At 43.7% G+C, this 259,824-nt stretch overlaps 6 protein-coding genes, 1 long non-coding RNA gene and 2 other non-coding genes across 13 annotated transcripts; 5 read left to right on the forward strand and 4 right to left on the reverse strand.

Moving 5' to 3' along the window:
* Nucleotides 1–22,331: 22,331 nt before the first annotated feature.
* On the reverse strand, nucleotides 22,332–125,422 carry LOC129146976 (uncharacterized). The gene is made up of 3 exons (XR_008554406.1): nucleotides 125,312–125,422; nucleotides 104,321–104,479; nucleotides 22,332–24,249 (listed from the first exon to the last, which is right to left on the reverse strand). It is a non-coding gene; the product is annotated as an uncharacterized LOC129146976 (long non-coding RNA).
* On the forward strand, nucleotides 58,524–65,461 carry IL1B (interleukin 1 beta). 2 transcript variants are annotated; one of them, XM_037527812.2, is made up of 7 exons: nucleotides 58,524–58,607; nucleotides 59,339–59,397; nucleotides 59,923–59,974; nucleotides 61,404–61,608; nucleotides 62,482–62,643; nucleotides 63,868–63,998; nucleotides 64,755–65,461. In XM_037527812.2, exons 2-7 carry the CDS (start codon nucleotides 59,354–59,356, stop codon nucleotides 64,965–64,967), a joined length of 807 nt encoding a protein of 268 aa, XP_037383709.1. In that variant the 5' UTR covers nucleotides 58,524–58,607; nucleotides 59,339–59,353; the 3' UTR covers nucleotides 64,968–65,461. The 2 variants fall into 2 exon arrangements, with proteins under 2 accessions (XP_037383709.1, XP_037383710.1); XM_037527813.2 differs by having other exon boundaries at nucleotides 59,926–59,974.
* On the forward strand, nucleotides 67,559–85,261 carry LOC119259186 (interleukin-1 alpha-like). 2 transcript variants are annotated; one of them, XM_037527810.2, is made up of 7 exons: nucleotides 67,559–67,716; nucleotides 71,160–71,312; nucleotides 75,919–75,967; nucleotides 77,481–77,712; nucleotides 81,278–81,433; nucleotides 82,337–82,458; nucleotides 84,942–85,239. In XM_037527810.2, the coding sequence occupies exons 2-7, from the start codon at nucleotides 71,239–71,241 to the stop codon at nucleotides 85,140–85,142; spliced, it is 834 nt and encodes a 277-aa protein (XP_037383707.1). In that variant the 5' UTR covers nucleotides 67,559–67,716; nucleotides 71,160–71,238; the 3' UTR covers nucleotides 85,143–85,239. The 2 variants fall into 2 exon arrangements, with proteins under 2 accessions (XP_037383707.1, XP_037383706.1); XM_037527809.2 differs by having other exon boundaries at nucleotides 67,671–67,716; nucleotides 81,257–81,433; nucleotides 84,942–85,261.
* On the forward strand, nucleotides 109,909–125,308 carry LOC119259187 (interleukin-1 alpha-like). Of its 3 annotated transcripts, XM_054701843.1 has the most exons (10): nucleotides 109,909–110,012; nucleotides 110,657–110,711; nucleotides 111,599–111,647; nucleotides 112,825–113,056; nucleotides 114,996–115,172; nucleotides 116,082–116,203; nucleotides 118,734–118,905; nucleotides 124,575–124,733; nucleotides 124,849–125,043; nucleotides 125,293–125,308. In XM_054701843.1, exons 2-9 carry the CDS (start codon nucleotides 110,665–110,667, stop codon nucleotides 124,992–124,994), a joined length of 1,104 nt encoding a protein of 367 aa, XP_054557818.1. In that variant the 5' UTR covers nucleotides 109,909–110,012; nucleotides 110,657–110,664; the 3' UTR covers nucleotides 124,995–125,043; nucleotides 125,293–125,308. The 3 variants fall into 3 exon arrangements, with proteins under 3 accessions (XP_054557818.1, XP_054557819.1, XP_037383708.2); XM_054701844.1 differs by lacking the exon at nucleotides 125,293–125,308 and having other exon boundaries at nucleotides 124,575–124,729; nucleotides 124,849–124,953; XM_037527811.2 differs by lacking the exons at nucleotides 124,849–125,043; nucleotides 125,293–125,308 and adding an exon at nucleotides 124,302–124,475 and having other exon boundaries at nucleotides 124,575–124,614.
* LOC119259984 (U6 spliceosomal RNA) lies at nucleotides 122,178–122,284 on the forward strand. Its single transcript, XR_005128630.1, has one exon. It is a non-coding gene; the product is annotated as a U6 spliceosomal RNA (small nuclear RNA).
* Nucleotides 125,423–125,501: 79 nt separating the features above from the next.
* CKAP2L (cytoskeleton associated protein 2 like) lies at nucleotides 125,502–147,184 on the forward strand. Its single transcript, XM_037527808.2, has 9 exons — nucleotides 125,502–125,573; nucleotides 127,305–127,371; nucleotides 128,955–129,003; nucleotides 132,810–134,065; nucleotides 137,226–137,433; nucleotides 139,897–140,052; nucleotides 142,842–142,905; nucleotides 144,295–144,484; nucleotides 146,006–147,184. The coding sequence occupies exons 1-9, from the start codon at nucleotides 125,543–125,545 to the stop codon at nucleotides 146,229–146,231; spliced, it is 2,247 nt and encodes a 748-aa protein (XP_037383705.1). The 5' UTR covers nucleotides 125,502–125,542; the 3' UTR covers nucleotides 146,232–147,184.
* A 4,851-nt stretch (nucleotides 147,185–152,035) lies between these two features.
* NT5DC4 (5'-nucleotidase domain containing 4) lies at nucleotides 152,036–163,027 on the reverse strand. The gene is given in 18 exon segments (XM_054687751.1): nucleotides 152,036–152,089; nucleotides 155,993–156,193; nucleotides 157,252–157,312; nucleotides 157,688–157,739; nucleotides 158,808–158,978; nucleotides 159,094–159,160; nucleotides 159,368–159,475; nucleotides 160,177–160,209; nucleotides 160,520–160,603; nucleotides 160,864–160,932; nucleotides 161,156–161,216; nucleotides 161,555–161,612; nucleotides 161,722–161,831; nucleotides 162,032–162,127; nucleotides 162,221–162,257; nucleotides 162,260–162,337; nucleotides 162,426–162,499; nucleotides 162,936–163,027. Coding segments are annotated over 18 exon segments (1,506 nt in total).
* Nucleotides 153,945–154,051, reverse strand: LOC119259979 (U6 spliceosomal RNA). Its single transcript, XR_005128626.1, has one exon. It is a non-coding gene; the product is annotated as a U6 spliceosomal RNA (small nuclear RNA).
* Nucleotides 163,028–212,486: 49,459 nt separating the features above from the next.
* On the reverse strand, nucleotides 212,487–227,720 carry LOC119259191 (sodium-dependent phosphate transporter 1). Its single transcript, XM_037527815.2, has 11 exons — nucleotides 227,582–227,720; nucleotides 226,524–227,136; nucleotides 226,241–226,381; nucleotides 225,970–226,055; nucleotides 221,003–221,099; nucleotides 218,533–218,652; nucleotides 216,234–216,503; nucleotides 215,555–216,113; nucleotides 214,907–215,092; nucleotides 214,295–214,379; nucleotides 212,487–213,419 (listed from the first exon to the last, which is right to left on the reverse strand). The coding sequence occupies exons 2-11, from the start codon at nucleotides 226,867–226,869 to the stop codon at nucleotides 213,267–213,269; spliced, it is 2,043 nt and encodes a 680-aa protein (XP_037383712.1). The 5' UTR covers nucleotides 226,870–227,136; nucleotides 227,582–227,720; the 3' UTR covers nucleotides 212,487–213,266.
* Between the last annotated feature and the right edge of the window lie 32,104 nt (nucleotides 227,721–259,824).

The raw sequence follows: 259,824 nt of genomic DNA on the forward strand, positions 1-259,824 counted from the left end.
CTCGAAGTCTTCTATTATATCTTTCAATAAAGGTAGAATTCTTCCATAAAGATTTCTTCTTGCTAACCTATAAAGGGTTATTGTTAATGTGTATGATATCTTTTTATTTTTTTTTTAATAAAATTTTATTGTTATATTTCCCCATACAATTGCAGCCCCCCATTCTGACCCCAATCCCTCCCCTCCCCCCAGCCCCCCTAAAAGTGTCTCTGGTTCATAGTTTTTTGTTGATTTTGATTTTCACTTTCTTATAGTTATTCATTTTTCCTGGTCCCTTATTTAAGTTTTCTAGATTCCTGCTATGAGTGAGACCATCCGGTATTTTTTCTTTTCTTTTGGCTTATTTCGCTGAGCATGATCCCTTCCAGCGCCATCCATGTTGCTTGCAAATTGCATGTGTTTATCTTTTTTGAATGCTGAGTAATATTCCATGGTATATATGTACCACATCTTCTTGATCCAGTCATCTATTTTTGGCATTTGGGTTGTTTCAAAGCTTAGCTATTGTAAACAGTGCTGCTATAAACATAGGGTGCAGGTGTTCTTTGGAATTGATGTTTCTGTGTCCTTTGGGTAAATCCTAGGAGTGGAATTGCTGGATCATATGGAAGCTCTATGTTTAGTAGGTCCAGAAATCTCCATACAGCTTTCCACAGTGGTTGGACCAGTTTGCACTCCCACCAACAGTGCAGAAGAGTTCCTTTTTCTCCACACCCTCGCCAACATTTGTTGTTGCTAGTTTTTTTAATATGTGCCATTCTCACTGGTGTAAGATGGTATCTCATGGTAGTTTTGATTTGCATTTCCCTGATGACAAGTGATGTTGAACATTTTTTCATATGCCTGTTGGCCATTTGCATTTCCTCTTCAGAGAAGTTTCTTTTAAGCTCTTCTGCCCATTTTTTGACTGGATTATTTCTTTTGTTGTTGTTGAGTCTCATCAGCTCTTTGCAGATTTTTGTGATCAGTCCTTTATCATTAGTGTTGGGTGCAAAAATGTTCTCCCAGTTGGTGGGGTTTCTCTTTGTTTTTGTTATTGTCTCTTTTGCTGTGCAAAAGCTCTTTAATTTGATGTAGTCCCAGCTGTTTATCTTTGCCTTCACTATCACTGCTTTGGGTGATGTGTCTGTAAAGATGTCTTTGATGTGCAAATCACGTAGTGTTTCGCCTATATTTCTTCTATATTTTTATGGTTTCAGGTCTTATGTCTAGTTCTTTAATCCATTTTGAGTTGATTTTTGTGTATGGTGTGAGGTGGTGGTCAAGCTTCATTCTTTTGCATGTAGCGACCCAGTTTTCCCAGCACCATTTATTGAACAAACTTTCTTTGCTCCAATGCATTTCTTTGCTCCTTTGTCAAAGATTAGTTGACCATAAATCTGTGGGTTTATTTCTGGATTTTCTATTCGATTCCATTGGTCTGTATGTCTGTTCTTGTTCCAATACCATGCAGTTTTGATGATATGGCTTTGTAGTATAGTTTGAAGTCTGGGAGTCTGATGCCTCCATCCCTTCTTTTTTTTTCAGGAGAGCTTTGGCTATTCGGGGTTTTTTGGTGATTCCATATGAATTTCATCAATAATTGTTCTATTTCTTTGAAGAATGACATTGAAATTTTGATTGGAATAGCATTGAATCTGTATATTGCTTTTGGTGGATGGCCATTTTAATAATGTTTATTCTTCCAATCCATGAGCAGGGGATGTCTCTCCATTTCTTTGTGTCTTCTTCTATTTCTTTAACAGTGTTTTATAGTTTTCTTTGTATAGGTCCTTTACCTCTTTGGTTAGATTTATTCCCAAATATTTGATTTTTTTTGTTTCAATAACAAAAGGGATGGTCTTTTGATTTCTTCTTCTTCAGATTTATTGTTTGTGTATAGGAAGGCTACTGACTTTTGCGTGTTGATTTTGTATCCTGCCACTTTACTGAACTGATTGATGAGTTGAATTAGCTTTTCTGTGGAGTTTTTGGGTTCTCTATGTATAATATCATATCGTCTGCAAATAGTGATAGTTTGACTTCTTCTTTTCCTATTTGGATTCCTTGGATGTCTTTCTCTTGTCTTATTGCCCTGGCTAGGACTTCCAGTATTATATTGAAAAGCAATGGTGAGAGTGGACATCCTTGTCTTGTTCCAGATCTTAATGGAATTGCTTTCAGCTTTTCACCATTGAGAATGATACTGGCTGTTGGCTTGTCATAGATGGCCTTTATGATGTTGAGGTATGTTCCTTGTATCCCCAGAATTTCAAGGGCTTTTATCATGAATGGGTGTTGCACTTTGTCGAAAGCTTTCTCAGCATCTATTGATATTATCATATGGTTTTTATATTTCTTTTTGTTGATGTGTTGGATAACGTTGATTGATTTTCGGATGTTAAACCATCCTTGTGCCCCTGGAATGAATCCAACTTGGTCGTGGTGAATTATCTTATGGATACATTGTTGGATTCTGATAGCTAAAATTTTATTGAGGATTTTTGCATCAGTGTTCATTAGGGAGATTGGCCTGTAGTTTTCCTTTTTTGTGTTGTCCTTGTTCGGTTTTGGTATTAGTGTAATGTTGGCTTCATAAAACGTGTTTGGTATTGTCCCTTCCTTCTCAATTTTTGGAAGAGTTTGTGAAGGATAGGCACTAATTCGTCTCTGAATGTTTGGTAGAATTCATTTGTAAATCCATCAGGTCCTGGGCTTTTGTTTTGGGGAGGTTTTTTTATTACCATTTCAATTTCGCTAATTGTAATTGGTCTGTTAGGTGTTCTATTTCTTCTTTATCTAGCTTTGGGTGATTGTAGAGTTGTAGGAATTTGTCCATCTCCTCTAGATTGTTAAACTTGTTTCCATATAACTGTTCATAGTAGTTACTGATTATTCTTTGATTTCTGCTGTGTCCGTTGTGATTTCTCCTCTTTCATTGATGATCCTGTTTATTTGTGCTTTCTCCCTTTTTTCCTTTGTGAGCCTGGCTAGGGGTTTGTCTATTTTATTGATTTTTTCAAAAAACCAGCTCTTGGTTTCATTGATCTTTTGGATTGTTTTTTTAGTTTCAATTTCATTTATTTCTGCTTTGGTTTTATTATTTCTTTTCTTCTACTGGTTTTGGGGTTTTTTTGTTGTTCTTTTTCTAGATCTTTGAGCTTCGAGATGAGGTTGTTTCTTTGCGTTCTTTCTTGTTTCTTGATGTGAGCTTCTATTGCTATATATTTTCCTCTTATTACTGCTTTTGCTGCATCCCATACATTTAGGATATTAGTGTCCTCCTTGTCGTTCAATTCAAAAAATTTTTTAATTTCTTCTTTGATCTCCTCATTAGTCCAATGGTCTTCCAGTAGTGTGGTTTTTAATCTCCATGAGGTAGGAAAGTTCCTTGCCTTCTTTTTATGGTTTATTTCTAGTTTGATGCCTTCATGGTCAGAAAAGATGGTTGATATGATTTCAATCTTGGTGTATCTGTTGATGTTTGTCTTGTGCCCCAGTATGTGATCGATCCTGGAGAATGATCCGTGTGCGCTTGAGAAAATGTGTACTCCGTTTTTTTGGGGTTTAGTGTTCTATAGATGTCTGTTAAGCCTAATTGCTCTAGGTCCTTATTTAGAGCTTTGGTTTCTTTACTTATTTTTTGTCTTGTTGATCTATCCATTGTTGATAGTGGTGTGTTGAAGTCTCCCACTACGTATGTGTTTTCTCTGATGTCTGTTTTCAGAGAGGACAACAGTTGTCTGATATATTTTGGTGCTCCTTCGTTTGGTGAGTATATGTTAATGAGTGTTATTTCTTCTTGAAGTATTGTCCCCTTGATCATAATGTAGTGACCATTGGAGTCTCTTTTTATCTTTTTGAGTTTGAAATCTGTTTTATCTGATATAAGTATAGCTGTTCCTGCTTTCTTTTTTGGTCCATTTGCTTGTAGGATTGTTTTCCATCCTTTAACTTTGAGCCTATTTTTATCTTTTGTAGCTAAATGTGTTTCCTGGAGACAGCAAAAGGTTGGGTTTTGTTTCTTAATCCAGGCTGCCACTCTGTGTCTTTTTATTGAAGAGTTTAGTCCATTTACATTTAGAGTTAATATTGATATGTTAACATCTGTATTTGCCATTGTGTTTGTCTTTCCTTTGATTTTATTTATTTATTCTTTTAATAACTTTTTTTTTTTTTTTTGGCCTTCTTTCATTGTTATTCGTCCCTCTGAGGTTCTGGCTTTAGGACTCCTTGTAGTATTTTTTGGAGTGGGGGTTTAGTTGCAATGAAATTCCGGAGTTTCTGTTTGTCTGGGAAGGTCCATATTCTTTCTTCAAAGAGGAAGGAGAGCTTTGCGGGATAGAGTATTCTTGGTTGGCATCTGTTTTCTTGGAGTCTGTTGACTATGTCCCTCCACTCTCTCCTTGCCCGTAGTGTTTCTTCGGAGAAGTCTGATGTCAGCCTGATTGGTTTTCCTTTGAATGTTATCTGTTTCTTCCTCTTGCCAGCTTCATTATTTTTTCCTTGTCCTGGATTCTTGGGAGCTTTACTATTATGTGTCTTGCTGTATTTTTCCTTTCGTCGTGGAAGTTTGGTGTTCTTCTTGCTTCTTGTATATCAATTTTCAGCTCCTTCTTCACATTTGGGAAGTTCTCTTCAATTATCTCTTTGAATATTTTCTCTGTTCCTACATCTCTCTCCTCTCCTTCTGGAATTCCTATAACTCTTATATTTCCTTTCCTCATGGAGTCAGATAGTTCCCGAAGTCTTTCTTCGTTCTTTTTCCTTCGTACTTCTCTTTCCTTTTCTGTTTTGGTTCTTTTTATTTCTGTGTCTTCAAGATTACTTATTCGTTCTTCCATTTCATCTATTCTGCTTTCATTGCTTTTCCCAGAATTCTTTAGTTCTTCCATTAATTCTTTGATCTCCTGCATTTCTTTTACTTCCCTCTTTAGGGACTCAATTTCTTTCTTCTGACCATTGTTTTCCCTCTCTAGGGACTCAATTGCATTCTTCTGATCGTTGATTATTTTTCCCTTATCATTGTTTTCCTTTATGACTTCTGTCAGTTTTTTTAATCACGGCAATTTTAAATTCTCTTTCTGGAAGGCTCAGAAATTCTTCCAAGTTATTGTCTTTGCAATCTGGGGGCTGGCTTTCTTTTTGTGGTGTGCTTTTTCTCTGGAGAGTTGCTAGGTTGCGTGTGGTTCTTCTCCTCCCTACTGTCTGTTTTCTAATTTGCCGTATGCGTTGGGACACTGTGTTGTTGGGACTGGCCGGCATCTTGGGTGGGCTTCTCTGTTCCCTCTGGTTCTCCAGGAGTCATCTGTCAGTTTCAAGCAGCCTTTAATGGAGAAAGGTCCCTGTTCTAAAATGCCGATGTGGGGACACACTCCCCTGTGCGCCTGGTCTGCCCCGGCGGTGGGTTCCTGCTCCCTCTGGGCTTGGACTGCAGGCCAGAGGGGGTCTGGCGTGGGCAAACTTCCCCCGCTCACCTCTGGCTCCTGAGGAAGCCTTCTGCAGGTAGTCTTTACTGAAGAAATGTCCCTGTTCTAAAATGGTGATGTGGGACACACTCCCTGCGCGTCTGGTCTCAGGCACACTCTTCTGCGCGCCTGGTCTGCCCCGGCTGTGGGTGCTCGCTCTCCCTGTGGGCTCAGACTACTTGTTCGGAAGGAGCCAGGTGTGGGCTAACTCCCCAGCTGGCCACTAGCTCCTTCAGTAGCCTGTGCTGGGGTCAAGTCGCTAGGTGGCGCCAGAGATCTCTCCTAGAGCCCTTGGGGAGCTGATTTTCCACCCCGTGGAACAGGGAGCAGAGCGGGGATGGTAGGGTACACCTCAACGGCTTTGGGGTGCTGTGTCTGCCTTGTGCCCCACCGTCGTGGGGAACCCACGCCCCTAATTTCGTGCCCCGGGTCTCAGTTCCAAAGCCCTCACTTCCAGGACGCGGGCTGTAGCCCAGATCAGTGGCGCGGGAATGGCGCCTTTTGAATCCCGCTCCCCTGCCTGGGCACCTTGTTCCTGCTCACTCAGGGAGGGCCTCCGCCGTCTCCCCGCAAGCCTAGGTCGCAGGCGCGGGGACCTGGGCAGCTGCGATCCGGTCTGGATCCGCGCCACTTTCGGCGCAAGCTTACTGGCGGCCGGGGCTGTGTGCTGGGGCTGGTCTCCTCCTGGGGGGCGGGGCTCTCTTTAATGGCGCCTGGAGCTCACCTCCGCGGCGGATCCTGCAGGGTTCGCCTCAGCTCCCGTTCACGGGGTGTGGTGGCTGCAATAGTTCCTTTCCACTCACAGTCCCGCTTGCTGTGTCCGTTTTTCTTGTTGGCCGTTTTGGTTTGTTGTTTTCCTCCTCTCTGCCGGGCGGAGAGTGCCGCCTCTGTGGGCGGGGGAGGGGAGCAGGGTTCTGCGCTTCCCTCCTTCTAGTCCTCTTTTATGGCCACTTTCTTCTTCGGGTAGTTTGCTGGAGTCGTCCGTTTATCTTTCCGTGTCCCAGTTCTCACTGGGACCTGCCGCTTTTCCTCCCTATTAACTTTTTTTAATGGGAGATCTTACTCGCAGCGTCTCCTCGCCGCCATGTTGCTCCGCCCACCCTATGATATCTTTTTTAAACTAATTTTCCAGGGACTCCTATGGTGGCGCAGCGGTTGAGCTCTGCAGTGCCAGTTCGATCCCCGGCTGCTGGCGAGGGTCCCACATGGCGCGCAGACCTCTCCTGCCGCCCGCTGCTCCCCTCAGCAGTGTACTTCGGTCCTTCTGCCTGTTCTGCTCCCCACTCTGGCTCTGGTAAAATCTCTCACCCTCCCGCGCTTCTGATTGTACCCAGTGATTGTATAAATAAATAAATAAATAAATCTTTAAAAAAAAAACAAACTAATTTTTCAATAGCTTTAGCTGATGTTCACAATTGATTTTTGTATATTTGAGTGTGTTCCCAGCAAAATCGTCATTTCTTGACTTAGCTTCATTAGTTGGTGTGTACTGAGTTCTCTCTGTAGATAATTTTGTCCTTAAATAATGAAGGTTTTGTTTTTTTTCCCTTACCAATTCTAAAGTATAGGAGTACTTTTATTTCTAGGGTTTCCTTATAAAGTCTCACCTCAATACCCCCTCAAAACATTTGACAATCCCTACCCAAACTGATGCACAAGGGGATGCTGTTTGTTTGCTTTTCTGTTTATTTAGGAGAGGTTGAAGAAGAGGACAGGGACAGCCAATTTGTGTGTCAATACAGAGGTACTATTATTTAACTAGACCCCAGTTTTGAAACTGGGTTTACATTTTTACACTATTCTATACAATGATGTGCTAAATATGCAGAGCTAAAGGACATATATTTTTTACTTTATATACCTTCATTTTGCATCTTACAGTGATTTTTTTTTTAAACAGAGATTGACTTTTTCTTTTTTTTTTTTTTTTTTTTTTAAGATTTATTTATTTATTTATACAATCATTGGGTACAGTCAGAAGTGCGGGAAGGTAAGAGGATTCACCAGAGCCAGAGCAGGGAGCAGAACAGGCAGACCGACGAAATACACTGCTGAGGGGAGCAGCGGGTGGCAGGAGAGGTCTGCACACCATGTGGGACCTTCACCCAGCGGCCGGGGATCTAACCAGCGCTGCAGAGGCTGCAGGCAGCTTCGCAACCCAGTGCTCAACAGCTGCGCCACCGGGGAGGCCCCTTACAGTGATTTTTAAGGACTCTATTAAGTGTTTTGTTTTGTTTTGATTTATCTAAGCACTCACTACAGAGGCAGTCACCATTCAGACTTTTTGACAGGCTGTTTTTTCTTGTGTGTGTGTTTGCTACATTTACTTTCTGAGTGTATCAGGGTGTATATATATTTTAGGTATATATGTTTTGTGTGCATGTATGTTTTCTTGGAGTATGTGTGGTCTTTCATGTGTATGTTTTGTTTGTTGGTCTTGTGCACATAATTGTGAGCTGTGTGTATCTTGTGGCTTTATGTGTTTGTGCAGGTGTTGTGGTGGTATGGTTATGCATGTGTAGTGTGCATTGTGGATATTGTGCATGGGTTGCATTTGGGCACATATGTTTGTGTGTGGCTTTGTGTATAGTGTGTGGGTGTGTATGTTGTACGGGAGGTACCTTTGCTTCCTTTGGATCTTTGCAGCAGGACAGGGAGGGCTCTGCATGACCAGCTGTTCTTGGTTGATTTATATATAAGGTGTCCCCTACATTGGGCCAAAATGGAAAGGGAAGCAGGATTACATGCTCCATTCAAACTAGCCTCCCATGGCTCTGGTGCCAGCAGGGCAGAGACATCTACCGGTCGTTTTATAGAATTATGGAATAGCCCTATCGCACGACACTGACCGTTGTCACTGCCACTTTTGATATCTCTGAAATGATCAGATCTTGTGGAGGAATCCGCTTATAAAAGTGATCACTGGTTCCTCGGCAGACACATGTTGGTAACGCAACAAGTTACCAAGTTCTGTCTGCTGGCAGACAGAAGACACTGCTGAGTGTCCTTGCCAGGTGCTGCCTTGTCAGTGGCAGGCCGGGTTCTGGTCACTGTGGGTCAGGGACTGTTCCTTAGTGATTCAGCAAAGAGGGAGAATCTCCTGGGTCACAGCCACCCTTGTTGACACGGGACACTTTGGCATTTGGGTCCTCCCTACCCCATATACACCTTTAGCTTCTGGCAACTCTGGAGGCTCTGTTCTTTCATCTACAAGTTGATTTCAGGAACTTCCTCCCAGTTTTTTCATTTATTATTTGTGCCATAAGATGTGCGTATTTAACAGAGAGGAGGAAAAAACTTTGAAAAGTACATGTAAGAATTTCTTTTCCTGGGAATTCTAAGAGCACTGCTTTCCCATCTCCCCAATCCCCCAACTCTAACTGCATTTTTAAAAGGCTTCCTGTTGTGCCTGCTGTCCTAATTGCCCCACCACCTCCAGTGGCTTGGTCATGGAAGCCTGGGCTGGTGGCATTTCTGTTGGCAATGGGCCACAGTCACTGTCCCGAAGCAAGGTGCATTTCAGTCCTGGGTCTGCCAGGAGATCAAGAGCAGCACAGTTTGATACAAAAAGGAGGAGGAAGTAGCCCCAGAACAAATGTTAAAAAATAAAAAAAAGAGAGAAAACAAGGGAGTCATTACAGGAAATAAGACTAACAGATAGTTGGTTAATTGAAAGAAAATAGAAGAGAGTAAAAGAAGAAAATGGAAGAGACAACTGGAAAACAGATGCCAAAACGGTACACTTAAATCCAACCACATTTGTTAATTACAGTAAATGTATTCAAATGTTCGAAACCTGGATAATCAGTATGTGGTGTAAATAGACAACAGAATGTTACTGACATGAACAAGGCACAGAAACACTCCACTAAGTGAAACAAAAGGCTATACATGTGCAAGTCCATTCATAGAAATATTAAGAACAAGCAAAATTAATCTGTATTGATGGAAGTCAAATCAGAAGCTAGCCAGCATGGAGAAAAGGAGAGGCTGATTGTAAAGGGGTAAAAGAAAATTTCTGGGAAGGTGGAAATGTTCTAGATCTCGATGGAAGTATGACTTACACTGATTCATATATTTTTCAAAATGTGCCAAGTTGTACATCTAAAATGAGCACATTTATTATATGTAAATCATACCCCAAAACGGATGTTTTAAATATAAAAGTACTCTAGCAGACAAGAATGTTTAAAGAATGTTGCTTTAAAAATTGCATCTTATGAGTCATGCTTCTTTAATCCAGATTCCAAAATTGGTTTGGTCATGAGACATTTTAATTTTAATGTGCCCTTTGTGTTGGGCAGAATGAAAAAAAAAAATGAAGAAAAAATTTAATAGATTATTCCTAGGTCAAGCCTCCTGACATTGAATGATAAATTCCTCTTGCATGAGTTAACTGCACTAGCTCTGAATCCAGTATTGGCCAGAATTCCCTGAGTTCCTCGCAACAACTCAGGAGAGTGGCTACACAGGGCAAATGCACTGGGGCTGGGGATGATGAAACAGAGAAGAAGGGAGACTCTTCCTTTACAGAAACAGGTAGATTGTACTTATCTGGTCACTGGTACAAAGAAAGGAAAGTTTTGAGGCTGGGAACCTTCTAGATATTTCTCTTCACTAATGCCAGTTAGTAGGCAATGCTGACCTCACAGAACCTATGAAAACCAGAAACCTGGCCAGCAGGGGGCGCACAGGAAAACCACACCAGTGAGGGCCACGCAGCCTGGGCTCAGCCAGAGGCTTGCTCACAGGCTACCAGGTGAACCTCACCATAGCTCCAGGAGGAAACTGTTAATGTCACCATTTTTCAGGGACCAGAGGTGAGGAGGAGAGGGAGACTACCTGCCCCAGGTGACACAAGTAGTAAGCGACGGATGCTAGAAGCTTAAGGCACTGTAACATCTGTTTGCCCAAGTTAAGTCCAAGGCTTCTGTGACCACCCTCTGCACAGGACAGGTGAAGAGGCCTCAGGGTGCAGGTTAGTGTGTGACCACCAGGCCTCTTTCCTCACTGTAAAAGGCAGTGAGCGCTAAATGGGATGAGGAGCACACAAAGCCTGGAAAGCGCAGCCTCTCTGCACTTCTAGCACTATTCCTGCTGCCAATGTTGCTGTTGCTCCTGCTGTTGTTTGAGAAGTCACTCCCTAGAGAAAATAACATCAGAGCCCTCAAAATACTTGCACCTCTGGCATGGCCTAGGAAATCAGTACTGTTGAGGCAGCACACTAGTTAGAGGGTGCTGCAGCAGTGAGCATGAGGGTGAGATGATGTGAGCCAAGTTAGGTGTGAGAGGAGGGAGATGGAAGAAGAAAGAAGGGACAGATTTAAGAGGTATTTAAAAGGCTTAAAAGAAGCGGGGGTTGTGGGATGGTAATACTAGAAATGAGCATTTACAGCTGTCAGGACATGAGCAGGCCACCAGGCCTGTGCTGAGGGATGCGTGCAGAGGGCTGTAGCAGCCCACGAAGGAAGCCATCCCATGGTCAGGGTGCTCAGAGGGCTTCAGGGAGGAGCCTGAGAGACTGGCCCCTGCCTGTGCTTATCACTGAGAAGAGAATGAGACCTCGCAGTGCATCCCTACAATGTAATTGTCACCATAGATAATTCTACTATAGCATCACGCAGCGCGTGCTTACAGTGCTGTCACAGTGGACATTTTACAACTACTTATCCATGACATCACTGGCCCACGTGTGGCTCCTGCCTGCCATCAAACACGTGTCAGGGCTCCTCACTGAGGGCCGTGTCATCTGCACCAGCAGAGCCCCAGCAGGGAAAGTCCCATGTCACCCACCTGTGGGCAGGACAGGCCTGGCTGCATCTCCAGGAGCCATGCCCTGGGGAACCCCCGGCCACTGTTGTTGTGGCTGGTCCTGCCTGTGCAAGGAGCTCCCTCCAGGTCAACCCCTGTGGGTGTTCAAAGGCGCCCCCGCAATGACAGCTCCGCCTTCCATGATGCTGGGCTCCTGGGTGCTTCTTGTCTCGGTTTCAACCATCCCCAGCTCTTCCTCTGTCCCTCAGTGGGTGTCACCGTGAGTGGATCTGTTCCCACCCCAGGCATTGCTTGTGGCATGAGGAGGTAGGGGAGGTAGGGGACTGAGTGTTAATACTACAACAGCATTAACATACAATTTGTTGATATTGTCTTAGTGGTCTAAGCACCTTTCTAAAAACTGGTAACTTTTAAAATTCTCAAAGCCATCTATTTGTAGGCCCTACTACAATCCTGATTTCATGGTAAGAAAACTGGGTCTTGGAAGAAGTTAGAATATTGCTCCAGGTCCTGCAGTTTGACAGGGGCAGGAACACTTGACACATTCTTCCATGCTCAAGGTGAAAAGCTATGCTCTGGTCATAATGTTAGGGGGAAAAGGATGTCCTGAGCTAATTCCATACAGGCTTTGTGGACCCCACCCCCACCCCAGGCCAAAGCCAAAGACACTGGGAACTCCAAATCCCATCACCACCAAAGGGAAGGTGGCTGGGACCTGAGGGTGGGGTTAAGCAGCCAGGTGGATATAAAAGGCAGACACGTGGGTTTTGGGGGATCCCCATTTTGGCTCTCCGCCAGCTTGCAGCGTCCGGCCAGTTCTGAGAGTGACTTTGGGTTTCCAGGTCATCGGATCGGGTAGGACGCATTAAAGACTTTATTTCCCTATTTTCTCCCTGAGTCGTACATTTTCCTTATTTCCTTTTCTCTTGTAAATAAACCTTTTATTAACCTTTTGTGTGTGCCTGTAGTAGAGTATTCTTAAGTCCCTTTAAAGCGCGCGGGTGAGGACCCACAACCAGGAACCCGTTTAATATCGGGGTTGCTCTATAACAATAAGGATCCGGATTCAAATGAAAATCAAAAGCCAATAAAATTCAGTGTTTGTGTCATGTTCCAGATGCCCCTGGTCCTGGACAGCAGGATATTTCGAAGACATTTTGCAAACAACCAGAGAAGCCCAGATGATGCCTGTCCTGCCCTGCCTGCCCCCTGCCGCGCCAGCTTTCTGTCTCCTGCTTCCTGCAGGTCAGTGAGTACCTTTTCTGGGCTTCCAGAACCCACAGGTGGTTGGCAACATGAGGAAATCCCCAGGAGCCTTTAGAAATTAGGTAAAAGCACCTGGAAAATCCCGTTTCTGAGAGTCATTAGGAAGGAATTAAGTCGTTTTTTGGAATTAAGGAGGAGTCAGAAACTGGGCCCCTTGATATGATGTGATGAACATGACACTTTGCCTCATGATCTTCCCCCCAAAACATGAAACTTCAGTCTAATCATAAGGAAAATATGAGGCAAATCCCAACTGAGGGAAAATCCACAAAATACCTCACAATCGTCAGTCAATAAAATAAGAAAGACTGAGAAATATTCGCAATCAAGAGGAACCTGAGGAGATATGATGACTGATATAAGATCCTGGAACAGTAAATGTGATACAGAGCAACCCGTTTACCCCTAACAAAATGACTTGAGGTAAAAACTAACAAAATCTGAACAAATTATGTACTTTAATAGTTTATCAATAGCAGTGTGTTCCTTGTGATGGAAGATATTAACAAAAAGGAAGTCTGGTGTGAGGTATATGGGAATTCTCTGTACTCTCTTCATAACTGCTATGCAAACCTAAAACTATTCAAAAGTAAAATGTTTAGTTTTTAAAAAAAACTTACACTTTGGATGGCCATGCTTAAAAAGCTATATCTTTTTTAAAGACAGTTTCAGTAAATATAAATTCTCAGTAACATGCCCTCAGATTCTGATTTAGCAGATCTAGAGATAAGCTCAGAAATATACATTTTTACAAAGATCCCCAAGTGAATCTGGTGCAGGTAGTTTCAGATCACACTTTGAGGAACATTCCCTCTTCCTCATGTTTTATTTGAAAGAACAACAATGTGCACGACATAGTTAAGATCCATTTGGTGTGGTTGGACCCCCACAATATGCACTAACAATGTTTAGTCCATCAAATACAGACCATAATCAGCACCTGCTGCAATAAAGGGGGAAAAACATGACATGACCCTGCATGGGCAAAACAGCATCAGGGAGGATTGAATCTCTTTTTTTAAAAAAAAAAAAAAAAAAAAGCTCTGGATCACTGTCTCAGCACTGCTAACTGGTTCATTCATTTCTGAAGATTTCTTTTCATGATGAGCCCCTGGAGATCGCTGCATCCTCATATCTGGCAGGTTAACATGTCTCACATACCCCTTGGGGTGGGAGGGCAGTAATAGAAGAAATTTCCCCCCACTCCTCTATATTCTTCTCAGGCTAGACTAGCAAACAAATTAACATCAGACAGACTGGTAGGAGAAAAAGGCAATTCAATTACATATTATGGGGAATCCACAAAGATGTGAATTCCAAGGTCAGTGACGAGAAATGAGGGTATATATCCTGAGCTAAGGAGTGGAAGCCTGGAGCTTCAAGGAGGAAGGAGGGGGACTCACGGGACAGGGAAAGGGTGACTCATAATGAAGACCAGATCTCTGTAACTAGATGTTTGCCCTGCCAATTGCTAGGTTTCTCCAATAGAAAATAATAAAAACCCTAATTCTGGGTCCTTCCCCCAATTTTCATTCTTCTAGATAGTTAAAGGAGTGGTAAAAGTGTCTCATGAGCCTGCAAGGCCCTTGATTTGCCTCAGCTCAAAATAATCCCCATGCCAAAGTGATCCATCTTGAGGAGGCCTATTCTTCAGCCTCATCCAAAGAGCCCGAGGTATCCATCTTTCCTCTACTCCACTCCATCCTCAGACATCCATAAAACCAGTTTTCTAGCAAGAAATGAAATAAATTTTTTTTTTTTTTTTTTTTTTAAAAACAACAGAAATTTATTGTCTCATGGTTCTTAGGACTAGAAGTCTGAAATCAAGGTGTTGACAGGGTTGTCAGTCCTCTAAAATTTTAAGGGCAATGACCCCTCCTTGCCTCTTTCCAGCTTCTGGTGTTGCCAGTGAACTTTTGCTTTTCCTTGGCTTGCAGCTGCAGTATTTTTTTTTTTTTTTTAATCTTAAATTTTATTTTTATATTCCCCCATACAATTGCAAACACCCCATTCTGACCCCAATCCTTCCCCTCCCGCCCCCCACCCCCCAAAAAGTGTCTCTGGTTCATAGTTTTTTGTTGATTTTGATTTTCACTTTCTTATATTCATTTTCCTGGTCCCTTATTTAAGTTTTCTAGATTCCTGCTATGAGTGAGACCATCCGGTATTTTTCTTTTTCTTTTTGGCTTATTTCGCTGAGCATGATCCCTTCCAGCGCCATCCATGTTGCTGCAAATTGCATGTGTTTATCTTTTTTGAATGCTGAGTAATATTCCATGGTATATATGTACCACATCTTCTTGATCCAGTCATCTACTTTTGGGCATTTGGGTTGTTTCCAAAGCTTAGCTATTGTAAATAGTGCTGCTATAAACATAGGGGTGCAGGTGCTCTTTGGAATTGATGTTTCTGTGTCCTTTGGGTAAATACCTAGGAGTGGAATTGCTGGATCCTATGGAAGCTCTATCTTTAGTAGGTTGAGGAATCTCCACACAGCTCTCCATAGTGGTTGGACCAGTTTGCACTCCCACCAACAGTGCAGAAGAGTTCCTTTTTCTCCACATCCTCGCCAACATTTGTTGTTGCTAGTTTTTTTAATATGTGCCATTCTCACTGGTGTGAGATGGTATCTCATGGTAGTTTTGATTTGCATGAAATAAATTTTTGTGAAGGTCTATATATAACTAAAATTGCAGCTGTATTCAGGATAGTCTATTACTCAGAACATATTCCCTGGAAGTTGGGAAATTAAGCTGATTTCTGGTTCAGGCCAGGGCCTGTCTGCTCCCCAGATAATGGCCATCCCCATTTCTACACCATTCTCATCTGCAAAGAACACTAAAAGCATAAGGTTTCTTATCCTCCTCTCTCAGATATCCATGAGTTGTGTTCAGCCCGAGACCCACCAAGGCCAGAGCTGCAAGGGAGGGGAGTTGTGAGCTCTTCTCGGCATTTCAAAATGTCAGGGGAAACTACCTATTTAACCAATGTTTAGTTTACCCAAGTTTGGGTCTTTCTGCTTTTAGGGGTGTATATTTCTGTGCTCTGGTCTAATGACCTTGTACTGAGAGAAGCTGCAACTGATAGTAATGTGGTTTTGACACATGTTTTTGTTGGGGCCCTAGGTACACAGCTCCAAGATGTGCCAGCTCATGCGGATTATTTTATTTTATTTTTGTAGTTGTGTTCAGGTCCAGATTTTTTATTTTTTATTTTTTTGGGTGAGGTGATGTTGAGGTGATGTTGCCTTACATCATTGTTTTTATTTTGGGAGTAGAGGGTCTCCCCTTCATGTGTGCACTCTCCACAAAGCATTGTAGTCCACTGCCTTAGTCCATTGTTTTAAATTGGAGATTGAGAAACAGCAGATCCAAGAATGATGTTTTGCCTAATTATCTGTGATATAATTATCTCTCTAAAAACAGGAAATAACTGTGTTCTCCTGTACCTGGAGGTGAGAGACAGCCTTATCACCACAGCCTAGGGTTTTGCAAAGTCTATTTTCCATGCATATGTAATTAACCCTGCAAAATTCCTTCTTTTAAATTTCAGAGTTCTTTGATTTGTCTTTCTCTCCCATGTTTTATCACAGCCACTACGGCACAAGTTCGATCGCTGGCCAGGGAGATATCCACATGGCTCAGCAGACCTCTCCTGACTCACCTGCTGCTCCCCTCAGCAGTGTATTTCAGTCACTCTGCCTGTTCTGTTCCCCACTCTGTCTCTCGTGAATCCTTTCACCCCCCCACACAACTCTGGCCTGTACCCCAGTTCTTGTATGCATAAATAAATAAATCTTTTTTTAAAAATCCACTTTGAGGTTAGAGGGATGAAAGCATAATGAAAGAGTTTCTCAATAGTGCAAAGACTGGAAACACTAATGTGAACATTTTGTACACTGTTTTGTAAACACCACTGTCAGCCCCCTTCCCTGGTCTAGCTGCAAAAAAGGGCAAAACTACCTGCACAGACTTGAAGGGAAGAAGTTATGCAAATATCTGCTGGTACTAACCTGTCAACTCCCAGGAAAATCAGAGTTGAATAAAAAAGATTTAAACAATGATTGCTTAGGCTTTGCATCTCCACAGTGTCTTTCTTTAGAAAGCAGGGAAATGATTTAAAACCCCAGTAAGTTGCTTTCCTGTCCATTTAGAATGCATTGACATATGTTTAGATCAACTGAGGACCAGACACCCCCTCCCTGTCCCCCTCAAGAATAACAATATCAAATAAACTGCTCTTATAACTAATGTCAATGACATCAAAATTTTTCCTATCAATGAAACTCAAACTTGTGATTGTTGGAACAGTGCTCACAGAGTAAACTGTATTGGGTGCCTTCCCAGGTTTGACTCATCCCTTTGATGATTTAATAAACTCATTGTTTTCACTATCATGGAGACTTTTATTCTAGTTAACATAGAAATAGACAGCAGAGAGAATTGGTTTAGAATCCTGGCTCCATCTGTCCCAGCTCTGTGAACTTGCTCACTTCAGGTTTTTTGATCCAAATTTCTCCTCTTGTAAAGTGAGATCATATCAGCCTTAGTTGTAAGTGAAGATGATAGTGGCATTGATGGTGGTGTTACGGAGCAGCACCGATATAAAAAACGGGTTGCCTGGCTGTGGGTCCTCACCCCCGCGCTTAAAGGGGACTTATTTATACTCCACTACAGGCACACACAAAAGGTTAATAAAAGGTTTATTTACAAGGGAAAGGGAAATGAGGAAATGTATAACTCAGGGAGAAAATAGGGAAATAAAGTCTTTAAATGTGTCCTACCCGATCCGTCCACCTGGAAATCCAAAGGTGCTCCAAGAGCTGGCCAAGCGCTGCGAGCTGGCGGAGAGCCAAAAAAAAAAAAGGGAACATCCCCCCCCCACCCCACCCCCCCACCGCAAAGCCCATGTGTCTGGTTTTATACCAAACCTGGCTGCTTAACCCCACCCTCAGGTTCCAGCAACCTTCCCTTTGCTAGTGAAGGGATTTATCTCTCCCAATGTCTTTTGGCTTTGGTCTGGAGTGGGGGTGGAGTCCACAAAGCCTGTATGGAATTAGCTTTAGGTCATCCTTTTCCCCCTAACAGTGGTGACCATAAAGACTTCCCATTCACAGATGCTGGCTCAATAAACTTCCCCAATAACTAATGTCCAGCCAGGGTTGACAACCATTACCCTCAGCCAACAGTGGTCAAACTCCTTGATTTCCTTTATACTCTTGAAAAATATTGAGGGCCCCAAACAAGTTTGCTTTATGAACAATTTTAAAACACAAAAACAAAAATATACATCTTTCATTAGCCCATCAGGACAATGGTATCCCTATATGTCATGTAGCTTCTGAAAATTCCACTGGACGGATTAAAAAATGAGAGGGGGAAAAGGGCAAATAATGTCCTGTATTGTTACAAAACATAGTTTTGACTTCGTGGATCTGCTGATGTTGCCTTAGACTAAGTTTTCCACACCAAGGTATTGTTACAGGGCAGGGAGAGGGGCAGCCCAAACCCTGCAAACCTGCCTATTCTAAATGGGTTCTGCCATCCACCGCATCAACACAAAACATACGAGACTTTAATGGGAAGGAACTTTAATAAAACTAGGAAACAATACAGGTAAGGCAAAGAGTCTAGTTTCTAAATGAAGCACCCAAAGTTACCCGTCCCCTCGTGGGTAAAACTCCATCCAAATGGGATTGGCCCAGAGCAAGGCCCCAAAGTCTGCCACAAGTCTAAAGCACCTTCCAGTGGGGACCCACAGAAAAGGGTCAGAAACAACCAGACAAGCCCCAAAGGAAAAGAGCAAAATCAAAATCAAGATAAAAGCTGCCATTGTCACCTCCCAGCGGGTCTCACCCACATCTGTGTCACCCAGTCCACGACCAAAAGACAAGCGCAGTGTCTTCACGTGTCTCTAGGCTCCATGTGCCTCCTCCAGGGCTCCTTCTGGCTCCATCCTGCTTCCTTCCTCAGTCTCCTCTGCAGCTTCTTCTCTCCCTGCTCAGCTCCACCCTCCATTTGGGTGGGGCAGGAAACCTGGAACCTCCACCTTTCCTGGGGACCACCCTGTTACAGTATTGCCCTTTATTCCCTTCTCTCTCTCTCTCTCTCTCTCTCTCTCTCTCACACACACACACACACACACACAGTCAGCCTCCCTCCCCAGCAAGTCTATCACACCTAAATGAGTAATCTCCCATTAGCTCTCAGCCAAATAAGACAGTCAAATCCCATGGAACCTGATAGGATGAGTGATGATTAAGAAAAAGTGGGCTAAAGCTGGCTTGACTCTGGCAGCTTAAAACTAACAAGAAAAGTAAGTAAATAATGTAGATAAGATTGCAAAATCTGCATAGGCAAGTAAACTTATGTACCCTCGGGCCCTTTGAAAACATGAGACACAGAGAAATTAATTGCAAGGGTTAATCACATAATACCTTCATGCCTGGCAAGGACAAAACACTCCTGGATGACCCAATTGACTGCCAGATATTATAAATTGGCCAATCTTGGAAAGGATTAGTGCCACAGACTAATTCATTTGGCCCATACAGTGTTACTTTAAAGTACTAATTTGTTCCAAACATTGAAAACCAGGAGATTTCACATTAAAATCTGTTTTTGTTTTTCCTTTAAAGGTGAAAATCTGGCAATACTGGGGTCGTCTTTCTGTTGTAGAGCAACCCCGATACAAAACGGGGTGCCTGACTGTGGGTCCTCACCCGCGCGCTTAAAAGGTCATTTCCCCCTAACATTTCCACAGCGGACAGGAACACAGTGGTAAGCGCCCCCTTCAGATGGGTTTGGATTTCCTTTCTTACTCCAAACTATTTCTCTCATTTATATTACCTGTCATGCCTACCAGGTGTTATATCTCTCTTGGAACTAACACTACCACCTTTGTTTAAGATTGAAAACCTCTCATTTTCTTTAAACCATATTGTAAAGGTTAGGCTCACTCCATTTATCTAGAGGTCAGGTTTACAATTGTTAGGGGGAAAAGGATGTCCTAAAGCTAATTCCATACAGGCTTTGTGGACTCCATCCCCACCCCAGGCCAAAGCCAAAGACACTGGGAACTCCAAATCCCATCACCACCAAAGGGAAGGTGGCTGGGACCTGAGGGTGGGGTTAAGCAGCCAGGTGTGGTATAAAGCCAGACACGTGGGCTTTGGAGGGGATCCCCCATTTTGGCTCCCCGCCAGCTCCCAGCTTTTGGCCAGCTCGGAGAGTACCTTTGGGTTTCCAAGTCGGCGGATTGGGTAGGACGCATTAAAGACTTTATTTCCCTATTTTTTCCCTGAGTTGTACATTTCCTTAATTCCCTTTCCCTTGTAAATAAACCTTTTATTAACCTTTTGTGTGTGCCTGTAGTGGAGTATTAATAAGTCCTTTCTAAGAGCGCTGGTGAGGACCCACAGCCAGGCAACCCGTTTTATTTTATATCAGAGTTGCCCTATAACACTATGACCTCTCCTAGCCAAAAGCTCCTCTATGATCTGATAAGCATCAACTCTCTGAGAAGCCAAGAGAGTGGGCATAAAGTTCTTGCAACTTTCTCTGGGTAAAGACATCACACTTGCCTAACTTATTTCTATTTCACATACAATTATCAAAGTTTTTTTTTCAAATTAGATTTTCCAGTCCAAGAGGAAAATAATTACAGCCCCCCCCAAAAAAAATGCAGCTTACAAACATCAGGGGGCACCCATAATCCTGCCCCTTCCGAAAAACAAAACTGCAGTAGGAGGCATTTTAAAATCAAGATTAATGGTGAAAATAGGAGGAAACACCCTTCCCAATGTTAAGAACTACTATATAGCTATGTGAAAGAAAATCCACAAGTTTTGGGCAAAGGAAAAGGACTTGCAGCGGTAGGTGTCAGCAGAACAAAGAGAATCGCTGTGCCTGTGCTCTGCCGACAGCCTGGTCCGTGGACACAGATCAAAAGAAATAACCACCTGGAAGCCTGCAGTCTCCTGAACTTGTCTGGCCAAACAGGCATTTCTTTATGATAAAATCTTTTATCTCCTAGGTGCTTTCCTTTCTCACATGCAAATTATGCCTGCCGGAGAGAATGAATGACGACAGGCAAGACACCCTGCCTGGAAATTAACATACGAACTGGAAAAAAAAAATGATGCCCACAGAAAACAACTTCTTTTGTTTGTGCCCTGTGCTTATTTCAAAAGTAACCCCTTTTTCCTGAGAAACCTCCTCTATCTCAAAGTTATATAAGTCAAACCCTGTAGAAAGGTAAGGGAGCCAAACAAGCAGCTGGTGGGGACACCTCTCCCACCACCTTTCCCCCAACTTAATCCTCATTGTTGTTGTCTGTTTGTTTTTCTTGCAAGAAGAAACCTTTTTCCCTCTCTACGTGGTGGTTATTATTTATTGCTTTTTAGCTACAACAATCAAGACAATGTGGTATTGTCTTGATACAAAGAGAAGTGGTAGGAATAGACAACACAGAAATAGACCACACAAGTGTGCCCAATTAATTTTTGACAAAGGAGTAAAAACATTTCAATGGAGAAGAGATACTCTTTTTGTTATAGGACAGGGAGAGGGGCAGCCCAAACCCCACAAACCTGCCTATTCTAAATGGGTTCTGGCATCCGCCGCATCAACACAAAACATAGGAGACTTTAATGGGAAGGAACTTTAATAAAACTAGGAAACAATACAGGAAAGGCAAAGAATCTAGTTTCTAAATGAAGCACCCAAAGTTACCCATCCTCTCGTGGGTAAAAGTCCATCCACATGGGATTGGCCCAGAACAAGGCCCCAAAGCCTGCCACAAGTCTAAAGCACCTTCCAGTGGGGACCCACAGAAAAAAGGTCAGAAACAACCAGACAAGCCCGGAAGGAAAAGAGCAAAATCAACATCAAGATAAAAGCTGCCATGGTCACCTCCCCACGGGTCTCACCCACATCTGTGTCACCCAGTCCACGACCAAAAGACAAGCACAGTTTCTTCACGTGTCTCTAGGCTCCATGCGCCTCCTCCAGGGCTCCTGGCTCCATCCTGCTTCCTTCCTCAGTCTCTTCTGCAGCTTCTCCTCTCCCTGCTCAGCTCCACCCTCCCTTGGGTGGGGCAGGGAAACTCCCCCTTTCCTGGGGACCACCCTGTTATATTTTCAATAAATTATATTGGACAATTAGACATGTATAGGCAAAAAGAAAAAAAAATCACTTGAATATAGACCTCAAACTGTTAGGGGGAAATGATGTCCTGAGCTAATCCCATACAGGCTTTGTAGACTCCACCCCCACTCCAGACTAAAGCCATCAAGACATTGGGAAAGATAAATCCTGTCACCACCAAAGGGAGGGTGGCTGGGACCTGAGGGTGGAGTTAAGCAGCCAGGTTGGATATAAAAACCAAACACGTGGGCCTTGGGGGTCTCGCTGTCACTCGCCTCCTGGCTTCAAGGCTTCTGGCTTGCAGCCAGCTCTCAGAGTGCCATTTGGGATTCCAGATCAGCGGATTGGGTAGGACGCATTTAAAACTTTGTCTCCCATTTTTCTCCCTGAGCTGTACATTTCCTCATTTCCCCTTCCCTTGTAAATAAACCTTTTATTAACCTTTCGTGTGTGCCTGCAGTAGAGCATTGATAAGTCCTTTTAAGCACACGGGTGAGGACCCACAGTCAGGCACCCCGTTTTGTATCGGGGCTGCTCTATAACAAAACCATATATAAAAATCAACACAAAATGGATCATGGACTCAAATGTAAACAATAAACGTAGCGAAAAAAATGGAGAAAATCTTTGGTACCAAGAACTACGCAAAGCATTTTTTTTTTAATTTTTTTTTTAGTTTTTTTAATTTAAATTAATTTTTGCATTTTTTTTTACATCATTGTTCATTTTTAAACAAAATTTGCTTCCCCCTACCCCCCTCAGGTGTAGTCCCCATAGTTTCCTTCACCAATGCACCCTTGCACCATCACATTGTTACAGGGCAGCCCCGATATTGAACGGGTTGCCTGTCTGTCGGTCCTCACCCGCGTGCATAAAAGGGACTTATTAGTACTCCACTACAGGCACACACAAAAGATTAATAAAAGGTTTATTTACAAGGGAAAAGGAAATAAGGAAAATGTACAACTCAGGGAGAAAATAGGGAAATAAAGTCTTTAATGAGTCCTACCCGATCCGACGACCTGGTAACCCAAAAAGCACTCTTCGAACTGGCCGATGCTGCGAGCTGGCGGGGAGCCAAAATGGGGGACCCCTCCAAAGCCCATGTGTCTGGCTTTATAGCAACCTGGTTGCTTAACCCCACCCTCAGGTCCCAGCCACCTTCCCTTTGGTGGTGATGGGATTTGGAGTTCCCAGTGGCTTTGGCTTTGGCCTGGGGTGGGGGTGGAGTCCACAAAGCCTGTATGGAATTAGCTCAGGACATCCTTTTCCCCCTAACAACATCAGTCCCCTGTGCTCCTCCCTCCCTTCCTCTGATCCCTCTCCCTCCTCCTCCCCTGCAGTATGCCTCTGATTTATTATAATTGTCTGTTTTTGTTTTTGCTTTGTTGTGTTTTGTAATGTTGTTATTTTTTTGCACTGATGTCTTACTTGGCTCCCCTATATTCCTACTATAAGCGAAACCATCCGATACTTTTCTTTTTCCTTCTGGCTTATTTCAGTGAGCATAATTCCTTCTAGCTCCATCTACCTTGCTGTAAATGGCAAGAGTTTACCTTTTTTGATTGCTGAATAATATTCTGTTGTATATATATATATATATATATATATATATATATATATATACCACATCTTCTTGATCCAGTCATCTATTTTTGGGCATCTGGGTTGTTTCCAGGTTTTACCTATTGTAAATAGTGCTGCAATAAACATAGGGGTACAGGTGTTCTTTTGAATCAATGTGTTTGTGTCCTTTGGGTAGATCCCTAGGAGTGGAATTGCCAGATCGTATGGTAGCTCCTTTTTTATTAGACTGAGGAACCTCCAGACAGCTTTCCATAGTGGTTGGACCAGTTTGTACTCCCACCAGCAATGTAGGAGAGTTCCTTTTTCACCGCATCCTCGCCAACATTTGTTGTTGCTTGTTTTTTTGATATGTGACATTCTTACTGGTATAAGGTGGTATCTCAATGTGATTTTGATTTGCATTTCCCTGATGATAAGGGATGTTGAACATTTTTTCATGTGCCTGTTGGCCATTGGCATTTCTTCTTTGGAGAAATGTCCTTTAGGTTCTTCTGCCCATTTCTTGACTGGATTGTTTATTTTGTTTTTGTTGAGTCATGCGAGTTCTCTGTATATCTTTGTGATCAGTCCCTTATCAGTTGAATGGAGTGCAAGGATTTTTTTCCCAATCAGCGGGGTGTCTCTCTGTTTTGATTAATGACTCTTTTGCTGTATAGAAGCTTTTCAGTTTGATGTAATCCCAGGTGTTTATCTTTTCCTTGACTATCTTTGCTTTGGGTGATGAGTCTTTAAAGAAGTTATTGCAATGTATGTCTTGTAGTGTTTTACCTATATTTTCTTCTATATATTTTATGTTTTCATGTCTTATGCCCAGTTCTCTTATCCATTTTGAGTTGATTTTTGTGCAAAGTGAGAGGTAGTGGTCTAGCTTCATTTTTTTGTACCTGGTGGTGCAGTTTTCCCAGCACCTTTTATTGAACAAACTGTCCATGTTCCATTGCATGTTCTTTACTCAAAACATTCTTTATCCATAAAGGAAAAAGTGACATTTGGACAACATCAACATGAAGACTTTTTTTCTGCAAAAGATCCTGTTAAAAAGGATGAAATAAAGAAATTATACTGGGAGAAAATATTTTAAATCATATATCTGACAAAAAACATGTATTAGAATATAATGAAACTTCAAACTCAACATTTAGGTAACAAAAAAGATAATTAGAATATGGGCAAAACACATGCACAGACATTTCACCAAAGATGACACACAGATGACAAATAATCACATGAGACGATGTTCAACATGATTAGTCATTAGACAAATGCAAATTAAAACCACAATGAGAGATCACTACATACTTTCAAAAATGACTAAAATGAAAAAAATAGTGATGACACCAAATGTGAGCAAAGATTTGGAGAAACCAAATCACTCATACAATGTGGTGGAAAGATAAAATGGCATAGGCACTCTGGAAGACAGTTTGGAGCTCTTTTTTTTTTTTTTTTTAAAGATTTATTTATTTATGCATACAAGAGCTAGAGTACAGGCCAGAGATGCAGGGAGTGAGAGGATTCACCAGAGACAAAGTGGGGAACAGAACAGGCAGACTGGCTGAAATACACTGCTGAGGGGAGCAGCAGATGAGACAGGAGAGGTCTGCTGAGCCATGCGGGTAGCTCCCTGGCTGGGGATCAAACTCGTGCTGCAGAGGCTGCAGATTTCTTTCATAGTGTGGTGCTTAACCCCCTGCACCATGGAGCCCTTTTTAAAACTAAAATTGAACTTACCATATGACCCAACAATTATACGCTTGAGACTATAACCTAGAGAATTAAAGATTTTTTTTTTACACAAAAACCTAAACATGAGTGTTTCATGGTTGATTCATTCATAATAATCCCAAACTGAATATTACCTAAATTTCTTTCAATAGATGAATAATTAAATAAACTGTGGTACATCCTTTCCAGAAATACTACTCGGCAATAAAAGGGAAAGAACTATTGATAACACCCAACAACTTGGATGAATCTCAAGGAAATTATATTGAATGAAGAAAAGTAAATTTCATAAAGATACTTTATGATTCCATTTATATAATATTTCTTATAGAGACGGAGAACAGAATTGTATTCAGAGCTGGTTACATGAAGCTACACATGTAATAAAATATCACAGAGTTACACATACAAACAGTACATACATAACAAGTTAAATCTGAATAAGCTCTGTGGAGGATACCCATGTCAATTTCCAGTTTTGAAATGTAGGATAATAATGCAAGGTGTTAACAATGGGAGAAGCTGGGTGAAGAGTGTCCAGGAACTCTCTGTATTTTCCTCAGTACCTTCCTGCAAATCTATAAGTGCTTAAAAATGCAAGTTTTTTTTAAGGTTATAAATTTTAATTTTAAAAGACCCCTTTTACTACTGGAACTCACATTTCTACATAATGATGAAGATACAGCACTAATGGTCCCTGGTCTCCAGGAATTCATGGCTTCTACTGGTTTTGTAACCCTGGCCAAGTGACTTCTCTTCTCTGAACCTCAATTACCCCCCTCAAAATGAAAACTGAATGTTAAAAATGCTTGCAATTCTTGAGATAAGGAGCCCCAAGTGGCCTGGGGAGGATACCATGCAGCATAACCACACGTCTTTTACTCAGTCAACCATATAAGATGAAGAGTAAACAAAAGGACATGAGAGCGAAGGAGGAGGAGAGCTACATGGGGTGAAGATACTTGAAGAAGGGACACTTGGAGGAGACAAATGGAGCACAGTTTTGGAGAAGAGATACTTGGGCATGAGGAGTGGAGAAGCTGCTCCTGGGACTTCCACATTAGGGCAGAGACAATGGCAGATGTCATCTTGACCTCATGGTGGACTGGATGGTATATTTTGAATTTTGAGTCTACTTTTGGCCCAGTTCTCTGGGACCTGTCTAGCTCCTTCTTGTGGCTCCCCACCAGAAAGTGCCTTAAACTTGTGCAAGCTTTTGGGCCTCCCCTATCCTGCTTAGGATCAAGTCTGTTTGACTGAGCATTTGCACAGAAAAAGATGGGCAATTTTCAGAATTTGCTTCTACTTGAAATTCTATCTTCTCTTTTCCCCCCTCCTCTTCCTCTTCCTTCCTTCTCCCTCTCCCTCTCCCTCTCCCTCCTTTTCTGCTTTCCTCCCCCTGCCCCTGCCCCTCCCACTCTCCTCCACATCAATTAAAGACCTCTCACACTAAGAGTATGCTTTATTTGCCATTGTGTGTGCAGATGGCCAAACCCTTAACAATTAGGGATCCCTGGGTACCCCTTGGTCATGCACTTAGAGTAGCAAGAGTAGAAAGTCAACATGAGAAATCTAGAGGTTTCTACAAGTTGCTCTTTCATCACACTACTTGTAGGTTGACCTGGCCTCCTCCACCTACTGTCATAAAAATCTTTCTCTGCTCCCCTTGCCAGGGGCATGAGAACTGCCTGCAGGAATAAGTACAGGAAGTGCTTCCTTCTCGTACCTCCACCCAGTGATGAGGGGCGTTGCTGGTTAAGGGAGGTTAAGGCTGCTTGTCTGCTAACTCATCCTTGGGTTTCACTTGGGAAACCTAACCCCATCACTGGCCTTTTTCTAAACATCGCCTTACTCATTTCCTTATTCCCTTATGAGGTATCTCACCTCTGATCAGTCGCTTGCCGCAAGGCCCAATTCAAGTGTTACTAAAAAGGATTCTTTTGTAAAATTGTTCAATATGATTTTTAAATTTTTCATAATTGACTTTAATAAGAACACTTAAATGAAGATGATTTCATCTAAGAAATTTTAAAGTTCAAAGACATGACCTGTTAAAATGGCTGGAAGTATAAAGTAAGACAACTGGCTAAAAATACATACAAATTTTAGAAAAATAACACTGGCTACTTTTGAAAGTGGGGTTAATAATAATTTTCTCCCATTTTTCCATACTTTCCAGTTCTCTGCAAAAGTTTTTTTTTTTTTTTTTCAATTATGCTTATTGGGGTAACACTGATTTACAACACTATATAGGTTCTAGGGGTATAAGCTCACACCTCTGTGTAGGTACATTACCACACTGCAAAGATCTCATATTACTTTGGCAGCTTCTGATAACCTGCCCTACCAAGTACAGACTGGTCAATTATCGGGGAAGTCAACTCAATGAAAGATGAACCCAGGCTGCAACTGAGAGAAACCAAGCAAGACACATACCCCTGCCAACTGCTGGGGTCCAGGCCTGGGTTTCTCTGAGTATAGGAGGAACGGGGAGGAGGTGGCAGGTGGCGGAGGGGAAGAGAGAACCTCTAGGACCCGAGAGATCCAGCAAGAGGGCCAGAGCCTGGCAACCCAGAGTGCTGAATGCAGTTGGTCACCACTACCGGGCTGCGGAGCTGGGGTCTCTGTGGCAAAGATCTGCAGAAAATCACCTCTAACCCCGCTGCTAGAGGGGACAGTGCCTGTGACCTGAGCCACCTGCCCCTCTGTGGGCCACTCCCAGCTCATTCATCATTAACACACAGCAGACTCTGAGCTGGAGCTTGAGATACATCGGGGAATTGGTCCACAAAGGTACCACCTTCACAGCATTCAGTTTAGGGAGAGCCAGCAAGAAGAATGGGAGAGAAGGGCATTTTCAACAGAAAAAGTAGCAAAGACAAGGTTCAGGGGCAAGGAGAAGTTTGCCTGATCTGAGCTCAGTCTGTCTGGTTAGGCCTCAGCTTGGGGTTGGGTTGGAGGTGAGGCTAAGAAGGAGGCCCAGAACATTCTGGGCACAGGCACCATACAGAGTTCCTCGAGTTCATGGTGCTTCAGGCAAGGGAGTATACTTCAAGTTTTTTGTTTTATAATCTCCCCTTTCACAGCAGAGTGAATGGTGGATCTTGTCTGAGAAGGGCTGAGCTGAGGTCAAGGAAAATGGGGGACACTGGAACCCTGGTGTAGGTGCTGGGTGACAAGCAGGCACCTTCCTGAGGTTTTGAGGAGGTAGATTGGAGGCTGGTGCAGATCTTTCCTTACCTCTGGACTGGAACAAGCCATCAGCCCAAAAAGCAGGAGGAAGACAAAACAAGACAGAGACAGACCTGAGACCAAACCAAGAGGCATGTGGAGCTGGGAGCAGACACATGCACTGAGCACAGCCACAAACAGCATAAACCTTACACCAGCATAACACACAGTGCTTTACTGAGTAAGGGAAATATAATAAGCCAGCATCTTAAATTCATTGCATTCACTACTAGGTTCTAGTTTTTTTATTTGATTATCAATGAGCAAAACAATGACCAAATAAAAAAATTAACAGAGAGGTAAAAAAAGGGGGTGGCGGGGGGCAGAAATCTGACCAAAATATTTTGGAGGCCAAAAACCCCCACCTTGTTAGACATGTAATGTGTCTTCAATGGTTCTCCATTGTAAATGCAAGCACCAGCTCTGTGGGGGTTAATACATCTTACAGGCTTTGGGGAGCTTTTCTGCAGCCTGTCTCTGAGGATTGACAGACCAAATCCAAATCCTTAAAACACTAACACTCACACAAATGCAATTCAGACCACAAAAGACTTTAAAAGGCCCAAAAAGAATACTTTACAAGAAAAGAAAATAAGGATCTAGGGGAGATGGGAATATTTTCCCTCTATGTTCTACTTCCAAAGCCTCTCAATGAATCTTACATTGTTTTTAAGATAGGAGAATAAATAAACATTTCATGTAAGAAAAATCAGGTCATGAAGAAGAGGAGAAGTCTTCAAGATATGTTGTGAGGCGTTTCACTTCCATTAATTTATATGAACAAAAGATGCAGCAATAAGATCAGCAAAATTGCAAAATCAAGGAAACATGCTTGACACCACCTCCTCGCTTCCCCAGCCAGTGTCACAACCAAAAACAAAAACAGAGTTGCGGTTGAATTGTGTGTCACAAATTAGAATGACAAGGTAAGAAAAGACAAACAAGACACCCACTGGTTAACTAATGGCAGCCAGCACGAACAGTGGCTCCACTGTCCTGGGCTGTAGAAGTCTGAAAGAAGCGGACAGCGTGTGGGACTACAACAGGAAGGACCTGACATCCTTAATGAATAACATTTAAATTAGGTTCCTCCATTTGCAAAGCATTTTCCCACTCATTATTTAATCTGACTAGTCCTGTGAGGAAGCAAGACAGATATCATTATCTGACAAAGGACTTGTATACAAAATAGATTAAGAATAAAAAATAAATATGGAGCTCTTCCAACACAGTCAAACCACCACCACATTTTCTAAATGGGCAAGAGATAGGAAGAGAAATTTCACAAAAGAAGATATGTGGGTGATCAGTAAACACATGAAAAGATGTTCAATGTCATTAGTCATCAGGGAAAAGAAAAGAAAACCACAACAAGATGCCTCTATCTACACATTTTGACATCTAACATTAAATAACACAGAAAGTACTGTCAAGGATGGAGCAACTGGAACTCTCACACATTGCTGGAGGGAATACAAAATGGCCTAACCATTACAAGAACTCTTTGGCAGTTTCTTTCAAAACTCAACATAGGCCTATCCTATGACCCAGCAAGTCAGTTCCTAGCCTTTTAACCAAGAGAAATAAGTCCTCTCCAAGTCTGGTAGAATGCTCATAACTCTATTCATAGTTGCCCCAAACTGGAAACAAATCAAATGCCTATCAGCAGTCAATGGATATACAAATTGTGGTATATCCAATCCATGGAAAACGACTCAGCAACAAAAAATAAATGTTGATAAACACAAACACATGGGCTCATCTCTGGACAGATCACTGTTAGGAAAATGTTACACTGAGCAAAAGAAGCCAGACACAGAAGGTGACACAATGAATGTTCCCATGTATGTGAAATTATGGAAGGGCTGACAGAAGCTGCAGGGACAGAAAGTAGATCAGTGGTTGCCTGGGGGAGGGGTGGCAGATTGGCTATAAAGGGGTATAGGAGAACTTTTTTGGGTGTCATGGAAATATTTTATAACTCAGTTGGGGTATTAATTTCACAAGTTGTTTGTCAAAACTCATCAAGCTAGACATTTAAAATGGATATTTTATTGTACATAAATTATAACACGGTGACATTGATTTTAAAAGAAGAATGTGGCTAAGTGTGAAATATAGAGAGAATATATATACACATACGGAAATATATTGATAGAGTGTTTAAGTATGTGTGTGTACATGCAAAGAAAAGGATTTAACCCAGAAGGACATCAAGCAACAGCATTGTTATCTTGAGATGGGGGCAGGCATTCAAGAGTGAGCAGAAGTATATGAGGCACTTGGACCTTTTCTTCTACAATTCTGTGTTGTGTGAATATTGTAAAAAAAAAAAAAAAGATAACTAGACTACTTAGAAAGAGGAGGACATGGAGGAGGAGGAGGAAGAGATGAAACACGAGTGACCTGTCCAGGGAAGACCAGAGGCAGACGGGATTCTGATCCAAAGCTTTTTGTTTGTGGGAGTGACCCAAGTCCCAAGATGGAGCTCAAAAGGCAGAAGTTCTCCATCATCCATGGCTCACGTCAGCCGCGTGCAAACCATGTCCACAAGTCAACTCCCGTTGTAGAAAATATCGTGGAAGGTCCATGGGAGCACTGACACTGAGTTTCCCAGTTCAGTTGTTAAATAAATAGTTGCGTCATTTTTACCATGAACGCCTCAAGAATAGAAAGAGCTGTCTTTCTTGCTTCTGTAGTGTCTTGTCGCTTTGGCGTGTACGTGCTCACAGCCTCACCTGTCTTAATGTTCATCAATAAGTCCCCTTGCCCCGAGGTGGCAACTTAGCCTTTTCTAGCCCCACCGAGACTAGTTCTTTGAGTATTCGAGAATGCTACAACCTAGGCCTCAAAAAAATACTGCATCTTACACTCCAGAATATGAATCATAGCAAATTTCATGTCAATCATTTTTTAATGCCCACAGACTGGCCATGTCTCAAAATGTATGCTCTGTTTTAGAATAGTGTCTGGCACTATTTATGGAAACTATGAATAGTCGTGGAACTGAAACATCTTTAAAAAAATCCCAAATTTCATTAATTTTCCTATTTCTTGACCGAGGTTAGCTTTGTTTGCTACAGTCTCTAATAGGCCCTGGACAGGTGAACTTACCACCCGGCGGCTCCCCTGAAATGTGGGCACACGGCCACTAGGTAGCAGGAGAGAGTTTTGTCTGGAGCGTAAACAGTCCCTCTGCCGGGGAGTGAGGTGAAGGGTTCTGGCCTTCTGAACCCTAACTCCCAAATAAATGTAGGATCTGTTTGTTAAAGCCTCTAGAATATGTCTATACTTCAACAGTACACATTCACAGCAAACTCACTTTTAAAGATTTTTGTAGACATTTTCAGGCAAAGCCTCAGGAACCTTGCTTTCCATTGCTTGCACACTCACCATTCCTGAATCAGACTAGACTGAGGACAACATCTAACTCCCCTTTTAATCACTGTGAACGCTGTGTCTCTCGCTTTGCTCCCTATTGGCTCATCTCTTTATGGGGAGAAAAAGTGATACAGTGGTAATCAATAGCCCAAATAGGAACCAGGAGAAGGCAAACCTGGGAGGTAAAATCTGAGGCTTTAACTAAGGATTGCCTCCCTCGCATCCCACTTATTTTTGCCCTTTCTCAACTACTCTCTACAAGCCACTGCACCTCCATTATCATGGAACTGTGCCCCAGGGAAAACTGGTTTGAATTCTAAAGGAGAGCCATGTGATAGTGTCAGCAGGACAGCCATGTAAGGAGTTTCTAAAGGTGACTCGAAACCCTTATGATATTTGCCTTTCTCTAACCTTCACCCTCAAAACTGAGGACAATGTAACAAAGTCAGACAACCCTTCCTGCTAGACTAGAATATCTGTGGACAGAGGGGAAAGGGTCTAGGAGGAAGAAGAGGATCCAGGGGGAGCCTGGCCTACAAACCCCTCTTGCTCCAGGCTGAGCCCTATGATGACAATGACAAACCCAGGTCTCTTTCGACATCTCAGGGAGCCCAAGGAAGCCGTGATCCTGACAGAAATGACAAAACAATAGCAAGTACAGTCTGGACAGAAGTGCCCTATGAGGACACAGACACATTCTGCTCTCTGCTTAGAGTCTTCAACCAGAAGACCCTGAAACTGCCCTTACCCCCCACTTCCACAGTGAGAGGCCCATGGGCCTGAAGGTGATTTAACTTTAAAGGTGATTGGGACAAAGGGGGGCACAGCATCCCACAGTGACAACCATAGGAGCAAAGTCCATGACCAGAGGCCAGGTGAGTCCAGACACAGCTCAGCAGTTCCCAGGGGCCAGCACAGACTTGTCGCCCTCGAGGGAGGAAGAGGGGCGTGGGTAGAACCCTGGCTAGACTGAGTTTCAGCCTAAATTGATGATAAACTTATGAAACTGCCTGAGTTTACCTAAAAGAAACAAAAAAATGAGGTCTTCAGTCAGAGATTACAGTGAGTTACAGAAACATGGGGCAATTTCTACTGTGCATGTGGCCTGTGAAACAGGCCCACTACACGGCAAATGAGCTCTGACCTGATGAGATGAAGCCTCGCTTGTTTCTGGACCTTACACAGCGAGCAGGGCAATCAGTTTTTGGACACTGGCTGCAAAGTTTAAAAGAAAAGAAGTGAGTCCTAGAAATGAGCTTGGTGACCACAGTATTTTCTAAGTTGACATGTCTGTGACACAGGGGGTGTGTTCCCATTTTGTCAATGAGGAAACGAGCTCAAAGGGGTTAAAGGACTCTCCCGAGTTCATGGCAGGTGGGGAATGGACTCAAGTGTGAATGCAGCAACTCTGCACCTTTCCTTACATCTCACCTCTCATTCAATGTTTGAAATGTTTAACTTCCTTAAATCAAAAAATAATAATTTAGGCATAAAAACCACTACCCCATCTTGCTCCTTGCTGATTGTTTCAATACCCCATGCCTATGTAAATTTCAACTCCTTAAGAGTTAGCCAAGGCATTACATTCAGCAAGATCCCTCCAGAAAAATTTGTTTGATTTCTTTAGCCACCTGCAGTATCCAGTCTTATAACTACTGACCAAAAGTGGCTCTTGAGCACTTGAATTGTAGAGTATAAACTATAGCAAATTTCAAAAATGTAGCTTGAAATAAAGAATGTAAAATAGCTTGAGGGCCTCCCTGGTGGCACAAGGGGTTCAGACGCAGCACTGTGAAGCTGTCCATAGCCACTGCAGCACGAGTTCGATCCCCAGCCAGGGAGCTGACCCACATGGCGCAGGAGACCTCTCCTGTCTAGCCCACCACTCCTCTCAGCAGTGTATTCAGTGTATTTCAGTCATTCTGCCTGTTCTGTCTCTGGTGAGTTCTCTGGCCAGTACCCCAGTTCTTGTATGCATAAAATAAATAAATCTTTTTTTGAAAAATCTCGATAATTTCTGTGTTGATAAGCTCAAATGATAACATTTTGGATATGGTGGGTTAAGTAAAATATGTTAACATTAACTTCACCCATTTCTTTTTACCTTTTAATGTGGGTATTGCAAAATTTCTAATTACACATGTGGCAGACATCTGCAACTTACAATTAAATTTCTACCAATAGCACAGCTCTACAAGTTTGATGCCTATTTTTATATGACCCCCCTCAATGATTATTTTCCAAGGGCAGTGACTCAACAGAAAAACAAAAGATTCCTAATAGAAAGGAAGATTTATTTTAGCTAATTTTTTGCGTGTGGTATTTTTCCCTTGTGCTTTTGTGTATATGTGCCCCAGGGTTGGGAACACTGGCTGTGAGGTGTTCGAAAAGTCAAAGCTTGAGTGAGAAAGAACCATGGTTGTGCAGAAGTTTTGAAGATGTTAGATCCCTTGCCAAATCCTTACTGTTATTACTTCCTGGTTACCAGAACTTGGGCAAGTTCCTAAACAAGTTGAAACCTGTGAAAGGGAAGAACAATGGTACCCAACATTGTAGGGAGACAATGAAATAGTAAATATGAAGTGATTGGTAGCTACTTTTCTTCTTTCCAAGGCCTTCCGCACGGCCCTCATCTCATTTAAATCTGTGAAAAATTCACATCGGGGGCCTCCCCGGTGGCGCAGCAGTTGAGCGCTGGGTTGCGAAGCTGCCCGCAGCCTCTGCGGCGCCGGTTCGATCCCCGGCTGCTTCCCGGCCACCGGAGGAGGGTCCCACATGGCGCGCAGACCTCTCCTGCCGCCCGCTGCTCCCCTCAGCAGTGTACTTCGGTCCTTCTGCCTGCTCTGCTCCCCGCTCTGGCTCTGGTGAATTCTCTCACGCTCCCCCACTTCTGACTGTACCCAGTGCTTGTATAAATAAATAAATAAATCTTTGAAAAAAATTTAAAAAAAATTCACATCGGAATTTCCATATTTATCTAAAGAAATTTGAAAAATTTCTTTTTTTCAGTTGGAAAAAAAGTACAAAATTGTGGTTAGAGAAGTGAACTTCTTCCTGGCTTGGGAAAGTACAGGCATTTGTTTGTCTCTCTGAGTTTCCTCATTGGATAAAGTCACATGGCAGTCACATTTGGAGACCCACGGGGGGACCTGCCTTGGGCATGCAGGTCCCAGGGCCTGTGGTGGTAGACGGGAGTGGACATTGCGAAAGCCCCTCCCTGGGCTGGGTTCATGACAGGGCAGTTGCTTTAACTGGGTTTCTCTCACTGCTTTCCAGGTGGAAAAAAACAAGAGACTCAGTAGCAACTTTGTTTTGAATACATAAGGTGGTGGTTTTCCTTGAATTTTCCCTTAGTCAGTGCTGCCGCTTCATGGACACCCCGACATCCGTAGTCCCACCAGGTCCCTCTTGGGTCTCTACTTCCACTGTTCATGCAGTTCTGGCTGGAAATGAACTGAGGTTCATCAAGAAACCTGTTTGGCAAATCCTGGTGCGCAAGTGGTCATGTGTGTCCTCTAGAGGTCCCTGAACAGGACACGCACCCCCAGGTCGGACACGCCTCCCTTCTGCTCCCCAGACCTTCCCAGCAGGCCCTGCTGAGTGCAGCGAGGCCAAGGCTGTGATGCTAAGATCGGCACAGTCCACGGGAAAGCATTCTCTGCCCAGAACTAGAGTCCTCGCTGTCAGCTCTGCAAATACATCCCAGTGCTGGTGTCTGGCTCACATTTCTAGAACAGACAAGATACAGAATAAAGTGCAGCCTCCCCCTCTGGCACAGCTACTGGGTCAAGTCTCAGTTCTGGTGTCAGCGTGGTCCCTCAGCTTGGATCATCAGCACAAATCTCTCTTGCCTAATTTGCACAAACTGAAAGTAATAAACCCCTGTCATAGGAAAGAGGTGTTCGTAAGCTATAATGGAAAAGCAATCCAATGCAAGGGTCTAACACACAGGTTGTGAGTCAAGGCCAGGAGCTGTTTGGCCTCTCCTCCTCCATGGCATGTCCAGTTTTGGGAACACGTTCAGCAAAGCAGGATGAGGGTCAGATGACATGAAGACCCTCCTCTGTCCCAAGGGAAATGCCATTTAAATAGCTTTTTGGTTCACTTTTTCCATCGGTGCCTTGAAACAACTGCTACTCATGAGAGCCCAGAGCTTCTGCTTGCTAGAGACAGAGGAGGATGGAGACAGTGGAAGCCCCTTCATGAGCTGGCAGGTGTCACAGGTGAGTGGAAGACCACAGAGGCCCAGCCTTAAAGAACAGGCACCACCATCTGTGGGAGGGCACAGGTCATAGGCTGGCGATTCTCCCCAAGCCCTTTATCTTTAGATACTAAGTACAGCCCATTTTCCCACATGACAGATCCAAGTCAGCTGAACATCATGCTGGTGGCAAAAGGAGAAGCAAGGGCACCCTGCCTACACAAGCTTGCACTCTTGCTCTCTGTAGTGTGTGCATAGCTCTGCAGCAGCCTCCCTGGCCAGTTCAGGCTTCACCAGTGATCTCTGATCCACTGCAAAGATGATCCAGGCACTGGATGAGGCACTGCCTGAGCCCCACAGCACGTGTGGGGGCCTGTCACATGAGCAGCTCCATTCCGCTCTCATTTTATCTGTAAACTATGACCTGGCAGGGAGTCAATATATCTGCTGCTGCCACTGTTGTTGCTAAAAGGTTCCTTCTGTCAGGACATGCCACATCTCCCCCAGCAAGTGTCAAGTTCTGCCACCTGCTGTGGGGACTGCGGAGGCCCAGCCTCCCAGTCATCGCTGCTAGAGTGTCCAATATAAGACAAGAAAGCAGAGGCGCTCAGGCAGCTCACCAGCAGCCTATGGATTTGTAATCCTGCAATTTTCTCCCACTGGCCACCAGGACCACCAGACTCACCTTCACTGCCCAGTCCCTCTGAGGGGAGTTCTCACTGCCCATCAGCTTCCTGGCCTCTAGTTCCCATTTTGCTCTGTTCCCCAAGAGCCAGCCCAATAGCTCATCCAACCTGGTAAAAAGGTGCATGACTCAAAGCCAAACCACTCCTTCATAAACTCTCAGACTAAAAACCCCAGTGGTCAGTAGTGCTTTTGTCCTGAGAGCTTCTTGGGGCCTGTCCAGGTCGCCTAGGCTGATGTTAAGTGGGCTCCTGCTTGCTGCATGCCAGCATTCTCCCCACACCTGCTGCATGCCCTCCCCAGGCCCCTTTACAGCAGCCAGGAATATCTCCCTCCCGTCTGCCTAGCACAGCCCTGCTCTTGACATGGTTCCCATGCCCTGATTCCACCAGAGAGGAAGAACGCAGTGATCCCATAGCTACTGACATGTGGAACTTACACATTTAAATAAAATTCAATTTACAGTAACCACTGTGCTTAACAAGAACAAGGAAATAACAAGGAAATGATTCAAACCTCTAGAACTCTCAGGATCTAAAAGAGAAGAAAGGCAGATGTGAAGTGAAAAATTGTGGCATGGAACAGGCGTGATAAATAATATAGTAGAGGTGAAAAAAGAAATATTTAGGAATATAGGAAAGGGAGAGAGGATAATCCTCCCTAATCCCACCTCCCCATCATGGGGACTGTCTAGTAATATTTTACTAGATGTGGTACTAGGCTGGAATTCAATAGAATAGATACAAAGCTTTTTTTCTAGGCAGAGAGAATGATTTGAGCTAAGAGAACATGGGATGTGTATGGAGGACAGCGAAGCAGAGCAGCTGCACTGAGGTGGGGAGGAAGATAAAATTGGAAAGGTAGAGGAAGGTAGTGGGGGGCTTTGAATTTCAGTCTCTGTGTTCCATTCTGTATGATAGCAGTTATTTATGGGCTGGACGCCTGGCCAAGGTTTATAAATGTTGCTCATGAACTTGATACTTGTCTGTACTCTCTAATTCTTGGGTAGGGTATGATACTCCACATGTGTTCATCAAATCAAACTTGATTGCACTGTTTACATTATACCCTTTAAAAATAGTTTTGGTTTGCTTGACCTTTATGTAATTGAAAGAGGCAGTGGGTTTATCAATTTTTCACTATCGTCATATCATTTTTGTCTTAGCTATACATTTTTCTTTTGGTACATACATATTTAGAATTATTGTGTCTTTCTAGCAAATTAAACTTTTCAACATTAGTAATGACAACAACAGCAATGCTTGGAGGCCATTCTGGTCAGCACTGCCAGAGCGGATCTAGAATTTGCTGCTGTTGTTAGTATTTGCATCTAGCTTTTAATAGTGAGTTTAGTGTATAGTTGATATTTCTGAATTTGTTTTGCTTTTCCATTTTCTATTTGGCCTGCCCTTCTAGGCTCTAATTTTTTTCTTTTTTTTTTTTTATTGATTAAGATGTTTATTGGTTAGTTTTCTTATTCCATATTTTTCTCTTGACTGTTTCAGAAGCTACACTCTCTATTTCTGTTATTTTCATGGTTAGCCTTCAAGTTTTCCACTGTACGATTAACAGAGTCAAAATTTAATATATTCACTCCCTGGGAAGAAAAGAGGATCCTAGAAATTTAACTGTCAAGTTACTCCTGAATATTTTACATGCTTTTGTCTAGTATTTTAATTCTATCCTTTTCTTAATCCCACAAATTCATTAACAGCATCATTGTCATTATTTTATTAGTAGTTTATTAGTAGTAGTATTTACACAGGAGATTGAAGGAAGAATGCTCTCCAAAGCATTCTTTCACCCTCATTCTTCATAGATGGCTTGATTCAGCAATTTCAAGCTATTATTCCACTGAACTTGACTTCAGTGTTGCCATTAGGAAATCTGCTATTCAAGCTTTCATTTATTTGTAAGAGGTCTGCTTATTTCTCTCTGATTTTGAAATCTTCTCTTTGTCTTTTTTCGCAGTAGAATTTATTTGTGGTGTGCTTACTTATTCTCCTTAATATACATTATGCTTCCTCTATCTGTGCAGTCATAGCCCACATTAGTTCTAGAAAATTCTCAGTCATGTCTTTAAATATTACCTTTTCTGCTCTCTCTATTCTCTTCTTCCAAAACTCCTACTAGACAAATATTACTTCTCATTCTATCATTTGTAGCACTTAACCTCTCTTTCATAATTTTTGTTTACTTTTCTGAAAAATGTCTTCAGACTTATCTTCCAGTTTGTTCATTCTTTCTTCAGCTCTTCAACCATCCACTAAGATATGTATTTCAACTATTACATCTTTTACTTATAGGAGATTATTTGGTTCTTTTTCAAATCTGCTCAGTTCTGTTTTTAAACTTGATCATTTCTTTAAATATTCTTTAAATTCACTTATTCAACACTTCCCCAAGTGAGTTGATTTCTCTGCTCCTCTGTTTCCTCATGTATAAAATGGAGATAATTGTGGCACCACCCTCACATGGCTGTAAAGATTAAACAAGTTGCTGTATGTGTGCCTGCCCACGTGCCATCAGGAAGCCACTCTGCTCCACTCCCACACACCCGTGAAGCCACAGCAGGAGCCCCTGCTCATCTGCTAGCTGCTCTCCCTTCAAGAAACTTGCTCATCTAGGTCGAGGCCTGTAGCCCCACACTGCCAAGAGCCCACTGTACTTTCCCACGAGTGCCACTGACCTGCTGACAGTTTTGTTGTTGCTGCCAGAGGCACTGCCAAGAGGAAGAGCCGCCACCTTTTTCCCACAAGCTAATCCCATGTGAAGTAGAAGGTGAGGTGGAGCTGAGTCAACACCTGGCATGATAGGCATAGTGTTTCTAGTAGGGCCTGTCCCGGGGCGAAGGTGGATAAATGCTAGACCTGGTGGCAGTTACAGTTTGTTCAGTAATTCCAACAGCTGAAGTCACAGAGAGCCCCGCTATTGTTCATTGTTCATTATCCCATATTCATTGTCACTTGTGGTCTGTGGCTCTGTGTTTGGTGACCTTTGATACTGAGCTCATGCATGGTTGATCTTAGCCTGTAGGAATTAAAGTCTATGGGTAAATTTTGTAATGTCTCTAGAGCGGATTTCTGTTTTCTTCTGCTGCAAGGCCAGGAAAATGCAACCAACCTGGGGAAATTTAGCATGTGTTGAAGGTCCCAGCTGGAGGCAGGCCTGTTGGATTCAGCCCTCCACCTTGCCACTGTCCCTGAGCTGTGGCTCAGGGGCCCCATCAATGGCCATACTAATATAAATATTTTCCCTCTAGGAGGATGCCTGCCTTTGACGTATATTTACCATGCCTTAAGTTTTTTCTGCAGGTTAGGGAATTTAGAGATTTCCTGTCTTTACTGAGAGCCAAAAATGTTTTTAAAAGTCCAGTTTATCTAAAACTTTCAGAACATTCAGGCCACTTGAGTTTTCCCAAAGAATCTACAGTTGTTATTATATTAATAACCTATGAACTTGAACACCAGATACAAACCCCACTTCATGACTTTTAAAGACCATCTAAAGGACTTGATATTTCAGGAAGCTGGCTTAAGCTGCCTGGTCCTACCACCGTGACCACATGCTATTTTTCAGAGATATGCTTCCTCCCTGACCCAATGTGGAGTCCTCCCTTTCCCCTCCTGAGACCCAGTGCTCCTCCTCTCTGAACCAAAACCATCATCTTCTGCCAGTATGGGGTGGGGAGCTTCCATTCTTGCATTCTGCTCCCAGCCTCACCTCTCCTCCTAAACACCAGTCACTGCTCTGTTCCAGGAGACAGGGGGTATGAATCCAAAAGCCTTGCTCACTATGGCTGATCTGGACATTTGGGAGGACAGTTTAAGAACCCCTGAGAAGCCATGTGATTTTCACTTGGTCACTCGTTACATGAGTGTCCCAGGACGGAGCCCCCATTTTTCCCTGTCTGGCACCCTCTACCAGTGCTAACTCATCTACTCACTCTCCCCAGCATGTCTTCCCTCTCCTGTCCCCTTTAATCATTGCATCCCTTCCACCTGAACGGCCTTTCTCTCTCAAGCACCATGTTTATGTCTTACCCAGATATCAAGGTCTGACTCAAATGCCACCTCCTTCTTGAAAAAGAGAGGGAAAAAGCTACAAGGTATTAAGAACATACTTCATTCCAGAAACACATTTATGTTCTCAAACTCTCACAACCTCTAAGGCAGGTAGATGTTACTATGCCCATTTCAGAGGCGAGGGGTCAGGCTCAGAGAGTGCAAGGGCACACAGCTGGTCATTGACAATATTGAAACTCAAGGCCAAATTGGGGCTAATTCTGTTGGCTGCAATGTCTATTCCCTTGACTACTGCATTATTTCACCCACAAATCCAGTGATTCTCAGCCTGACCCACACTGACAAGGAATCTCATTCCCAGACCAGTTATGGAGAATCTCTTGGGATGAAGCCATCCAGAGTAAATTTTCAAACACCCCAGGGGATCCGGTGTGAACCCAGGATTAAGAACCACTGTCCTACTTTATCTCCTCCACCTTTTCAAAGCTATCCCTTTCTCCCTTTGAACTCCCACAACACTTTATTTCTGCCTTCAAACATTTACTCATTCATTCAGTCACTGATCTCTTACTGGATGCCAGTCACTAGGCAGGGCGTTGGGGAGCAATATGAAATAAGAGATAAGCTTCTTGCCCTCATGAGGTTTGTCCTCCAGGAGAAGAGGTAACCAATTAAATGTTAAAGGCATGAATGTGAAAAGCAAACTTTAAAGCTTTTACAACAACATGTAAGAGGAATCACTGTGATCTGTGATTTGGGGCAGAGATTTCTTAAACAAGACACCAAAAACATGAGCCATAATGGAATGGATAAATTTGACCTCATTTTAAATTTTGGAAATACCATCAAAAGTGAAAAGACCATGGCATGATAAGGATAAAATTGTACTTTTAGTAGTGAACTTAACATAGTATATATACTTTGATCCTCAATGATACACATCTGAAAATTATATAATACAATGCTATTTTTTTTAAGTTTTATTTATTTATTTATACAAGCACTGGGAACAGTCAGAAGCATGGGAGGGTGAGAGAATTCACCAGAGCCAGAGCGGGGAGCAGAACAGGCAGACTGACGAAGTACACTGCTGAGGGGAGCAGTGGGTGTGGCAGGAGAGGTCTGCGCACCATGTGGGACCCTCGCTGGCCAGCCGGGGATCCAACAGGCGCTGCATAGGCTGCAGGCAGCTTCTCAACCCAGAGCTCAACTGCTGCGGCACAAGGGAGGCCCTAATACAATGCTATTTAAATAAAAAAATTGTCATGAAAAGATGAGCTACAATCTAGGATAACTTTGCAATATATACATCTCACAAAGATAGGAATTCAAAATATATAAAGAACTTATATACATAAATAAGAAAAAAATAATAATAATCCAGTAGGGAAAAAATACAAGCATTTTATAAAGTAAATACAAATAGCTAGTAATCATTTGAAGGATACTCAACCTCACTAAAAACTAGAGAGTTAAGACACAATCAGATACCATTTTACACCAAATAGACTGTCAAATTTCTAAAAATCTGGCTACTAGTATTGCCAAGAATGTGGACTGGTGAGGATCTTGAGATGCTGCTAATGGTTATGTAAATTGGTATATAAACTATTGCAATAAAATATAATTAGCATATAGTAGGTGGAGCAGGATGTGACTAGGACCATATAGCAGGTGGAGCAGGAAAAGTTTCATGAAAGTTGAAATCTTAGGGCTGAATACAGTTACCCAGCCAAATGAAGGGGAGGGCATTCCAGAAGAGGGAGGATGAACATGATACATTCAACGCTGAAGAGAGGAATGTGGAAGGGCTGGGTAAAGAGGCTAGAAACTGTCCAAGAGCCTATAATCTAGAACCATGGGAGACTATTGAGGGTTTTCATCAGTGGCATAACTCATTCATTCATTCATTCATTCATTCAACAAAAAGTCACTGGCAACTGCCACAGAGCAGGCTTTACGTAGACTCTAACTCTACATGACTGCATCTGTTTGAGAAAAATCACACTGGCTAGAGAGTGGTGAACAGGTTGGAGGGTCACATGACTAGAAGCAGAGAGATCACTGAGGTCACGAGCTGGGAATTGTCTGGACTAAGGAGCAACAGAGGGTGAAGACATAAACCCACAGACATGAAATATATGGAAGGTAGAAGGAACCAAGAGGGGTGATTAATTAGATGTGGGGTTAGAGTAGTTACAGTAAGGATTGAAATCTGGGTGGATGGTGAGACTTTCACAAGCGAGGAAAAGGGGGCAGTATGGAATTGTTCAGAGATGGACACAAGAAAACTGTTTCAGAGACTAGGAAAGGAACAGTCAAAGGAAGACTAGTGGTCAATAGTGTGAAATGTGGTTGATAAGTTAGGGGGAGAAAGGTTAAAAATGATCCACTGGCTTTTGGGACAAAGTTGATCTTCATGAAAGATGTTTCGCTCAAGAGTTAGAAGGAACAAAAATTGTCGAGGGCTGAGGAGTGGGAGGAGCAGCAAATGAAGTCACTCTTTCAAGAGTCAGCAAGCATCACTCTGGTTTACCAATCAGGAAGCTCCTCAAGCTCCAGTGTCCAGAGACTTTTGGGGATCATTATGTAAGTTTGATTGATTATATTTTCAACCATGTGATCGGCTGGGAAAAAGGACTTATACAGTGTAACTCAAGGTCCCAAGCTTCTAGTCACATGTTTGGTCTTTCAGGTGAGCTGCCTCCTAAAGCCTCATTCTGAAGCAATATACAAGCCATGGCACAAATCAGATGATCATCTGTCATTGATGAAATTCCAGGAATTTTAGAAACTCCCTGCCAGGAATCTGGGACAAAGGCCAGATGAATTCTTTATTGTGTGACAGTGGATAAGGATGAGGAGGCTCTACAACAATAAGAGAACAGGTGGGGGGTATGCAAGTTGGAAGTGTGCTGGGAGGTACTGGGGGAGTTCTCATGTGAAGGTGTCCATTCCCAAGGCCTGAGTGGTGGGGTCAGAATTTGAGGCCCATGGTGAATATTTGAAATCTTTGCTGTGGACAGCAGACTAAGAAATTTTGGAGGACAGGAAGGCAGGGCGAGACCCCAGGGGATGGTGGGCACATGAATCAGGTGGCACTCATCTGTGAGGGTCAGCGGTCTCTTCCCCATGCCCTAGCATCCCTGATGGAAAGACAGAGGGAGCAGACCATCACCACCACCAGGACTGGGGTTTCATCTAGTGAATGCAAAGGAAGAAGAAAATGGAAAGGCTGCCAAGAAAACAAGTAGGAAAATGGTGAAAGGATGGAGCCAAGAATCTAAACTGGACGGGTGAGAAAACAAAAGCAGAAGGGCCGATACAGAGGGGTGAGGACCACAGGCTAGAGGTTCTGATAAGGGGAAATGCTTGGTGGGCTTGAGAATATGGACGTAAGAAAGCAGGAAGGCTGTGGCTCGAGAAGAGGACGACTGCACGCATGATTGCGGAAATGGAGCCTTTCCAAGAGATGTCCAGCCTCGGTGGGGCAAGAGGAGAGCCCCTTTCCAGGCCCTAATATTCATGACTTGGATTCAAGATAACAAATTCCCTGAAGAGAGGTGCCCATGTTTAATTCCTCTTTATCTTTTTGGCAGTATTGAAAATCTTCTGTAGGAAGTGCTTCTACCTTTCGGGAATGGATGGTGCTAAAATGTTAAAGATGCTAGAAACTCAGAAGCTCCTGTGGAGTGAGCCCACCGGAGAGTCCCATTTGGACAAAATCCTCAGTGAGGCAAAAGGACAGTAATACACGCTGGGGAACATGGTTGCTGACCCCTGCTGCAGCCCCAGGCCGCGTGAGTGCCTCGTGAGCACAGGTTGCCAGCTCGCGCTCATCACTCTTCTTACACTCACATGCATGAGCCTGGGGTCCTGTTGGATGAGCACTGCTGTCAGGGATTAAATAAATAAATAAATAAATAAAATAAAACAACACCAAGAGATCGGTCTTGCTGCCCTTATTTTATTTTAAAGATTTATTTATTTATTTATGCATACAAGAACCGGGGTACACTCCAGAGGTGTAGGGGGTGAGAGGATTCACTAGAGACAGAGTGGGGAACAAACAGGTGGATTGACTGAAACACACTGCTGAGGGGAGCAGCGGGTGAGACAGGAGAGGTCTGCTGCGCCATGTGGGTCACCTCCCTGGCCAGGGATCGAACTCGTGCTACAGTGGCTGCGGATAGCTTCATAGTGCTGCATCTTAACCAGGGAGGCCCACGCGCCACCAGGGAGGCCCTGCCCTTATTTTAAACACAAGGACAGCAGGCCTGGAAGATGAGTGACTTCCCTGCACAGGGTGAAAGAACAGAGCTTCATCCGATTCCCTCTTAGATCTTCCCAACTCACCCACAGAGTGAGTGGGTGGATTCCTTCCTGTAGGAGTAAGGTAGCCCCTCCAGTGAATGCTAGTCATGAGTAACTGACAAAGGAGGACAGATGGATGATTTTGTCATGTTTCTCCAGGAGCCTATAGACAAGAGGAGAGGTCAGTTATGTTCCCAGTCACACTCCACCAACAACCTAAAAAGCAAGGTGCTTGTTCCCTGGGAGAGACTAAATGAAAAGCTCTTCTCTGGGAGTTGAGGTGATGAGTCAGTTTGCTTGTTTATAGGATTACTTTCCTCCTGACTAGAACCTAAAAGAAATAGGAACAAATTTCTCTGTCCTGCAGCAATGGCAATCTGAGACGCATCCTGCTCTATCCATGATACTTTAAAACAGTGTCTCCTTTAAAAAGAGGAAGTCAAGGTACTTGTTGGATTTCACAGAAGAGACCCAGTCACCTACAGGATAACATTAGCATTAAGCAATCCAGCCATTGACCAACGTGTGCTGAGCCAACAAGGCCACTGTGGGTCAGGGCAGCACCGGGCTCATTCCCTCCTTCCCCTGTCTCTACTTGCCCAGGCCCAGTCTCTGTGTCAATACAACCACATGAATGGAATAAAACTGCAGTAAGGACGGGACCCAACTCGAAGTGACAGGACTGTCTGACCAAGTTCTGCTGAAAAATGTGATTCTGTGCTGACTTGAGATTTCAAAGTCTTAGGGTTCCCCAAGAGCACTTGTAGCACCCTGCCTGCTGTCCATCTGAACATCCATCTAAACTGTCCATCTAAACAAGTGTGTCCATCTGAACGTCCAGTGTGGGTGGAAACTACTAAAGTCAAAAGCTGGGCGCCTGCATGGGAGTATGAGACCTGTTTCATCCACTGCTCGACCTTGGGCAAGTCTCATCCCTCACCTCTAAACTGACTTGGAGAGCTCAATTGGATAGATGAGCAAGGGAGCTCAGCTGCCTTAAGCCCTGTGCAGTAGGGCCCTGCTGGGCAAGATCAAGTAGTTTCAGAATGAACTCCCATGGAAGTGAGAGAGGGCAGGGAACTTGCTCAGTCAGCCAGAGTGGCACAATCTCCTGAGCATGACCCAGGGACACAAGCATCTCACCAAAGGCACCAAATAAATGACTTTAACTTTCCAGGGCTTGCATTCTTTGGAGAATAAGGGAAAACCAAGGGAAGAGTCAGTAAGCAGAGACTGGCAAGAGTTGGCTCATTTGAGCCTTCTCTACTCAACAACATCTAATCACCTACTCTGGCCTGGGGACACAATATGAGTTAAGAAAATAGGAGCCTGTGCTCATTGTATCCATAAGATAGCAGGGAGACTTGTTAATAAACAGCAGCTAAGAGACCATGTCAGATAGTGAGAAGAAAATACATAGTAGTAATGGCCTACAGTGGCTACAGCTTGAGGGATGGAGGGGGTCATTGGAGACCTTAATGAAAACAGGATAAACCACCTTATTTGCCTTAGTTAGGGACAATGTGACATGGCCAAGAATCAGGCAGGAGGCCTGTATGATTCTTGGGGTGGTGAGCCAAAGGAAGAAGGTAAGATGAGAGCCAAGGGGTGGGAAGTGTCAGATATTACAGTGCCTCAGAGAGGGAGACTCCACCTAGACTAACCCATGATATTGCAATGGGGTGTGCTGAGGTCATGGACTTCTTCCATACCCAGAGAAATGGGGGGAGCCTTCCCCCTGAAGAAGGGCACAAAGCATCCATCACAAACACAGCTATATGCTCTCCAGTCCACAAGCTACCACAGACATGAACAGGACCCCAACTAGAGGCAAACATTAGCCTCCTAGATGAGCCAAGGGTGAGCCCAGGCACCCAGGGCCCAATCATCATTCCCCAAAGCATACACAGAAGCACTCACCTCATGGTATTTCTTGATACAGGTGCCTTAATACCCATTTTTTCATGCCTCCATGGTACAGTACAATCCTTTTCAGATGCCCAGCTAGGTAGACTTATAAGGAGGGGGAAGTTGAAGTTGGGTTCCTGAACATGGGAAAGGTGAGTGGTAAGGATTCTCCAAGTGTGGAAAATTTTTTCATTTCTTCACTTTATGTCTTCTGACTGTTTTAATAATTAAATTGACATCAAACAGATCAACAGGAGAAACAAATTAAATTTAGTCCATATGGGGATCCCATAAAAACATGAGCCTCAAAGGCAGTCAGGCAATTAAGGCTTATGTACCTGCCATCCTGAGCTAAGGAATGAGACAGGGGCCCCAAATTTCAAAAGAGAAAAACACAATTCACAGGAAAATAAGAAGAGCAGAGGTTTGGCAATCAGATATTTACCCTGCCATGGGGGTAAGTCTTTCAGATGAAAAAGCTGTCATCTATAATTGTTATCTTCCTGATATAGGCCCCTACCTAAATTCTTTTAGGTAGTTATCAAGAGATAACAAGCTATTCCTGTGTTTGCTGGGTCTGGAGCACTTTTGGCTCAAAATAATCCACATGCCACAGTGATACATTTTGAGGTGGTTTTTTTTTGCTTTCCTTCAATTCATTAACCATAAATAGCATGGCCAGGTTCACTAGAGGTCAACTTTGCCTTATGCCTAATTATATAGACAGAAATGTATCCCCCTCAATGTATCCTCAGTGACCTACAAGAGTCCCCTGAATCCTATCTCAGCACCCTCCCTCTGGCCTCCATCTCAGGCTGCTACAGGCGAGATTTATTCACTCCTTCCTCATTCATCCATTCAAGCCAGTCATACTGTACTGCGTACCTTGAGGACCATGTCCTCTTAGCTTTGTTCCTCTTCGTGTACACACACACTTACACACACACATACACACAGTGCAAGATGGGTGACTGGTGTGCTGGATGGATGGATGGATGGGTGGGTGGGTGGATGGATGGATGGATGGATGGGTGGGTGGATGGATGGGTGGATGGATGGATGGATGGGTGGATGGATGGATGGGTGGGTGGATGGATGGATGGATGGGTGGGTGGATGGATGGATGCATGGATGGATGGATGGATGGGTGGGTGGATGGACGGATGGATGGATGGATGGATGGGTGGGTGGGTGGATGGATGGATGGATGGATGAATGAGTGGATGGATGAATCTCCTTACCCTAACATGCTATCACCTCAGACTTCCTATTTCTGAAATCCCTGTATTCTCAGAGGAACTTGAAAAGCCATTAAGAAATCCTTCAGTATTACCCTATGGGAAAAATGGGAGTGTCTCTACAGAAACGTACCTCCCACACGCATATGACATGCATGAGAACACCTCTTCCTGTTAGTGTCTCATCCCATCACCTCCCTATCCCAGAGAGCTACATAGAGGGCTCAGAATTCCCACAGAGAAGCAGCTGGATACCACTCTGAGTCAAGCCAGGCAGCAAGGTGTCTGCTGTGCCTTTATGGCAGAAACTGCATTTCTCCAAGACAACAACACCCCTGATGGGGTGCAGAGTCACTGACCAATCTAGACGTCCCTATGACTGACCTGCTGCCTCAGTATCAACAAGGCTGTTTACTAGGGAGTTCATTCTTAACAGGCCTTTGTGTTTCTGATGAGTCTCTGCTTTTAACCCAAAGATATTCTTTTCAAAGGAAATGTTTCCTGTCAGAGGACATTTGCTCAAGATAGAAACCAGGAGAGTAGCAGCAGGATCGCTCCTGACTTTCAGTTCTTGGGTTGGCCAATTCTGTCCTGCACCAGGCATGAAGATGAGAGCTATAATCTAAGCTCTACAACAGGCACATTAATAAGGGAGAAGAGAAAATAGAGCACAATGAGGTCAATTTTCAGGGGGCATTAGAGGTCTATTACAAAGAGGAAGGACACCCACCATCTAACTTGCATAGAGAGTGTGAAGTATGAGCTGAAGTCTGGAAGGACTGAGAGGTGGCCAAACTACAGAGAAGGTGGTGCCGAGCCAAAAGAACATGTTGTGCAAATGCACAGAGGCTAGAAGAAGATCACATTCAAGGAACTGAGTTTGGACAGGCTGAAGCATGGGCAGAGGAGGAAAGTAGAAGATTCCCTGGTTGGGCCTTGCTTGCCATTCTCAGGAGTTTGGACTTGACCACAAAGGGGATGACAAACCAGTGGTAGGTTTTGACTGATATCATCATATTTGCTCTGTGGGGAGAGGTCTGTGGCTGCTGTGTGGGGGAGGGATGAGCAGAGTTTCCATGGCAGCAAGTGGACCAGCTAGGAGATGATTTATATGGCCTGGGGGGGAAGAGGAGGAGTGGAAGTATAATGTAGTCATATGGGGAGAGAGAGAAATCTATAGGTCCCAGGCATGCAAGAAGTAGTCAGAGAAGACATTTAAAAAACTGATGGTAGAAGGCCTCCCTGGTGGCACAAGGTAAGGTTAAGCACAGCACTATGAAGCTATCTGCAGCCTCTGCAGCACGAGTTTGATCCCCAGGCAACCAGGGAGCAACCCACATGGCACAGCAGACCTCTCCTGCCTCACCCACCACCCCCCTCAGCAGTGTATTTCAGTTAATCTGCCTGTTCTGTTCCCCACTCTGTCTCTGGTGAATCCTCTAACCACCTCCCCATATTTCTGACTGGTACCCCAGTTCTTGTATGCATAAATAAATAAATCTTTAAAGAAAAAAACAAACTGATGGTGGATCATGACTTGATAGAGGGGTCAGTCCTTGTAGCAATGACTAGGATACTTTTTCATTGAACGGCTTATTCAGTGTGAGAGAGAGAAATGTTGAAAAATTTTGTTCCTTCTTCTAATGTCAGAAAGAGTTCAGAGGAACCCCATGTCAGAGGTTGGTGAATTGTAGAATATCTATCCATTGTACTGATATTTGTGGCAGAATATTTATAACATCTTTACATAATTACACTTTCTCATTCCATGTCGCTCAGTAATTAGGGGACCTCAACCACATAGAGTCTGGGTCCTAGACTTGTTCAAAGCACACAACAAACACTGAATGGCCTTGCTGAGAACTTACTTTCCCAGTACATAGAAAACTCAATTCCAGCTAACAAGGGGGAAGTAGATGAAGAAGTGAAAATAATGAAATCCTGGAAGGAAATGACCAAATAATCTTTGATTATGTAATAACCAGCAACTAGACTACAAACACAACAAAAAGTTTAAGAGAGACATTATCAATTTTAGGAGAGAAGTATTTTTTAGCATCACCAAAAAAAAAAAAAAAAAAAAAAGGCACGCAATTTCAAGGATAGAAACCCTAAAGGAATTTTTTGACAGTGTGTTAACAAAATTTTAAGGAAAGGGGAAAGGACAAAGGAAATCAAGCAACAGAACTTGCAGTAGCAGATGAGAAAAACATAAAGGAATAAAGAAGAAACTCAGAAAAGGGAAGAGAAATAACCTTTATCTGGAAAGTCCTAGTGCGACCCTGCAAGAGGGAGAAGAGAAAACTCACATAACACGTACAGCCAGGTGGGAAAAGGAGGGAGACAGTTTCTTAATCCTAAGAGGGCAGCATGGGAGGACTTGGAGGCAGAGGTGCTGAGATTTATGAATCTACCACGTCAATGTCATTTAGAATATAACCAGATCACTGAGAAAGGAGCCCACAGATGGGCACTGTGTGGGCAGCGTGACAGAAGACATCATGTTTGTAACAGTGGCATGAAGAAATGATCCAGATTGGGTTCAACTCACCCCTGTTTAGGTCATGAATCCAGCATTTTCTAATTGCGTGGCTTAAATTAGTCAATGTCAGACTCAGTTTCCTCACAGGTGAAAAGGTTCAATATTATCCACACAAAAAATGGTTGTGAATACTAAATAAGATGAGAAAGAAGTCCTGACACTTAATATGTGCTCAATAAAGAACAGTTTTTTTAAAGTATCATTTCTAAATAGTACCTGAGAAAATGGTATATTATAATATTATGAGACAGGAGCCTGCATTCTATACCCTGTAGGGCAAATCCAGCCAAGCCCATCCATGTACAGATTAACGATGGGAGGGTTAAGTAGCTGAAACACAGACTGCATGGCCCACACAGCCTAAAACATTTATTATTTGGCCCTTTATACATAATGCTTCCAGACACTGGCTACCAGAACCCTATATTTAGGGTCACTCTCTTCTACCCATCATGTGTGAGTAAAAATACAGCACAAGAAAAGATAGAGCCCTGGCATCACCTCGCCCTACCCAGGCTTTTGCTGTTAGACTCAAAGGAAGTACAAGGTCTCGTTGGCCTCTCAGTGATGGAATAACAACTAAGCAGACAAGAAGTCACTGAAGACCATATAACTCACCAGACCCAGTCTCTGAGTACCTGGGTCTGAGATGGGACACGGCCCCAATAGTCATGATACCCTTACACAGCAGAGCAAAGATCTCAAAACTGAAAAATCTGACTACCCAATTCCAAATAACTCCAGAAGCAGAAAGAAAAGGAAAGAGTTTTATCCATGGAGAAAGTGTATCTACACAGGATGTTTTCTATACTATCAAATACCAGAAAGACCCATGGACATGATGAAAGGAAACTGACAAGCACCTAAGAGCAATGTTAGGAAGTCAATGCCAAGAATGAGATAGGGTTTGAGAAAAATGGTGCAGAACAGGTTTTTAATTCTGTTCTATGCAATGTGGTGAAAGAGGAAGGAAGGCCCACAGTAGCAGCAGACATCACTGGCTTACACATGATACTGTAAAAACTAATCCATGATTATTTGGCTTGCCTTTTTATTCATAATGATGAAGTCCATTTGTGTAAGGTCAACCTTGATAAGAGAGGCTAGGAAAAAATAAAAAATAAAAAATTATAAATAAATAGGGCCTCCCCGGTGGCGCAGCGGTTGAGCGCTGGGTTGCGAAGCTGCCCGCAGCCTCCGCGGCGCCGGTTCGATCCCCGGCTGCTCCCCGGCCACCGGAGGAGGGTCCCACATGGCGCGCAGACCTCTCCTGCCGCCCGCTGCTGCCCTCAGCAGTGTACTTCGGTCCTTCTGCCTGCTCTGCTCCCTGCTCTGGCTCTGGTGAATTCTCTCACCCTCCCGTGCTTCTGACTGTACCCAGTGCATGTATAAACAAAACAAACAAACAAATAATAAATAAATAAAAACATGCCTCTATAAAATTAAAAAAAAAAGTAGTAAAAAAAAATTATAAATAAATAAATGAGGCTAGAAGCCCAATACCAGATATAAGATGGTACCAAAGCACTTGTTACTCTATATAAATACCAGTCTCTTGTCTTGGTGGAATGACCTGCCAGAGCCGGGGGTTACTTGAAGTTGAAAAGGGCTTGAATGACTTAAAAGCTGAAAAATTCCCCAAAAGTTGGAGCTCCCCACATCCTGGCATTGCCAACTTTCCCACTTCTGCTTATTACATTTCCTTGGGCCTACATCACCGTCTACATTATCGTCATTTGTCCAGTCCCTCCCCTAGTGCAAATGTATCTGCAGTGAGATGTCTTCTGCTCATTGGATAACAGAAGTGGTCTAAGTAGTTTCCTTGGAAGGACAGTACTTAATGCATACATTGTGCAAACTGCCTGCTTGACATGCCAAGTAGTTTTACTTCCTGAGATCAAAAGGTTGCCATGTTTGGGGTACAAACTATAAGGCTAGAGGATAGAGGATAGAGAGACTGCTACTTCAAGGGGAATTGCCCCATGGTTTTAAAATTTCCCTTAAGCAGAAAAATAGGGGCTCAGCAACTGAGCAATTGCACCATTTCAACTATACTGTGGCATTAGACCAGTCACTTTGCTTCTTCTGGCCCTGCTTCTTCATATGCTACGCACATTCAAATAGTAATGTGTCTTCATCTATGTGATCCTCTTAGATCCCACCAGGCAATCATTAGAGATTTTCTCAGCCAAAATATTCTGATATCCTAGAATATTATAATTAGAAGATGGTGAAGTAGAGATAATTCAAGATTTCTGACCTCTATCTCAAGTCCCAGAAACAGAATTGATTAACTCACAAGACAGGCTCAAGTTCCTTGCAGACCTCCCATCCTGTCACTGGCTTTCATATTTTCACTAAGTTCCAAATCACATCAACTGACTGAGGGCATCTCTTTGGTCTCTATCAGGAGAGGCCACAGATCCTGATGACCCCAGGATAAAGACTTTAAAGAAAGTGAGTTTCTTCAATTTGATTTATGGTATAAATAGTGCAGTGGTTCATTTGCAGAGTAGATTCTATGGGGACAAAACAGAGGGGCCCACTAGGACATACACCTAATTTTATGAGGGTGTAGAAATGGAAACTGATTATTGCTTACCAAACTTATTTAAAAAAAAAAAAAAACTGGTACATTGAACAAAACACTTCACTTAGATTCCCTGTGGAACACAGAACTTACCAAAGATGAAAAGTATGTATGTATCTGCCTTCTGAAAGAATGTTGTTTGGTAAGTAAGCCCACAGGGCCATCCTTATCCCATAGCAGAGTCTATTTTCTTCATGTGTACAAAAAAGACAGGGGCTCTCTCCCACAGACAATGCAGAGTAAGCACAGTACCTGGCATGCAGTAGACACATGCTTAATTGAGTGAAAATACTCTCAAATTCCTAATCACCTATTTAGGCAGCAAAATTTTACTGCCTGAACTTGCATGCCAAACACTGCCCGAGTACATAAAAATGTCCCTAGTCTCCTCAGATAATCAGATAAGTCATTATCTGAGATTTCAATTCAGGGCTTCAAAATAAACTATTATATATATATATATATATATATATATGCGCCAAGTAGGGGGTGGGGAAGACCCCATTTCTAGACTCCTTGCATCTTTTTATGACCTGGTCATTCATTCATTTTATAAATGTGAAGGCTACCCTGTGTCCATGACCTGGGCTGGCTCTCTACTAGTCTATAAGTTAAACAATGTTGGTGTAAAACAAAACATCTAAAAAGGAAAATATTTTTTTTTATAAAGGCATGTTTATTTATTTATTTATTTGTTTATTTGTTTATATATGCACTGGGTACAGTCAGAAGCACAGGAGGGTGAGAGAATTCACCAGAGCCAGAGCGGGGAGCAGAGCAGGCAGAAGGACCGAAGTACAGTGCTGAGGGGAGCAGTGGGCGGCAGGAGAGGTCTGCGCGCCATGTGGGACCCTCCTCCGGTGGCCGGGGAGCAGCCAGGGATCGAACCGGCGCCACAGAGGCCGCGGGCAGCTTCGCAACCCAGCGCTCAACCGCTGTGCCACTGGGGAGGCCCTAAAAAGGAAAATATTTTAAAATCTAACCTAAAGCATAAATATAGCATTAAATAATAAGTAGCATTAAAATAATAAAATTATTAGGGACTTAACTAAGAAAGTGAAGGATATGTATACTGAAAATTATAAGACACTGAAAGAAATTAAGAAGACACAAACAATTGAAAAGCTATCCCATACTTTTGGATCAGAATAATTAATACTGTTAAAATGCCCACACTACCCAAAGTCATCTATAGATACAATGCAATCTCTATCAAAATCCCTTATTTTGTAGAAATATGAAATTTTCACATATGAAATATGAATTTCACAGAAATAGAAAAAGGTTACATTCATATGGAACCACAAGACTCCAAACAGCCAAAGCAATCTTGAGAACAGAGAACAAAGATGGAGGCATTCCACTCTGTGATTTCAAACTAAACTGCAAAGCTATAGTAATCAAAATAATATGGTACAATCATAAAAAGAAATACATAGACCTATGGAACATAACCAAGAACCTAGAAATAAACTCATACATATACAGTCAACTAATATTTGACAAGAGTACCAAGACTACTCAATGGAAAAAAAATTTAATCTCTTAAATAAATGGTGTTGGGGAAACTGGGTATTCACATACAAAAGAATAAAATTAGACCTTTAGACCCCTATCTTACACCATTCACAAAAACTAACTTAAAATGGATTAAAAACTTATATGTAAGACCTGAAACTGTAAAGCTCCAGAAGAGAACAAGGAGAAATCTCCTTGACATTGGTCTTGGCAACCATCTTTTTAGATATGACACCAAAAGCAAGGGCAATAACAAGTAGAAAAATAAACAAATGGAACTACATCAAACTAAAAAGTTTCTGCACAGTAAAAGAAACAATAAACAGAATGAAAAAGAAACTTTTAGGAGAAAATATTTGCAAACTGTATATTAGATAAAGGATTCAAAAACCAAAACATATAAAGAACTCAATAGCAAAATAATAATAAAAATAATCTAATTTTTAAAAGGGCAGAGGATCTCAATAGACATTTCTCCAAAGAAAGCATCCAAATGGCTAACAGGAACATGAAAATTCCCCAGTATCACTAATCACTGGGAAATTTAAATCAAAACTACAAAGAGATATCACCTTACATCTCATCAAAAAGACAAAAAATAACAAATATTAGTAAGCTATAGAAAAAAAGGAACACTGCTGCGTGGTTGATGGTAATGCAAATTGATGCAACCATTGTGGTAAAACAGTATGGAGGTTCCTCAAAAACTTGAAAAATAGAAATAACATATGTTCCAGGACCTCCACTTCCATATAGCCAAAGATTAAATCATTATGTAAAAAAGTTATCTTCTCTGGACATAAGACCTGAAACCAGAAAATATACAGAAGAAAATATAGGTAAAACATTACAAGACATACATCTCAGTAACATCTTTAAAGATTCATCACCCAAAGCAAAGAAAGCCAAGGAAAAGATAAACACCCGGGGTTACATCAAACTGAAAAGCTTCTGTACAGCAAAGGAGACATTAACCAAAACAAGGAGACACCCCAATGATCGGGTAAAATTCTTTGCACTCCATACCACTGACAAGGGATGGATCACAGAGATATACAAAGAACTCACATGTCTCAACAAAAACAATCCAGTCAAGAAATGGGCAGAAGAACCTAAAGGACATTTCTCCAAAGAGGAAATGCAAATGGCCAACAGGCACAAGAAAAAATGTTCAACATCCCTTATCATCAGGGAAATGCAAATCAAAACCACACTGAGATACCACCTTACACCAGTAAGAATGGCACATATCAAAAAAACCAGCAACAACAAATGTTGTCGAGGATGTGGTGAAAAAGGAACTCTCCTACATTGCTGGTGGGAGTGCAAACTGGTCCAACCACTGTGGAAAGCTGTCTGGAGGTTCCTCAGTCTACTAAAAATGGAGCCACCATATGATCCAGCAATTCCACTACTAGGGATCTACCCAAAGGACACGAAAACAGTGATTCAAAAGAGCACCTGTACACCTGTTTACTGCAGCACTATTTACAATAGGTAAAATCTGGAAACAACCCAAATGCCCAAAAATAGATGACTGGATCAAGAAGATGTGGTATATATACACAAGGGAATATTTTTCAGCAATCAAAAGGATAAACTCAGGCCATTCGCAGCAACATGGATGGAGCTAGAAGGAATTATGCTCAGTGAAATAAGCCAGAAGGAAAAAGAAAAATATCGGATGGTTTCACTTATAACAGGAATATAGGGGAACCAAATAAGACATCAGTACTTAAAAAAATAATAATAACAGTACAAAACACAACAAAGCAAAAAGAGACAATTATAAACCAGAGACATACTGCAGGGGAAGAGGAGAGAGAGGGATCAGAGGGAGGGAGGGAGGAGCACAGGGGACTGTGGTGATGGTGCATGGGTGCCTTGGGGAAGGAGATTCTATGGGGACTCAATCTGAGGGGGTGGGGGAAAGCAAATATTGTCTAAAAAAATTTAAAAAGTGATAAATGTTAAAATAAAAAAATTAAAAATTAAAAATAAAAATGAACAACGATGTAAAAAATACATTCATTAAATAAATAGATAAATAAATAAATAAAAGTATCTTCACTCCCATATACATTGCAGCTTTATTCACAATAGTCAAGACACAGAAACTAAAGTGTCTCAACAGAATGGATTAGAAAAATATAATATGTGTATATGTATATACACCGAGGCATATGTATACATACACACATACACACACACACACACACACATTATATAATGTATATATTATTGAGCCACACAAAAAAAGAAGAAATCCCAGGTAGAATTTGAGAGCATTACACTAAGTGAAATAATCAGAGAGAGAAAGAAAGATAAATGCTGTAAGATCTCATTTACATGTGGAATCTAAAAAAAAAAAAAATCAGGTCAAATTCACAGAAACAGGGAACAAAATGGTGTTATCAAGGGCTAGGGGCTGGGGAAATGGAGATATTAGTCACATGTACAAACATCCAATTATAAGATGAAAAGGTTCTGGACATGGTGACTATCATCAACTATACTGTATCTGCATGCTAAGAGAGTAGATCTTAAATGTTCACACCACAATATATATCAGGAAATTTTATAGATATTTTATTTAAATAATTATGTGAGGAGAAGAGCATGTTAACTAGCTTTATTGTAGAAATCATTTTGCAAGATATACATCTAGCAAATCATCATGCTACATACCTTCAACTTATACAATGCTATATGTGAATTATTTCTCAGTAAAACTGGAGAATAAAATAAAATCTAATGGTCCTTGAGTTAACAAGGCATACAGTCTCAGTTGGAGATTATAACAATATTCCAGTTTTCGGAATTAACATTTTTTTATACAAAGCACTGGGTACAGTCAAAAGCACGGGAGGGTGAGACAATTCACCAGAGTCAGAGCGGGGAGCAGAACAGAGAGACTGATGAAATACACTGCAGATTGGAGCAGCGGGCGGCAGGAGAGGTCTGCGAGCCATATGGGACCCTCACCTGGCGGCCGGGGATTGAACCGGCGCTGCAGAGGCTGCCGGCAGCTTTGCAACCCAGCACTCAACCGCTGCACCACCGGGGAGGCCCTTCTCTGCACTTTAAAAAGCAATTTAAATTCTGAAAACTTGACTCATTCACTACCTTTTCAAATACATTCTCCTTCCAAGCCTGTCCCATTGTTGGTCAAACACTGGTAGGGATCCTGGGTGGTTTGGTGGAAGGTGGTGAAATGTGCACATATCACCAAAAATGTCCAAAAAATTTAATATTTATTAAAAAATATTTTTAAAAAGCATTGATATTGAGTCACATGCAATTCGCTAGGGTACCAGGACCTGGTCTGAAAGGATTGAATGAACTTATTTTCAAGGAATCCCTGCACCCATCAGAAGCCTGCCCCCTGCACAAATTTCCTCTGTCCCATCTAAGAGGGGGGTCAAGTATTCCCCAGTGGCTCCTGTCATTGACCCAGGTCTGGATAGAAGACTCAGACTAAGAGGGTTACTGTCACTTCATTATGTCCATGTATCCATCTTCAACTCCACGTCCATATACTCCATATCCTAAGGGAACGTCCCTAAACTTCAGTACAAGGTGAGAGGATGTTTTTGTATGTATGTTCTGAGCATCCTCCACTTTGTCCCACATGTCCTAAATTAAAAATTTTTTCTAACCTAGGAAAACCCCATATTTTAATATTGCCATCATCTGCATAATAGTCATCAGAAACACAACACATATTTGCCTGATGACACATTTGCAGAAATGTGTCATACGTTGCTACCCTTGCCTTTCCATGAATAGGAGAATGATTCAATTTTATCTTCTCCCTGACGTTCCCATCAATCCTTTTGTGTTTTTTGTTAAAAAAATAATAATAACTTGGTTAGGAAATCAGTTAACCAAAAAGGAACCTTCTCATTTCTCTACTTCTGCTTTTGAAGGCTATAAAACAGGTGAAGGAGAAATTCGCAGCCACCATATCTCTTCACGGCACAAAAGGCCACTCTGGGATACCATACTCTCCAGCCAGTCTCCATTGCTAAGGTAGAGTTTCTAACTAACTCTTCCTTAAGACTAGGCCCTAAAGGCGTGTCTCTCTCTCTCTCTCTCTCTCTCTCTCTCTCTCTCTCTCTCTCTCTCTCTCTCCACCCCCTTCACTATTCCCCTCCCCTCTGCCTGATGCTGGCATTTTGGGCTAAACTGCCAAGTATATTGGAAGGCTATGACTTGTGAAAGAGTCTAACAGCTGAGAAATCAGTGTCAAATCCTCTGCTCCTATCGCCTAACCGATACGCTGTTGTTTGGGTTTGATTTAGCAAGTGCTAAATCAAAAGATGCTGCTTTCACACATTCACTCACTCATTCAAAGATTTTTTTTTCCCTAAGATTTATTTTTATTTATTTATTTATACAAGCACTGGGTACAGTCAGAAGTGCGGAAGGGTGAGAGAATTCACCAGAGCCAGAGCGGGGAGCAGAGCAGGCAGAAGGACAGAAGTACACTGCTAAGGGGAGCAGCGGGCGGCAGGAGAGGTCTGCGAGCCATGTGGGACCATCCTCCGGTGGCCGGGGAGCAGTGGGGATCGAACCGGCGCCGCGGAGGCTGTGGGCAGCTTCGCAACCCTGCACTCAACCGCTGCGCCACCGGGGAAGCCCGCATTCAAAGATTTTTGAATGCATGCCCTAAATTAGCTTATGAGGGAAACTTACAGATGAAGGCCATTCTTTTGGGGACTGACATGGCAGTGCTCACAGATTTTCTCCTCTTTACACAGGTTTCTGAAACAGCCATGGCAGCAGCTCCTGAACTTTCCAATGAAATGGCTTACCACAGGTCAGTGGGGAAACAGAGGCCAGGAATGTGAGCAGGGCTCCCCTGTCAAGAATAAAACTATCTGTGCTTGGAAACCGCATGTGTCCCCCGCCCCAAACTGCCTCTTGCAGTGGTAAGCAGGGTTCCAAGTTAACCTGGTTTAAGGACTGATTTCCCACTGTAAGCAGCCTTGGGACCCAGAGGACATCCAGACATTCTGCAGGAATGTCCTGCAGGTGGCGAACAAGAAGAAAAGATTCCAGGTGGGAGTACAGGGAACCCCTTGGCAAAGTTTAGCTTGAGTGAGGAGGGAAACATGGACTTTAACTGACTGTGGCTAGAAGTTAGGTCTCAGGATCCACCAGGAAGCACCGTCCCTACCTCCTGTACTGTTGCATGCATATCGCCAGGAACTTGCTGGCTGCAGGTAGCTTCAAGGGATGTGCTGTGTGCATTTTCCTCCTAACAGGAAAAACTTCTTGCAGAGAAGGAAAAATAAACTTGTCTAGGAGACACAACTGAAAAATCTCTTTTATTTTTTAATAGCAGCAGTGAGAATGACCGGTACTTCGAGGCCAATGGCCCCAAACAGATGAAGGTAAGACCACGAGCTTAGCTCTCACTGGGAATGGCTCAATGAAAAGGGTTCTGAGCCACTTTGTTCCATGGTATTTTACAGTCTCATCCAGTGTGGTAGATGCAGGCTGCACTGCATGCTCAGCTGGCCACTTTGCAGCTCCCACACCACCCCTCTCTCACTGAGCCTCGCTGGGGTGGCCATGCCTGCAGAGGGCAGGGGTGAATTACCATGGTGATGTTTGCTGCCTCCTGTTAGGAAGACAGCCAAGGCTTCAATGCAAATTCGATTCTCCTTTTAGAAGAGGAGTTCAGGCTATGCTAATCACTTGAGTCAACTCTGAGACTGGAGGAACTGACCTTGACAATAAGCATATGTCTGCTCCTTTTACGGGTACAATAGGTTTTTCCTGCTCCTTGGGCTGGAGCTTCTAACAAGATGCAGATGATGTAAACAAAAATACTGATTGGGAGTTGAAAGAAAATTGTTCACTTGCAGTTTGACCTTGGATAAGTCATCTCACCCTTTGGCCTCATCTGAAAGATACAGAGCTTGCACTAGATGCCCTGAGATCCTTGCATACTGCCAGTTTAGCTCTGACACATTGGCAGTGGCAGCTAAGTTCATCCCAGAGAATGAGTGGATGACTGCCAACTCTAAATGGTCACATTGACTTCCAACTGTCCCTTCCCTTCTGCATGATGCCTGCTAACCTTCCTAGGGGGCACAGGCACCATCCCAGTTAGGTCCACTGTACAGGTTATTACTGGTCCACACCCGCACTGTGGGGATGTCTTTCTGGCTTCTCCCCCACTATCTCTTCCAACTGCAAGTCTCTCTCATCTGGAGTCTCTGCTCTGGGTAGAAACTTCTCTCCCGCATGATTATCATGCCTCCAGGTAACCCTGGTTAAGTTTTAATTCAATTGCTATAAACAATGGGAAAGTGGGAACATATTTCACAAATAGCACCTACTTTTATAGTATTTGCAGAATGCTTATGAGATAGCATTTTTGAAAAAAATCAAAATATGTATAGAATAGTTGAAAAATTATTGAATGCACATAGATGCATTAAGATGGTCATTGCCATGAAAAATTAAATACAGGATGTTAGAGTATTGCGACACAAAAAGACGTAAAGTGTAAGATGATGTAAGATCACAGTTAGGTGGAGCATGTATAAAAAAAGACAAACAAGGTAGAACTAGGATTTATTCTAAAAGAACATCAACTATGGCATCAGAAAGCCCACATTCTGGTGTTAGATGTGCCTCTAACTTGCCACATGCGCTTGGGTAAGCCACTTCAGCTTTCTGAGCTTCTGAGAGACAAGAATTCCTCCTTAGAAACTCGGTGATCTCTAAGATTCTTTCCACATCTCTGTGCTCCAAACAGGGGTTATCTGAGCTGACCACCTCAACATATTCACTTTCTTGGTCTCTCCACAGCAATGCTTCCAAGACCTGGACCTCATTTCTCAGGAAGATGATGGCATCGAGTTCCAAATCTCCAGCCAGCTCTACAACAAGAAGTTCAGGCGGGTGGTGTCGATCATTGTGACTGTGGAGAAGCTGCGGAACATGCTCGTTCCTGACTCGCTGACATTCCGGAATGACAACCTCAGGAGCCTCTTTTTGTTCATCTTTGAAGAAGGTACTTTGTGAGAGCTGGGGGCAGATAGGCAATTTTTGGTGCCTTCCTTCCCATAGTCCATAACCCAACAGTTAACTAAACTCCCCCAAGTTAAAGTAAAGGTCAGATAAAGACACTTAGCCCTTGACAGCTGACTGCAGAACTGAAGCATTCAGAGGGGAAGGGAGTTGGGGAGGCGAGAGAAGAAAGAAAAGGGAGGACAATGGACTATGGGGGTGGACTGTGGGTGATTTGGTGGTGGGTGCATTATGGTAACTGTATCTGAAGGGGGGATTCACTTCCAAAATACTAGCAATAATGTAAGCCAACATTATCTCAATCAATCAATCAATCAATGTAGAAGACTCAGAGGAACTGAACTCAGACAAGAGGAAAACAGAGAAGTCAAGAAGCCAAATTAATCATCTCTTTAGTTGAAACTATTCTTTTCTATCATTATTATTATTATTATTATCAGGGTAACACTGGTTCACAATGTTGTCTGTATTCTAGAAGTATATTGGCAGTGGCAGCTAACTCACTACTCACATTTGCAAACCAATCAATCATTCTCAGAGTGATTTCTCTCACATTATCTCCTGCAATTCACAACGTCTCTGCTGGGCTAGTGTTCTCACTGTCACCATTGTGTATTTTTACATTGGTAGCTGTATTACTGACCCACAGCAAACAAGAGAACTGAAATTTGAATCTGTGCCATATAGCATAAGGTTCAGTGTTCTCACACACTCCAACATCCTCTCCACCAATGTCACAATTGGACGATACTGGGCGTGCTCAGATGTCCCTCTGGAAATGGAATTCTGCTGCCTCACATCATCACTGTGCCCTTCTGATTTCCCACATAAACAGCGTATGTGCTCCACATTTCAGAACCCATCCTTTGTGACGAGGATGATGACGATTTGTTGTGTGATGCACCTCCAAGATGGCTGAACTGCAGGCTCCAGGACATAGAACAAAAGAGCCTGGTGCTGTCTGATGCATGTCAGCTTCACGCTCTCCACCTCAGAGGAGAGTCTCTGGATCAACAAGGTAAATGGGGACATCCTGATTCCTTTCTTGGCCTCTGTCAGCTTGCTGATTCTCCACATTTTCAACAAAGTGCAACATCAAGGAAATGATCAACACAAATGAAGAAAATATATAGTAAAGAACATATGTTTTGTCATTTTCTAGCAATGATGCAAACTCTTTCTCTCAGCACATCCATTTTTCAGCAAGAGAGGGGACTTTTAGAATAGGCTGCTCACGCACACCCAGGGCCATTGTCATGCCAAGTCATTGAAAGCTAGTGCAGTTTCAGTGTTTCCACAGAACGGGGTCATTTGATGGACATGCCCTAACTGCCTGTGGGTTCTTTCTTCCGTTACTGAGGTTGAAATTACTATGGTGAAGAGATAATATGTCCATCTTCATTCCTAACCTTACCCCGTTAGCCCTAACATCCTTCCCACCCAATACCAGATAATTCCATGTGGGGAAATTTTACTGACAAGCAGGAACTTATATCTCTCTATTGTAAGTGGCAAATGTTTCCAGTCTGGGAAGCCCATTCATTGTGGGGATCTGCCTGGCACCTTGCCACTATGGCTGAAGCCTGTGTGCAGGGGTACAGCCTGGCGAGCAGCTGAAAGGAGCAGCCTGATCACACCCAAGGCTATCGCCCTTAAAAGGCAGCATCAGTTGGGGTGAAGCTTCCTGTCCTCAGCCAGGACAGGATGATCCTGTGTCTTTAGAACTGTGTTGTGAGTGTGGTCTTGGGTCCTTCAAGTGAGACAGCTGTGACTAAGACTAAAATGAGTGTTTCTTTGGCGACACTTTCCCCAGCCAAGCCTCTCCTCTCCCAAGTTCTTCCCACTTGCTGCTCTAAGCTGCTGAAACAGATCTGATACCTGATTTATTTTGGGTCCCACTTTATCTCTTTCCTTGCTTTTCACACTGTTCTGTGCATGCAGATAAATACATCACCTGCCAGTGACATGATAACTTCCTTCACTCTTCAAAAATTAGGCCTTCCTAATGCTTCATTGCCAATGAGATGAGACACTAAGAACCCCTAGACTTTCTGTGGGGAAAATCAGAATCAACCAAGTGACCCTGCTGTTACTATGAGAAGTTGTCTGCCAGTGGGTCACAGGATTTGAGTGTACACCCCTGCAGGGGACACTATAGTGTACAGGGCCTGGGCTTGGGGTCCAGTTGAGCCAACCTTTCACTGCTGTGTGTCCCTGACCATGAAGTCCCTCCTTTCTCCAGTGGTGTTCTGCATGAGCTTTGTGCAAGGAGAAGAAACCAACAACAAGATACCCGTGGCCTTGGGCCTCAAGGATAAGAATCTGTACCTGTCGTGTGTGATGAAAGATGGAAAGCCCACCCTGCAGCTGGAGGTGAGTGAGTAGCAGGGACTAAAGGCCCTACTCAGGCTCCTCCGAAGCACCCCTAGTGCTCACTCACTGCTAAGACAAACACCTTCCCCCCTCAGAAAGTCAGGGAGCAGACTTATTTGATAATTTTGCACAAATGTAAATAAATTTAATGGAATTGTTAAATGCATGCAACTTTCACTGCCACCACAGAAAATTAAATCATTTTGCTGAAGTTCCTATGTCCTGCTATTGTTCCCACCTCCAACAGATTATACAACATACAGGATGGAAGAATTGTAGATTTTTAGGCTGTTCCATGGATGGATCACACTTTGAGGGATTCATCCATTCAAAATGCTCCTGTATCATTATCTCCACTCACTATCTCCACTCACCTCCCAAACACCCTCCCCCAATAGCCAGTGTGCCCATAAAAGTCTCATACCCAAGTTGATGTCATTCTCACCACAGCCATAAGGAAAAATACAGCAAAAGCCCTTGGAAGCTTTAACCTAACTCCTAGAAGTTTTAACCTAATTTTCACTTTTTTAAAAAATATGCCCACCTATATCATTCTTTCTGGCATTCCATATTAAATCTCAAAAAGGTTAAGAATTACTTCAACTACCTTATAGAAAGCTGGGGTCACAAAAATAACTTAGGATTCTGGCCCCTCATCCTGCTCATCGGTTTCCTCTCCAGTTGACCCAAGAACATATTTCCCAGAATGTCTTTGTCTCTTCCCTCACAAAAGTTCTTCCTTCTGTTTTGCTACAGACGGTAGACCCCAAAATGTACCCAAAGAAGAAGATGGAAGAGAGATTTGTCTTCAATAAGACAGCAATCAAGGAGCATTTTGAATTTGAGTCTGCCCAGTTCCCCAACTGGTACATCAGCACCTCTCAAGCAGAACAAATGCCCCTCTTCCTGGGAAACACCAGAGGCAACCAGGATATAACTGACTTCTCCATGGAAGTCATCTCTCCTTAAAGAGCCAGACAGAGAGTCCCCATGTGCAGAATGACCCATGGGGCTCCAGGAGGGGAGTATAAGGGTTTTGAACATGGCTGTAGGCCAAACATATCCAATTGGTGCCCAGTTGCCATCCGTGTATTAGTGCCCACCAGACAGGAGGAAGGTCCCCTTCCTCCCGGGCCAATCTCAGACACCCCCACCTCTGCTAAGCCAAGCTCCTCTTGTCTCTCTTACTCACTCAAAGTCAGTCTGGCAGAAACCATTACCCTCTGTCCTTTGTTTCCTGCTTCTGGAACCACTTAACTATTTATTTATTTATTTATTGAGGGTTTAGTCTATTTAATTCAGGAAGTAGCAGTGTCTGTGAAAGAACCCAGTCTTCACTATCTATTGATTCAATTTTATTTGGCCTAGTGTGTCATCTTTATCTTTAATCTTTACTTTACCAAGACTGAAAATAGATAAGCTCAGATGATGATCGTATTGCTTCCATGATTCTGAAATAAATTTCACTGAAAAAAATACTTCTACCTGGTGAGAGACTTTTTTTGAATGTGCCACCAAAGAGTAAATATAAGTGGGTCTATGAGGGTTCTCCTTGGGGAGCTGGAAGCTGATCCCTCATCACTGAGTGATACAGATAACCTCCACCATGTCCACGGCTTGCAAAGACATGCCCTCCAGCCCTCTTCATTTCTGTATTTCAACAAAAAGGTATTTAGTGCACAAGTTTCATCTGAAAAACAGGATCAGTTGATTAGTAGTAGTAGTAATAGTATTAATCATTATAGGGATTAGTAAGGGTTAGGAGTAAGAGCTGTCAATTTCTCTATTTATTTATTCAATATGTATTAAACAAATGTTCTGAATTAGGGGCTGGTAATATAGAAAGAGAAAGGTAAAGTTTCCTAGGTAGATAGGGCAGGTAGATATATACAAGCAAAAATAACCAGTAGAGGTAGGATAAAATAGAAGAGGAGCAGTCAGGGAAGAGTGACAAGACCCTCTGTGAAGGCCAGAGGATCAAGGATGATGACATGTGAGTCAAGTCTAAAAGGCTGAACAGGAGTCCCCACACAGAAAGTGCCGCAGACTTGCACAGCAGTGAACGATGAGGCCGTCTCAGGGTTGAGAGACTGCACAGGATGGTCAGGGATTCGGTTAAAGAAATGACAAACAGACACACTTCAAGAGTGAAAATCTGAGTGTAATTTAATTTGAGTTGGTGACCAGTATATATATGTTTTCTAAAAGCGTAGGAATGGCGAATATCAGTGAAGAAATCAGCTTGCTTATAGGTTTAGCTTATCATTGACAGGGCAGTGATTTACATCTGGACTCAGGTGCATTCCTAAGTAGTTAGGCTATTAATTTTTCTTTTTGTTTTGTATGATTACTTTTTGTTTTAACTACTCACTACCATTAAATTACTATTAATTAACACGGGTGAATTTTACTTTTCACAATGTAATATTTTTATCATTAAGATTAATACTAACGGCCTCCCCGGTGGCGCAGCGGTTGAGCGTTGGGTTGCGAAGCTGCCCGCGGCCTCTGCGGTGCCGGTTCGATCCCCGGCTGCTCCCCGGCCACCGGAGGAGGGTCCCACATGGCGCGCAGACCTCTCCTGCCGCCCGCTGCTCCCCTCAGCAGTGTACTTCGGTCCTTCTGCCTGCTCTGCTCCCCACTCTGGCTCTGGTGAATTCTCTCACCCTCCCGCGCTTCTGACTGTACCCAGTGCATGTATAAACAAACAAACAAACAAACAAATAAATAAATAAAAAACATGCCTTTAAAAAAAAAAAAAGAAATGTTTGAGTTTTTTTACAAGAAGAAAGTATTTATGAATTACTAATTCTTTTTTTTTAACTCCCCTGCATTAAATTGTTCAAAAGGCTTTGGGTTTCAACTCCTGGATCTGATCTAAAGATTAAAATTGACCTTCCAATGGTTCTTCTATTCCTGTTTTGGGGCCAAGTACTCTCCCTGAAAACAGCCCTTTATCAGCTTTGGCGGTGAGACCATTGCCTCTGGAAAACTGAGGAATACAGCAGGGAAGGGAGTGGGAGGGGGTCAAAACAGGAGAGGGAAGAGCACAAGGGAATAAGGTGATGGGTCCCGGGTGACAGGGTGGGGCGAGTACTGTGGAGTCTACACCTAAGGGGAGAAACCAATTACTTCTCAAAAATGAACAATGATGTAAGAAAATAAATTAAAAAAAAAATTTTAAATAGAATTAGAAAAAAAACAGAAGAAGAAATGGCCATTTCTAAATGGAAAGAGCCAGATGATTGCAGTGGTGAGAGCCAGCGTCCTCCCACCTCAACCAAACACAAGAAATACAACCAAAGTAGAAAGTCTTTCCAATGGAACGGGAAGTCAATTTGCTCCTCCAGCAGGTAACACACCTCGCCTAACACAGATCCTGCTAGCTTTCCAGATCCTGTGGACCTAGAGAGTAGGAGGCCAGTGCTTGTGATTGTGACTTGATGTCTAGGGTTCTGTGACAGGCAGTCCACTGGGCTAGGGTGTGTCTTACCCTGTAAGCTGATGCTGGAGTAAGCAAGTGTCAAATGGCAGAAGGTGAATGGTACAGTGGTGGGGGCATATCTGGTCTGAAAGGCAGGTTGAGGAAGGTTGACTACTGCAACATCTTGGTCAGAGGTGCAGGGCTAGGTCAGTGTGTCTTCTGTGCAGACCTCCTTCCCCCTCTCTGAAACTTTGCTGAATTACTCCCAAACATCTGGTTCAACTGGAAGCCAAGGTGAGCACAACTCAGGAAACTGGTGTGATGCCACAGGTGCAGAACCAGTCAGAGACTCCTCCCAGTTCTCAGCACATATCATCTACATCCTGGCTCCTAGATTGACAGTTGTGAAGCAAGATGAGTCATTAGAGTGCCCTTACCAAGCCCCCCAACACAAACACACACACACACACCACGAGTCCAGAAGCATTGATTTTCTTAATTGTGCAAGCATGACTATTTGCTTACATGAACAATCATGAAATATTCAAATCTCTCTCTGAAAGCAGTTCACAAAACCATGAAATGCAGCATTTGGACCAGAAAAGGTAGGGCTAGGGGAGGGCAAGGAATGTCCTGGGGAAGACAAGGAGGCTGCCAGGGGTCTGGGGCCTTGTTGTTTCTAAGATTTTACTTTCCAGCAAATGGGACAGCTGGGAATAGAGGGGCTCAAGTGAGGCCTATGTCTGGGCAAGTGGAGACCAAGGGTGAGTTGTGACTGGGACTAAGCCACCAGTCTCTTCCAAGTCCTGATCTTTCCCACAAGCTACGTGAAAAGGCCGATGCTTCTCTTCTGGTCCCTCATCTCTACTGCCTGTGCCCCAATCCCATCAGTCTTCAGGGACAAAAAAAGCTAAGAAATCCTTCATCTGTCTGCTGAATGGGGCCCTGGGGTCAGGAAGTGTCCGTCAAAGGAGTCTCAGTCACCATCTGAGCATCCTGATGCTGTAAGTCAAGATAGAGAAGCACCTGGCCAGAAGGGGCCATGTAATTTAGTATGCGAAGGGGCCATGTAATTTAGTATGTAATTTAGTATGGATATGGATGAGTCCTTGGAGCAGAGGGAAATGTGGAATCCAGGCACACACAAGAGCATCTACACACACTACGGTTTGACTTTAAATAAAAGATATCAGAAAGAAGGACCTCCCTGGTGGCGCAAGGGGTTAAGACACAACCTATGAAACTGTCCACAGCCACTGCAGCACAAGTTCAATCCCTGGCCAGGGAGCAACCCACATGGTGCAGCAGACCTCTCCTGTCTCACCTGCTGTTCCCCTCAGCAGTGTATTTCAGTCAGTCTGCCTGTTCTGTTCCCCGCTCTGTCTCTGGTGAATCCTCTCACCCGCCGTACCTCTGGCCTGTACCCCAGCTCTTGTATGCATAAATAAATAAATCTTTAAAAAAAAAAAAGATATCAGAAAGACATGTCAAGTGGCAACTGTGCCTCAGTACCCTCCAGCCTAGGGATCGAGACCCCTATTTCAAATAGATTATGTTCTTTTGATGCATCACCCACTGGGGGCCTCACCACCATAAAAAAATTCCAATTTCCTTCCCAAATGGCCCTTTCAGGGTCCTAATCTTCATAGGGTATTGGTTTTCCAGTGTTTTAGCTTACATAACCCCTGAAAGAATTAATTAAATCTATGACCCAATACATATTTTGGTTAATATAAAAATTTTTCATTGTAATTTTAAATAATTAGTTGCAAATGTTATCACTTCTGGAATATTGGAAATACTGATACTTTAAAATAAAACTGTTACATCACTTTTGTAAATATAACCAATGGAACCCAGTATCACAGTGATTGTTTCTTATTGTTCATCCATCTAAAAAATGTGAATGAACTTTTCTTCAACAATCAGAAATTTTTACAAAATTCCCTTTTCTCCTTGAATTAATACTTCCATTTCCCCATGAAACTTTATATTGATGTAATATGTTAAACTTGAAAGTATTTTACTGATGATCCTATGATACTTCTTTGCAACAATAAAATGCATTTTTTTATATTTTTATATAACCATAATGTTAATTTCTTCATTCACATAGACTGAATCATCATTACAATTATTGTTATTACCTAATTCATCAAAATAATACATAAACATTATATTATAAATGTTCATTTTTATTAGCAATGTATCTGGATAAGATGAAGCTTTTGAAAATTATTGCATATATTTATATATTACTCATAATTAGAATGAGCACTCAACATCAATCCTATTCTATTTTGACATTTTCTTTTCTTTTTTTTTTTAAGATTTATTTATTTATATAAGCACTGGGTACAGTCAGACACGCAGGAGGATGAGAATTTGCCAGAGTCAGAGCGGAGAGCAGAGCAGGCAGACTGACGAAGTACACTGCTGAGGGGAGCAGCGGGCGGCAGGAGAGGTCTGCGCGCCATGTGGGACCCTCACCCGGTGGCCGAGGATAGAACCGGTGCTGCGGAGGCTGCAGGCAGCTTCGCAACCCAGCGCTCAACCACTGCGCCACCGGGGAGGCCCTATTTTGGCATTTTAAATATAAGCTCTGGGAGAACTCATAATATAAGTAATAAGTAGATGGAAATTAAAGGAACTTTATCATAGCAACGTCATTCAGTTCCTTGAAATCCTTCTGAGTTATTTGCCAATATCACATAATCATCTATCATCAAAAGTTACGTCTAATGACTAATCAACAACTTAATTAGGTCCTCTTTCAGTCGGAAGTAAAGAAATGGAAACCATCAGACACACAAGAGTCCCTGAGTCCTTCACTGGACAAGCAGGTATTCCCTTTGCCCCAAGTCCCCAGAAACCCTGATACCGCCAGGGCAATGTGACTTCCTAAGATTAATGTGTGGAAAACCTGCTGTTCTGATCTCCTGTCTCTGATTTTTACAGTTTTATTATAACATGTTTTGGAGAAGATCATTTTGGATTGAAATTATGGAGTGACCTATTAGTTTCATAAAACTGGGTATCAAGTCTCTCTCTAGGTTTGGGGAGTTTTCAGTCATTTTTTCTTTAAATACTTTCTGCCCTTTCTCCTTCTCTGATCCAATGATACATAAATTGTTTCTCTTAATGGTGTTACATAAGTTCCATAAGTCTTTCTTCACTGCCTTCATTCTTTTTTCAATTCACTCCTCTGACTGGATAATTTCAAATGATTTGTTTCCAAATTCACTGATTCTTTACTCTGCTTGGCCCAGTCTGTTGTTGAAACTTTCTACTGAATTCTTCAGACAGTCATAGTACAATCACACATCTCTTAACAGCAAGAATATATTCTGAGAAGTGTGTCATTAGGCAATTGCATTATTGTGCAAACATTATGGTGCCAGCAGTAAATTCAGCACCATCGTTGGGTTCACCCTTTATTTTTTTTCTAACATAAAAATAGACTTCTTGCTTTGGTTGTGATTGTCATGGGTGCTAACAGGAAAACACCCTATACTGGTCTTCAAACCAGATCATTAAAAGTTTCTTCATATGTAATATAGTCCCTTCTTGAGTTTTTGTTAGTTTCATTGCTTTCAATGAAGCAGATCCTTTAACAGCATTTGTTCTTGTTCTTCAAGATCATTCTGTGCTGGACTGGAACACACCTGAATGTGGAGGAATAGCCATCACTGACATTTTACTTTTGTTGTCTTTAATATTTTTAATTTTGTTTCCAGGTCAATCACTTCATGTGGCTTCTTACTGGCAACATTAGCAGTGGTCTTTGTACCCTTAAGCCATGATGAACACAACAGCATGAGATTAAATCGAGCACAAGAGAAAACAATGTTGGCAAGAGATGGAGAGGCAGCAAACAAGAGATGTATGAGGTCGGTGCCAACATAAAACACCAGGACTTTATAACAGCTATGACATCTCCAGTCAGTAGGACTTTGGAGACCATCCTCACTGTATATATGGTCTATCAATGACCTAAATGTTCATCATGCAGTGAGTGACTACATACATTAGCTCCAAAATATGCTTGGTTCTCTTTTATGTTTTCTAACTCTTTGTTGAACTTCTTGTTTTGCTCTATATTACTTTCCTGATTTCGTTAAATCATTTGTATATCCTTGTTGTTACCTGAGCACCTTTCAAAGAATGGCTTTTTAATCCTTTGTCAGGCAATTCTTGCATCTCCATTTATGTAGGGTCAGTTACTAGAGGTTTCCTTTGGAGATATTATGCTTCCCTAATTCTTTATAATACCTGAGCTTCATAGGTATCTGCACATTTGAAGATGCGGTCACCTCTAAAAGATTTTAGGGACTCATTCTGGTAAGAGAGTAATGTCACCTGTGTATGGGTGCTTGCTAGAATGTGCTGCAACCCCAGGTCTAGAGGCAGGGACTCACTGCAGGTCTACACAGATGCCTGTGGTGTGACAGGGGCCAAGTGCAGATAGACATTTAGTGGTGGGGGTCAGAGCCAGCAGCAATGACCTGGGCCATCTGCAGGTGTGCTGGAAGTTGCAGAGGTCTGAGGGTTGGCATGTAACCCTGTGGGTTCAGGGTCTACTCAGGAACACAGGCATGGTAGTGGAGTTTGGTGAAGAGAGTTGGGCTGGTGCAGAGCTAGAGGGTCTAGCCTGATGGTGAAGGCCAGTGACAGGAGACAAGACCAACCTGAGCTCACAAGCAGCTGTGGGTGCCCTGGCTGTCAGTGTGCACTCCTGTGACTATGAGGTCTTCCCACAGATTTGCACAAAGCAGTGAAGACAAGTGGTAAGGGTCAGAATAGGGCATTCAGGTACACAGCTGGGGGAATGGGGAGGACTAGTTGCACATGACCCTAGTGACTAAAGAAAGAGACAAATTCAGGCCCATAAAAAGCTGTTAAGGAGGTGGCTGTCAGTGTGCCCTTCTATGGTTGAATATCTCACTTGGGTGCACACATGGTAGTAGAGAATGATGACAACACTGAGGTTGGTAGCTGGAAGGGCTCACCTCAGCACATACACAGTCATTCAGCTTCTTCATTCTAGGCTGGCACTGTGCACTCACACAGCCACAGAGAACTGGGAGAATTCAGGCCCCAGGTTCTCCTGGGAGCAGAGAGCAGGAAGCTGGGAGGAACTTAGGCAGCAGTTACCCAGGACATAAACAGCTGTGAAATCTGTAAGGGTTCCACAGCAGATGGGCTGTCTTTTGTTTCTTAGGAAGTGAAAGTTTCAGGGGCTTCTGCAGGGCAAGTCCCTGGGAACTGCAGTCAGCCCTGCTGTATGGCTAATTCTAGGAGCCCCTGCTTTCCTTCCTTTTTATTCCTGTCCCTAGACATCTCTAGACATCCAGCTTTGCTGTTCTCCACATGGGATGAAACAGAAATAGGCCTTCATGCAGTGTCCCAAAAGGCAAGGGAATCTGGTAGCTGATCCTGCTTTTCCCTTCGGAGAGAGAACTCTAACTGGGGAGATCCTTCTTGGCACTAAGTAATGCCAACCTGGAGGACAGGATGATTCAGGAAGGATAAAACTGTTCTTCCTTCCCTTGTTGTGCAGTTATTCTCTAGCTTTTTGTTCCAGTGTGTTGCTGAAGTTTCTTAAGTGGACTGCCAAGTTTTCCCAGAGCTGCTTTTGTTCATGAATAGGCGTATTATTGTTGATCTTTGTGGGAGGACAGAGGTTAGGCTCTCCCACTTTACCATTCTGGTGACATCACCTCAATGATCCATTTTTATTATTATTTTAATTTTGGAGTTACGCCTCCATATGTGCACATGTTCTAATTTTAGATGAGGAAATTAAAGCCAAGAGGATAAATCATATAAGGAAGTTCAATATAATGTCTGTCAAGCACCAATCCTGGGCCACATCCTGTTCTGGGCGCTGGAGACACAGGAGGGAATATTTTAATGTGTGCAGACAGATGATGACAACTAAGAAAATAAATTATTTCAGTTGAAAGTAACTGCTGTGACAGAAATAAAACAGAGTGATGTGACAGAGTTGAGAAGGGGGCTCTTGAATAAGCTCATCATGTAAAGTTTCTCTTAGGAAATGACTCTGAATTAAATTATAAAAGACAGAAGGACCCAACCATGGAAAGAAAGAGCAATCCAGACAGAACAGTAAATATCAAGTTTCCAAGGCAGCAATAAGCTGGATGAGTTCAAGAAAAAACCAGAAGGTCAGTATGGCTGGAGTATAATGAGAAAGGGGAGAATTGATGTTGTACAGGAAAGTGCTTCGCAACTGACCTTCTGGGAAAAAAACAAAAAGCCTTGCTTTGTAGCATTTACCAGTCTCCAAGGTATGAATGCTCCCACCACAGCCAACTTTAAGTTCCCAAGGCAAAGTCTGAAAAAGATACACACACACCAGCTCTCATGACCAGGAGACACCACTGAAGGGGGTATGAGATAAACCTAAAAGACAAATAAGAGCCGCCTTCACCCAGATTCCATAAGCCATCCTGAGGAATCTGCACGTATTCCAAGGTCATTGGGAAACCACTGGAAGATTTTAAGTAACATTATAAGATTGTGCTTTTTAAAAATATTTTTCTAATCACTGTGGGGGGATGGACTGTGCAGGAACAAAAGTAGAAGCTGAGAGACCAATGAGTAGGCTATTGTACCTACTATCCAGGTAAGAGAGTGGTTTAACTACCATGCATCCAAGCCTCTCTAGTTGATGAAGAAAGAAAAAGAGATTATGGACAGTAATTTAGAGGATAATTAATGGTCATTCTAGTGGATTGGGTGTTGGAATGAGGAAAAAAAAATGAATCAAAAATAACTTCTCAGATTTTTTGTAAGAGTAACTGAGTAAATCTTGGTGCCATTTACTGAGGAAGACCAGGAGAGAGACAGGTTTAAAGTTAGTGGTTTCTCAAGGATTCCCTTTTGGACCAATTAGATATGCAAGTGAAGATGTCAAAGAATCAGATAGATATGCAAAGCTGAAGCTCAGAGAACACAGACAGGAAATTTAAACTTAGGAATGGATGTCAGCAAACATAAGGTAACTGGAGCCACAGGACTAAATAAGACCTTCTGAGAAGAGGATGGACCCTGACATGGGCATTGAGAAGCATGAGAGAAGGAGCCAGCAAAAGTGACTGAAAAAGGCAGCAAGAAAAAGTAAAGAAAACCAGGGGAGTGGGGTATCACAGAAATCAAAGCTGGGAAGCATTCAAAAGGGAGGGAGGTGCTACAGACCTCTCCTGCAGCGCCTGCTGCTCCCCTCAGCAGTGTATTTCGGCGGTCTGCCTGTTCTGTTTCCCGCTCTGGCTCTGGTGAATTCTCTCACCCTCCCATGCTTCTGACTATACCCAGTGCTTGTATAAATAAATAAATAAATAAATCTTAAAAAAAAAGAAAGGGAGGGAGCGCTCACGTGTGTTCAGAGCCACGGACAGAAAAGGAAGACGGGGAAGTGGCCACTAGATGGAGGTCAATAACAGCTGAGGCATGAGTGTCTCAGAAAAATGGTGGCCACAGAAGAACCACAAGAGTAGATGAAGAAGGAATGGACAGAGTGGATGTGGAGACAGCACATAGAAGTGCCACCCTCGGGCCTCCCCAGCGGCGCAAGGAGTTAAGCACCGCACTATGAAGATGTCCGCAGCCTCTGCAGCATGAGTTCGATCCCCGGCCAGGGAGCGATCCACATGGCACAGCAGAACTCTCCTGGCTCGCCCGCTGCTCCCCTCAGCAGTGTATTTCAGTCAATCTGCCTGTTCTGTTCCCCGCTCTGTCTCTGGGGGATCCTCTCACCACCCAGTTCTTGTATGCATAAATAAACGAATCTTAAAAAAAAAAAAAAAGAGGAAGAAGTGTCACCCTCTGGGAAGGGACACTAGTGAATTTCAACATCTACTTAAATACAGTCTCTGTTGGGTTCACATGGGCCCACAGCAATCTGCACACGTGGATGCACATACACAGTGAAACTTAATTCTCAGATGAATGAATAAAAATTTAAAGTTATAGAACACTTTAAATACACAAAGTATTTCCATTACCTATTAACATACACTAACAGGCTAGCAAAGTGTTGTCTGGGCATTTTGCCAATTAGAAATTATTCAGTCTGTTTCAGTGCATACAGGGAAGCAATCTGTATAACATATGATTTGGTTAAAATTAAAATAAGATGCTCCAAACGTACTTCTTTTCTCTTAAGAAGCTTAATATTCTCCCCTGAAATTCAACTGCAACTATTCAATTTGTTAGCCAAGCCATCTTCTTTATAGGTAAAACACAGGTAAAGTTCAAGACCTGTCTTGGTGATAACTAACTCCAAATTAGTGAGGTACAAATTACTGTATGCATGTGCATGTAAAGAAGTCCTTAATTTTCAAAGATGATAGTAATGGGTGGGTGGGTGTGTGTGTGTTACACCCAAAGCTAATGTGATCATTAAAATGCGTTGCCCAGTAACTGTAGCGATATAACAAACAGAATTGCATTCTTGTCATCTTGCTTTGACAGTGAAAATGAAGACTACAGTTCTGAGATTGACCAGCTCTCTCTGAATCAGGTAAGTTAAGCAAATGACTGTAATTCTTATGGGGTTACTATTCCTTTTTTAAAGAATTTTTTTTTTTTTTTTATAGAGGCATGTTTTATTTATTTATTTATTTGTTTGTTTGTTTGTCTTGTTTATACAAGCACTGGGTACAGTCAGAAGCCCAGGAGGGTGAGAGAATTCACCAGAGCCAGAGCGGGGAGCAGAGCAGGCAGAAGGACTGAAGTACACTGCTGGGGGGAGCAGCGGGGGCAGGAGAGGTCTGCACGCCATGTGGGACCCTCCTCCTGTGGCTGGGGAGCAGCCGGGGATTGAACCGGCGCCACAGAGGCCGGGCAGTTTCGCAACCCAGCACTCAACCGCTGAGCCACCGGGGAGGCCCTACTATTCCTTTTTTAAAAAAAAATTGAAGTAATAAGGCACTATACCATGTTTCAAGTGCATTACTGAAAATCGACCTGTATATAAACGACAACAGGTTCACCACTAAAAGTCCAGTTCTTTCCTTCACCATACCACAGCTCCTTTGCCCTGATCTGCCAGCTCCCTTCCTCTCTTCCCTCCTGGTGGCCACTAATTGGTTTTATCATCCAAAGGCTTATTTTGGTTTTATTCAGTTTATCTCTTTGGGATTACTGTTCTTATGCGGTAGTTTCTCCACCAGATACTTTTGTTTATTCTCACTGGAGGTCCAGAGACATGTTTTTCTTCATTGTGAGACCAATTCCCTTCTACACTAACAGTTGATTAACACTTCATGTTTACCCGATTTCCCGGAATAGAGCAGAACTCTCCTGAAACCCCAAGAGCTGGAGTCTCTCGGGCCAGGCTTCATCAGAATGTTACTTATGCTATCCTGAGTCAGCCCCTTGGTCACTTCACTAGGGAGTCTGTCTCCTATACTCAAGTGCCATGGCCATCCCCTCTGGCACTAACTCTAGAGTTAGAGATCGCTCTCCAAATGGAATAGCGCCTGATGTCAAGGTAGAAGGAGCAAGTTAACTGAAATGAGAAATCTGCAGCTACTCACCAAGCTGTGTTCTTTTGCGAGGAGTTTGCAAATAGGCCATGTAAGGACTACCTGGCCTTTTCTCGCACTGACTGTAAAATTATTCCCAAAGAAATATTTCTCAAAGATTTGAGTACTGCCAAGTACACATTTAACCTCCTGAGAGGGAATTAACTAGAAGGCTACCACTCACTAAGATCACTTGTAAAACCGTTTCATTTGAGAGTCTACAGGCAAAATGACAAGGTCTTCCCAAGGGATCACAATTCCCTTGCAGAGCAAAGCTGAAAGAAAGGAAGGGAGAGAGGGAGGGCAGAAGACACAGGAAAGGGAGGGAGGGAGGCATAGAGAGAGGAAAGAAGAGGGGACTGGAAGGGGGTAAGACTAGTGAAACATGGGTTATTACCCAAAACCAAAAGGGAGATCCTTGTTAAGTCTGTTGCATAAAATTCAACTGAAAAAGTCTCACTCAGTGGTTACAAACAGCCTCTCAGTTTCCACTGTCCATCCTCACAGAAATCCTTTTATGATGTAAGCCACGATGCAAGACATGACCCACTTCATGAAGACTGCAGGGATAAAGTTCAGTCTCTGAGCACCTCCGAAACCTCTAAGACGCCCAAGCTTGCCTTCAAGAAGAATGTGGTAGTATTTTCAGCCAATAGGAAGATTCTAAAGAAAAGGTTGAGTTTAAATCACTTCATCATTGACCATGACCTGGAAGCCACTGCTAATGATATAGAAGAAGGTAAGGGGTCCAGTACAATAATATCCTTGTTTTACACTTGAGTAAACTGAAACAATACAAGGGGAAATAAAACGTGCAGTCATAGTAACAAGAGGGCAACCAGGCTAAATCTGATAACTACAGGAAGCAAAATGAATGTCCCCTTCTCCAGTGGGGAGAAGGCAGCGATGATGGCGTGAGTGTGGGGTGTCTGGCTCACAGCTCATTTCCTGATCATGGTGGAAAGGCCGTGTGACTTTGAGCCTTTCTGCAGAAAGCAGTTATGTAATGCCAATGGGTGACCACTTCCAAGCCCACGTGTTAACTATGTCTCTTCTACAAGTTCCTCAGTGTTTCTGTGTTGTTTCCTCCACTGTAAAATGGAGGTAATCAGAGCCTCTACTTGATATGAGGATTAAATGAGGAAATATATTCACAAACCATGGGCTAGAACAATGCCTGGTGCACAGTAAGCAAATGTTTGCTGCTGCTGTTTTTGTTACTAATACGGCCTTTTTAATACGTACACTACTAATTTATTAATGCTGCATAATTCTCTCTGAACTTCAAAACAATCCTACATTTTCATTTAAGAGGTGAGGAAACTAAACTCAGTGAAATAGTAACCTGCCCAAAGTCACATACTATGTAGGTAGGAGAGTATCAACAAACTCAACAATAAAAATCATGATTTTTCTCTCCTCCTTTACTGTACAAGCCTCCATGTGAATAATAAACCAATATTTTTAGTATAAGGGATTTTTAAGACAACAGCTCAGCACTAATACATGTTCATCTAGAAAATTGGAAAATATAAGAAACAAGAGTCATTCATGATATCACTCAAACTTTGCCACTGCCACACCACGGTACGTTCCTTAAAGTCTGTTCTGTATACAAACACACACGAACAAAGATATTTAACATTATTAGGATCATGTAACATACAATTTTTTTTTTATTTCTATATTCCCCATACAATTGCAACCCCCTTATTTTGACCCCAAACCCTCCTTTCCCTGCTCCACCCCATACTGTGTCTCTGGTTTATAGTTGTTTGTTGATTTTGATTTTTTCTTTCTTATAGTTATTCTTTTTCCTGGTCCCTTATTTAGGTTTTTTAGATTCCTGCTATGAGTGAGACCATCCGGTATTTTTCTTTTTCTTTCTGGTTTTATTTCACTGAGCATGATCCCTTCCAGTGCCATCCATATTGCTGCAAATTGCATGTGTTTATCTTTTCTAAGTGCTGAGTAATATTCCATGGTGTACATGTACCACATCTTCCTGATCCAGTCATCTATTTTTGGGCATTTGGGTTGTTTCCAAAGCTTAGCTATTGTAAATAGTGCTGCTAGGGGTGCAGGTGCTCTTTGGAATTGATGTTTCTGTGTCCTTTGGGTAAATACCTAGGAGTGGAATTGCTGGATCCTATGGAAGCTCTATCTTTAGTAGGTTGAGGAATCTCCACACAGCTTTCCATAGTGGTTGGACCAGTTTGCACTCCCACCAGCAGTGCAGGAGAGTTCCTTTTTCTCCACATCCTCGCCAACATTTGTTGTTGCTAGTTTTTTTAATATGTGCCATTCTCACTGGTGTGAGATGGTATCTCATTGTAGTTTTGATTTGCATTTCCCTGATTGCAAGTGATGTTGAACATTTTTTCATATGCCTGTTGGCCATTTGCATTTCCTCTTCGGAGAAGTTCCTTTTTAGCTCTTCTGCCCATTTTTTGACTGGATTATTTTCTTTGTTTGTGTTGAGTCTCATCAGCTCTTTGTAGATTTTTGTGATCAGTCCTTTATCATTAGTGTTGGGTGCAAAAATGTTCTCCCAGTCGGAGGGGTTTCTCTTGTTTTGGTTATTGTCTCTTTTGCTGTGCAGAAGCTCTTTAATTTGATGTAGTCCCAGCTGTTTATCCTTGCCTTCACTATCACTGCTTTGGGTGATGGGTCTATAAAGATGTCTTTGAGGTGCATGTCATGTAGTGTTTCGCCTATATTTTCTTCTATATATTTTATGGTTTCAGGTCTTATGGCTAGTTCTTTAATTCATTTTGAGTTGGTTTTTGTGCATGGTGTAAGGTAGTAGTGAAGTTTCATTCTTTTGCAGGTAGTGACCCAGTTTTCCCAGCACCATTTATTGAACAACCTTTCTTTGCTCCAGTGCATATACTTTGCTCCTTTTTCAAAGATTAGCTGACCACAAATCTGTGGGTTTATTTCGGGGTTTTCTATTTGGTTCCATTGGTCCATGTGTCTGTTCTTGTTCCAGTACCACACAGTTTTGATTATTATGGCTTTGTAGTATAGTTTGAAATCTGGGAGAGTGATGCTTCCATTCCCTTCTTTTTTTTTCAGGAGGGTTTTGTCTATTCAGGGTTTTTGGTGGCTCCATATGAATTTCATCAATATTTTTTTCTATTTCTTTGAAGAATTACATTGAAATTTTAATTGGAATAGCATTGAATCTGTAGATTGCTTTTGGTAAGATGGCCATTTTGATAATGTTAATTCTTCCAATCCATGAGCAGGGGATGTCTTTCCATTTTTTTGTGTCTACTTCTATTTCTTTTAACAGTGTTTTATAGTTTTCTTTGTATAGGTCCTTTACTTCTTTTGTTAGGTTTATTCCCAAATATTTGACTTTTTTTTGTTTCAATAATAAAAGGAATGGTTTTCTTGATTTCTTCTTCTTTAGATTTATTGTTTGTGTATAAGAAGGCTACTGATTTTTGCATGTTGATTTTGTATCCTGCCACTTTACTAAACTGATTGATTAGGTTAATTAGTTTTTCTGTAGAGTTTTTGGGGTTCTCTATGCATATTATGATATCATCTGCTAATAGTGATAGTTTGACTTCTTCCTTGTCTGTTTGGATTCCTTGTATAACATACAATTTTTAATCCAACTTTTTTCACTGAGCAGTTTAGCAAGGACACTTACATCGAGTGCCCTTATTTCATCATTATAAGTAATGCAACGAGTGTTTATAGGGAGGGGGTCTTCAATAAATGTAGTCACCACTGGAAAAAAAACTATGAATATCCATATCAATGAATCTTCATGTCTATCAGTATTAGAATCCTTAGAATAGATTCCAGGAAGTAGAATTACTCAGAACCATGAGGATTTGTGAAGCTATTGATAACACTAGGTAGCAGACATTTAAACCTGCACCCTGAGTGACATATATAATTCTTAATATCTTCACCTTTTTCTCAGGGTGCATTCATTTGAAATATAGATGGGGAATACTATGAGTCTCCCGGCTACTTAGAAACCTCCAAACCAACCCAAAATGAAAAAGCTACACAAGTAATCTCTTAATAAGACCAAGCAACTGCCTGAGGAATCAAAGTTTGAAAGCAAAATCAATTAAGTAACACCAAGGATAATCCTAGAGTCAGTTCTGCTGCTGCTTGGGTTATTTCACTTCTTTCTGTTTCCTCAACTCAGTTATTCCTATAACCCCTCCATGGCTACTTCGGTGCTTGTATTAGAACGGTTGTCTCATCTGGGTTTGTATCTTGACATTAATCTGAACTTGTGGTAATGGTTTTAGAAATCATCCAACCCAGATCAGTATCTTACAACTTTCAGAGCAGTATGGAGTTCACCTTTGGGAGGAAAATCAAACAGAGGTGCATCATGAACAATGCCCTCAATGAAAGCGTGATTCGATCCGCACCAGGTCAGCGGTACCTCAGGACAGCTGCACTACAGAACCTGGATGATGCAGGTAAACGCCCAACACTGTCATATTCCTCTCTTGTTACTTCCTTTTTTTTTAATTTATGCATTGAATAAATTAATGTAGGTGTAGGTCGAGGTGCAAGGGGTGAGAGGATTCACCAGAGACAGAGTGGGGAGCAAAATATCTACTGAAATACGAGCCCCAGGCAACACAGAAGAATGGCAAGCACCAGGAATCTAGAAAAATTTATTATTTGATAGTAGAAATCTTGAAGGAAATAAGAAAGTAACATGGGGCTTCCCTGGTGGCATGGGCTTTGAGTCTCAGTGCTATCATTCCTACGGCCTGAGTTCAATCCCCAGCCAGGAAGCTAACCCATATAGCGCAGCAGGCCTCTCCTGTCTTGCCTGCTTCCTTCTTTACTTTCCAGAGCCATCTTCATGAAGAGAATCCAAGGTTATGTTTCTTTAAAGCATATCCCAAACCTGGATTCCTATGCATTAATAATTTTACAGCTCTTGCTAAGCATTGTTCTCTCAGGAAAGCTATACAATTTATTACTATCAACAGCCACACATGAGTGGAAGTTTCCCTAAACCTCTCCATTTTAAGTCATTATGAACTAATGACCTCACAAACTGCAGGTTTTTATCTCATTAGCGTAATTGCAAGGGCTTCAACAAATACTCAGCCTGATATGCTTACATATCAGTAGAAGATTCTAAATTTTCTGTGACTCTAAGAATCTCAACATTCAACTAAGTTCTAAAGACATTAACCAAGTATTTACCTGCCTGTGATGTCACAATTATTGTGAAGATACCAAGATATATACTATTCCACTCGTAGCACTTACACATACTTCACTCTACACACATACGCTACAAAAACACTCGATTTTCTACAAATACAATGAATCTAATCTATTTTTGTTTTTCTTTTTGCCAGTGAAATTTGACATATATGCGTACAGATCACACGAGGATTCTCAATTTCCTGTGGCTCTAAGAATCTCAGACACTCGCTTCTTTGTGAGTGCCCAAAATGAAGGTCAACCCATATTGCTAAAGGTCAGTTATTCTCAATCTCTAATTTACCCTCTTTTAGAACTACACATTTGTAAATGAAACCACTAGGAAGTAAATGATATTCACAGGGTAGCACAGAACTCCTCTTTCCACACAATCTCCACCTGCCCACCTGTCCCCCCATCCTATTTCTCACCTATCCCCAGAAAATATTCTAGGCAGGATTTGTGAGAGATAAAGTAAAATGGAGATGGGAAGAGTAAATGAAAGTAAATTGTTTCCTGCCTTCTTTTTCTTTTCCCTGCCTGATCCTACTCCTCTCCTATCCTACAGCATCCACCTATTCTTCTGATCGTTTATCTTTGCTAATGTCTATCTGATCTGTGTGATAGGAGACATAGGATTATGGGACTTTCCTCCCAAAAACTCAAATAATCTGAGCCTCCCCTGGTGGTGCAGCAGTTGAGCAGGGGCTGTGAAGCTGCCTGCAGCCTCTGCGGTGCCGGTTCGATCCCCGGCCACCAAAGAGGGTCCCACATGGTGCGCAGACCTCTCCTGCCATGCCCGCTGCTCCCCTCAGCAGTGTATTTCGTCAGTCTGCCTGTTCTGTTCCCCACTATGGCTCTGGTGTATCCTCTCACCCTCCCACGCTTCTGACTATACCCAGTGCTTCTATAAATAAATAAATAAATCTTTAAAAAAAAAAAAAAAACCTCAAATAATCTGATTTAAATCAAGAGGATTAATCACCTACAATGGGCACAAAGCCAAAAGCTGGCTGCCAAGGCTCTAACCTGGCCTTCTGGTTCTGATGACTCTGTCCTCATTGGGGCCAGCATTATTCCTCAAGCCAGTGCAACCTCCACTTCCTTCCCTCTTCCCCCCAAAAATACACACACATTATCACCCTAGCCTTAGTTTTCTCCACTTATAAGTATGTGATTGTTATTCAGTAAATGTATAATCTGACCCTCCCTGCCCCACCACTGCCCTCAATTAGGACTTAGGTGTGCACATGTGTTTCTCTCCCTTGATCAAGTGAGATGAAAGTGATGTCAACAGAGTAAGGCTGTAGCGTCATTCATTAATTCATTCAACAAGAGTTAGGTATTGGGAGTCTTCTATTTTACAAACACAATACTAACATTTATGTAGAGAGTGGGGAGTCAACGTGCCTAGTTTTATAGAACAGACACAGACAAGAGATAGCCAAACAGCCAGCAAAAAAATGCAAAGTGCTATAAAGAAAATGAAGCAAGGAGGAGGTAGAGAAAAATGGAATGTGCCATTTAGATAGAGTGGCAGGGGCAGAGCTCCCTAGGAGATGAAACCTGCTAATAGAAGGGAGCAAGTCATGCAACGGGGAGCATGGCAGGCATTCCAAACAGAGTGCACCCAAGCCCTGAGCATCAAGAACTTCAAGACCAGCTTCAAAGATCAAAGGAGGTGGAGCACTGTGAGGAGGGAAGAGAAGTAGAGGCTACTGTTTGCAGAGCTTTGCATTGAATTTCATTTGGAATAATGAAATCATTACCTTTTCGTTAGAAAAGGCATTAAAAGGTTTCAAACAGGGAAGTGTTATGCCTTCACTCATATTTTCTAAAACGGAGACTAGATAAGAAGGAAAGCATCAGAGAAAGCACGGAGCCCATTAGGAGGTTCTAACAATAGTCATGGGTGGGAAATGGTGGGCCTGGTGGAAAGATTCTGGTTGTATTTTGGAAATGGAGTCAATGGGAGGAAGGGGAGAAACTCCATTTACTGCAATGGAGAAAAAACTGAGAGGAATAGGTTTGAGAAATAAGATCTTTGCTGATATTGACAACCCCAAGGAAACCTCAAAAGGATATTTAGTTGCTTTAGACGAAAGAAGAGTAGAAGAAAACACCTCAATATTTCCATGAAGTTATCATTAGATTCTATTAACTACAAGAAAAGTTCACCCAAAAGCGATCACAATTGTCAAAATTGTACTGAAAGGATCCAGTGTTATATACCTGGGAAGTTTTGCGTGGGGTGAGTGTGTACATACACACACATGCACACACCTTTTTATTTTTTTAAACCTTCAACTGCTTATTTAAACATGGAGATAAATTATTTTCCAAAAGGCATGATTTACACACTCAGGAAGCAAAATGCTTAGAGGTTTAGAATCACTCAGGCTCAGATTTGATGCAAAATGTCCTGTGCCTATGTTGAAGGCAAGACAAGAACAATGTTTCACCCCTACCCACCGTGCAACAGCAGGACATTAGTGTCATAGGCAATCTTCGTGACTAATTTCAAATTCTCTCCAGTTAAGTAAGGAAATATACTTAGTCAAAAAGACTGAGCCATACATCTAATAGGCATGTAATAAATACTTGCTGAATGAACAAATGAATGAAGAACTCATCATATTACAAAGTCATAGTCCCATAGTGCTATGTTCTCACGAGGGTCAAATGCCAAGCGGTTGAGCTTCAGTTCTTTTTCTAGCATCATCTTGTTATCTGACCAGATCTCTGTTCTCCTTATCATAGGAGATGTCTGAGACACCCGGAATGATCAAACAAGAGACAGCTGAGGCCAGCCTCCTCTTCTTCTGGGAAAGTGATGACTTGAAGAGCTTCTTCAAGTCAGTTGCCAATCCAACATTGTATCTTGCCACGAAGGAAAATGAGCTGGTGCACCTGGCACGTGGAAAACCCTCTAGTGTTGATTTTATGATACTGGAAATCTAGTCTTGACTCTGAAGTCAATTAAACATGTGATGTGTAGACAGTCTGTATGTACCATGTACATGAAGCAGTCAAATTCTTCACTCTTAGTCATTTGCTGAGCATGTGCTGAGACTTTATAATTCTAAATGAATGTTTACTCTCTTTGTGAGAGAACAAGGTCTATTAGAACCAACGCTAATATATAATGTTGTTTGTTATTTAAAGAACACCCTACACTTTGCAAAGTACCAATCATTTTAATTATTGCTCCTCATTAACAATCCTGGGGGGATCAGAACTAATGACTATTGCTACAAAAAAAATACTTTATCCATATAACAGTTGGGTTAACCAAGGCATAAGAAAATTAAAAAATACCCACAATAGCAGTTGAAAGGGGAAGCCATTACCCAGGATTTCATTGTAACTGCTTGCCTTCTGTTTTGAAATTGCTGATGGGCCCTTAATTAAGTACTATACATTTCTGGGACTCAGTTTTATCAGCATCAAAAAGGGAGAGAATGATACTTTATTCTTCTAGCCTTAACAGTATTTTATGCCGACCAGTGAGATCACTTTAATAAAATGCTCCTTGAAGCAAAGAAAGTTTGTTCAATAAATGGTGCTGGGAAAACTGGGTCACTACATGCAAAAGAATGAAACTTGACTACTACCTCACACCATGCACAAAAACCAACTCAAAATGGATTGAAGACTAGCCATAAGACCTGAAACGATAAAGTATATAGAAGGAACTTAAAGGGAAACACTACATGACATGCACCTCAAAGACATCTTTACAGACACATCACCCAAAGCAGTGATAGTGAAGGCAAAGATAAACAGCTGGGACTACATCAAATTAAAGAGCTTCTACACAGCAAAAGAGACAATAACCAAAACAAGAGAAACCCCTCCGACTGGGAGAACATTTTTGCACCCAACACTAATGATAAAGGACTGATCACAAAAATCTACAAAGAGCTGATGAGACTCAACACAAACAAAGAAAATAATCCAGTCAAAAAATGGGCAGAAGAGCTAAAAAGGAACTTCTCCGAAGAGGAAATGCAAATGGCCAACAGGCATATGAAAAAATGTTCAACATCACTTGCAATCAGGGAAATGCAAATCAAAACTACAATGAGATACCATCTCACACCAGTGAGAATGGCTACATATTAAAAAAACTAGCAACAACAAATGTTGGCGAGGATGTGGAGAAAAAGGAACTCTCCTGCACTGCTGGTGGGAGTGCAAACTGGTCCAACCACTATGGAAAGCTGTGTGGAGATTCCTCAACCTACTAAAGATAGAGCTTCCATAGGATCCAGCAATTCCACTCCTAGGTATTTACCCAAAGGACACAGAAACATCAATTCCAAAGAGCACCTGCACCCCTATGTTTATAGCAGCACTATTTACAATAGCTAAGCTTTGGAAACAACCCAAATGCCCAAAAATAGATGACTGGATCAGGAAGATGTGGTACATGTACACCATGGAATATTACTCAGCACTTAGAAAAGATAAACACATGCAATTTGCAGCAATATGGATGGCACTGGAAGGGATCATGCTCAGTGAAATAAAACCAGAAAGAAAAAGAAAAATACCGGATGGTCTCACTCATAGCAGGAATCTAAAAAACCTAAATAAGGGACAAGGAAAAAGAATAACTATAAGAAAGAAAAAATCAAAATCAACAAACAACTATGAACCAGAGACACACTATAGGGTGTGGGGAGCGGGGAAAGGTGGGTAAGGGGTCAAAGTAAGGGGGTTGCAACTGTAAGGGGAAGATAAAAATAAAATTTAAAAAAAATGCTCCTTGAAACTTTTCTTCAGAAGCAGAGAAACATGAAATGTTATTTTAAGTTATTATATATAGGGCCTCCCCGGTGGCGCAGCGGTTGAGTGCTGGGTTGCGAAGCTGCCGCGGCCTCTGCGGCGCCGGTTCGATCCCCAGCTGCTCCCCGGCCACCGGAGGAGGGTCCCACATGGCGCGCAGACCTCTCCTGCCGCCCGCTGCTCCCCTCAGCAGTGTACTTCGGTCCTTCTGCCTGCTCTGCTCCCCGCTCTGGCTCTGGTGAATTCTCTCCCTCCCGCGCTTCTGACTGTACCCAGTGCATGTATAAACAAAACAAACAAACAAACAAATAAAAAATAAAACATGCCTCTATAAAAAAAAAAAAAAAAAATTTAAAAAAAAAAAGTTATTATATATATACATATATTTATAAATATATTTAAGGATAATTATAATATATTTATAGCAATTCCTTGCAGTATCTTAGTGTGGCTGGGCCTCCTCAGCAACAGTAACAGTATTTTCCCACTTAGCTACACTGAGGCACTTCGGTCAAAATCATGCTTTTTCCATTACCATGAAGATCTGTATTTTAGTATCAGAGAGTTCTATAATCATGATAATAAATTTTTATTAATTATCTTGTTTGTTTGAGTTGCTATTGCTAATTGGTCATTGTTGACTCCTCTGCCTTTAAATTTGCTTTGGCATTCTTGCATCATTCAATTACTCCTGCTATCAAATCCTACTAGATTATGAACTTAATTCATTTTGGCAACCATGGGACTACTGTTATCTAAATGTCTTTTCTAGAATGTAAGCAATGTTACTTATTGGTTGTAAAAGTTCTGAAAAAAGTCCTCATTATTAACAATAAAGACTGATCCATTATTATTAGTTGAATAAATCACATAAAATTGAATAAATCACATAAAAAAGTAAGTCTGACATATTATTTGGTAACTACTATAAGGTTGTTAGGAACAATTGGTAAGAGTTCACACAAATAAATACATATAGACTTCCTTTAGAAGGAAACACAATTGGTTCTGAAGCCAAATCAAGATACTGTAGTTTTTCTCTCCCCCTTGTCAGTATGCCAATACCCTTAAGTGGCATTAAGAATGATAATATTGGGTCTCTCCGGTGGCGCAGAGGTTGAGCGCTGGGTTGCGAAGCTGCCCGCGGCCTCTGCGGCGCCGGTTCGATCCCCGGCTGCTCCCCGGCCACCGGAGGAGGGTCCCACATGGCGCGCAGACCCCTCCAGCCGCCCGCTGCTCCCCTCAGCAGTGTACCTCGGCCCTTCTGCCTGTTCCGCTCCCTGCTCTGGCTCTGGTGAATCCTCTCACCCTCCCACGCTTCTGACTGTACCCAGTGCTTGTATAAATAAATCTTTTAAAAAATAAAATAAAAACTAATTGGTCCACACCACATTCAAAAGATGCAAAAGATTGAAACTAGACTACTACCTCACACTATACACTAAAACCAATCAAAATGGTTGTAGTAAAAGACTTGAATGTAAGACCTGAACCCATAAAATATGTAATAGAAAACACAGGCAAAGCACTCCATGACATACACATCAGAAATATCTTCAAGGACCCATCTCCAAAAGCAACCAAAATAAATGAAAAAATAAACAGCTAGGACTACATCAAACTAAAAAGCTTTTTGCACAGCAAAAGAGACAGTAACCAAAATAAAAGACACCCCATGGAATGGGAGAAAGTATTTGCCCTCCATACAACTGATAAGAGACTGATATCAGTGACCTGCAAAGAGCTTACATAATTGAACAAAGCAAACAACTCTATCGAAAACTGGACAGAAGAGCTAAAATGACACTTCCCAAAAGAAGGAATGCAAATGGCCAAAAGGTATAGGAAAATATGTTCAACATCACTTATTATGAGGGAAATGCAAATCAAAACTTAGACCAGTGAGAATGGCCTATATTTAAAAACTGGCAACAGAGAGCCTCCCTGATGGCGCAAGGAGTTAAGCATGGCACTATGAAGCAATCCGCAGCCTCTGCAGCATGAGTTCAGCAGCACGAGTTCGATCCCCAGCTGGCCAGGAGCAACCCACATGGTGCAGCAGACCTCTCCTGTCTCACCCGCTGCTCCCCTCGGCAGTGTATTTCAGCCAGTCTGCCTGTTCTGTTCCCCACTCTGTCTCTGGTGGATCCTCTCAACCCCCCGCCCCACACCTCTGGGCCTGTACCCCAGTTCTTGTATGCATAAAAAATAAATCTTAAAAAAAAAAAGAAGTTCCACCCTCTGGGAAGGGACACGAAGCAGCAGGGTGGTGGCCAGAGAGGGACATGGAGTCATAGGCAGTTTCTTCACGAGGGTAAACATCTGGGCATGTTCTATGATGGCAGTGACGAGAGAGGGGAGGAGTCCATGGGTCAGAAAGAGTCCTGCGGGGCAGTGAGGGGTAAAGGCCAGAGCTCAAGAGGAGTGTTGTCCTCAGGTTTACCTCTTCCACAGCCAAGGATGCAAGGCAGGTGCAGCTGGTGTACTGTTGGGAAGGAAAGAGTCCTGCCCAGTCATCTTTGTTGTTTCAACAAAGGACAAGATGACTCTCCTCAAGTGGGTGTGGGGTGGGTGAAGGTGAAACCACTTCTCCCTCCAATTCTGCCTTCTCTCTTTTACCCTCTTTTTGCACTGAGTATACTCAGTGCCCTGAAATTTCCCTCCTCTTTTTTGTACTGGTTCTCCTGATTCTGCTCTGACTCATGTTGTACCTCTCCAAAGGTTTGATGTCTACATTTTTTTAAAAAGTGTTTGGAAATACCACTTAGTCAAAAAAAAAAAAAAAAAAAGCCAAACCAAAAGCTTCTCTACTACAGAAGCATCCCAGGCAGACAGGAGGATTTTCTTCCCCTGGAGATGGTAGAAGGGCCTAACCTAACTAATATCACAATTACTCCATCATGTAACTCTCCAGGGCTTCAGCTGCATTCCTCAGATGGGACCACCAACCCTCCACCTATAGGCAGTGAGCTTCGTATTATCTGCCCCAAGTAAGGAATGGCTGCCCAGAACCATTTCTATTCCTTCCAACTCCTGGTTAGTGGCAAGTTGGGATTAGAATTCAGCTTGTAGAATGTCTGCACACTCAACCGTCGTCTTTGTCTATTGTCACAAATGCTCAGCACTCAAGCACAGATGCCCATGTATTCCCTGTTCCCAACCATGACAGGAGGGACGTGAGCATTTGTCATCCCAGAGAAAGGTAAGATAGGCCTCCAAGCAAATGCTGGGTGGAGGCTTGCGTCTGAAAAATGAATTCTTTCACCCACAGCTATTTTTTGGTCTGTCACTACAAGTATTTAGAAGCTGAGCTGGCAAACAAGAGCCTAAGACATGTGCCAGGAAATTTTGATCCCTGCTGTTGCTACTAGTACTGCTACTGAGTAATCATTCCGCATTCACTTTGTCTCCACTTCCTCGGGAATTCCCCTGACAGGGAGTTTGCAGTAATCTTGGTATCTTGCTATTTCAAACACTAGAAATGGAATGTTTGGGGAACTTCCTTTGCCAGAGGAAATGGTGACCTTTAAACTTTCATCGAAAGAAAAGGAAGTAGATGCTAAGATGAGCTTCGCTCAGTCAACACCATTCGGCGGGGCTAAGTATCTCATCTTTGTTTTTTTGGGTTTTTTTTTTTTTAAAGATTTATTTATTTGTTTGTTTGTTTATTTATTTATTTATACAAGCACTGGGTACAGTCAGAAGCACGGGAAGGTGAGAGAATTCACCAGAGCCAGAGCAGGGAGCAGAGCAGGCAGAAAGACCGAAGTACACTGCTGAGGGGAGCAGCGGGCGGCAGGAGAGGTCTGCGCACCATGTGGGACCCTCCTCCGGTGGCCGGGGAGCAGCCGGGGATTGAAATGGTACTGCAGAGACTGCGGGCAGCTTTGCAACCCAGCGCTCAACCGCTGCGCCACCGGGGAGGCCCAGTATCTCATCTTTGGAGTGACCTCGGCAGCTTCCCTGAGACACCTGGGCAGTGGTTTCACGTTGCCCTGGACTGACCTCACATTTACCCTCCTCCTCCTACACCCTCCACTCTCAAGAGGACTTGGGTTCCATTTTCTGAGATTAGGATGAAAAAGACTCATCAATAAGAAGTTAGTAACCCCTACCTGAGCCTATATCCCAAACCTGTCCCAGGTATGTTTCTCCATGCCTCCTAGCTCATTAGTCACTCGGCCTCCCTCAGGGAAGAAGGAACTTTCCATCTGGTCACCAAAAAAGTCCTCCTGACTTTTGGCTGTTTCTCATCCCCTCCGGCCCTATAGACTCAGACCTCCTTAAAGTTCTCGTCCTGACTCTGGGTCACTGAGCTCAGAGACCCATCCTTAACGCACCTCTCCAGTCCTCCTCATTTCTTCCCTGTCAAGAAGGTAAACATCTGGGCACTCCTAAGATGGCTGCACAGCTTCCACACTACCTGGAACTGCAAGACACCTCCCATACCCACAGGCTCACACACCCTCCTCCTACAAGAGGAATTTCCTGAGACATTTTCTCAATACACATGGAAGGAAGAAAGGATGAAAGAAGTGAGAGAAGGAGGGAAAGAGGAAAAATAACTTTTTACTGAACAGTGAATGGAGTCAGTGTATTGCAACTAAACTTAGTGAACTGTGAAAAGAAATGACTTTATTTTCCTCTAGCAACTGCTTCACACATGCTCTGTCAGACCTCTTGGACATCTCTGGCCAGTGCAGAACTTTCTGCAGCGTTGATACATGAACAGTTTTAGATTCCAGATAAAGATGGCAGATTTCTGAACTCTTTTACTTAATTCTGTTCCTTTTCCCACCCCCACCCCACCATGAAAATAACGTTAAAGAGATCTTTAAAAGCACCAATTCACAAGAGTGGGGAGAAAAGGGCCAGAGGCAGCTACAAGGGGGAGAAGATAAACTTTTTTGATCACTTGAACAATGCCCTGGCACGCACTTCTGTGAGTTCACATTCACAACAGAAATTCAAGAGTGCCCAGGCTCACACAGGAGTTTTTTAAGCAAGAAAAGAACATTGAAAGTTGGAAGTTAGTTGGACGAGAAATAATGGAACTTAAGTGAACAGAGTAAAAGCGGAGAACCAACCAACATCTAGGGCCTGTGAGTGTGGGAGTGGAGGGGAAGATACAGAAGATTGTTTGGCAGCGCATAAAGAAATAGTCATAGTAAGAAAAGAAATAAAAAGCAAAGAAAAAGTACCTGTTGTATGATTTATATAAAGCTCTGGAAAATGTAAACTAATCTATCATGAAAGAAAACAAATCAGTGTCTGCTGGGGATGAGGGAGAGGGAATTAAAAGAGGCCTGAGGAATTGTGTGCGATGCTGTGTAAGCTACAACCTGGAATGTGGTGATGGTTTCACAGGCATATATTCGAACAACCTGTGCGATTTAAATATGTGTAGTTTCACCTGTCAATTTTATCTCAATGCAATTTTTCAAAAGTGCTGGCAGGACTATAAGGAAATTCTCACTTGTTACTAACTTCAGTCTTCTTGAAGACAGTAGGATGATAATTTAACACCTGGGTACAATGAAAAGGACATTAACAAGGGGAAAATATATCCACAGGTCACCTTTCCTATACTAGCAGAAGACAGTAAGTTTATTCTGCAAAGAATATAAAATGAAGGGTTTGGGGCCTGAGGGACACCAGACACATTTGAAGGTGGGAGGAAAGTATTGAAAACAGTGTAATTAATGAAAGCACACTGCTCCGTGCTGAGAACACCAGCCCTTCTCCCCCACCCCACTTGCTTAAAGCTGGTAGCTGGGCTTGTATCCTTCAGGCAGGAGACTAAGAGGCCAATACTGATATTAGGAGTTCTCCAACCAATAACCCTGCCAGACCATCAAATGATGATCTCCACAGCCAACAAGCCTTACCTGTATGCTCAGACCTTCCGCCCAGCTTTGGAATAACTGACCCTTGCATATAAGCAGAAAATGTAGAATTGCTAAATATCTGAAAAAGTTTCTAGCAGATGGGTATCGAAATAAACCAACCCAAAAAAGCAGGGGGAGGAAAGAGACTATGGGGGGGGGGGCGGAAGAAAGAGGGAACGGGAGAAGAGGAAGAAGGACAAAACAGAAAGCAAGAAAACCATTATGAGTATCCTCAGAGTAATAGGAAAGATCATGAAATAAGAACAAAATACCATGGTATGAGGGGTGCATATTCAAGAACAGGGACATACAATAAAAGCAGTAGAAATTCAATAGAAGAATTGGGGGACACAGTTATACAAATCTTTCAGGAATCAAAGCAGGAGAATAAAAACTCAGAAAATAGGATGGATTCATTAAGAATATTAAAGGACACACTGAGGTGTGGGGGTGGGGAGAGGAAGGATTAGGGTCAAAACAAGGGGAGGTGCCATTGTATGGGGAATATTAAAAAAAAAAGGAAAAAAAAGAATATTAAAGGATAAATCCAGGATGCTCAGGGTTGAAGAGGGATTCCGAGGGGAAAGAAGAGGGAAAAAACAGAAAGAAAAAGCACATAATCAAGTAATTGTTTGACAAAGCTTTCAGAACTTGAAGGACTTCAGTTTCCAGACTGAAATGGCCCAGAGTACCTATAAAAATATGGAAAAAGGCCCAATCATAACATTTCAGAACACTAGAGAGAGAACATCCAACAATATTCCAGACAAAAAAAAATGGTCACAAAAAAATAACTGGGTGTTTGAAATGTCTCAGACTTCTCATCAGCAATACCAGAAGCTAGAAGAAAATGGAGCATGAAAGAAAACTAATTCCAATCTAGATTTCTATTCTAGCCAAACTATCAATCAAATGTCAGGGGAGAATTAAAACATTCTCCAACATGGAAGTTCTTAAAAATTTTTTACTTCTTAGGCATCTTTTCCCAAGAAGTCACTAAAGGAAACAAACCAAGATAAAAGAAATGCATGGGAAACAAGAAGTAGAAAAGCCAATGCAGAGCTAAGGCGCAGGGAATCCTGTGGAAGGAGGTCCCGGATTAAGCTATGGCAGCAATTAGAGAACTGCCATTCCAAATCAGCGCGGGTCAGACAATTCCAGGAAACAGTATTTTTCTAAGATAAAAGAGCTGCCTAGGGCCTCCCCGGTGGCACAGCGGTTGAGTGCTGGGTTGCCAAGCTGCCTGCAGCCTCTGCAGTGACGGTTCGATCCCCGGCCACTGGGCGAGGGCCCCACATGGCGTGCAGACCTCTCCTGCTACCCGCTGCTCCCCTCAGCAGTGTATTTCGTCGGTCTGCCTGTTCTGTTCCCTTCTCTGGCTCTGGTGAATTCTCTCACCCTCCCGCGCTTCTGACTGTACCCAGTGCTTGTATAAATAAATAAATAAATATTAAAAAAAAAAAAAGAGCTGCCTAATACATCTGAATATCATAAGAGGAAATTTAAACAATCAAGTGGGAAGTTTATAGTTGAACTAATGAGCTTCTGAGGTGGTTTTACCGTGAAGCTAATGAAGTTTAATATCAGGACTCTTCATTTACAAGGGGCTTTTCCAAGATTATGCCTAATTTTGCATTTGTAACTTACATTTATTTTCTTAGAGTGCTACCAGTAGAAACTGTATCCAGCCACAGAGATAAGCAAATGAAAAAAAAGACAATTATTAATTTAAGGGAAAATAAAATGTTGAACAGGAAATGTTCCTGGGTTACTAAATATTTGGGTGCTGACTTTACATATTCATAATAATATAAACACTGAAAATTAAGAAAATTAAGATGTAACTGTATTAGAAGGACCAAGAAGTGAGAAAGGTGGATGTGGGTGGTTGAGAACCTAAACCTTTATTTTCCAAAATGGGAAGATAAATGTTAATGCCCAAAACTTAAAGTTCAAGAAGTCATAAAACAAGTATATCATTACGAAACAAGGACTAAATATCAAATGGAAGTGCAAAATAAATACACATCAAATGGGAGAGATGAAGGAAGAGGATGGGAATTTGATGTTTTGTAACAAGTCTTTAACATTTAATGTGCAGAACTTGGATTTAAAAGAAAAGGAAATAACAAAATTGTATTATTTTTTAAAAATAGATGTACCAAAGAGAAAGTAAGCAGTCTAAATAGCCTCATTTCAGTAATTAAAACTCACATCCAGTCTAGCCCACCCAGTCAAAATCAAAACATCAATGTTATACTCAAAATCAAAACTTAGGTCTCACATGTGACCATGACATTAATTCTCTCTCTCTCTCTCTCTCTCTCTCTCTCCCCCCACCCCCCACCAATGTGCGCAAGTGTGTTTGTGTGTGTGTGTGTGACAAAACACTGAGGACCATTGCTTTAGAAGATGCATAGGCAGCCTATGCATATGATGACTGTGCTATTCTTTAAACTTGCCTGAATGTTTGCATTTTTCATGGTGAGAATTGGAGGGGGTGGTGCAGAAGAAAGACGAACACCAACCCTACATCTAATCCAGAGTTCCTCTCCTGATTTGGATCAGGAAAAGTTTTCAACACCTAGGACTTGCCAAACCTTCCCCATGAGGTGGGAGTACTAGCCTAAGGCCTAGGAGGCACCCGTGTTTGGCAGGTCCAGGCAGGTGGGGTGAGTGGGTGAGGCAAGCAGCAGGAAGTCATTCATGGCAAGAGCTAGACTTGGGCAGAGACAGGAGAAACGCGTCGGAATTGACCATGACGAAAGAGTATGGCATCCTCCTTTAGTAGGTGCATCTCTTTAAGAACAGGATATGACAGAGAAAGGGGCTTTAGAGCAATTATGTCACCAGAGACTCAGACACGCCTGTATAAATGCCCAGGACGCAGTGGGAGGGACATGTTCTTCCCACTTCTGCACGTACATAAAATAGCCCAGTGCCCATATATTTATAGATCTCTGGAAATCAGCCCCTCCAGGAGAGACAGGCCTCTGGCATGGGCACCAGCTTCTCTGTGAGGGCCAGTGTTGTGCCCTCACAGGTCTCTCTCAGCAACAGCAGGGGTGGTACCATGTGGGACAAGCCACCGGGTTCATATGTGAGGTCGACCCTCTCGGGTAACTCAAAAGCCCTGTGAGACTTGCAGGGTGAGACGCTGAGTTCTTGGTCAGAAGGGGTCAGGAGCCAGGGAAACTGGAATTAAATTGTTACAACAATCCTTTCATGCCTGGATAGTTGTGAAGCCTAGAGAGCCTAGTTTTCTATGAATCGTCTTTTAACGACTTTAGTGAGCCATTACTAACATCTTAAAAACTGTACAAATTGAAAGTGTGCAGTGTGACAATTTTGACATATACACACACCCATGCAGCAAGGGCACATGTTAAGGTATGATGCTGTACTCCCCAAATCATGTAGTTTTGCAAACACATGGTAAACCAATAAACTTTGATTTAAAAAAAACAACCACAACAATCAAGATAATGAACATGTATTCATTACCCTCAAAGTTTTTCATGCCCCTTTGTAATCCTTTCTCTACCCCTGCCCCCCAGAAAACTATAGTCATGTGTCTCTTAACACTTCAGTCAATGAGAAGCCATATATAAAATGATGGTTCCAATATACTAACCAACCTAGACACATGTGTGATACAGGCAGAGGTGTGGAATAAGCTACAGCATCTAGGTCTGTGTATTTACACTCTGACATTTGCCCCACAAAACCACCTAACCATGCATTTCTCAGAACTTATCCCCCTTGTTAATTGATATGTGATTGCACTAATATTTGCCGCCACCATAGATTTGTGTGTTTTCTAGAATTTTATATAAATGAAATAATGCATATGTACTTTTTCATATGTAGTTTCTTTCAGCATAACTATTTGGGATTCATTCATATTGTTGTATCATTAGGCCATTCCTTTTTGTTGCTGAGTTATATGGATATACTGTAGTTTGTTTATTCGCTTGTTGATGACATCGAGTTGTTTTTGTTTTTAGCCATGACAAATAAACTTGCTATGCAATTTGTATAACTATACACTTGCATTTCTCTTAGGCAAATAAAGACCTCAGAGTGGGAGGGCTGGGGCATCTGGCAGAGATATGTTTAGTTATTAAGGAACTTTCCAATTGTTTCCCAAAGAAATCATGCCATTTTACAGTATATGATTCTGATTCTCCCACATCCTCATCAACACTTGGTATTAGTAGGCTGTTTCATCTTAGATGTTCTTACAGTGTGTGATAAAGTCCGGAGAGTCTAGGCTTACATTTGCATCTTCTTTGGCACTCAGAACGGTGCCAGGCAAAGAGGAAATACTTGTTGCTTGACTGATCAATCATTTATACTAAATAGAGTTTGTTACAAATTTGTAGTTGCACTGGGTTAGGCGGTGTTATTTGAAGACACATACATAATCACAGTGAGTACAGAAGACAGCAGGGGACTGATAAGGAGGTGACTGGGATTCTAGCTATGTCCTGTCACCTGGTAAAATACTATTTAAGTAGACATGGACAACTCATTTAACTGCCTAGGGGGCCAATAAAAAATGGGAACTTTGGACTAATTATATGCAAAAGTTTGTGAATGAGGAAAATTATAAAGAGGGGCCTACTATAACATACTATAGACATTTCATTTCTATGAAAGAAGCAAATTTCCAAATATTTCATGCACTACATCCGATGCAAAGGAAGGAAACGTGGATATTTCTGAGTATTTTTTTTACCAAGAAATGAACATTTTGTTCAATTTTTCATAACTATCTTATGAGAGGGCCTCCCTGGTGGCACAGCAGGTTGAGCGCAGGGCTGTGAAGCAATCCGCAGCCTCTGCAGTACAGGTTCGATCCCGGCCAACCAGGGAGCTACCCACATAGCGCGGCAGACCTCTCCTGTCTCACCCGCTGCTCCCCTCAGCAGTGTTTTCGGTCTGTCTGCCTGTTTTGCTCCCTGCTCTGTCTCTGGTGAATCCTCTCACCCTCCCGTGCCTCTGGCCTGTACCCTAGTTCCAGTATAAATAAATAAATCTTTTTTTAAAAAAAAATAACTATTTTATGAGGAAAGTATAGTGACTCCCACTTAGGATAATAGAAAACTCCAATTTGTCTGACTCCAAAGCTCAGGTTTTTCTTACTACAGTGAGAAATGCAACTGGTGGATCCCCACAAATGCATTAGCCACTCAGGACTCCTATTCTGCCCTCCAAACTGAACATAATAATCTCCTCAATCATCTTTAACACAAAAGATTTGCCCAGGCCTTGTCTCTGGTGATAGAGTTACTGAGGATTTTGAAGAAGGAAAATGTGGTTCACCTCTGCTCCACTGGAGAGTGACTAAGACCCAGTCCATGTCAGAAGAGCCCCCACTGTCCTTCACATCTGGAGCATTCAGGTCTCAACTATATTTCAGGAGGGCCAGGCACAAAGCAAACCTGCACTGTGGAGAGCAACCAGCTCAGTGGGGATGCTAAGCAGCCGGCTGTGTGATAGCTGGAAAAGACTCAGGAGGGCACGTGGGAGTCACCCCAGTCTCCAGAACTTCTACATATCTTTGAGGGCATATTTGGGTAAGCAATTGGGACCACAGCTTAAAGGTTGGGCTCACCAGAAGGGAGAGTATTCTTGTAACAGAGGTGTCCAGCTGTATAGTGGGCGGCTTCACAAAGTCGCAGGTGTCCTATCCCTGCATTGCCCTTGTCTTTGCAAGATGTAATAGCAGGCACTTCCTCCTGATCTGAGGAAGAGGCTGGACAGAAAGAGCGAGTCAAAAATTCTAAGAGGAAGCAGCATTAAGCACATGCTAGTTTTCTAAGATCTTTCATGAGACTGAAGACTTCGGACAGGAAATGTTCTATTAGATTTTATAACAAAGATTTGCATTAAGACATATCAGTGGGTGGTAATAAAGAGTTCTGAGGCCCGCGCAATTAGAGTGGTGAGGGCCAGGAAGGGAAATTTCCCAGAATATTAAGTAATGCAAAGCATGGGGACAGCTCAGCTGAAAATGCATAAGCTGGAAGGAATGTTATAGGGTTCTACTATCCATTTGCAGGAGAACAGTACAGAACAGTCACAAGAATGAAGGCTAGAAGAAGGTATCTTTGGAAATTTTTCATTAGCAATTAGGAAAGACTTATTTTTAATGTTTTTAAACATTTTAAATGCTTTTCTTATTATAACAAAAGTAATATGTTTGTTGCAGACTTTTTTTAAAAATAAAAAGCAACACAAAGACAAAACAACATCATGATCCCACCAGCAAGCATTACTACTATTGATATATTGGTATGTGTCCTGCCCATCTTTTTTGTTTTTTATAAAATGGAACCATAATACAATACCATCCAGCAATTAATATACAGGCTAAAATGGAAAAAAAATATTTACTTCATTTGAATACATGAGTTACATTAGTTTATGAAGAGCTCTTATAAGCTAACAATAAAAAATTGAACATACTCAGGAAACAGGGGGTAAAAGTCATTGGCAGTAAATTTTAAGCTTTTTTTTTTTTTGGTGTGCGTGTTGGGGGTGGGGGGGGTCCCTCGCCGGCGGCCCTGGAAAGAACTGGAGCTGCAGAGGCTGCGGGCAGCCCGGCAGCCCAGGGCTCAACCGCTGCTCCACAGGGGAGGCCCAAATTTTAAGCTTTTGTAAAGTGAAAATAGCCAGCGTTTGTGAAAGTGTGGGGCAGTGGCACCTTGTTACGATGCTGGTAACAATGTTAGGGACACAAACTTCCCAAAGGGCAATGTGGTGAAAGTTCCATCAATCTTACCGCTGAAAAGACCTTTGAACCCTGAATGCCACTTTTAAAAATCATCCCAAGGAAATGCATTCCTAGGATTATATAAACATCAGCCTTTATTTTCTACAGATAGTTTTGTGGTTTCATTTTTGTGTGTAAACCTTTAATTTATTTGTAATTTCATTTGCTGTGAAGAAAGATATAAACTTTTCATTTTTTATTCTTTCAAATGGTTTATTGGTTTCCAAACACCACTTATTAATTAATGCAGGTTTTCCTCCTCTGGTTTTAAATGCTGGGAGTTTGGCTTTGAAATGTAATCCATGGCCTTTCAGGCTATATTTGAGGAAATCTTAGACTGAAAGATCCTGTTTCCTTCCTGAAACCTATGAAACAATAAGATCTCACTGCCCCTCTCTCTCTTGTTTCTGTGAAATCCTTCTTTCCAAACTCTGCAAAGCCAAAAGTTTAGGTCAAAAGAAATTCCCAGGACACAGAGACAATAGAACTAACTAATATGGGGAAATTTGGGCAATGCCACTCTATTAGGTTAAGTCTACTGTGGAATGGTGACTCAAGTTGTCCGGAGCCTAAATTTTCCTCCACAAACCATTTCCTCCTCCGGACTTCTCTATTTCTATGAACCAGACTCAAATCTTGATGTCATCCTAGAGTCCCCTTTTTTCTCCCTGCATTCCCAGTACCCATCATGTTGGTCTGTCAGTTCTTCCTTCCCTGTAGAGGTCTCTCAGACCTCTGACCCCATCACCTCCTCCTCCCTCTGACCCCATCACCATTTCCCTTAGGCCAAGCTCTCATCTGCAGGAGCAAACTGACCTCTCAGCTCCACTCATTTCCTGTGCTCATCTATTGAGGTCATCACCACTAGACCCTCCACCATCATTGCTCTGCTCGACACTCACCAGGCGTTCCTCATTGCTCATAACTGAAAGCCCACATACATTTAGCAAGATCCTCCTGGGTTACACCAGGTAATTCAATAGCCGTCTCCCCTCATCTACACTCTCCCCTTGAGAGCCCATACAGAATCCATACAAATCTGGATTTTTCCATACAAAGAAAAAAACCCCACAAATTTGATTTACCACTACCCTGCTTAAAATAATTCAAAACCGACTTCAGGATAAATCCACCATCTTTAACACACTCATAGAGTTGCCCGAGCCTGGCCCTGCCTACCTCCTCAGCCTCTTCTCGTGCCCCTCACTCTCTAGGCATCTGCCACCTTTGATGGATTTTCTCACACACGTCATCCATGCAGTACAGGGCCCAGGCACATGCTGTTCCCAGTGCTGGGACATGACTTGCTCTCCCTATTGGAAGTAGGTTAAATTCATCAGGTTAAATTCTACCCTTCCTGGGGTTATGCTCAGTGAAATAAGTCAGGCGGCAAAAGAAAAATATTGGATGGTTTCACTTACAGATGGAACATAGGGGAACCATACAAGGGATCGGGGTGGGGAGGAGACAAACTGGCAGTCAAACTATAAACTGGGGACAGCAATCAGGGGAAGGAGAGGGAGGGTGATCAGAACAGGATAGAGGAGCATGGGAATCTGTGATGATGGTTCATGGGTGTCTTGGTGGTGGTAATTTTATGGGGACAACATCTGAGAGAAGAAATCAAACATTGTACAAAAATGAGCAATGATGTAAAATATATAAATAAATAACTTTTAAGAAATAAAGTAAATCCTACCCTTACTATCCATTAGGTTGCTTTCTCAGAAGACTTTCTATGACCTTTCAGACTAGGTTGTTTAAACACACACACACACACACACACACACACACACATTTGCACACCATCCTCTACTACCTTTTAAAAATAACCACCAGAATATATACACAATGGAATATTATTCAGCAATCAAAAAAGATAAACTCAAGCCATTGCAGCAACATGGATAGAGTTAGAAGGAATTATGCTCAATGAAATAAGCCTGAAGGAAAAAGAAAAATATTGGATGGTTTCACTTATAACAGGAATATAGGGGAACCAAATAAGACATCAGTGTAAAAAATAATAATAACAGTATAAAACACAACAAAGCAAAAACAGACAATTACAAATCAGAGACATCCTGCAGGGGAGGAGGAGGGAGAGGGTGAGAGGGATGGAGGGAGGAGCACAGGGGACTGTGGTGATGGTACATGGGTGCCTTGGGGAAGGAAACTCTATGGGGACTCAACCTGAGGGGGTGGGAGGAAGCAAACATTATTGTTAAAAAAACAAATAAATAAAAATTTTAAATAAATAAATAAAAATTTTTAAAAAAGAATGATCATATAAACAAACAAAAAATAAAAATAAAAATAAAATAACCACCAGAACTGTGATCATACATGCAAGATAGAACTCTGTGAGCAAAGATACTCTATGCAGTTCAGAACCATGTCTGTCTTAAATCACCGCTCAGTCCTCACCTCCAGATATGTTCCTGGATCAAAAATCTCATCTTCTATGAGTGAATAAGTGAACTAACAACCCTTATTAATTGTTCCAGCCTACAATACCCACCAAAGACAAGCTTGAGTTCTTAGAATTCCTTTGACTATAACCTGGTATTGGTTAGCCACCTTTGACATTCCCTGCAGCAAAACTATGCTTTTCATTCTATATCAGGAAGGGCAAAGGACTAGTAAAGAAAGGTCTAAGTTCCATGAGTTGGAGGGGAACAGCCTGCGGAAAGGAATAGCAATGACAGCCTGTTGGACACTGGGGTGAAGTGAAAGGAAATTAACACTAACCTGAGCTCTCACACAAACACAATCTCATGTACCCTTCCCAAGCCCTGTAAAGAAAGAATTACTAGCCCACTTTACAGATGAGGCAACCAAAGCTCTACAAGTTAAGCAACTAACCCAAGGCCACACAGTAGAAAACACAGACATGTAATCTTATGTCATATGCCTTTACTCACCCTATTTCTTCAACCTGGAATAACCATTCTCCAATATCCAAGTTGAACTCTGTACAACACCACTAAAATGTAGCCTCCATGAAAGCCTTCATCATTTTCTGGCAGCTTCAGCCACTCCCTTCCCATCTATCTGCTGCTATCTCTGTTGCAGTTCTTCTTTTATTCTGTTTACATACAGTCAGTTGCACAGGTCTTCCCCATCAACTACAAGTTTGTTGAGACAAGTGAGTTCTTTGCCACCTCTCTTCCATACTTCTGATATGGAATGCCTGAAATACAATGCCTGAAACAGGAAAGAACTGTGGAACCGAGGGCCAAGCTGGCTTCAGGGAGGCAGGCAGGGAACTGTGCTCTATGGGAGCCCCTGCTCGCCTCCCCTGGACTCTGCTCCTGGCCCAGACGCTCTCATTCTGTTTTTTTTTTTTTTTTCCCCCTCAGGAGAGACAAGGTGTCTTTAAGCAACCCTGCAGGGGACATAATGGTCTATAGTCCTAAGACCCCATGCGGGAGAAGAGTGCAGAAAAGAGAAAGTTAAGATGACATGTTTTCCTTAGATGTTCATTTATTTTTAATCAAAATACTCCAAAACTCGTCCAACCTTTCGGACTCAGAAACATCCTCTTTTGAAGGTAATCAACGTCCAGATGGTCCTTCATGTATATTAAGCTTTCTAGAAAACAAACTTGAGTCATCATCACATAACAAATGGGCTAAAATTGCCATTGCCTTCTAATTTATCAGCAACTGTTACATCTGTACTGTACTAGGAAAAGAAATTATTTCTAATTATAATCAGAGTGACAAATCACATTTGCCACTGAAGTAATAAAGAAGCATGTATCTATTTGTGACTCAATTGTACATGTGACAGAAAGATTCTACAAAAGGATAGTAAGGGATGAGTCCAGGGTGGAATGGCTGTAACTGAACACAGCATTTCAAGAGCACAGACACCATGAAGCAGAGCCCAGTAATGCACAGGGTAGTCATGAAATATGGGATAGACGTCCAGGACTAGAAAAAGCCCAGTAGTCATCCAGGCCAACCACCTCTCTTTATAGATAAGGAAAGCCCAGAGATGTGCAGGAATTATCATAGGCCACACAACCAGTAAGGGTCAAAACCAGACCTAAGATTCTTGCCTCTTCAACCACACTGCATGCTGCACCTGCTGCTTCTTGCCCTAGACCACATGCTCTAAGTCAGGGCCCATCCTCCCCAGGGACCAGGCATCCGTACCAGGAGGAGGGAGGCAAGAACTGGGCATAGGATCTTTGCTACTAAGTACTTTCATGCATAATAAGTCAGCTTCACATCATAATGAATGCTTCCATTTATGTTATAAAAAATGCTTTGAAAAACTCTGAAGTACCATGTAATTGGATTTTTAATGAAATGAGTATATGATTTTCATCTGGGATGTTAACTCAAGAGTACCAACTTTAATATTAGCCATATTATTTTCACAGTTAACTTATCTTTATATCAGAAATCAAAATTTGGCCAAAATGCAAGATTCTGATTTGGTTCTTAATTCACTTTATTGGAAAATTCATCTCCTACAAGGTAAAGAATGTGCCAAGGGGAATGCTAATCTAGACACAATTCTGTTCAAGAAGAAATAGATTATATGAAAGAGAAATTCTGAGGAAAGGGGAAGGATAGTCATACAGAGCAATAGTATAGGTAAGGTTATACGACAAAACAAACTCTGAAATCTTAGTGACTTAACACAACTAAAGATTTGTTTCTTACTCATGCGAAGTCAAATGCAGGTTGTTCTAGTCTCGTGTTTATGCAGCCACACCTCGTCCATCTGTAGTCACCTCATCTGGAACACGTGACTTCCAAAGTTGCTGCATCAGGGATAGTTGGAGATGACGGAGGCAGACATTGGCCTTGATTGCATCAAGCCTAAAAGTGTACCACATCACGTATCACTGCCAGCTCAGAGTGCACTGGCCAGAACAAAACAAGCACCCCAAGCCTAAGTGCAAGGGAGGCCGGAAATGAAGACAGACATTAATCAACCAACCCCATTAATCAAGCAGACGTACATTTGGTAAGTACTGTCTATCACATAATGTTCCCTAGATTTCAGGAAAGCAAATGTCAAAAAGTTTAGGGTATTCCAATTTTATAAAAACAATCTATATATGCTTGAAAATAAAAAAGACTGAAGGAAAATACAGCTTTTCTCTGCTAACCAAAAGTATAGCATGCCTATGAAACCCCTTGTAAACCAAAATGGTATAAAGCAAAGAAGCAATTACCGTTAATTTATGTGAGAAATTTTTTGAGCCCTGCCAAACCCACAAAACAACCTGCCAAATCATACCAAATAACAAAAAAATGCCTAAAATAACACTAACATACACTAAAAGCAGGAGTGTTATGATAAATACACAGCCTGTCTAAGTCATTCCAGAGGAAGAAGCGTGGCAGGGCATCTCCCCACTCAGATGGCATCACTTCTAGAATGGCTCTGTGCAAATGCAGAATGCTTTTTTCACTTTTTGCCTTTTCATCCTAAAAGCAAAAATCCTCTTTGAACTCCTTTCATTTAGCGAAAACAGGTACCAATGTAGGTTTTTCATAAAAGCAAAGTGGAGGAAAGATAATTTTCTAAAAGCAGGGGAGGCCTGTGTACTAAAATAGCAAGAGTGATCACCTCTAGGTACTCAATTGATTGCCGGTTTTATTTTCTTCTTTACATTTTTTATATTTCTCTAGTGATATTTAATAAACATGATTTGGAATCCAAAAAAAAGTAAGTTATTTCTTTTCATTGAGAAACAAGTTAAGACCAGAGATAACTGATGAAAATGACTCAAAGGAAAGGAAATTTCTTAAGAATGCACTTCTGGTTAGACAATAGGCCGTAAGAAAAAAAGTGAGACAGGCACAGACTCGACTGTTGCCACACAGAAAGCCCTGATGAACTCTGATCTGATATGTGCTTCTGTGCAAGATGGAATAAAGGCACAGGTGGGGAGGGGCACACAGCCCTACAAACCATCTCAAAAGACGAGAGAAAGGGATCTAGAAACAAGATTAGGAAAATTGGGAAACAAAATTAAACAAAATAAAACAAAATTAGGAAACAAATGAGCTAACACAAAGAGGGGGGGTCACAGCTAAGTGGGGATTTTCTGACTGTACAGGAAGCTGGACTTCCTGCAGGCGTCTGTCAACTGGAACGTCTCCCTCTATTCCATGTCACAACCATCTCTCTGCTCCCCCAGTTCCTGGAGCACTTGCCTAAAATTCAGTGGGTAAAGTCCTTAGTGGGGTCTACACAAGACCAGCCCCTGTGGTTCTTGCCTCCCTCCCCGTTCGCATCTTCCCTTCCATCTCCCCTTCCCCCCAGGCTACCCACCTCTCAGTCTCCAGCCTCAAAGCTCTCTACTTTCTCCTATTTGCCCACACAGCCTTTTGCTCAGCCTGGAATGTTCCTTCTTCCTTCCCCACTGAACACCCACCTCCAGGCTAAGAGTAGCTCCTCTGCTAGGTGCCCTTAGTATATTTATCTCAATTTGTGCCGATCTGCTCATTTAGGGGATTACCAACAAATGTCTTCACTGCTGGCTACCTGGAAAGCAGGAACTGTAGCTGATTTTGCTCACAGCGAAGTTTCATTCTTTTTAACTATTTTTTTAGAATATTTTGGATTTTCTAAGTTCACAATAAATTACTTACAACGATAATAGCTTTATTTCTTCCTTCTAAGACTTACATATGCTATTTGTTTTTCTTGCTTTTTCACACTGGCTATGACTTTCAGGACAATATTACAAAGAAATGTTGATGGCTGGCTCTTCTTTTTGCATGTTTCTAATCTCAGGAAAAGAGTTTTTGTAATGTCTTTGTTTTGTGTTTTGGGGAAATTCTTTTTCTATTTCTAGGTACTACATTATTTTTTGAGCTTTTTGGTGTTGGTTTTGGTCTAGATTTGCAAATACATATCACATTTTACCAAATGCCTTTTCCTCCATCTGTTGAAGTGATCTTATTTCTCTCCTTTGTTCGATTAAAGTAATAAAACACACTGATTGATTTGTACTTGAATTAACTTCACACTCTGGAAATAAACCCATCTGAAGTGTGCTAAAGTATTCTTCTATAAATTGCTAGATTCTATTCATTGATGTTTTGTTTAGAATTTTTGTATATCTGATAATTTATGAAATTGGTCTGCAGTTCTTGTTTTCCCAAAAGCCCTTGTTATATATTGGTGTCAAAATTAGAGCTTCAAAAAACAAGTTAGGGGCCTCCCGGTGGCACAGCGGTTGAGCGCTGGGTTGTGAAGCTGCCCGCAGACTCTGCGGTGCTGGTTCGATCCCCGGCTGCTCCCCGGCCACCGGAGGAGGGTCCCACGTGGCGTGCAGACCTCTCCTGCCGCCCGCTGCTCCCCTCAGCAGTGTGCTTCGGTCCTTCTGCCTGCTCTGCTCCCTGCTCTGGCTCTGGTGAATTCTCGCACCCTCCCGAGCTTCTGACTATGCCCAGTGCATGTATAAACAAAACAAACAAATAAACAAACAAATAAATAAATAAATAACATGCCTTTATAAAAAAAAAAACAAGTTAGGAAAATTAACTCCTTTTTTTTAATTTATGGGTGAAAAGCCATAAAAGGGATTATTTCTTCACCTTAATCTTCTTTATTGAAAAGCCAGTGTCACCAAGTAGAAGGATAGTTTGAACCTGAAATCCAGAAACACAAGTTTTCATTTTCATTCCCGCTCTCATGTGAACTGTCCATGTGACTTACGAAGTACATTTCTCCTCTCTGAGCCAATTTCCTCTTTCGTAGAGCAAGAGTTTATCTAGATAGTCTGAGATGTTTCCTGCTTCAACATTTCAGTCTATGCCTTTTAATAGATTGATGAAACAAAGCCAAAAAAAATTAAAACAGACAAAGGAAAGGAAGAGGTCACACTGAAAGGGGGGGGGGGCACTTGTGGTTGATTGAGCCTAGACTCTGGTGTCTCAATCCCAATTTGGCAAATTAGTAACCTTGCAGCCTTGGATAGAGCCCTTAATCTCCCTGGACCCTGACTTCCTCATCCATCAATCAGTAAAACATGGTGGAATACTTACCTAACAGGTTTGATGAGAGTATTAAATGACATAATGTGTTATAGTATCTGGAACATGGAAGACTGTTATGGGTCCTTCCATCCTTCCCACTAACTGCCATGCAATCTAAAAGCAGATTATAACTAAAAGGGCATGAGCTGAGACAAAAGACTGAATTGTCTCTGCATGTGTTTGCCCATGCACACTTTCTTCCTCTGAGGAGGCTTTCTACCACCAGAAAAGAAATAATTGCATCCCCTGACATTTCCAAGGCAGAGTTGTGTTTCTTTCTAAATTCAAGCAATCCTGTCAGATGCAACTACATGTTTTGATCTTAAATGTTCCAAAGATGTTTAAAATTTTTCTGCCCTCAGGTCTGCAATAGCAAGAGCATGACTAGAGTCTGCCTCCAGACTCTATCACACCATGTATTCAACTATGGAAACTACCTTCACCCTTTTCCTGTACATCACAGAATAAAAAGGAGATTTTGTTAGAGGAGGAAAAGAGAAGAAAGGGATCTATCAAACCTTTTCTTCATATAATTTTTATTTTAAACAAAGAATCCTGGAATCACCAAATGATGGGCTATTCGAGGTGGGAAAGACCTTAAAGATGATCTACTCAGTCCCGTCAGTTGGTCTTGGTGATGAGACTCAAAACCTATACACAGTGGAGAGAAAATTGGACTTGGAATTAGAAGCCAAAGTCCAGTGCTGAATCTACCAATTTTTGACCATGGATTTGTCACTTAACTCTTCAAATGTCCTCATCTGTGAAAGGAGATAGCAATTGCTACCTCTTATATGTAAAATGAGGAGCCAGGGAGAAGATGCAGATGAGAGCTCTTTGTTAATTATAAAGCAGCGTTCAAATGAAAAGCATCAATTTCTTAGCTTATACTATATCGCCCACTTACCAAAATATATTATCTCATCTTGCATATCTAATTTTGTGAATCGTGAAAGAAAAACAGAGATGCCAAGCAAAATCCCTGGCAGAGAAAAGTGTATGATAATTTTTTTCTGAAGATTTAAGTGAAAATGACTGAAAAGGGGGCTTTTGAGGTCTCCTTAGGGTCAAAATTAGGTATGTAAAGCCACCCAAGTCCCTGTCACAGGACAGCCCCCAACACACTCGCAATGCCAGTAGAGAGGGCAACCTCACATGTTTCTCTCTCTAGTCTTTAGAAAAAGATGGTCTGGTAGTGAGGCTTACTCATGAGTCAAACTTGGCTCACACTGACATGAAAGCAGGCTGCCCAAAGCAGAGCAAGGACCCCTCACCTACATTGTTCTTCCTCTCAAAAACCAGTTCCAAGAAGGTCATATAAAGGAAAATGCTGACACCCCAACCTGAGTTGGCTATCTAGAAAAATATTCGTCTCCTTTTGATAGCCCAGTGCACATTTGGCGAATTCTCTCCTGCAAAAGAGTGTCAGAGGTCAGGATGGGAGTTGCCACTGATGGTGGAACCAAGTGTTTTCCAGCATTACAAAGTAGCTAACAGCCCTCCCAGAAACTAAGGATCTTTAGGGTTTCAAAGGAGGCATTCCTGAAAATGCCCTCCCTGTTGAAGTTTGTAAGAACTCTCTTTTCTTCCGTGAAGTAAGGTGTAACAACGATGATTTTACAGGTTCCCAAGTGACAGAAGCCATCATTAGTGTTGTTACTATTTTTGTTTAGTTACATCTCCATAGCAGCCCAGATTCACAAAGTGCTTTGCAATTGTTTCTTAGTAATAATCCTCATAAGATCTCCAGGAGGCAGAGGGGATGACCAGGATTAACATTTCTGTGTTGTTTTAAAGGGAACTACAGCCATAGAGAATGGGCTGTCATCACATTCTCAAAGGATCTGCCCTGGAGCTCCCCAGCTCTGCCCCAATCTGATCCTACCTTTACATTGCCTACTACCTGGATGCCAGTTGCTTGTGTAGTTTTTGTTTATTGCACCACATCTGTGACCAGGAAGAACTAGATGTGGCAACAGATTCAGAGACGTTGCACCTATCATAGACCTCAACGGCCATCTATCCAATACCATGATTGAAAGTTAAACAACACCAGAGAGAATATTTGGCCCAACTCACACAAGGCACTGTACTCCTAGTGCTGAACATTTTTTGCTTTTTTGTACCACATGTGATGCCTCGTCTTTCTCTCTTTACCTTCTACCCCTTCTCTTTTCTTCCACCCATCTCCTTTATTTAATAACATCAAGAATCTTAGGCTAGCATGAAAAAATAGAAAAGAGGATTCTTTACTGTACATTCCCTGTGACGTATTCATGGCCACGCCTACTTCAAGGAAGACAAAAGGCTTAGAAGCAGTGAGAGAATCATTTCTTTGGGGCCTGAGTCGGCAAAGGTATTGTGCTTATCAGATCTTTGGCTCTTAACATATCTTTTATTTTCTCCTTGGCTGTTGTCTCTCAAACTGTCTTCTCTGAAACTAAAGCTTCTTCTTCCCTTTCTTGCCCCTGCCTGGTTTGGTATATGAGAGAGAATCACAGTTCAGAAAAGGAATTTTCTACTGACGGGGAACTGAGGGACAGAGGAACTGGATTCACATGCGGGCACTGGTGGTGCCACGGAATCCTCCTTTTGGGGGGGATATCTCTACTAACAAAAACAATTAAGAGAAAGCTGGACATTTCCAATTCTGTCTCTCTCTCACATTTCTGTAAGACAAATACCTTATTCTTGGGGATTTGAGGGTTGTTGTTTTTTTCAATTTATCCAAACTTTCATTGAATGCCTATATTGGTGTAGGCATTCACACATAAGGAATTATAAGAGATACCGAAATAAGTAAGACAGATTTTAAAAGAAGTAGAAGGGGGAGATACATGTACAAATAATTCAAGGGAGCAAAAAGAAGAATAGGGAACAGGCTGAGTGTGGGCTAAGTCATTAAGTTTCTCAAGAGGTCCCAAGCGGAGGTGGTTCCCCTTGCAGGCATTTTGCTCAGAGGCAAACTGAGTTGTCAGTCTCTGGTGTTCTATGTTACAGAAGGTAAGATGGCCAAAGTCCCTGACCTATTTGAAGACCTGAAGAACTGTTACAGGTAGGAAATAAATATGTCTTGTGATTTAATGTGGGGGCAGAGACTCATTAGAGTCCAAGTAGGAGGTGTGGTGACCAGCATGGGGTCAGACTGGCAGATCCTATAGAGATATGTCCTACCTCTGAAGTCAGGGCAAGTTCAACAAAGACCCAGGGAAATTATGCATTCAGCAAGTTAAACTGAGATGGCAGGGCAAGAGTCATTTTAGGAATATTATTTTTAAGGTCTCTAAGCCCTAGTGAATTTCAACATCTACTTAAATACAGTCTCTGTTGGGTTCACATTAGCCCACAGCAATCTGCGCACGTGGATGTGCATACACAGTTAAACTTAATTCTCGGATGAATGAATACAAATTTAAAGTTATAGAACACTTTAAATACACATAGTATTTCCATTACTGATTAATATACACTAACAGGCTAGCAAAGTGTTGTCTGGGCATTTTGCCAACTAGAAATTATTCAGTCTGTTTCAGTGCATACAGGGAAGCAATCTGTATAACATATGATTTGGTTAAAATTAAAATAAGATGCTCCAAAAGTACTTCTTTTCTCTTAAGAAGCTTAATATTCTCCCCTGAAATTCAATTGCAACTATTCAATTTGTTAGCCAAGCCATCTTCTTTATAGGTAAAGTTCAAGACCGGTCCTGGTGATAACTAACTCCAAATTAGTGAGGTACAAATTACTGTATGCATGTGCATGTAAAGAAGTCCTTAATTTTCAAAGATGATAGTAATGGGTGTGTGTGTGTGTGTGTGTGTGTGTGTGTGTGTGTGTGTGTGTGTTAAACCCAAAGCTCTAATGTGATCATTAAAATACGTTGCCCAGTAACTGTAGCGATATAACAAACAGAAATGCATTCTCGTCATCTTGCTTTGACAGTGAAAATGAAGACTACAGTTCTGAGATTGACCAGCTCTCTCTGAATCAGGTAAGTTAAGCAAATGACTGTAATTCTTATGGGGTTACTATTCCTTTTTAAAAAAAAATTGAAGTAACACAGCACTCTAACATGTTTCAAGTGCATTACTGAAAATCGACCTGTATATAAACAACAACAGGTTCACCACTAAAAGTCCAGTTCTTTCCTTCACCATACCACAGCTCCTTTGCCCTGATCTGCCAGCTCCCTTCCTCTCTTCCCTCCTGGTGGCCACTAATTGGTTTTATCATTCAAAGGCTTATTTTGGTTTTATTCAGTTTATCTCTTTGGGATTACTGTTCTTATGCGGTAGTTTCTCCACCAGATACTTTTGTTTATTCTCACTGGAGGTCCAGAGACATGTTTTTCTTCATTGTGAGACCAACTGCCTTCTACACTAACAGTTGATTAACACTCTTCATGTTTACCCGCTTTTCCCAGAATAGAGCAGAACTCTCCTGAAACCCCAAGAGCTGGAGTCTCTCGGGCCAGGCTTCATCAGAATGTTACTTATGCTATCCTGAGTCAGCCCCTTGGTCACTTCACTAGGGAGTCTGTCTCCTATACTCAAGTGCCATGGCCATCCCCTCTGGCACTAACTCTAGAGTTAGAGATCGCTCTCCAAATGGAATAGCGCCTGATGTCAAGGTAGAAGGAGCAAGTTAACTGAAATGAGAAATCTGCAGCTACTCACCAAGCTGTGTTCTTTTGCGAGGAGTTTGCAAATAGGCCATGTAAGGACTACCTGGCCTTTTCTCGCACTGACTGTAAAATTATTCCCAAAGAAATATTTCTCAAATATTTGAGTACTGCCAAGTACACATTTAACCTCCTGAGAGGGAATTAACTAGAAGGCTACCACTCACTAAGATCACTTGTAAAACCGTTTCATTTGCAAGTCTACAGGCAAAATGACAAGGTCTTCCCAAGGGATCACAATTCCCTTGCAGAGCAAAGCTGAAAGAAAGGGAGAGAGGGAGGGTAGAAGACACAGGAAGGGGAGGGAGGGAGGCATGGAGAGAGGAAAGAAGAGGGGACTGGAAGGGGGTAAGACTAGTGAAACATGGGTTATTACCCAAAACCAAAAGGGAGATCCTTGTTAAGTCTGTTGCATAAAATTCCTACTGAAAAAGTCTCACTTGATGGTTACAAACAGCCTCTCAGTTTCCACTGTCCATCCTCACAGAAATCCTTTTATGATGTAAGCCACGATGCAAGACATGACCCACTTCATGAAGACTGCAGGGATAAAGTTCAGTCTCTGAGCACCTCCGAAACCTCTAAGACGCCCAAGCTTGCCTTCAAGAAGAATGTGGTAGTATTTTCAGCCAATAGGATTTCAAAGAAAAGAAGGCTGAGTTCAAATCACCTCATCATTGACCATGACTGGGAAGTCATTGATAATGATACAGAAGAAGGTAAGGGGTCCAGTACAATAATATCCTTGTTTTACACTTGAGTAAACTGAAACAATACAAGGGGAAATAAAACCTGCAGTCAGAGTAACAAGAGGGCAACCAGGCTAAATCTGGTAAGTACGGGAAGCAAAATGAATGTCCCCTTCTCCAGTGGGGAGAAGGCAGCGATGATGGCATGAGTGTGGGGTGTCTGGCTCACAGCTCATTTCCTGATCATGGTGGAAAGGCCGTGTGACTTTGAGCCTTTCTGCAGAAAGCAGTTATGTAATGCCAATGGGTGACCACTTCCAAGCCCACGTGTTAACTATGTCTCTTCTACAAGTTCCTCAGTGTTTCTGTGTTGTTTCCTCCACTGTAAAATGGAGGTAATCAGAGCCTCTACTTGATATGAGGATTAAATGAGGAAATATATTCACAAACTATGGGCTAGAACAATGCCTGGCACACAGTAAGCAAATGTTTGCTGCTGCTGTTTTTGTTACTAATACGGCCTTTTTAATACGAACACTACTGGGCCTCCCCGATAGTAGTTGACGCCAGGTTGACGCCAGGTTGACGCCAGGTTGCAAAGCTGCCCGCAGCCTCTGCAGCGCCGGTTCAATCCCTGGCTGGTACCCGGCCACAGGAGGAGGGTCCCACATGGCGCACAGACCTCTCCTGCCGCCCGCTGCTCCCCTCAGCAGTGTACTTCGGGCCCTTCTGCCTGCTCTGCTCCCCGCTCTGGCTCTGGTAAATTCTCTCACCCTCCCGCACTTCTGACTGTACCCAGTGCTTGTATAAATAAATAAATAAATCTTAAAAACAAAACAAAAACAAAAAAAATTATTATTAAAAAAAAAATACGCACACTACTAATTTATTAATGCTGCATAATTCTCTCTGAACTTCAAAACAATCCTACATTTTCATTTAAGAGGTGAGGAAACTAAACTCAGTAAAATAGTAACCTGCCCAAAGTCACATACTATGTAGGTAGGAGAGTATCAACAAACTCAGTTCTTTCTGACTACAAAAATCATGATTTTTCTCTCCGCCTTTACTGTACAAACCTCTATGTGAATTATAAACCAATATTTTTAGTATAAGGGATTTTGAAGACAGCAGCTCAACACTAATACATGTTCATCTAGAAAATTGGAAAATATAAGAAACAAGAGTCATTCATGATATCACTCAAACGTTGCCACTGCCACACCATGGTATGTTCCTTAAAGTCTGTTCTATATGCAAACATCCACGACAAAGATATTAAACATTATTAGGATTATGTAACATACAATTTTTAATCCAACTTTTTCCACTGAGCAGTTTAGGAAGGATACTTCCGACTGCCCTTTTTTCCCCCTTATAAGTTAATGCAACAAGGGCTTATAGGGAGAAGTTTTTAAATAAATGTAGTCACCACTGGAAAAAAAAAACTATGAATATCCATATCAATAATCTTCATGTCTATCAGCATTAGAATCCTTAGAATAGATTCCAGGAAGAAGAATTACTCAGAACCATGAGGATTTGTGAAGCTATTGATACACTAGATAGCAGGCATTTAAACCTGCACCCTGAGTGACATATACAATTCTTAACATCTTCACCTTTTTCTCAGGGTGCATTCATTTGAAATATAGATGGGGAATACGATGAGTCTCCCGGCTACTTAGAAACCTCCAAACCAACCCAAAATGAAAAAGCTACACAAGTAATCTCTTAATAAGACCAAGCAACTGCCTGAGGAATCAAAGTCTGAAAGCAAAATCAATTAAGTAACACCAAGGATAATCCTAGAGTCAGTTCTGCTGCTGCTTGGGTTATTTCACTTCTGTTTCCTCAACTCAGTTATTCCTATAACCCCTCCATGGCTACTTCGATGCTTGTATTAGAACGGTTGTCTCATCTGGGTTTGTATCTTGACATTAATCTGAACTTGTGGTAATGGTTTTAGAAATCATCCAACCCAGATCAGTATCTTACAACTACCAGAGCAGTACGGAGTTCACCTTTGGGAGGAAAATCAAACAAAGGTGCATCCTGAACGATGCCCTCAACGAAAGTGTGATTCGATCCGCACCAGGTCAGGGGTATCTCAGGACGGCTGCGCTACAGAACCTGGATGATGCAGGTAAACGCCCAACGCTGTCATCCTCCTCTCTTGTTACTTCTTTTTTTTTAAATTTATGCATTGAAGAACTGGGGTGTAGGCCAGAGGTGTGAGGGGTGAGAAGATTCACCAGAGACAGAGTAGGGAGCAAAACAGGCATATCCACTGAAATACCAAGCAGCAGGCAACACAGAAGAATGGCACAGCACCAGGAATCTAGAAAAATTTATTATTTGATAGTAGAAATCTTGAAGGAAATAAGGAAGTAACATGGGGCTTCCCTGGTGGCATGGGCTTTGAGTCTCGGTGCTATCATTCCTACGGCCTGAGTTCGATCCCCAGCCAGGAAGCTAACCCATATAGCGCAGCAGGCCTCTCCTGTCTTGCCTGCTTCCTTCTTTACTTTCAGAGCCATCTTCATGAAGAGAATCCAAGGTTATGTTTCTTTAAAGCATATCCCAAACCTGGATTCCTATGCATTAATAATTTTACAGCTCTTATTAAGCATTGTTCTCTTAGGAAAACTAAACAATTTATCACTATCAACGGCCACACATGAGTGGATCAGTTTCCCTAAACCTCTCCATTTTAAGTCATTATGAACTAATGGACCTCACAAACTGCAGGTTTTTATCCCATTAGCGTAATTGCAAGGGCTTCAACAAATACTCAGCCTGATATGCTTACATATCAGTAGAAGATTCTAAATTTCAGTGACTCTAAGAATCTCAACATTCAACAAAGTTCTAAGGACATCAACCAAGTATTTACCTGCCTAGTGATGTCACAATTATTGAGAAGATACCAAGATATATACTATTTCACTCGTAGCACTTACACATACTTCACTCTACACGCATACACTACAAAAACACTTGATTTTCTACAAATACAATGAATCTAATCTATTTTTGTTTTTCTTTTTGCCAGTGAAATTTGACATATATGCCTACAGATCAAACAAGGATTCTCAATTTCCTGTGGCTCTAGGAATCTCAGACACTCGCTTCTTTGTGAGCGCCCAAAAAGAATGTGAACCCATACTGCTAAAGGTCAGTTATTCTCAATCTCCAATTTACCTTCTTTTAGAACTACACATTTGTAAATGAAACCACTAGGAAGTAAATGATATTCACAGGGTAGCACAGAACTCCTCTTTCCACACAATCCCCACCTGCCCACCTGTCCCTCCATCCTATTTCTCACTTATCCCCAGAAAAAATTTTAGGCAGGATTTGTGAGAGAGCAAGTAAAATGGAGATGGGAAGAGTAAATAAAAGTAAATTGTTTTCTGCCTTCTTTTTCTTTTCCCTGCCTGATCCTACTCCTTTCCTCTCCTACAGCATTTTCTTCTGATCGTTTATCTTTGCTAATATATATCTAACATGTCTGATAGGAGACATAGGACTATGGGACTCTCCTCCAAAAAACTCAAATAATCTGATTGAAATCATAGAGGATTAATCACCTACCATGGGCACCAAGCCAAAAGCTGGCTGCCAAGGCTCTAACCTGGCCTTCTGGTTCTGATGACTCTCTCCTCATTGGGGCCAGCATTATCCCTCAAGCCAGTGCAACCTCCACTTCCTTCCCTCTTCCCCCCAAAAATACACACACATTATCACCCTAGCCTTAGTTTTCTCCACTTATAAGTATGTGATTGTTATTCAGTAAATGTATAATCTGACCCTCCCTGCCCCACCACTGCCCTCAATTAGGACTTAGGTGTGCACATGTGTTTCTCTCCCTGGATCAAGTGAGATGAAAGTGATGTCAAAAGAGTAAGGCTGTAGCGTCATTCATTAATTCATTCAACAAGAGTTAGGTATTGGGAGTCTTCTATTTTTCAAACACAATACTAACATTTATGTAGAGAGTGGGGAGTCAACGTGCCTAGTTTTATAGAACAGACACACAAAAAAATGCAAGGTACTATGAAGAAAATGAAACAAGGAGGAGGTAGAAAAAAATGGAATGTGCCATTTAGATAGAGTGGCAGGGGCAGAGCTCCCTAGGAGATGAAACCTGCTAATAGAAGGGAGCAAGTCATGCAACGGGGAGCATGGCGGGCATTCCAAACAGAGTGCACCCAAGCCCTGAGCTTCAAGAACTTCGAGACCAGCTCCAAAGATCAGAGGAGGTGGAGCACTGTGAGGAGGGAAGAAAAGTAGAGGCTACTGTTTGCAGAGCTTTGCATTGAATTTCATTTGGAATAATGAAATCATTACCTTTTCGTTAGAAAAGGCATTAAAAGGTTTCAAACAGGGAAGAGTTATGCCTTCACTCATATTTTCTATTCACTCATATTTTCTATTCACTCATATTTTCTCATTAACGGAGACTAGATAAGAAGGAAAGCATCAGAGAAAGCACGGAGCCCATTAGGAGGTTCTAACAATAGTCATGGGTGGGAAATGGTGGGCCTGGTGGAAAGATTCTGGTTGTATTTTGGAAATGGAGTCAATGGGAGGAAGGGGAGAAACTCCATTTACTGCAATGGAGAAAAAACTGAGAGGAATAGGTTTGAGAAATAAGATCTTTGCTGATATTGACAACCCCAAGGAAACCTCAAAAGGATATTCAGTTGCTTTAGATTAAAGAAGAGTAGAAGGGCCTCCCCTGGTGGCGCAGCGGTTGAGTGCTGGGCTGCGAAGCTGCCCGCAGCCTCTGCAGCGCAGGTTCAATCCCCAGCACCGGTTCAATCCGCTGGGACCCCCAGCAAGGGTCCCACATGGTGCACCGACCTCTCCTGCCACGCCCGCTGCTCCCCTCAGCAGTGTATTTCATCAGTCTTGCCTGTTCTGTTCCCTGCTCTGGCTCTGGTGAATTCTCTTACCTTCCCACGCTTCTGACTGTACCCAGTGCTTATATAAATAAAGAAATCTTAAGAAAGAAAGAAAGAAAGAAAGAAAGAGTAGAAGAAAACACTTCAACTTAGAAGTTGAATTTAATTTTCCATGAAGTTATCATTAGATTCTATTACCTACAAGAAAAGTTCACCCAAAAGCGATCACAATTGTCAAAATTGTACTGAAAGGATCCAGTGTTATATACCTGGGAAGTTTTGCGTGGGGTTAGTGTGTACATACACACACATGCACACACATTTTTATTTTTTTTAACCTTCAACTGCTTATTTAAACATGGAGATAAATTATTTTCCAAAAGGCATGATTTACACACTCAGGGAGCAAAATGCTTAGAGGTTTAGAATCACTCAGGCTCAGATTTGATGCAAAATGTCCTGTGCCTATGTTGAAGGCAAGACAAGAACAATGTTTCACCCCTACCCACCGTGCAACAGCAGGACATTAGTGTCATAGGCAATCTTCGTGACTAATTTCAAATTCTCTCCAGTTAAGTAAGGAAATATACTTAGTCAAAAAGACTGAGCCATACATCTAATAGGCATGTAATAAATACTTGCTGAATGAACAAATGAATGAAGAACTCATCATATTACAAAGTCATAGTCCTATAGTGCCATGTTCTCACGAGGGTCAAATGCCAAGGGGTTGAGCTTCAGTTCTTTTTCTAGCATCATCTTCTTATCTGACCAGAACTCTGTTCTCCTTATCATAGGAGATGTCTGAGACACCCAGAATGATCAAACAAGAGACAGCTGAGGCCAGCCTCCTCTTCTTCTGGGAAAGTCATGGCTCGAAGAACTACTTCAAGTCAGTTGCCAATCCAACATTGTATCTTGCCACGAAGGAAAATGAGCTGGTGCACCTGGCACGTGGACAACCCTCTGGTATTGATTTTGTGATACTGGAAATCTAGTCTTGACTCTTAAGTCAATTAAGCATGTGATGTGTAGACATTCTGTATGTACCATGTACATGAAGCAGTCAAATTCTTCACTCTTAGTCATTTGCTGAGCATGTGCTGAGACTTTGTAATTCTTAATGAATGTTTACTCTCTTTGTGAGAGAACAAGGTCTATTAGAACCAACGCTAATATATAATGTTGTTTGTTATTTAAAGAACACCCTACACTTTGCAAAGTACCAATCATTTTAATTATTGTTCCTCATTAACAATCCTGGGGGGATCAGAACTACTGAATATTGCTACAAAAAAAAAAAAAAAAAAAAAAGACTATCCATATAACAGGTAGGTTAACCACAGCATAAGAAAATTAAGAAATACCCACAATAGCAGTTGAAAGGGGAAGCCATTACCCAGGATTTCATTGTAACTGCTTGCCTTCTGTTTTGAAATTGCTGATGGGCCCTTAATTAAGTACTATACATTTCTGGGGCTCAGTTTTGTCAGCATCAAAAAGGGAGAGAATGATACTTTATTCTTCCTGCCTCAACAGTATTTTATTCCAACCAGTGAGATCACTTTAGTAAAATGCCTCTTGAAACTTTGTCTTCAGAAGCAGAGAAACATGAAATGTTATTTTAAGATATTACTTATATATATACATATATTTATAAATATATTTAAGGATAATTATAATATATATTATAAATATAATAATTATATTTTATAATTTATTATATATATTATAAATATATAATATATTTATAGCAGTATCTGAGTGTGGCTGGACCTCCTCAGCAACAGTAACAGTATTCTCCCACTTAGCTACACTGAGGCACTTTGGTCAAAATCATGCTTTTTCCATTACCATGAAGATCTGTATTCTAGTACCTGAGAGTTCTATAATTATGATAATAAATTTGTATTAATTATCTTGTTTGTTTGAGTTGCTAATTGGTCAATTGTTGACTCCTCTGCCTCTAAACTTGCTTTGGCATTCTTGTGTCATTCCATTACACCTGCTATCCAACTACTAGCTTATGTACTTAATTCATTTTGGCAACCATGGGACTACTGTTATCTAAATGTCTTTTCTAGAATGTAAGCAATGCTACTTCTTGGTTGTATAAGTTCTGAAAAAAAGTCCTCATTATCATTATTAATGATAAAAATTGATACATTATTATCAATTATAATTGAATAAATCACATAAAAAAGTAAGTCTGACACAATCATTTGCTAACTGAACCAACTGGTAAGAGTTCACATAAATAACTACATATAATGTTCCTTTAGAAGCAAACACAGTTGGTTCTAAAGCCAAATCAAGATACTATAGTTTTTCTCCCCCGCTTGTTAGTCTGCCAATACCCTTAAGTGGCATTAAGAATGATAATATTCCCAGGATCACATCCACAGCCCATGTTCATGTGTCCTTACAGACACACATACAGAGCAACATTAAAAACTAAAGGTCCACACCACATGCAAAAGATGCAAAAGATTGAAACTAGACTACTACCTCACCCTATACACTAAAACCAAAATAGATAAAAGACTTGAATGTAAGACCTGAACCATAAAATATGTAATAGAAAACACAGGCAAAACATTCCATGACATACACATCAGAAACATCTTCAAGGGCCCATCTCCAAAAGCAACCAAAATAAATGAAAAGATAAACAGCTAGGACTACATCAAACTAAAAAGCTTTTGCACAGCAAAAGAGACAGTAACCAAAATAAAAAGATATCCCATGGAATGGGAGAAAGTATTTGCACTCCATACAACTGATAAGAGACTGATATCAGTGACCTACAAAGAGCTTACATAATTGAACAAAGCAAACAACCCAGTCAAAAACTGGACAGAAGAGCTAAAATGACACTTCCCAAAAGAAGGAATGCAAATGGCCAAAAGGTATAGGAAAATATGTTCAACATCACTTATTATGAGGGAAATGCAAATCAAAACTTAGACCAGTGAGAATGGCCCATATTTAAAAAACTGGCAACAGAGAGCCTCCCTGATGGCACAAGGGGTTAAGCATGGCACTATGAAGCAATCCGCAGCCTCTGTAGCATGAGTTCGGCAGCACGAGTTCGATCCCCAGCTGGCCAGGAGCAACCCACATGGTGCAGCAGACCTCTCCTGCCTCGCCCGCTGCTCCCCTCAACAGTGTATTTCAATCAGTCTGCCTGTTCTGTTCCCCACTCTGTCTCTGATGGATCCTCTCACCCCCCACATCTCTGGCCTGTACCCCAGCTCTTTTATGCATAAATAAAAAAATCTTTAAAAAAAATTTAAAAATACAATAAAAATATAAATAAAAAACTGGCAACAACAAATGGTCACATAGATGTAGAGAAAAAGGAACCCTCTTACCCTGCTGGTGGAACTGGGAACTGGTCCAGCCACTATGAAACACTATGTGGAGCATCCTTAAAACAGTAAAAATGGGCCTCCCTGGTGGTGCAGGTGGTTAAGCACCGCACTATGAAGCAATCCACGGCCTCTGTAGCACAAGTTCGATCCCCAGCCAGCCAGAGAGAAATCCACATGGCAAGGCAGTCCTCTCCTGTCTCGCCAGCTGCTCCCCTCAGCAGTGTACTTAAGTCAATCTGCCTGTTCTGTTCCCCATTCTGTCTCTGGTGAACACTCACACACCCCCCACACCTCTGGCCTGAACCCCAGTTCTTGTATGAATAAATAAAAAATCTTAAAAATAAAAAAAAAACCAGGGTCTCCCTGGTGGCACAGTGGTTGAGCGCTGGGCTGCAAAGCTGCCCGCAGCCTCTGTAGCGCCGGTTCAATCCCCGGCTGCCAGTGAGGGTCCCACATGGCGCGCAGACCTCTCCTGCGGTGCCCACTGCTCCCCTTAGCAGTGTATTTCATCAGTCTGTCTGTTCTGTTCCCTGCTCTGGCTCTTGTGAATTCTCTCACCCTCCCGCGCTTCGGACTGTACCCTGTGCTTGTATAAATAAATAAATAAATCTTTAAAAAAAAAAAAAAAAACAATAAAAATGGAGCTGGAGCTGCTATATGATCCAGCAATTCCACTCCTGGAAATATACCCAAAGGACACAAAAGCACTAATCCGAAGGGAAACCTGCAATCCCATGTTTACTATAGCACTATTTACTATAGCTAAGATGTTGAAACAACCTAAATGCCCTGAAACAGATGAGTGGATCAAGAAGATTTTACACACAATGGAATATTACTCAGCAATCAAAAAAAAAAAAAAAACATGTGCTCGCTTCGGTAGCACATATACTAAAATTGGAACAATACAGAGAAGATTAGCATGTCCCCTGCGCTAAGATGACACACAAATTCATGAAGCGTTTCATATTTTTTTTAGAAAATCTAAATAAGGGACCGGGAAAAAGACTAATTAATACAAAGTAAAAATCAAAATCAACAAGCAACTATGGACAGAGATACACTGTGGGGGCGGGGAGAGGGGAGAGGAAGGATTAGGGTCAAAATAAGGTGGGGTGCAATTGTATGGGGAATAGAACCAAAATGAAAATGCATACATTGTGCAAAAGTGAAAAATGATGTAAGAATTATATAAAATGAAATATTTTTTAAAAAAGATAAACTCATGCCATTTGCAACAGCATGGATGGAGCTGGAAGGGATTATGCTACACGAAATAAGTCAGAAGGAAAAAGAAAAATACCACATGGTCTCACAGAGAAAATATAAGGAAACTAAACAAAGGATCAGGAAAAAGAAAAAACTTGCAGGCAGACCATAGATCTTAGGCATTCAGCAGGAGAGGGGAAGGAGACGGGGGAGAGAGAGGGTCAAAACTGGAGGGAAGAGCACAAGGGACTATGGTGATAGTTCACAGGTGCTATGGTAGTGGGAGAACTATGGAGATACACGTGAGGGGAGAAATCAAATACTCTACAAAAATTAACAATGATGTAAGAAAGTAAATTAATATTTTTTGAAAAGGTGTGTGGGGGCCTCCTTGGTGGCGCAGGCAGTTGAGCGCCGCACTGTGAAGCTGTCGCCAGCCTCTACAGCCAGGTTCGATCCCAGCCGGCCAGCGAGAATCCCACATGGCGTGGCAGACCTCTCCTGTCTCACCGCTGCTCCCCTCAGCAGTTTATTTCGTCAGTCTGCCTGTTCTGCTCCCCGCTCTGTCTCCGGTGAATCCTCTCACCGTCCCGGTCATCTGGCCTGTACTTTGGTTCTTGTATAAATAAATAAACCTTTAAAAAAAAAAAAGTGTGTGGCATATAATACCAGATGGACTATTACTCAGAAAATAAGATGAACTCTTGCCATTTTCAACAACATGGATGGACCTGGAGATCATGCTAAGTGAAACAAATCAGAAGGAGAAATGTTACTGCAAAAAGGATACAAAAACACAGGAACAGAACCCCTCTCACCAATTCTAGGTCCACACACCTGCTGTCACAACTATAAACAAGAACTTTGGAGCAGCAAATCAGAAAAATGATTTAACATGATGGAAAGAGAACTATAGTAGAAAAGACAGCATCTAGTTACTAAATGAAGATGAGATGAAGCTTCACATGCCAGGTCTCATCTGAAGTTGGTGCCTGCAGTCTAGACCCTGGGCCTGCTGCAAAGTCTTATCACATCCTACCACCGCAGGGACTGGCAGTGTACCTCCATTGTTAACGCCGAGGGCCACTCAGTCCTCCTGGGGGCAAAGGCCCATTGGTAGGGTGATCTGCCAATGGCTGGTCACCCCATTCCCCTCCTTTTATAAGGGCTCCCAGAAATGGCTGTTTTGTTTCACCTCTTTCCCAGCAGCCCACTAGCCCCCTGAATACCGCTGTCAGGGGTAGAGCTCCCAGCATAGGGCTATACTGGTATCCTGTCAGGACTTCAGGCAGGGGAATTCAGCCCTATTCCTCCCACATCTAGGTCAGGTAGTTGGGGGGGAGGGGACAATAGGGAGGTTTGCTCCCAACCCAGGTGGAGGCAGAGTTGCCATTCCCAAGCCTTGGCATTAGGCTGTGGGGGGAGGGGGGGGAGTGGACAAGACTATTCTACCGCAAATATCAGATGATTTCACTCTCATGTGGAATATAGAGAAACTAATAAAACTAAACCAAAACAAAGCCTAGAAATATGACTTCAAAATTGAGACTATGAGAAGGGGGCGGGAGGGCAGGAGGGGTGGGAGCAAAGGAAAGAGGGGAGCCCAATAGTCTAATGTAAAGAATTATAGGTCCTTTTTTGTGTTGTGGTGACATACCTCTGAGGAAATGTGACCCTATTCCCCTAAATCATATACATTGTTATAAAACAATTTTACCTGAGTAATAAATTTTTTTTTAATTTTAAAAAGAGGTGCCATAAAAATCCAACCATCACTTCTAGGTGTATACCCCAAAGAATTCACAGAGGATATGCCAACAATTATATATGCCAACGCTCAAGTTCACAGTGTTGGAGAAATAAATTCTAGCCCTTTACCCAGGCAGAGGAAGAACCAGCGGTACTTCAGGAGAAGCTTTATTACTCATGCATGAGGTCCCAGACCTGGGTAGCCCGGTAAGGTCTGAGCCCCCCTCCACCCTCCTTTAAAGACCAAGGGTTCCTTTTATACAAAACTGTGTCCATATTTGTTACATTGATAACATCGTTTTTCAGCAGGCAAAGTCCCCAGACAATCGGGGCAAGGCAAGGGGGGAAAGGTGCAAGCACTCAGGGATGGCTCTGGAGAGAGACACCAGCTTGGCCTGCTGCCCGACCTTGCAGATAAGAGTTCTGAGGCCCTGGCCATGAATCTTGAAAGGGAAGGAGCTGTAAGTAAGCAAACTTGTTGATTATGCCTGCATTGGCATGTTCATTGCACCTGGGCTGGAAGTTCTGCTGGGATCTTTATTATATTCATTTGCTCAACAATATATTTTCTCCTCAACAGCATTTACTAGAGCCAGAAGGTGGAAGTCACCCAAGCATCCAGGAGAGAGGATAAACATACAACAAGTGGCTTTCAGCCTGAGAAGGGAAGCAAACTCTCACACGTACTGCAACACAAATCAACACTGCGGGCTTCACGCTAAGTGAACTAAGTGAGTCAGAAAAAGACCAACACTGCACGTTTCATCTATACAAGGTAATACGAGGGTATACGCGGAGCAGCCAGAGGCAGGATGCTGGCTGCCAGCGCCTGGGGCGGGCTGTGGGGAGTTACTCGCTAACGGGAGAACGACCAAGTCCCGATCGGGACGGTGGTATGAACTCGGGGTGCGAGAACAAGGAGGCTCAGCCTCGCTCTAGCTGCCCCCCAGCTCCCAGAGCGCCAGGCTGAGCGCGATTCTGGGCACCCCGACTCTGCGAGCGCGCGCCCCACCCGCCCCAGCAGGCCGGGCAGACTCACGCACCCGTCGCGGGCCCCGAAGCCGCCGCCTTGAACGCCAACGGCCCAGCAGCAAGTTCTTCCAATCACAGGCCCAAGAACGGGGCCGCTCGCCGAGCGTCGCCCCTGTGGTCCGCCCCCGTCTGCTTCCGCCCGGCGACTTTCAAACCCGCCGGAGCCAATGAGAACCGGCGCGCGCGCGGCGCAGGCCTCAGCGCCCGGCGCGGCCTTTGAAAGAAGCCGCAGCAGAGGCGCGATGGTGGCGCCCGGGCTCGCCGCCGCCGCGGGTGAGTGTGCCTGGCCCGCCCTGCAGGCGCGGGCGCGCGGGGGGGAGCAGGGAGGCCTCCCGCTCAGCCCCTTCTGCGGCCGCCGGCCCCCATCCCCGGCCTGCCTCAGTTTCCCCCAGGGCTCTGAGGAGAGCCCAGGTCCCCGGCCCTGGCCAGGCGTCTGGGCCGAGGGCGCGGGAGTTGGCTCGGGGGCCAGGTGTCTCGCGGGCATTTTCCCTTAAGTCCGGCCCAAGCCAGCGCCTTCCTCCGACCACCTGTGGGACAGGATGCTGTCGCTGTCAGTTCGTTTCAGGTGAAGAAACTGAGCCCCTTGCCGGGGGTCGCACATCCAGTAGGAAGCAAAGCGCTCCCCTGGCCCAGATTGGGCTCCTGGCAGACCTGGGTGTGTTCCTCCCTGCAGCCCCGCCCAAGTTTTGACAGCTGTCAAGAAGCGGGGTCCGACCCAACCTGGCTCTCGCCTTCACCTCCTGAGGCTGCGGGCCCTGAAGGCTGCTCTGCTGGGCTAGATCTGCCCCGATGGCCGAGGGTCCTGGGTTTCCCCACTTCTTGCTTGGTAGCCCTTGCCTACCTTTCCAAATACTCGTGTCCAGATGCCTCTTGCTCCCCAGGGCACACAGTGTGTTGATGGTTTTGGTGATAATGACTGCGGATTGTCTGCCAGGTCCTGGGCACTTTATATGACAACGCTTAAAAGATGAGCATTTCTGCGCCCATCTTAAAGAATCAGCAGCAGCAAGATTTGCTAACTGGCTGAAAGTCACAGAACTGGAATTCCAACCCAGGAGACTCCAGTAGCCTCTGGTCTATCACTGTTGGCCTGGACCTAAAAGGTTGCATTTCTGCCTGCTGTCTCCTAGAGATGCGATAGTCAGAACCACAACTAGCAACTAGGATTAGATGTTTGGTTTTTGTTTTTTTGGGGGGGGCAGGGAGGGTGTTTTGGTTTTGGTCATTTAATTTTATCCTTCTCCAACCACCTGTTCCCCTCACTCAGTCCCCACCTCTGAACCCTCATAATTCTTTCTTTGGCCCTCTCTTATGGCCCCTAGATTTTACCTTATATTATAATTATCTTTGTGTTTATTTTATCTCAGCTGCTAGATTGAAACTTCGTGAAGACAGAAATACTTACTTTTCATCCCTCAGAAATGCCTTGCTTAGAAAGCCACCATATAATACGTTTGCCATGAGCCTCCTAACCTGGCTTATGTTGTCCCTAGTCCCAATAGAAACCATATAAGGATCTCTATGAAAAAAAAAAAAAAAAAATCCCTGTCAGAGGAAGAAAAAAGCAATTATTCGCCAGCTCCTGTGGGTCAGTTCAGAATGTCTTCAGGCAAAGAAAGCATAAAAAGTTGTAACTAAGACTAGTGGCTACAAGCTAAGGCTCTGGAGTCAGACACACCTGGTTTCAGATCCTGGCTTTGCCACATATGAGGGTAACTTTGCAGCATATCACTTACCCTCTTTAAATTTCAGACTGCAAATACCTCATAGGAGTGTTGTATGAATTAAGGACAAAAATGTGTGAAGAGTTTAGTATAGAAACTGGCCTATAAATTCTAGTGTCTCTGTTGATATTAACTTGGAGACCAACTTACAGGACCAGGGACTGTATAAATAGCTCAAAACCAAAGTCACTGCAGAAAAGTGTCATCTTTTAGATTATAACTCATTTGGTTAAAATCTAGAGCTGAAGCCCTGTTGTTTGTTTGCTTGTCCGTTTTGCAGAAGAACGGCAGAGGAAGCTCCAAGAGTACCTAGCAGCCAAGGGGAAACTGAAATGCCAAAACACCAAGTGAGTTTGTCTCCCGCGGTTATGCAAATTTTGTTGCCCCAGTTGCTAGTAGCAATCCAAAGCCTCTTCAAAACATAGTCCTTTTGCCAATTATTAATCAGTGACTTACTGCAGGGGAGGAGGGGGGAGACAGAACAGAGGGAGGGAGGGAGGAGCACAGGGGTCTGTGGTGATGGTGCACCAGTGCATTGCTGAAGGAAATTCTGTGGTGACTACACCTGAAGTGGAGGGGGTAGGGGCGTTGAGGGGAAGCAAACATTGCTTAAAAATGAACAATGATGTAAAAAATAAATTAACAAAAAATTTTAAATAAATAAATAAAACATAGTCATTTTGCTTTCAATCTACTGGGGCTGTGTTGTGATCCTGTGATAATTAGAAAAGGGCCCCAGTCCAAGCAGTATCTAGTACATTGGCAAAGATTTAAGCATTATTGTGACAGTCTGCAAAACAAGGAAAGGAGAATCTGTTACCTACCATGCTGGGAGTTTGCTTGTTCCTATTCTTTTACCTGAGAAAGTAATTGTCATAAAGGCAATGTCTGTCAAGGAGCTGGATAATGCTAGTTCCAGTGTTTCTTTCTAAAACTAAAGAGCCAGTTATAGTCAGTTCTCCATCAATCACTGCACTTCAGCATCCTACAACCAGACAGAGCTTATTAGTCATTTCCCTTAGAACTTACTCTTGATGTGAGCAGAACATAACCATTTTTCTTTTACCTTTTGTTAGCATCTTGCCGACTTTGTGGTATTATTTATCCCACTTACTTAGCACTTATATATTTTCTCCCCATTTGGGTTGCTAAATTTTTATTTGAAAATTAATTTTTACAAAGTTAGCTTTTACTTTTTATTTTAGTCTGTCTACTTGACTCTTATATCCTTGATTAAATCAACCTTTTCCATTTATTTAATTATTAATTATAAGTCACTCTTGGTTCTGGAGATATAGTACTTAACAAAACAGAGATGTTCCTGCTCTGTTCCTGAGAAACAGACATTAAGTTATGATCAAAATCCTTATTAGTCTGGCAATAGTTTTTGATTCCTGGAGAATGAATCCTTCTAAATTCTGCTCTATTTTCCTATTTTGTTTTGCAATTTCTAACTACCTAGATTTCTTCTGTATAACTATTTTTAAAATTATACCACCTTCCCCACCCCCAAGAAAAGTCTTTATTTGAAGATACTTAAAACAAGGAATTTTTTTTAAAAGCAATTATCTTGTTTGGCATTCTATCTCTAGTGTCTGGATCATAGGAAATTATGTTTGAATGGGATTATGCAAATAAGAAAATGCGTATTTTATTACTATTGTTAGAATGTTAAATTTATGCATAGTATATCTCTGAAAGGTTCACCAAAAAAAAAGTGGGTAAGAGCAGTTGTTGTCTCTAAGGAGTAGAATAATAGAACTAAGGAAGGGATGACAAAGAAACTTATTAGTGAATATAATTTTTAAATATCTTACCATATGCTAAAATTCTAATGACTTAAAATTCTAATCATAATAAGTTTTAATCATTATACTTCCCAAGCCTTGTTGATCCTGCTATATTAAGAATCTTATTTTGCCTTTTGTAGGCCTTACCTGAAAGCCAAGAATAATTGCCCAAATCCACCTTCTGAATCTGTAAGTAGATATTAGTCTTTTTAAAAATATTTGTTTTGGGGGCCTCCCTGGTGGTGCAAGGGGTTAAGACACAACCAATGAAGCTATCCACAGCCTCTGTAGCACAAGTTCGATCCCCGCCCAGCCAGAGAGCAACCCACATGGCGCAGCAGACCTCTCCTGCCTCACCTACTACTCCCCTCAGCAGTGTGTTTCTGTCGATCTGCCTGTTCTGTTCCCCGCTCTGTCTCTGGTGAATCCTCTTACCACCACCCCCACACTTCTGGCCTATACCCCAGCTCTTGATTGCCTCAATAAAATAAAGCTTTAAAAAACAAATTTAAAAATATTTATTTTGAATGATTAGTGATAAAAGTAATAGATATGTAAGAACCTAAAGAACACATATTGAGGGCCTCCCCAGTGGCGCAGCGGTTGAGCGCTGGGTTGCGAAGCTGCCCGCAGCCTCTGCAGCACCGGTTCGATCCCCAGCTGCTCCCCGGCCACCGGAAGAGGGTCCCACATGGCGCGCAGACCTCTCCTGCCGCCCGCTGCTCCTCTCAGCAGTGTACTTCGGTGCTTCTGCCTGCTCTGCTCTCCACTCTGGCTCTGGTAAATTCTCTCACCCTCCCGCGCTTCTGACTGTACCCAGTGCTTGTATAAATAAATAAATAAATAAATAAATAAATAAATAAATAAATAAATAAATAAATCTTTGGGGAAAAAAAAAAAAGAACACATATTGCAAAGATATTGCTCATAAATACAAGAACAATTTGATCTAATAAGACAGAATTATTTTTTGAAAAATACAACATATTGAATTTCAGTTTTATTAATAAAAAAAACCTCTTAGATATATTTTAGAAATCTAAATTGCAAGCATTTATTGAATATTTACTATGTGCCGGGCACTTTTCTGGCTTGCATTAATTTACTGAGTCCTTACTGCCTTAGGAGGTAGGTCCGATTAGTAGCCTATTTTGAAGATGAGGGAACTGAGTCACATTTGGTAACTTCCCAAGTTCCATAGCTATTAAGTGACAAAGCAGAGACCTTGTGGTCGTAACCACTTTGTTATGCTACCATGAAGTCAAATAACTCAGTAGTCATTAAAAAAGAATACTTATATTGGATCTTCCAAGCTAATTAACAAGAATATACTTCCTAGGGCCTCCCTGGTGGCGCAAGGGTTAAGATGCAGCCTATAAGGCTGTCCGCAGCCACTGCAGCAGCCACTGCAGCACGAGTTCAATCCTGGGCCAACCAGGGAGCAGCCCACATGGCGCAGCAGACCTCTCCTGACTCCCCGCTGCTCCCCTCAGCAGTGTACTTTGGTCAGTCTGCCTGTTCTGTTCCCCACTCTGTCTCTGGTGAATCCCCTCACCCCCCCCACAGCTCTGGCCTGTACCCCAGTTCTTGTGTGCATAAATAAATCTTTAAAAAAAAAAAAAGAATATACTTCCGGGGCCTCCCCAGTGGCGCAGCAGTTGAGCGCTGGGTTGTGAAGCTGCCCGCAGCCTCTGCGGCGCCGGTTCGATCCCTGGCTGCTCCCCGGCCACAGGAGGAGTGTCCCACATGGCGCGCAGACCTCTCCTGCCGCCCGCTGCTCCCCTCAGCAGTGTACCTCGGTCCTTCTGCCTGCTCTGCTCCCCGCTCTGGCTCTGGTGAATTCTCTCACCCTCCCGCGCTTCTGACTGTACCCAGTGCATGTATAAACAAAAAACAAAACAAATAAATAAATAACTAAATAAATAAAAAAACATGCCTCTATATAAAAAATATATATATATATACTTCCTAATAGGCATGATTCTGTAGATTGTGTGTAGAATGGTAAAGAAATGTAACATACTTAAGGTTTTTTGGTTTTTTTTTTTTAAGATTTATTTATTTATACATACAAGAGCTAGGGTGCAGGCCAGAGATGGGGAGAGGGAGGCAGGTGAAAGCAGTCACCAGAGACATAGTGTTACAGAGCAACCCCGATATAAAACTGGTTGCCTGGCTGTGGGTTCTCACCCGGTCTAGAGTGGGGGGTGGAGTCCACAAAGCCTGTATGGAATTAGCTTTAGGACATCCTTTTCCCCCTAACAAAAGTAGGGAGCAGAACAGGCAGATGTACAGAAATACACTGCTGAGGGGAACAGCAGTCAAGACAGGAGAGGTCTGTGGGTCACCTCCCTGGCCAGGGATCAAACTCGTACTGTAGCGACAGTGGATTACTTCATAGTACGTGTCTTAACCCCTTGCGCCACCAGGGAGGCCCCCATGCTTAAGGTTTAAATGGGAGAAATTAGCCTTTTGAAAGCAGCACATACTTTTATCTACAATAAAATAATCAATAAAAGTCCTATCTTAAATTTTTTTTAAAGAATTGGGTTTTTTTATTTATGCATACAAGAACTGGGGTATAGGCCAAAGGTGCAGGGGGTAAGAGGGTTCACCAGAGACAGAGTGGGAAACAGAACAGGCAGATCTACTGAAATATACTGCTGAGGGGAGTAGCGGAGGGAGGGAGGAGGGTCAGACAGGAGAAGTGGGCTGTGCCAAGTGGGCTAGCTTCCCACCAGGATTCAACTCACTTGTAAATGGCTGGTGATAGCTTGATAGTGCTGAGACTTTAACCCTTGTGTCACCAGGGAGGCTCCATGTCTGACTATTGAAATAGGGCTGCAACAAACATAAGAATGTATATATTCCTTTAAATTACTAATTTGATTCCTGGTAGATACCTAGGAGTGGAATTGCTAAGTTATATGTGCTTCTATTTTAATATTTTGAGAAACCTTCACACTATTTTCCATAGGGATATTTTCCAATCTACACTCCCACCAACGGTGCAGAAGGCTTCTTTTTTCTCCACAGCCTCACCAATCCCGGTTGTTTCTGGCCTTTTTGATATGGACCATTCTCACAGGTGTGAGATGGTATCTCATTGTGAATTTGATTTTTATTTCCCTGATGATAAATGATGATGAGCATTTTTTCACGTGCCTGTTGGCCATCTGTGTGTCTTCTTTGGAGAGAAATGTCTATTTAGCTTTTTTGCCTATTTTTGACACAAAGTTTCTTTTTTTTTTTTTTTAAAGATTTATTTATGCATACAAGAACTGGGGTACAGGCCAGAGATGCAGAGGGTGAGTGGATTCACCAGAGACAGAGTGGGGAACAGAACAGGCAGACTGACTGAAATACACTGCTGAGGGGAGCAGCAGCGAGTCATGTGGGTCACCTCCCTGGCCGGCTGGGGAATTGAACTCATGCTGCAGTGGCTGCACACAGCTTCATAGGTTACATCTTAATCCCATCTGCCACCAGGGAGGCCCCTCACACAAAGTTTTTGATTGACATTGTGACCTTTACAAAGGGAGTATTGTTTTCTTAAAAAAAAAAAAAAAAAAGTAGCAGTACAAAATACTAGAAGAAGCTGTGTTGTTGGGAGGTGCCCTAACGTAATTATTAAGTTATAATACATTATTATGTGTGTATTTTTCCAGAGTCCCTAGAATGATCTTTCATTGGGACACAATGTGCCTTCAGCAAGTATTGTTCAACTGAGGCAAATTTATTTTTTAAAAGAGCAATATTTGTATATTCACTGCATCTCTGCTTAATTCTATCAAATAAAAAGACTGAAATATTTCTGAAAGCAATTCAAGTTATAAAAAATCATCTGTTAGTGAAACTTTATTTTCTCAGGATTCAACTTTTTTCAGTGAAATTTTTAAATAACTTTTTCTAGCATGTTTTAAAACACATTATTTGCCTTATTATTTTAAGAGCAATGAGATATTGTTATGAATTTTTTTCTTTGTCTTTTTCAGGCTTTTGGACCCAAAAAGAATGTTACCAACCATGTTGCTTTGCCTGTCAAAGCTGCAAGACCTTTCAACACTAAACATCAGCCCAGACCTTCCAATATTACAGAGTCCCAGAAGCCAAAGTTGGAACCACCAAAACCTGTGGGCAAAAGGCTGACTTTAGGATGTGTTTCTTCTAATCCTAACTGTAAGCTTTCTAGCAGCAATCAACAGCAGCATGAAGCTGGATCATCCACGAGTGGACAACGGTCAAGGAAAACCATGGGATCACTTAGTATAACAGAATTTAAAACTATAAAGCAACAGATAACAGATCAAGGAAATGCTAAATTCACAGACTCTGCGGACAATACCCATGTTGAAAATAAATCCTCCGATAGCTTTCTGAAAGAGATGACCAAAGAGAACTTGCCCCAAACTTTATTAGATTCTGAGAGGAAGCCAAATCCTGAATTATGGGCCATAAATAAGTCAAAAACTGACTCTTACAATCCAGCCAAGAACAATTTGCATCCTAAACAAGCCTTGAGCAGAAATTCAATGAATAGTGCTGTTCTAAAAGACAGAGTTAATAAACAATTTGTTGGGGAAACACAGATCAGGGTTCCACCAATAAAGTCACAGCAATTCTCTAGAGAAGCAGATCTTATCAGACCAAGAGAAAAACCCACAAAGGTAGTTCCCTCTCACTTTGTTCAAACTATTACTAGAACTCGAGCATCAAAGAAACCAGTAGTCAAGGACATAAAGAATACAAAGATTAATAGGAGTAAATATGAAAGTACGAATGAAACTAAGTTGAGGTCATACACTGTTACCGAACAGAAAGTAAGACATACCAAACCCAGGACACACCCCAGTCTGCTTCGGGAAGGATTTAACAACAGACATTCTAACAGTAAGCAAGATCAGAAGTCCACACAACCTTGTTTTAAATCTCAGACATCATGTGTACTGCAAAAATCAAAAGCCATGAGCCAAAAGCCTGAATTGACAGTTGGCAACTTTCATTCAATCTTTCCAAGCACCCCTAGCATAAGAGCAAGTGGAACCAATGGGAATAAAAACAATAACAGCTATCAACAAAAAGCACGGACTTTGGACTCCAAATTGAAAAAAACTCTTCCCCGAAACTGTTTTTTGAGCAAGACAGCTCCAAAAACTCAAGCTGGTAACACAACCATATATGGAAGGAGACTCCCAAATGGGACCCAAGCTAATACAAATATTAAAAAGAAGACCACAGCAGAGGATCGCAGGTAATTTACTTTAATTCCAAAAATTTACAATTTAGAATAATGTGCCAGATTGACCATCACAGTCAGGAAGTAGGTCATAAATAATGGCTCCTGAGTAAATTTTAGCTCTAACCCTTAAAACATTTAAAGCAAATGCAAAAATATCAAGACATGACAGTGCTAACTGATACACATGTGTTAAAAATCATTCTCTCATTTTCTGTATGCTAGAGATAACTTTTTTAAGAAACTGAAGCATAGAATTTTTTTTTTTTTCCCAGAAAAAAAAAACTTATTAAATATTCTATCACTGGTAAAGCTTCATTTACATTGAAATCATGCTATTGTTTATGGGACATTGATAAACAAGAGAGATTATTGATGCTAAAGTGGCATGTAGCATGTAGAAACAGCATAATTCCAGTTTATTCTACTTATTAGGCCTGCCAGTCTTGAAGTTATGCAATTTTAAATAGTTTTTTTTTTTTTTAACTGGAGAGTCTTTCTACTATGTCCAGGAGTACATAAAGTGAAACTTTTTTTTTTTTTTCACTTTTTTTTTTTTTTTTAAATATTAAATTTTATTTTTATATTCCCCCATACAATTGCAAACGCCCCATTCTGACCCCAATCCTTCCCCTCCCGCCCCCCACCCCCCAAAAAGTGTCTCTGGTTCATAGTTTTTTGTTGATTTTGATTTTCACTTTCTTATATTCATTTTCCTGGTCCCTTATTTAAGTTTTCTAGATTCCTGCTATGAGTGAGACCATCCGGTATTTTTCTTTTTCTTTTTGGCTTATTTCGCTGAGCATGATCCCTTCCAGTGCCATCCATGTTGCTGCAAATGAAGCATAGAATTTTTGAATTAAGGTTTATACTCATGCCATTCGCAGCAACGTGGATGGAGCTAGAAGGAATCATGCTCAGTGAAATAAGTCAGAAGGAAAAAGAAAAATAGCAGATGGTCTCACTTACAGCAGGAATATAGGGGAACCCAGTAAGACACCAGTGTAAAAAAATAATAATACAAAACACAACAAAACAAAAACAACAATTATAAACCAGAGACATCCTGTAGGGGAGGAGGAAGGAGGGATCCAAGGGAGGGAGGGAGGAGCACAGGGGACATGGTGATGGTGCACAGGTACATTAGTGAAGGAAATTCTATAGGGACTACACCTGAGGTGGGGGGGGCGGCGGGAGGAGCAAATATTGTTTGAAAATGAACAGTGATATAAAAAAAATATTATTTTTAAAAAATAAAACATGTTTTGAGAGGAAAAAAAAGAAATAAGGTTTATAGATATAGACTAATTACTTAAAAAGTACCCTCAAGGGACTGAACAGCAATAAAAGTGGGCAAGTGGGAGGAATAGTGAGTGTACAAAGTTAGAAAGTAGGAAGATTGCCATCTCTTGTCAAGCAGACCAGTGGTTAATCTAGAAACGTTATCATGGAAGAAGGATCATGAAACTTAACATGAAGCCAAGTTTTGGAAAGTAAGCCAAGACAAAGGAACAATCAGCTCAAATACAGAGTTCAGAAATTAGAAATTAGAACCTCGAGTTGCTCATTATTAATGTTAATATGCTTAAAACTGACTTAAAAGATTTTGTACACTTTCTGCATAGGGCCAGCCATAGTCTCATAATGTAGTGAATTTGTACTCTTTGTTGGAGTAAAAGATAAGGAGTCTCCTGACAAGGGTGAAAGGTATAGCAGGATGGTAGTAAAAGGCATTATAGGATGAAATATGGCTACATTCAGCCATATCAACACATTGATATATAAGACAGGATAATAACAAGTAATTACCTCTTCAAGGAGGTGTTACTTGAGGGGAGGGCTGAACACTGATCATAAGCCCCTGAGGCAGGAATGCTTGGATAAAGGTACTGAAGGCAGCTCCTAAGGAGTGGTGAGAGGAAGAGTGTTATGAATTGAGGTCAGAGAGGTAGGTTGGAGTCAAATTACAATATGCCTTTCAACCTTGGAAAACATTTTTAATGTTATTCTGTCAGCCTGGGAAGTTCCTGGCAGTAACTCAATCTGGTTTATACTTACAAGATCACTCCAGCTATTGTACACAGGATGAATTTACTAAGGGGTGGGGTGGGTGCTAGGAGATGAGTTAGAGGACTGCTGCAGCGTTTCCGGCAGTGGGTGGCAGTGTGTGGACGAGGATAGTGGTAGTAGAGACAGAAGCAGTACTGTCTGTTCAGTGACATGTCAGATGTAGAGGAAAGAAAAGTACTATTCAAAGACAGTTCCTACTTTTAGGCCTTCGTAACTGGGTAGATCTGGATCCTATTTACCAATATAGAGAAGGCTTCTGGGGAACAGATTTGAAAATGAAAATCAAGAGCTTTGTTTCAAACAATTTAAATTTGAAATGCCTGCTAGACATCAAAGAAAAGATCTCAACTAAGCCATGGATTTTACAAATTTTGAGGCTCAAGGAAGAGATCTGAAACTGAAATGTACATTTTAGTTATAGTTTAAAGAAGCTAGAATGCCTACATCTAATCACTTGGGACTGCATGTCTTGGTACCTCTTCCAACAGTAGTCTATCAACTATTAGATGCAAGATTGGAAAATGTGAACAGTCAGGAAAAGGAAGTATTAGGACCTGGCACCATCAGAGAATCCTAAAAGCATCCATTGTTTATGGAAAAGGGAGTCATATGTGGCTAGGAGAAGCCAAACAACTGAGCAAAGTGGGTCACTTTGAATAGCCAAGACCCTATTGAAGGCAGAATGCAGGTTTGGTGAGTCAGCTCTAGTTGGCAGATGGAAAATGTATAGTGAGAGCTATGGAATGGTGAGTTAGTGATCTCAGAAACAGAGTGATATCTTAAGGAAGCCAGTGTCAGAGGTGTCATACAGGTAAAATGAAAATTTTCAGAGGTAAAGAAGAATAAATATGAAGTCGAGGATTTTACAGACTGAGATGCTAACCACCTTTAATGCCAGCAATCCCTCTGTCATCTGCCTTCTGGAGGTCCCGGCAATCAGCTTCCATTACCCATTTGCTAATTGTTTTGCATTCCATTTTCCTGACTTTGTCTACAGTTGAGGGTGTTTAATGATAGTCAATCTATACATATTCATATACTTTAGAAGCTTGACTATGTACCCAAAAAGTCCTAAAACCATTCCACCCCTTTATTTGCATACAAGGAAACAACTGGAAGAATGGAAGAAATCTAAGGGGAAAATCTATAAACGACCACCTATGGAACTTAAAACAAAAAGAAAAATAATAGAAGAAATGAATATTTCATTCTGGAAGAGCATGGAAAAAGAGGAGGAAGAAAAGAAAGCACAACTTGAACTCTCCAATAAAATTAACAACACTCTGACAGAATGTCTGCATCTCATTGAAAGGGTAAGTGAAGTGAATGTGTTCCCAAAGCTTTAATACTGAATTTCATACTTAAATACTGTGTAGGAGATATAACTTCTGTCTAAGCAGAAATTTAGCTCCTGAATTTTAATACAGGAAAAGAATAACAATAATAATGACACCAACTTAAATAATAGCTCTTATATACCAGGCACTGTTTTTAAGCACTTTACTTACATGTCATGTAATTAATCATACATACAATTAATCATGACTTTTTTTTTTGTCGGATCCTCGCCGGTGGCCGGGGATCGAACTGGCACTGCAGAGGCTGCGGAGGCTGCGGAGGCTGCGGGCAGCCTCACAACCCAGTGCTCAACCGGTGCGCCACCAGGGGAGGCCCCATAATAACTATTTCTGTGCCCACTTTACAAGTGGAATTGAGGCACAGAGAAGTTGGGAAACTAACTCAAACAGTTTGGCTCTAGAGGAATCCAAAAGGAATTTTACCTTCTTCATGTATCAAGGTCCAAATCTGACATTTTGTCAATGAAACTGAAGTCAAAAGACAAAAGGCTAGATCATGTATATAGTTGAATTATTAGCTATAAATGACATCAAAATTGCATCTTGGTTTCTGCAGATAAGGCTAAAGTAGGTGGTGTACAAGTTACATATAATATTCTTCCATGTAACTTTTTTTTAAGATTTATTTTTAATTATTTATGCATACAAGAACTGGGGTTCAGAGGTGCAGGGAACTGAGGCCAGAGGTGCAGGGGGAGGAGGGGCGAGAGGATTCACCAGAGACAGAGTGGGGAGCAGAATAGGCAGGTTGACTGAAATACACTACTGAGGGGAGCAGGGGACGAGACAGGAGAGGTCTGCTGCACCATGTGGGTTAGCTCCCTGGCTGGAGATCAAACTCATGCAGTAGTGGCTGGCGATAGCTTGATAATGCTGAGACTTTAACCCCTCCACCACCAGGGAGGCCCCTAAACAGATTTTTCATTTAATTCTTGGAAATTTTCTTCCCTAAACAACTGTCTTGAATGAGTATTCAACTTTGTTCTTTCTCTATTTTTCCTTCTGGAAATTCTCTGAGATGAATATTGGAATTGGAATTCCTAAATAATAGATGTATCCTCTAGAACTCTTAACTTTTCTTTCATATTCTTCATTTGTTCCTTTGCACTGGTTCTGGGAGAATTCCACATCAAATATTCAGCTCACTGACTTATTCTTCAGCCGTTGTCCATGCCATATTCTGCCCTTCTGTTGATCCTTTTCTGTATCAACCCATTTCAGATTTATGATAGCAATATGAATGTCATATTCTTACATTTATTACCTCTACTGTTTACTCCACGGTTCATTCTTCTGGTTGTTGAAGTTTCAGTCTCTTTCTTATAGCGTTGGTTTCCTCAAACATTGGTGATTCCCAAACATTTGTGTCTACCCCATCTTAGGAGGAAAACGAGGTGCTGTTTGGCTGAATGTGCCAGTACCTGGATTTGTGAACATGGTTCCCTTATTCACCCATATTCCTCTGGGTTCATGTCACTGCTCTGTTCTGTGTAAAAACAATGAAACTTTTTCAAAGTTCCTTTTAGTAGGATTTAACCCTCTTTACATACACCTGCTCATATCCTCAGTACACACGCATATATACCCCTGTGGCCCTTACTTACTGTAGTGGCAGGAATGGCCAGAGAGCAGGTTTTCTATCATCTGGCAGACCAGACGGGTAAAGGAGAGTCCTGGAGCCCTCGGTGGCTTTCTCAGGTTTTTACTGAGCTTTACATGAGGTGCAGCAACCAGGTACACGGCAGGCAAGGGTGTCAGGGGGCCAGGAGGCCAGCAGGCTTCCAAGCCCCCGGCAAGTCTTCATTCTGGGCTTCTCTGGAGTTCTTTCTCCCCTTCTCTCTTCTGCCTCTCTCCTGCCTCTGAGTCTCTTGGGGAATATCTCAATACTGAGCCATGGCCCACAGAAGTAAGCAACACAGCTTACAACAGGTGCCCCATCAGGCAGAGCAATCCTAATGGTGGGAGGGCAGAAAAGCCTGAAAACCATTTACCCTACACTAACCTTCATACTTCTAAAGTTATTTAGAAATTCTTGTCGCCATTCAGTGTTCATATCATGATGAATATGTAAAAAATATGTGAATGTTGATTACTCTAGGATTTGTTTTGGTTTCATTATGGTTTTAGTTTCCTACCATATGAAAATGTAGAACATGTTCCTTTCCTTTAGCTATGACATTTTTCTATTTGTCTCATATAACACTGAAAATTTAATAATGATGATTGTCAAAACTCTTTGAAATGTACTTTTTAAATGGCTGCATTCTATGTAAACTGTACCCCAATAAAACTGAAATATTTAGAAGTTAAAGTTTATTGATCAGACTTATTTCCACATATCTGCTTTGATTAATAGGAGATGTGTGAATAACAGTGAGATAATAATAATTACCTTTGGGTATTTTCTTTTTTCCCCAGGGTGTACTTTCTAATGAAATATTTACTGTATTGTCCAGTATTCCTGAGGCTGAAAAATTTGCTAAATTCTGGATCTGCAAAGCAAAGTTGTTAGCAAGTAAAGGCTCCTTTGATGTTATTGGACTCTATGAAGAAGCCATTAAAAATGGGGCAACAGTAAGTATCTATCTTAGGTGGGTGATTTCTTGCAAATTCTGATTCATATGAGTTCTCTGCTTTTTGCTATATGACAGTTATATAATGTAATGTTACACTTCTAATTCATTTTATAAAGTCATACCGCACCATAAAGAACCTAAAAATATATTAAACCGAGCACATTCATAAATCAGTAGTTCATATATATTCATAAATCAGTAATTCAGAGCCTTTGTGTAAAATAACTCGTAATTCTAAAACTCAGTAAAACCACTAGCTATATAATTCTTTAACAAAGTTACTTCGTTTTATAACTCTTTTCACTTAAACACCACTTTCCATGCCATCATGTGTTCGACAGTAACTTTTTCCATAGTTGTTGAAAATCAGAGTTGTAGGTGACCACAGTTAATAAATAGCTCCATACGGTTCATTCGTTAAGGCCTCTGCTTCCTTCCCCTCCCATTTTCTACTTCCCAGAGCAAAATGACCATTTTTAGACATTCCTCTATAGTTTCAGAGAGTATGCTCATATTGGTGTTTCTTGGTTTTTCAGTTTTAGACATGATTTATGGCGTTCTCAACTCTGTAGGATGAGAATTTAACCTCTTTCACAGATCCCAATAAAAATATACATATACACCCCTATCGCCGTGGCAGATTTTTGCAGTCCTTCAAACTTCCTTCAAACAGTGATTGAACACTGGTCACTGTTGAGTGTTTACATTGTTATGCTTATTTAAGAAGTTTATGAATATATTGAACCCTGTAGTATGTGCTATTATTACTTTGTCTTTCAAACTCAACTTTCTACTTCTGAAATTAAATACTGTCTCATTTTTCTTTGCTAGTTTTCTGAGTATTTATTATAGAATTAATTTCTAACCTATTCTCCAATTGTCTAAATTTTTCAATTCTTTCAAAACATCAGTCTGTTGTTCTCTTAGAGATCTGTTCTCCCACTACATGTTCTTCTGACCTGTTCTAGGAGCAGTAGGTTACGCTTCACCCCCTTCCCTATGGGCTGCCACTCTGGGATCTCAGTTTCCCTTTATACCTTTCTTGGCATGAGTGGATAGCTTGTTTCCTAGAGCCATAGTCTGCTTCTTGCGTTGTCTGTGTGTCTCCTTCCCTCTCATTTTGTTTTGTTCTCTTGTTCATTAAAGGCTTTATTTACATGCTGGTGAAATTGGGCCATTTGATATATCAAAGTGGGTTTTGAAAACTCCAGATACATAGAGGGGGTTGTAACCATAGGGTCGTCTGGCAGAATTGATTGAAGAACGCTCAATATCAGTATCTGCACATCTTTCCTTTTAGACCGCATATTCTCTAGAAAAGGCTCTTATAATCGCCTTCTTGGGACTAGAAACCAGATTGCCAAAGGTGTCAAGGAAAAGAGAGCTAGAAGTCTCAACCATCAGAATGGAAACTTTCTGGTAGCCTCTTTTTCAGTAGGTCCCCAAGTCTCTCAATCTTGCATGACATCCCCCAGGTCTTGGAGAATACATCCCCAGTTTTCTATTACGATGAAGGGTAAAGGGGTACAGTCACAGCTACATGAAGTTCACATATGCAACATGAATTTGGAGGTCTGGCTACTTTTTGAACAGATGCTCAAGATGATCCTCCTGATTTTGACCCTGCATCCATTCCTGAACCTTTCAGAGACCCTGAAGTCAAAGCAGGTTGTTTTTGTGAACACACTGCCAGCTTAAAATTTGATTCAAATTGAATTGGTTAAGTCAGTTTCCTCTTCCTTACACACTCTAGCTTCTAAAATCTTATTGATACTTCTGTCCTTTATCGTTATTTCCTCCTTCTAATCACTTTATTATCATTTCAGTAGGGTTTCAAGAGAGATTAGAAATAAATGTGTATTCAAGCCATCATCTTTAACTAGAAGCCTGTAAAAATGTAAGATATGTTTGATGAATGTTTCATGTAATTAACTTTTAGCAATGTATTCTGTACATTTATTCCCATTTCCTTAAGCATAAAACATTTTTTTATTTTATAAAAATATATAAATAGCTTTGGGATTTTTTTTTTTGATACTACTGTCTATTTGATACAGTAGCCCAGGCCTGAAAGATCAATCTCCAAATACTATTCATTTATGATGTTCTGCTTTGTGGTATAGTTTGTATACTTTAGAAAAGGAAAGCTATCTCAAATAATTTTTTCAGAAAATAACTTTTCTATAACAGTTTTTTTAATGTTATGTTTTTTTTATTATGTTGCCAAATAAAATTAGAAAGGAAGGAAAGGCTGTGGAGTATTACCCTAACGCACCAACTAAAGGTTGTATTTGACTGATTAGATTACAGGTCATTTTCTTTTTAAAGTTTGGCCTATTATTCAATTTTTCTGTGATGACGTTTATGTTTATGAGAAAAATAAATATTAAAGAAAGCATTACTAAAATGTATGCTACATTTTCTCTTTGGCTAGTCTTACATCTTTGGGCCAGACTCATTATAAGGGAACACATTTTTGATGGAATCATAATTAGTTAATAAGAAAATTAATTTGATTTAGAGAAGCTCCATCATGGAAAGTTTTCCATAAACACATCTTTTCATTAATGTCAAGCATGCCAACAGTTAATATACATTTCTTTGTTTCTTTCTGTTTTCCATTTAACTATACATCTGAAACCTTTTAAATATTATTTTAATAAAAGGTTAAAAAAAGGAAACATTCTTATTATAAAAATAAGTTCACTTGATGTTAAACAAAGTTCGTTAGATCATTTTTCCATGAATTTTTCAATGCTGTTCATCTATTTTTTTCCTTCCTTCTAGCCAATACAAGAGTTACGGGAATTTGTTCTTAATGTTTTGCAAGACCCAGACAGACCCACAGGAGGTACTTTTACTTTTGTATTTAAATCCATTCCTCTAACCACACAAGTGAAAATCAACACATAGGGAAAAAAGAAAAGAATTATCAGATTCCCTCTCACTTCTTAAGTTTCTTTGCACTGACCCTTTCAGCCATTAGCAGCAGCTGATTTTCTCTACAAGTACATATACTGCTCAACATTGACAAAGGTGGTTTTCACCAGAGCAGCCTAGACTAGAGTGTCTTGCTTCCCCGGAGGCCTAGGTGGCAGAAGACAAGTGACTCTTTACCAGAAAAGATCAAGGCGAAAGGGAGACATGGTTCAGTTTAAGTTCCATGTTTAATCATAACAAATCCACCAACACTTATACATCCAAATTCATGTTATCCTCTTTAAAATAACCATCTCGGGAATCTTTTCACTTAGTTAACTATCATTGGTCTGTCATTGGTCATAACCTGTAGAGGCCTCTTCTCTGAGAATACTGTGCCAACTACAGTGAGTGGCACATTATTATTGCTTCTAATATCTTTTATATGAATTGGGGGGGACATACCGTTAGAAAACAAAGTGGGTTGTTTTTATGATCTTAGAAGATGACAAATCTTATCCCTTTAAGTATAGATTTAATGTTCAAGTCATGTGGCATTACAGCTAATTAACCCATTACTTTTGGGAGTTAGGGCATATATTAGATGTATTCAGTGGTACTGTTACTGGGAATGATGCTACAATTCATATACTAATAATATCTGGCAGTATTCCTCAAAGGGATGAAATGAGGAGACATTTTCCTTAACTGTTTTTTCATGCCTGCTGACCTCTCTTGGAGTCCTACCCTCCAACTACAGTACCTGCCTGTCTCAATCTAATTTCCTTCCTTTCATTTTAATTGTTTTGGTTGGGCTATCATGCAAATTGTGCTAATACAAGACATTTTTTATCCATGTCCAAGGTGATAGCCATGTGGACATCCGTAGGTAGTGAGGGAATTAAAAAGGCCAAGTGAGTTAACCCTAGTGAGTCAAGAAAATTGATCCATGATATGGTGTAAGAGTAAAAGGTCAGTGATTGGTCCCTAAAGGAGCTCTCTCAAGAGTGAATAAGGGATTGGGGAAGGTGTGCAGAATGTTGAAAGGGCATCAAGGACTCATCCCCTAGCAGCATAGAGGCCCAAAGATGTTCCAGGGGCTGATTAAAAGGATGACCTCATATAGCAGGACACTTTTACAGGGCTTACCTGAAAAAACTAGTTACACGTTCCAACTCAAATCAATTTCCCTTTGCTTAGTATATGGAGTTCATGAGGATCACTGGAGAATCATTCTGTATATACCTGTTCATTTTTATCATGTTTATCTTAAGTATTAGATTATTATATCTTACTTTCCTTCTTGACCTTGCACACACAGGAATTACCTCTAATTCCTTAGTTGCTGATACTAATATAACTTTAACAGAAGAGCTGGCCAAGAAGATGGAATCTGGAAAATGTTGTCTTTCTCAAAAAGAAAGGGAGGAGGTTACAGCAGCACCCCAAATAACCAAGGGAGAACAAGATAATCATGCTGGCATCAAATTACAGGTTGCCCAAATCCCTAGGTAAGTAAACGCTAAAGCGGGTTTTGTATTCACAAGTCTAATTCAAATCCACTTCTCCTTTTCTCCTCCACAGATCCAGAGTATTCACAGTATGTTCATACATCTGCCTCACATGAGGGCCCGGCAGTCTGTCTTTAGCATTAAGGGAAGGAACTGAGGGTGAGGGGAGGGTTGAAACCATTGGCAGGGAGATCCGTGTCCTTTCTCTGCACACAGCCATCCCCTCCCCATACCCCAAGCCCTGACCTGTAGTGAGGAAGGTCCAGCTGAGTCAGCAGTGTAGGAATGGCTTTGCCCCCTCCCAGCTGAATTCACTCCTATTTCTTCACCCTCAGTTGTCCTGTACTCGCTGATTCCACCTACCTTTCCTACCAACCCTGGCAGGAAAGAGTGGGAGGAGGAGGCATGGCACAAAGTGCCAAGCAGGGTGGCCTTTGTAGCTATGAGTGAGAATGGGCAGTGAAAGGTCTAGGAGAATAGGGATGGCATTTGGGTACACATGAACAGTTTGAGGCTGTTCATAATATCAAATATTTGTTTTTTCGCAAGTCAACATTTAAGGCATAATCCATAGCAATTTAAGGAACTGTAGTGGCTTCTCTTAATGAGCTGTTAGAAGTGGAAGAAACAGAATGCTTTATATTCCGTAAAAATGAGGCTTTGCCCGTAACACTGGGGTTTCCAATCCTTGAGTCATAATGTCTTGAAAAATGTCCTACTTTTCTAAAGTATCAGTGATCTTGAAAGAATTCCAAACAAAATATCAGGATCACAGGTCTATATTTTAGTTCCCTGAAAAGCACAACTAAGCCTTTTCCAGTCCTGACCTCTTCTCAGACATGTCAATCTGCTCACAGATGGAAGAAAATGAGAAATTGATTGATAACCACCTTTTGCTGGTTCTAGAATTTATCCTAAGAGTTTACAACTGACTGATCTGCTACTTTTGCTTGGGCTAATATAATGAACGGTTTTGTGAGGTGTCGATCAGATTCACCACTTGGAAACGTCTCTGCAACCTAATTTCTAGGCTACTTTTTATTGGAATACATTCAGATTCACCAGGAAGATGCCCAACTTGTTCCAGTTTCAATTTATGGTTTGGTCCACCATCTTAAAAGGCATTTTTTAAATAATGTATTATAAGAGCTGGAAAGAGTTTTAGAATTCATTAGGCCAACCCCATTTGGCACTGGTCCAATTTCCTCAAAACCTGTCAGCTCTTTTGAAAGCTTATGGAATAAACAAACACCAACTGCCAAGTAGTTTACTTCAAGTAAAAATCATAATTTCGGCTTAATTCCATAAATCCCTCTGTGAGCAGATGGACACCACCTAGTTTGTTGTGACAGTCGGGGAAAAGCCACCTCAGGATGATAGCTGCTCTAGACATATCTCATACATCAACCTATATTGAAACATCCATTACGTTTTATTATGGGATAAGAGAACAGAAAGAATAATAAATAGAATTTCCAAAGAATTTGTCAGGTTCTGAATGCCTCTCTTGCTGTCTCTCAGAATTAATGGGATGCCGGAAGTGCAAGACATGAAGCTTATCACTCCTGTGCGACGTTCTGCGAGGATCGAGCGAGCAGTGTCCCGCTATCCAGAAATGCTGCAAGAGCATGACCTGGTGGTGGCTTCTCTTAATGAGCTGTTAGAAGTGGAAGAAACAGAATGCTTTATATTCCGTAAAAATGAGGCTTTGCCCGTAACACTGGGGTTTCCAATCCTTGAGTCATAATGTCTTGAAAAAAAATTTTTTTTTTTTTAAAGAAAAGGTGTTTCTTAACCTCCATGAGACAAGGCATAGCTTTGTCCAGGTGACCTGGAAAACCTATATAATGGAGAGGCATCATGGAGGCAGATTATGAGCTCTCAAGACTTAGAAAGTTATTCTTTCTCTCTCCAGTTTCTTACTCTCACATTTTAAATCACCACCAGAAAGTCTGGTTTATTTAAAGCTATTAACTTGCCAGTTTGGCAGCATGCGTAAATTTGCCACAGGTATGGTAAAAATTTGTACTTTTTTGATTACTTTATTCCCTCCATAATTACTTTTTTATCAGAAGGGTGGTCTAGAATATGATAGATTTGCTTTTCTGCATCCACCTTAGCAGAGATGGCAAGTCCTGCCAGCATGGAAGATTTGAGCTTAACAATGGGCCTTCCTGGCTAGATGCGGTGTGACAGACCATCTGGTCAAATCCCCTCATTTTATAGACTCGTATATACTAGATATGCCCTTGCTCAGATGTTGCAAATTACTTTCATCACAGCATCCTTGTAAATGAGGCATAATGCCCGTCATTTCTGTGCCAAGTCTCCTCTACTGAAACACAATTCTGAATTGGTATGGTTATCTAGTTTTTTATATCCAAACTTAATTTTGCATTTGTAATTCAGAAATGCTCCAAATGAAAACAGAAGCGAGCAGAGGAGAGGAGTGGAAGGGATACTTGCTTCTGCACTTAAATTCTTTGCTCTACTAGAGGACACCGTCCTGAGGAGCCATGTGAGCCCCACTGACGACTACAGGTCATTTTTCCTTCCTCCTGGGTAACTACTCTTAGAAAGCTATATCAGAATCATAATGTAAATATAGTGTACAGAAAAATCTACTCAACATATTTTCAGTTTTAACTTTCTTAATATTTAAATACTATCATTAAAAACCTATAAATTTTGTTCATTCCTGCTTGTTCATTTACCTTATTTATGCTAGAAAACAGTGATGATGGGTTGACCCAGGAATCGGGGGTTTTCCAGGGAAACGTGGACAGGCTGCTCACAAGCCCTCCCAGGGAGCATTCATCACCCTGGGGAACTCACTTGGCCAAGGGTCTGACCATCAGCCTCACCCAATACTGCATGTTTTCGTTGTGAGGGAAACAGATCTATCTTTCTAGGTCAGATTTATAATAACTAAGTTCATAAAATTGAGCTATAAATTCATAATGATAACAGGCTTACTTTCAAAAAGAAATAGATTGTCACCACAGCCAAAATGCAGTAATTCATACAGCCACCCCTTTCCTCTACTACTTTCTCTGCAAAACCAAGTAATGCCCAAGCTGCTATTTAAAGATCACAAAACCTGAAAATGGAGCTTTGAGGTGGAATATTTATTCAAATCACCAGATTAAGAGTCTAAAGCAAGTCCATGTTAGGAATGTCCTTACGTCAGACTTCAGACATCCGTTACCTCTATTGACTGGGTCTTCAGGATTGGTCCTGCACTATCATCCTCTGTGTCTTTACCTTTCTGTTGTCTTCTATGATTCATTTTTGCCCTTTCCACCACTCACCGAGGCCTAGAAATCATTGTCTCTTTATGGTGATTTTACTTGTCTCTCCTCAGGACCGCTGTCTTAATATTACAGCTCAATTCCCCAAAAAAGCTGCTTTATTTTTTTTTTAAGATTTATTTATTTATGCATACAAGAGCCGGGGTACAGGCCGGAGATGAGGGGGTGAGAGGATCCACCAGAGACAGAGCGGGGAACAGAACAGGCAGACTGACTGAAATACACTGCTGAGGGGAGTAGCAGGCGAGACAGGAGAGGTCTGCCTCACCATGTGGGTTTCTCCCTGGCCGGCCAGGGATCAAATTCCTGCTGCAGAAGCTGCAGATTGCTTCATAGTGTGGTGCTTAACCCCTTGCATCACCAGGAAGGCCCTGCTTTATTTTCTTTATTGCCACTTCTTTACAGGATGTCTTACAGAATGTTAGTACCCTGAGAACTAAAACAACCTTATTAGGCTAAATAGCAACTTCAGGACATAAAAAGATGTGGGAGTGGCAATCATTGCAGAAGCTGCGCTCTAATTCTAGAGCTCTCTACGCTTCTCAATAACCTTCTTGGCTTAGTAAATAGCTGTTCCTAGAAACGAAGCTGGAGGGAAGAGAGAAGGCAGGCCCTTAATCACTGGGAAAGAAGATTTTAGAAACTCAAAATGGAGAAATCAATTCTAATGTTGTTTAGGGACGGCTTAGAGGAAAAGAGTGTAAAGTGAGTTTTAAAGGAAGACGAGCAAGGAGGGTCATACCCCCATCACTGTGCAGTGACCTTGAGCCAGAAGACAAATGAGATCAGAAGTCCACGCTCACCACTAGGTGCCAGATTCTTGTGCTATAAAGACATCAGTTTTTTCCTGCTTGCAATTAGTCCTCCTGATAAAAGTACCCCACTTTTCTTAAGAACACCTCTTCCCACCGCTGTGGTTTAAGAGGAATGGACACCACGCTCATGAGTACGTGACCCAGGCCTGGCCAACCAGAACCCAGAATCTGGCCTCTCCTGCCTGACCAGCGGCATTGACTGGAAGAGAGGTTCATGTCTCTGTCAATCTCAGTGGGATTCATTTCCCAAACTTTTGCTGGAAAGAGATTATTTTCCTGGTAGGGTTGCTGAAAAGTTAACGTGGAAATCTGGGGTTTAGGAACAACCATCTTATAACCGTGTAGAAAAAAACAGAAAATGGTACCAATATTGAATTAATGTTTCACAAATTTTCACAAATTTTCAGCTGGTCCAACTCCCATATGGGCACATGCTTCACTCACCCTCCACCAAAATTCCCCCAGCTGGAAGCATCGAGGTCCAATGACAGGATTAATCCACAGGCTAAAAGCTGGAGCCAGCTGGGCCCTGGATTTTCCAATAATATAAACCAATAAATCCCCCTTTTCTTAAGTCTCTTGCATTTAGGATTTCATCAATTGCTAAGGAAAAAAAAAAATCCTGACTATTATATAGTATAGGAAACTCCTATTTAGTGCTTATGCTGGTCACAGTTCAGGCATATTTTCTCACTACATCCTCACGACAGCCTTATGATGTGGAGCTCGAGACAGAGCAAATTGGAGGGTGAACATTTCAAATTCAGGGCTATGGGACTCCAAGTCCAGAGCTATTAACTACTGTATTTAAAGTGAAGAAATGAGAACTAGGAATGGAAAGAGGACAGAAGAAATCTGGTGTAAAGAAATCCTTGACTGCTCGCAATTTAGCAAGCACTGTGATAGCCAAAGTACTTTGTACAAATGAGATGACGTGATCACATTTTTATTACAAGGCCACTAAGCCAGAAAGAAGCCCCTGTCCTCTTCGTTTGTGGCTGCTCAGGACTGGATACCAGAATGGGGATCTCGAGTCTGCTACTATAACTAGCCCCAAGTGGAAATGATGTCTTTGTCACAGCAGCAGTCCAAGTAGAACAGTCCCGAGTTAATGTGATACCAGATCCAGACCACATCTCCCTCATGGCCCCACCATCCCTGGGCTGTAGCCTCATCCTTATGGCCAAGGGTGGCTCTGACCACAACACATTCCAGCTGGGGGAGAGGGCACGGAACACCCTCTCCTCTAAGATCACAACTTAGAGGTTGGATTTGGTCACATGCCCCTACTATCCCCAGTTAGAAGTTTCTCCCATCCGGGCCTCCCTGGTGGCACAAGGGGTTATGAAGCTATCTGCAGCCACTGCAGCATGAGTTCCATCCCCGGCCAGGGAGCTACCCACATGGCGCAGCAGACCTCTCCTGACTAACCCCTCAGCAGTGTATTTTAGTAGATCTGCCTGCTCTGCTCCCCACTCTGTCTCTGGTGAATCCTCTCACTGCCCCCCACCCCTGTACCTCTAGCCTGTACCCCAGTTCTTGTATACATAAATAGATTAATTTTTAAAATAAGTTTCTCCCATCCTATCCTGCCCAAGATAAGTTTCTCAGAATTTAGGTAGGAGATGTAAGTAAAAAGCTTTATAGCTTTTTTCCACTTCCTCTTGTCTTGCAATATATCTTTTGTCCACATTCTCCCCTGCAGTTCTACTAGCAGGCCCAGAGTAATGATCAAGCCAGTGTCACGGTTCACTCAGTAAAAATACAAGAATTTGTAGATGCCAGAGATTTCATGAGGAGCCAAATTATCCCTTGGAGTCCAGAGGCCAGCGGAGACACGTGGTAATGACAAGTAACGATAAGACCTGAGACAGAGAGACCAGTGGGAGAGGGGCCAAAAGAAGGAAGTGGTCTGTCGGGAGGTGGGGAGGCCCCCTAAGATGTTGGGGAAGATACAGGTTTAACTGGGGGAGCAGAGGCAAGGGAATGCTTCCAGCAGAAGGAAAAGCAGGGGAAAGGCCCTTTGGCCACCTTCTTCCTTTCTTTGCAGGCTCTATTTCTTCCTCCCCCTTTCTCCCCCACTCTCTCTTTTTCTCTCTCAGATCACTCAGGTCCCGTAGGATTCTTTAGCCAGTTTGTTTGTCCCCCAGGCCTTTTTGCTGACTCTAAAGGTTGATTTTTCTATTTCAGGACCTTTCCAGAAAAGCATGGGTCCTAGGACCTGAACAATTTTCCTGATAAAATACTACTCTCTAGCCCTTGAATAAGAATCTAGTGTTTAGGGCCTCCCTGGTGGCGCAAGGGTTTTAAAACGCAACCTGTGAAGCTATTCACAGCCAGTCAGGGAGCAACCTACATGGTGCAGCAGACCTCTCCTGACTTGCCCACTGCTCCCCTCAGCAGTGTATTTCAGTTAATCTGCCTGTTCTGTTCCCCACTCTGTCTCTGGTGAATCCTCTCACCTCCCCACCCCAAACTGCTGCCCTATACCCCAGTTCTTGTATGCATAAATAAATAAATCTTTAAAAAGAAAAAAAATCTAGTGTTTAAAGACACAAGGTCAGAGGCCTGGTCCTTGCATGGAGAATCTGTCCCCACAGACTGTGGGCCCAAGAGCCAACCCTGGAAGAAGAATGAAAGGTCCTTTCAGTATCAGATCTGGAAGCTTCTGAAATGCACAGGAAATGTAAAAACTGTGAACCCTCTAAGCACGTGGACTGTTGTCCCTTATTTTTGCTCAGATATTCCAAATGTTTCCTTTGTTTACCCACAGAAAATAAAACTAGTCAACTGTATCTCAGACCTATCCCTTCAAGAGTTTGTTTTGTCACTTCCAACATGTGAACCTATTCATCCAAGTCTCTACTTACTGCCAATGAGACCAACAGACAAAAGGCGACTGTAAGAGTGAATAAAAATCAGTGACGCCAGAACAATGAACATGAAGAGCAGCTCCTTCCAAAACAAAGACTCAAATTTTTCAATCACAAGTGTGGCTTTTTATGTGTTTACTGCATGTGTGTGACCAGTTCCAAGATGTGTGGGCTATCTCATTTACTGTGGCCCAGAACAAAGTCATCTGACGCCAATCAGGTATTACTGTCACTACTGGCAAACAAAAGCGAACAGGAATACTATATTTTAAGCAGAAATATTTAAAAATTGGACATGAACGTGATGCAGCTCCAAGGAACTGGGGAAAAATCATTCTGCTCGTTACATTTGCAAATGACTCAAAGGCTGTGTGGGCTGACTTCTAGAATGAAAGCAATAGTCTTTCCTCCTCCCTAAAAGAAGCATTTTTGGACTCCAAATCTGTTACATTTCAAAGATTAGAATACTGCTGTCCTTGTCCTCTTGCATGCTTTTCCTGCTATTTGAAAAATATCTCAAGAAGAGGAGCTATCCCAGCCCACGTCCAGGATTCAGTCGGCCCCAAAGCAGCCCTCCTGGTCCTCCTTGCGCTCTCTGGCCTCCACCTTACAAGAAACAAAAAGTGACGGTTATGGAGACTTAACCTCTAACAGTCACCTAGGGACTCCCACCCAGCTGTAGAAACTGTGAATTGGGAGGGAAAGGAGGGGTACTGGGACCAAACCTCCACCTCCCCAGAGAACCCACAGCTACTGTTGGGAATGTGGCCATCCTCTGTGCCTTGGATGGACAAAGGTTGCAAACCACTGATGAAAGATTATTAATATACTTGAGTTCTGAGCTTCTCCTAGGCGGGAGTAAAGTGGCTTAGGATTTGGCTTGTACTCAGTGGGGCACAGTAAGCACTGTAAGTGCCAATGAAATACCTACACTGAGCTTGCAACCACCAGCACATGGGACCTATGAGATGAGATGGACATTTGACAAGCCAAGTTCCAGGAATGCCAGGGTAGGAACAGGAAACTTCACGGGGAGTTCAGGGCTGCAGAGCCAGGCTAAGAGCCAAGTCTGCCACTCAGTAAAGCTGGAATCTCCTTTCAAGGGGGTCAGGCATCACAAGGTGCAAAGATCAAAACTGGAGTCCCCATAACCTTATTTATAAACACTGCCTGGAGGGGCCTCTCTGGTGGTGCAAGGGGTTTAGACAACACCATGAAGCTATCAGCAGTGTCAGTAGCCACTGCAGCACGAGTTCCATCCCTGGCCAGGGAGTTACCCACATGGAGCAGCAGACCTCTCCTGACTCGCCCGCTGCTCCCCTCAGCAGTGCATTTCAGTCAGTCTGCCTGTTCTGTTCCCCACTCTGTCTCTGGTGAATCCTCTCACCATTCCCCACACCTCTGGTCTATACCCCAGCTCTTGTGAACATAAATAAATAAAATAATTCTTAAAAAATGAAAATAAACACCACCTGGAAGAGGAAGTCTGCGTGGGAAAGCATGTGTCCTGCGACCTCCCGGAGGGGGGATTGAGCGAAAGTGTTCTGGAGGGTGCAGGGTACCAAAGCAGCCAGGCAGTGCCACGTCGAGGCCCTGGGAGTCTGGGCTTTCTCAGCCAGAGACTCTCAGGCAATTAGACCAATCCCCATTTTTTTATATAAATTTTATTTTTATATTCCCCATACAATTGCGACCCCCTTATTTTGACCCCAATCCCTCCTTTCCCCGCCCCCCACCCCCCATAGAGTGTCTCTGGTTCATAGTTGTTTGTTGATTTTGATTTTTACTTTCTTATAGTTTTTCTTTTTCCTGGTCCCTTATTTAAGTTTTCTATATTCCTGCTATGAGTGAGACCATCCGGTATTTTTCTTTTTCTTTCTGGCTTATTTCGCTGAACATGATCCCTTCCAGCACCATCCATGTTGCTGCAAATTGCATGTGTTTATCTTTTTTGAATGCTGAGTAATATTCCATGGTGTATATGTACCACATCTTCTTGATCCAGTCATCTATTTTTGGACATTTGGGTGGTTTCCAAAGCTTAGCTATTGTAAACAGTGCTGCTATAAACATAGAGGTGCAGGTGTTCTTAGGAATTGATGTTTCTGTGTCCTTTGGGTAAATACCTAGGAGTGGAATTGCTGGATCATATGGAAGCTCTATGTTTAGTAGGTCCAGAAATCTCCACACAGCTCTCCATGGTGGTTGGACCAGTTTGCACTCCCACCAATAGTGCAGGAGAGTTCCCTTTTCTCCACATCCTCGCCAACATATGTTGTTGCTAGTTTTTTTAATATGTGCCATTCTCACTGGTGTAAGATGGTATCTCATGGTAGTTTTGATTTGCATTTCCCTGATTACAAGTGATGTTGAACATTTTTTCATATGCGTGTTGGCCATTTGCATTTCCTCTTCAGAGAAGTTTCTTTTTAGCTCTTCTGTCCATTTTTTGACTGGATTAAAAAATATGGAATGCTTCACGAATTTGCGTGTCATCCTTGCACAGGGGCCATGCTAATCTTCTCTGTATCGTTCCAATTTTAGTATATGTGCTGCCTAAGCGAGCACCAATCCCCATTTTTAAATGCATATTTTAATTTCCTCTATCCTGAACTGAAATTCATAGATAATATAACTACTGTCTCTCAATTTTTAAAAAATATCCATTCATTATCCTAACTATAACATAGAAGAGCTAAAAAGAAAAACAAATTTTAGTAAAATGATGTATAATGCTGCATAAATACTCAGGAATGATTACTCTTAAAGACAAAAATCTCCCTCAAATCTCAAAAAATGCCCCTCTTCTGGGGACCCCTGCAGTAGCCTATAGTAGCCCCAAGCCACTGAGCTCCTCCCATAGGAGAAGAGGCCACAGTCACCTCTGGCAACTCACCCTCTGGCCACAGGAGAGGCGGCAGGAGGTGGGATCACCACTGGCCCACTGCTAAATCATGGGGCATCTGCAGGGATGCAGAGTGTGGGGAGCAGCTCCAGTGGGGGGAGGCCTTCTGAGGATCCTCCTTGTGGGAGCACCCACCCACTCCACCTCCACCCACAGCCACCAGCTCTCCGCCCACTGATGCTGCAGACTAGGGCGCCCGAGGGGCAGCTGGAGAAAGAAAGAGCTAGCAGATGGGGCCTCCCTGGTGGCGCAGTGGTTGAGTGCTGGGTTGTGAAGCTGCCCGCAGCCTCTGCAGTGCTGGTTCGATCCCCGGCTGCTCCCCACCAGAGGAGGGTCCCACATGGCGCACAGACCTCTCCTGCCCTCTGCTGCTCCCCTCAGCACTGTGCTTCGGTCCTTCTGCCTGCTCTGCTCCCCGCTTTGGCTCTGGTGAATTCTCTCACCTTCCCGCACTTCTGACTGTACCCAGTGCTTGTATAAGCAAATAAATAAATCTTTAAAAAAAAAAAAAAGAGTTGCCATTTTAAAAAAAAAAGAGCTAGCAGATGGACTTGCTCAGAAATCCCAGGCCGGCAAGGTTGGACAAAGGTCAGGTTTCTTTAGCTGATTCACCTTAGCGCTCAGAGGTGCTTTTTCCTCACCTGTCTGGCCTAACAACCTGGATGGCCGTGCTGCACTCCCAGCTTTGCCAACAGGAATGCACTAGTCCTGCTCATCTGAAAGTGAGACGAGCTTGCACAGTGAGCGCTCAGCGCCCCATCTTGTGCAGTGCTGCAGCGCACGGGAGGGTCAGTCAGTCCCCTGGAGTTCAATAGCACTGGGTTCAAATCCAGCTCTCCCAGATGCCATTTTCTAGCCCTGCGACAGCAAATTACTTAGGTTCTCTGCACTTCCTTTTGCTAATGGTAAAGTGAGGATAACAAAACCTACTTTGCCAGATTATATAAAGCATTAAGTATAATCAATGATTAAAAAATAAAGCACCCAGCCCAATGGAGGAAATAGAACAGACACTCAGAATATGTCCTTCTTCTCTCGAACATCTGGAAGACTGCTGAGAGTGGCAGGGAGCCCCCAGAGACCTAGTTACAGACCAGGTCACTGATATCAGACTGTCTGCATCTCGTAAAATGGAAAAAATGATACTTTGCTGGGACAACTGACGCACATGCTCAGGGAGGCTCTGCACTGGCCAGTCCCGTGGCTTCCGCTAATCCAGTGCCACCATCGCCACCTCCACTTGCCTGTCCCCAGCCCGGGAGCATGGGAAAGCATGCTCTTCCACGGGAACCAGCTGGAGCATTTACTGCACCATCTGCTACTTCCTCTGAGGTCATTGATCGGCCTTCCTCCTACAACTTGCATCATTTCTACTAAGGAAAAAATGAAATTGATGTGGCTTCAGTATAAAGCGGGAGTTAGGGTGGGGCAAGAGGGAAACTTCCCCAGCAGTGACGCTTATCTAGATAACTGGCTCCTCTCTGCACTGTTGGCAGTGGATTTGATGCACTTATGTCACGAGGTAGGAGACTAGGTCAAGTGACGTCAAAAGTTCCTGGCAGGCCTGGGAACAGTGGGTTTCTGGACAGGAGGGTCAGGGATACCAGGGAGGTTTGCAGGGACGCACCAGCTCTGGGGCCGCCCCGATACAGGGAGCTGAGCAGGGAGTGCAGGAAGTTGAGGCAGGTGGCCGTGTAGAGGTCTGCGTAGTGCCTCAGCTGGCTGGAGAAGAGCGTGTGGCGGAAACCGCAGCAGAACAGGCTGCCCATAGTGCTGTAGCACAGATCCAGCTCCTGACACAATCTCTGTCCAAAGGGGCAGAACACTGAGATCCCATCCCAGCTGGCCCTGCACCACCCATGGGCAAGCCCACCCTGCTGAGGCCAGACCCAGCTCTGCCTCCCTGGTTGTGTCACCTGGGAGCATTGAGGTCTTTGCCCACACAGGGAAGGAGCTGCATTCTTTGTACCCAGAAGCTGCACGCAGCTGTTATGCCAGACAGTGCTCTAGGAAGAGGGCAGCTCTCCTCTTTGCCATGAACCCCACTCCCTGCTTCCCTCCCAATCACCTGCTTGGCCCTGGAGAGTGAGTGTGCCAAACTAAACCCTCAGCATAATATACCTTCCAATGTTCCCACAGAGGCTTTGCAGAGGCCCACATGTTCAGCCCCTTTCCTGCTCCCCAGCAGGCTCCCCAGCAGGCCACCTCGTCACCCTTCTTTCAGAATCTAGAGAACTGGTGCAGACATTGACTACCAGTGACCAAGAGCATGCTGTTTCCCCTCTCTAAACCTTAGTCTCATCTTAAAACAAGAGTGGCAATCCTTACCTAGCCCCCCCAGAGGATTGTGGGAGGAACAAATAGAGAGCAAGGGTTTTATGCCCTGCAAGACTCCACAAAGATACTTCGTTACTGTCCCACGAGAGCCTGGGGATGCCAAGTGACCCTTGGGACTCTCCCAATTGTGATGACCCAAGGGAATTCTCTTTGCCCAAGACCCCTAAGCTCACTGGCCCTAAATCCCATCTTCTCATTCCCCTCGTCTGGCTCATCCCTCACACTGACAACAATTGGCTAATTGGTATTATGAGGATCCAGCTCACACAGGCACTACTCCAGGGGGGCTGATGGTGGAAATTGAGGGACAGACACCCAGTTCCACAAATCACTCTGTTGGCTGAGCTCAGCCCTTGCTTGAGCACACTGCTGTCATTTGAAACATGGGCCAGCAGAGGGCGATGGCTAACAAGGACAGGTGGAGCTGCACAGGTTGGGGTGAGCCAGCTAGATAACTGGGCTCTGGAGACCTGGAACCAAGCACAGCCCTCTTCTCCACCCCTCCTCATTCGGCACCAGCTCTTACCTGAATCTCCCTCTTGGTGGAGTTGATGACTTGCAGCCCACAACTGCTCCCATCCATGTGCCTGGTGCAAAAATGGCCACATGACCCAGGGAGAGAGGCACTGAGCTTCCAGGCATTCTTTCCCTACACGCCCACACTATTCAGGAGTCACTGCCTGGCACCCAGTAGGAGCATTGAACTGGATGTGTGCACTGTGTGACAATAGGAGTTTGTGTCCATGCTGGGTGGGTTAAGAGGAAAGGCCTGGGGGAATAATGAAAGTGGTCCCCGGGGGTCAGAGAGGCCCCAAAGTCCAGTTTACTTGAGAAGCCCAGCCTGAAATGGATCCTCTTGACTTCCTGATGATGCTGGCCAGGGCCTTGCTGCCAGGTCTACATGTAGCTGACACCATCCACCCCCTCCCCACACCCAGGAGGGCCCCGGGGCCCAAACTCACTGGTACAGATCAGCCAAATGTGTGTCCAGTCTTTTCAGTTCCTCCATCTGCTCTGAAACAAGGACAGAAGTCAGCAGGGATGAATGACAGCCCTCCCACACTTGTCTGCCCGGGGCCCATCTCAGCCTATAGGGAGGACAGGGGTGGCTAAGTGTCTACTGCACACACCCCACAGCTACGTACAATAGGCCCCCACTTTAGGATCGGTCCACTATGCCTTCAAATCACTTTATAAGTCCTTCCTATCAAAGAATAAACTATTTTAGGATATAACATTCACATTACAAATGCCTCCAACTACACCATGTCATGGTGTATTTCAATAGATCTGCCTGTTCTGGTCCTCAATCTGTCTCCGGTGAATCCTCTTACCCCTCCCTCCCCATGCCCCCGTTCCTCTGGCCTATACCCCAATTCTTGTATGCATAAATAAATGAAAATAAATCTTAAAAAAAATCCTGTGCTAAACCCAAACTGTTTGGGTTCTCAGCAATCCCTGATCCCAGAATATTTCAAGTGGGGGAGTGGGCCTTGCACTGACTAAAAATCCTCAGGGAGGTGGGCCTCCCCTGGTGGCGCAGGCGGTTGAGCACCGCGCTGTGAAGCTGTCCGCAGCCTCTGCAGTGCCAGTTTGATTCCGGGCCAGCAAGGCAGATTCCCACATGGCGCAGCAAAGCTCTCCTGGCTCTCCCACTGCTCCCCTCAGCAGTGTATTTCGTCAGTCTGCCTGTTCTGTTCCCCGCTCTGTCTCTGCACCCTCCTGCACATCTAGCCTGTACCCCAATTCTTATATAAATAAATAAATAAATCTTTTAAAAAATAAATAAATAAAAATAAAAATCCTCAGGGAGGGTGCGGAAGGAAGACTCAAAAACACAAGGGGTCCCTGAAGTCAGGAGGCAGGGATTTGAGTCTCGGCTCTGCCCCTTCAGGCTGTGTGACTTTGGAAAAACTGATTAACCCCTCTGGCTCACTATTTCCTCATGTATAAAATAGATCCACTCTCATAAACCACAAAGTGGACAGGATTGTCATGGCCATTCATGACCCCCCAGAGTAAAAGGCGGAGATGAGCAGGTATCCAGTGCCACCCTGCTAGTTCCTGACCACCATGGCTCACCCTTTTCCCGGGCCCAGATGCCCAGCTCCCGGGACAGCTCAGGAACCACCAGGCAAGTCCGCCAACCCTGCTTCTTCTTGGATTTGAGGATGTCCCCAAAGATGTGGTCTCCAATGTAGAGGATGTCCTTGCCCCGCACCCCGAGCAGCTCACACACCACATCAGAGGAGCCTGCCCCACCGTGGAAGGGCAGGCTCACTCACAGCCCTTCCTGTCCTGGTGGGCAGGTGCAGGACATGGGCTCCCAGCCAAGGGAGAGGACAGGGAGGGGCAAGGGAGCTGGTACCTCCAGAGTAGACGGCACAGTGCTGGTGGGACCCGGTGTAGGTGCCCACACGGAGCTTGCCCGAGTCCTGGGAAAGGCAGAGGGGCAACCTGCTCAGGGAAGGCAGCACACAGGGGAGGAAGGAGGCTGTCCTGAAGGAGTCCAGGGGTTTCTGCCCCCAGGGACAGACTAACCAGCCCAGCCTACAGCTGCAAAGCCCAGGTCAAGTATGAGAGGCAGACTCCCTCCCCACATTGTGGTCCACAGGTCAAGGTGAACGGGGCCTCAGCATTACCATGTTGACCTGTCTCAGCACCGTTCCCTCTGCAAAGAAGCGGGGCTTCTGCGTGTCCACCATGATCAGGTCAAAGTAGGACCTCCAAGGCCAGGCTGAGGCCTCCGTCTGCTGGGCCGGTGTAGGGAGAGTGTGCAGATGTGCACTCAGCCCGAAAATCTCACCCAGCTCCCCCTTCCTCAACCGGGTCACCCACCCCCACTCCACCCTGGCCAGCTGGGCCACCAGCCCAAGCCCAGCCAGGGCTTGTGTGACCCTCAAGTCTCGAGTGTCCACATGCCCTGGTCTGCCTCCCAGTGAGATGGCGCATACCCAGGGCACCAGGGTGCTGGCTCTCTGCCTGTGTTTGTGGAGGCTGGTGTGGGACATCACATGGACTCTTTTATCACCTCTACAGTGCCTCACCATGCGGTCAGAGACCCGGAGACATGGGACAGCTGTGATCAACTCACCTGGTCACACTGGAGTTGCAGGACATGTTCCCTACTCCCCTCCCTGGGCCTGCACAACCTCATGTCATCCCTTCCACCTGCAGAGCCCCACCCCAAACCTCTGATTGCTTTGTCATGCTTTTCATGCTTTTCTAGCAGCCGTTCCCCACCCCTATAATTTCCTCCTCCTGGCAGAAGTCACTGGCTTCCCACCCACTGTGGAGGCTTGACAGAGGCCCACCCATGTGAGCCGACCCCTCCACACACTAGATTCCTCCTCAAGGAGGGACCTGGACATGGCAGAGGCCTTCAGACCATGGCAAACCTTGGCCTTCCCTCATCTTGGATAACCCAACCAGGCAGGCACATGGCACTTACCTCTGCGGCACCAAACAGGTAGGTCATGATAGCCTGGCAAGGACAGGGCAAAGGTCAGGCCCCCAAAGGTCAGGCCCCCAGGGGCCATTGCCTGCTTCTGCTCTCACCTCCCCTCACCCCAGGACACACTAAGAACAAGGCATAAGATGGTAGGGAAGCTGCTCATTTCACCTTAAAAGACAAGAAAAATGGACCCCAAAACACCAGCCAACCAAGTGGTGGGGGTAGCAGCTACCTCACCCCTTCACTGTTTCCTGCAGTGCCTCAGTCTCCCCTGGAGTCAGGAAGGAGGCAAGACTCTGGGCACAGAGGCTGTGGGCCCCATCCCTCCATAAACACTCACATCTGTGTAGTTGTAGCTGCTGTTGGTGGCCAGAAACACTTTCCCAACCTTCTTCATTTTGCCCAGCAGGATGGGGATTTGCTCCTGGGACAGAGATAGGATTGAATTCTGTGGGTGTGGTCCCCCCCAGAGAAGTCCTGGGAGGCCCTTTCAGGCCTCAGCCTCCTGGGAGCCAGCCTCCAGCCCACCCCCCATCAGGCAGGGAGGTCCTGAGCAATGCCAGGCTGTCAGCTTGTACAAATCTTTAGGAAGGAGGTCAGGGAAGGGGAACAGTCCTACTGTCCTGGGGAACAGGGGGAGAAAGGGATAGGCCTGGCCATGACCCTGGGTCTATGGACACTCACATCCTTCTCCACATATTTCTCTAGGTCTTCAAGAGTCTTCTCTTTGAGACAACCCTGTAGGAGGAAGGAGGGCAGAGTGTGTGTGTGTGTGTGTGTGTGTGTGTGTGTGCGCGCGCGCACACGTGTGTGTGCCCATGCACTAGCCTAGATCCAAGATTGGGGGGAGCCCAGGTCACAGTCCTCAGTGGGAAGAAAATCAGAAACTTGATGGGACCTGGAGTCCTGGGAGTTGGCTTAGGAGAGTCAAGCAGGGACGGATCAAGGGTCCTGGGGTCCTGGGCCACTCTGTTACATCCTGGTACAGACTTTGGAAAGACATGAAGAGGTTTCCATGTTGATAGCCAGTGTCACAGCTGGCACAGAACAAGAGAGGAAGGGGAGGCTAATTAGGGGACCTGAGGTGACCACCACCCCAGAGCCTATACCAGAGAGACCCCTCCAGTCTCAGTGAGGCTGACACTGGACTCATGTCCTAGCCATTCAGGGAGGGGTGTTGAATGTCACCACTAGAGGACACTGATGACAGGCTTAGGGGCCCTCTGCAATGAAAGCCTTTTTGCTGTGCTCCTATAACCCCTCAAATCCTCTTGAGGGACCTCTGCATCTGGCAGGTGCCCACTTCAAGGCTGGGCCCCTGGGCAGTGATAACATCCCATCGGTCACCCACGGCCAGGCAGGTCCGAGGACGCACTTGGTGTAGCGAGAGCAGCCAGAGAAGAGGTCCACCTGGCAGGCGTAGAGATAAGTTTCTGGGGTGGAGAGGCAGGCCAGTCACTGGCCAGGGATCCAGGCAGCAGCCTCCCAGGCTCGAGTTGGGCCCCAGAGAATGACCTCCCCACACTCCCATCCAACCCTCACCTGGCAGGCTGAAGAGAGTATTGAGGAAGCGGAAGCGCTGCACCTGGTCCCTCTGAATGAACTTACTGGGGTAGAAGCTCCTTATGCAGAGGGAGGCAAGCTGGGTGCCGCTGTGACCCCTCACCAGCGCCGCCCAGGGGCCGGGCCCTGCCACTCCTTCCTCCTCCACCCTTCCTGCTCTACCCCCTTTATCAACCTGACTTTGTGAGCCTCTGCTGTGAACCTATCTCCCCTCCCTCCTTTCTCTCCTCCAGTATCCAGGAGTATACTCGCCTCTTCTTCCCTCCACCCCACCCCCTTACTCCCTTACTCAGAGAGAAAAGAGAAGCCATGGACTCCCAGCAACACATTCCCGTGGGCATCCACCTTCAGCAGGTTCCCGTAGAGTGAGTCAAACACCAGCCCCCTGGGGAGAGAGCAAAGGCTGCAGGTGGGGGTGCCAAGGCCATGGCCGGTGACAGCCCCCTCCCACCAGGAGAGGGCTCCCCCACCCGTGCACCTGGTGGGGAAGGCAGGGTCGTAGGTGTAGCGCAGGTCTCATGAGGGTACCCGATGCACACCAGGCGTTCCAGCAGCAACTCGAAGGCCAGCGTCTCATAGGCCGGGGATTTGTACGCTGTGGAGATCCCAAGAAGACCCAGGCTGGTGGTTGCCCACCTCCTGTTCTGCCCTGTCCCAAATTTCCTGTGCTTCCTCCTCCCTACCAGGCAGAGTGTAATCCAAGTCGAAACCAAAGCAGCGAATCTTCCCCAGGGCCAGGCTGTGGTTGACAAAAATCCTGGGGAGGGGAGAAGGATGTTGGGATCAGCACACCAAACTCCAAGACCCAAGGTTTTGTTAGGCCTGAGGGTGTCAAAGCATGTGGGTATGAGTGTATATAGGGAGTGTTTCTAGGTCCCCCTGAGAGCCAGGAAGTGTAATTGTCTTTAGGGGGGTCATGGTCCAAGTTCAGAGGATGCCTTTTGTCATAAGTGGGTGTCAGGCATGAGGAGTTGGGGGAGACCATCGTGAGAAGGAAGGGAAGGAGCTCATACCCTGCCAGGGGGGTTTCCTTCTGCAGGGAACTGCCTTGCAGTTCAGGCACATATTTTGAGGGTCACGATATCTGTATATTTAAAGGAGCCATCTCAGGGCTGTGTTATGTGGGGTATTCAGGAAAGGAGGGGTTTACAGCTGAGATTCCCCCCAACCCACACCCCAATAGCCCGTCTCACCGCTGGTTCCAATCCTGCTTTAGAACTTGAGAGACCAAGCCCCGTGGCAGCCCTTGGGGTTCCCTTGGCTCTTCCCCATCCACACTGGCCATCACCACCAGAAGTCAGGGCCGGCAGTGATCCCTTCCCTGGTCACCTGCACACTGTCAGCGAAGCTCAGAGTTCCCCTCTCCCTCAAACACTTCTTTTAGATACCACTGACTAGCTGGTCCGGGGCCTCCATCCCCTCCCCCTTTGAGGGAGGAGTCAGTCAGGACAGTCTCTGGTATCCCCTCTCTCCTTCAAGAGAATGCAGTAATGGTCAGGGAAGAACAATTCAGTTACACTATGCCACCTTACGCCTCCAAGGACCTCAGCCACCTCGAGTATAGCAGAGAACCCAGGGTGAAGTAAACATGAGGTTACAAAGAGAGGAAACTCATGTGCTTTGAAAACCAGTCTTCAATAAATAAAGAACTTGGGAGACTCTTGCTTTATATACTTGGTGACCATCTTTCCCGCTCCAAAACCATCTAAAGAAATAATTGTTAGGTCCTCCCTGGTGGCGCAGGTGATTGAGTGCCGCACTATAAAGCTGTCCGCAGCCTCTGCAGGGCGGGTTCGATCCCAGCCAACTGGTGAGAATCCCACATGGCACAGCAGACCTCTCCTGGCTTGCCTGCTGCTCCCCTCAGCAGTGTATTTCAGTCACTCTGCCTGCCTCTGGTGAATCCTCTCACCCTCCCGTTCATCTGGCCTGTACCCCAGTTCTTGTATAAATAAATGAATCTTTAAAAAAAAAATTGTTAGAAGTGTGTCCAAGAGTTCTAAAAGTAACAAGTGACTAGGCTCTTAGAATCAGGAAAAAAAAAAAAAAGACAAAGCACCAAAAATCGGAGCAACTGGGGTCATTTAGGGTGAAGCTACGGACAGCCCCTGAGGGCCACGCCACTTGTTCTACAATAAAATACTGTGCTTTGGGGCCTCCCTGGTGGCGCAGCAGTTGAGCGCTGGGTTGCGAAGCTGCCCGCAGCCTCTGCAGTGCCGGTTCGATCCCCGGCTGCTCCCCGGCCACTGAAGGAGGGTCCCACATGGCGCGCAGACCTCTCCTGCTGCCTGCTGCTCCCCTCAGCAGTGTACTTCGGTCCTTCTGCCTGTTGTGCTCCCTGCTCTGGCTCTGGTGAATTCTCTCACCCTCCTGTGCTTCTGACTGTACCCAGTGCTTGTATAAATAAATAAAAATTAATCTTTAAAAAAAAAAAAATACTGTGCTTGGCATGCAGGGCAGTGAACTGGATCATCCGGAAAGACCCAGGTGATGTGACACATCATATTGTAAAAAAAAAATGTTAACAATCCATTTTAGAAAAATTTTCTCTAAAGTAGCTAAACTCAATGCAGTCAGGCAATTTACAGGGATAAAATTTATTTGGGGGAAAAAAAGCATGTCAATGGACTAATTCCCTCCTTGGCAATGTCTATAAGGATGGTGAGGCAAGACTATGGAGGCTGCAGGCCTCCCCGGTGGCGCAGCGGTTGAGCGCTGGGTTGCGAGGCTGCCCGCAACCTCTGCAGCGCCGGTTCGATCCCCAGCTGCATCCCGGCCACCGGAGGAGGGTCCCACATGGCACGCAGACTTCTCCTGCCTCCCGCTGCTCCCCTCAGCAGTGTACTTCGGTCCTTCTGCCTGCTCTGCTCCCCACTCTGGCTCTGGTGAATTCTCTCACCCTCCCGCGCTTCTGGCTATACCCAGTGCTTGTATAAATAAATAAATAAATAAATAAATCTTAAAAAAAAAAAAAAGAGTATGGAGGCTGCATTGGATGGATGGATGGATGGATGGACAGCCTATATATATGGCAGCCTTTACTGACACTGTCAAAGGATCATCAAGTTTCAGAAATCAGGGAGATTTCTGGAGACATTTTACCTTTGATTCTGTGCTTTCTGCTCTCTCATGGGATCCCTTTAAGCCTCCTTCCCATATGACACAGTTCCTCTCTCAGTCAAAAGTAAAGAAGAAAACAGAATACCTGGTTAGGAGAAGTCACTGGAAAGCTCCTAAGCCCTCCCATTGGGAATTAACATGGCAAGTATGCAAAATTGTAACTTGCTTTCCCTATAATTAAATTGATGTCTTCCCAAGCTCCCCTTCCACCTGAGCACAAGGAAGCCGTCCAACAATACTTACTTACCTTCAATCACTTCAGCTAATTTCTCAGCTCACTTCTCCAAGTACACTTCCAGCCACCTCCCAGGGCTGACTGAGCAATGCAGGGTCTACACCCAGTCAGGCTGGTAGTTGAGAGGGGCGTCTCTTCTTGATGGATCCCAGTGTTACTTTCACTGGCACGGCTGGGGAACCAGCACTTTCACGCTGCTGTATGCTGAGGTGGCCGCATTCCCACAAGGTCTTCAGCTGGCCAGTCTCTGTGGCCATCCCATGAGACAGCTGCGTGTCCAGATCTCAGGGCCCTTGGATATCAGGCAGGAAGGACCATGGGCTATCACAAGGCCCTCTTGGCCCTGAGCCCTGTGCCACTGGCACCCTTGTAGGCATTCAGTGGCCCACACAATCCTGTGCCTTCCTGAAGGTGGCGAGATGCTCTTGAGGCCACCAGGAAGAGCAGATTCGTAACAGTAACAATAAGTAAACTCTTAAAATTGAATCTTTTGCTTTTCACTGTGCGCAAGACCTTGTGATAAGCCATGAGGCAGGCCCATGGAGATTCTGTACTTACAGATGACAAAACTGAGGCAACAAGTTAAGAGCCTTGCCCACTGTCATAGAGCCAATAAACAGCTAGCAGGGACGCCAACATCGCTACTCTCACCCACTGTGTGAAACCACCCGTGCCGACGTCCTTCCCCAAAGTCTCTGGACTTTTCAGTGTCATAAAAGGCAAAGGTAGGGGACCTCCCTGGTAGTGCAGGGGTTGAAGTCTCAGCGCTATCAAGCCATTGCCATCCACTGTGACATGAGTTCGATCCCAGCCAACGAGCTGACCCACATGGTGCAGCAGACCTCTCCTGACTCACCTGCTGCTCCCCTCAGCAGTGTATTTCAGTAGATCTGCCTGTTCTGCTCCCCACTCTGTCTCTGGTGAATCCTCTCATCCCTCGTACCTCTGGCCTCTACCCCAGTTCTTGTATGCATAAATAAAATAGAATAAATCTTTTTTAAAAATTTAAAAGACAAAGAAGACCAAGGAAGTGTCCCAGATTCAAGAAGGCTAGCGTAGTGTGACAGCTGAATGCAATATCCGACTCAGGAGGGAGGGTAGAGGACTGGAAGATGAGCAGTAAATCAAAATGGCATCTTTATGAAAAACACCAGTGTTAATTGCTCTGCTGTGGAAATGTAAGAAAATTCTCTATTCCTGGAAAATACTGAAATATTCAGGGTAAAGCTCAAGCTTACCTTCAAATGGCTAGGGAAGCGTCATGCATGTGCATATGCATATACATGACTACGTGCACACATACACGTATACGTGCACACTTACTGGAGTGGAACAAATAGTACAGCAAACAGAGTGAAATGTTAATGATAGGTAAATCTTGGCAAAGAATATAAGGATATTCTTTGTATTATGTTCTGTTTTTATAATTTTTCATAAATTTGAAATTATTTCCAACTTAAAAAAACATTTAACAGAGAGTCTGTGTCCCAAGGCCCCATGCCACCCTGCAGCTCTCTCCTCTCCCATTGCCTCCTGAGCCCCAGCTTGGCACCTCCCACCTGCCAGGAGACTGGTACCTGGACTGTCTGTTTCAAAAGTGGCCCCACCTGGTGAGGCCTGACGCTCAGAAAGGTCACTAATCAGGGGTACAGCGCCCACCACCCCTCACCCTCCACCTTGTCCAGACAGCCACAGGGGGTCACAGCTGCCTGAGCAACACAGGATTGTGTGGGCCAGAACTTCAGGGGCCTTCCTGAAGGTGGTGAGACACTCTTGAGGCCACCAGGAACTTCCCCAAGACAGGGGCTGCTGGACAGGAAGACTGAGGCAAGAACTGGAGTCTTGATTAGGTCTCTCAGGAAATGCAGCGTTTGTATTTGTTTAGAGAAGAAAGTGTTTTTCAAGCAGCCAGTGCTGAGGGGCAGTAAGGAAACTGGATTTGAGGGGCAGCAGAGGCTGGGAGCTGCCTCCAGGCAGATGGCCGTGGGGCCCAGCTTGGTGGTCTCCCCCTCTGCTGAGACTTCACTGCCAAAGGGCCTGTCCTGAGGTGGGTTTGGAGGGACTGTGACTAGAATCAGTCTCTGAAAGTCTCCACCATCAGTCCCAAGGCCCAGAATCATTTCTACCCCTCCCGGAGCAAAGGATCCCCCAACGTAGGAGGGAGCAGATTTGGATTAAAAGGTCAGGAGATTTCCAAGGACTTACCTCTCCTTCCATCAAAATCACAGAAGATGCTGGCAGCTTGTGGTATGTGTGAGTGCTGGTGTGAATGAGTGAGCGTGGGTGTGAGTGCAGGCTCAGGGGTGGGTATCGGTGAGCATGTGTGCCTGTATGTGAGCAAGGTGGGAGGTGAATGTACATGTGGGGGGGTGTGAGTGTGAGTCTAGGGAGGGTATGGGTAGCATATGTGTGTCAGCATACATGTGTCAGTGTGTGTTAGAGTCCGTGTATGTGAGTGCATGTATGGTCAAGGGTGGGAGCAAGTGTGTGCGTTTGTGGCTGTTGGGTACATATGTGTGTGTGTGTTAGTGTGTATATGAAGGGGTGTGTGTGTGCACATGTGAGCGACAGTGGGAGGTATGCAGGAGTATTGGCACTGGAGCCTGACAGAGGGCATGCTGCTCAGGCTGGAACACTTGAGCCTGCAGCCTGCAATGGAGCAGAGGCAGAAATATCACCCACCGGTCTGTTTTGAAAAAGCACAGGCTGGAAGAGAGGAAGCTGAAGGCCCAGTTCCCCCATGTGACATCAATACCAGGCTCTTTGGGGTTCCTCTTTTAGATAAAATTGACCCCTATGGGAATGACTTCATTTACTCCTAAACTGGAAACCAAGGAGCTCCGGGCTCAGCAGCTGTGCAGCCCTGCATGAGTCCTCAGGGAAGAATCTGAGGCAGCAGTACTGTGGGGAGCAGGAAGCATGGGAGAGCACTCTGTCCAGTCCTTGGGGACAGTGTCAGGTGCTCCAGTGAGGGCCAAGGTCAGGAGCTGTAGGAAGGCCTGAGGCAAGGTCTGGGGCTAGGACAAAAGGCATCTGAGGCCAGTCAAATCTCCTCAAAGATTCAGGCCCTTGGCTTTAAAAAGATATTTAGGCAGCACTCCATCTGCCCACCTGTGACTATGCAGGTGCCTCTTTTCACCAACTCTCTCCCTCTGCAGGGCAGCAACCTTCCTGCCTTCCTGTGACCTGTAACTGCCAGGACTTCTCTTCACTGACCTCCCTCAGTGGAGGCAAGTCTCCTCAAGGCCACCTGCAACCATGCAGGCCTTCTCTCGGCAAACCTGTCCCTTTCAGGGCTGTTCTTCCTGCCCGCTTGTGTCTATGCAAGTGTCTTTTATTTTTCTGTCTTTCTCCTAATAAACCTCTTCTTTAAATACAAAAAAAAAAAAAAAAGACATTTAATAAATCAATCCAATGCTAGATCTAGTAGGTACATAGGGGACTGAGGTCTGTCCTATCCGAGACCTTTGGGCTCTCATCCCTCATGAAACATCCAGCATTTATTGAGAACTGATTGTGTCCTAAATTCATTTGATTCTCACCTAGCCCTATGATGTAGATATTATTACTACTATTATCCTTCTCCCTTCCTTCACAAGGAGACAAAGGTTGAGTTGGGTTTGAACATGTTCTAGAAATCTCTGTCACTCCCTGGGAACTTCATCTTTCCTTTCACTGCCCCTTCTTTTCAAGCCCTGCTCCCACCACAAACAAGACCACCACCATCATTCTAGAAGATTCAGTCTGCCGTTGGGTCTCAGTCATCACCCCAGCTCAGTTTGTGGAGCAGAGGTAGAAGACAGTCACCTTCTTTCTGGGGACATTGGTTCCTCTTGCACCTGGCCACTTAATCAGATGAAAGACAGGGCTAAGATTAGAAATTCCCAGTGACTGCAAGGGGCCAGGAGCTCAGTTTGACGTAGAAATGAGTAGAGAACAAAAGGGGTGGGGTCAGCATCTCAATGTTTTTTTGGGCTGGTAAATCCTCTCCAGGCTTGGACAAGTTGCACATTCCCTGCTGAATCATGTAGGATGCCTAGAGACTTAGAGAAATCTGGCCCTGGGCCTATCCTGGGGCCACATTTCAGGAATGCTTGCCCCCTCCCCAGACACGGTTTGACATCACCAACTACTGGCCTGAGGGAAGGAGCCTTCCCTTAAACGTTTCATGCGGGCCTTCCTGGTGGCACAAGGGGTTAAGATGCAGCACTATAAAGCAATCCACAGCCTCTGCAGCATGAGTTCCATTCACGGCCAGGGAGCTAACCCACTGTCTCACCTGCTGCTCCCCTCAGCAGTGTATTTCAGTCAATCCACTTGTTCTATTCCCCACTCTGTCTTTGGTGAATCCTCTCTCACACACACACACACACACACACACACCCCACGCCTCTGGCCTGTACCCCAGTTCTTGTATGCATAAATAAATAAATCTTTAAAAGAAAAAAAGCTTCATGCAGTTAGTTGGTGCAGATCTAGCCTTGAAAATGTTTGTTTCCATTGAGTCACCCAGTTCTTTAAAGAAGTATTAGAGAAAATAGAAGAGCTAAATGCAAGATGATTCGTGAAAAAACATCGATCACTTCATGTCCAAATAAAGACAGGCAAATCTGTTGTTTTTAAACTATTATACAAACTTTGCCAATTTTGGTTAGGAAGATAAACTCAAAAATATGTAACATACAAAGCGGGGGGTGGAGGGGAGCAGAAGACAAAATTGTATTTGCACTAGCATGTCAACCATTTAGAAAATGCATACACAAAAGGACAAGAGAAAATAACACAAAACAAACATTGGAGGGGCAGGATTATATTTAATTTCTTTAGAATATAAACTTTCTGACATATGGTTGAACAATGAAAATTAAACTACATAAAATGACATCGAAACTTCAAGAAATGTTCTTGCTAAATGAAAATAACAGAACACAAAATTCTGTTATATACATTAATGTCAATTATACATTAATTTTGTTTTAAATAAATCCCTTTTGGAGCCTCCTGGGTGGTGCAAGTGTTAAAGTCTCAATGCTATTAAGCTATTGCTAGCCACTGCAGCATGAGTTCTATCCCCCAGCCAGGGAGCTAACCCACATGGCACAGCAGACCTCTCCTGTCTCACTAGCTGCTCCCCTCAGCAGTGGGTTTCAGTAGATCTGCCTGTTCTGCTCCACACTCTGTCTCTAATGAATCCTCTCATCCCCACACCTCTGGCCTACATCCCAGTTCTTGTATGCATAAGTAAATAAATCTAAAAAAAGTCACAGGACATTAAGGGACAAGCCCGTGGGCTGGGCACTGCCCACTGCAACCGCGCCTAGGTGTTAAGCACAGCATGGCCCTGCCCATGACGTCTGAGGCAGCCAATCAAGGGACAAGAGAGGCATCTGTTAGCCATGAGGGTAGCTCCAGGAGAAGGTGATGCCCACCAGCATCTTCTGCAGAGTGAATAAGAGTTCCCTGGGTATAGCATGTGAAGAGTTCCTGGCAAAGCAACTGCAGATATGAAAGGGAAAAGAGCTGTAATGACCTCAAGACTGTTGGGGGAAGAGCCCTTGATGAGGGTGGGAGACAGGAGCAAGGCTAGATCAGGACAGGCTCCTTTGTGCTTCTATGCCCCTGTCGGTAGTGGGAACCTGGCAGCATTTTCAGCAGGAGGAGGGTATGACACGTCTTATATTTAAAGCTGTCTTTGATGTTGGTGGGAGGATTGGCCAGTTGAGATAAGGGAAGGCTGCTGAGAATTTACTGCAAAGCCCAGGCAGGAGCTACTCAGTGCCTGAATAATGAAAATTAAACTACATAAAATGACATAGAAACTTCAAGAAATGTTCTTGCTAAATGAAAGAGGGGAGGCCAGTCATTGGGTTAATCAGGATCTGGGGACTGGTTGACTAGAGGTGATCCTGGAATGGGAAGGAGATGCTAAGGAGCCCAAAGAGTATGCGGTCATCAACCCAGAGAAATGAAGGTGCTTGTTGGGTGAACATGAGTTAGGGACAGAGTTCTGGGTATGCAGACCCTCACTGGAAGCCACTAGTATCAGATATATTTCAGAACTCAATGTTTTCTGAATCTAGTAAATAGTGATTTACTGCATATATATGCATGATCACACCCTGGGTGGGGTCAGAAGCAATAGCCCATGATCAAGCGCATTGACTTTCTTGCAGCCAACTCATGAATATTCATTCACATGAAGTGGGTCCATAAAGACCATAAACAGTCACATGTCAGGGTTGATCAAGGTTTTCCACCAAATTCATTTGGAAAATCCTTTCAGTTTGGGGATTTAGAGTTGAAAGATAGATATTGCATCAGAATCTATGTTAGCTAAAGACCCAGCAGCAGGAGAGCCCTTCAGGAGAGATAGGGCCAGCAGAGAGCTGAAAACAGCCCTAGGGACAGGGATAGAGACAAAGGGGGAGCAGTCAGATTCCCCAGAGAGAAGTAGAAGAAAGGGTTGTCCCAGGCAGGAATCCTAGAAGGAACGAGGAAACTGTGAGCAGGGTGGGGCTGCAGAAATGTCAAGTAAGAGAAGGTCCAAAAGTTCCGGGCACTTGGCAACAGGCAGGTCACAGGAGACCTTGCCTAGTGAGACACCAGTGTGAAGATGGGGTGTCAGGCAAGTGGAAGCAAAAGACAGGGAAGCAAAAGGAACAGAGCATCAAAGCCTCCCCTTGCAGAGTCCTGGCCAAAAGCAGAAATGAGATTGGGCAGCAGCAGCCAGACTGTGAGCATGAAACAAGGCAGGGGTGCTGCACCAGGGTCTCAAATGAGTGACAATGAGGGCGAAGGAGGGAATGTGGGCTAAAGAGACAATGAGCACCCACCGAAAGCCATGTACAAGAATGTTGGTGGCATTTTTATTCATAAGAATCCTTAATTGGGAACAGCCCAATGTCCATGAGCTCTGGAATGGATGAATAAATAGTGACTCACCCTTCGAAAGAATGAGCAATGAGCTATACTACCTACAATAACGTGGGTGAATATTACAGACATAATAATAAGCGTAAGGATTAGTGTACTTTACTGCATAACATTACACCAAAAAAAAATTAAGATGGAATTTAAGGTTTCAGATGTGGAGCTTTCTGGGGGTGACAAGGTTGAGTGCCACCTTGCCCTGTGGGGCTGCAGATCTCAGGAGGGTGAGGAGTTTGGGAAGGGAGGAAGTTATGTGCTCCAAGGACACAGAAGTCACTCAGCGGGGTTCATGGATGATCACAAAACAGCTATGAAAAACTATTTTTGAAAGAGATGGTGGCCTCCCTGGTGGCGCGGGGGTTAAAGACACAGCACTGTCAAGCTACTGCCAGCGACTACGGGCTGGGGAGCTGACCCACATGGCACAGCAAACCTCTCCTGTCTGGCCCACTGTTCCCCCTAGCAGTGTATTTCAGTCAATCTGCCTGTTCTGCTCCCTACTCTGTCTCTGGTGAATCCTCTCACGCCCGCACCTCTGGCCTAAACACTAGTTCTTGTATGCATAAATAAATAAATCTTAAAAAAAACAAACAAAAAGTAGATGGTGCTGTACTAGTGGTTGATTCACAGCCTCTCTTCTAATGAGCCTGGCAGTCCCAGCTGACTGTCCCCAATTCTGCCCCCCAAATTCATTGCAATTCCCACTGGGCAACATATTGGACAATGTCCACCCTCCCATCACCTTCACTGACACAGGCTGGGTGAAGGCAGCCTGGATAAAAATGTTAGTGAAACCATATAAGGAGCATGGGCCTCGCTGGCCCCACATTCAAGGCCCTGTAGGGTGAGGTTGGTTTTGCCCAGTTCCTTTTTCCTTTGAAATGAGTTCCCTCCCAGGAGACTTCCGGCTCCCATGAAAACGAGACTTCTGAGAATTCTCTCTCACCCCATCTGCTCAGCAGTCACTAGGGATGAGACACAGGACACACCAGGAAGGCCTCAGGGAAAAATGAACAAAAACCTCCTGACATAACCACTGCTCGCACCCAAAATGACAGTTCATTCTTAATTATTTAATTAAAATATGCTGATAAAATTAACCAATAATTTAGTTGTGGTTAAAATGTTTATTTCATGAAAAAAAAAATTCATGAGTCTGAATTTTCTGTTCACAAAAATAGCTATATGTCTACATTAATTTTTAAAGATATGCTAAAGAGGAATAAGGATAATCGCATCAGATCCTCAAATTCAGACTGAGCTGCATGCAGGCAGAAGAAGGGCGCCTGCCTGTGAGGCCCGAGCCCCAGCCAGGCATCCCCCTCTGGGGTTCTGGGCAGCACCAGCCCAGCTCCATGCAGAGATTCTAGGTCAGCAGAAGAGTGACCTAATTAAACACTCAGGCTTATTCTTAGACAAGGAGCCCCAATTAGGGCCCCTGGACAACCACAGCACAAAAGCACAGTATTAGAGGGGACTGGAGTCGTTCTTATTTTTAAATAGCAGTTTCTTACTTCTGATTATAAAAGTAGTACATGTTCATCATAGACAGACGTTTTGGAAATACAGGTAAGACACAGAAAAGAAAAGGCTACCCAGCAATAACCACTATTTTTGCTTATTTCCTCACCATCTTTTTTTATGCATATTTACATGTTTGACACTCAGAGAGGAAATGCTTAGTCACATAATGTAAGTGAAAAAAGATACAAAATTATAAACAGTATGATCCCAATTCTCTTATGTAAGTTAGGATTGTCATATGAATATAGTGCTGTATTCTGTTTATTACACTTAGTATTAAAACACAGACATCTCCCCCATGTCATTACATCTCTACTACTTAATTTTCTTTAAGATTTATTTATTTATGCCTATAAGAACTGGGGTGTAGGCCAGAGGCGCTGGCGGTGAAAGGATTCACCAGAGACAGAGGGGAACAGAACAGGCAGAATAACTGAAATACACTGCTGAGGGGAGCAGCAGGCGAGACCAAGAGGTCTGTGGCGCCATGTGGGTTAGCTCCCTGGCCAGCTGGGATTGAACTCATGCTGCCCTGCTATAGTGGCTAGCCATAGCTTGATAGTGCTGTGTCTTTAACCCTTGCACCACCAGGGAGGCCCCCAACAATTTAATTTTTAATAGCTGCTTAGCACCCATTGTGTAGAATGATATATAGACTACTCCCCTGCAATGAGGACTTTCAGTTGTTTCTTACTTCTCAAGTCATTCTACAATGAACCTCCCTGTAGATCTCTAACTATTTTCTTGAGCTAGATTTCTAGGAGTCACCAGTATTTAGGACTCTGGTTATACATTGCCAAACAGCTCTCTGAACATTCACAGCAACAGCACTATCACCAACAAATTATGGGATTGTAGTGCTGGTGGCATATCTTGATTCTTGTAATAACAACCAGAACTTTTTTTATCAATTCATGGTAGAGCAAGATCAAACACAAAGACCGCTGTTAGCAAGTAACCAGTTCCACGCTGTCATCTGGGACTCTGTGTCTAAGAACAGCCCTGCAGTTTCCCAACATTAATCAGCTTCCTCAAGGTTAGGCCGCTATAACAACCAATCCTAGAGCATCAGGGGCCAACAAGAAGCAAGGTTCCCTCTCACCTGCATTACTCATACGATGTGAGTCAAACGTGGCTCTATTCCAGATGTCTTCTAGCTCTGGGACGCAGAATGAAGGGATGACCCTTGTCTCCACTCTCCTGGGCAGGGACAAAGAAAGTAGAAGCCCAGTCTGGCTCTTGCACTTATACCTGGGACATGACAGGTGTCATTCTCACTGACACTTACTTGCCCCAGGAGGTCAAGTGGCCGAGTGCCTATGAGGGGAGAGAGTGCCCTCCTGCACAGGGACACACCACAGGTCACATGGGGTATAAAATCTTCTACTGAATTGATAGAAAATGCCTGGGAACAAGAACATAATCAGCTTTATAAAAAACTACAGCGTGAGCCCTCAGAAACTCTGCTTAGTTAGATTCCTCCTCACTACCTGAGACTGAACCTGATATCTGGAACCTTCCTCATCCTGGAAACCCCCATGGCCTTGAAGCCTTCCCCAGTGGCTGGTGAAAGGAGTCTCCTAGATATGACTTTTGTGCAAATATAAGGAAAGATGTGTGTGTGTGTGTGTGTGTGTGTGTAGCGATATATTTATAAGTTGCTTCATTTAAAATAATGAAAATATATTGTTAAACCTGAGAAAGGCAAATGAAAAGCTTTAAATATGAAAGCTACCATTTATTTTTAAAAGGAGGCAAATACATGCACATCATACATATAATTCATGACTATGTATGCATAAATTAATTTCAAAAATTCAATAAGAGGCTGGTAACGGTGGTTATTTTAGGAAAGTGAAATAAGGAATTGACGGTGGAGGAGAAAGTCTCGCTTTTCACTTTTCCTCTTTTTTCACAGTTTGAATTTTTTCATTTTTTTTATTGCCTTCCATCCCCCCTAACTTTTTTAATTAAAAACTGTCTTTTCTCAATCCTTTCTCACTCTCGCCACACATTGCTCCCCCCTTGGGACATGCCCTCATTCCCATTCCTAGAGCCTTAGGAGCAGAGTTTGCAGAAAGCACTGGAGACCGAAGAAGAACAAATTGCAACAGTTACAAAGAAAAAAAGTCCACACTCCAGCAAGCCAGGCCATCACAGTGGTCCTGCAAATCACCTGGGCTATGGCCCGCCAGATAAGCCCTTCTAGGAGGGGAGAGCAGAAGACAGGGCTGAACGCCTCTTGCCTGAGTCAGGAGTCTTGCTCTTCTAAGGGAGGTGGAGAAGCAAAAGAGACAGCAAAAACAGCAACCACAGGAAGCTAGTGGTGCCCCAAGATGGGGCTCTCTAAAGACAGGGTTACCTTTTTGCCACTGGCTGCTGACACCCCTTCTTTGTCTCCTTTACATCCCCATGTCAGCTACAAATCGTCAGATAAGCCTCCGATACCCCAGTGCTTGGAGTGAACACCCCTTTGGAGAAGCCATCTGACTGCATAGGCTCAGACAGCATCCTTGGGAACAGGAGTGGAAGTCAGGGATAACACGAGAACATATCCCTAGAGAAATGGATGGCATCCTGGGGAGGGCACAGGATTTGGAATCGAAACCAAGTTTGTGTATACACAGCATGAAGCTCACACGATCACTAGCAAAGGGTTATACCAGCAAAGGTGCAGAATGAAGACCGTCCCCGGTGGTAAAGATGGGCCACACCAGCAGGAACATAGCGCTGGGATTGTCAGGTGAGGCTAACATTCTTAGAGGTCTTCTCCCCACCCCAGTAAGACCCAAAAGGATCTGGAAAATCACATTTATGTAGCACACTGTATCAAGGATTTACTAATCTGGGATATTTTGCTTGATTGTCTGCTAAACTCTTGGTGCAGGAGCAAATCCAGATGCACCAGGGAAAGCTCCCAGACTCCTTGGTATGTTCCACAGAATCTGAGATCAACAAAGTGTTATTAAGTTTCCATAGGGCAGGGCCTCCCCAGTGGCGCAGTGGGTTGAGCACTGTGAAGCTGTCCACAGCCTCCGCAATGCCGGTTCGATTCCTGGCCCGCCAGGGAGAATCCCACATGGAGGGGCAGACCTCTCCTGTCTCGCCTGCTGCTCCCCTCAGCAGTGGATTTCGTCAGTCTGCCTGTTCTGTTCCCCACTCTGTCTCTGGTGAATCCTCTCACCTTCCCACGGCTCTGGCCTATAACCCAGCTGTTGTATAAATAAAAAATAAATCTTTTTTTAAAAAAAAAAAAAAAGGTTCTATAGAGCAACGGTGACATGGTTACATGAGTTTGGGAAATACTGAAATAAACAGGATTTTATTCTCAGAGCTTTAATTTTTTGACTGCATCATGAGCCCCCACAAGGGGAATACCAAGTTTCTGAAACTCCTTTTACCATGAACTCTTATTTCAGAACAGTCTTCCAAATCAACATTCCAAAGAACAACACATCTTAATATCATTTCACCCAGAAATGTTTCACATATTATTAAAAAAAAAAAAAAAGAATAGACTTTTTAGAATAGTTTTAGGTTGACAGCAAGATTGAGCAGAAAATATAATCCCCAGCCTCCCTGGCAGTGCAGGGGTTAAAGTCTCAGGGCTATCAAGCTATCGCCAGCCACTGCAGCATGAATTTGATCCGTGGCCAGAGAGCTAACCCACATGGTGCAGCAGACCTCTCCTGTCTTGCCTGCTGCTCCCCTCAGCAGTGTATTTCAGTACATCCTCTTCTGCTCTCCACTCTGTCTCTGGTGAAATCTCTCACCCCCTGCACCTCTGGCCTGCACACCAGTTCTTGTATGCATAAATAAAATAAAAAAAAAGCAGAAGCAAAAAATTTGTGAAAATAAATCTTTAGAAAGAAAATACAATCCCCCTGGGCCTCCCCTGGTGGTGCAGGCAGTTGAGCACAGCTCTGTGAAGCTGTCCACAGCCTCTGCAGTGCCGGTTCTATCCCGGCCAGCCCACAAGGGTCCCACATGGCGCAGCAGACCTCTCCTGTCGCGCCCGCTGCTCCCTTCAGCAGTGTATTTCAGTCAGTCTGCCTGTTCTGTTTCCTACTCTGTCTCTGGTGAATCCTCTCACTCTCCCATGCATCTGGCCTGAACCCCGGTTCTTGCATAAAGAAATAAATCTTTAAAAAAAAAAAAAGAAACAAAGAATATACAATCCCCATATTCCCCTTCTCCCTGCATACTCACTCTCACCATTTACCAAATAATCAAAGTCACTACCACAGACCCCAGATGCATGGAGAAAGGTACATCACTCTGTGTTATTCCTCCCCCAAATCCGTATCTTTATTTCAATCACAAGAAAACATAGAGCAGACTCAAATTGAGGGATATTCTACAAAATACCTGAACATTGCCATTAAAAATTGTCAAGTCCTGAAAGACAAGAAAAGACTGAGAAACTGTCATAAGTGAGAGAAGGCTAAGAAGGTATGGCCACTCAGCAACAAAAAATAGACAAACAGGGCCTCCCTGATGACGCAACGGGTTAAAACAAAACCTATGAAGCTATCCGCAGCCACTGCAGAACGACTTCAATCGCCGGCCAGGGAGCAACCCACATGGCGCAACAGACCTCTCCTGACTCTCCCGCTGCTTCCCACAGCAGTGGATTTCACTAGATCTGCCTGTTCTGTTCCAATCTGTCTCTGGTGAATCCTCTCACCCCCCACACCTCTGGCCTGTACCCCAGTTCTTGTATGCATAAATAAATAAATCTTTAAAAACAACAACAAAACAAACAACCTGATCAAAAAATGGCAAAGGATCTGAGTAGCCATTTCTGCTAAGAAGACCACTCACCAACAAGGACATGAAAATGTTCATTATCATTTATTATCAAGGAAATGCAAATCAAAACCACAGTGAGACATCATCTCACTACTGTGAGGATGTTCTATATTAAAACAAAACAAAACAAAACAAGAAGTAACCAGTATTGGTGAGGATGTGGAGAAAAAAGTGGCCCTAGTAACTGTTGGGGCAACCACATTGGAAAACAGAACAGAAGTTTCTCAAAATATTAAAGATAGAACTACCATAGAAGCCAGCAATTCCACTTCCAGGTATCTATCCAAAGAACATGAAAACACTAATCCAAAAAGAGATATATGCCTCATATGTTCATCACATTATTCACAGCCAAGATATGGAAACAACATAAGTCCTGGTAGTGGATGAATGGATAGAGAGAGGACATGGCATATATATACACACTAGAATGCTGCTCACCTTAAAAAAAAATAAAAGAAAGAAAGAAAGAAATCTTGTCATTTGCAATAACACGGGTGGACGTTGAGTGTATGAGTCAAAAAAGTCAAATAGAGAAAGACAAATATCATGATTTCAGTCGTATGTGAAATATAAAGAAAAAAGCAAATGAAGAGGCAAAACAAAAATAAATCCTTATATTCTGACAACTGAATGTCTGTTGACAGAGGGGAAGGGGCGTGGGTAGGAGAAACTAACAGGGTGTCCCCAGGAAAGGGGGAGGTTCCAGGTTTCCTGCCCCACCCAGGGGAGGGTGGAGCTGAGCAGGGAGAGAAGAAGCTGCAGAGGAGACTGAGGAAGGAAGGGAGCAGGATGGAGCCAGAAGGAGACCTGGAGGAGGCACATGGAGCCGAGAGACATGTGAAGAAACTGCGCTTGCCTTTTGGTGGTAGACTGGTTGACACAGATGTGGTGAGAGACCTGTGGGGAGGTGACAATGGCAGTTTTTGTCTTGATTTTGATTTTGCTCTTTTCCCTCCAGACTTGTCTGGTTGTTTCTGATCCTTTTCTGTGGGTCCCCACTGGAAGATGCTTTAGACTTGTGGCAGGCTTTGGGGCCTTGCTCTGGGCCAATCCCATTTGGATGGAGTTTTACCCACGAGGAGACGGGTAACTTTGGGTTCTTGATTTAGAAACTATATGCTTTGTCTTTTCTGTATTGTTCACTAATTGTATTAAAGTTCCTTCCCACTAAAGTCTCATTTGTTTTGTGTTGATGTGGCGGATGGCAGAAACTATTTAGAGTAGGCAGGTTTGGGGGGTCTGGGGTGCCCCTCTCCCTGCCCTGCAATAAAACCAGGAGAGGGACTCTATCGGTGGTGGATGGAAACTAGACCTCAGTGGTGAGAGTGGTGTGTGTACACAGTGGTTGAGGTACAAAGTTGTACTCCTGAAACGTACACAGGGTTGTAAACCAATGTCACCTCAATAAAGCAAGAAATAAAAGAAACATGTTATAAAATAAAGATAAAAATACACTTACGTATCATCTAGTACCCAAAATTATCATTATTTATATTTTGTGATGTTTCCCTCATCCTTTGTATAATTTACACATGTAAAGTCGAAATGTACTGTATATATTTTTCAGACTTTGTATTCTTTAAAACTATACCATGAACAACTTAGTCTATTAAATTAAATAGATGGCAAAATATTTCACCATATAAATGTAATGAATTTGATCATTATCCCCTTGGTGAGGTTATTTCAACAATATTATATGATAAACAGCATTTTAACTAAAAAGATGCAACAACTAAATGCAAAAATGTGACTCTGGATGGTTCCTGGAAAAGATAAAGAACTTTAGGTGAAACTAGGAAAATCCAAATGAAAGTGATTTATTAACTACACTCAGTCAATATTAATTTTCTGGTTTCTGTAATTATACTATGATTATGAAAGAAGTTAGCATAAGAGAAAGCTGGAGAAAGTGTATAAAAGAACTCTCTGTACTAACTTTGTAATTCTCCTTTAAGTTCAAAATTTTAATGAAATTTACAGCAATGACAAAAAAAAAGCAATGATGAAACAACCACATGCTAAACGAAAGGACATGACAAACTGCAGGATGATTTGCAATTCCTCTCATAAAGGTCAAATCTCCCTACTATGTAAAGAGCTTCTAGAGGGATATAATTAAACCAGTAGGAGAAAAGTGAACAAGCAATTTAAAGGAAAGAAATACAAATGGCTCTTAAGTGTGTAAAAAAAAGATCATCAAACTGACTCACAAGAGAAGTGCAAATTAAAAGTACAGATACCAATTTTCACCTGTAAGATAGGGAAAATCCTACAAGTTGTTAAGACATCCTGTTGAGGAGGCTGTGGAAGGAGAGGAACTTTCTCACATTCTTTGCAATCATGTAAATTGGCGCAACCCCTTTGGGAAGGCAATTTGTTAGCAGCCACCAAAACTAAGGTAAATCCTTAGTAAAGGATTTTTTACAACATACAGTAAATCCTTTACAAGGATCACAAAACCCAGTTTTACTTTTTCACTCCATGTTGATCTGTGCCCAATCAAAACAGCTAAATATGTTCATTGCAACACTGTTTAAAATAGTAAAATAAATAGTATACACTCATCACTAGAGGGTTGGTTAAATAAATAAAGCCCCTGCATTATGGAGTATCTTCCATATAAGCAACTATGAAAGAGAAAGAGCCCCCCCCACCATCTACTCAAAAGGAAAGATCTCACAGGTATAGCAGAGTGGAAGAGGTTACATAACACCCAGTGTGCTGCATCCTGTGTAAAACAGCAGAGAATGAGAGTCTATATTCATCTTTGCTTGTATTCGCATAAAGAATATGTAAGAAACTAAAAACAGGGCTTCAAAGGCTAGGGAAGGTGATTGGAACAAGAGATGAGGAAAGGGAAAGAGAAACTTGTCAACCGCTGACCTGTTCATACGTATGGGCTGTGAGGCTCTCAAAAGTATTATGTTTTTTTTTTAATTAAACTTAAAACAACAGAGAAATTACCATATAAAATGTGATCACAACCAAAACCAAAATTACTCCCTGAGCACAACAGTTATTCCTTAGAATAATAGATGTATTTTTAACTTAAAATTGACAAAACCAAAACCACACAAAAGACACAAAAAGGTCAAGATAATTTAAGTCAAAAATTCTGGAGCAGGCAAAATGGATTAAAGAACTAGACATAAGACCTGAAACCATAAAATACATAGAAGGAAATATAGGTGGGGCCTCCCCCGTGGCGCAGCGGTTGAGCGCTGGGTTGCGAAGCTGCCCGCGGCCTCTTCGGTGCCGGTTCGATCCCCGGCTGCTCCCCGGCCACTGGAGGAGGGTCCCACATGGCGCGCAGACCTCTCCTGCCGCCCGCTGCTCCCCTCAGCAGTGTACTTCGGTCCTTCTGCCTGCTCTGCTCCCCGCTCTGGCTCTGGTGAACTCTCTCACCCTCCCACGCTTCTGACTGTACCCAGTGCTTGTATAAACAAAACAAACAAACAAACAAATAAATAAATAAATAAAACATGCCTCTATTAAAAAAAAAAAAAGAAGGAAATATAGGCGAAACACTACGTGATTTGCACATCAAAGACATCTTTACAGACACATCACCCAAAGCAGTGATAGTGAAGGCAAAGATAAACAGCTGGGACTATATCAAATTAAAGAGCTTCTGCACAGCAAAAGAGACAATAACAAAAACAAAGAGAAACCCCACCCCACCGACTGGGAGAACATTTTTGCACACAACACTAATGATAAAGGACTGATCACAAAAATCTACAAAGAGCTGATGAGACTCAACAACAACAAAGAAAATAATCCAGTCAAAAAATGGGCAGAAGAGCTAAAAAGAAACTTCTCTGAAGAGGAAACGCAAATGGCCAACAGGCATATGAAAAAATGTTCAACGTCTCTTGTAATCAGGGAAATGCAAATCAAAACTATCATGAGATACCATCTTACACCAGTGAGAATGGCACATATTAAAAAAACTAGCAACAACAAATGTTGGCGAAGTTGTAGAGAAAAAGGAACTCTCCTGCACTGCTGGTGGGAGTGCAAACTGGTCCAACCACTATGAAGAGCTGTGTGGAGATTTCTCAACCTACTAAACATAGAGCTTCCATATGATCCAGCAATTCCACTCCTAGGTATTTACCCAAAGGACACAGAAACATCAATTCCAAAGAGCACCTGCACCCCTATGTTTATAGCAGCACTATTTACAATAGCTAAGCTTTGGAAACAACCAATATGCCCAAAAATAGATGACTGGATCAAGAAGATGTGGTACATATACACCATGGAATATTACTCAGCATTCAAAAAAGATAAACACATGCAATTTGCAGCAACATGGACGGCGCTGGAAGGAATCATGCTCAGCGAAATAAGCCAGAAAGAAGAAGAAAAATACCGGATGGTCTCACTCATAGCATGAATCTAGAAAACTTAAATAAGGGACCAGGAAAATGAATAACTATAAGAAAGTGAAAATCAAAATCAACAAAAAACTATGAACCAGAGACACTCTATGAGGTGTGGGGGGCAGGGAAAGGAGGGATAGGAGTCAAAATAAGGGGGTTGCAATTGTATGGGGAATATAAAAATAAAATTAAAAAAATAAAATAAAATATAAGGCTACTTTAAAAAAAAAAATGCTGGAGCAGGGCCTCCCCGGTGTCGCAGCAGTTGAGCAGCCTCTGCAGCGCCGGTTCGATCCCCGGCTGCGGGGTGAGGGTCCCACATGGCGTGCAGACCTCTCCTGCCCCTGGCTGCTCCCCTCAGCAGTGTGCTTCGGTCCTTCTGCCTGCTCTGCTCTCCGCTCTGACTCTGTGAATTCTCTCACCCTCCCGCGCTTCTGACTGTACCCAGTGCTTGTATAAATAAATCTTTAAAAAAAAAAATGCTGGAGCAATAAGGTTATAGGACAAAGTGAAAACTTTCACATACCCAGTAGCTGGATGGCAGAGAACCAGCTATAATGAAAAAAGAGAGAAAGGAAGGAAGGAAGGACAATGAGTCCATTGGCAGGAAGGTAAAGTCGGTGTAACCCTTTTTGCAGATAATCCTACAACATTAAACACATGTGCCCTTTCACCCAGAAAGCCCTTTTCTGGGAATTTCCTGAACAGGTATCTCCCCACAGCTATGTAAAAAATATTTAATGCAGCATAGTTCACAGAGCAAAAATCAGGAAGCTGCCAAAGACATTCATCGATAGAAAACTGGTTAAGTTACAGAGTTTTGCAAGCCTTTGCAGAATGAGGGATGGACGTCTGTGCTGCAACAGAAAGATGGCAAGTGAAAACACAAATTGTGGTATCCTCCCCAGCAAAATTCTATTTGTGTAAAGCTAAAATATGATAAAGGACAAGCATGTCTATAGAAAATGTCAGGATAGATTCACCAGCATCTGCACACAATGGGTGAGACTGGGCTGAGGCTGAGGCCAGGAATAGGAGCTGGAGGAGGGGTGGGGAGACCAAATGGAAAACGTTTACCTAGTGTTCCCAGGGTGTTCTGGTGTCATGGAGACCAATGGGCATTCCAGAGCCCAGGACACTATTTGATTTGAAAACTCCTGGGTGCACAAAACCCAGGCAGCCTAGGTTCTGCCCAAGCAGCCTGGGCCTGAAGAGTCCAGCACAAGGCTGTATGTGGGGCCTGCCAGTAACTGAGTGGACTCCTAAAACCAGCTGGGCTCGATTTCTTGTTAAATAGGACATCTTTTCAGTCCTTTTGGTCACATGAGTGTCTCTGAGGATGGGCAGGTCCCTTTAGAGGTGACCTCATTCTACCCACTTTACTCATCTCACCTACTACCTATTTTACAGCCAGGCTGGCATGCCAGAGGAGCTGGCACTGTGTGAGTTTACTTGCTTTTTACTCTCACTCTAAGCCATCAGGACCCTGTAAGAATGGGCTGGTGAACGAGGGGGGGCCCATCCACCTCTCCACCTGACTACGTGTCTAAGTCACCCCATGCCGCCAATGTTTCCTCCCCCTGTTTTGACCCATTCTCCAGACAGAGCTGGGAGACCCTTTTAAAATTCTGTGCGGGTCTCCTTGCTGCCCGAGTGCACCAAAGCCTCATCTTGGAAGCTAGACCGCAAGCCCTTTGCTCCCCTACCTGCCTTTCCTGCCTCATGGCCCCTCCTGCCCTTGCTGGAGCCCTTGCTCCAGCCCCATGACTTCTACCTCCAACACTTTGCCACTCCAGATCCTGGCTCTCGATGGGCCCTCCCATCTCTTTCACCCCAGCTCTGCCTCCCTCTTGCCTCAGAAGGGACAGATAGTTCTCCACACAGACAGGCAGGTAAGGAAGGGAATGCCTGAGGTCCAGATAAATTCAGAGCAGAGGGGCCTTTGGAGGCCCTTCTAATCTCAGCATTGCCAGTGCTTCCCTTTTGGACTCCTGGGTCCAACCACAGCCATTCAGCTTCAGAATGAGCTCAAGCTTGGAAAATGAAAACCACCAGAGAGAGCAGAGCATCGAACAGATCCCTCCGCAGCTCTGTGCCTGAACTTTTGTCAAGAATAGACTCCAGATCATGTTTCTCAACCCTGTCTAAACACGGCCAGACCAGAAATACCCCTTCCTCCACCTTCTGCTAGGCCTCCCCCTAGATATCCCCCCAGCCCCAGTTCCCTGTCACAAGCCCAAGGACCAGGGCAGTAAAGGGCTGGTGGGCCACCCCTCTTGCAGGGTAGCAGAAACTGCAAGACTCTTTCCAGGAAAAAAAAAAAACCATCTGTCATGACTACCCTGGGTCTCCTGCTTTAAGCTGCTCAAAGCACCCACTCCACCTGACTCCCCACCTCCACCTGTTGTCCTAGAAGATAAAGAACACAGCCCCAATGCAGATGAGAAGATCTGTGTCCAGAAAGTTCAAATATCTTGCTCAGCGGTAAGTGGGGAGCTGGGTCCCAAATTCAGTTTTCTGATTTACTTTTGTTTCTCAGATCATAAATGTCTCCTCCTCTTCTGCTTGGCAAACACATTCAAATGGCAGTGTCTAGATTTGTATAGGCTCACCATGGCAATATTTTTATTTTCACAAGGGATCCAAAGATTTTGTATTAACCCAAGAGTTAGTATCAAGGAGGGAGAACTTTCTAGGACCTCAAATGTCAGCATCTCAGTGCTCACAGCTGAGACTTAGGCCCACGCTCATGTGCTTGTTTCTTTTAGAGTCCGTGCTTCCCTGGTCATTCAGTCTCCTCTGTCAACCATGCCCATTTGCTCCACACCCTGCTCTCCATAGCACGGTGCCTTTAGGGTGACTAGAGGAGAAGTCATGGAACCGGAGAGAAATTGAGCCCAATCTTGGAGTTAGAAGGTGCAGCATCTAATCTGGTACAGTGCGAGAGAGGAAGGTTCTGGAAGGAGAGAAAAGGTGGCTTCAGGCCTTGCTGTCTCCGCAGTTGGGTTCAGGAGTAAGGGAGGTGTGGGCTGGCTGAACAACACTCACTTAGGGGGATAGAAGAAGAAAAGCTGGACAGGCAGCAGAGGTGGAGAGCGGGTCATCCTGAACCCAAACTGGAAAAACTAAGGCAGGCAAGGAGCTGGGGAGGAGGTTCCTAGAGTTACTGCTTCCTCCCTGCAGAAACCAGAGGTCAAATTCAGGGTTGTTGTGTTATATGGCACAAAAGAAACGTGGACACAAGGACTAACAAGAAGCAGGCTTAATGCACTGATGCTGTACATGGCCAGCTATGACGTGGCTACTGACGTGGCTACATACCAAGAGGAGAGTTGTCTAGTTGCATACCAAGGAGTGAGTAAAGGGTCAGTAGTCATGGGACCTCTCAGGTCCATCCTGCCTCATGGTAGTACATGGTCTAACACGAAGCAAGATTCATATCAGGGACTAAGTTGTATACCAGGAACTGAGCAAAAAGTTGTTACAGAGGTCCCCAGGCTGCTTATCCCAGGTCACCAAGCTTCAGTTGGTTTCTTTTTTTTTTTTTTTTAATTTTTTTTTTTTAATAGAGGCATGTTTTTATTTATTTATTTGTTTGTTTGTTTGTTTTGTTTATACATGCACTGGGTACAGTCAGAAGTACCGGAGGGTGAGAGAATTCACCAGAGCCAGAGTGGGGAGCAGAGCAGGCAGAAGGACCGAAGTACACTGCTGAGGGGAGCAGCGGGCGGCAGGAGAGGTCTGCGCGCCATGTGGGACCCTCCTCTGGTGGCCGGGGAGCAGCCGGGGATTGAACCAGCGCAGCAGAGGCCGCGGGCAGCTTCGCAACCCACCGCTCAACCGCTGCGCCACCGGGGAGGCCCTTCAGTTGGTTTCTAGCAACAGAGCTGACGTGGGCAACCTAAGGCAAAAAAGGCACTGATGAGAAGAAAGTGGGATCTTAGAATGGAACTCTGGAAACTAACATCAGAGGGAGAGGAGAGGGCAGCTGCAGGGACCTAGGGAGTATGAACTGACCTGACATCTGTCAGGGACTTCTGGCCTGGGTCACCACCAGCCACACTTCTCTGATTCCAGCCTCACTCCACATAGGAGTCAACGTCCAGGAAAGACAGTCTCCTTGGCCCAGACAGTGTCACTCCCTGGCTAGAAAAGAATGCACCCCAGTCAGCACCTGGACTTGGATTCACACTTGCCTGGAAAGAAATAGGGCTGCTGCTTCCAAAAGAAATAGTGAATGCTAAGTGGTCAGGCGGCCAAAAATCTTCATATGTGGAAGGTCCAACCTCTGACTCTACCCCTAAAAAAAAATGAGGATTTCGATTGCTCAATGGCTATAAAAACATCAACACGATATAAACCAAATTGCCAAATAAATCCCAAACTTCCTCAAGGTTAGCCATTTCTGGGGCTTTTATCAAATCGTATGGTTCCAGGTAATGGCTGCTGGTCATAGAGGAATGAGAAATATAAAGCTGCTGCTTGGGTTGTGACATTTTTCACTGTAGATTTCTTTCCAAGCCTCTCTCAAATTTTTATATCCACCCACCAGGCATATGGAGACCTCGCCGGAAGCAATTCCTGGAGCCCACTATAACTTCACATCCAAAGGTATTTGGACCAAAAATTCTTTCCCAGCCTGACTAAGCAATGTCCCTGCTTCTCAAGGTGAAATTATACAAGTACATGCTGCATTGCTCAATCTGAAGGCTAACAATAACTTAATGTTCATCAGAAAGTGACGTAAGATATAAATCATAGATCATTCTCCATCCAACCATCAAAAAGCCTGAGGCAGCTTTCTTTTTGCAAGAAAATGAAAATGATATGCAATCTACACTATCAGAACAAGGTGCCAAACCTGTAGAATATGACACCAATTTGTGTAAAAATTGCACACAGAGGGCCTCTCTGGTGATGCAGGAGGTTGAGCACCGCACTGTGAAGCTGTCCGCAGCCTCTGTAGGGTGGGTTCGATACCGGCCAGCGGGCGAGAATCCCACATGGCGCAGCAGAGCCCCCTTGTCTTGCCAGTTGCTCCCCTCAGAGTGTATTTCGTCAGTCTGCCTGTTCTGCTCCCCACTCTGTCTCTGGTGAAGCCTCTCACCCTCCCACGCATCTGGCCTGTACCTCGGTTCTTGTATAAATAAATAAATCTTTAAAAAAAATTATACACAGATTTTTGGTGTATGTATGTATATGAGACCAGGACCAAAATTATTGAAGTATAAGCAATAGTAGTTTCCCCACAACTCACTATGGAAGAAAGCAGAACCACAAGGTAGTAAGAGAAGAGGGGTGAGCAAGATGGAGTGGGGAGGCAGGGAGTAACACGTGACTTTGGGGCACAGATGAAAGAAGACATTATTTGGGCCTCCCTAGTGGCACAGGGGTTAATGTCTCAGTGTTATCAAGCTATTGCCAGCCACGGCAGCACGAGTCCATCCACGGCCAGGGAGCTAACCCACATGGCACAACAGACCTCTCCTGTCTCGCCCACTTCTCCCCTCAGTAGTGTATCTCAGTCAATCCACCTGTTCTGCTCCCCATTCTGTCTCTGGTGAATCCTCTCACCCTCTACACCTCTTGAAACAGGGTGTCCCCAGAAAGGGGGAGGTTCCAAGTTTCCTGCCCCACCCAAGGGAGGGTGGAGCTGAGCAGGGAGAGAAGCTGCAGAGGACACTGAGGAAGGAAGCAGGATGGAGCCAGAAGGAGACCTGGAGGAGGCACATGGAGCCAAGAGACACGTGAGGAAACTGCGCTTGCCTTTTGGTTGTGGACGGGGTGACACAGATGTGGGTGAGAGACCTGTGGGGAGGTGACAATGGGGGTTTTTGTCTTGATGTTGATTTTGCTCTTTTCCCTCCAGACTTGTCTGGTTGTTTCTGACCCTTTTCTGTGGGTCCCCACTGGAAGATGCCTTAGACTTGTGGCAGGCTTTGGGGCCTTGCTCTGGGCCAATTCCATTTGGGTGGACTTTTACCCACGAGGGGACGGGTAACTTTGGGTGCTTGATTTAGAAACTATATTCTTTGTCTTTCCTGTATTGTTTCCTAATTGTATTAAAGTTCCTTCCCATTAAAGTCTCATATGTGTTGTGTTGATGTGGCGGATGGCAGAACCTATTTAGAGCAGGCAGGTATGGGGGGTCTGAGGTGCCCCTCTCCCTACCCTGTAACACTCTGGCCTATAGCCCAGTTCTTGTATGCATAAAGTAAATGCAAAAAAAACAAAAACAAAAACTTTGTTTAAAAAAAAAAAAAGACATTTTTAAGGTGTGATGCAGGGTGATATTGTAGAAGCCAGTTTTCATTCTCTTGGGCCATCCAGCATTCTAACCTCTATACAGGCCAGAGATGTGGGGGGGTGGGGTGAGAGGATTTGTTACTGGGCAGCACTGATATAAAACGGGTTGCCTGGCTGTGGATCCTCACCCAAGCCCTTAAAAGGGACTTATTAATACTCCACTACGGGCACACACAAAAGGTTAATAAAAGGTTTATTTACAAGGGAAAGGGAATTAAGGAAATGTACAACTCAGGGAGAAAATAGGGAAATAGAGTCTTAAATGTGTCCTACCCATTCCACCGACCTGGAAACCCAATGGCACTCTGAGAGCTGGCCGCAAGCCAAGAGCTGTGAAGCCAAAAAGCCCCCCCAAGACCCACATGTCTGGTTTTTATACAAAACCTGGCTGCTTAACTCCACCCTCAGGTTCCAGCAACCTTCCCTTTGGTGGTGAGGGGATTTGTCTTTCCCAATGTCCTGATGGCTTTGGCCTGGGGTGGGGGTGGAGTCCACAAAGCTTGTATGGAACTAGCTTAGGACATTCTTTTCCCCCTAACAGTTCCCCCTTTCACTTTTTGCCACCATTTCTGGGCATTCATGGACAATGCTGCTGCTAATTGTTGCTTTTCTTACATGCATTGTAACCCTGAAGAAAGACTCTCTTAAGACTACACCCTGAGATCTGTGCCACCATAGATATGGTGGAATAAAAATTAAAAGAGGGGATTGTTACAGGGTGGCCCCTAGGAAAGGGGGAGGTTCCAGGTTTCCTACCCCACCAAAAGGAGGGTAGAGCTGAGCAGAGAGAGAAGAAGCTGCAGAGGAGACTGAGGAAGGAAGGAAGCAGGATGGAGAGCCAGAAGGAGCCCTGGAGGAGGCACATGGAGCAGAGAGACACGTGAAGAAACTGCGCTTGCCTTTTGGTCGTGGACGGGGTGACACAGATGTGGGTGAGACCCGTGGGGAGGTGACAATGGCGGGTTTTGTCTTGATTTTGATTTTTCTCTTTTCCTTCCAGACTTCTCTGGTTATTTCTGATCCATTTCTATGGGTCCCCACTGGAAGGTGCTTTAGACCTGTGGCAGATTTTGGGGCCTTGCTCTGGGCCAATCCTGCTTGGGTGGACTTTTACCCACGAGGGGCGGGTTACTTTGGGTGCAGATTTAGAAACTCCATTCTTTGTCTTTTCTGTATTGTTTCCTAATTATATTAAAGTTCCTTCCCATTAAAGTGTCATAGGTTTTGTGTTGATGCGGCGGATGGCAGAACCTATTTAGAGCAGGCAGGTTTGCAGGGTCTGGGCTGCCCCTCTCCCTGCTCTGTAACAGATTCACCAGAGACAGAGTGGGGAACAGAACAGGCAGATTGACCAAAGGACACTGCTGAGGGGAGCAGTGGGTGAGCCAGGAGAGGTCTGCTGCACCCTGTGAGTTGCTCCCTGGCTGGCCAGGAATCGAACTCATACTGCAGTGGCTGTGTTACAGGGCAGGGAAAGGGGCAGCCCAAACCCCGCAAACCTGCCTATTCTAAATGGGTTCTGCCATCCACCGCATCAACACAACACATATGAGACTTTAATGGGAAGGAACTTTAATACAATTTGGAAACAATACAGGAAAGACAAAGAATATAGTTTCTAAATCAAGCACCCAAAGTTACCCGTCTCCTCGTGGGTAAAAGTCCATCCAAATGGGATTGGCCCAGAGCAAGGCCCCAAAGCCTGCCACAAGTCTAAGGCATCTTCCAGTGGGGACCCACAGAAAAGGGTCAGAAACAACCAAACAAGGCCAGAAGGAAAAGAGAAAAATCAAAATCAAGACAAAACCCGCCATTGTCACCTCCCACGGGTCTCACCCACATCTGTGTCACCCCGTCCACAACCAAAAGACAAGCGCAGTTTCTTCACATGTCTCTAGGCTCCATGTGCCTCCTCCAGGTCTCCTTCTGGCTCCATCCTGCTTCCTTCCTCAGTCTCCTCTGCAGCTTCTTCTCTCCCTGCTCAGCTCCACCCTCCCTTGGGTGGGGCAGGGAACCTGGAACCTCCCCCTTTCCTGGGGACCACCCTGTTACAGCTGCAGATTGCTTCATAGGTTGCGTCTTAACCCTTGTGCCACCAGGGAGGCCCTAACCTCTATGTTAAAGGACCCCTCTCATTAGAAGGCAGAGTTTCCTTCACAATACAAGATGCCAAGGCTCACTTTCCAGTTCACCTTGCAGTTATGGAGACATGGCTCCACCACGCAGATGGACCCACCCAACATTTGTATCAGAAATGAGTGACATGGAGCATCTTGTAAAACCCATTCCATCATCTGGGCGACCACGGGGGTAGTACATTGAATTTCCAGGGTCCAAAGTAGGTGGTGTGGTGTCGCAAGCTGCAGCCTCCAGAGCCCAGTCAATGGCCAGGCTGTTTTAACCAGACTGACACAATCTCACCTGCAGAGCCTCCCAGCTGGGAGTTATCCAGATAACCTGTTTAGATATAGTGATTTACAAGAACTATTTGGTCCTCATCCAGTTCCAGGCTCATGGCTCCCCCAAAACCTTGGCATTTCCTGTTTTACAGTGATAAATGTATCTCTTGTTATGTTAATGAGGTAACTTTTGGAAAACACCTGAGGATAGGGGCTAGTTGCCAGGGAAACCAACTTGAATCAAGGATTGGGAGGAGAGACTAGAAGCTGAGTTCAATTGCTGATGGCCAGTGCGTTAATTAATCATGCCTTTGTTGTTGTTGTTGTTTTAAGATTTATTTACTTATGCATACAAGAGCTGGGGTACAGGCAAGCGATGCGGGGATGTGGGGCAGTGAGAGGATCCACCAGAGACAGAGTGGGGAACAGAACAGGCAGACTGACTGAAATACACTGCTGAGGGGAGCAGCGGGCAAGGCAGGAAAGGTCTGCCTCACCATGTGGGTTTCTCCCTGGCTGGCCTGGGATGGAACTCGTGCTGCAGAGGCTGTGGATTGCTTCATAGTGCGGTGCTTAACCCCTTGCGCCACCAGGGAGGCCCTTAATCATGCCTTTGTAATAAAGCCTCCATTTAAAAAAAAAAAAAAAAAAAAAAAAACAGCCTTCTGGGTTGATAAACAAGTGGGGCTCTGGGTAGAATGATGTGCCCAAAGAGGACATGGAAGTTTCACATCTTTTTCCCATGCCTTGCCCTATGTGTCTCTTCCACCTGGCTGTTCCTGAGTTATATTTTCTTGCCACTGTCAGAAGCAAAGATAATGTGAGCTTTTGATGGGCACCTGAAGCCTGAAGAGAGGGTCATGGGGTCATTGAACCCTCCAGTCTGTAGCAAGTTGGTCAGAAGCCTGGGTTTGTGACCAGTGTATGAACTGGAGGGTGGTCTTGGGAGACTAATGCTATCTCCAGATGCACAGAGTGAGAATTGAGTTGAATTTAAATACACCCTGCTGGAGTCTGAGCATTGGTGTGGGAAAGGCTCCACACACTCACTGGAAATTGGCCTGCAGGACACCACCTACCACACAGCACCTAATATTTTCTAACAGAAAACAATGGTGTCTGCTGCTTACAACCAAGAATCCTGAGGGAGACTCATGCATGGGTGCTACGTACTCTCTCCTGGGGTTCTCAAGAGATCTTTAGCAAACGCCTAGCAAACACCTAGACTATTCTCAAAAGTGAATCTAGGGCCTCCCCAGTGGCGCAGCGGTTGAGCGCTGGGTTGCAAAGCTGCCCGCAGCCTCTTCAGCACTGGTTCGATCCCGGCCGCCTGGCGAGGGTCCCACATGGCGCGCAGACCCCTCCTGCTGCCCGCTGCTCCCCTCATCAGTGTACCTCAGTCCTTCTGCCTGTTCTGCTCCCTGCTCTGGCTCTGGTGAATTCTCTCAGCCTCCCGCGCTTCTGACTGTACCCAGTGCATGTATAAATAAATAAATAAATTTAAAAAAAAAAAAGTGAATCTAGGCATAGCAGACCTCTCCTGACTCGCCTGCTGCTCCCCTCAGCAGTGTACTTCAGTCAATCTGCCTGTTCTGTTCCCCACTCTGTCTCTGGTGAATCCTCTCACCCTCCACATCTCTGGCCTGTACTCCAGCTCTTGTATGCATAAATAAATAAATCTTAAAAAAAAAAGTGAATCTAGATATGTATTTCTTTTGGACATATCACTGTCCTAAGGTGAGGACAGAGGCCCGGATTAGTTTACATACGACATGCTTAGTGGATGTTGTAAATATTGCTGGAGATTCTCATCAACCTGAGAAGTGAAAATGTCATGGGAAGACATTTTCTTCTCATTTTACTTTCTTCTTTACTGTTTTAATCTTTTTTGTTACCATATGTGTGTATTATTTTAAAATGTTCTTTAAGTTTAAAATAATTATTTTAAAAAGAAATGTGATACATCTACAAATATATCAGAGTCTCTACATGAAAGAAAAGATAAAGTAAAATATACATTCTGGCAAAAGGCATAGCCTTTGAAGAAGCAGGTGGTGAGGATTTGATAGCCTGCTAAAGTGAGTTGAGATCTTAATTTGGTGAGCTGTCAGATTGCACATAATTTTCCTTTTTTTTTTTTTTTTTTTTTTTAATTTGGTGTCTCTTAATTTTGCTTTTATTGGGCCTCCCTGGTGGCGCAAGGGGTTAAAATGCTAACCGCAGCCACTACAGCATGAGTTCTAGCCCCAGCTAGGGAGCTAACCACATGGCAAGCAGACCTCTCCTGACTCGCCCGCTGCTCCCCTCAGCAGTGTATTTCAGTGGATCCGCCTGTTCTGTTCCCCACTCTGTCTCTGGTGAATCCTCTCACCCTCCCACACCTCTGGCCTGTACCTCAGTTCTTGTATGCATAAATAAATAAATCTTTTAAATTTTTTTTTGCTTTATATTACTTGAGCAAGAAATAATTATTTTAAGCATAATCTTAAACAACCATCAGAAGAGCAGCTCTGCTCTTCAGCACCCTAAGATAAAGGGGACAAGCGTTAGGGGGAAAGAATGTCCTGAGCTAATTCCATGCAGGCTTTGTGGACCCCACCCCCACTCCCGACCAAAGCCATTATGACATTGGGAAAGACAAATCCCTTCACCACCAAAGGGAAGGTGGCTGGGACCTGAGGTTGGAGTTAAGCAGCCAGGTTGGGTATAAAAACCAAACACGTGGGGCTTGGGTGGTCGCTCTCTCGCTCTCTCGCTCGCCTCCTGGCTTCACGGCTCCTGGCTGGCGGCCAGCTCTCAGAGTGCCATTTGGGATTCCAGATCGGCGGATTGGGTAGGACTCATTTAAAACTTTGTCTCCCATTTTTCTCCCTGAGCTGTACATTTCCTCATTTGCCCTTCCCTTGTAAATAAACCTTTTATTAACCTTTCGCGTGTGCCTGCAGTAGAGCATTGATAAGTCCTTTTAAGCGCACGGGTGAGACCCCACAGTCAGGTACCCCATTTTGTATCGGGGCTGCCCTATAACAGTTCCATTTTAATCTTCAAGATCTAATTTTAATCACTATAGGGGAAGAGCAACAACATGAATCCCAGTCCTAAGAAAGCAATACCACTGTGGCCAAAGTCAGCCCAACATGACAATCTCCCTGAACAATTAGAGGCCTGATCCCCGCCCTGGGCCTTGAGGCACTTGCCCTCCACTCTCTCCTTCCCGCTACACTTTAGGACAGAAGTCCACACCCAGTCCTGACCTGTCCTTGATCCCCTAGTCCTAGGGTAAGAGGCAGGGCAGCCCAGCAGGGACTGGCATTCATACATGATTCCAAAGGGCAGGAGGGGTGTGAGGAACGCCTTCCTCGCCAGCTGTAAAACAAGGAGCAGTCAAAAGGGAAAGGTTACAGCAAGGTCCAGCTCTAGTCAGTTTCTGGCAGTGCAAGTTGGATTTCTATCTGCCAGAATGAAAAGGAGACTCTGGGCTGAGGGTCAATTCATCTTTTTATCTTTTCAAACTGTAAGAACTCTTTGATAAAGAGATTCTCAGAAGTCCCAAGGATGACTAGCAGCTAGAGCTAGGTTAAAAAAAAATTAATCATGATGCTTAATCACAATGATAAAGACATTTGTAGCTGTCTGGTTTACAGAGTGCTTTCATTTAGCTATCACACTTGCTCTTCACAGCAAACTTTAAAGACAAAAAACTTATTATCAGGTTCTAGATCTCACTGGAAAATTTTGTATCAATTCAGGAAAGCACTTTGAAGATCTAATTTACCAACAAAAACTGTTTGACATGGATAGATAGAATTGGCTGTTACTGAAATCAACTCAGCATATGGAGACAGCTTTGAAGGTGCCTACCGCGTGTGGCAGGGCCCGGTCAGGTGTGATCTCTTCATTCTCAGCCCTCCCCCTCACACACCTGGTGGCACAGACTTCCTGTGAAACCCATGGCCTGCTCAGTCTCCTGGTTTACATTGTTGTCTATAGTTCATAATTGGTAGATAGTTGCTTTTTTTTTTTAAGATTTATTTATTTATTCATACAAGCACTGGGTACAGTCAGAAGCGTGGGAGGGTGAAAGAATTCACCAGAGCCAGAGTGGGAAGGAGAACAGGTAGACTGACGAAGTACACTGCTGAGGGGAGCAGCAAGTGCGGCAGGAGAGGTCTGCCATGCCATGTGGGACCCTCGCCGGGGGCCGGGTATCCAACCGGCGCTGCAGAAGCTGCGGGCAGCTTCACAGACCAGCGCTCAACTGCTGTGCCACCAGGAAGGCCCGGTAGATAGTTGCTTTTATTGTAATAAAGTGTTCATTTTTTAAAAGTCACCGAAATTCATGGCTCACACTGAATCATCTCTTGGTTGGCCACATCCAGGGGAAATCAGTCTGCAGGCCCCGAATGGACAGCAGGACCCCTGTGTGGGACAATCACACTGGAGGTCAGCACTGGGCCTGCAAAGAGTGGGGGAAGGCCTCCAACTCTGGGAACAACACATAACCAACCTGCCCACAGAGGGTGCTGGGGAAACACTGCACGCAGGGTGGGCCAGGGGCAGAACTACTTCAGCCTGGCCAATGCACAGGGCTATGACTATTAGTATTACTACTACCACTGTCATTTTTATGGATGCTTTCTCTTCTTTCTACTGAGCATTTAAGCCTCTCTACAGGGGCCAGGCCTCACAGACACAAAAATTGCTGTGCACAGATGAAATGAACACCAGGGTCAAAGGTAAGGGTAACTGATGAGTGAGTCCTTGAGAAGATCTCAGGGAATCTGCTATGTAGGCAGCATATCAGGGAGACCTTCTATCTGAGGCCCACAGCCCAGTCAGTCTGTCGCTGCGAGATAACTTGACCTTCCCCTACTCTGGGCCTCCTCCTACTATGAACTCCACTGCGCTATCTGGTCTATCATTACAGTAGACTTGAATTGGTTTTGTCTCCCCCAACTTGCCAGTGAGCTCCAAGGAGGCCCTGATGCAGCTCAGGCCTTGGAGGAGAGGAGTGTGTATTCGGAGGGTGAGTTAAAGAGGAAGAGGAAGCCCGGGGTCTATTCCTGTTCTACAGGGGACACTTACAGGTTCTCTGAGCCTCTCTTTTTCCATCTGTAAAAGGGGGGACACAAGCCCTTCCTACCTGGCAGGCTTCGAACTGCACTGTCCAGTATGGTAGCCACTAACCACGTCTGGCTGTCAAAAGCATGAGTGTGGCAGGTGGGAGCTGAAATGTGCTCTAAGTAGAGAACAAACAAAGAGATATCAAAGAGAGTACCAAAAAATAAATAGAAAAATTTCTCAATACTGGGCCTCCCCAGTGGCACAGCAGGTTGAGTGCAGTGCTGTGAAGCTGTCCGCAGCCTCTGCAGCGCGGGTTCAATCCCTGGCCAGCCAGGGAGATACACACATGGTGCAGCAGACCTCTCCTATCTCACCTGTTGCTCCCCTCAGCAGTGTATTTCAGTCAGTCTGCCTGTTCTGCTCCCTGCTCTGTCTCTGGTGAATCCTCTCACCCTCCCACACGTCTGGCCTGTACCCCAGCTCTTGTATGAAAATAAATAAATCTTTAAAAAAAAGTTAAAAAAAAACTCTCAATACTTATGCTGATTACATGTTGAAATAATATTTGTATATATTGGATGAAGTTAAGTATATTATTAAAATTAATTTCACCTGTTTAACTTCACCTGTTTTCATTTTGAAGATGTGGCTACTTTTCACCATGTAGTAAATTCCTATGTATCATCTACACTGGATCTATTTTAGGACTTCCTATTCGGTTCCAGTGATATGGTGCCTTCTCTTGGACTGTATGGAATAAAGTATCAAACTATTCTCATTATTGTAGTTTTGAACTAACCTTTGTCAGTTTGTATTCTTGCTCTCCTGGTCTCACTTTTTTTAATTCCATCACAAAGAATAACTTAATCCTATTGGTCAGTCAGGTGGGACAGGAACAAAAGAGAGCCCAACAGAATCCAAAACAGAGGCCCCACTTTCACACCCAAGAACCCCACACTGGGTGTGTTAGGCAGGCACACAGCTGCCTGAGGCTGATAGGAGAAATGGCACCTGATAGGACCTGGAAGCTGTATCCCTAGAATCTTCTGGTGAAGCCAAAGGGAAGGTGCTGCAGAAAACCACACAGGAAGAAGGGGCAGTGTTATAAATGGCTGATATTTTTAGGTAGGGGTGAGGAAAAGGCAGGGAAACAGGATTTTTGTGATTATTTATAGGATATATAAAAATCTAGGTTTCTACTGTTCCAGAGGGACTGAATATAGCCCAAGGAAACCTGTATAAAAACACTAATGGGGGGGCCTCCCCAGTGGCGCAGCGGTTGAGCGCTGGGTTGCGAAGCTGCCGCGGCCTCTGCGGCGCCGGTCGATCCCCGCTGCTCCCCGCCACCGGAGGAGGGTCCACATGGCGCGCAGACCTCTCCTGCGCCGCTGCTCCCCTCAGTGTACTTCGGTCCTTCTGCCTGCTCTGCTCCCTGCTCTGGCTCTGGTGAATTCTCTCACCCTCCTGCGCTTCTGACTGTACCCAGTGCATGTATAAACAAAAACAAAACAAACAAACAAATAAAAAAAAATAAAACATGCCTCTATAAAAAAAAAAAAAAAAAAAAAAAACACTAATGGGGGGGGCCTCCCTGGTGGCACAAAGGGTTAAGTCTCACCACTATTAAGCTATCCACAGCCACTACAGCACGAGTTTGATCCCCAGCCAGGGAGCTACCCACATGGTGCAGTAGACCTTTCCTGTTTTGTCTGCTGCTCCCCTTAGCAGTATATTTCAGAGCATTTGCCTGTTCTGCTCCCCAGTCTGTCTCTGGTGAATCCTCTCACCCCTCACGACTCTGTCCTACACCCCAGCGCTTGTATACATAAATAAATAAAATAAATCTTAAAAACAAAACAAAACTGGAAACCACCTAAATAGTGACTAGGAGAACAGATAATTAACTCTGTGTGGTCATGAATGACCCAGAAATACACATGTTTACATGGAGATACTTTCAACTACATTCAACATTAAGCAAATAAAAAAGTTAAATGTTTGAGAATGCATATAGTGCAAGATTGTTCACATGTAGCTTGAAAACATGCAAAACAATATTATGTATCGTTTAGGGATGCATACATGTGCAATTAAAAGAAAAAGAAATAATAAACACTGAATTCAGTCACTGATTTGAACTGTAACAGGGTGGTCCCCAGGAAAGGGGGAGTTTCCCTTCCCCACCCAAGGGAGGGTGGAGCTGAGCACGGAGAGGGGAAGCTGCAGAAGAGACTGAGGAAGGAAGCAGGATGGAGCCAGGAGACCTGGAGGAGGCGCATGGAGCCTAGAGACACGTGAAGAAACTGCACTTGCCTTTTGGTCATGGACTGGGTGACACAGATGTGGGTGAGACCCGTGGGGAGGTGACAATGGCAGCTTTTATCTTGATGTTGATTTTGCTCTTTTCCTTCCGGGCTTGTCTGGTTGTTTCTGACCCTTTTCTGTGGGTCCCCACTGGAAGATGCTTTAGACTTGTGGCAGGCTTTGGGGCCTTGTTCTGGGCCAATCCCATATGGATGGACATTTATCCACAAGGGGACGGGTAACTTTGGGTGCTTCATTTAGAAACTAGACTCTTTGCCTTACCTGTATTGTTTCCTAGTTTTATTAAAGTTCCTTCCCATTAAAGTCTCCTATGTTTTGTGTTGATGCGGCGGATGGCAGAACCCATTTAGAATAGGCAGGTTTGGGAGGTTTGGGCTGCCCCTCTCCCTGTCCTATAACAGAACCAGGGAAAACAATCCAGACCCTGAGATCTTAAGGTACAAGAGTACAAGAGTACTCATTATTTTATTTTCTATACCTTCTCTAATGTCTGAAACATTTTGCATCAAATTTTTAAAGTTTTTTTTTTTTTTTTTAAAGATTTATTTATTTATTTATACAAGCACTGGTTATAGTCAGAAGCGCGGGAGGGTGAGAGAATTCACCAGAGCCAGAGCGGAGAGTAGAACAGGCAGATGGACGAAGTACACTGCTGAGGGGAGCAGCGGGCAGCAGGAGAGGTCTGCACGCCATGTGGGACCCTCCTCCAGTGGCCGGGGAGCAGCCAGGGATCGAACCAGCACTGCAGAGGTTGCGGGGAGCTTCGCAACCCAGCGATCAACCGCTGCGCCACCGGGGAGGCCCAAATTTTTGAAGTTTTAAATATCTACTTTCTATTAAGCATGTAGCAGAATACCAGAGATGTGGTAAAGACTCAATATATAATAGCAAGTGCTTTCACATTTACTCAGATTGTCAGCCCCATGTTAATTACTTCACTTTGGGGTTCTCTCCTTTAGTCCATCCTCAAGATAGAAAAAGGTTCTTCTATTTTTATAGAAATTCAAATGACTTTATGACTAAAATCACAAGAAACACTCTAAGTCAGGTTGCCTGGATCTGTACCTGCTGAGTCAGAATGGACTTTATACATTCAATTTTTCTTTTTTTTTTTTAAAAAAAGGAGAAATAAAATCTACAAAGATGTCATGGGTCAAACACTAACAGTGGGCAGATTTAGAAGTGCTAATTTGAAAGCAAGACATGCCAGTGGTGTATTTCAGGTACAGTTCAATTCCTTCATTCCCACCCAATGGAATGTAACAGAGCATTGAATTCACCCCAGGTGAACAATTGAGGCTGCCTCTTTTAGAGTTCTCACTTCTAGAAGCATATTAGAATCCCAAAGAAAGCTTTTAAAAATCCTAATGCCTAAGTCACATCCATATCAATTAAATCACAATGTGCCTGCATGGAACCCAGACCGCAGCTCCCCAAGTGAGTCCAATATCCAATATATGAGCAAGGTTGAGAATCACTGAGCTATTTAGCACTCTCAGGAAAATGACACCCCTGAAACACCAGACCAAACAGTGAATTCAGATTGCCTTCCTTGATTCTTCCATGTATAAAACACTAATTCATTCCCTCTTATTCCTTCTAGACTTTTACAATTCTAGTCAATCATGGATTCAATTGCAGTCATAAAATTGCTTAAATTTGGAACTGTTCTTACCAGTCCTAAATAATACAACTTCACCTTTTAGTTGGGTATGTCACTACCCTACTGAAAATCACATTTCCCAGGGTAAGGGCTGGGGGAGAAAGGAAAGGCCTTCTTCACTGAAGAATGCAAACTGATAAATGTATAATGAGAGAAAATGGAAAACCATTTTACAACCACCTTCATAATAATCAGTTCAGGCAAGAACTGATTAATCAGTATCAGTTCATCAATGGATACAAAGGCCATTGGGTGAAAGACTGCCAGGGCACAGAATAGTCACACAATGTCAGTTTCTCACACACACAACCTCTCTTCCTCCTTCAGTGGATGCATTCATTCCCAAGATACTTCTATGAGACAGAGAGTCCTTGTGTTTTTGTTTTTTAAGACATTTATTTATGCATACAAGAACTGGGGTGTACGCCAAAGGTGCGGTGGGAGGCGGGCGGCCAGGGGATTCACAAGAGACAGAGTGGGGAGCAGAACAGGCGGATCAACTGAAATACACTGCTGAGGGGAGCAGCAGGTGAGACAGGAGAGGTCTGCTGCACCATGTGGATTAGCTACATGGCGGGGGAACAAACTCATGCCGCAATGGCCATAGCTTGATAGCGCTGAAACTTTAACCCCTGCACCACAAAGGAGGCTCTGTATTGGTTGTTAAGCTATCCTCTCTCAGCTTCAAACCAGGTTCTTCACACTTCATGGAGATGCTGACCCTGGGACACCTCCAACCACATTTGCTTGCCAGCTCCTTCCCTGTTGAGATCCACCACTAGGAGGGGCTTGAGGCAGCTGCAGGGGAAAAGAACTTCCTAATGGCTTCCTGTTCCTGAGGTCACCCTAACATTTCTTCACCCTGACTGCAGCAGTTCCTTCTTATACAGCAATTGAATCCTGTTTGCAGGTTTTCAACATTGCAGAATTGGCTTCTTCACAGACCTCTTAAAGTCACCAGGCATCAGGAGTTTGGGTCACAGATCTAAGTTGTCAAACTCATGGGCCTTCCTCAGAGGTTGGAGTTTCAGCTTCACAGGGGCTCTTGTCCAAGTCTCTCACATTTTAATGATTCCAATCTCTTATTTTTTCTTGCCCAGTCTCTGTAGTTGCTCCCTCCCTGATACCTTAATGCTCACTTTTTGTCATTGCAGTTATCTGACTAACAATTTATACCTATTTGACAACTCTTTTATTAAAATATGATTTCTGTCTTCTGACTGGATTCTGATGCAGAAATTGGTACCAAAATTGAGATTTATATCACACCCTCTGGCATGTGCATATATCTTACTAAGCATCTAAACAACTTGCTGTTTCCTGCATGATGAAACTTATCCTCTACTACCAATAATGAGGAAACTAAATCTTTGGATCCATGTTGAAGATGGAACAAAATAGAAAGAGCCTATTTTTCTAGTCTGATGACCATGGAGCCATTATAATGGCCCTTGGCCTTCTTTTACCTGAAGGAGAAATAAACTTTCTTTTCTGTTCATGGGATTTTCTGTCACTTACACTGTATCCTAATTTATACAGGGCCTTATACACTTTTTTTTTTTTTCCAAAGACAGTCCACCAAAATTAAATCCTGTAATTTCAGATTACAGTTAAGGAAAATTACTTGCCAACCACAATCAAAGGGAATCAGTGTCAAGTTGAATATTATCACATCAAGAAAAGTTAGATGTGTGTGTGTATATATATATACATATATACATATTTTTTGGTGAATGAGATCAGTTAATAAACACTATTTACAAAGTGCTTACCAAGTATGAGGCATTGCACACTTCGCTTACATTTTATTTGATCCTGAGAATCCAGTGATGTAAGTGCCTTTACATCACCAATCTTTTTTTTAAAAAAAGATTTATTTATTTATTCATACAAGAACTGAGGTATAGGCCAGAGATGTGGGGAGTGAGAGACAGAGTAAGGAGCAGAACAGGCAGATTGAGTGAAATACACTGCTGAGGGAAGCAGCGGGCGAGTCAGGAGAGGTCTGCTGTGCCATGTGAGTTTCTCCCTGGCCGGGGATCGAACTTGGTGCTGCAGTGGCTGCGGATAGCTTCATAAGTTGCGTCCCAACCCCTTGCTCCACCAGGGAGGCCCCTACATCACCAATCTTAAAACAAAGGAATTGAAGCTTACATTAAGTAATCTCTAGAATACACAACTAGCAAGTGGTAGAATTAGAATTTGAACCCAAATAATTCTGGCTCCAAAACTAATGCTCCTAACCACTATACTACACAGCACCCAGAGTCAACTGACTTTAATATCTTTGACTCCAGGGCCTCCCTAGTGGCACAGGGGTTAAGCACAGCACTGTGAAGCTGTCCGCAGCCTCTGTAGCATGAGTTCGATCCCGGGCCTGCCAGGGAGCTACCCACATGGTGCAGCAGACCTCTCCTGTCTCACCTGCTGCTCCCCTCAGCAGTGTACTTCAGTCAGTCTGCTATTCTGCTCCCCACTGTGTCTCTGGTGAATCCTCTCACGCCTTGCACCTCTGGCCTGTATCCCAGTTCTTGTATGCATAAATAAATAAATCTTAAAAAAAAAAATCTTTGACTCCACTGAAAACTTTGAATTTAAAGTGTTTCTCTCTAGAGAGTGATTCTATGTAGAACATAACAGAACCACTCAAAGAAAAACCAAAGACACTAAACAGAAGTGTTACAGCAACTCTATACTCACAAGCTGACAGTATTTCCAAAAAGCTGGCAAGACCAACTACATTTTGGATAATGAAGAGCCTGCTAGAAGCTAAAACCTTAGCTAAAAGAAAATTATCTCCCTTCCAAATCAGTATAGTACACAGAAGGCCCATCATAGGACTATTTACTAGCAGGCAATATTGACTAAGTTTTCTAGAACCCAGCCCACCAATTTTTAATTGAAATTAATTTTTATGAAGTCTCCTAAAACAAGACATCAAATCAATAGGCATGTGATTCTTACAGGTTGACATTAGATTTATAATGGTCCTTGTACACAGCATAGGCTTCCCCTGGGATTTCCTAAGGTCCATTATCCTTAGTGCTAAACTAAAAAGTACTATTTCACTTTAGGAACCAAACTGGCAACTCAGCTGCCAACCATTATTTTGCAAAGCAGGACACAGTTAGTTGAAAATTATATTTTTCCAATTAGCACAGTGGGAAACACTGCTGAGGCATTCAGTCCAAGCCTGCAATTAGAGAACATTTGCTTGCTTCTAGAAATAGAATGAATAGGAAGTAGAGACCTGCTATCTAGGTTCTCAGCAGTGATACTCTGGGAGCAGAGACCTTGTTATAATTTCAGCAGTCCCCAGAAAATAACCACCTTGCTCCGTTTAATAAGTAGCATTCTGTTCTGCACCACAATATGTTCAGATGAGATGAAAAAATCCAGCATCACCTCTCAATATAACAAAAGGAATTTACATAAGCCCAGTCATTAGGAAGGAACTAATGATCTGCCAATGATCAGCCCTAGTGTTTTACCTTATTAGTTGTTTTTAAAAATCTATTAATAAGCTTCCGAACTTGTGAACATGTGCAGGTGCAGGGAGAGCAGTGCATATGAACAGGACAGGGGAGCACCATGCTTTTCCCCATACCTTGATCTATGCATCTCTCCCATCTGACTATTCCTGAACTATATTTTATAATAAACCAGTACTTTAGTGGGAAAAAATATATATGAATAAAGCCTTAAACGTCTCCATCTGTGCATCCTTGGTGGGGATGTAAATTGATACAGTCATTATGGAAAATAGTATGGGGGATCCCCAAAAGATTAAAAAATAAATTCCATATGATTCCATTATCCCATGTCTGAATATTTACCCAAAAAATACAGAAACACTAATTCAAAGAGATATATACACCCCCATGTTTAATACGGCATTATTTACAACAGCCAAGAGCTGGAAACAACCTAAGTGCCTGCTGACAGACAAAGAAGATGTGGCATATATACACAATGGAATACTCCTTTCCTATTAAAAATAAGATGTTGGGCCTCCCCGGTGGCACAGCGGTTGAGCGCTGGGTTGCGAAGCTGCCCGCAACCTCTGCAGCGCCGGTTCGATCCCTGGCTGCTCCCCGGCCACCGGAGGAGGGTCCCACATGGCGCGCAGACCTCTCCTGCTGCTCCCCTCAGCAGTGTACTTCAGTCCTTCTGCCTGCTCTGCTCCCCACTCTGGCTCTGGTGAATTCTCTCACCCTCCCGCGCTTCTGACTGTACCCCAGTGCTTGTATAAATAAAATAAATAAATAAATAAATAAAAATAAATAAATAAATCTTTAAAAAAAAAAAATAAGATGTTATTTTAAATGTCCTGCCATTTGCAACAACATGGATGGAGCTATATGAATAGTGAAGTAAGTCAGAGAAAGACAAACGCTGTATGATTTTACTCGTATGCAGTATATAGACAAAACAGATGAACTACGTAAAGCAAAATTAAACTTTTAGACTATGAGACCAATTAGTGGGGCCCAAAAGGGAAAGTGGGAGGGGGAGGAGTTGGGGAAACTAGTAAGGTAGAGTATACAAATGTGTCCCCTTTTGACTCTTACTAATGAACTTCATGCAGTACATATACATGCTGATTTCCAATGATGAATCCCTAAAACTTACATAACACACTGTCCATCAAAAAAAAAATCTCCACCTGTACCTGTCTTCAAAGTAACAGTTTGCCATAAGCACCTCAGTCATCTCCAACTAGCTGACCCTCAGTTTTTTTTTTTAATTAATTAATTTATTTATTTGTTTGTTTGTTTGTTTGTTCATACAAGCACTGGGTACAGTCAGAAGCGCAGGAGGGTGAGAGGATTCACCAGAGCCAGAGCGGGGAGCAGAGCAGGCAGAAGGACCCAAGCACACTGCTGAAGGAGCAGCAGGTGGCAGGAGAGGTCTGCGTGCCATGTGGGACCCTCCGCTGGTGGCCGGGGAGCAGCCGGGGATCGAACTGGTGCCGCAGAGGCCGCGGGCAGCTTCGCAACCCAGCACTCAACCACTGCGCCACCGGGGAGGCCCTCAGTTTTCAATTAGAAATAATAAATAGGGCCTCCCCGGTGGCGCAGTGGTTGAGCGCTGGGTTGCGAAGCTGCCCGCGGCCTCTGCGGCACCAGTTCGATCCCCGGCTGCTCCCCGGTCACCAGCGGAGGGTCCCACATGGCACGCAGACCTCTCCTGCCGCCCGCTGCTCCCCTCAGCAGTGTACTTCGGTCCTTCTGCCTGCTCTGCTCCCCGCTCTGGCTCTGGTGAATTCTCTCACCCTCCCGTGCTTCTGACTGTACCCAGTGCATGTATAAACAAAACAAACAAACAAACAAATAAATAAATAAATAAAACATGCCTCTATTAAAAAAAAAAAAAGTTAAAAAAAAGAAAGAAATAATAAATAGTTGAGAACTTGGCTCTCTCAAGGACAGGCAAAGATAAACTTTGCCACCACAGAGTGTGAGGTCAGCAACCTTATCAAAATGCAGAGCACTAAACAAGATTTTGCTGTGAGCCAGGAGAAAGTCATTGGTTACTGACGTATGTGCAAATCTTACACATTTCACACAGTAAATCAGGCACCCTCATATCATTAGATTTTATAAGGAACACCACAACCCAGCTTTTAATGAGCAAGAGTTTTTGTCACGTTTGGCCTTTAAGCAGCTTTATATTGCCTGAAGTTTAAAAAGTAAGAAAGAAGCAAAACAAATCCTTTCATTTCCTGCTAATCGAGAATGAACTGTTGGAAACACTAGCTTAGCCTGAAGCTTAGACCAGTTTGCAAAATTCATGGCAACCTCCAAGTAAATAGTGCATGGTTATACGACATTTTTCTAGTTCTCAGCTACTATAGTGGATTAACCAGGTGACTCAAAGTGGGCCTGTGCATTCTGTGAATGATACTGTTTAACTTCTGGACACAAAGAGCTTTACCAAGGAATAAAGAGCTTCATCTGCAAGTGATTGTGGGTTCGTGCATGTGTGCACGAAGGCAAAACACCTAATAAGATATACAAGATGTTGGCAGTGCTAAGTTATCTTCAGATAATGGGACTGGGAAAGCAGAAAGCAAACAAGGAGGTTTCCGTACCCCCCCACCCACCGCCCGCAGCTTCTAAGTTGTGCTTTTTTTTATTTGAATGCAATATAAACATGCCAATAAATTAACCACTTTAAAACAAAAAAATAAAAAATACTACTAGGTAAAGACAGAACATTCCCTCTAAGACAAAATGGCTGTAAGGCACTACTATAGATAGAGTCAATAGGCGAAGAGACAAAAGCACAAAACGTGGACATTAGACAGCAAATGAGAAGTTGTGAGTAGACCCAAGAAGGCAGAAGCTTTGGTGGCCACTAAGAAATTGGAAAACAAGGTAGCTCTAGAAGATATAAAACCAGAAGGACTGAAAGCTAGGGCACATGATATATTAGATGATATTAAAGAATTACAATTAATTTTATTGGATGATAATGTATTGTGGTAACATTTAAGAACAAAACACTATGTTCTTTAGACAAAACACTGTCCTTTAGACACATCTGGAAATATTTTATTTTTTTTGAAGATTTATGTATTTATTTATGCATATAAGAACTGAGGTGGGCCTCCCCTGGTAGCGCAGCAGTTGAGCGCTGGGTTGCGAGGCTGCCTGCAGCCTCTGCAGCGCCAGTTTGATCCCTGGCCACCGGCGAGGGTCCCACAAAAAAAAAAAAAAGAACTGGGGTACAGGCCAGAGGTGCAGGTGGTGAGAGGATTCACTATAGAGACAGAGCAGGGAGCAGAAGAGGCAGATGTACTAAAATACACTGCTGAGGGGAGCAGCAGGCGAGTCAGGAAAGGTCTGCTGCACCATGTGGGTCGCCTCCCTGGACAGGGATCGAACTTGTGCTGCAGTGGCTGCAGATAGCTTCATGGTACTGCATCTTAACCCCTTACACCACCAGGGAGGCCCACATCTGGAAATATTTTACAGGTCAAGTAGTATGTCTGGAATTTGCTTAAAAATACTCCAATAAAAAAAATTTAGTATATGAGGAAAATAGATGAACAATAGCAGTTTATTGTTCTTGGAGCTTGGTGATGAGTACACAATACACAGTACACAGGATCCATTAGACTTTTCTAGTTTCATGTATATTTCCAAAGCTCCATAATGTAAGTTTTCTTTTTTTAAAAAAAGATTTATTTAGGGCCTCCCCTGGTGGCGCAGCGGTTGAGTGCTGGGCTGCGAGGCTGCGCACAGCCTCTGCAGCACCGGTTTGTTCCCCGGCAGCCAGCGAGGGTCCCACCAAAAAAAAAAAAAAAAAAGATTTATTTATGCATACAAGAGCTGGGGTACAGGCCAGAGATGCGGAGGGTGAGAGGATTCACCAGAGACAGAGTGGGGAACAGAACAGGCAGACTGACCGAAACACACTGCTAAGGGGAGCAGCAGGCCAGACAGGAGAGATCTGCTGTGCCACGTGGGTTGCTTCCTGGAAGGACGGGGATAGAACTCATGCTGTAGAGGCTGCGGATTGCTTCATAGTGCGGTGCTTAACCCCTTGCGCCACCAGGGAGGCCCCATGAAAGTTTTCTTTTAAGCAGCAGCAGTTAAACCCCCAGATCCATTTTCCCAAGCCACAGTCAGTCCTCTGTCTTCGGCAGAGGTCATTTTATACAGAGTAGAACAGAGGGTTCGAAATGGGACACAGCGGAGAGTGGAAGGTAAGAGCCATACAGGCCAGCCCACACTTTGCAGTGGGTGTGGGTCCATAAAAATGAACATACAAACAAATCATGCAAAGCAATCTAAAAGTCAAGTGTAAAATTTATGGTTATCTGTGAAAGTTAAAAAATATATCTGAAAGGGCCTTCCTGGTGGTGCAGAGGTTAAAGTCTCAGTGCTATCAAGCTAACTATCACCAGTCACTGCAGCATAAGTGCGATTGATCCCTGGCCAGGAAGCTGACCCACATGGCACAGCAGACCTCTCCTGTCTCTCCCACTTTCAGTAGATCCGCCTGTTCTACTCCCACTCTGTCTCTGGTGAATGAATCCTTTCACCCCAACCCCCACCTCTGGTCTACACCACAGTTCTTGTATGCAAAAAAAAATTTTTTTTTTAATCTAAAAAAAGTCACTTGTGGGTCCTCCCTGGTGGCGCAAAGAGTTAAGACACAACCTATGAAGCAATCCGCAGCCACTGCAGCACGAGTTCGATTCCCCAGCTGGCCAAGGAGCAACTCACATGGCGCAGCAGACCTCTCCTGACTCGCCTGCTGCTCCCCTCAGCAGTGTATTTCAGTCAATCTGCCTGTTGTGTTCCCGTCTCTGGTGAATCCTCTCACCCTCCACACCTCTAGCCTGTACCCTAGTTCTTATATGCATAAATAAATAAATCTTTAACCAGGTTTGTGAAGAGGCTGGAGAGTGGGAAGAAGTGTGGGAAACTTTAAAAAAACAAAAAACTTAGCTTCTGACAGCATAATGATTATAGGAAAGGAACTATGTGTGGGTGGGAGAGATGAGAGTAGAAGGGGCTGGTTGGTGGTGGTGACATTTGTGAATGTGGTTTGCTATCTACAATCGCTGAGGTGAGAAACTACTTTCTACACACTACACAGAAACTGAAATCCATCCAGTGTTGTAATATAATATTACCGTGTGTGTGTACTGAGGCATTGGAAATTTGAATGTCGTTGAGGAACTGATGCTGTTTACCTAGAAACCGTGGAACAAATATCCACATACTGGAACCAAACAAAGTAAGGACTGACCAAACAGATTAAAATAGTCACATGTACACACATGCTGACAAATATATAGAGCCCCAGAACTCTTGAGTAATTAGGATTTTACCCTACTGATTTTTCTCTGGGATTCCCCCAAGAAGAGGCTAACCAGATTACCCTCCATTAGGATTTCTCATCTACAGCCTTAAAGACTTTTTTAAAAAAGATTTACTGGGGCCTCCCCTGGTGGCACAGGCGGTTGAGCACTGCACTGTGAAGCAATCCGCAGCCTCTGCAGCGCAGGTTCAATACCCGGCCAGCCAGGGAGAAAACCACATGGCGTGGCAGACCTCTCCTGTCTCGCCTGCTGCTCCCCTCAGCAGTGTCATCAGTCTGTCTGCCTGTTCTGCTCCCCACTCTCTCTGGTGAATTCTTTCACCCTTCCGCGCCTCTGACCTTTACCCCAGTTCTTGTATAAATCTTTAAAAATAAATAAGGTCAGAGAAATAGAAAAATGTATTAGAAAAAGTGGGATATTAAAGGACTAAATAGTTCCATAGTTTAGAATGCTTAAAAAAAAAAAAAGTATAGAGGACACCAACATGATTCAGGAAATTTCTAGAAATGAAGGGTGTGTATTTCTGGTTCTCAGTCTGTTGAAAAGCAAACAACTCTTGCAGAATTTTCTTTCTTTTTTTTTTCCAAAGATATATCCATTCATGCATACAAGAACTGGGGTGCAAGCCAGAGGTGTGGGGGAGAGTATTCAACAGAGTGGGGAGTAGATCATGCAGACTGACTGAAACATACTGCTGAGGGGATGAACTAGTGGTGCAGTCACAGTGGCTGGCTGGCTGGCTCTGGCTGGCGACAGCTCAGTAGGGCTGTCTTTAACCCCTGCACCACCAGGGAGGCTCCCTGGTTAATTTTCTGACACAAAAGGACTAAATATCCCAACAAATTTCCCAAAAAGAGAAGATGACACAAAGGACCAGTCAGCAGAAAGCCTCGACTAAAAACAGTGTCTTCAATATTCTGAAGGACTATTTCAAATCTGAACTTTATTTAAATTATCAATTAAAATGTGAAAATAGAATAAAAACATGTCTATACATGTAAAATATCAAATTGAAAAATTCTCACCAACACTCTCTCAGGAAGCTGCTAGCTGGTATTCTCGACACAGAAACAGGGAATGAACCAAGGAAAACAAAACCAGGTTACAAGAAATTCAACAGAGGTCAAAGAAACCCCCCAAAATGGAGGGAAATTTGGGGATCCAGGTGTGAAACTTGTCTAACCTGGAGCAGAGCAGGTTTTGATGAGCCTTCCCTATAATAAAGCGGAACTGCTAAACATTCTTGTTGTTTCTGAGGTTTTTTTTTTTAAGATTTATTTATGCATGCAAGAACTGGGGTACAGGCCAGAGGTGTGGGGGGTGAAAGGACCCAGAGACAGAGTGGGGAACCAGAGGCAGATTGAAATACACTGCTGAAGAGAGCAGCAGGCGAGTCAGGAGAGGTCTGCTGCACGTGGATCACCAACCTGGCTGGGGATCAAGCTCTTGCTGCAATGGCTGCAGATAGCCTCATAGGTTGCGTCTTAACCCCTTGCACCATCAGGGAGGCCCCCTGTTTCTGCATCTTAAGAGGAAATTACATTACTGGTGGACAGTTTCAAGATGGATTAATGAAAATTACATTAAAAAGACAAAAAAAATACAACTTACTCCAGAGAGAACAAAAAGTTGTATGGGAAAAAAGATCACAATATATTTATAAGACTTGGCAGCTCAGTATTTTTTTTTTTCCAGAATATTGTTCTTACCGGGCCTCCCTAGTGGCGCAAGGGGTTAAGCACCACACTATAAAGCAATCCACAGCCTCTGCAGCACTGAGTTTAATCCCCTGTCAGGAAGCTAACCCACACAGTGCAGCAGACCTCTCCTGTCTCCCTGCTATTCCCTTTAGCAGTGTATTTCTGTCAATGCACCTGTTCCGCTCTCCACTCCGTCCCTGGTGAATCCTCTCACCCCCTCAACACCTCTGGCCTATACGCTAGTTCTTGGATGCATAAATAAATCATTAAAACTCAACATGTTTCCCCCCTTCAGAATCCTCTGCTAGGTACCCCTGTACCAATTCCCTCCTCCTTCTTCAAATTAAAGTCACAAGGTTATTTTTAAACAACCCCAAAAGCTACAACTATGCCCCTGCTCTGCTAATAGATAACATTGGAAAAGATAACAAGAATTTTGCAAGCCTGTTTCTCATCTGTAAAAGAAGGATAAAGCCTAAAAGCTCAGTATAGTGTCTGATATTAAGTGGTGAACATTATTTGAATGACTTTTCAGTGAGATGACTAAACTTACTAACAGGATACAAAGGTATATACCCAACCAGCCGTTAATCTCTCAGACATGGGTCATGTTAGGTAGGCATAGCCTTATCCTTGTTATACTTTGGTTTGCATTCTCCTAAAAGTAATTCTTAGGACAAGAACTATCAACCTAGTTTGCAAAGCAATGTGCTTTTCATTAACTGTTCATTAATTTTCATTAATGGGTGAAAGAGATAATGGGTCAAGATCAAAGAAGCCAACACATACATATATCTTCTAATGAAGCTGGCTACACACATACACTTCACTCATTTTAGCAGTCTTTATAACAGCAAAGCTAAAAACAAATCTGAAAAAGAGGTCTGATAAAAGTTCCTTTGAATAGTAAAACTGGTTATTAAAAACTATAGACCTGTATGTGCTAATGTGAAAGTGTCTAGTAGACTATGCCATTAAAATTAAGAACTATTGGGCCTCCCCGGTGGCGCAGCGGTGCCGGTTTGATCCCCGGCTGCTCCCCGACCACCGGAGGAGGGTCCCACATGGCGCGCAGACCTCTCCTGCTGCCCGCTGCTCCCCTCAGCAGTGTACTTCGGTCCTTCTGCCTGCTCTGCTCCCCGCTCTGGCTCTGGTGAATTCTCTCACCCTCCCGTGCTTCTGACTGTACCCAGTGCATGTATAAACAAAACAAACCAACCAAAAAAAAAAAAATGAAGAACGATTACACAATGGTCCCTATGAAGTAGTAAGTACATCATGTATATTCTGGATCATCAACAGCAAGAAATGGGGAACTTAACTTAGGTGGGATGGTAATTCTTACTTCTTATCCTCACTATACTAAGAATGACATAAGGCTGATTGATCTAGAGTCCAAATGCTTCAAATATGAACAAAAACCATGAGAATAATTTTTCTAAAAACTGTAGCTTTTTTATTCAGCTCAGAGGTAGACAGATGAACATGGAAGGCTGTCCCATTTATCTTGCCCAAAGTTTATATTCCACTTCATTCATCCATCCCACTGCCAGAAATCTTAAAGAAATAACCAAGATTGGCAGAAGAATTCCTTTCTACTTCTTAGCAATACCTCAACAAATCACTTGCAAAGAAGTTACAACTAACTTAAATTTTCAATGTTCAAAGAACTTCATCCTTAGAAGTTCCCAAATAAACCAATCAAACCTGCCACTACCGACAGGAGGGCAGAGTACAATGACTATTTCTATAAGAGACTACAGGGGAAACGTCGGTTACATTATTTGTTGTTAAATCCCTGTGCACGTTAGGGCAGAAGCTGGTGAAACCAACAAAGCAGAGCACACTCGTACAGCTCTGAATGGTTTAAAAAAAAAATTCACAAGTTTTATCTTCAGAGACAACATTAAAACATAATGGAATTGAAGCCTGATACAAAAAGTAGAGAAATATGTACAGGAATTCACAGCCCAGAAGGAAAGGGGACCTTATTAAGAATCAGTGAAAACTCGGCTATTTTACATAGCTAATTTTGAGACAAGTCATATTTAGCACAAAAGCAATTATAGCACAAGTAACACTTCCCTCCCACAGCTCCCAAACTCTAACGACTCGTGTCAGTCTTCTATAACACTGTAATCTTTCTTCAAAGGAGCAGGAATGTGTAAGGTGGTCCCAAACATTGACACGAATTTGAATCTCAAGCAGCAGCTTCACACTTTGAAGATGAAGAGCGCCATGATAGCAGCACTGATGACGCCAGAAATGGGGACTGTGACAAACCAGGCCATAAAAATGTTACGGAAGAGTCGCCAGTCAACAGCCTTTTTGGATCGGAGCCAGCCAACAGATACAATAGACCCCACCTAGGAGAGACAGACACCAAAAAACCAGTTACTAAAGTGTCACTGGCACGTGGTAAATACAAATAGAGCTGAGTTTATGTAAGTCGTAAGTCTGACTACCAGATGAGCCAGATTTTATGAAAGCTACAAATTAAAGGAGAGAACTTGTGGGAAGATGAAGGCAATACAAAAATCAAATCATTAACCTGTACTCGCTAGGATAAAACATTATGAAAAAAGGAATCCTTCTTTCTGAAGTTTCTCAGTACTTCAATCCTGAGAGACTCTGAGTATAAACTTTTCTCTTTTTTCCCCCAAAGATTTTTATTTATTTATACATACAAGAACTGGGATGTAGTCCAGAGGTGGGGGTATAGGCCAGAAGTGAGAGGATTCAGAGACTGAGTGGGGAGCAGAACAGGCAGATCTACTGAGATACACTGCTGAAAGGAGCAACAAGCAAGACAGGAGAGGTCTGCTGTGCCAAGTGAGTTAGCTCCCTGGCCAGGGATCAAACTCAAAGTGGCTGGCGACAGCTTGATAGCTCTGAGATGTTAACCCCTATACCAGCAGGGAGGCCCTGAATATAAACGTTCCATAAGTACCTTGCCCTTCAATAGTCCAACAAGTTTCTCATTTGCAGACTCTATATAAAAGGTCTTTGGCATCATTTGGGAAAAATATATATTAATGCTTAGATAGGAGTAATAAACAGACACAAGAAAATTGTTAAACATAAGCCTTTACATTCTTGCAGTTACTTGTCCTACTAAACTTGTACACTCCTCAAAACTCTAAACTTTCCAAACCAATACATCGAAAGGGTAAAAACAAAACAAAACAAAAAACCCCACATATCACTAGAATCATTCAAGACCATTTATTATTATACTTACTTTACAATGTGTTGTACTGACAGGAAGACCAATATTTGATGCAATTACTACAGTGAGGGCAGATGCCAATTCAATACTGAAGCCACTAGAGACACAAAAAAATTATTTGTCAAGAATGAAATTTGACTGTTTTGATCTACTTCAAATTAAGACAACCCTGCTTTGCTTTACTTGGTGACAAAAACTGCCACTAACATCTTTAATTTGTTTAATTCCTGAAATTTACTTTAAACTAGGACTGCTTTAAATGGAACTCCTCTCTTCCCTCTAACAATTGAGGTTTTAAGGTACTCTCGAAGTCCATTATTTAAGTGTGCACTTTTAATTTGAACCAAATTATTAGTTTTAGCTCCCAAACAAAGCCAAGCATACACTGCTATTCACTCTTAATTTAGGAGAATGGGGTTGAAAAACACCTGACCAAAAAATTCAGTTTAAGAGCCAGACAATAAATATAATCTACAAAGTTCAAGCCAACAACCAGAATAACATCAGGAACTTAAACAAACTTGGTTATTTTAACTAAAGCATGATGCATGTGGCAGTACTACATAGTTATGTATCTTAAGAAAATGAGCATTAACCTCCCTAATAACTGTCTGACCAACTTACCTAGAGGGTGTGATTGGTGTCAGATCTTTCCCCATGGTCTGGATAACTCTCCTTCCCCAAACCCACAGACCAATACAGATACCAACACCACCATAGAGCAGAAGCCACACTGGTATCGCTACTTTTGAAGAAACATCTCCCTTGTCGTAAACCAGATATAAAGCAACCAGGGGGCCAATGGCATTGCTGAAAGAAAAAAGGGCAAAGATGGGTGACTTTTCAGGCAGAATTAGAACTTGGCAATATCCAACTTGCCAATGGCCTAAAGCAACTCCTCGGTTCTAATAAACAATTCAAACCACAAAACTCAGTTTTAACATTGTATAGGGCACCGATTTTAAGTTTTTCATCTTAAATTCCACAAATTACTATCAAAGAGCTGGAATCCAATCATAATAAACAAACTTTCTCTCAAACACTAGCTGCGTTCCTACGTATAACCTCCTGAAACCCAGTCAAAAAATCCTTTGTAATATCCTTAAAGAAAAAATTTTAACAACCGTTTTATTAAGTCAGTAACTGCTATTACCTCATACCATCTATATTATCCAGGGTCTCATGGTGATAGCAGTACCAGCCACAAGCACAGCTTTATGGAACGGAAAATGAGGTATGGAAATAAAATGTCAAGATTCAAAATGAACTGACCTGACATCATTGCCACCATGGGCGAATGACCCAAAGCAGGCTGTAAGGATCTGCAGGAACTGAAAGAGGAGAGACACTTCTGGTTTATCCTGGTCAGACCATTCTTCTAGAGAGTTACTACTTCCTTTTCTGTCACCCAGACCCATCTCTGCCTTGGCACTCATGTCCATCTCAGACGCCGAGTGAATGTCAGACACAGCGTTGCAGTAACTGGTGTAACTGTCCATTCGAATTCGCTTCTTGCTGTCTCCGTTTGGCCATGTAAGCTTTTCCATTTCTTCACCTTTTTGTTCACCTTCTTTGGCACGGAACGAATCCAGAGGCATGCCACAAATTGCCATGGTGTAGGAAGTGTAACTATTGTTGCGCCTCAAGGGTTTGTCACCAGAGTCTCCCATGCAGTCTCCCACCTTGGCCAGATGTAATTTATGGAGCAGCTCTTTGTATAAGCCAGAATCTTTATGCACGGTGTGATACTGATAGTGGCCACTGGAGTTTATCTGGTTACTGACAGCTTGATTGAACTGAACAAGGTTCCCGTTAGGTAACTGCACTGTACCTGACCAAGACCAAAAAGGGAACATTCAATACAAAGAGCATTAGGTTCAAACAGCCTCCACATCAGTACTAGGTGACAAAGTGAAGCTCTAGTTTCCCCACCGGAGGATATTCCACTCACCATTCATGGCACTGTCTATGCTGGTTTCTTCTTTCAGGTCGACGCTGGGAAGCCTCTCTCGCTCAGGAGCTTCCTCTAAGTCTCCCAGTTTGAATGACACTGTTTTCTCTTCCACTACAGCCCTGAGGGGCACAGTGGCGGACCCTCCCTCAGAAACAGGATTCCTGTTTTCAGTGTCACTGAGAGACAACTTCGTTTCTTCATGGTCTTCTTTCAAGCTGTTCTTTTTTTCCATTAACGGGCTTTCAGAAGGACTAGACTTTATTTCTCCTAGAAAAGAAGGGTGTTTTGTTTGGTTTTGACCAACTAACTTGTTCCACATCCCACATCTCAAAATGAGAATATAAACCAGTAAAAATTCATGCTAATTTTCCAATCTGTATTACTTGCCACCACTTATCTTTCCCTTGAAAACAACCAGCAATGCAGAAACTTACATTATCAGGGATGGCAAACTTTTACAGTAGAGTGTTTTAGGCTTCATGGGCTGTTGTGTATTCCTGTTCTTTGTTTTTATGTTAATAGTCCTTTTACAAATAGAAAAATTGTCCCATGTCCTTAGCAGACCCATTCTATAATGGGTAACAGTTCAAGTATAGGGCTGACAAAGATTCAAAATTTGGACTGCATCTATCAATAGTTCTTGTTCTTTTTAAATCCTTCCTACCCCGCAAATTCTGTCCACGAGTTCAAGCAAAGTAACACAGCCCAGTGTAGGCAACTTTGATTTCCACTTCTAAAAATAAGGAGACATGCCTTAAGGTTCTAGGTTAGGATTCTAATAAGTTCCATGAGTACACAGGAATATTTTCTATCATTTCCATGGCCAGGACGTTTACCTATTCACTCAGGCATCAAAGTCAAGCTGCAGACTAGGATTAAAACATTGGGCCTCCCCTGGTGGCACAGGCGGTTGAGCGCTGCACTGTGAAGCAGGCTGCAGCCTCTGCAGCGCCGGTTTGATCCTGGCCGGCCCGCAAGGGTCCCAACATGGTGCAGCAGACCTCTCCTGTCACGCCTGTTGCTCCCCTCAGCAGTGTATTTCTCGTCTGTCTGCCTGTTCTGTTCCCTGTTCTGTCTCTGGTGAATCCTCTCACCCTCACCCACATCTGGCGTGTACCCTGGTTCTTGTATAAATAAATCCTTTTTTTTTTTAAATCACCAAGATTTGGGGCCTCCCTGGTGGCACAGGGTTCAAGTCTCAGTGCTATCAAGCTATCGCCAGTCACTGCAGAATGAGTTCGATCCCTGGCCAGGGAGCTAACCACATGGCACAGCAGAGCTCTCCTGTCTCACAGCTGCACCCCTCAGCAGTGTATTTCAGTGGATCTGCCTGTTCTGGTCCCCACCTGTGTCTAATGACTCCTCTCACCCCCGCACCTCTGGCCTACACCCCAGTTCTTATATGCATAAATAAATAAATCCTTTAAAAATAAATAAATAAATCTTTTAAAAAAAATTAGCAAGATTAGTCTGATCTCCCAGACTGAGGCAAAAAGGAGGTCAGAGTCCTGGAAGCCTCCATCCCCCTGTACAGCAGCCCGGCAGAGGTTCTCTAGGCTCCTCAGTGCAGCTGCATGACACAGCAGCTTCGGGAGGCACTGCAGTCAATGCATCCATCCGCTTCCAAAGAACAAACTGAAAACTGCTAACAGAACATGTGCAGATGAAAGGGGCAGAAAAAGGTCACTTTAACAGATCTCAGTAAGGAAAAAAAATTTAAATGACTAACACTTAAGAATTTATTCAGTACATAATTACACTAAAAAATTATGTGTAGTAATGGCCTAAACGATTCCTTCACATGACACTTAAATATGTTTTCCTGAATTTGCACAATTCTGAGAACTAACCAACTCCAAATTGAGACGCACACACATACTAGATTTAACTTTGCATGTCTGAACATGAAGTTACATACAAAATTAGGGTATATGTGTCCTCTATGAAAATATTTTGTACCTACCCCTACCTTATTTTTCATTTATTCTCACTTTTCAATGTAGGCAATAAATCCTCTATATCATGTCATTGGCAACTGATCAAGATTTAAAAAAAAAAAAGTAAAATGCCCCATATGTCTCCAAGCAAGGGTAAATATTCCTTATGACTAGAGGTTGCAGTTGACTTAAGTCCCTAAGAAAACCCTTTGGACAAACAAGTATTCTCAAATTCCCACTAAATTTTTCTTTTGACTTTGTCAATCTACCCAAATAATGGCTTATTTATAGGTAACCAAATAAAATAACAAAAAAACCACATCACTAGTTAAAATCTTTTGCTATAATTTGTTACTTACGTTCAATTTTTCTCTTCATCCGGGGACATACAAAGAACCAGACGATAAGGGCACAGATAACAGCACATCCCACCGAGATGAGGATGGTACCCCACAGAGGAAGTCTGTCAAAGCCCAGCACTAGGAGATAAAACGGTGCATCTTGAAAACCCTGGGGCAACAGCCCCCTGCAATAATGTACAAACCCTCTTCTGGGAACTCTGGGGTTCCCCAAGCCAGCCCAACACCCTTTATAGCTGCTGCCAGCCTTATGTAAACAGGATTTAATGTGCCAGTAGCCATACAAAAATTTAGGAGAAAAATATCCAATCTGAAAACCAAACCAGTCTGGCCCACTTAAACACCTGCTAAGTCTCTACAAGCTTCCTCACAAACTTGTTCTTTTTCCTTTCTTGCTTTAGAAGGTAGTAAATATTACTACTGAGAAAATCCAACTAGCAGTGAAAAAAAAATTGAGGCCTCCAGGTGATAGCTGCCACACATTACATTTGCACATACAGATTTTAATGCTAAAAAAGGAATGTGTCCCTATGGTTATGACATCCACTGTACTAGCCTAGCCCCCAGTAAAGCCCCTCGACAAAAATTATCTCTTAGGATGCATATTGAACTAAGATACAGAAAGTATGACTATTCAAAAGAATAGTTCAAAGGGCCGTCTGCAATAGTTCAAAATAGTTCAGTGGTAATACGTCTAACAAGCCACATTTAAAGAGACTTCCCTACTTTTCGCATAGCTGTGGAATCATTAACAGTTATCTGCTTATCACCTAAATGCTAAGAAGCTGCATATTACTGGCTATATTAATATATTAGTGACTGAAGCAAAGCACTATAAAATCCTATTTAAGATCAAAAAGTTAAATCTGTAGCGTTCACCTTAAGAGCTTACTTACTTGGGTTGCTTTGTTTTATTAAGAATTACTTAAAATGGAAAATCTATTGCTTCACACATAACTGATTAAAAATAAAAATTGAAACTTCTCCAAAACTTAAGTTCTAGAATGTCTTTTAATTTTAATTCTGCTATCAGTTTCTATCATGTAGTCACACCAACTGAAATATACATGAAATGTAATCAATCTCCATTACAATTTAAATTTGCCTACATTCCAAGTCAAAAAGGGAAATGAAAAGGTTTATTCTTGTAAGTGATTCACAAGGGACAGAAAAAAAAATCCAAGATCCCATTTCAAAAATGACTGAAAAATTTAAAGTTTCTAATTTCACTGAACTATGAGCTTTGCTGCTACCATACGAAACAGTGCTTAAGAGTCCATGAAATACTTAAAATTAACATGAAAAACCCAATTTAAAGCAAGAAACTGCAGCATGCAGATTTTTCTTCAGCTACATCATTTGGTAAGGTGTCTGAAATCCCCTAAGACCAATATCCTCATAAAATTGTCCATCTTCTTTCCCGATTGTTCCAATAATAAGATAAGGTTAAAAATACTTAGCTAACTCCATTTTTGGTCAGTGACTTATTACATTAGTGAGGTTTAAGAAGCAAGTTACAACCCATTAGTCAGAAATGAAATCAATTTAATGGGCCACAGTGAGCATTAAAAATAGCTAAAAAGGATATCTTAAAATACAAGTTCACAGCACATAGTAAAGTTTAAGTAGTTCCAAGATGCTATTCGTTGCTTCTCTCTCCCTCTCTATATGCATGTATCATGGGCAGCAACATACAATGTATTTCATCCAGCAGGTCACAGTCAAAAGATTGTGAAAGTCACTGACTAGGTAGTCAAACACCATCAAGTTGAATGACCCTAGGTAGCATAACTGAACTCCTGCCTAATCAGTTATAAGTTTATATTTTTCATTTGCTAAATTAAACCTCTACTGTCAAAATGTATCCCATGCGTTGCCTTAGTCCCAACACAAAAGTAGTCAACATTTCAACCTTTATATTCTCACAAATAATGTTTCTTAATTTTCTCAGCTGTATGAATTCTTCTTCCAAGTGCACTTAGACCAGGTAATAAACATCCCAACTCTTCTCATTCAAGCAGATTCAGGGAAGTAAATTTAGTACTTAGAAACAAAAGTAGCTCCAATTGGAAGGAAAAAATGAGAACATCCAGCAAACCAGTCCTAAATGACTGATTATTGAAGACCAAATTTAACTAATGACTCTTCAGTAGTCAGTGGAGGTCAGTATCAATTCCAGTATTTTAGCATAGATAGGAGAAAGGGAGGGACAAGATCAAATTATCGTGGATCCTGTGAAGACTAAAGAGTAAAGGTCTGTAGTGATTTAGAATCTGAGCAGGTCTCTTTGGTTGAAAAACTATCTAGGTTAACTCGGCATACACTAGCCTGCAGCCTTCTGAATGGGCGCAGGCCAGCCACCTTCTAGGAGATTTCAGCCCTGTAAAGCAAAAAGGGGTAAATTGGGCATTTAATGCAAGTTTTGTAAACAACTTTAAATTCACATTTAAATGTTTTGATATGTACTTACAAGGTGCTCCAGTATACATGATGGAAAAGAGGTTTATTCCAATTGTGCAGGCATAGAAAATTGGCAAAGCTCGCAAACCATTAGGAACTGGATCTGCCTGTAAAATATCATTAAGATTGATACCTTAAAAACTCTGAAAGGTAACCGGTTTCCACAAAACTCTGTAAAAGTGCAGGCTCACAAATTACAGTGTTGATAATTGTCTTTCCATAACAATTCCTAAGGCCAGCTAGGCTTCCCTTACATTTGCTCCAGATGTCTCCCACTGAGGGCTAATCTCATCGTCTACATGACATTAGCTTGTGTTGTTTCTTTAGATTTGTTTTGACTATTTTTAACAAGGTTACCTATAAAAATGACCAGTAACATAATCAGCTTCAACACCTGATGAGCCACCTTATGTCCAAATGTAAATCAGAAAACACACTTGAAGATGTACTACATATTTTAAGAGATGTCAAGAAACAGATGGTGAGATGTCAGAACTTTTCTCATCTGACTTCAAATATACAAAGATTTCTTAAAAACAAAACATATAAAATATACCTGCAACATCTAATCTAGACATAATAAATGCTATAATTAACAACTAACCCAAGTACTATGATAAAAATCAGTTGTGCACTAGATCATCTCCTCACACTCAAAAGACTAAGCCAAGCACTAATACTAATCTGGGCACTGAAGTAGAGTGAATGGGACAAATTTCCTACCCTCCCAGAGCTGACATTTACATTTCAGTAAATATTGACAAATGCTACAAAGAAAAATCAAGGACACAAGGGCAGTGATGGAAAGGAAGGCTGATGTCAATGAATCAAGATCTGCAAATGTGTTATGTCAACAAACAATGTACATACCTAGAAGTGGAGAAGGAGCAAGCCACCTGGCTATCTGGGGGTAGGATATTCCAGAGATATCAGGAAGTGCAAAAGCCCTAAGGCAAAGACTTGAAATATTTAAGGACAGCAAGGAAGGCAATGTGACGGGTAATAATAGTTCCAATTTACAACAAATGTGTATTAATTCTACAGGAAAACACCCAAATCAAACACAGAATGAGAGCACAGATGTAAATATATGCTAAGGCTAAACTCAGAAAATTTTTAGCCTAAAGGTTTAATGTTATCTTGATCACAATCCAGTGAAAAATCTTAGGGTGGAAGAGACAGAAGGAAAATCTTAAAGTGTTTCTAAAGCTCTGAAAAGAAAATCAATACATTGACAAGTGGTAGTAGCTTAAGATTAATGAAACAGAAGAGAAAGTAAGGGTGCCACTTCAAATCAGTAGAGCTGGGGCCTCACCAAAAAATACTCTGAATTTTAGCTCCCCCTATCCATAGTTTAAAAGAACACTATGGGGTCTCCCCTGTGGCACAGGGGTTGAGCACTGGGTTGCCAAGCTGCCCGCAGGCTCTGCAGCACAGGTTCGATCCCTGGCTGCTCCCTGGCCACAAGAGGAGGGTCCCACATGGCGCGCAGACCTCTCCTGCCACCCGCTGCTCCCCTCAGCAGTGTACTTCGGTCCCTCTGCCTGCTCTGCTCCCTGCTCTGGCTCCAGTGAATTCTCTCACCCTCCGGCGCTTCTGACTGTACCCAGTGCTTGTATAAATAAATAAAAATAAATCTTTTTTAAAAAATTAAAAAAAATAAAAGAACACTATGAAACTGGGGTCTCCCTGGTAGCCTGGGGGTTAAGTCTCAGACTATCACCACTACAGCCTAAGTTCAATGCCCGGCCAGGGAGCTGACCCACAGATGGTGCAGCAGACCTCTCCTGTCTCGCCTGCTGCTCCTCTTAGCAGTCTATTTCAGTAGATCCACCTGTTCTGCTCCCCACTCTGCCGCTAGTGAATATTCACTCTCATTCTCACACACACACACACACACACACACACCCTGGCCTACACCCCAGATCTTCTACACAAACAAATAAAAAGGGAAAAAAAGGAACATTACATAACAAAAAAACCCAATAGCATTCAATAAGATTAGAAACCTAAGTTTAATCAAAATTTTCTTCTAAGAATAATGGTTTTAAAAAATTCTCCAAGGAATCTGAGACCCCCAGTTCCCAAAATCAAAAGCCATTAGGGTTCTATAGATATTATGTGGGGACTTCCCTTAACAAATTTCTACTCTCAATTACTCCAATGAGGTAACCAGGACTAATAACTTAAGAAATTTTTATCACAGCATGCTTCATCTAACACACACTTAAAACATTACCCAGGGGCCTCCCTGGTGGTACTAGGGGTTAAGTCTTAACACCATCAAGCTATCTGCAGATACTGTAGTACAAGTTCGATCCCGGCCAGGGAGGTGACCCACATGGCGCAGCAGACCTATCCTGTCTCCCCCACTGCTCCCCTCAGCAGTGTATTTCAGTAGATCTGCCTGTTCTGCTCCCCACTCTGTCTCTGGTGAATCCTCTTATCCCCTGTATCTCTGGCCTACACCTCAGTTCTTAGATCAAGCAGTAAAATGAATCTTAAAAAAAACAACTATTACCCATTAAGAATGTAAGTATCTCAATGAGAAAAGGAGTCTTCATAAAATCACCTTCAACCATAATAGTTCTCCATTTCTTATGTATTTGATGTTCCAGCAAGCTTTTGTCTAAAGAAAAGGGTCCCCCTGAATTTGAAAAGTTGTCCTAGATAGATTGAATGTGATTCCTAACAAAAGGGAGAATGCTGAAAAGTCCCATTTTCTTTGACTAGAATTTAAATAATTAAGAGAAAAACTTTCCATTTCCTGTATTCCTTGTTTATTGCCCCACTGTGTAACAGAAGTAGCTCATCTCCACTCCCTTTGTTTTCCATTGTACTTTTTCCTATTGTACTGAGACCAGACATTCAGTAAGCAGGGGAAAAAAGTAATTTTAATGTTAATTTCCAGAATAAAATCTTAATTTGGAAAGTATCTTAATACTCAAATACTCATAGCAGCCAGGACCCCCAAAGGTTACCAGTCTAAGGATATTTTCGTGAGACTTAAAACCTAACAGTAGGGGCCCCTCCCTGGTGGCACAAGGGGTAAAACACCCGCACTATGAAGCAATCCACGTCCTCTCCAGCAGGAGGCCAGGGAGCAACCTGACAAGGCACAGCAGACCTTTCCTGTCCCGCTCAGCAGTGTATTTCAGTCAGTCTGCCTGTTCTGCTCCCCACTCTGTCTGTTGGATCCTCTCACCGCCCCCCCACCCTGTCTCTCTGGCCTGTATCCCAGCTTTTGTATACATAAATAAATCTTTAAAAAATAAATAAATAAAACCTAACAGTACCAGAAATATTCACTCATCACTTAAAAATTCATCTGTTATTGATGGATTAGTCACAAGAGTTTGTTTGCTGGGGGGGAGAAATGGGGGGTGGGATGGGGATGTTGGAGGTGAGGAAGAAGATCCTTAAAGTCATTTTTACTTTAATCATTACTCCAACCATTCTTTAAAACTTCCATCCTCATACCCTCCACCTAAAGAATGTACCGTTAAGAAGTTAATATACCTAAACTCTCAATGGGGGGGGGGGAGAAGAATGTAAATATATCTGCATGTACTCATTAAATCAGAGGTTCCAGATAACTAAAAATCCCTTTGCAACCCACAGCACCACATTCCTCGCTCTGCGAAACACAAGTTTGTTTTATCTGGAAAAATATCAAGTCTCCCCAGTCTCAGCACAATCTGCTTCCAAATAATCAACAAAGACCCAATGTAAGTAAACCTTTACCAAATAGAAACCCATAACAGATCAGGATATTTTTAATACTCCTTGTTCTCTAATACAGAGCATGCATGCTCTCTGGTCCAAGACTACCAGTAAGCCTCAAATTCAAGAATCCTACCATCATAGGCTATAGTTGTTAGACACCGAGGGAAAGTGCTACCCATACCAGCTTGCTGAATTAAAAACCAAACTTCAAGTCTGTTAATGTCAGTGAATTGTCTTACTCTCCAATTTTACCAAGCTCTAGAAGTTTTGAGTTTTCAAAGTATTAAACTGCTGTTTGCCAAACTCAGGCTCTGGGCAATGGAATAGTAAATCTCTTTACCAGCCAAAAAACTTCTATAGAGAAAAGATACAAATCCATTCTTAGAGAAGCTTAGAATTAAACCAAACAAGTGGTCTGAATACATTCTCACTCTGTGGGATTAAGCTACCTATCTCCCTGCACTCAGATTACTACAGTTTAGAAGCAATTTTTAAAACTTACAATAGGCCATTAAAAACCATTCACCTCAGTAAAGGGGAAACTTTGTCTCCTAAGAAAAATGGACTTATTCTCAGTGTAACTCAGTCCAGTGAAATCCCCTGCTGTCTACATTTATTTTAGAGCCAGCATTGCTCAAGAAGGATTTTCAAACACACAGGAAGTTAAATGGTTGTCTGGAAAGACAACCAATCAAAAGAAAAACAAAAGCTACCTTTATTAGTTCTTATTACTTATTCTGAGAAATTAGCATCAAATTGCTATCAGTAGAGTTCCCACCTAGAACTTATAACCTGGTTATGATCATCAGTGTTGTTAGGAACAATTATATAGAGACCTTAACTACTTTATTTACCTGGCAGCTAAAAAAAAGTCACAGAAGACATTGTGACTTGTTGAACCCCAAGCTCAATTTCAAATTTTCCTGAATAGAATAGTGGTTTACATAAAGCAGTAATCTGCATAGAGCTAGACAAAAATCACTCTAAATATCCTTATTTCCTTGCACATCATTCAATTTCCTTCATAAGACACTGGAAGGAAAGCAAGTTGGGTATTGACAACTTGTTTCTTTCAGAGAATTTAGCAACATACAGAAAGTATGCCTTTGCAAAAAAAAAAGGAATTTTCTTCCAGCTTCCCAAGGCCACACACCTACATACCAATCACATGTGCAAAAATGCTATTTTGACTTTGATTACCACAGGGTATGACCCACTGAAGGGCATGGGGGGAGAGAGGAGAAAGATTACCTTACGGAGGATGAATGCTCGAACAAGGAAGAATAAAATTCCAGACATAATACCAGAAAGCAGTGGAGAGATAAACCAAGACATCACTGGAATAGAGCACATTAAGAAAAAATGTGAATTGATGAAAATCAGGAACCAAAAACACTTTAAATTTTAGTATTCTCTTTTCAAAACTTCAGTCTGTCCCTCTATTGTATATCATATATGCCAATACATATTTCCATGCCAACATGACAATAAAAATTAAGATGCTATTTAGAATTAAACATACCAATTTTTATCAGTTCAGACCACTTGACACCCTCCTGCCCCTTGGCCACAAGGGAGAAACCAATGGTTGCACCAACAATACAATGGGTTCCAGAAATGGGAAGCTTCAAAAACGAAGCCACTAGTTGCCACACAGCAGAACCTGAAACACAGTCAAGTTGCATGAAGTCAATGGCAAAATCCCATTATGGCTGCAGCGCACTCTGAGGACCACCATGGGCAAGGCACAGGACGGGACGAGACCGATTTCCTCGCCCACCACCCCTGGAACAATGCGAGCTTACCAAACATCGCGCTGACAGAGCCCGCCATCAGCAGATGCTGGGTCGAGTTGTACATCTCCACGTCAATCAAGCCCTTCCTGATGGTTTCGCTCACTTTGGCCCCCAGGAGAACGGAGCCCACAGTCTCGAAGACACTGGCGAGGATGCACGCTTGCTTCAGGGTCACTACACCTGAGCCCACGGCTGTACCAAACGAATTGGCCACATCATTGGCTCCCACGGAGAAAGCCAAGACGAACGCAATGATGAAGCCCAGGATGAGCATCCAGAGGTACTCCACCATGGGGCCGGCGGCCGCGGGGGCCGCGGCGGTACCGAGGATCATCGTCGCCGTGGTGGATGCCATTCTCCAGAGTAGTGGTTTTTTAATGACTAAGAATTACTGAGCGGCTTTCAAGATGTGTAAACGGAATCTGAGGTATCAAAATGCGGTAATAAATAATATATATTATATAAAATTAAATACTGTAAACGACGGCCCAGAAACCGAGCTGTGGAGTTACTGCTATACACTGGGTATGGGCATCTGTTGTCTGGGGTTTCTTTGGCTGTGGAGGGCTAGACGCGCGGAGCGGAATTCCATGGCGGAGAAGAGAAAGGACGCAAGTTCATCCTGCGGGTGGAGAGAATAACAATGGCAGCGCGCCCTTGGGGAGGGAGCGGTCTGGCAGCGGCGGGGCCCCACGCGGCCGGGGATCCCCACCGTGCTCCCCGCGGCCCCCTGGACCCCCAGGCGCAGGCTCGCGGGGCGGCGGGGCACGTGGCGCCGGGACCTCCCCGCCCGCGCGCGCCCCGCCGGCCCCCGCAGTCGCCCGCGCGCGCGCTCCGCGAGACACCGGAAAAGGGCCGTTCCCGCGCGCGCCGCCCGGGGACCGCCAAAAAGGCCCGCGGGCGGGCGGGCAGGCGCGCCGGGTGGGGGAGGGAGGCGGACAGCCATGCCGCGGGGTCCCGCCGCGCCGCCCGCCCGCCCCAGCGCAGCCCGCCGCCCGCCCGCCGCGGCGTCCGCGCCCGGCGCCGGGGAGAAGAAAGAGCCTCTCCAAGGTGGCGCCACCACTCACCACAGGAAAGCAGGGGCCGCGCAGGAGACGAGGTGGTCCAGGCTGCGGCGAAGGGCAGGAGGTCACCTGGGGTCGGCGGGCCAGGGGCCCGGAGCAGAGACTCCGGGGAGGGGTCGGCGGGGCTGGCGACCCACCCGGGGAGCGGCGCGGGCGCCTCAGCAGCCGAGAAGAGGAAGCACGCAGCGCGCGCCGGCGGCCATCACTACAGCGGCGCACGCCGCCCATCGCCACTTATACCGGCGCGTGACACGCGCGCCCCGCCCCGGGGTGGCGCCGCCGAGGGGCCGCGCTCATTGGCCCCGCCGCCGCCGGCGACCCTCCCCCGGCGGGGAGCGTGTCCACGTGGGAAGGGGCCGCCCCCTCCCTCTGGCCTAGCCCGGGCGGCCGCGCTCGGCTACTCCGGCTCCCTGGCTGCCGGCCGCCGCACCCGCCGCGTGGGACCCCCCGCTGCCGCGGGAGGTCGTCCTGCAAGGGCGCGGAGTTCACCATCAAGGTCACGCCCAGTCCCCCCACCCACCCCGCGGGCCTCCTGGACGGAGCCGGCCGCTCCTAGAGGCTCACTTTCGGCGCTTGTTTGACCTGTCGTGCCCAGAGGCCACCCTTGGCCGCCTTTCCCTCCCGCCCGCCCGCTGTCGCCGCGGGAGACCTCGCGTCCCGGGCCTCGAGATCCAGCCCTGGCACCTTCGCGCACCTGTGACTTTCTCTTGGCTAGACAGACACTGTCCCTGACCCGGGAGGGAGGGAGGGAGGGAGGGAGGGGCGCTCACGTGGTCGCTCGGCTCCTGCAGTCGTGCGCTTGGGTGAGAAAAGAAAGACTGGAAAGTCACGAGAACCAGGGTGTCTGCCCAGTTATGGCGCAGGGCGAAAGGGTGGCTGCGGCTCCTTCTCCGCGGCAGCCCTGCGTCTTCTACGCCGCGGCTGTGTCTGGAGATGGGGGACGGGGAACACAGTGCTTTGGGTTCAAAGTCTGACTCCACTTGCTGCAGTGTGTCACCTTGACTAAGTTCCAGATTTCTCGGGCTGCGTTCTTACAAATGTAAAATGTTAACAATCAGGACCTGCTCTGTGGCGAAACATAAATGAGTTAACTGTGTGGCTGGAACTCCGTAGTAAAGTACCTGCTAATTTCCGTTTTGCTCTTTGGGAGAATATGCCTGTTTTATTTAATATGTGGAAAAGCATATAAGGGGATTTACTCTCTTACTCCCGGAATTTTCCTATCCGTTTGAAGTAACGATTGATTTCTGGTCCCCTCCAGTGTTATAATGTAGTTTTGACATTAATGAAATCGAAATGCAATGCAACTGCATAAATCTTACATAGGGGGAGTAATCCCCCAATGCCATGAGGGATTAAGGTCGTGCTCTCGCAGTTTGTGAGATTAAAAAATTCCAACCAGAATTTCTTACTAGGCTTAGAACAGAGCCCTCCTCAACTTTCTGCCATCCCTAGCAGCAGGGCACTGGATAGCAAGAGCAAAAACATTGTGAAAGGTTGCTGTCTATGTCGGACATCTGTAGAGACTTAAACTCCACCTGAGTGTCTTCTGACCTACCTAGAACATCTGATGGAGTTCTATGAATAATTTACAAAGCTCTAAAGTCCCAAGGTCATGGCCAAAAAGAGAAGTACATGTCCGGGGGCATTGACCCTGGAGTCCAATTCTTACGTAATTCTGGCATCTTAAAATGTACTCCTCCTTCCACCTTTATTCATTTCAAGGTTGTGGAAAAAATGAATAAAAAGACTGACCTGTGAAGGAACCTTAGTGTTCTGCCATTTAAAATAATAATTTTCAAAGCTGTTATTGCTGAGGAAATTGTCTAGAGCTTTCCCCAGTTTGTGTTTTCTTTCTGTCTGTTGGCAAACTTTTCTGGGTCCGTGGTATTAGGTCATTAAACTGACACACACTTGTTGGACAACCTCTGTGTAGTAAATATCCATGGAGGTGAGAGATCACAGTCCCCGCCCTTAGAGGTGGGTTTGTAGGGTAAGTGTTGGAGGTGGGGGAGAGACTGGAAAGGAATTCCCCTTGCATTGCAAATGAATTCTATCAACAACATTTGCAGCCTCTAGAATGGCCCACCCTTCCTTCTTCCAAAAACATTCTGAGAGTGCCTCTGCCAGCCCGTCTGGGAGGTGAGTGTCATCTGGGGACAGAGAATCAGTACAGTGGGGTATGGACTTTGGAGATCTACTTGGGAAGAATGAGGCTCTCCAGTTCACATACAAAAGACACTAGTTCTGGGCCTCCCTGGTGGCGCAGCGGTAGAGCGCTGGGTTGTGAAGCTGCCCGCAGGCTCTGCGGCGCCGGTTCAATCCCCGGCTGCTCCCCGGCCACCGGAGGAGGGTCCCACATGGCGCGCAGACCTCTCCTGCCGCCCGCTGCTCCCCTCAGCAGTGTACTTGGGTCCTTCTGCCTGCTCTGCTCCCTGCTCTGGTGAATTCTCTCACCCTCCCATGCTTCTGACTATACCCAGTGCTTGTACATATAAATAAATAAATAAATCTTTAAAAAAAAAAAAAAAAAAAAAAGACACTAGTTCTAACTTTATCGCCGAACACGGGAAAGGGGAAGAGAGGTCCTGAGGATGTTTCTCTGTTAGAATCAGGGCCTTGGTATATTAGTATGCACTCTAGGATCTCAGTAAGGCCCTCTGGTTTCAAAGTTAAACACAAAACTAAAACCATTACCTGTTAAGTGACCATGAGCAAATATACATTCTGCCTCAGTGTCCTCATCTGTTAAGGGCCAAGTTTGAGAGTCCACGCTTCACAGGACTGTTTTGAGGACCCCATCAATGTATGCAAAGCCCTTCTAGAGGGTGTCTAGCATGCAGTGGTGCTCACTAAGCATGCTCACATTATTCAACAACTAGCTGAAGGCCAGTACTGAAAATGAACTGTCAGGTGTCAGAGCGGCACTTCCAAACTTCTCCCACTGCTGGGAGAGGTGAGGGGCCATAAAACACTAGGGCCTGCTGCTCATGGGTTTGGAGTAGCACAGGGCACGTGAAGGGGCTCACTGGCAGAGGAGTGGGAAACCTGAGCCTGGTCCAGATCCTACTGACCACAGGTGAGCCACTGCTACTGGGCCTATGGAAGGGTCCCTCTTTGGGACCCCCCCCAACCCTTACTCTCCCTCAAAACAAATAGAAGCTAGCCTGCTACATACCGCTGGTCACCAGACTGGACTGGGTTTGGAATTGTCTTGGAGATGTTTCCATCTCTCACTAGACCAGTCAGTCCACTGAGAACTGGGAGAGCAGACCCACCAATCCCTCTGGAGCTATGCAGATGGGCCGGAAGGAGAAAATACCACTCTTGCACTTTCAACCTCAAAGAAATGCATCTGAGTTTACCATTCCACAAGCACAAAGTGAGCCCCCTGGGGAAAGTCTACTTGGGGGTGGGGGATTTTGGGGAAGTGGGATCACTGGGGAGCCAAAGCAACTTCAAAGGCAGGCCATGAGGACTCAGATGGGAGCAGGAAGAACACCCAGGGAAGGAAGGAAGGAGACTTTGAGTATGGAGATTTACCTCCTCCCTGACAATCACTGCCCTCTCCTCAGCTCAGTCACAGTTTAAGGAGGGGAAGGTCATGATGTCTATAGTGCAATGAATATTCATGTGCGGGGCACAGTTTCAGGTGCTCTGCATGTATTATCTCTTGCGATGTTCTCAATAAACCTTGGATGATAGGGGTCTCCCCGGTGGCGCAGTGGTTGAGCGCTGGGTTGCGAAGCTGCCGGCGACCTCTGCGGTGCCGGTTCGATCCCCAGCTGCTCCCCGGCCACCTGAGGAGGGTCCCACATGGCGCGCAGACCTCTCCTGCCGCCCGCTGCTCCCCTCAGCAGTGTACCTCGGTCCCTCTGCCTGCTCTGCTCCCCGCTCTGGCTCTGGTGAATTCTCTCACCCTCCCGCGCTTCTGACTGTACCCAGTGCTTGTATAAACAAAACAAACAAACAAATAAATAAAAACATGCCTCTATTAAAAAAAAATGCTACTCTTTAAAAAAATAAAAAAAATAAAAAAAAAAAAATAAACCTTGTATGATATACTTTACTTTTGTAACAGGGTGGTCCCCAGGAAAGGGGGAGGTTCAGATTTGGTGTCCAACATGATTTAGGACAGAGCCATCCGTGGTTAGTCAGCCCCATGGGGAAATTGGGCTTCCCTATGGCACTGGCTACCATAAGCGCAAATGTGATTTTTGGTTTCTCCAGTGTGTTTGTTTCATATGTCGATTTGCTGTTGAAAAACTGCCTTGGGCTTTGTGAAGATTCTGTGTGTTTGTGTGCAATTTGTTTGTAGTGACTTGCTAAGAGATTTTAATTTGTGGAAATTTTTTCTGTGCCAGTTTTACTCAAAAGATTAGGCAGTACATTGGACCATGTGGCCAGATCAAAGATGGCGTCTGAGGCCACTTGGAGTGCTCTTGTAAAATTCAAAAGTTCTTGTTGCTAGGACTTTGGAACTTTTTTTTTCTTTCTTTTTGTAATCTCTGCTGTCTCATTAGCATTTCTAAAGGCAATAATGGTTCTTCATTAATATGTTGCTTTGTCTTTGACTACTTCCTGCCCTGTGTCTGACAGGTTTTGCAAGCCAACTGTGGAGCAGTGGTGTTTTAATTAGCAAATGTATGCCTGGGTGTTAAGGAAAGAGTAGCCTTAAGCAGTAACTGGTAATCGCTGGTATCCTTGATGGATTCTTGGAGATAACTTGAATTTTTGCAAAGTCTGGATCAGAAAAATTAACAAGATTTTGTCTGAGTCTGAAAGGATTTGCTGCTGTGAATTTTGTCTACACAATTTGTTTTGGGCATGTTTGCCATTTTGAATACTGGATTTGTTCAATTGCTGGTGTAAGACAAGATTCTAAGTTTCTGCTTCCTACTGAGGAAGGTCTGTTATGGAAAGCACTCTTTAGGGTGCATCATGTAACTGTACCAGGTTTTCATACCTGTGTTGTTGTTGTCCCTCCCTAGTGTGGGGGAGGTGTAATCTGTGCTTAGATGTTTAATCTGCTCTTTCAGCCTCTGTCCCAGAGTGGCTAACAGAAGTAAGGAGATGACTCCTTTTAATTGAAAGTTAATTACTGATATTTTGATTTTGCTTTTTCAGGTTCTATTCCAGGAAACCCAAGGAGTGCCTGCTTGGTGGCTAACAAGAGATGACTCCTTTTGCTTAAAAGTTAACTTTTATTCTTTCAGTTGCTGTACAGAATACCCCAGGATTGACTTCTAATAAAGTCTTCAACACTGAGAACCCTAAGGTGATAAACAAGGTCATGTAACTCTTGTGATTAATAAAACTTTTCCTTCCTATTTCCAAAGTCTTAGGTTTGTAGGATGACAACTGGAAATTTTTCTGCCAGCAACACTCCACATTTTTTTTTTTTGGACTTTGACATTTTTTTTCTGAGCCTATGGAGTAAAACTGCAGTTACATAACATATTCTACGTGGCATAACTAAAAAAAAAACTGTCTTTGTCTATATGTTGTATGTCTGTATGTCCTTGTGTCTGTCTTGGCTTAGAGAGGTTGAAAAATTGGTATATGTGGTGCCCATAGACGTAGAAAAAAAAAAGAGTCTCCAGTTATGAGAAAAACTAAAGGTTATGGTTTGATTGTCAACATTGTGCTACTGAACTAAGCCGGTGCCTTCATAGACATTGAATATTGTTGTTTCTGTTAATTTTCTGATATTTATGGCAAAGCTTCCCAGAAATCTAAATTCAAGTACAAATTTGGTAGGCTGTCATTTGACTGATGCAAGGAAATTTTGTGGAACCTCAGTAGAGCTCCTGAGACACTCCACGAAGTTTCTCCTTTTCCTCCTGGGAAGGCATTACATGAATTTGTTCTATTTGGCTTTTACCTAATGAAGTAAAACTGGAAGGGAAGCATTGTCACTTGGGAAAATGGTAAAACTTTGGTATGTACAAAATGTTAACAGTAGTATCTGGTATGTATGTAAATTGTCAATGGTGATTGTCACCTTGTAATATTATATAATTCAATTGTTTCACATCTACAGAAATTGTTTCTGGAAATTTAGGGAGAAAAGGTCTCAACAGATTCCTATTGATGGAACTGTTGAGAGTAAAAAACTTTCCTACAAAGGACTGAATAGACCTGGAAATACACCTGACATTTACTAAGGTTTCTTTGACATAATACTGGAAATTTTTTTATGCATTCTGTCCTGAATCCACGAAGTTTTTGTTTTGTTTTGTTTTGTTTTGTTTTGTTTTGTTTTGTTTTGAGTAACCAGGATCTGCAGAAAGGTTGCAATTTTTTTCCCAGCAAAGCTAACTTGTCACATTTTCTCTCCCCTTGATACCAACACGGCATACAAATAGTGGTAGTAATTTTGCTACTTATCTTAGAGTCTGTTTTTGCATAACTTCCATAGGGATTTTGTCTGTTTTAACAAAAAAATTGGACGTGAGTTTGATTGTGTGGTTTTGTGTGGAGTTCTTCCAGAAAGTTGAAAAAGAGCTGAACCAAGAAGAGGAGAACCTGTTTGCCTTGTTTGTAGGGTTCCAGAGACCTCCAAAGAAGGTGAGGAAGCTTGCCTCCATTAGCAGGACTGGACAACCCAGCCAACGAAAATGCCCTGGTACCCTCGAGAAGAGGAAAGCCCAGGTGGAGTCTGATGAGACCAACTTTGTACCTGAAGCCTACATCGACCGGATGCCAATGGTTCGCTCTGATCCTGTATGGAGTATTTCAACAAAGCCAGCTAAAAATTGCTGTTAGTTATTTTCTGCCCTGTGATTTTATGCAAAAATAGGAAAAATGGTTTAAAAGTAAATTTAATTTGCAAATTTTTGCTATGCTGTTAAAGTTTGGGATCAAGGTTGAGAGAATTCGTTTTTGCATAAGTTGAACCATTTTAACATTTTTTCCCTGTGATTTTGATATATTTGCTATCTTGTTTTAGCCAATGCTCCAACTTTTTTTCTTTTGGCTTGGATAATGGACTATTTTTAAGTAATGAAACTGTCATACTGGACATTCATGGACAATGCTGCTGACTAATTGTTGCTTCTCTTACACACATTGGAACCCTGAAAAAAGACTGTCTCCTAAGACTACACCCTGAGATCTGTGCCACCATAGATATGGTGGAATAAAAATTAAAAGGGGGGATTGTAACAGGGTGGTCCCCAGGAAAGGGGGAGGTTCCCTGCCCCACCCAAGGGAGGGTGGAGCTGAGCAGGAAGAGGAGAAGCAGAAGAAGAGACTGAGGAAGGAAGCAGGATGGAGCCAGGAGACCTGGAGGAGGCACATGGAGCCTAGAGAAACGTGAAGAAGCTGCGCTTGTCTTTTGGTCGTGGACGGGGTGACACAGATGTGGGTGAGACCCAAGGGGAGGTGACAATGGCAGCTTTTATCTTGATGTTGATTTTGCTCTTTTCCTTCCGGGCTTGTCTGGTTGTTTCTGACTCTTTTCTGTGGGTCCCCACTGGACGATGCTTTAGACTTGTGGCAGGCTTTGGGGCCTTGCTCTGGGCCAATCCCATTTGGATGGACTTTTACCCACGAGGGGACGGGTAACTCTGGATGCTTCATTTAGAAACTAGACTCTTTGCCTTACCTGTATTGTTTCCTAGTTTTTATTAAAGTTCCTTCCCATTAAAGTGTCATATGTTTTGTGTTGATGCGGCGGATGGCAGAACCCATTTAGAATAGGCAGGTTTGCGGGGTTTGGGCTGCCCCTCTCCCTGTCCTATAACACTTTCACCTTACTGTACAAAGAAACTGAGGAATGCAGTTTCATGCAGCAACAGTCAAACCTGTGAAGAACCTAACAAGGTTCAAGTTTGTCAGTGCTTTTTTTCTCAGGCAATCAGTAAGTACAGAGGCAAATATGATGCCCTTAAGGTGCTAACTCTTATTTGCACTTATTAGCATATTTGGTTTCCCCTTCTTCCCTCCCTTTTATTAACCCTGTTGCTTTTACAGCCTGTGTTTTAAGCTGCCTCAAACCCTGTTGGAATAGAAAAGGACATTCCTAGGAGACCTGACTCCAGCATTGTCCCACAGTGTCTCCAGAGTAAGACGAGGCAGAAAGCCAGGACACATGTTCTCTCCAAAAATAAAGTTGTTGCAGTGACCTGACCATGTCCTAGAGTAAATGAAAACTCTGTTCTTCAGACTTCTCAAGAAATCTCTTACAGACATCCTGCAGGGGAGGAGGAGGGAGAGGGATCAGAGGGAGGGAGGAGTACAGGGGACTGGGGTGATGGTGCACGGGTACCTTGGGGTAGGAAATTCTATGGAGACTACACCTGAGGGGGTGAGGGAGGGAAGCAAACATTGTTTAGATATGAACAATGATGGGCCTCCCTGGTGTGACAAGGGGTTACTATGATATACTATGAAGCTATCCATACACACTGAAGCTCACCAGACCTCTCCTCACTTGCCTGCTGCTCCCCTTGTATCTGGGTGGTCCCCAGGAAAGGGGGAGGTCCCAGGTTCCCCGCCCAACCAAGGGAGGGTGGAGCTGAGCAGAGAGAGAAGAAGCTGCAGAGGAGACTGAGGAAGGAAGGAAGCAGGATGGAGCCAGAAGGAGACCTGGAGGAGGCACATGGAGCCGAGAGACACGTGAAGAAACTACACTTGCCTTTTGGTCGTGGACTGGGTGACACAGATGTGGGTGAGAGACCTGTGGGGAGGTGACAATGGCGGGTTTTGTCTTGATTTTTATTTTACTCTTTTCCCTCCAGACTTGTCTGGTTGTTTCTGACCCTTTTCTGTGGGTCCCCACTGGAAGATGCTTTAGACTTGTGGCAGGTTTTGGGGCCTTGCTCTGGGCCAATCCTGCTTGGGTGGACTTTTACCCACAAGGGGACGGGTAACTTTGGGTGCTTGATTTAGAAACTATATTCTTTGCCTTTCCTGTAGTGTTTCCTAAATGTATTAAAGTTCCTTCCCATTAAGGTCTCATATGTTTTGTGTTGATGCGGCGGATGGCGGAACCTATTTAGAGCAGGCAGGTTTGCGGGGTCTGGGCTGCCCCTCTCCCTGCCCTGTAATACCCTCAGCAGTGTATTTCAGTCGATCTGCCTGTTCTGCTCCCTAATCTGTCTCTGGTGAATCCTCTCACCGCCCACACCTCTGGCCTGTACCCCAGTTCTTGTATGCATAAATACATAAATCTTTAAAAAAAAATGAAAATGAACAGTGATGTAAAGTATATATAAATAAAATTAAAGGAAAGGAAAGAAATCTCTTACAAAGTAAAACCCAACCTACAAACAAGCCTGATGGAGTCACCAACAAAGCGGTTTAACTATTGCAGAGCGTCGCCTACAAAGTAAAACCCATCTGTATTTAATTCTTACAGGCAATAGGTTCAAGACAATGTTTTGGGTTTGGATATTGTTTTTGTGTCTTCAATTTCACAAAACTTTTTAGGTTTTTTTGTTTGATTTTATTGAGGCAACATTGGTTTACAATGCTTTATATGACTTAAAGGTATGGACTCACCCCCATTCAGGTGTATGTTACCACACCACACCCACCAAGGCTCCCATAGGATAATGTTTGAAGCAAGGACCGCAGGTCGCCACCACTACTTTCCCACCCAGGAGATGACTGTGGCCGGCCTCTCTGTCTTCAAATATTTCCTCACTCCCCATCAAACAGGACTGAGCACCCAGTATCCCTAACTCTTCCTTTATAAAGTCTGGGGAAAGTTCTAGACAGAGGTAGAGGGAAGGGGTGTTCCTTCAGGCACCCAGAGAGACAGACTGATTGGGAGTGGTGTCAGGCCAGTGTCCCACAGCAATAAAAAGCTGGATATGGGTTGTGCTAAGTGAGCAAGTCAGTCCAAGGAATGGGGACTGGCCCACCCACGCCGGGTCTTCTGTGCCTCCTGCCTGACAGCTCATCACCTGGTCTCTTCTCTTTGCTTCTAAGTGAACACATTTGGGCATGATGTAGCAGGGGACCTGGGCAGAGAAAGCAGAACTACAGTTCTGGGAGCTTGAAATGTTCCTTTAAGCATCAGGACAACCCAGTGTTCTTGAATATTTCTTCAGAAAGACCTCTCTAGGAACCTAAACTGGAATTCCCCATTTTCTCTAATTTCCCAGGAAAGCAGGCAAGAAAGGCAGTTTGCTAGAAACTCAGAAACCATGTGTAATGAAGAGCCATGGAAGAGGGGGCAAGGCCAGGACATCGCCGCCACACCCCAGGATGTGCGCTTTTAGGCTGAGAAACTGAGTGGGCAACAGGACATGACTCATCCAAACAGCCATGCCAAGAAGATAGAGGGGAATGGCATCAGGAGTTCCATCGCTTCCCCTAGCTGTTCACTCATTCAACAAATCATCTGCAGTGGATTTGATGGATCAACAAGATTGGCCACCCCACACCCTCAAAAAACACAAACCCCTTACATCTAGAATTCCATACTGAGTTCCAGCCATGAACATAACAACCAAAAAGGCAAAGTGAACCTTCCACCCACCACCAGGCCTCCCACTCCCGAGCCCGACCCACATAGCTCATCTTCCACTACATCCTTATTTATCACTCGGTCAGCAGACAGCATGAGAGACTGCTGGAACACCCATCCCACAGTCCACCCCACGCCACAGAAGGGCTTTCTTTCTACAGGATCTCTCCAGGTGGTTGCAGGCCGGTCAGTCATATAATAAGAGAAAGATACCTGAGAAGAGCCCGCTGGGCTGAGGAGGGAAAGCTGGAGAAAACTTGTCTGTCTGGAGAGAGTGACCAAAACCTACACTTACACTCAGCTTTGCAAGTCCAGGAATTCAGGTGTTTTGGGGCTTCAGCTGCTGGGAACTGCCTCACAGGAGACTGAGGTGTTGAGCAGAACTTAGTTTCTTCATTTTCAGTGGGGAAATTTGTTTCCAGTGAGGGAGACCCTCTACACCCTGCCTATCATCTTGCTCCCTCAAAGTGTGGTCTGCAGGCCAAGAGCAAGGTAGCTTGCATGAGCTCAGGCCCCTCCCAGACCCAGACCCAGACCCAGACCTATTGAAGTAGAATCAGCATTTAAAAAAAAAAATTTAAGATTTATTTATTTATACATCCAAAACTGGGGTACAGGCCAGAGGTATGGGGGTTGAAAGGATTCACCAGAGTCAGAGTGGGGAACAGAAGAGGCGGATTGAAATACACTGCTGAGGGGAGCAGCTGGGGAGACAGGAGAGGTCTGCTGCACCATGTGGGTCACCTCCCTGGCCCCTGGCTGTGTTATAGGACAGCCCCGATAATGAACGGGTTGCCTGGGCCTGTAAGGAATTATCTTTAGGACATCCTTTCCCCCTAACAGCTGGGAATTGAACTTGTGCTGAAGTGGCTCCAGATAGGTTGTGTCTTAGTCCCTTGTGCCACCAGGGAGGCCCCTAGAATTAGCATTTTAATGAGGATCCCAAGTAATTCATGTGCACTTTACAGATTGAGAAGCAACTACAAAAAAAGTAAAAATCTTAAAAAAAAAAAGAAAGAAAGAAAGAGTGGCCTCCCTGGTGGCAGAAGGGGCTAAGGCTCAGCACTAGCAAGCTATTGGTGGCCACTGCAGCATGAATTCAATCGATCCCTGGCCAGGGAGCTGACCCACTTGGCACAGCAGACCTCTCCTATTTCGCCCCCTCCTCCCCTCAGCAGTGTATTTCAGTAGATACACCTGTTCTGCTCCCCACTCTCTCTCTGGTGAATCTTCTCACTCCCCCCTCCCCGCCTGCACCTCTGGGCTACACCCCAATTCTTGTATGCATAAATAAATAAAAGAAATCTTTTAAAAAAAGAAAAGAAAAGAAAGGTAATGATTCTCCTTATCTGGTAAGACCCACAAGCAAGTCTAACATTTGGGTCTTGTTATACCCAAATCCAAGTCTGACAACCTCTTATGTAAACTGTGGGACCACCTCCTCAGTTCTCATTGAGGGGCAAACAGTGGGAAATGTAAGGCATGTTGGGACCTGTAGTTTGCCCATTTTGGTACTATGGGCAGTCTTTGTAGCTGCCCCCACCTTATTTAAATAAGGTTATAAAGAATAATGTTGATAGAACTGTCCATTTAAATTATCCCATACTGAACAGCTTATACATGCATCTTTGTAAGTAAGTGCTGGGATTTCTTCTTTCCCTTGGGATTTAAAAAAAAAAGTATACTTTCATATATATATAAAGTCAACGTGAAACTTTAAAAATATTTTTCCAAACACAAAATATAGAAAAAAGTGTCAGGCTCAGAGGTGCAGGGGGTGAGAGGATTCACCAGAGACAGAGTGGGGAGCAGAAAAGGCAGATCTACTGAAATATACTGCTGAGGGGAGCAGCACACCAGACAGGAGAGGTCTGCTGCACCATGTGGGTAGCTATCTGATAGCTTCATAGTACTGAAACTTAACCCCTTGCACCACCAGGGAGGCTCCAAAAGACTTTTCAATTGACATTATCTCTGGTGTTGCTGGACTTTTTTTTTTTTTTAATTTATTTTTTATAGAGGCATGTTTTATTTATTTGTCTGTTTGTTTGTACATGCACTGGGTACAGTCAGAAGCATGGGAGGATGAGAGAATTCACCAGAGCCAGAGCGGGGAGCAGAGAAGGCAGAAGGAGCGAAGTACACTGCTGAGGGGAGCAGCGGGCAGCAGGAGAGGTCTGTGCGCCATGTGGTACCCTCCTCCGGTGGCCGGGGAGCAGCCGGGGATCGAACCGGCGCCGCAGAGGCCACAGACAGCTTCGCAACCCAGCGTTCAACCGCTGCGCCACCGGGGAGGCCCTGGACTTTTTTTTTAATGTCTTATTTGACCAGATATGAAGTAAGGCCAATTCTCACCCTATCATATAGCTTCCAAAGCAAAATTTAACTAAGGATATCACTCCTTGTTACATGTTTCTGTTTGGGGACTATAGAACTGGATCTTTAAGCCAACTGGCCCTGCACTGACCTGCCAAGGGATGGATGGATGGATAGACAGATAGATAGATAGTTATCAGACTTGTGTTCTGACTAGTCCATAAAATGTAGTCACTGAAATTATCAGGCTAAATAATATATGCTCTTGTTAAGACAACACCGTACAGGACAGTATCAAGTTAAAGGTGCCCTCCTTGGAGCCTAATATTCTAGTCCAACCCTCAAAAATAATAGACTAATAACAGTTCCTTGTCAATCCATCAAGTTGTAGTCATTAAATTGTGCAGCTTTTTGTATGCCAATCATACCTCAGAATGGCTTTCTATAGTTCCTTATAAGACACAAGCATAAAATGTATTTATATTTTTATATAATATGTACTATTTTTCAAATAAAATCGTTACACATATGGTTATACAACTTGTTCTTTTCACTTAATGTTGTCTTAGATCCATTGCATGTCATTGCATATTAGCTCCCTGATTCTTTTCTTTGAATTTCTGCATAATAGTTCATTGAAAAGTGTGTGTGTGTGTGTGTGTGTGTGTGTGTGTGTGTGAGAGAGAGAGAGAGAGAGAGAGAGTCTGCATCCACGTGTCCTAGTGTGGGTGGACTAGCTGGGTCATAGGCTATCTGAGTGTCTTCATCTTATACACATTGCAAAACCATGCCAGGTTAGGCACACACCCAGCATTTAAGAAAAAGTGCCAGTTTCAAGACTTTAGATCTAGTTTTAGATTTTCAGGTTCCCTGGCCTGTGGCCTAATGGCCCACCCTCATCTCCTGCATCAAAGTCTGTCTCCCTCCTTAGTATCTCTTAGTTCCCAGCCACGATGAAACCTTTTGACATCATCCTCAGCAGCAGGCTTGTCCTTTCCCTTCTGCTTCCAGTCTCCACTTGTCATTCCTACACAAACCTGTCTCTCCTCTCACGCCACCCCTCCCCGCTTTCCTTTCTCCATAAATCTGTCTTCCCACCCTGAACACTCCAGAACAGCCTCTCCTGACCCGGCAGTCACCAAGCACCTCCTTCCCCTCCGCGTATGTTTGTTTTTCCAATGAGGTCACGCTCAGACAGTCGCCTCCTTGCTTGTTAATGTTCCTGCCTCCAAGCAGCCTGCGTTGGCATGGTGGTTGTAATGGGGTCAGCGTGGGTAACCAGACCCGGAAGAGACACAGACTTCACCACTCAGAACCTTAAATCTGGGCTTACTCAACTTCTTGGTAAAGACTCTGCCGGCTCGCTGCCAAGAACTCTGATGATTTAGGCGGTCCGTGCCCTCCTTCCTCCTTCGTGGTTACCCACTTTCACTTCCCATCTGTCTGCTCATGCCTGGGGCATAAGACAGGGGCCAGGCAGAGGCTTCACTGACATTTACAACCCTCTAGATGACACCTAGCTACCAGTTCTGATGGAGCCCTCGATGAAGAAAGGAGAGAGTACTCCATGGCGCAAGACACGGGGAGTAATGGCTCGTGTTCTCCGCTAGCTGCTGGCCACGGCCTGACTTCCCTCTGCTGTCTCAAGACTGCGAGAACCAACCTTGGAGGGGCCTCCCTGGTGGCGCAAGGGGTTAAGGCGCAACCTATGAAGCTCTTTGCAGCCACTGCAGCACGAGCTCGATCCCAGGCCAGGGAGCAACCCACATGGCGAGGCAGACCTCTCCTGACTCGCCCGCTGCTCCACTCAGCAGTGTATTTCAGTCAGTCTGCCTGTTCTGTTCCCCACTCTGTCTCTGGTGAATCCTCTCACCCCCACACCTCTGGCCAGTACCCCAGTTCTTGTATGCATAAATAAATAAATCTTTTTTTTTTTTTTTTAAAAAAGAATGAACCATGGACAGTGGGGGAACGATGCACTCGGAGCATGATGGAGGGTGGAGGGGATGCAGCCAGTTGTGAAATGAAGATGAGCACCCCCAGATCCCTCTCTAGCTCGCCTGGGTCCTTTCTCTCCCTTTTTCTCTTTCTCCTTGTCAGAGTCAAGGAGCCACCACTCCTTTCCTTCTGCCTTGAAACAGCCACAGATTTCCCTTCATTCCCTCTCTTCTATCTGCTACACAGTCCCTGAGATAGTGGTCTACACCCATTACCTTCCTTCCTACCCCAGACTCGGAAATGTGTTGCCCCTTCTCCACACCTGCCCAAATCCTGTCACCTCCCTGCTGCAAACCCCAGCCTCTGCTCTGCTCTTCCTGAAGCCTCTGCAGCTGACAATGCTAGTATCATGTCAAAAGACTAAATTCATCTGAGTAAACTGGAAGATCTAATTGGCTTTATTAAACAACTCATGGAGCAGGTAGCATCCCATGTAGGCCAGGAGAAGGATACTCTGAGGAGCAGTGAAAATGGAAAATTTTATAGTGAGAAAAAGGGTGTGATAGAACTATTAGCAAAAGGAAAGATTGTTTCAGGCCAGGCTATTTTCCCAAAGGGAAGGCTGGGAGGCCTTAGAATGCAGATGACTTCACTAGGGCTAGCCATGAAAATTCTAGCTTGATTGATTTAAAATTCCATTTTGGGGAGAGGTTAAAATTGTAATCAGGTTAGGTATTGAGTCTTGGTGAGATTTAGTATAAATGACTCCATTTGGGACCTGTAGTTTCTTTCTTTAACAGATCTTTTTTTTTTTTTTTTTAAGATTTTTATTTATTTTTACATAGAAACACTGGGGTGAAAGCCAGAGATGGGGGAAGGGGTGAGAGGATCCACCAGAGACAGAGTGGGGAGCAGAACAGGCAGATCGACTGAAGTACACTGCTAAGGGGAGCAGCGGGCGAGACAGGAGAGGTCTGCTGCACCATGTGGGTTAGGACCCTCGCTGGGGATTGAACTCAGGCTGTGGGGGTGATAGCACTGAGACTTAATCCCTAGGCCACCAGGGAGGCCCCAGACCTTTTCCTTAATTTGTTTCCCTGCTGAAAATCTGTGTACTCGCCCCCTTTCCTTCCACATTAGTCTTTCTTCCCTGGTTCCACTTCCTCCTCACCCACTCGTCTGTCTGTCTCTCTGTCTCTCTGTCTCTGTCTCTGTCTCTGTCTCTGTCTCTCTCTCTCTCTCTCTCTCTCTCTCTCTCTCTCTCTCACACACACACACACACACAAATTCATTGTCACCCTAAAGTGCTACCTCCATTTGCTGGGCCACAGTTCTAAATGCCAGCTGCACATTTCTCCCATCAAATGCAACACATTTAACCCAAAATGTCCCAACTTATGTCCCCATCCCACCGCAAGCAGCTGCCTTCTCCTGATTCCCCTTATTCAATGCTGAGCTCCAGCTCTCTGAGACACACTGAAGCTTCAAGCCTGGGTTCCTTTGAATCCTTTGCCTTCCATGCAGCATCAGTCTCGACACACTTCAAAGTATCTCCCAAACTGGTCCCTCTTTTCAACTCCTACACCACCTCCTGCTTCCTTTCCTGGGTTGATTTTATTTATTTATGCATATAAGAGCTGGGGTGCAGGCCACAAGTGCGGGAGGGCATGGGTGAGAGGATTCACCAGACAAAGTGGGGAGCAGAACAGGCAGATGTACTGAAATACACTGCTGAGGGGAGCAGTGCAGAGACAGGAGAGGTCTGCTGCACCATGTGGGTCACCTCCCTGGCCGGGGATCAAACTCGTGCTGCAGTGACTTGATCGTGCTGAGACTTAACCCCTCATGCCACCAGGGAAGCCCTCCTGGGTTGTTTTTTTCCATTATCATTCCCCTTTACAAACACCTCCAGAGGTCCTCACTGGGTATGCAGTGAAGCCCAGCCATGCAGACCTTCTCTGTCCTTCCGCATGTGGGTAGAGCTCCCTCCCTTGCCTTTTATCCTGCCCTCTGCAGGACATGTCTCATCTACCCTCACCTCTAAAACATGGATGTCTGGTCCACAATGGGTTTGGTACAGTCAACGCTCTTTGACTGTGTATTTTTGTAGTTGTCTTGTTTTCCCAGTAATGTCAGAAACTTCTGGAACATCTTTGCATTTCTTTATGCCCTGCTAGGATTGGATTGGTAAATCTTAAGCTCAGGGGTGAGACTAGAAAAGCAAATACATGAGGCCTAGGGAAAGAGGGAGGTTTGTAACATAGCAGAGTCAATGCTGACCAACCTATTTGCAGGTTGAATGGACCTTCAGGCCAGCAGTTTGAGATCCTCACCCAGGAGCCTTGCCTTGGTAGCTATTCCCTGAACACCTCTTTACGGTCGATTCCCTAGAGGCAACAGCCAGTACCAGAGTCTGACAGAGCTTAGGGGGTAGGGTGACCTGATTTCCTTGGCCTGGAGTAGGAGCAACCAGCCTCAGCAGGCCTAGAGGTGTCATCTCCTTTTCTCACCCTGCTGGCTGTGCTGCACCTGATGTCAGGTGCTGCCACTTGGCTCCAGTTTCCTGTGAGGTCTAACCAGCTATAGCTTTTCTCACTTGCACAGCAAAGAAAGAGTGGACCCACACCTCCCTGCTCATGACCCCACCAAAGTCAGCCAGACCCAGTTTCCCTAGGGAGGGCCTGCTGGGCAGTATCTTTATCCCTGAAGAATGCTGATCCTCATTTACATGACAATTCAGGTGGTAAAGGGACTGGTGGGGTCCTGGGGGTAGGGTGGAGACAGGGACATGGAGGAGAAAGGCAAAGAGAAAGACAAGTGTGGGGGGAAATAGAAAGAGCACAGAAATCCAATTTTGACTTCTATGACCTGTCTCTCACACCTATAGTCCCCCACTTCCACCATCCTTCCCCCAGCACGTCCACCCCCATCTAAATCCAGCCCCTCATCCCTCGCCCTCGACACCTCTCGGTTATTCCCTAGCCTCCAGCCTCACCCACTTCTAAACAACCTACACAGGTGACCACACTCATCTGCCCAACCATTATTTTCATGAAGTCTTTCCCCACTCCCACTGCCTACAGGATAAAATCCAGACGGTTCTGTCTGGCTGGGGCTTTCCATGACTGCCCTCCTCTGTTCACCTAGCTTTATTTTCCACTGATTCACAACAGGAAAAAATCTACTCTTCCCAGTGGGACTCGTCGCCGCACACTCCCTACCGTGCACTGAAGCCAGTGTATTTGCCGGGTTACCTTAGAGAGTTACCAACGTCCTCACTCCATGTATATCTCCTCATTTCCCTTTCACAGCAAGCCTGGGGAGCGGCCTAGTTATTCTAGGTCTGCAGATGAGAAGAAACTGGGGCTCAGAGGGAGTGGGTCACTTCCCAAGACCACAGAGCTCCAGAGTGGTAGGGCCTCTCAGCGCAGGTCTTTGTTCTCCCCCTTCTGGGACTTCTCACTTTACCTTAAATGAAAGCAGTGAGTTTCTGGGAAACTAGGACTAGGTTCTTTTTTTTGTGAATGACAAACAATAGTTACAATTACAGTATGTAACAGAAAGCAGAGCTAGGTAAATAGTTTAAAGGAACATTTTCTTTCTTCTTTTTTTAATCTTTAGAGTTGCTAAAACTCATTTTGAAAAGTAAATTTTCTCCCCCTTGGCAGACAACACATTGCTGTTCTCCTAAATTTGAAGAATCAAAGACACAAAGCAGGGCCTCCCTGGTGGTACAGGGGTTAAACACAGTGCTATCAAGCTATCACCCAGCCACTGCGGCATGGAGTTCGATCTGAGTTCAATCCCCAGCAGCCAGGGAGCTACCCAAATGGTGCAGCCGACCTCTCCTGTCTCTCCCACTCTCCCCTCAGCAGTGTATATCAGTACATCTGCCTGTTCCGCTCCCCACTCTCTCTCGTGAATCCTCTTCCCCCCCACAACTTTGACTTAACACCCCAGTTTTTGTATGCAAAAATAAATAAATCTTAAAAAAAAAAAAAACCAGACACAAAGCAAATAGGGTCCAGGTGCAGGCTAGAACCCACCTGGAATGTTCTCATTTGGGTTCCTTTCTGAGATGGCAGGCTTTCTACAGAATGGAGCTCATGATTATTGCCCTATCACAGCACAAAGAAACCTCGACTTTGGTTTCCCAATATAATGTTGTGATGTACACACTAATTATGTCTCATGATCTGTGCTGTGTCTGACAGTTTTCTGCCTGGAACATTGGCACATTGGAACAGGAGGCCGGTTGACCCCCTCCTGCAGTGAGAAGGAAGAGGAAGCTCTGCAGGCCTAGGGCTGGGTTAACGAGGAGGCGTGACTGCTATTGCTCCAAGGGTCACATTTGGGCTCTCAGGGCTCCACACTGTCTTTCTAATTAGTTCTCTAGCAATTCCAGATCTCAGAGTTGTTTATGAGTGTTTAAGTTCATTCTAAAGTGCAGATGCTTAATCTTAATTTTTTTTTTTTTAAAGATTTATTTACTTATTTATACAAGCACTGGGTACAGTCAGAAGCGCGGGAGGGTGAGAGAATTCACCAGAGCCAGAGCAGGGAGCAGAGCAGGCAGAAGGACCGAAGTACACTGCTGAGGGGAGCAGCGGGTGGCAGGAGAGGTCTGCGCGCCATGTGGGACCCTCCTCCAGTGGCCGGGGAGCAGCCAGGAATCGAACCAGCGCTGCAGAGGCTGCGGGCAGCTTCGCAACCCAGCGCTCAACCGCTGCGCCAGCAGGGAAGCCCTAATCTTAATTTTTTTAAAGATTTATTTATTTTTATACAAGAACCGGGGTACAGGCCAGAGGCGCAGGAGGATGAGAGGATTCACCAGAGACAGAGCGGGGAGCAGAACAGGCAGAAGGACCGAAGTACACTGCTGAGGGAAGCAGCAGGCGTGACAGGAGAGGTCTGCCACGCCATGTGGGAATCTCCCTGGCCGGCTGGGATCGAACCTGCACTGCAGAGGCTGCGGACAACTACACAGCGCTGTGCTCAACCCGTTGCGCCACCAGGGAGGCCCTGTTTAATCTTAATTTTTAAAAGAAATTTTTATTGCCGTAACATTGGTTTATAACATCATAGAGATTTACAACATTCCATGCATTTATCATTACAAATGGCATCTAAACATACTATGTTAAGTTCATCATCTAAAGTCCAATTCTATCTTTCGCCATACAGTTGAATTACCCACCTCCGCCTCCTCCTTCCCTTCTAGTCACTGCTTCCTGTCCCTGGGCAGCTTCCCTGTTGGGAACTGAGGGTGGAGTTAAGCAGCCAGGTCTGGTATATAACCAGACACGTGGGCCTTGGGGGTCTTGGGGGTCCTTGGTTTTACACCGGCTTTTAGCGCGCTATTGGTGTTCCAGCTCAGCGGAAATGGTAGGACACATTCACCAATTTCTCTCTCTCTCTTTCTCCCTGAGTTCTTCATTTCTTCATTTCCCCTTTTTGTAAGTAAACCCTTTATTACTCTTTTTGTATGTGCCTGCAGTTGAGTTTCATTATAAGTCCCTTTAAGCATGCGGGTGAGGACCCACAGTCAGGCAACCCATTTTACATTGGGGTTGCCCTGTAACAAGGATGGCAGCAGGTGAGACAGGAGAGGTCTGCTGTGCCATGTGGGTAGCTCCCTGGCTTGGGATAGAACTCAAGCCTCTGTGGCTGGCAATAACTTGATAGTGCTGAGACTTGAACCCCTGCACCACCATGGAGACCCTTCTCTTGATACTTTAGGGCCATGGCTTTCTACCTGCAAGCACTTTATTAATTATTTCTAAAAGATTGATTTATTTATGCATACAAGAGCTGGAGTGTAGGCCAGAGGTACAAGGGGAAAGGAGGCATGAGAGGATTCACCAGAGACAGAGCGGGGAGCAGAACAGGCAAACTGACTGAAACACACTGCTGAGGGGAGCAGCGGGCGGCAGGAGAGGTCTGCGCGCCGTGTGGGACCCTCCTCCGGAGGCCGGGGAGCAGCTGGAGATCAAACCGGCACCGCAGAGGCCGCGGGCAGCTTCGCAACCCAGTGCTCAACTGCTGCGCCACCAGGGAGGCCCCAATCCTACTAAGCTTTTAAGCCAGTTTGAACATTTAATTCTCTTCCTAATCCCTGGGTGCAAGCTGGGGAGGAAGGCCATCAGATTATAGACCACATGCAATCCTTTCCACATCTGAGTTGTGTGAGCTAAGTACTCTAGCTCATCACGCATTCACTGAAAAGCAGCCTACTTCCTGTCAAGCATCTGGAGTTTTGTTTCCCCAGAGCTCAGGATAGCAAACTGGGCAGGAGAGGTCTGCTGCGCCATGGCCATGTGGGTTGCTACCTGGTGGGGATCGAACAGTGGCTAGGGATAGCTTCATAGTGCTGATACTTAACCCTTTGTGCCAGCAGGTAGCCCCAAGTAAAAGATGTTTTTTAGTGAGAGATGTAGCTTAAAAAGAAAAGGAAAGGACATGGCTCTTGCACTTGAGAAACTCTGAATCTAAGGGGACAAGAAGACAAACACACACACCACTAGGATAGGATGTGAGAAACCAGAGACAGAGGGGTGTTCAGAAGGCCTGAGGGCTCAGAGGAGGGGGCTAGCACCTTGCCAAGAGGGCGGGGAGCAGCCCTCCCAAAGGTGGTCTGCCTGAGACTGGGATGGGGACGGATACAGGACCTGGGGTTGTGGTTGGGGATGTGAACACAGAGATGCAGGAGGCTGGTGTAACTGGTCCAGGACTTGGGGCATCGCAGCAAGGCTTGGAACCCTGAATGGGATCTGGGGCAGTGGGGACAGACAGGCGTGAGAAGAGCAGAGGGAGGAGACAAGGACTTTTATCCTGTGAGAGATGTTAGATTATTTTTGTTGTTTCAAAAGGCAGTAATGGGGAGAGCAGCCACTTGAGGGACAGATATTGGTTCAGAGATTTTTCAAGTTTAGCCGAATAATGGTTCTCATGAAAACTTAGGATACATTTAACCATTCATCTGACGTGACTTATTTTCCACCTTGCTGACCAACAAGACCCAGCATTAGCAGCTCAACCAGCTTCCCAGTGCGCGCCCTTGCTTTCTCCTTTCATTTTCTTTCTTTAGCTCTGCTGAGCATCCAACCCTCAGCTAAGGAGGGGCTGTAAAGGGGGAGCAGTGCTTTCCCCTAACACCTTTTCTCAGGCAACTAGGGGACTGCCTGTAAACTGACTTTAGAAAGACACAGCAGGGCTGACAGTCTGGTTTTCAGCTGGCAGACAGGGAGTGGCCTCTCTTTCTGCTTGTAAATCTCTGCAGAGAAAATAGAGTTGGAAGGGAAAAGCAAGAGCAACAAAGAAGCTAGCATTTTATTTCCTTTTTATGCAAAAACACTTTTTATCTGTAGATCCGGAATGTAAAATCTGCCTTTTTCTAGTAATCTCTTCGAGGTCATTAATAGGAAAGGGATGAGGCAAATATTAAATATCAGTAAGTAGGGCCTCCCTGGTGGCCTCAGGGTTAAGTCTCAGTGCTGTCCACGCCTAAGGCCTGAGTCCCACCACTGGCCAGGGAGCTAAAGCACATATGGCACAGCAGACCTCTCCTGTCTCACCAACTGCTCCCCTCAGCAGTGTTTTTCAGTCAATCCTCCCGTTCTGCTCCCCACTCTGTCTCTGGTGGATCCTTTCACCCCCCACTCCCCAGCACCTCTGGTCTACACCTCAGTTCTTCTACACAAAAATAAGTAAAAATTCAAATAAATATCAGTAAGCAAGTATCAAAGGGACTGGAATTGTCCAACCTCACACCCCTTTGTGGACAACTTCCTCCCATAATATTCACCATGACTAGGAATTCTAAGAGATCTCTAGGAGAATTATACATGTGCCATTCGATATTGTCCATTCTTCCGTAAAGGCTGGTCTTTTCCCTGGCTCCCCACACCCACACCCCAAGCCCTTTTCTACACAGAATCCCCTGCTCTCAGGGAATTCTGCCCCCCCCCCCAAATTCCTTTACTCTTTTCTACCCCAACCTGAATCTTACCTCCAAATCCTCCTGGAAGCCAACCCACAAGGAGTAAAATAAATTCCTGAGACCTTTATGGTCTTTTATATATTTATGAATGATAAGGGACTCATTCATTTCCTTATTCTTACAGCCTCGGCTGCTAAATGTCACTGATAACTGCGGATTCCTGGAACACAGCAACCTCTGGCACAGAGCTGAGGATGCAATAGGATCTCAGAACGGAGATCTGAACGGAGATCTAATAGAATCGAATACAAAACCTGAGTTCAAGTCCCTGGGACTTTAGGAGTTTCCTTACTCTCAGAGGCATGATTTCCTATCTTGAAAAACTAGGATAGCAAAGAAGTATCTACCTTTTTCAGATGTTGCAGAAGTTAAGAGAAACTACAGGAAAAAGTTTAACACCTAAGGGATCAATTAATTTTACTCTAAAGTGGTAAGATAGAACTCAAGGGCATTCTTTTTATTTGCTCATTTTTGTCTATTCAGTTTTAGGATTTTTTCCAGCCTTGTGAATTTTATTCAATTTTTATTTTATTTTTGAGATGTGTTAGGTCAGAACAAAAAGATACATTCATGAACTGCAGGTAAATGAATCACATTAGTCTGTTCTTGTGTTTTTCCTTTTCTTTTTCTTTTTCCTTGAACAAGTAGGTAAATGTGCCTATTTCCTCCTCTCCAATGGTATTCTTGAGACCGGCTTTTCAAGACCTCGGTCATCTTTGGCACCACTGCTTAGGAGGCGTTGCCAGCAAGAGCTCCCGTGACAATGGGGTGAGTTGTTGCTAATCCTCACGTGGATTAGAGTTGGTGACGGGGAGCTGACATTCTTCTCATGACTGGCTCAATCATAAATAACTTGTCCCCGTCCCGCAGGCGTCCCTGTGACTGGTGATGGAGCCATAGTCCAGGTCCGGCTATTCAGAAGGCTGGGGCTCCAGCATCGTGTCCCCAAGAAGCAGCCCAGCAGAGGCTGTCTGAGTGTGAGGTGGGATATTTCAAAAACCACGTTCTGCCTTTTGCAACAACATGGATGGACCTGGAGGGTTTTTATGCTTAGTGATAAGACAGAGAAACACAAACACCCTGTGATTTCATTCATGTGGTACAAAGAGAAATAAAACAAATGAATGAACTAAATATTTAAACTATAAAACCACTCTTGGTTACCAGAAGGGAAGGGGAGAGGGTGGGTGAACTGGGTAGAAGGGATCATTACACGTTGAAGGACAGAACTGGGATTTTAGTGGTGACCACAATGTACGTACAGAGGTGGATTTATGGGCTGCACACCTGAAACTTGTAGAATGTGGGCCTCCCCGGTGGCGCAGCAGTTGAGCGCTGGGTTGCGAAGCTGCCCGCGGCCTCTGCGGCGCCGGTTCGATCCCTGGCTGCTCCCCGGCCACCGGAGGAGGGTCCCACATGGCGCACAGACCTCACCTGCTGCCCGCTGCTCCCCTCAGCAGTGTACTTCGGTCCTTCTGCCTGCTCTGCTCCCCACTCTGGCTCTGGTGAATTCTCTCACCCTCCCGTGCTTCTGACTGTACCCAGTGCTTGTATAAACAAAACAAACAAACAAACCAGCAAACAAATAAATAAAGCATGCCTCTATAAAAAAAAAAAAAAAAAGAAACTTATAGAATGCAATGTAACTTCAACAGGAGCCATTCTGAGCACAAACGGCCATCTTGTGACCTACACACTTTCCAGGGAAACAGTACTTCATGCTTGAAATCATTCATTATTGATGAGAGCTGAGGAATCAAGGGTGAAAATCCCCTTGGGGCCCTTCTCAACAGGATGTTATGTTAAGGAGGAAAAGTGCTGGTAAACACAAGTGCCCAGCCACAGGGAGGTGGCCGGAAGAAGTGGAGCTCCACAGCTGGAAGTATTTATTGGAAAAAACAGCGGGAGGGGAGGTTCTGCCTTGGTGTCAAGCTACCCACAAGTCACCTCAGAGGCTGTGACTCACTGTGTTCTGGGGGAGGCTGCTTTCTCCAAACGGAATTGATGCCCAAGGAAGGAAATGAAGCAATCTCAGACTACTCAGCAGCCTTGGGGTAGGCATATCTGAAGGTCCGAGTCATCCCCAGGTATTGTGACTTAGTACTTACACTGTGGCCCCAAGGCACAAACAACACCAAAGGGATAGGATTCTGGGGAGAGACGGAACTGGGGACTATCTTGAGTGAGTAGCTTTCCCTCACTGCACCTTCATTTCTTCGTTTTAAGGTGAAGGGGGAGACTTGGCACCCAGCACCCCAACTCTGCCCATATCTGTGTTTTACTTTACAATTAGAAAAAACGTTGAATTTCAGTGCCTATGCACACGACTTGTCTTCCAGGTCAACAAAGCCTCTGTCCCGCCCTTCCACCTCACCCTTAGTCGACTTCACAACTTCAGGCTCCCTGCCTGCCTTTGACGTTATTTGAAATGGCAATGCCAGAGCTAGCAGCCCCCTAGTCCTTTCCAGCTCTGGACCTCTCAGATTCCAAACCTTAGAAAATCAGATTCCAAATACTGAGTAGAAACAGAGCAAGTAGCCTGCACTGGGATGAGAAGGAAATTATCCTTCATCCCAGGATTCTAGAGACTGAGCGTGGCAGGGTGCCAGGGCTGAGCATCTGCCAGGCAGAACCGTCGCAGCTTAGGGGAGAATCCAAAACAGTCTCTTTTACCGCCTCCTGTGAATCCTGCTTCTCTAGTGCTGGGCCGCCAGCCGTGGGCATCATGCCCAAACTTCAGTGCGCAGTGAGGGGGCTAGGTACCCATCTGTCCAGTTTCCTAAGCAGGTGGCTGGAAGAGATTGCCTGCATCCAGACTGCCCTCTGCTGGGCAAGCACTGCAGCTGCTGTGGGGTGCGAGACAACAGAAAATCTAGAGGAGAGTGATATCCACTCCTAGTGTCTATACATCTGTCAAGTGAGAAAGGCAAGGAAAAAGCCTTCAGCTTTTCTTCCATATTAACAGGAATGCATGGCACCTTCCTTGTGGTATTGGTCCTCCAAAAAGTCTCTAGTAAGCAGTCTCAGTCTCCTATGTCTAATCAAAATGATTTTTCTGACATTAAGGTTGACACAACAGTGTCTCATACATATTTATTGAACAAGTTAACTAGGTCAGCAGTTACCTATGGTAGAAGCTACTCCTGGCTTTGTTGAGGAGGGTGCTTACTGCTTGTTGGCTCTTTCTGAATTCCCCTCTGTAGCAGGGGGAATCAGACAGGTCCTCCTGCTTGGTTCTTCAGTTCCAAACTGTAGCTACTAAGCATCTTCTAATTCCTGGACCCTACTCCCGCCCCCCTACCGAGATGCTTACAAATCATGGCAGACCTAGTTCATAGCTTCTCCCTTTTCTCTCTCTTTAAATAGTTCCTTCTTGTCTCCCTTTTAGATACCTGGATTCTCATCTGACCTTGAACTCATTGGACTTAGAGATATCTCACCTTCCTAAAATAGTCACAGGCATGCCTCTTTCTCTTATTAATTGTTGTTACTTGACACTTGTCAATACTGTGGGTCTGTACAAAGGGTTAGAAACTTCAGGTTTTCAGGAGGGGCATCTAGGACCCCCCACCCCCAGGGTTAGACTGGGCAGAGCCAGGCTCTGAGTGGCTAAGGTAGGGCCTTACGTCCAGGCTCACAGCCAAGTGGCAGGATGTTATGTAAACACTGAACTTGTCTCAAGTAATCTCAGATGACCCCCACACCGTGAGCTAACTAACCACACTTAGGGTATGTGTGCCAAACTGAAGCATGCTTAAAATTTTACTTTGAGTAAAAAATTGATTCAATCTAGCAGATGGAAAGGAGCTATGAGGAGCTGTGCAAAATGAAAGACTTTTATGGGCAGAAGGAAGCAGGAATAAGGATGTCATACTGTTATAGGACAGGGAGAGGGTCAGCCCAAACCCCGCAAACCTGCCTATTCTACATGGGTTCTGCCATCCGCCGCATCAACACAAAACATAGGAGACTTTAATGGGAAGGAACTTTAATTAAACTAAGAAACAATACAGGTAAGGCAAAGAGTCTAGTTTCTAAATGAAGCATCCAGAGTTACCCGTCCCCTCGGGGGTAAAAGTCCATCCATATGGGATCGGCCCAGAACAAGGCCCCAAGGCCTGCTACAAGTCTAAAGCATCTTCCAGTGGGGACCCACAGAAAAGGGTCAGGAACAACCAGACAAGCCCGGAAGGAAAAGAGCAAAATCAACATCAAGATAAAAGCTGCCATTGTCACCTCCCCACAGGTCTCACCCACATCTGTGTCACCCAGTCCACGACCAAAAGACAAGCGCAGTTTCTTTACGTGTCTCTAGGCTCCATGCGTCTCCTCTAGGTCTCCTGGCTCCATCCTGCTTCCTTCCTCAGTCTCTTCTGCCAGCTTCTCCTCTTCCTGCTCAGCTCCACCCTCCCTTGGGTGGGGCAGGGAACCTCCCCCTTTCCTGGGACCACCCTGTTACAATACTAGGCACAAAAAGCAGGCTGATTATGGCAAGGGCACAATTCTTTAGAGAAAGGCAGGGGTCTATCAGGCAGATTATCTCACTAGTGCCGAGGAGGCAACTCCTGATGGTCTGGTTTAAGATTCCTTTTCTGGGAGAGTGGGAGCTATAATTAAACTAAATCTTGGTGTGGTGCTGTAGGGCTTAGCACAAATGACTCCATTTTGGACGGGCTTTCTTGTTTTTAACAATTGGTAGAACAAATTCAAAGGGCTAAACTTATGCTCATTCCCGCTCCACCCCCCATTTTCCCTGTGTATAGAACATGCACTGTCCTTTTCTTTGGATCCTTATAGAAAAGAATTTTATGAACATAAGGATCTGTATGTATAGTCATTTACTCAGTCAGTGTTTCTCAAGTGCCTGCTATAGATAATGAGATAAATTAGTCAACTATATAAGTTAGACTTGTATGTGCCTCGGAAAAGACTTAGTAGGATAAGTGAGCTGGGAATAGCCCTGCAGGCATTTCCCTCTGCTCTCTCACCAGCCTCTGAGCCCCTGACTCTGTCTCTGGTGAATTATGGCTTCATGCATTCCCTGTGCTAGGGGGCTGGCACTGCATAACTAGGTGGCTCTGTGACAAACCCTGGGGGTAAGGTGGGGGAAGCTTAAAAAAAGCTTCATCTTCATTTATCCTGGGTCAAAGTTTGGGCATGTTTTTCTGGCTTTAGTTAAATGTAATAAAAATAGTCTTTATCAGCTGTTCTCAAAGTGTAGTCCATGGACCAGCAGTGCCAGGATCAGCAGCATCTGGGAACTTGTCAAAATGCAAATTCTCTGGCTTCACCCCAGTCCTCCTAGATGAGAAATTCCAGGGTACGAGCCTAGAAATCCCAGTTTTAACAAGCCCTCACATCTGCACTATAGAAATGTTTGGAAATACTCATTTCTACCAGTAGTAGTCTTAAGTACACATTTTCTACAGTCTTACCAGTTGAAAACAAATCTTTCCAAATTAAATCCTAGACTAGGGGTACAGATGGTATATTAACAAGTGAAAAATAATTCACATGGCTTAATTATTTAAAAATAAGGATCAGGGCCTCCCTGGTGGCGCAGGGGGTTAAGACGCAACCTATGAAGCTATCCGCAGCCACTGCAGAAGGAGTTCGATCCCCGGCCCACCAGGGAGCAACCCACATGGCGCAGCAGATCTCTCCTGCCCTGCCCGCTGCTCCCCTTAGCAGTGTATTTCAGTCGATCTGCCTGTTCTGTTCCCCACTCTGTCTCTGGTGAATCCTCTCACCCTCCACACCTCTGGCCTGTACCCTAGCTCTTGTATGCATAAATAAATAAATCTTTTTTTTTCAAAAGAAAAAAACAAAACCTTAGCCCTTCTCTCTCTCTCTCTAAATATTTAAAGAGCAGGTTTATTAGGGAAAGGGACAGCTTTTGCTACGAGAGGCCTGCATTGTTGCAGGCAGGTGACCTTGAGGAGAGCTGCCTCCACACAGGGATGTCCGTGAAGAGAAGCCCGGGCATGGTACAGGGCATGGGCAGCCAGAAAGCTGCTGCCCTGCAGAGGGAAAGAGTTGATGAAAAGAGGCACTTGGGCCTCCCCTGGTGGCGCAGGCAGTTGAGCGCCACGCTGTGAAGTTGTTCGCAGCCTCCACAGCGCGGGTTCTATCCTGGCTGGCCGGCGAGAATCCCACATGGCGCAGCAGACCTCTCCTGTCTCGTCTGCTGCTCCCCTCAGCAGTGTATTTCATCAGTCTGCCTGTTCTGGTCCCTGCTCTGTCTCTGGTAAATCCTCACACCTCCCACGCATCTGACCTGTACCCCAGCACTTGTATAAATAAAAAAAAAATAATAAATCTTTAAAAAAGAAAAGAGGCATCCCGATAGTCACAGGTGGGCAGTGGGAGTGCTCAGCCTTTCTCTGTAATAGTTCAGGAAACTGCAGTTATGAATTGTAAGGAATTTAAAAGCCTGAATTTAAAAGCGGTCAGCATGAAGGACTCACATAGATGATGTGATGTAAGTTAAAGGTTCTGTGTCTATGTAAACAATAGTATATGTAGGAAATGGGAACATTGTGAGGGAGGAAGATGAAGGCAACAAGGCTGAAGAACCGTCCCTCACCAGACAAGAAGACTAACAACCATCTGAGTCATTCTCATTTCAGCTTTAAAATGTAGAAAAGGCGAGTCATGTGCAAAGCCAGAGCTTAGACTGGAGCAGCAACAACGTTACCAAATCTCTTTCCTTTTTGGAAAGATGGATATGTGAGTGGCACTTAGCCAAGCAGAAAGAGTCATGATTTAAAAAAACTTGAATTAGATGTCATGCATGGTTTTTCAGCTTACTGAATTGAAATGAACTCAACCAATTAAGTGTTAATCAATTACATTATACTTTATTTTTTTTTTTTTTTTTTTTTTTTTTTTATAGAGGCATGTTTTCTTTCTTTCTTTCTTTCTTTGTTTATACATGCACTGGGTACAGTCAGAAGCGCGGGAGGGTGAGAGAATTCACCAGAGCCAGAGCAGGGAGCAGAGCAGGCAGAAGGACCGAAGTACACTGCTGAGGGGAGCAGCGGGCGGCAGGAGAGGTCTGCGCGCCATGCGGGACCTCCTCCGGTGGCCGGGAAGCAGCCGGGGATCGAACCGGCGCCGCAGAGGCCGCGGGCAGCTTCGCAACCCAGCGCTCAACCGCTGCGCCACCGGGGAGGCCCTACATTATACTTTAAATCATTAAATTCTATCTCAGAATTTTTGTTTTTTAGAAAAGGCAATCTTTCTGGAGATTCAAGAAGTTCTTCTCCAGAACTTTTTGTACTTTATATATTCATTTCTCCCCAACCATTTATTTCAGAAATTTTCAAATCTACAAAATGTTGCAAGCACAGTACCATATACCCTTTACCTTCCTTTATGAAATGTTAACCTTTTTCCATATTTGTTTTCTGTAGAAAGATAGATGTTTATACATAGTATCTATATATGTACATTTTAACTATACATATGTGAATAATAGTATTGATATTAGTATATCTATATATTTGAGACGTATATACTTTTTTCCCTCCTCAACTATTTGAAAATTTTATTCTGATACTTTACCTTTAGATACTTCAATGTGCATCTCCTGGGACATTCTTCTATATTATTATTATTATTTTTTTTAACAATTTATTTATTTATTTATTTATTTATTATGCAAGCACTGGGTACAGTCAGAAGCGTGGGAGGGTGAGAGAATTCACCAGAGCGTGGGAGGGTGAGAGAATTCACCAGAGCCAGAGCAGGTTGCAGAACAGGCAGAAGGACTGAAGTACACTGCTGAGGAGAGCAGCAGGTGGCAGGAGAGATCTGTTGCACCATGTGGGACCCTCCCTCACCGGTGGCCGGGGATCGAACCGGCGCTGCAGAGGCTGCGGGCAGCTTCGCAGCCCAGTGCTCAACCGCTGCGCCACTAGAGGAAGCCCCATTCTTCTATATTAAGTCACTACCATTATCAAACCCACAGCATTTAACATTTCTGGAAACTCTTATTTAACATACAGTTCTTATTCAAGTATCCCTAATTAAACCAACAGTGGCTTTAGGGAGTGGTCCAGGCAATATCTCTTTAGCCTATTTTAATGGAGTCTTGTTCATGGGCTTTGCGTTTCATGATATTTACATTTTTTCTTTTTAAAAAGATTTATTTTTATTTATTTATGCATACAACAATGGGGGTGCAGGCCAGAGATGCAGGGGTGAGAGGATTCACCAGATACAGAGTAGGGAACAGAACAGGCAGATTGACTGAAATACACTGTTGAGAGGAGCAGCACATGAGACAGGAGAGGTCTGCTGCGCCATGTGGGTAGCTCCCTGGCCAGGGATTGAACTTGTGCTGCAGTGGCTGCAGATAGCTTGATAGTGCTATCTTGCATCACCAAGGAGGCCCTATTTACATTTTTTTCTATCTACATTTTCTCTTTTTATGGACTGTTCACATTCTACTCTGTTGGCTTCAAGTCATGGTTCAGAAGGCTTTAAAAACATAGTCAAGGACCTCCCTGGTGGCCTAAGGGGTTAAGTCTCAGTGCCGCCTGATGCGAAGGCCCACCTCATTGGCCTGAGTTCCATCCCTGGCCAGGGAGCTACCCACATGGTGCAGCAGACCTCTCCTGTTTTGCCCACTGCTCCCCTTAGCTATGTATTTCAGTGGATTTGCCTGTTCTGTTCCCCACTTTGTCTCTGGTGGAATCCTTTCACTACCCTGACCTCTAGTCTACACCCAGTTTTTCTACACAATATAAATTTAAAAAAATAAATAAGTAAAAATCTTACAATAAAGGAATAATTCTTTTAAACAAACAAACAAACAGAGTCCAAAGATGCTCTTTGACAAAAATACATCTGCTTTTTTCTAGCACAGAGTTTTATCCTGGGGTATTTGCTCCTGTTATTAATGTGTTTAAACTCTGGTTTATGCAAGTGTTCATTTGTTGTTTTGGATTCAGCGGGGGGTGGAGGGATGGGAGAGAGGCAAGTGTTTTAAATATCCCAGCGTCTGCTTTGAGTAGTAGCCTCTTCTATGAAGAAACAGGTGATTCATTCTTTTTTTCCTCACTGACTCAGGCTTCAGCTATTCTATATTGAGAGTCTCAGGCTCAAGCCAGTAATCCTTGCTCTGCACCCCCACCCTTCCATCTCTCCAACAGTGCACCTTCTGTACTGGATGCCAAACGTGCACATCCCCTCACACTGTGCAGTGGTAGGTCTCCTGATGCAGGGGATATGTACTTGTATTTCCTATAAACCGTCTTCCCCAGGGCCTCCCATGGTGGTGCAGGCTGTAGAGTGCTGTGCTGTGAAGCTGTCCGCAGCCTCTGCAGCGCCAGTTCAATCCCAACTGGCCAGCGAGGGTCCCACATGGTACGGCAGACCTCTCTTGTCGCTCCCGCTTTCCCCTCAGCAGTGTATTTCATCAGTCTGCCTGTTCTGTTCCCTGCTCTGACTCTGGTGGTGTCCTCTCACACTCCCATGCATCTGGCCTGTACCCTAGTTCTTGTATAA

Source organism: Talpa occidentalis, unplaced genomic scaffold (assembly GCF_014898055.3).
Source record: "Talpa occidentalis isolate TD23 unplaced genomic scaffold, MPIMG_talOcc4v2.1 talOcc4.5, whole genome shotgun sequence".
Lineage (NCBI taxonomy): Eukaryota > Metazoa > Chordata > Mammalia > Eulipotyphla > Talpidae > Talpa > Talpa occidentalis.

Coding starts and splice junctions, on each gene's coding strand:
- IL1B (XM_037527812.2), top strand. CDS start 59,354: ATGGCAGCAGCTCCTGAACTTTCCAATGAAATGGCTTACCACAG. Junction 59,398..59,922: donor AATGAAATGGCTTACCACAG/GTCAGTGGGGAA, acceptor ATTTTTTAATAG/CAGCAGTGAGAATGACCGGT. Junction 63,999..64,754: donor AGCCCACCCTGCAGCTGGAG/GTGAGTGAGTAG, acceptor GTTTTGCTACAG/ACGGTAGACCCCAAAATGTA.
- LOC119259186 (XM_037527809.2), top strand. CDS start 71,239: ATGAGATTAAATCGAGCACAAGAGAAAACAATGTTGGCAAGAGATGGA. Junction 71,313..75,918: donor GCAAACAAGAGATGTATGAG/GTCGGTGCCAAC, acceptor TTGCTTTGACAG/TGAAAATGAAGACTACAGTT. Junction 82,459..84,941: donor GTCAACCCATATTGCTAAAG/GTCAGTTATTCT, acceptor TCCTTATCATAG/GAGATGTCTGAGACACCCGG.
- LOC119259187 (XM_054701843.1), top strand. CDS start 110,665: ATGGCCAAAGTCCCTGACCTATTTGAAGACCTGAAGAACTGTTACAG. Junction 111,648..112,824: donor ACCAGCTCTCTCTGAATCAG/GTAAGTTAAGCA, acceptor CCATCCTCACAG/AAATCCTTTTATGATGTAAG. Junction 124,734..124,848: donor TGAAAGGGAAGGAGCTGTAA/GTAAGCAAACTT, acceptor TCTCCTCAACAG/CATTTACTAGAGCCAGAAGG.
- CKAP2L (XM_037527808.2), top strand. CDS start 125,543: ATGGTGGCGCCCGGGCTCGCCGCCGCCGCGG. Junction 129,004..132,809: donor CAAATCCACCTTCTGAATCT/GTAAGTAGATAT, acceptor TGTCTTTTTCAG/GCTTTTGGACCCAAAAAGAA. Junction 134,066..137,225: donor ACCACAGCAGAGGATCGCAG/GTAATTTACTTT, acceptor TTTGCATACAAG/GAAACAACTGGAAGAATGGA.
- LOC119259191 (XM_037527815.2), bottom strand. CDS start 226,869: ATGGCATCCACCACGGCGACGATGATCCTCGGTACCGCCGCGGCCCCC. Junction 216,504..218,532: donor GATGAAGAGAAAAATTGAAC/GTAAGTAACAAA, acceptor CTTCTTTTCTAG/GAGAAATAAAGTCTAGTCCT. Junction 214,380..214,906: donor ACACCAATCACACCCTCTAG/GTAAGTTGGTCA, acceptor TTGTGTCTCTAG/TGGCTTCAGTATTGAATTGG.